The sequence below is a fragment of the Rhinatrema bivittatum genome, chromosome 6, assembly GCF_901001135.1.
Source record: "Rhinatrema bivittatum chromosome 6, aRhiBiv1.1, whole genome shotgun sequence".
NCBI lineage: Eukaryota > Metazoa > Chordata > Amphibia > Gymnophiona > Rhinatrematidae > Rhinatrema > Rhinatrema bivittatum.
In genome coordinates, this window is record NC_042620.1 from 205,069,103 (window position 1) to 205,287,268 (window position 218,166).

Below are 218,166 nucleotides of genomic sequence, written 5' to 3' on the forward strand. Positions count from 1 at the left end.
CTTGATCACTATTGCTAAACAGTCCCATCACCATTACCACTTGCACCAGGTTCTGTATTTCACTGAGGACTATATCTAAAATAGCTACCCCTTCTCATTGGTTCTAGGATCAGAATCTCCATGGAGCAGTCATTTATGGTATCCAGAAACTCATTGGAGAAAGAAAACCCAAAAAACCCCAAAAACAGAACAGAATAAAAAACAAGACTATGAGAAAAACAGAGACAGAGTAGAAAATCAAGTCAGATACACCAAAGTTTGTAAATTATTTTATTATCTGCTAAAAAATATTAATATTTCATCTGTGTAAAAGGCTGGGACCATGCTCAAAATCTCTAAACTGAAAGTGTCTGACAGAGAATGTACAAGTTGGATTTTATTAGCTAATTTGACTTTTTCAGGAACATATTTCATTCTTTTCTGCAGGACATAAAAGAAATAATTATGCACCTGAGGCTTTTGCATTAGGCCCCAAAATGTTTTAAGATAACAAAACTTAAAGAATGTGCTTTTAGGTAAATTTATTACAATTTTCCATGGGGCAATTCAACGGAACATCCTCCCTCCTACCAAAATAAATTGCTTGCTCACTGCCAACACTATAAGGAACAAATGTCCCACACACCAGCAATCTGGTTATCGTACCCTCTTTCCCTCTGCAAGAACAGCATCATTTTGCATTTGTGTGCCTCTTCTCTAGCTTCAATTTGATAGATTACAGTGCCCCACACATTGGGCTTACAGGACCTGCTGAACCTGCATACTGAGACAGACTGAAGCTGGTAGAGTAAGGCACACACAGGTAAAAAGTAATGTTTGTCTTCTGCTGGTAGGAGGGATGGAAGAGAGGACTGTGCAAAATTTTGTTTAAAGTGAGATGAAATAAAAAAGGCTGAGATGCACTGTTGTAAGGCATATCAAACTGCAAGCCTGGCTCACCTCCAGAATTTGCTTCCTACTTTCCCTATACCTACTTTGCAGTGTCTCTCTGGCTAAAATCTCGTTCTCAGGCTGACTTCCTACATTTCAAATTCATTCCCATCTCCTCCTAATTCACTATTGCATTCCATCCAACAAACAGCCTTGCCTGCCTCTACTATTTGTTCACTAATACTCAACTTGCTCCACCTCCCAACCCTTACATCCACTCTGCTCAATCTTCCATGACAGCATTAAATAATTAAATCTTGAGTTCTCTATCTGGCTTCCTTCACCTTCCCTAGTTCATTTTTTCCCTTTCCTTCTACCACCCATTCTTCATCATCTGACATCACAATGACATCACATCTGACATCCTTCAAACTCAAATATTTGCTCCTGTTTCTATTCCCACCCAGCTCCAGTTTCTTGTGCCCTGCACTTACCTCCTCTGTCACATCCGCAATCCATCACTTTCTACTGCAATCGTTCCTGCTGCCTTCAAACATGCTAGGATTATACCACACCTCAAAACACCTATTTTGAACCCTACCAGCTTTGCTATTGCTTCATTTCCCTCCTTCCTTTGGCATTAAGGTACTCTATATCCCTAGACTCTTTGAATGTCTGAGTGGTAGTCTTTAGAACCACTCTCTATTGAGCTCTTAAAATGGGAGTTCAAGAACCCCTCCAACTTAGACTACATGGACTGGGGAGGAGAGGAAGGTCTAGCCAGCCATGTAACAGGCAGCACCAAAGACACTAGTTTAATAGAAAATCTGCCAATGATTAAAGCAATGATAACCATCATTGCAAATACTTGTGCTGATCCAGCTGGCCCATCTCCTGATATGACTGGTACAGACATGTAGGCCCAAACTAGAGTGGACCCTGAAATATTATGTTGTCCCTGGTGAAGCAAGAACAAGTAGGGTGCCTGACACACCTATGAGATCAATGTACTCAATGTAAAATCTGATGTCTAATCAGTTGCTTGAACATTTCCATGATCAACTCCTACAACTCTGAACAGCTGAAATAATGGAATTGGCATAGGCCTTGTAATGAATTGCAAGTCAACAAAGACTATATAGAGGTATTGCTCAAAGACCATATCTTGGGAAACCAGTGCAAGCTGATCTCAGAACAGATTCAACAGGCAGTCCTCCAAAGGGTATCACACACTGAACTGGCCACACTTGGAATGGAAAACTCTGCACAGGCTCAATAGCTTTTACTTAAAAGATCTAGAAGCATATTTTATAAAGTCAAGAGATGGCAGCATGGGGATCCACTTGAGTGGCTCGTTGTTCCTGCTTGCTATCATCTAATTGTTTTCTTCTCTGTTCATTTAACATTATTACATTGGTAAGCAAGGATTGTGATTCTTCTGACATGCAGCGTTGAATATGCAGCTTGTACCTGATTCTTCCTTTTCTTCTTTGGACTAGAGGCAACTATCCAGCCACTTGCTTTGAGCCTACTTGAGGAGGCACGAGACTGTCTAGCTGCTGCCGGTTCCCGGTCTGAATCAGCCACTCATTAAACTTGTGTTCCACCAATGCCTGAAACTGTTTCCTCTGTTCCCTGGAAGAGAAACACAAGATTACTACAAGGCATAAATCCAGAATATAAATATAGGGTTGTCCATTCATAATGGTATTTCAAAATATTTTGTTTGGGCTGGAATCATATTTTGTTTTTCATACTAGGACAGTAAATGACAGGGAAAATAATTTATGCAAGATTCCAGGGTTTGTTCCTTTATTTCTCATAAAGTTGCCATACTAAATATAATATGGATATATGCAGGAGACCATTTAATATATCATAGTAAGATACCCTTGGAAGAAACCTCAATATATAATCTAGTTTATCCCCCTACTTCGAGGCAGAATACACTACCTAAAACAGTGCTTTTCACTTCCAGATCTCAAGGGCTGAAAATAGGTCAGTTTTTCTGGATATCCCTAATGAATACATTTGAGATAGATTAACATAGAAACACAGAAATGACGGCAGAAGAAGACCAAACGGCCCATCCAGTCTGCCCAGCAAGCTATGCACTCTTTTTTTTTTTTTCTTTCCCCCTCTTACTTGTTACGCTTGGCTCTTAGTACCTTTTAGTTCTATTCCCTTCCACCCCACCATTAATGTAGAGAGCAGTGTTGGAACTGCATCTAATTTAATATGTAGCTTAGTTAGGGGTAGTAACCGCTTCAATAAGCAAGCTACACCCATGCTTTTGTTTACTCGACTATGTAATTCAGTCCTTGTTGGTTGTTGTCTATATATAGATCCTCTTTTCTACATTGCCCCTGCCGTTGAAGCAGAGAGCTATGCTGGATATGCGTTGAAAGTGAAGTATCAGACTTTCTCCCCTGCCGTTGAAGCAGGGAGCTATGCTGGCTATGCTTTACCTCCATTACCTCCTTCTGTGAAGACCTCTCTCATGCATAATCATAAAGGATATTCTGAAAACCTAACTTGTTTGCGGCCCTCAAGGACTAAGTAAATACTACTCAAACACAGGTTTATTTAATTTCCTCTTGAAAACCAAAGAAAGAAATTTCATCACTCACCTTGTTCAAGTGCCTAACTATCCTTGCAGACAGAAAGTTCCCTGCTGTAAGTTAAACCCATTGGAGATGGAGAACAGTTGGTTACTATTCTCTTCATAAACCCATTTTCTGTAGTTAAATACTATCATCTTAGGTTTCTTCTTCTTAATCTGGCCAGTAAGATAGTGAGCTCTTTTTTTTTTTTTTTTTTAGAGCAGATAGCTACAAAATATCATTCAACCTGATGAAAAAGGATAAACTTCCTTTTAGTAACCCAAAAACTCAAAATATTAATCATAGAAATAATCTCCTGCTGAAATTATGGGATTCTACTATGGGTCTAAAATGTAATTTTCATCAAGGTACTTTCTGTCATATGTTCACTGGATGCTCAACGTTGCAATTCTTTTGAAAGCAACCATGGGGTTTTTTTTTGGAGATTTTAGAATGTATGGTGCCTTGGTTGGGCAAAATGCTGTATTTGCACCTTTTTGTTGGGTCTGTATGCCTTCTTAGAGGGGGTACTAAATGTGTCAGTTGCATTGCTGCTGGCAAAAAAAAAAAAGTTCTTAGTTTGTGGAATACAGATGAACTTCCTAGTTTTCACCACTGAAAAGAGCTTACACTGCAAACAGTGGGAATGGAACTTTTTAGGAAACACTCTCTTCATCATACTCCATGTCAACTGATTGCCTCCAGAGGATATTTCCAATTGTGGTCTGTGACGTGCAGATGCTTCAGATGGGTAAATTGTAACCGACTTGTGCAATTTTGGGGACTTTATTTGGAGTAATTGTGCTTGTCCTGCTAACGAATGTGGCAAGTGTGAATGAGGTGTGATTGGATGTGTTTATATGGTGGGATACAATTGGAGAACTGTTATAGTTGAAGACAGCTTTATATGAAATAAAGTACTTTGGGTCGCCATATCAAGAGTTGGTTTATTATATATTGCTTCATTTTGGTTCAATGTGATCATTAATGGAAGTCTGTATGTGACTCAAATAAACAAAGTTATTAAAAAGGAAATAACCTCCTGAAAATATTGTAAAACAAATTGTACTTAGTGAATCAGGAAGAGTTTTGTCCAGACTGATGCAGAGAACTAATATAAACAAAACTGACAATAGTAAGTAAAAATTCCCATTGTATTACATTGTCTCCACCATTATGGACAGTAGGACTATACCATAGCTGTACCTTTCAAAGGATGCACCTGCAGAATCCCACTTAATAATCTTAGTGCTCAGAAAGTGTGAAACAAATAATGTTCCTGACTTGCAGGTCAGTTCTCCTGATGCATCAGCTTTTTTCTCAAATTACATTTACTACTCTAGTCAGGTACAGTTTGACTACCACTGGCAGAATCCTTTTCATAGTCCTATAAACTTCAGAAATGCAATATCCGATTCATTGGAGATTAAAGTTGTAGATGCCACTAAATTTATTTTGTTAGATTTCTAAAATCACCTTTCAAATAAAATCTCTCCAGGTGATGAACAGCATAAATAAATCACAGCAACAAAAAAATCCCATTCCATTATTCAGCAGTTAAAAATGAAAACCATACTGGGGGAAGGAAGTGATATCATCAGTCTCTAATGGACGTCTAAGCTTTTCTCTCTGCTCCTCTTTCTGGGTTTTTTCAGCATTTTCCCTACTTACCTCCAGATTCTAAAGCGTGAAATACACGATAGAAGCCTTGAAACCATCTTGAATATGACCTGTAAGAAAAAGTAGCTGGATCTGAAACAATTTTCTTTTGATGCAAGTGGATTGAGATATGAGGCCTTGAACGACTTACCCACTGCAGCAGAAATGTGAGAAGCTAAGATGGAAGACACCATGTTTTCCAGCGAGAGCGGAATTGCAGATACTTTAACAAAAAGCACTTTGATAATTGTTTTTTTGATCTTAAGCAAGATATCCTCTCTTTAAAGGAAGAATTCTGTGCCACTATTGCTGACCTTCGAACAGACTTCCTAGACGTGGGCAAGCGGATGGAAGACGCAAAGGCCTTAGTCGAAGATCAAGGGACTAAATTATCCTCTATTACCACAGAAGTCGCTGAATTCAAGAAACAACATGAGGAAGTGGCATTAAAAATGGAAGACTTGGAGACAGGTCGTGTAGATCTAATATATGGATTCGGGGAATCCCGGAAACACCAAAATATGCTAACGCTATACAAGTGGTGCAACGGATATGTTCCACGCTTCTTTCCACAGCGGCGGAACCTGGAATGGAGAATAAACAGCCAGAGGAGGTAATAGACAGGGCTCATCTGACTCTGGGAAATGCCCCACGAAACGCCCCTAGAGATATTATTGCCTGCTTACGTAGATTCCTGATGAAAGAAGATATCATACGTTGTGCCAGGAAGTTGAGCTCGTTTTCCTGGGAAGGTCATGAACTGGTATTCTTCAATGATGTGTCTCCTGGCACATTAAAGTGAAGGAGAGAACTTCAGCCATTGATGGCTCTTCTCCCCTATCCTTGGGGACTTGCTTTTACGATCCAAGGGGTTACATCTAAAATCAAGACCCTGGATGAAGCACTTACAATTTTGGATGCAGTAGGCATCTCCACTCCTTCATCAGTGAGGCAAACAGATCAGGTGAGTATCCTGGATCCACCAAAAAGGCAGCGAACCAGAAAAGGAGATCGGTGTCGCATCTGAAACTCAGGAGGTTCAACAACTCAAAGATTCATGTCTTCTCAAATTCAGAGACTCCTTTCCACCTGATCCTGGCAGGGGATAGAAGGGGTTGAGAGGTAAAAGGACTCTGGTTCCAGAGGGACACGCAGGCTGGTTATTGGCCTGATGGAGTTTTGTTGGACCTATTACTTTGACTTTAAAAAAAAAAAATACTTATCTGAAAACAGGTTGTTTTTGAGGTGTTCTCAGGTATACAGTGGGATAAGGGCTTAAGAGGGGAGGATGGGAGGAGGTAGGGCTTGATTTGAGTATTACAGGGGAAGAGGAGGGGAAGAGGAGGGGAACAGGTGGCTCACTTCTCCCTTCAGTAGAGGACTACAGGTTTAGTAGACAGGGTTTTGAATAGGAGTTTAGTTTTATGGATTGGATGGGTATTTTAAGGTTGGGGAGATTTTGGGAGGGGCAATTTTGGGTCAAGATAGTGTGTATGTATGAGCATTGTGTGAGGGAGGCAGCATGTGAACATTATGTGAGAGAGGGAGCATGTGAGCATGTGTGTTAAGGGGCCCATGTGAATGTGTGTGTGAGAGGGAGCATACGTGCACAGGCATGTGTGTGAGAAAAGGAGCGTGTATGCCTGTGTGAGCATACGTGTGAGAGGGGGAGTGTTCACAGGCGTGTGTGTGTGTGAGAGCATCTGGCCTACTACATCTTCCAGGTTCACAGTGATTTGGTTCAGTTCATCTGAAACATCACCCTTGAAAACAGTCTGGAACTGGTATCTCCCCAACATCCTCATTAGTAAACACAGAAGCAAAGAATTAATTTAGTCTTTCTGCAATGGCCTTATCTTCCCTAAGAGCCCCTTTAACCCCTCGGTCATCTAACAGTCCAACTGACTCCCTCACAGGTTTCTTGCTTCGGATATATTTTAAAAAGTTGTTTTTTTTTAATGAGTTTTTGCCTCTACGGCCAACTTAACTTCAAATACTACCCCAACCAAATGTGTCTGATACTTCACTTTCGATGCATATCCAGCATGGCTCTGTGCTTCAACGGCATGGGAGAAGACTGATACATCACGCATTTCCAGCATAGCTCCCTGCTTCAACAGCAGGGGAGAAGAAAAACAACCAATAAGGACTGTATAACATAGTCTGGGTAAAACAAATAAGCATGGGTGTAGCTTGCTTATTGCGGCGGTTACTACCCCTACTACCCCTAACTAATCAAGCTAGATATTTCAATGGTGGGGGAGGAAGGTAAATAGAACCAAGAGCTAAGAGAAACAGATAAGTATGAGAGAAAAAATGTGTGAAGCTTGCTGGGCAGACTGGATGGGCCGTTTGGTCTTCTTCTGCCGTCATTTCTATGTTTCTATGTTTCTATAAATTCTCTCTTAATCTCCCTTATCAATGTTTTACACTTAACTTGACAATGCTTATGCTTTTTCCTTCTTCCAATTTTTGAAGGATTTCTTTTTGGCTAAAATAGCTTTTTTCACCTCACCTTTTAACCTTGCGGAAATAGTTTTGCCTTCCTTCCACTTTTCTCAATGTGTGGAATACATCTGGACTGTATTTTAAGCAATGTCCATGCCTGTTGTATACTTTTACCTTTGCAGCTGCACCTTTCAGTTTTTTTCTATTTTCCTCATTTTATCAAAGTTTCCCTTTTGAAAATTTAGTGTTAGAGCTGTAGATTTACATATTGTCCGCCTTCCACAAAGAGAACATTGCAGTATTCAAAGCAGGGAGATCATTGAGAAATTACTACTTACCTGATAATTTCCTTTTCTTTAGGACAGTCAGATGAATCCAGAACAAGTGGGTTTATGATCCCCTACCAGCAGATGGAGCAAACTGACATCAAAGTATATAACCCCTCTAGTGATATCAGCCTGCCAATATTCTCTTCAAAAGCAACTGTGGACCGACTAGCAAAAATCTTGATTAAAAACAGATAATCATTTCGATACTCAGCCAACAGACAACACTGAGCTCAGACTAGATTTAATAACGCTGATCTAGGGACTGGACTAACATTTACCAATAATTCCTGTAACCACACAAGAGGACTATAAAACAAATATTTGGCAGCCAAGGGAGGGAAGTTGGATTCATCTGACTGTCCTAAAGAATAGGAAATTGTCAGGTAACTAGTAATTTCTCATTTCTTAGCAACCAGTCAGATCAATCCAGAACAAGTGGGATGTACCCAAGCTACTCCCTTATAGGGCGGGAGGCTGTCCATGGTCCAATCAAAATTGCACGTGCAAAGGCTGCGTCTCCTGGGCCTGCACATCCAAATGATAATTCCTGGAAAAGGTGTGTAAGGAGGACCATATCGCAGCTCAGCAAATGTCGATGGGAGACAACAATCTAACTTCTGCCCATGACACTGCCTGAGCCCCAACCTGACTAGGTAACTGTTTTCCGGCATCCACATATGCAGCTGTGACTACCTCCTTAATCCAGCAAGCTATTGTAGTCCATTATGCTGGCTCTCTGTCTAGTACCACCTTGAAGGTCAAACAGACGATCCAACTTCCACAAGGGTTCACTAGCCTTGAGATATGACAATATGCCTCCTGACATCTAAGGGTCGTAACAAACAATACTCCTCTACATCTCGCTCTCCGTCTAAGGACAGCAGGGAGATGGACTGATTCAGCTGAGTCTCAGTGACCACCTTCGATAAAAAGGAGGCAACCGTACACAGCTGTACTGCCCCTGGAGTCACCTGAAGAAATGGCTCCCAGGCAAGATAGGGCCTGTAGTTCAGAAACCCTAAGTGCAGCAGAAATTGCCACCAGAAATACTGTCTTCCAAGATCAACAACCACAAGAAGAGAGTATGCAGCAGTCTAAACACAGGGCCTGCCAAGAAGTCCAATAGTAAATTAAAACTCCACAAGGGCACTGGAAACCACAAGGGAAGCCAAAGTTATTTCACGCATCTCAGAAAATGAGCCACATCAGGATGAGCCAACAAGGATCCACAGTTTACCTGACCCCTAAAATAGGAGAGCGCTGCTACCTGTACCTTCAAGGAATTGAGAACCAAGCCTTTATGCAAGCCAAACCACCATCTGCTAGAGCAGTGGTTCTCAACCAGTGTGTCGCCAAGCACCGGCTGGTGTGTCGCGTGCTCCCGGTCTCTCCCGCTGCTCTTTCTTCCCTGCTGCCGTTGCCGCCGGGCTTTCAGCACGTTCAAGCCCAGTAGGAACGGCAGCGGTGCTAGAAGCAGCTGTGGCACCCGTGGCTGGCCTTTTCTTCTTCCCGCGCCTGCCCCCCCCCCCCCCCGTGACCCGGAACAGGAAGTGATACACAGAGCGGTGCGCGGGAAGGAGAAAGAGCCGTGCCGCGTGATAAAGTAGCAGTGGTGACTGCAGCATCAGCCCCCGAGCAATTGAATCTGCTGGTGATCGAGAAAGGAGACAGCAGCATGAGCCTCCCGCGGCCGATGGGATTCTTCCTTCTTGGCCTGCGGGGGCTGGAGGAGGCTGCTGCTGCAGCTACCATTTGTGCTGGGGGGGGGGGGGGGGGAAGAAAGTGAGTGAGAGAGAGAAGCAGCCAGCCAGCCTGTGTGTAAGTGAGAGAATGTATTTGATCGAGAGCATGTGTGTGATTGAGAGAAACTGGTCAGAGAGTTGATGTGTGTGTATATGTGAGAGACAATGAAAGTGACTGCTCAAGGAGATGACTGATGTGTATGTGAGAGTGTGAGACAGTCAGGGATGTGACTGATGTGTGTGTGTGTGTGTGTGTGTGAGAGAGAGGAAAAGCATGGAAGTGAGAAATCTGGGTATGTGAGAAAGCAAGGGAGTAAGAAGCCTGGTGTTGTGGGGGTGTATGTGAAAGAAAGCATGGGAGTGAGAAGCCTGATTATGTGAAAGATAGCATGGGAGTGGGAAGCCTGTGTGTGTGTGCATGTATGAGAGAGAGACTGGTTGGTAAGGTGACGGTGTGACTGGTGTGTATGTGAATGTGAGAGAGAGAGAATGTGATTCAGGGAATGAGAAGCCTATGCACGTGGAGAGCGAGCATGGAAATGAGAGAGAGACTGGTGTGTGCGTGTGTAACAGAGAGAAAGTGATTATGGGAATGAGAAGCCTGTGCATGTGAAGAGAGTGAGCATGGGAGTGAGAACCTGGGTGTGTGTGAGACACAGCATGGGAGGGAGAAGCCTGTATATGTAAGACAGAACATGGAAGTGGGAAGCCTGTGCGTGTGTATGCATGAGAGAGATCAGGTGACTGGTGTGTGTGTGTGTGAGAGAGAGAAAGTGATTATGGGAATGAGAAGCCTGTGCATGTGAAGAGTGAGCATGGGAGTGAGAAACCTGGGTGTGTGCAAGACACAGCAAGGGAGTGAGAAGCCTGTATATCAGAAAGAGAAAATGAGAGTGGGAAGCCTGTGTGTGTGTGTGTATGCATGAGAGAGATCAGATGACTGGTGTGTGTTTGTGTGTATGTGAGAGAGAGAAGGAAAGTGATTATGGGAATGAGAAGCCTGTGCACGTGAAGAGTGAGCATGGGAGTGAGAAACCTGTGTGTGTGTGTGTGTGTGTGTGTGTGTGAGAGAGAGAGAGAGATACAGCATGGGAATGAGAAGCCTGTATATCAGAAAGAGAACATGAGAGTGGGAAGCCTGTGTGTGTGTGTATATGCATGAGAGATCAGGTGACTGGTGTGTGTTTGTGTGTGTGAGAGAAAGAGAAAAAGTGATTATGGGAATGAGAAGTCTGTGCATATGAAGAGTGAGCATGGGAGTGAGAAACCTGGGTGTGTGTGAGACAGCATGGGAGTGAGAAGCCTGTATATCTGAAAGAGAACATGGGAGTGGGAAGCCTGTGTGTGTGTATGCTTGAGAGAGATCAGGTGACTGGTGTGTGTGAGAGAAAGAAAGTGATTATGGGAATGAGAAGCCTGTACATGTGGAGAGAACAAGCATGGGAGTGAGAGACTGGTGAGTGTGTGTGAGAAAGAGAAAGTGATTATGAGAGTGAGAAGCCCGTATATGTAAGTGGTACACGGGAATGGGAAGCCTGTGTGTGTGTGTGTGTGTGTATGGCATGAGAGAAACTGTTCAGGAAGGTGACTGGTGTGTTTGTCAAAGACTGTTTGGGAGATGATTGCTGTATGAGAGACAGAAACTGGTCATGGGGGCATGACTGATATGGTGTGTGTGTGTGAGAGACATGGGCCCTAAGGAAGAGGACCATGAGTATAGAGCTTAGCCACTACTGCTGCTTCTGGTGTGTGCTACAGCCTGCATGGAAGAGGAGTAGGAGAGCTGCTGGAGGGGGTAAGTAAAGGTGGTTTTTTAAGTTTATTTTTCTTGATTGACTGCCATTTTAATTATTAATATTATGTGATGTGTCTGCTTTTTTTGAAATATTTTATTGGTGTTTGGAGAATTTTTAATAGCTTTTATGAGTTTTTAATTGTTGGATGTTATTCTGTTCATAGATGTTTTGAAACATTTATTCTGCTTATTAGTATAGTTTTACAATTATTTCTGTGTGGGGATCTATAGCTTCTTGCTAGTTCTGTTTTCCTAATAAGAGGTGTATTGGTTTTTAGGACCTGATTTAATATTTGTAGTGTTGCCTTTTCATAGATAGGGTTGCTCCTGTTTGAGTGTATTCCATAATACAGGTGTAACTGTGTGCGGATTAGTTTATGTGCATTACTACAGATCCTGGGAGTATGTTAGGTCGGTTCTGTGTCTGTTACCGAGATATTTTACTAGCATGTAAGCGTTTGTATCAGTCTTATTTGTTGTGTTTTCTCAAGAGGACATGCATTGGTGGTAAACTGCTGTCTTTTCATAAGTAGGGCTATTGAGCCTGGAAGTAGAAGGAGTTTGAGTTGCTGTTACTGAGATGACACCAGAGCCAGAATATCTTTTTTGTAGGGTGAGTTGTATGGGGAATGTCATAATTCTGCTTTACATCCATTATTGTGGGTCAGGGGGGTTCCCGTGGATGCAAACTGTACTTTTACATCTAGCCCTGTGACGATCATGGGTCAGTGTGCCACGCATGTGAGAACCATCTGTCAGGTGTGTCCTGACAGGAAAAAGGTTGAGAACCACTGTGCTAGAGACTGAAAATTCTGGCAGGCTGATGTCACTAGAGGGGGTGATATATTCTGTGACATCAGTTTGCTCCAACTCCATCTGCTGGTAGAGCAGCATAAACCCACTTGTCCTGGATTCATCTGACTGGACACTAAGAAACAATGATTTATACCCATTCTCATGTTAGGTGTTTTAAAATAAGGACATGGCTGCTAAGTATTGCCCTAATACTTTAAAAAAGGCAATGTTCCAAGCAAAAACTTACTGATTCCTTTCAGCCACCAGCAAGGTGATCCTCTCCTCTCAGTGCTCCCACTGGATTAGGATAGGCGGTGGGAGGAGTTGTTGGGAGTTTGATTGAGGGGGTTGGAGGTAGGATGGATGAGAGTTGAGAGGTGGGGTTGTGGAAGATTAGGGTTGGAGGAAAGAAGGATGAGGTTGGAAGAAGAAAGAGGGAGAAAGTTGGTGGGCTTTTAGTGGGTGAATTGTTAATTTTTTTATTTGTATTTATATATATGAACCTATTTTGTGCATTTGGCAGATGTGTAATTATAACATGCTTAAGGCAAGAAATCAAAGTTTAACCAAATAAATAGAGATTTTTATTTTAGCCAATAAAATTGAAAGTGTTCACTAGTCATCCAGAAATTGGAAATGTTTTTCTTTATTATTCTTAGGTTCAGTGCATAACAGAAGCAAACAATAACTTATTTCTGGGAGGACAAGCTGGATGCAAGAGAGGTGATGTCAGAGATAGCCTTGGTCAAAAGCTTGATTTCATAGCTTTCAGAAGCTCTTCTGAACATGTGTGGACTTGTCCCACATTGCAGTTCTTACACTGGGACTCTTTCAATACCATTTTTCCTGTAGAGCCAGGTGGTCACAGATTGCAAAGGTAAGATTTTTCCTCACTTCATGCTTCCCTCCAGTCGTGTCTTTTTTGCATTGGGCCTTCTAGTTCAACCTGCTTTTCTATCCCCATAACTTCCCTAGTTAAAGATTTTGCCCTTGTTTAAGTTTTCTTACTTTTTTCAACAACTACATCAACACTGATACTGATGTACTGAAGCAGATTTGATCAGGCCTTTCATTTTTTTTAATTGACTTGCTTGATTTTGCATCAGCTCTTTTCGCCTAATATCCACTAAACAGAAGATGATTAGTGGCTTCTCAGAGCACCCTGGTGTGGCCATATCATATCTGCTGCAGATGTGTTAAGTGCCTAGGGTATAACTATGTCTCAGGATATTCTACATAGAGGAAGAGGACATCGAGAGGCCATCAAACCCTAGCAGAGGTCATGGAAAATCTCTTTGGATTGCATATGTCAAAGCCACCTGCATCAGCATTGGAAACCTTAAAATCAAACAGCTGAGGAGTTGCATGGGTGGTGCATAGACATCAAGGAAGCACCGAGCTTCATCAAGCAATGAGCAACAACAGAGGGCGAGAGGACACAGCATCCTCTAGTTCCTGTCACCCAATGAAAGTGAAGGATTCTACCTCATTGGTGAGGGACACCAAAGTGGAGCATCAAGCAAGGCAACAAAGTACTGACATTGGTGCCAGTCTATGCACGGTAACAAAAGCAAGGAGATAATGGCATCAGCCATACATCTTCCCATTCATTCCTGCAGACCAGGTCTCTCACCTTTGAGAAAGTCTGGAGGATTGTGACAGCCTACAAGGGTCCAAAAGTCACAGCCTGTGATACACCTCAAGTAATTTTCAGGAAGATGAGACCTCTCCTCCTACCACCCACTCTCTGTTGGCATTAACCATTTTTGAGGAGGAACCAAACAGAAAGATCCAGGCAGCCTTGGAGCAGAAATTGGTTCAAATTAGTACACCAGCATCAACAGTGATGCAGATTGATGACCAGTTTATCCTGGAGGCTCTCAGTGCACTCGTGGTTATGGCACTGATACCAGTAACCGGCGAGACATTGGTATCAAAGTTATCTGCAGTGTTGTCCATTTCCAGTGTATCAGGAGGGAAAGCCTCCAACACAGAGCTGCATCTGCGCATAGCCGAATCCATGCACCAAAGGGGCACACTCCTTCTGCTGGATGGAGAAGAAAAGGAAGAAAAATGATTAACATCTTCTCCAGTGCCAGGGAATGTTCGGGGTCCTACAGACAATCACATCCAGAAAATTGGTGAATTGCCATTAGTGGACATGAGTTTTAAAACTTCCTCCTTGGGAGTTTCTCTAAGGCTAGGGGACATTCAGCCACCCCCACAGCCAACAGGCTAGCCCCTTACTAGGGGGAATACTACAATTTAATCCCGATCAGAAAGGAGCAATCTCCCCTAATCTTAGAGTTGATCTGGGTATGTCTTCATTTGTGGTTGGCTCTTTGGAAAAAGCTTCAGGGCCTGTTGGCACTCTTCAAATAAATCTCCTGGGGTACCACTATCAACAATTATATCCAACTTTAGTGGCACTGATAATTATATCCAGGAACCCAACAATGTCACATTAAAAGATCTTTGGAAGATTGTTGCCAAGCTCAACAAAACTTACCCATACTGTCCTCCCAGCATTGTAATTTTTCTTCTGAATCAAGATCTAAATTTGAGGAACGGGATACTTGCTTAAATGGCTTAGAAAGTTCAATATCTTCATTTATCTACTGCTAAAATCTTTACAGAATGTTGGGACATCCTCTATAAAAGATAGTTTGTTCACAACTGTTTGGAAGTGTTGGAAAATTACTTTAGATCAAGAAACTTGTGTTTTCTTAATTTTCCCAAATACAAGATTACTGTTACCTACAGAAATGTTTGGAAAATATCTCAGTGAGGTTTTATCTATATAAGAAGATAAAATACCTGTTGTTTTTAAGATCTATTTTCTTCCTAGACAAAGTGTAGTGAATATAGAAGATAGAACATCTGGTGCCTCTTTGCAGGTGAGTCCAGGTATGTCTACTTTCTTAGAAGTTTCAATGGATATAATATCTACAAGGACAAATTTAATGATTTCCTTTAGTTTTAAAAGGATAGCAATTTTGTTTTCCCAAAAGTATTTTGAAAATAAGATTTTTCCTTTTGTGGTCATAAAATACAAATATGTGATGTCTCTCATGTGGCTCAAGTTAGAAGAAAGCAATTTCTTTCACTGAAGCAAAAGGTGTTGGCTTTAGGAGCCACCATTTTCTATTTCTTTTCAGAATAATACATTTGTATTTTATGCTTCCATTTATCTCTAAGAAGAGCCGGGAACCATATTAAAAAAGGTTGTACCTATCAATATTGTGGAAGCTGATTTAGAATGAAATACTGCTCCTCTAGTTCTCAACTCTTTTTTTTTTTTCTTGTGATTTATTGAAATGTTCCCCTCTTTAAATGTGGACTAGATTAATATTTTCTGTTTAACAATTAAGACTTATTAGTTGTTTTTGATATGTGTGTGATTTTTAAAATGATCATTGAAAAAACTGCATTACTTTTGCTTTTAAATATTATATAATTGGATATGTAATAAGGAGTACATTTTAAAAAATGTGAGTAACAAATTTTTTAGTCTTGATGATCTTTTCTTCTCTGAATTTGTGAAGCAAATGTCTAAGGATATTCCATTTGATTTAAAGAAGGATGCTGAGCTCAGATAACCCTCCAATTTCTTAATCCCCCAAAAAAAGACTGTGGCAGTGCCCGTCCACAATATCTTTAGCAAAGCACAGATGAGCATGTAAGACCACCCTCTCTCTATACCTCCAATGAAATGGAAGACAGATGATATTTATCGTGACCAAAAGGCTCCTGGATTCGACAAACAGCAGCTACCATACAAGTCTGTAACAGTTGAATATAATCTCAAGTCCAAGACCAACTTCTACATAACCCCTAGGAGAAAAGTCTCATACTCTTGACACTCTTGGGAGAAAGTGTTACCAGAATACTATGCTGATATCCTGCATAGCATTCTACCAATTCTTTATGGGTCAACACTTGTTCAATATTCTGAAAAAAAAGTCAGGCCCTCTAAGATTATCTTCCTTCAAAGGCATCTGATCTGAAAGTACTAGTGGACAAGGGTCAAGAGTGTATAAAATACTTGGTCTACTCAACCTTTATATGTTTTCGAAATGGCATCAGGAGCTTCTGCCATAGGAATAAATTCTCATGGGCCCTAAGGGTATAAGCTACAGAACTTACATAGCAACATAGTTGATGACGGAGATAAAGACCAAAATGGTTGATCCAGTCTGCCCAGCAAGTATTTATTTTTTAATTTTTTTTTTTTTTAGTTTTAGGATAGTAGCAGCTGCTATTCTGTACAGGCCACCCCCAAGCATTCTGTTAAGGGTAATAGCAACAGTGACACCATGAAGGCCATACCCAAGCCTTCTGTTAAAGGTAGTAGCAACTGTCACTTTCTACAGGCTACCTCCAAACCTTCTGTGAAGGGTAGTAGCAACTAGGGATGTGCATTCATTTAAAACAAATGGCATATCTGAAATGAAAAGACCTCATTTGTTTCATTCATGGGCCCTTCCCACGAATGAAACATATCTCATTCGTTTAGCTTCCTCAGACTGACTTATTAAAAGTCTATGGAGCCTTTAAACTCAAAGCAGATGTGAGAGGTCATGTAGGAGTCTCCATAGCAACCAGCCCTTGCCTGTGACTCATGTGTAATCTCACAGAATTGCGAGGATATATCAGCAAGGAACCAGAATGCCAATGTATCAAAGTGAAGCATTTCTCCGATTCAGCCAATCGTTGCTCTATGGACCCATTGACACAGATCCTAAGTTCTGAGCATGTGCAAACTTAGGTGCAATTGCTCTTTAGAATCTTCTGAAGACATTGTGCTTTGTTGAGCTCTCTGATAGAAAATTACTGTTGGACATACTATTTTAAAACTAGAAACATTTCAAATTTTCACTCCCAGTGAGAAATTAAGACTTGTGTTTTCACAGCCTTCTTCCTCCCTTTGAGGGGGAAGCAGGTTGAAAGTGAAAGGGGACTAGTTGCAGTAAACTAGCTGTGCCACAATGCCCAAGACAGAGTGTTTTTCCTCTGTCTGGGTCTGTACTGCACCATAGTACAACTCTACAAAGCATGCAAGTGGCTACTTTGTGGATCCTGTGGCTGTCAGTACAGTACTTGTGCACACACAGCAGTATCTTTCATCTATGCTGTGTCCACTAGGGTGAATTGTTTCTGTGAATAGTTCACCCTTAGACACAGTCATTCACTTCATTCAAACTAATACAGATTAAAACATCCCCATCATTAAAATACCAGTAGGCATTGCATCTGATAAACAAAATACCATTGTGTAAAAGAAAGGCAGAGGCTGAGGGTAGCTTTTAGGTAGCAGAAGAGTCCCTAAAACAGTGAGTTTTCCGCCTAAAATAGAGAGGGATTTTTTTCAAATAAAAAATGGCAGAAGAGACAGGCAGTTCCATCAAGAAGAAACTGAAATATGGAGAGGATAGGCCACTACTACCTGTTTCTCTCTATATTGTTTTGGAGGAGAGGGAAAAGGCATGCAGTAGCAGAGTACTACCAGTGCCATTGGAGGTAGGAGAGCAAGTACTAAAAGTACTAGCATCACAATCTTTAGTTAGAACTGAAGAAGCAGTCAAAACAATATTGACAGAAGCCTCATCAGTATGTAAGCTAAACCTCATTTTAAAGGATTCCCAGAAGAGGAGATGGGACAGTTGTTAGCTGAAGTCACTAGTTTTGAAGGATTACTTAGCAGTGTCTTAGCCTCTACTTCAGTGATGGAGGAGAGAGATGGGCAGGAGTTAATGTTGGTGAGGAAGAACAGGAGACAGTGGAGGAACAGAGGGTGAGCGATGCCCCTGTCACTGTTTCTCATGGTCTACCCACTTCCCCCTCTACTTCAGTACCACCATCATCCATTCCCAAGGATGCAGACAGAGGCAAAAGATCATGAAAGAAATTTGTAATCTGGAGGCACTTCCAAGTGAGGAAGGAACTGCAATTGGCTCAGTGTAATTATTGTAACAGGACATCAGCTGAGGGAAGCAAGTGGGCCATTTAACGAATCACCTGCAGAAGCAGCATCCACTTCAATAGTTAGCAGGGGTTGGTAGTAGTAGTAGCAGTAGTCAAGGGACTGCTTTCTTCCATCCGGAAGACACTGTTTAAAAAGGTGATAAGTGTTCCTCAAACTGTTCCCATACCCTTGGCTCCTTCCAATAGTCAGGTGGCAGGCCAGAAGACCCCCCACTATACGTCATAAGCGACAGTCCACAATAGATGAAATGTTGTGGTGTTCAATAGCATTATCCCAGGGAAAGAGGCAAGCAGCATCTAAAGTGGTGACAAGGAGTATTGGTGAAATGATTGCACTAGATGATCAGCTTTGGCAGGAAGTGGAGAATGTGGGTTTCAAGCATTTTCTGCAGGTGTTAGCGCAAAACTACAAAATAAAATTAGGTCTTACCTTCGATAATTTTTGTTCCTGTAGTACCAAGGATCAGTCCAGACTCCTGGGTTATGCCTCCGCACCAGCAGGTGGAAACAGAGCAAAACTTGACAGGCTCTGCCATATATACTGGGATGCCACCCACAGCCTGTCAGTATTACACAATGTCAAAGCAGGACAATTCCCCCATATAAACTATGTACATGAAGTTCAACCGGGGAACTTATGGGTCACGGCCCCCAACAAAAACCTGACCCAGACAAACAAAGGGAACAGATTCAAAAATCTTGCCAAAGAACAATCAAACATGCCGAGAAAAACAAAAACAGCGGACTCTCCGAACTTACTGCAGCACAGGGTGGGACTCTGGACTGCTCCTTGGTACTACAGGAACGAAAATTATCAAAGGTAAGACTTAATTTTCTTTTCCCTGTACGTACCGGATCAGTCCAGACTCCTGGGATGTACCAGAGCTCACTTCTTGGGGTGGACAATGGAGAGGCCCGCTCTCAATATGCCTGTTCCGAAATTACCCTCCCTGGAACCCTGTACATCCAGACGATGACGACGCGTGAACGTGTGCAACGATTTCCAGGTTGCTGCCCTGCAGATCTCTAACTATCTATTCTGAATTTCCCAAACCTTCTCTTTCTTTCTTTCTTTTTTTTAAACCAGGCTGTGAGCTATGCACCCATACCACCTGCTGGAAACAGAGAAATACTGACAGGCTGTGGGTGGCACCCCAGTATATATATACCCCTATTCAACGCACAGTCTCTTACCAAAAAAATGGACATCCTCAGTGACTATCTCATAGAAGTTAACCCAGATATGTGCTATCACAGAGACATGGCTAAAACACACAGATACTGTACTCACAAATCAGCTTCCCATGCAATCCTACGACCTATTCTCTGTCCCCAGGCCCAAAAAAAGAGGTGGAGGACTCCTCCTTGCAGCAAAAAAAGGTCTAAGTATAACTTTACAACTTACGAACACCTCCACCAAAATAGAATTCTCCCTCTTTAAATCAGAACAAATCCAACTAGCATTAGTTTACGCCCCACCAGGAACCTTAGAATTGGATCCCTCACCGCTGATCGAACTTATAGCCAAACATATAAACACAGACAAACCTGCAATAATCCTCGGAGACTTTAATTTACATGTAGATGCTACTACACAATCCATCAACTGCCAAACAGTCCTCTCCTCACTCAACCATTTGGACTTTACGCAAATCATCAACAGTCCTACCCACAAGGCAGGCCATACTTTGGACCTTATTTTCATTAACGAACCCTTTACCATTCACACCAACCCCACTTGTTCTCCAGTTCCCTGGTCTGACCACAGAGTCATCCGCACAACCCTTAAGATCAACAACCCACCACCTCAAGTCGCTACCAAATCCACCATCCACTTCAGGAAACCATGCTCTCCAGACACACTCAGCGAAAAGATGTCCGAAGCACTAAACCAACTAGACCTTACAGACGCAATAACTGCAACCACCTCATGGATCACTATCAACAATAAAATCGCAGATCAAATCTGCCCAACTTCAACCAAAACCATACAACCCACATTAGACAATAGAAAACCCTGGTTTACCCCAGAACTTAAATCACTAAAGCAATCGCTAAGAAAAAATGAACAAAGCTGGAGAAAAAACCCAACCACTTCGACACATGCCATCTACAAATCCCTCCTCAACACTTACAGGAATACTATCCTTAGAACAAAGAGAGAATTCTATGCAAAAAAAATACACAACTTCATTTTCGACTCAAAGGCTCTTTTCTCATATGTCTCCTCTCTAACCAAACCATCTCCTCCCACCATCCCAGACCACCAAGCTCTCAACAAAGCAAACGAACTCGCCGACTACTTTAAGACAAAAATCACCAACCTTACACATTCAATCACAACCAACAGCTCCACCCAAACATACCACCTAACAGCCCTGCCGCAACAAAACACATGCCTGGACTCATTCGAGCTCACTTCTTCACTGGAGATAGAAAATACACTCAAGAAACTCAAACCATCCTCCCATCCATCAGACCCATTACCAACTAATCTCCTCATAGCCATACCAAACACCATCTCAAAACCAATTGCAGAAATTATTAACTCATCCCTTTCTCAAGGTCTAGTTCCCAACCAGTTAAAATTGGCAATCCTCAAACCACTACTAAAAAAACCAAACGCCTCTCCATCGGACCCAGCTAACTTTCGACCTATCGCTAACTTACCACTCATTGCCAAACTGATGGAGAAAATTGTCATCAAGCAACTGTCAGAATACCTGGAAGATCATAATATACTATCCCCGGCTCAATATGGTTTCCGAAAACGCCTAAACACCGAATCTCTATTACTATCTCTCACTGACACCATCCTCATTAACCTGGAGAAAAAACAATCGTACCTGCTTGTTCTTCTTGATCTTTCTGCTGCGTTTGACACGGTAAAACACACGATACTTATAGACCAACTTGCCAATATAGGGATCAAAGGCACAGCTCTAAGATGGTTCCAGTCCTTCTTAAGCAACAGATTCTACAAAGTTAGAATAAACAACAAAGAATCGCATCCAGTCCTCACAGATCTAGGAGTCCCACAAGGTTCCTCACTTTCACCCACCCTCTTCAATATCTACCTCCTCCCTCTCTGCCACCTACTCTCAAACCTCAAGCTTACACACTACCTCTATGCAGACGACATACAAATCCTTCTCCCGATCTCAGAATCCCTTGAAAAAACCATCACATACTGGAACGAATGCCTACAGCCGATTAAAAACATTCTCTCAAACCTCAACCTAATATTGAATGACAATAAAACCGAAATGCTCATTGTCTCCCAGGATCCCCTTACAATCTCATCAAACCTCTCTCATAACTCAAATAGCAAGTTCTCACCCGACGTCAGAGACCTTGGAGCCTGGCTAGACAACCATCTAAACCTAAAAAAGTTCGTAAACACTACCACTAAGGACTGCTTTTACAAACTGCAAGTCCTTAAAAAACTTAAACCCCTCCTCTACTTCTCGGACTTCAGGCTCGTACTGCAATCCATCATACTATCAAAGCTCGACTATTGCAACTCCCTTCTGCTAGGTCTACCCTTCAACACCATCAAACCATTACAGATGGTACAGAATTCCGCTGCTAGAATCCTCACAAGTTCTAACAAAAAAGACCATATCACCCCAATCCTTCGTAACTTACATTGGCTTCCCATCAAATATAGGATACTCTATAAGATACTCACAATAGTACACAAAGCAATATACAATCTGGCTCCTATCATGCTAAGCACTCAACTTCAACCGCATACATCTTCCAGACCAATTAGAAGCGCATACAAAGGAACACTGCATGTCCCACAAGTAAAATCAGCATTGAGCAAACGAGCATTATCTTCAGCTGGACCCCACCAGTGGAACGCTCTCCCCCCAGATCTAAGACTAGAACCCAGTCATCAAGAGTTCAAAAAAAGACTGAAGACCTGGCTTTTCCAACAAGCCTTCCCAGATTCTCAATGATACTTAGACAAGAGGACTTCCTAAATAATAGTATCCCTAAATTATCGACATCTCACCAATTCCTACTATCAGGACTCCACAACTGCTCAATCAATTTTTGAATCCATAAGTTCACTATATTACTCTTATTGTATCTATATGGTAGATTTGACAGGTCATCTCTACTACGTTAAATAGTTAAATTGTATGTACATATTATATTATATTATATTATATTTATTATTACTATGTTAAATTGACATCCGGTTTTATTGTTCCTTATGTTCTACAGTTCTATGTAAAGCCCCCATCCGCTGTTGGGCAGTTCATCGTTTTATGTAAACCGGAGTGATTTGTAATTCCCACAAGAACTTCGGTATATAAAAATTAAAAATAAATAAATAAATATGGCAGAGCCTGTCCAGTTTTGCTCTTTTCCACCTGCTGGTGCGGAGGCATAACCCAGGAGTCTGGACTGATCTGGTACGTACAGGGAAAGTGACCTCCAGGACCAAACGATTGCCAGCGAGGCTAAAAAGTGAGGTGAAAGAGGCTATTTTAGCCAAAAAATATTAATTCAAAAATTGGAAGAAGAGGGAAAAGGCACGCAGTAGCAGAAGAAAATAGGATAAAGCATAGGCAAGTTAAATGTAAGACATTGATAAGACAGGCTAAGAGAGAATTTGAAAAAAAGTTGGCTGTAGAGGCAAAAACTCACAATAAAAATTATCCAAAGCAGAAAGCCTACGAGGGAATCAGTTGGACCATTAGATGATCAAGGGGTTAAAGGGCACTTAGGGAAAATAAGGCCATCATGGAAAGATTAAACAATTTCTTTGCTTTGGTGTTTATTGAAGAGGATGTTGGGGAGATATCAGTTCCAGACTGTTTTCAAGGGTGATGTTTCAGATGAACTGAACCAAATCACGGTAAACCTGGAAGATGTGGTAGGCCAGACTGACAAACTGAAGAGTAGTAAATCACCTGGACCAGATGGGATACATCCCAGGGTTCTGAAAGAACTAAAAATGAAATTTCAGACGTATTTCAATTAATTTGTAACCTATCATTAAAATCATCCATTGCACCTGAAAGACGGCCAATGTAACCTCGATATTTAAAAAGGGTTCCAGGGGTTATCCAAGAAGCTATAGACCGGTGAGCTTGACTTCAGTGCTGGGAAAAATCATGGAAACTGTTATAAGGAATAAAATCACAAAACATTTAGATAGACATGGTTTAATAGGACACAGCCAGCATGGATTTACCCAAGGGAAGTCTTGCTTCACAAATCTCCTACATTATTTTGAAGGGGTGAATAAACATGTGGGCAAAGGTGAACCAGTAGATGTGATGTATTTGGATTTTCAGGCATTCGACAATGAGAAGCTTCTAAGAAAACTAAAAAGTCATGGGATAGAAGGTGATATCCTTTTGTGCATTGCAAGCTGGTTAAAAGACAGGAAACAGAGAGTAGGACTAAATGGTCAGTTTTCACAGTGGAAAAAGGTAAACAGTGGAGTGCCTCAGGGATCTATACTTGAACAGATGCTTTTTAATATATTTATAAATGATCTGGAAAGGGGTATGACAAGTGAGGTAATCAAATTTGCGGATGACAAAAAATTATGCAGAGTAGTTAAATCTCAAGCGGATTGTGATAAATTGCAGGAGGATCTTGCGAGACTGGAAGGTTGAGCTTCCAAATGGCAGATGAAATTTAACGTGGACAAGTGCAAATTGATGCATATAGGGAAAAAATGTTACACAATATTAGGTTCCATCTTAGGAGTTATCACCCAGGAAAGAGATCTAGGCGTCAGTGGATAATACATTGAAATCATCAGTTCAGTATGCTATGGTGATCAAAAAAAGCAAACAATGTTAGGAATTATTAGGAATAAAATAATGGATGTCATAATGCCTCTGTATCGCTCCATGGTGAGACCGTATCTCGAATACTGTGTGCAATTCTGGTCGCCGCACCTAAAAAAAAAAAAAAAAAGTTGCACTGGAGAAAGTTCAGAGAAAGGCAAACAAAATAATAAGGGGCATAATTCATATTGCGAATTCTAGATTTACATGTTGCAACTGCGGACGGACGCTCGAGAGTGTGAGCCCCTGTGTTGCGGAGTGCCCTGCACAACCCAGGAGCTGGCCGCGATTCAAGCCACTGGCAGGCGAACGCATCTGGGCACAGGCTGACTGAAACTGGGAATACTTATATCTTGGAACTAGGAACACACTTGGCTTGAAACAGGAACACTTGGATGTCCAGCACACAACAGGTAGGGAGGCCCAGCAATGCAATGCTGGTCTCTGGGGTAGCTCTCCAGCCATTCCCTATCAGTCTTGCTGCTTGGGAATGGCTTGAAAGGCAGGATAGATGGCGAGGACTGAAGATGACTCTGGAGATGTGGACATGAAGGAGGCCCTGAAGACTTGGAACATGATGAAGTTCTGAGAGAGCCCTGCCCGCCACACACCCTACACAGCCCGTTGGCTGGCCACAGACCACGCCGATAGCAGCGCAAACTCTGGACTTGGAATTTAACGAGGACTTGGCCTCAGGACTTAGAACAAGAAGGCTCTGAAGAATTGTGGCACTGCTGCGTGCTGTACACAACCCGTGGGCTGGTCGCGGACCACAATAGCGGTGCAGGCACTGGATTCAGGAACAAGGCAAAAGCTGGAACAAGAACGCCGAAGACCAGAACAGGACTCAGACTCAGGAACTCGGACTCAGGAACCAGCAAAGAAGACTCTGGGCAGGGCGAGGACTTGGAATCAGGAACACGTGTAATGCAGGAATGATGACGCTGAAGACAGGAACCAGGAACCAACGAGAGACCAGGAACATGGAACAGGCAGATCTTTACAAAAGCAATGAGGAATTGACTGAACAGACCTTTTATAGGGCTGCCAGGAGATGACATTGAGAGGTGCTGTGGCGTTTCCTGCCGCTGGCCCTTTAAATGCGAAGCTGTGGCGCGCACGCCTAGGGAGAAAGCTGGCAGGCGAGAGGCCGCACAGGAAGCAGTTAGCAGTGCTGGAGATAATACAGGCTGCAGGAAGATGCAGCAGTGCTGGCGGCATCTCAGCAGAGCAGAAGCGGCTCTCCGGCCGCGTAGAAAGGCAAGGAAATATCCAGCTGGCATCTGCAGCCAGCACAGGAGACAGGAGCAGTGGCACAAGGCTGTGCCTAGAGGTGAGTGAGCAGTTCGCAGGGCCCTCCCACAAACAGAATCACAACATTACAGCTTCCTTTCCATTGGAAAAATTTGATTTTTACGCATGAATTCCTTTCAGGTTTTTGAAGGTCTGTATCATATCTTCTCTCTCTCTTCAAGGGTATACATATTAAGGTCATATAGTCATCTCATATAGTAAGGCTTTTCATACAGACCCCAATAACGTTTTGATCACCTTTCTCAGGACCACTTCCATTCTGTCCTTATCCTTTTTGAGATGAGGTCTCCAGAACTGATAACAGTACTCCAGGTGAGGCTTCTTCAAATATCTGTACAGTGGTATTATCACCTCCTTTTTCCTGCTGGTTATGCCTCTCTCTCTCTATTCAGCCCAACATCCCTCTAGCCTTAGGCACTGCCTTGTCACATCGCTTCTCCACCTTCAGATCAGACACATTATCACCCCTGAGATGTCTCTCCCAGTCTGTGCATGTCTGTCTTTCGCCCCCTCCCCCAATACATATGGCTCCTTCAAATTGCCATGCCCCAAATGTATGACTCTGTCCTTGTTGGCAATGAATCCCACCTGACAAACCTTTGACCTCTTGAGCTTTCCGAGATCACTTCTCCTCTCTACTCCTTCAGGTGTCCATTCTGTTGCAGATCTTAGTGTCATCTGCAACAAAAAACATTTTTTTCCTTCTAATCCCTCTGCAATACCATTCACAAAGATATTAAATAGAACTAGTCCCAGAACAGATCACTGAGGAACTCCAAATATCACTTTTCTTTCTTCAGAATAGGTTCCATTTACAACTACTCACTGATATTTGTCAGACAGCCAATTTGTAATCCATTGGGACCCACTCATAGGTTTCTCATTTTATTTATGAGCCTTCTATTTCAGACTTATCAAAAGCCTTGCTGAAATCCAAGTAAACCACATGCATTGCCCTTCCTTGATCCAATTTTCTGGTTACCCAATCAAAAAAAATTAATCTGATTTGTTTGACAGAACTTTCCTCTGGTAAAACCATATTGTCTCAAAAACACGGACTTTGTTGAAATGGGAAAGTACCTGGAGGAAGAACTAGAAGGCTGGGAGAAAAACGAGAGATGTGGAACAACAGTGGGCCAAACTAAAAGGAGCAATTACCGAAGTGACTAATATATATGCTAAAAAAATAAAGAAAAGGATGAAACCTATCTGGTTCACAAAGGAGGTAGCTAATAAAAGATAAAAGAACAGCGTTTAAGAAATATAAAGAATCCCAAAGGGAGGATCACAAGGAAGAATATTTGGTGGAACTGAAGGAGACGAAGAAAGTAATCAAGAAAGCAAAAAGTCAAGCGGAAGAAAGGATTGCCAAAGAGGTAAAGCGAGGTGACAAAACATTTTTCAAATACATCAGTGAAAGGAGAAAAGTCCAAAGTGGTATACTGAAATTGAAAGGTGAAAATGATCAATGGGTGGAGACAGATGAAGAAATGGCAGAAATATTAAACGAATACTTCAGTTCTGTGTTCACTAAAGACCACCCCGGAGAAAGACCGTCACTAGTTAACAAGAATCTGGAGGGGAGTGGCATGGATGAAACTCAGTTTACGGAAGAAAATGTATGTGAAGAGCTAGGAAACTGAAGGTGGACAAAGCCATGGGGCCTGACGAGGTTCATCCCAGGATACTGAGTGAGCTCAGAGATGTGCTGTCGGCTCCACTGTGTGACCTGTTCAATAGATCCCTGGAAACGGGAGAGGTGCTGAGTGATTGGAGAACAGCGACTGTGGTCCCGCTTCACAAGAGTGGTAGCAGAGAGGAGGCTGGAAACTACAGGCCAGTTAGCCTCACCTCAGTGGTGGGAAAAGTATTGGAGTCACTGCTGAAGGAAAGAATAGTGAACTATCTACAAGCAGCAGAATTGATGGACCAGAGACAGCATGGTTTCACCAAGGGAAGGTCCTGTCACGACAAATCTGATCAACGTTTTTGATTGGTTGACTAAGGAATTGGATCGAGGAAGAGCGCTCAATGTCATCTATTTGGATTTTAGCAAAGCTTTTGTTACGCTCCCGCACAGGAGGCTTGTGAATAAAACGAGAAGCTCGGGTGTGAGTGCCAAAGGTGGTGGCCTGGATAGCAAACTGGTTGAAGGACAGAAGACAATGTGTGATGGTAAATGGAACTTACTCTAAAGAGAGAGCGGTGACAAGCGGAGTGCCGCAAGGGTCGGTGTTGGGACCGGTCCTGTTTGTGAGCGACAACGTGAACGGGATAGAAGGTAAGGTTTGTCTATTTGCGGATGACAGTAAGATCGGCAAGAGTGTACACGCCGGAAGGAGTGGAGAGAATGAGACGGGATTTAAGGAAGCTGGAAGACTGGTCAAAGTTATGGCAGCTGAGATTCAATGCCAAGACGTGCAGAGTCATGCATATGGGGTGTGGAAATCTGAAAGAAATGTATTCGATGGGGGGTGAAGGGCTGATGTGCACGGAGCAGGAGAGAGACCTTGGGGTGATAGTTACACTATCTGAAGTTGGCAAAACAATGTGACAAGGCGATAGCTAAAGCCAGAAGAATACTGGGCTGCATAGAGAGAAGAATATCGAGTAAGAAAAGGGAAGTGATTATCCCCTTGAACAGGTCCTTGGTGAGGCCTCACCTGGAGTGCTGTGCTCCGTTCCGAAGGGACAGAGACAGGATGGAGGTGGTCCAGAGAAGGGCGAAAAAAAGGTGGATGGTCTTCATCGAATGACTTAGGAGGAGAGATTGAAGAATCTAAATATGTATACCCTGGAGGAAAGGAGGAGCAGGGGTGATATGAATCAGACGTTCAGATACTTGAAAGGTTTTAATGATCCAAAGTCAACAACAAACCTTTTCAGTTGGAAAACAAAATCAGCAGAACCAGGGGTCACGATTTAAAACTCCAGGGATGAAGACTCAGAACCAATGTCAGGAAGTATTTCTTCACGGAGAGGGTGGTGGATGCCTGGAATGCCCTTCCGGAGGAAGTAGTGAAGACCAAAACTGTGAAGGATTTCAAAGGGGCATGGAATAAACACTGTGGATCTATAAAGCCTGGAGGATGGGAATGAAGAGAAGAGGTATGGGGGTGGCTTGTGGGAATGACGGCTACTACCTGGTGATTAATACCGTTATTCAATAAACGTTCACACAGTTTATGCGACTCCAACATTGCTCTATGCTTCAACAGCAAGAGGAAATGAGGAAGAGAGGATTTGCCTTCAGACAACAACGAACAAGGTAGCACAATCTGGGTAAACAAATAAGCATGGGAGTAGCTTGCTTATTGCGGCGGTTACTACCCCTAACAAATTAAGCCTGATACTTCACTTTGAATGCATATCCAGCGCAGCTCATTGCTTCAACGGCAGGGGGGAATGAAGAAATAGATATTGGCTGGATGTAAATCCTAACAAGGCATTGATCTGAGCATTTGAGTAAACAAACATCGGGGTAACTTGCTCGATATGATGGATACTCCCCTCAAATATTAAGTCTTATACTTCACTTTGATACAACTCCAACCCTGCTCTCTGCCTCAGTGGTGGGGGTGGAAGGAAATTAGAATAAAAAAGCTACCAATAAGGGCCCTGAACTCAGAAGAATTGACTGAGGGATCTCCCACATCTTGGACAGGACTCAGTCCAGCAGCATATGTGATGGAAGAGCTGATAGTTTGGCAGGTACATCTAGAATCTTTAGTAATCCGAACACTTCTTCTCAAGGGTCAGGAACCTTATGGACCTCCACTCCTAGTAGACTGCCCAGTGTTTACACAAATTTTGAGTAGGTGAGATTCTCTGGAGGAGAGGAATGGTTTGGAGGCTCCTTTGGGGGATCAGAGGGAATTCCCATTGAGTGGTTCGGGGAATGATCTCGTGGAGAGTAATCCCGTGGAGAACCATGGTCACTAACTAGTGGAGAGTGTTGGACCATGTGAGGATGATCCTCCGGAGCTGGAGATGGTTGCTCCCCAGGAGAAGAAAGATTGGATGATGGATTTGCATCTCCACTTGGACCAGGAAGATGCAGAGGAGAAATTTGTGGCTGCAATGTTGAGAATAGATTCTTAATGATAGAGGAGATCTGGTCTATGGCTTGTTGAGATCGAATGGCCTGGGGATCAGATTTCCTATGGTGTCGTTCTCCCTCAGGAGAATAGGAGCGTCTTCCCTGAGGGTGAAGTTCCACAGCTAAAATTTCAGTAGACCTTTGCAGCTTCCAAGATCCCTGTTCTCAGTCAGGAAGTCTAGCTTTTGGTAAAAGACCCTCCTGAAGAATAAAGCGTTGTAAGTGCGAACGGGATGACATGCCAGAACATGTAGATTGGGCCTCAGGTAATGACGCTGATCTAGAGCTAACTGGTATAGGAGGAGGCTGAGAGAGAATCTCCTGGAAGGGATCAGTCAAGAGGATCGGAGATTTGTGTGATTCGACTCTGTCAGTCGAGTGTTTGTTTTTTTTGTGTTGCATGCTTGGTAGAGTGCAATGGACCTAGAACAAACTAGTTAGTGTCAATGCACAGAACTTGGCTGGTCTTGGTGCAGGTGCTTTGTGTGAGAGCTGTTTCGATGTTGAAGGATGTGTCGATGCATCACGCACATACTGCTGCATCGGTGTGTCGCACATATTGGTGTGTTTCTTTTCCCAACGCTTTCTTCAATGATTCCAACTCATCGTGCTCTTAAGTTTGGCATCTATATTCAGATGGCGCTTTCGAAGCCTCTTTTTCAGGAGCTTTCGAAATCTAAACTGATTTAGATTTTTTAGGTGTTGAAGCAACCTCTACCCCTGGAGGAATTGGGTGTTTCTTACCCCTAGGCTATGCCAATGAGGCTCTCCTGGACACCTCATGCAACAATGACTTGGGTCCCGGTGAGGAGAGAACGGAATGTCTCGGATAGCAAGCATAACTGCCCAACGACAAAGCACCTTCCTGCTCCCGAATGCTAGCGATCTTCGCCACTGTCTCCTTGCCCTAGAAGATATGTGACCACAGTCCCTACATTTTGCCTGGTCATGGTCTGGACCTAGGCAAATGTAGCAATAATTATGGTTGTCAGTGACAGACAATATGTGTCCGCAATGACAGTACTTAAACCCCTGTTTTTTAGATTCAACATCGTAGCACTGAAAAGTGCTGTTCGGGGAATCGCTAATGCAATTGGGGGAAAAAAAAAGCGATAAGAATGTGAAGAGATGCGGAGAGATCGAGAGATGTCTGTGCCTGAACACGGAAGCAACTAACTGAAGACACTGGGCGTGGGCAAGCACCACACAGGCACGGCAGTTCAAAAATTTTAGCTTGGAGACATAGGTGTCCGTCAGAGTGCTGTCCTGATGACATCAGCCAAATAGCATGGCTAATTCAGCCTGCTTATTGACAGAAAAAAAAAAAAAGAGGGAGAGTTAGAGCAATTTTCAAAAGCCATATACCTAGGTAAACAATCTGAAAATCGTCCAAGTCTATCTGCATACAAGTATGCATATGGATCATTAATGTTCATAGTTCTGGAGGAGGAAGGGAGAGGAGATAGAACCAGCCGTACCGTTTGGGAGTGGTGCCGGGGGCTAGAGAAGGAGCCCAGCCTAGACGGAGCTCCAGCGCGACTGCCCGGAGTTTGATGTCATCTAGTAGGGACGGTAGAGAACAAAACCCGCCCCTCCTATGGCGCACAGCCAATGACGGCACGCAGCTTGGAAGAGCATCTTGCATTTCTCTCTATCGGAGGACTTTTAGAAGCATCAAATTTGATATGTTACTTTTAATATTTCCTTTCTCCCTCTCCCATAAATCCTCCATAAGGAGTTGTTAAATAAGTGACTGTATTGAGCAGAACTGTATGAAAGCCCTGGAGGAAGGTCCTCTGTGCTCTTATTATTACAAGCATTATTTCGTGTTACCGATGCCCCATACAAAGAGGAAGGGGAGATTGAGAGGTGAGATATCTAACTCACCAGCAATCGATCCTCATCAGCCGCAGATCTTAGATGTCACCCTTAGCCCCGGATCTCCGAAAAAGCCGTCCCACCCAGGAGACATCAGTATACTTTCGCCAAAGATGGCGAATGCAGCAGAGTCATTTATTTATTTATTTATTAAGGCTTTTATATACCGACTTTCTTGATACAAATCAAATCAATTCGGTTTACAATGAACTAAGCAGAGTATACAATTAACCAATCAACAAGAGATACGGAGCATACAGTTACATTATAACAAGGAAGCCTTAACTTGGAGTAGGAAAATAAAGAAGGGGTGAACGGAGCAATAAATATATAAATAAAATGAAATAAAATATAATGCCATCACAAATGGCTTTGGTCAAAGCCAGTAGTATTGTAAGAGAGCAAGAACTGAGAGGTACCAGCAATTTGCAACAGCTTGGAGAACTGACTGTCGATGATAGAGAGAGCATTGCAATGACCTCTACACCAGTAATCCAGAAAGCTGCTAATTTTGTGTCATCTTTAAGTATAGAAGGGGAAGGAGCAACTGCTGTGGTGGGGGGAAATGAGCAGCTTAGAGCTCTTACTGCTTGTGCAATTACTGAGAAATCTGACTGTATTGCCCTAGAAGGCATTTGGTCAATTTTAAAATCTATTGAAAGTTCTATAAAAATTCTCTCTCAAGTCACATTAGATACTAAACACCAAACATTGTCTATCAGTCAGTTGATTACTAGTTTTAATGCTAAAACAGAATTACTTGAAAATAAAATTACCTTTATTGAGAAAAAGCAAGTAAAACTGATTGAATCAGAGAGAAGTACCTTTAATAGACTTGAGGCAGTGGAAAATTCATTAAGGGCACATAACATGAGAATTATTAATTTTCCTGTTATAAAAACTATTCCTCCATTAAATTTATTTAGAATATATATGCAGCAAGTGTTAAAAATCCCTGAATTGGCATTACCAGTAGTGGTTAAAGCTCACTATTAACATCAGGCTAATCAGATAGAGGAGCAAAATGTTTCCTTAAATTTAACAGACATACTGGAGCAATCTCTTGAGTTAGAGGTAGCTCAAAGGAAACCATTACTTATCTCTTTTGCTGTTTTGTCTGAGAGAAATCATATACTTTGATTATTTTTTAGAAACAGACAGGTAAAATTCTATGGTTTTCCTATCTGGGTTTACCCAGATGTGGTAAAACATACACAGCAACGTTGAAAAGAATTTTTGTTGATGAGAGGAGATGTAATTAAGTTAGGAGCCCACTTTATATTAAAGTATCCGTGTAAGGCCTGTATACTTTATAAAAATAATAATTATATATTTCAGGAACCTGCACAATTAAAAGAGTTTTTGGTAGCACACCCGCCCCAAGTAACTGCAGCAGCATCAAGAGTAAAAAAAAAAAAAAGGTTCTTAGCGCTGCTCAGTTTAATCAGTCATGTTATAGATTCCTGTTTATTTTATTTCCTTATGTATACACTTAAAAATTTCATCTCCTTATTGTCTTATAATTAAGATGTCTAAAATACAATGTAAGAAATAAGCGTAAAGGTTTGTTTTCTTTAAGTTTGTATTCCTGTGTGTTATAGACATCAATTTTTCTGTATAAGAGTTTATATCTTAGTATAATTTTCAAAAAATTGGAAAAATTAAAAAAAAAAAAAAAAGAAACCAATGTTCATAGTTCCAGTACTACTAGATGGATAAGATGCAGTTGATCTGGAGGATGTGTTTAGATGCTGGGGAGGAAAATGCACATCGATTCCATTTTAAAATCTGTGTGTGTATTATTTTTGAAGGAAAAAGTATCCAGAAAAAATGCAGGTGCAAAGCTCTGCAAGTATTTTTTTTCTCCGAGGCAATTTTCAAATGGAAAGTAATTTGCTCTTTTAAAACTGGTGCAAAGCACACAAGTAAAATTACCTGCAGACTTTACATCTATACCGGCACTTCCGAAAATTGCACCCTCCAAAATGTGCAAGATATTAAAGGCAAACCATCGGCTAATAATACAAACCACAATGAAATCACTTTAGAAAATGGAGAAAGTTTTGGGCAGAGTGGTCATAGAACTTGATGCAGTGTACTCAGATAGCACTGCCACTGGAGATGTGTTGCTTGAATGCAGGAAACTGTCTACCCACCTGGTCAGACTTGCCTCTTTGACTGTCTTCTGCCAGAGCTGTATCCTCTGTTCTCTGTGACGCATGGCCTTCTGGTATGCAGAGGGCAGCCCCCCAGGAATCTCCATTGTATCTCCTTCCATCTCAAAAGGAATAACAAAGACATAAAACTCTCGGGGTGACTGGACTCGCCAGATGCTTTTAGTGGCACTAGTCTCTGCACACATAAGCAGAGGATTGTCCCAGTTATTTGGAATAGTGGCCAGACCTGCCTTTGCCATGTGATCTTCCAGCATTGGGTAGTATGTGTGGAAAGGGGCTAAGATTAGGTTCTGATTACCAGACAGAATGAGAGGGCGTGTAGGGGTAAGAATGTGAAGTGTGCAGCTAGTTGTGGAAGAGATAGACAAACGATAGGAAATGGCAATGACCTTTATGTTTTCACAGCTCTGGACATGGACAGCCATCTGCACAGGCCCCAGAATAAAAGTGCTGTTCCTGCACTTCTCAATGGTCACAGACCTAAAATGCAACAGGGAGAGGATTAAGTCAAGACTCCCAACCATAGACAAGAGAGCCACTTGCTGCTGTTAATTAGTTATCTTACTCCACAGATTGCGAGTGCCATCCAAAACAGTAGCAGTCAACTATGGCACATGACATATCAGAATCTATGTATTAGTTAATGCAATTTCATTAATCACCATAGCAGGAAATGCCCACAGCAGCTTACAAAAGAAAATTATTCTTTACCTGCTAATTTTCGTTCCTGTAGTACCAAGGATCAGTCCAGATGGTGGGTTTTGTCACCTGTCCAGCAGATGGAGTCAGACAAGAACTTCTGAGGGCGTTGCCATATAGGACAGCCTACCAAGTATCCCTCTTCAGTAAATAGACTATCAAAGCCATAACGAAAGAGGAAAGCATGAGGAATCAAGCGAAAAACACGTGTCAGTAACTCTGAACTAGAACCTGAACCAATGGCAACTTGCCAAGAGAACTAGAACGGAACGCTTTAGTAGAAAAAAGCATGTAGACACAGAGAAAACCTAGGACAGGACATCGAGCAGGGAATCCCCCAATGCAAATATCAACAAATCAGAGGGAGGGAGTCTGGACTGATCCTTGGTACTACAGGAACGAAAATTAGCAGGTAATGAATAATTTTCTTTTCCCTGTACGTACCAAGAGCAGTCCAGACGGTGGGATGTACCAAAGCTTCCCTACTGAGGGTGGGCCCTAGATAGCCCTGCTCGAATGGACCTTGGGACCAAAAGACTCGAAGGTCGGAGACTGGACATCCAGGCGATAGTGACGTGCGAAAGTATGCAAGGACTTCCAGGTGGCCGCTCTACATATCTCCTGAGTGGAGACGGAGTGACTCTCCGCCCAGGAGGTCGCTTGGGAACAAAGAGAATGAGCTTTGACGCCCTCCGGAGGTTGTTTTCCTGCGCCAATGTATGCTGCCACAATTGCTGCCTTCAACCAACAGGCAATCGTCGCCTTAGAAGCCTTGGCCCCCTTCTTGGGACCCGACCAAAGTACAAATAGGTGGTCCAAAAGATGAAAGTCATTGGTAACCTCCAGGTACCGCATCAGGCAACGTTTGGCATCTAGCTTGCATAGATCCTGAGGTTCGGCCGATGAGAAGGAAGGACGCTCTACTATCTGGTTCAGATGGAACGTGGAGACCACCTTGGGCAGAAACGAGGGTACCGTGTGCAAGGTAACCCCCGAGTCAGTGAATCATAGGTACGGTTCCCTGCAGGAAAGCGCCTGCAGCTCGGAGATGCGCCAGGCTGAACAAATGGCCACGAGAAAAACTGTCTTGAGAGTCAGATCCTTGAGAAGTGGTACGTAATGGTTCGAAGGGTGGTCCGCCCAGAATCCTGAGTACCAGGTTGAGTCTCCAGGGCGGGCAAGGAATTTGGAGTGGTGGTTTCAAATGCTTTACGCCCTTGAGGAATCAGATAACGTCCGGGTGGGTCGATAGCAGAATTTTCTCCTCTCGGCGAAGCAGGGCCCCTAGAGCCACTACCTGTAACCACAGAAAGTTGGAGGCTAGACCCTTCTCCAAGCCCGCTTGTAGAAAAGAGAGAATCTGAGATAAGGAAGCATGTCCAAGCAGTGCTAAATGCGTCGAGCACAATGACTCGAAGACCTTCCACACCCGAACATAAGCAACTGAGGTAGAGGTCTTTCACGCCTGGAGGAGGGTCGAGATCACCGCCTCCGGGTAACCACGGCGTCTCAGTTTGCGCCTCTCAAAAGGCGAGCCGCAAGACAGAAGCAATCTGCCTGGTTGAAAAATATTGGGCCTTGTCGGAGCAGGTGGGGAAGATGACCGAGGCATAGGGGTCCATCCACCGCTAGATTGAGTAGGCCCACGAACCAGGGCCGGCGGGGCCACTCTGGGGCCACCAGAATTATGGCGCCCTGGTGGTGCTCGATCCTCCGTAGAACCTTTCCCACCAGTGGCCACGGTGGGAATGCGTAGAGTAGGAGATGACGGGGCCAAGGCAGAACTAGGGCATCTACGCCCTCCGCTCCCCTTTCCCTTCTGTGGCTGAAGAATCAAGGAGCCTTTGTGTTGTGAGCTGTCGCCATGAGATCTAAGTGGGGGGTCCCCATCGTATTAGAAGACTCATTGCCTCTTCGGAGAGCTCCCACTCTCCCGGATCGAGATGTTGACGGCTTAGAAATCTGCTTGGATGTTGTCCACTCCTGCGATGTGCGATGCCGCCAACCGAGCCACATGGAGTTCCGACCACTGCATGAGTTTGTCCGTTTCCAGTGAAACGTGGCAACTTCTTGTACCCCCCTGGCGATTTATATACGCCAGCATGGTCGCTTTGTCTGAGAGGATCCTGACTGCCCGATGGCGGGCTAGAGGGAGGAGAGAGCCTTCAACGCTAGTCGGACCGCTCTGCTCTCCAAGCGGTTGATCAGCCATCGCGCTTGAGATTTCGTCCACTGCCCCTGCAGGGACCTCGTCTGGCAGACTGCACCCCATCCGGAGAGACTGGCATCTGTGGTGACTATTATCCATTCCAGGATGTCCAGAGGCATACCCTGGGCCAAGTGGAAAGGATCCAGCCACCAGAGAAAAACTGTCCCCTGCCAAGTGTGGTACTGGGAGGATGGCCTGGAAGTCTCGCAACACCGGTTTCCAGAGGGAGAGCAATGCTCTCTGTAGTGGGCACATGTGCGCAAAAGCCCAGGGTACCAGATCGATGGTGGACGCCATGGAACCCAGGACTTGAAGATAATCCCAGGCTGTAGGTAAAGGGAGGCCAGAGAAGCATTGGATCTGGGCCCGTAACACCTGGGCCCGGTCCGTCCGCAGGAAAACCTTGCCTTCTGCCATGTTGAATCATGCCCCCAAGAAGTCCAACGACTGGGATGGAGTAAGATTGCTCTTGGTATAGTTGACAATCCAGCCAAGGGACTGGAGTAGTTGTACCACTGTCGACCGCCTGATAGCCTTGACTCAAGGATTTCGCTCAAATGAGCCAGTCGTCCAGATAAGGGTGAACTAAAATTCCCTCTCGACGGAGGGCAGCTGCCACAACCACCATGACCTTTGTAAAGACGCGTGGAGCGGTCGCCAGGCCGAACAGGAGGGCGTGGAATTGAAAGTGCTTTCCTAATATCTTGAACCGCAGGAATTGTTGATGAGCCTTGAATATTGGTATGTGTAGATACGCCTCTGTGAGGTCCAGGGAAGCCAGGAACTCTCCTCTGTGGACTGCCGCGATGACAGAGAGCAGGGTCTCCATCCTGAAGTGCGGGACCTTGAGGGCCTTGTTCACAGATTTGAGGTGCAGGATTGGACAGAAGGTGCCCTCCTTCTTGGGGACCACGAAATAAATGGAATAGTGGCCCCGGCCCACTTCTGAAAGGGGCACCGGAACAATTGCCCGCAGCGCGAGGAGACGGACTAGAGTCTGGTGTATTATGATCTGCTTTTGGGGGGAGCAACAGGGGGAAAACAGGAACCTGTCTCTTGGGACCCGAGCAAAGTCCATTGCGTAGCCATGCTTTAGGATATCTAGGACCCACTGGTCTGATGTGATCTGGACCCATTCCTCATAGAAGAGGGAAATTCGGCCATCTATTCTGGGGATCGGAGAGTGGGTCGGCCTGGCAAGGGGAGGCCTGGAGGACATCCCGTGGGGCATCCCTTCCTTGGCAGGTCTGCACCCACGAAATGGCCGGGTCCAGGCACGCAAGCGGGACGAGGGTGTCCATGGAGTTTGTTGTCTCGTAGTCCGAAAACGGCATTGATTGCAGAAACGACTTCTGGAGGATATGTGGTTCGTGGTCGATCCTCCAGCAGCCTATGGACCGCATTTTCACAGAGTGACTTAATGATCTGATCCAGATCCTCACCGAAGAGAAATTGCCCTTGAAGGGAAGGGATCCCAGTCGAGTCTTGGAAGAGGAACATAAGACCAACATAAGACCAAGGTTCCATCAAGCCCAGCATCCTGTTTCCAACAGTGGCCAATCCAGGCCATAAGAACCTGGCAAGTACCCAAAAACTAAGTCTATTCCATGTTACCGTTGCTAGTAATAGCGGTGGTTATTATCTAAGTCAACTTAATTAATAGCAGGTAATGGACTTCTCGTCCAAGAACTTATCCAATCCTTTTTTAAATACAGCTATACTAACTGCACTAACCACATCCTCTGGCAACAAATTCCAGAGTTTAATTGTGCGTTGAGTAAAAAAGAACTTTCTCCGATTAGTTTTAAATGTGCCACATGCTAACTTCATGGAGTGCCCCCTAGTCTTTCTATTATCCGAAAGAGTAAAAAAACGATTCACATCTACCCGTTCTAGACCTCTCATGATTTTAAACACCTCTATCATATCCCCCCCTCAGCCATCTCTTCTCCAAGCTGAAAAGTCCTAACCTCTTTAGTCTTTCCTCATAGGGGAGCTGTTCCATTCCCTTTATCATTTTGGTAGCCCTTCTCTGTACCTTCTCCATCGCAATTATATCTTTGAGATGCGGCGACCAGAATTGTACACAATATTCAAGGTGCGGTCTCACCATGGAGCGATACAGAGGCATTATGACATTTTCCGTTTTATTCACCATTCCCTTTCTAATAATTCCCAACATTCTGTTTGCTTTTTTTTTGACTGCCACAGCACACTGAACTGATGATTTCAATGTGTTATCCACTATGACGCCTAGATCTCTCTCTTGGGTTATAGCACCTAATATGGAACCTAACATTGTGTAACTATAACATGGGTTATTTTTCCCTATATGCATCACCTTGCACTTGTCCACATTAAATTTCATCTGCCATTTAGATGCCCAATTTTCCAGCCTCACAAGGTCTTCCTGCTGCCCAGTTTTGGAACCAAAGCAGCCTTCTGGCCGACACCGCCACCACCATCAACCTGGCCAGGACCCTCAGGAGATCATACAGGGCATCCGCCCCGTAGGCAATTACGGCCTCCAATCGGTCTGCCTGTCGAGTCTCTTCAGGGGGCAGATCCTGAGAAGTAAGGAGCTGTGCACCCAGCGGAGGCCCGCTCGTTGTGCTAGAGAACTGCAGATGGTCGCCCGCACACCCAGTGCAGAGACTTCAAATACTCTCTTGAGGTACACCTCTAGCTTCCTGTCCTGAAGATCCCTCAGCGCCATGCCTCCTGTGACCGGTATGGTGGTGCATTTGGTGACCGCCGAGACTGCAGAATCGACAGTCGGAACCTTGAGTATCTCCAAGAAATCCTCAGGGATCGGGTATAGCTTCTCCATGGCTCTAGTAACCTTGAGGGTTGCCTCGGGCACGTCCCATTCCCTGGATAACAACTGGAGGAAAGTGGGATGGGTAGGAAAGGCCTTCGCTGGTGGACAAAGTTCAGTCAGTACAGGATCCCCCTTCTTCATCAGGGGTTCAGGCCCCAGAGGTTCCGGGGGAGGGTTGATGTCAAGTTCCTGCAAGATATGAGGAATCAGGGTTTCCAACTCCTCCCGTTGGAAAAGGCGGAGGACCCTGGGATCATCCCCTTCCATCTGAGACGCGAGGAGGGATCGTCCATGGCCGAGTCTGGAATCTGGTTCGTGCCCCCCCCGTCCCCGGGGGGGGGTGTGTGTGTCCCCACTAGGCAGGCCAGGAGGAACCTGAGCTGCGCCCCTAGCACCCCCCCCCCCCCGCAGGAATGGTTCCCGAGGGGCTCCCCGGGGAATAGGATCCGCTCGTGAAAGCTTGGGGGGGGGGAGGTGGCGGCGGCCCGGGGGTGAGATCCGGAGGGTGATACATCCTGGCCAAGTATGCGTTATGCATTAACAATACAAAATCCGGAGTAAACGCTGGTAGGCCTGGGGGGGCCTGGATGAGGAGTCCCCCGGTTGAGGCACCGAATCCAGAGACTGCACAGGGACGGAGGAAAAACTGAAAACGGGGCCTCCGCTTATTCCTCCGAGGAGCCGGGGTCCATGTCATGCTGCAACAAGATGGCCGCTGTTCCCACGCTCAGCAGGATCGGAGGCTGCCGCTGTCCCTCAACTCGGTCCTGACTGCGTGGCTCCTGAGCCGTCGTCACCTGCGAGCTGCCTTCCCCGCTGGGGAGGCAGACAGTGCAAATACCTTCCCGGGATAGCCGGGACCCGGGCCACCCACATGCGGTACATGCCGATGCTCTCGGCATGTCGCAGGGGGAGGGAGGGGGAGGAGGGAGGAAGAGCGCGGGAAAAACTGAGAACCTTGCTGCGCCGTGAATTTCTGCTCCGGGACCCGGAGAGGCTGCTCCTATCACCCCACCGACCCGATTTCACAGATGGCCCGCTGGGGAATGTGACCTCCCGGCTGGCGGTGGCCCCGGGGAATGAGCGTCGCGGGGCCGCGGGTCAGATAGTGTCCGAGAGGGGGAGGTTGGAAACCTCCAACTTACACCCCCCGCGGCCCGGCGCGATAGTAGAGAGCCCTGAAAATTAAAGATTACAAACTTACCCCGGCCAGCTACCTGAGGCAGGAAGAAAGGAAGACAACAGCCAGAGAAAAAACAGAGGGAGATCTGTTGGCAAGAGCTCTGTGAAGAGCCAGGGTTTCTTGACTCTCTCGAAATCTAATGCTAACTTTTTTTTTTTTTTTTTTTGCAAAGCTTGATTCCTCAACACAGTAAGAGTACCAAACAAAGAATGAAAAGAAGTACACTAAGAACAGTGTGCTGGGGAATCGCTGTTCCCCTGCTCCTATCTGCTGGAGTCAGAAAGAAACTGAAGAGGGATACTTGGTAGGCTGTCCTATATGGCACGCCCTCAAAAGTTCTTGTCTGACTCCATCTGCTGGACGGGGGACATAACCCACCGTCTGGACTGATCCTAGTACGTACAGGGAATAAAAATTTACAAATAAAATATAGTAAATTGAATTTTTCTTGTACAGGTTTCCCACTCACTGGATTATATACAGGCTGATACAGTACAGTGAGCTCTGGCGGAGCACACTGTTAGCCCGCGTTTGGCCACATGTTTGACGAGCTATTTTTACCCCTTATACAGTAAGGGGTAATAACGCGTCAAAAACGCGCAGCCAACCCCTCCTCCCCCCGAAACTAATAGCGCCCGAAACATGCAAATGCATGTTGATGGCCCTATTAGTTATTCCCACGAGATACAGAAAGTAAAATGTGCAGCCAAGCCGCACATTTTACTTTCAGAAATTAACGCCTGCCGGCACTGGGAAAGTGTACAAAAAAGCAGAAAAAACTGCTTTTCTGTACACCCCAAAATTTTAAAAAAATCCAAAATTTAAAAAAAAAAAAAAAAATAGATTTTAAATCAGCCAGCAGCCCGCGGGTTGAAAAACGGACACTCAATTATGCCGGCATCCGTTTTCCGAACCCGTGGCTGTCAGTGGGTTCAAGAACAGACGCCGCTAACATTGAGCTGTCAAACCCGCTGACAGCCGCCACTCCTGTCAAAAAGGAGGCGCTAGGGACGTGCTAGTGTCCCTAACGCCTCCTTTTACCGTGGGCCCTCATTTGCATACTGGATTGCGCGCCCAGGAGAATGGCCTGGGCGCGTGCTGGGAGAGCGGGCGCTCGCCTCGGAGCACCGGCTCTCCTGCAAATTTTACTGTATCGGCCCGTTAATTAGCTGATAGCATTTTATTCCACAATTTATGTAACCAAAAGCATTATTTTTTTGTCTATTAAAACACATTCTTAAATTTTTGTTCCTCCCATTATGCTGTTACTACTTCACAATGAAAGGATCATTGTTCACAAAACAGACATTCATCTTAATTATACAGTCTCAAAAATCACATCACAATATACAAAGTAAAAGCTTTCCAATAAAAGCATTCCCATCTCTGAAATCATGTATTACAATACCCAGGAGGCTGTTCCAGGAAACTAGAGCCCAGATTTTCTAATATGCAAAATTTGTGAGTATGAATGCTCATAGTTTATCATAATCAGAATCCAGACATGTTACTAAGTCTATCCACTACCCAAAATAATGCCTTAAATATATTCTCACAAATCTGTTTCTATTTTACAATAATATTCACAAAATATGCTCTCTTACCCTTATACTATTATACGAGTATTATATAAGTACTGCACCTAGCTGTAAATAAAATTTATATGAACATTGGTACACATCAGGGTGGTAATTAAAGTTGTTTGACACTTTATGGCACCCGATATGAAAAAAAAAGATTTCCCATCATTGCACTAGCATAGTGTTACCCAACCAGTGTGCCATCAGACCTGATCAAGTGTGCCATGAAAAAGTCATCAGTGCCCAATGCTGACATCCAGACTCTGCTCTCAGCATTTTCAACATAACACACCAGTGGTGGCTCCAAAAGGTGCAGGAGCTCCTTTCTGTTTAGCCATACATGCCTCTCTCCTTTCTAGATACAGCATGAGCTCTAGAGTGTGGGAATTAATGAGCCCAGCATGGATAGCAGGCCCTGCTTCATGCAGCAAACTGCACCTCCTCCCTTTTGCCCTCTGAGCGGCCTCTTTTAAAGTTCTTTCATCCTTTATTGTATGCCCAGAGATAATGGGTATAGCATGAACTGAACAACACATGCATCTCCCTCTAAGTATTAGAAGCAGCAGCAGTGGTACTCTGATTGCCCATACTGCATGAATTTCTGCCTTGCCTATACTTCTATATCAGTGGAGTTGGAATCTAGAAGTGAGGAGGTCTGCTCACAACAAGGAACTGATGAGACAGATTATCAGGAGAGAGAGTCCATTTTTGGTGAGAAGCTAAAGATAGGGAAGGAGCAGGAGTTCAAAGGCAGCAAGGAGCAGGAACATATGAAAAGTGAGGAACAGGTGCAGGAGGGTAATGGACCCAGGTTAGAGACAGTTGAAAATGAAGCGTGTCAGAGTCAAGAACCCTCTCCATAAGACTAAGGGGCAAGACTGTAGCTGAAGCTCAAGGAAGTGTTACTGAAAAACATGCTGAAGCTGTGGGTAACCTACCAATATAACCTGTGCCAGAGGAGCTATGGAGATAGAAGGGGAAAATTCCTCGGTAATGAGTAGAGAGCAAAACCAGCACAAGTTATTTGCATGCTGTGTGTATTCATGTCTGTCATTCTCTATATATATATGTATATTGCACCTGATTAAAGCTTGTAGTGAGCAGGAGCTCTTGAAACCTCCTATAGTGACACAGGCACGTCCGTTAATTTAAAAATCTACTGAAGCACTGCATCATTGTTATGTGTCTCAGGCCCCTCTCTCCCTTTGTTTTAAGATTTGGAAGAAATATTGGTGGGACTTTCACTGCTTCCCTAAGTTCTTCTTTTGGCCTCTTCACATTGTTTGCGCTGCCTACTCTGCAGAGTCTCATGTGCCTCACAAAAATTTTTATTATATAGGTGTTCCTTGGGCTTGAAATGATTGGGAGACACTGCACTAGTCTATGCAGTCCATGAGCTTCTCACATGAAACAGATCCTCCCCACGATAACATGCTTGCATTTACTATCCAACCAAACTACAGGTGTTCGTCTGATAAAGGAATCAAATGCACCTTCCAGACAGGGAAACAGAAGGGTATACAACGCACCTTAGTGGAGAAAGCAGATAAATGAAGGACTCGTTACACTGGTAAATCTTCACATGTGCACCCACCAGAGTCTCTGAGCTCTTGGCGACAGTCTGCCTGTATACCTGGCTCATCACAACCATGTGATGACCCTCGGGCACTGTGCAAGGGTTGCAGGCCACTTTTGCTCGTTTAGTTGTTCCTTCAACTGAAGAAAACAATTTAACAATATTAAGTGAAAACAGTACATAACGAAAACCTATAAAGTAGGTGAACAAATTCAGAGATTTCCTCAGGATAGGCAGCATGAGTTGAAGCAAGAACATAATCCAAACTATCCAGAAGGGTATTTGTTACAAGACAAGCATGCACTACATTTCTCAAATGTTTGTAAAGAACAAAAAGATGTGTTCCTGATAGTGACCTTGTATACAATGAGTTATGCTACCTGTAGCCTGACTGTTGATGAATACATTTTTGCCCATCTGCTTTCTGGAAATGTAACAGTCTAAGGAAAAATTAGTTCCTACCTGATAATTTCCTTTCCTTGAGTCCAGTCAGATCAGTCCAGATGAATGGGTTATGCTTGCTGACCAGCAGATAGAGACATAGATTAACAGTTTTGTTGTTATACCAACTCTAGTCCAGATTCCCTACCCAAAGTATCAGATCCAATTCTGCTGCCATGGAACTGAGAAGCGTTGATAACTCCACACAGTCAGAATCCTGACAGCAAAGAAAGGACCTACTGATGCAATCTAAGAAACCCTTAGCTCTTCCAGACAAATATGGCCTGTCTTTGTGTTTAACAGGGCTTCTAGATATATCAGAGGTCTGAGAGGATTGCAAACTGCTCTTGGAGAAGTAGACTATCCAACCCGATCTCTGCAAACTGAAATACCTGCATAAGATAGTGCTGGGTGGCCACTGTATTTTTATGTACTGACTTTGCCCTTATTAGCCCATTGCCCAGAGGATGACACACCAAAAGGCTTTTCCTTCTGTACCACTGCCACCATGACCAGCATCACTTTCGAAAAGTCCTTGGAGCAGCAGCTAACCCACAGGGCAGGGCTAGAATAAGTGACCCCAGCCCTGCACAACGAAGGTAATGACATGTTGTAGGCCTAAGGCTTCAAGAGGACAGATTCATTCAGATGCTGGCTTTTCACTTGCATAATCTTTATGCAGTACAATAAAAAAAAAACATATCATGCTTACCTCGGCAGTGCTCAGTATCAACACAATGATAGGTCAGATATGTTAGAAGCTGCCTTATCCTTAACTCATCGTACAATAGGTCAGTTATATTGAAGGTCCTGCCTGCTGCTCATTATCAGGGCCTCCTTACTCTCCTCTGAATGTAAGCTATATTTATTGCTCAGGGAGCCACTCTGCACCCAGAATGTCTTAAGGTGAACTAGTAAGTTTACAAACAATATACCCGTGTTTACAATTAAATATTTTCAATTTTTATTCTTTAACAATCTTTTAAAAATTACATAAAATCAACCATTCATACCACATGCATTCATTCAACACTGAAATGTTAAAATTTAACAATACAAACTTGTTACACTTTCAACATACAGAAATATTGCAACAATCCCTAATTACAATGTAAACATTCTCTTCATTTACTAAGTATCCCTGTTCCAACCTCATTTAACAAAAGATTCCCTTTCATTTCATGAACCTTAGATTTTATTAATGAACTCCCTTTAAACTGCCTTTTAAATTGATGTTCCTTATTAAATTGCTGTTTGTGAATTGATATTTCTTCTTATTAAATTTCAACAATGTCCCGACAGGAAGCTCCTGTTTCACCCGTTGGTTTCTTCAGGGGATTTTGTTCACACACCGATTTTCATATAACCTCTTCTTAAATTTAACACTCCCACTTCAAATTCACTTCCAATTCACAGCATAACGGGAAACCTTAAATCAGAACACATACCCTGTAAATGTTAACATCTATTTCACCAATGAAAGTTATCCTCTTAATAAATTTAAATAAATACTACAGAAATTTCACCCTAGTCATTGTTACCTTCATCACCACACTCACCTACGTTCCAATCCTCACTTTACATTCTCCATTTCCAACATCCCTTAAGTGATTGTCTATTTCATCAATAACAGCTCTTTTCCTCTACATAAATTCAAATACAAAACGGTATTTACAAACAGTACAATATCACCAGCCCCCCTTTTTTTAAATATTATACCATCAATTTTACTAACCTGAAAGCCATACTATTTTATCTATATGTCATACATATTTTCACTAAATTCTCAAAAGATATTCCGTCTAGCCTCTCTCTGAAAAACATGACACAAATAATGAAGCATCACCAGCCACTATTTTTTAACTCAGCATTAAATATTCCTTATCTAAAATATTCGAATCGGGTGTTACTTACTTTATTCAACTAAGACCGCCATGATTCAAACATCTTTCCTCGACAAAAACGCCGCGACTACGCACAACTCACTTCCTGCCATCACTCATTTTTAAACGTACCCGCGTCATTACATCCCTTCCTGATATCGCGATAAAACACCTTTACTAAATCATCTCCATATTGTTCAATAGCAACCATGACGCAAACCTATGACACCATGTCTCCAAATTATATATAAGAGTCAGTTCACAAAAAAATACTCCATTCTATTTCATGGTTTAATCCCCTGGTTCTACTGTTCCCCATCTATATATGAAACGCTGCTCCTTTTGGGTTAATATTCTTGAAACATTTCCTCCACGTTGTAATGTCAATTGATAAAGCACACAAAACCTCATATCTTCTACCTTGTGTCCCTTCCTGAGCCAATGAGTAACCAATGGAGCTTTATCTTTTTTAATCCTGATGTTACTGATATGCTCCAAAATTCTAACTTTGATAACTCTCTTTGTCTGTCCAATGTAAAATAACCCACAGGGACAAGTAATCATATATATTACCTGAGCCGATTTACAATTGAAATATCTAGGTAAATAATAAGTCTCACCTGTGGAAGGAACATAAATATGTTGTACCTGTTGTACATATGGACATACCAAACAACCTTCACACACAAACTGTCCCCTATTTTCTTGAACATCACTCTGGGTAGGCAGTGCCGAAGAGGTTAACATATCTCTTAAAGAACTATTTTTGCGAAATGCAAAGATTGGTAATTCTTGAAACACCCCTTCATCCCGTAATACCGACCAGCACTGGTTCACAATAGATTTGATGTTAAACCCCAAATGAGAAAAAGGAAGCGTACACACCACTCTAGTTAACGGCTCTTTTCTTTTTGTTATCAACAAATTGTTTCTGTTAGCGTATAATGCTCGTTTAAACGCCCTCTTGATAACTTTTTTTGTATACCCACGCTCTAGAAACCTTACTGACATCTCCTGAGATCTCAACTTATATTCATCCACCGTTGTACAAAGGCGTCTCAGTCGCAAAAATTGCCCTATGGGTATGTTTTCTTTTAATCGCTTAGGATGGAAACTTGAAAATTCTAAGGTTGTATTCCTATCTGTCTGTTTTCTGTAGATCGTGGTATATAATCTCTCACTTTCTTTGTAGACTTTCATGTCCAAAAAAGACACACTATTTCTATCCTCTTTAAATTCAAACTGTAAATTAATATCTCTTGAGTTAATCCAATCCTTTAACTCACTTAACCGTTGATACGTCCCTTTAAATATAAAGAAGACGTCATCAATAAATCGCTTCCAGATAACTATTTCATCCCAAAAACAAGATTGATATATATAAGCCTCCTCAAATGTTGCCACATATAAGCAGGCTACCGATGGGGCCATAGAAGACCCCATCGGTATACCTTTAATTTGGTGAAAAAAGTTCTTTTCAAATTGAAAGAAACTTTTTTTTAAGGATTATTGATGATAACTTTAATAGCAAGTCTTTTTTCATTATGGACATATCCATTACCTCTAGTCTATCACATATAATCTGTACAGCTGAGTCCTGGGGAATATTCGTATAAAGTGCAGATATATCTGCTGTGACCAACCACCAATCATTTTTTATTCCTTCTAACTGATGTACATTATTTATAAAGTCCACAGAATCTTTGATATATGATTTTATACTTCGTACAGCCGGTTGTAACAATGAATCCATATACTTAGATATGGGTTCAAACAATGAACCCATACCCGAAACTATCGGTCTTCCCGGCGGAGATAACAAATTTTTATGCACCTTAGGTACCGTATAAAAAACCGGACTAACTGGGCATTCCTCAAATAAATAATCTGCCAATTTCTTATCTATTACCTTATTCTTCACAGCTCCCTGTATAAGAGAGAAAAGTTCTATCTGGATTCCCTCAGTTGGATCTTCATCCAATGGGTGGTAGAAATTCATATCACAAAGTTGTCTATATGCTTCCATTGTATACATACTTTTATCCATAAGGACCGTTGCACCCCCCTTGTCCGCTGGTTTTATTATAATATTCTTATCCCTTTGCAAATGAGTTAATGCAACCCTCTGTTCCTTAGTCAAATTAGTGTAAAAGGGATAATGTTTTAATTCCAATTCTTGCAAATTTTTTAATACCAATTTTTCAAAGACTGTTATAAATGGGTCTTGGGGATCCGGAGGAATCCATCTAGATAGTTTCACAAATCTTATATCACTCTCTTGTCTCTCCACTTGTTCACAATCTGTAAAGTATCTTTTTAGTTTTAATCTACGAAAAAACTTAAAAAGATCTACTCTCGTCTCAAATGAGTCATATTCCGCGGTGGGCACAAACGATAATCCCTTATTCAACACTTCCATTTCAACACGGAATAACTCCCGGGATGATAAGTTGATCACTGATCCATTAGTTATTTGTTGTATCTTTGATACCGGCCCCTGTATCTGTATCCCATATTTATTTGTGGACCCCAATTCCTTCTCCCTCCTCTGTTTTGGGACCTTAAAAAATGCTGGTTATCATCACTTGTAGACTCACCATGTTCAATTACATTCTCTGCCACATTGTTTACCAATGGTTGGGCAAACACTACAGATCTTTTTTTAACCGGTTCTACTCTTTCTACTTCATCCTCGGATGAATCTGATGAGGATGAGAATGTTTTACCCCCTCCTTTCTTATTCTGCTTATTCATCCACGGGTATACATACCCTTTGGTGTAATCAGTTTGATCACGTAGGAACTTATTTACCTTAGCTTCTCTAGTTTCCCCTTTAAATTTCTCCAATTGTTCATGTGCTTGTTCCATCTGTTTTTCCAATAACTCTTTCTGAGTGCCCTCCTGTAACGCTTTCAATTGTAAATCAACTTCCTCTTGTATTGTGTCCAATGTCTGTTGAGTTCGTTCAATTATCAGCACCATTAAATCGTAGGAGCACTTATTTAGCACTGCATTCCATTTCTGTATAAAATCCTCTTGGTCTGCGTACAATAATGGCTCCTTTATTATACGCAGACCTCGTGGGATTCTTTTAATTTTGCAGTATTCAGACAAGTATGCCGCATGAGACTCCATTCTTATGTATTTTTTTCTTTTTGCTACATAATCATCCAAACTTCCAAATGTTAGTACTGAATTTTCTTTTTCAAATAAACTAAAATTTGAAATAATGGAGCAAGCAGCTTGTTCCGAAAAGCTAAAAAAATTATCACTGGTGACAGCTTGTTCCTCCATCCCGTACTAATTTTTTTTTTTTTTTTAAGAAATATTTAAATAATATTTAAACAATCAATTTACAACTCTCCATACAATGACTAGATATAACCCTTAATTTTTAAAGGTAACCACTATGGTCAAATATATATTGTTAAGCTATCCTGGGTTTACCACAGGTATTATCACTAGTAAGTTTACAAACAATATACCCGTGTTTACAATTAAATATTTTCAATTTTTATTCTTTAACAATCTTTTAAAAATTACAGTGTTGAATGAATGCATGTGGTATGAATGGTTGATGTAATAGGTGTGTTTTATGTACACCCATATGACTTCCGCACAGTACTACAAGCAACGATACTATCAAAGCTTGACTACTGCAATGCACTGCTACTAGGCCTACCAAAAACCACGCTACAACCATTGCAAATGTTACAAAATGCAGCGGCCCGCATTATCACTGATCCACGCCATTACGAACACATCACTCCTGCACTGCAGTCTCTACACTGGCTACCTGTCTCGTCTAGGATAATATATAAAGCCATTACGCTAATACATAAAGCCATCCACAACAGGAATATGCATTGGTTCTCTGAACCTACACTTCAAAAAATCAAACCGACCAACCAGACCACAGCATATAGCCAGACTACCGATCCCCTCCCCGAAAATGACCAAACTTCTATCTACAAAAGAACGATCGCTCATTATAGCTGGTTCTACAATATGGAACAGCATGCCCTCTGATCTACACCAGGAATCTTGTCACAAAAAATTCAAACAAAACCTAAAAACCTGGTTGTTCAAAAAAGCATACTATTAACTGTCTGGGACCTATATTACTCACTTACATCGCCTTCACAACCTCCCCTTGTCTCCCCCCCTCTCCCCCTCCCACCTTGAATCGCTCCCTATTTGTTATTTATTTCACTATGTAAATAATTGTTCTTGTTGTTAATCTATTATATAAGCTAATTGTGATTAGCTTATATTAGCCCTTAATTCCTGATATTCTCCCCAGACTCCTTATCACCCTTATAACTTCGTTGTTTATTCTCCTAGTTAATGGTTATACTGTTTGCTTATTCTATCAGATAATTTGTTGAATTGTAAAGCGCCTTGCTGAGTTATTGTTATCTGTAAACCGAGGTGATGTGCCACACATGCCGCGGTATATAAAAAAACCTATAAATAAATTTTCCTTTCCCTGTACGTATCCAGATCAGTCCAGTCTCCTGGGATGTTCAAAAGCTTCCCTAAATGGGGTGGAACTGCGAGAGTCCCGCTTGAAGTACACTTTCACCAAAGCCCATGGCCTTTGGGGCCTGGACATCCAAACGATAATGCCTGGTGAATGGGTGCAATGATTTACAAGTAGCTGCCCTCTTGCAGCGAAACTTGCTGACACTCGGCCCAGGTGGTCACCTGAGAACAGGTAGAACGAGCCCTTAACCCCTCCGGGACAGGGCGACCGTGACAGATATACATGAAGCCAATAGCCTCTTTCAACCACCATGCAATTGTGGCTTTTGACCCTTATGACCTTTTGCACCACTCCATAACACAAAAAGATGATCTGACAAGTTGAAGCTGTTAGTGACCTTAAGGTACTGCAACAATGCACGCTTTACATCCAATCGTCGTAACTCTTTGGCCTGAGATGCCGTTGGATCCAAACTTGGGAAGGGTGGGAGCTCCACTGACTGATTTAAGTGGAATGATGACACCACCTTCAACAGAAAAGATGGAACCGTCCTCAAGGAGAATTCTAAATCCGAAAATCTCAAAAAAGGCTTCCTACATGACAAGGCCTGAAGCTCCGAGATCCAGTGAGCCAAACAAATTGCCACCAAGAAAACCATCTTCAAGGTGAGATCTTTCATAGTAGCTCATTTCACAGGTTCAAACGGAGCCACACACATGCTCTTAAGGACGTTAAGGCTCCAGGAGGGACAAGGCTTCTGAACCAGAAGACGCAAATGCTTTGCTTCCTGGAGAAAGCGCATCACATGCGGATTAGCTGCTAAAGATGTCCCCTCGAACTTTACCTCGAAGGCAGCCCAAAGCCACCACTTGAATCCTGAGGGAATTAAAAGGATAAAACCTTTACCAAACCCTTTTGCAGAATATGTGCCACAGAGGCTCAAATAGGATCCACCCCTTGCTCCGTACACCAGGCCTCAAAAACATGTCATACTCTCACATATGCCAAGGAGGTGGAAGTCTTCCTAGACTGCAAAAGAGTAGCAATGACCCCTTCTGAATAACCCTTATTCCTTAATCGCTCCCTCTCAAAAGTCAAGCAGCTAAACAAAAGCGTGCTGCCTGATCTGAAAATATGCCTTGATGCAGGAGATTGAGCAGATGAGCTAGCCGCAATGAACCATCCACTGCTAAGTTGGCCAAGTCTGCAAACCACGGATGCCTCAGCCATTCTGGTGCAACAAGGATCACATTGCCTGGATGGACCTCTATGCATCACAAGACCTTGCCCACCAAGGCAGAAACACATACAGAAGTATGCCTGTTGGCCAAGGCAGAACTAAGGCATCTACCCTTTCTGCTCCTCGTTCCCTTCTTCAACTGAAGAATCATGGAGCCTTGGCATTGTGGAAAGTCGTCATTAGATCCATACATGGTGTGCCCCATCTGCGAGACGCATTGCCTCCTCTGAGGGCTCCCACACTCCAGAGTCCAGCTATTGTCAGCTCATAAAATCTGCTTGCACGTTGTCCATGCCCATTATGTAAGAAGCTGCTAACAGCGCTAGATATTGCTCTGCCCAGCTGATTAGATCCTGGGCTTCCTGAGCCACTGCCTGACTCTTGGTGCCACCATGTCATTTGATGTAAGCCACCGTCATCACATTGTCCAACAAAACTCTCACTGACTTCCCCCTCACCAGGGACAGAAATGCCTGTAGAGCTAAATGTATGGCTGGCTCTTCTAAGCGATCGATGGACCACAAGGCTTCCTCCATCGATCACTGCCCCTGTACGGACTGGTCTCAACACACCGTTCCCCATCCGGAGAAACTGACATCGGTGGTGATGACTGTCCAGACCAGGGATTTCTAGGACCACATCTAGTCTCAACTTGTCCAGAACGAGCCACCATGAGGGAGACTGGACCTGGCAAACTCCATAAGCAGAAGTAGCAGCTGAAACTGCTCCGACAATGGGTCCCCAGTGGGATAGTAAAGCCGACTGTAGAGAATGATGAGTGGGCCTGATCAGAAAACCAACATGGAGAAAGAAATCCCCAGAATCCTCTGATTTTCTTTAGCCTGCCTGGGCTGAATGAACTCTAAGTGACTTTCTGAGCATGACTTGCAGATATCTATAAAGGCAATCAAGCTGGCACCAGAAAGGTGAGGCCTATTCATAGGGTCACAAAGAAGAAAGCAACGGCGGGAACTTCAGGCGGGACCTTCAGGCCATACGAACACTACAGAGGTTTCTATAAACACAGCCACAGATGTGGTAATTACCTTGACCAAAAGATTATAACAGAACAAAAGACTACCTAGAGAGTGATTGGTAAATGAGCCCCACCTCCTGGGAAACTAATCAGGGCAGTTCAGAGATAGTCATCATGTGGTTGGCATGACAACCTATGTAAATGATTCTTTGGGCAGTCACGCAAGTTTAGAAGCTTCCACAATATTGTATGTTATCTATAAAAGAAGAATCACGTCCTGTATATGATGAGATGCTGGTGGACAGGTTGTCAGAGGCATGGCATGGCATAGCATCTCCCGAGAATATTTCTATTGTTCAATAAAAGATTATGTTTTACACTGAAAATCTAAGTGTTCTTGTCTCCCTGGCCATAAGCATCATAAAAAATGGTGTGGCGCTTAACAAGGCCTCATATGATCAAACGTTCATGGAACCAACTCCAAGGTGGAAGCCATAGACCCAAGAACTTGCAAGTAATTCCAGATCTTGGGTACCTGCTTCTTCAACAATCCACGAACTTGAGCTTGCAATTTGGAAATCCGCTCTTCGATGAGAAATATCTTCCCCACCTTGGTATCGAAATGCGCCCCCAGGAATTCCAAAACCTGGGAAGGGAAAAGATGACTCTTGAATAGATGGACTATACATCCCAACGATCTCAGGTGCCAGAGGACCAAGTCCACTGCCTGCCAGCAAAGGATTTCTGATTTTGCTTGAATCAGCCAGTCATCAAAATAGGAGTGAACCAACATCCCGACCCTCCGGAGAGCCGCAGCCACCACAACCATCACCTTGTTGAAGGTCCTGGACGCTGTTGCCAGACTGAAGGGCGGGCGCAAAACTGAAAATATTCTCCCAGAACCATCAAATATATCTGATTCATGATCGGGCCGGATTCCTATGTGCAAGTACGCTTCGGTCAAATCCAGACATGCCAGGTACTCCCCCTTGTGCACCAAGGCAATCACTGAACGCAGAATTTCCTTTCAAAACAGGAACTTTTACAGCCACAAGGATTGGGCAGAACGTGCCCTCTTTCTTGGGGACTTTGAAATAAATGGAATAGCGGTCTGTCCCCTGCTCCTCCAGCCTTGCACCTCCACCATCTGCTGGAGACATAAATACTGAGGGACTGCAGGTGGCACCTCGTGTTATGTGGCAATGTCAGTAAAACTCTGTCTCCATCTGCTGGGAGGCAAAACCCAGGAGTCTGGACTGATCTGGGTATGTACAGGGAACACCAGATATTATGCTGTGCAAGTTTTCTTGTATTCATTCTTGAAATTATATACAGAAAATTAAAAAATATAAAACAAAACTGAATATTTGAAATATAAAAGTAGTCTAAGGAAGGTAAAAGACAGGTATTAGTATCTTGTTGAATTTTTGTTTTGCTTTGTTCATTGTTTGAGCACCTTCCAGTAAAACATTTAAAACATGGTCTAAGAATATTTGTTAGGAGTTAGGATACTTTTAAATACTGTATCCAAAAGTAATGACAAGTGTTTGATACTAATTTACAAGTAATGTAAAAGTATTATGTTATTAGGATAAAACTGCCAAACATTGGATTGCAACATTTTGGCAATAATCAGTCATAATTATAGAAGTTTTGAAAATCTAAGTATCAAATTTAAAATAGCTAATCTCAGCTTTTACAAGGAAGGAATGGCAGAGGAGAGACAAAGGCTGTGTGATGTTTGAGGCCTTCTAAACAACAAAGATAGTAGTAAGTGAAACCAAAATGGCTGTACAGATTTCCTTGGCAGTACCTTGCTGTGCCCATGCAAGTTTCTTCCCGGACTTGATGCAAGCTGAAGTCCCAAATGGGTTCATAATAAGGGATTCCTTGAGCCAGGTCTGTAGCTTGTACAGGGAGAAGGTCTTGGAGATCTTTGAGAAGCCGCTCTTCACTTGTAGAGGTTGCCAGAGTGCCAGTTCCTGGAGCAGATGGACAGTCCTGTTCTTGTCCACTGTGCCCTCAATAAGGAAGCCCAGCACATGAATTGCCTTGAGGGAGAGCAAGCTGCTATGGGTGGAATGGCATGAGGCTGTGAGCTGATCTGGGTCCAACAGCAGCTCTAGAAGGTCTGCCAGGTGAGTCAGTATAAAGGATAGGTGACTGTAATCATCCCAATTCTACAAAACCAAAATAGCAATTAAGAACAGTCTCTTGCCCAAGTGTTATTATTCCTATCATAGTCCCTAGATACATGACACATTAGCATCCTAGTGATACAATCTACCTTGTGAAAATTAGACCCTTAGACTGTATATATGTCTGCTCTGTGACTTGATGATTATAATGTACAAATTTACAATTAAAAAATATAAAAACATAGGAATCAAACATAGCTCGGTGGCAGTGCTACTGTGGGCAAGATCTCAGCTTCCAAGTCCAGCTTCTGCTCCAAGGTTCAGTAAAAGCTAGGAATACTATAAAAGCAGAGTTTACAGTTCCTAGGGCCACAACAATCATACCCAATAGCCTAACTTAGGGTGTATATATATATATATATACTGGGTTCCAGAGAAAGCCACAGCCTGTGATCCCAGAATGAAGGCTATAACTGACTAGCCCTAGTGGGATGGGTGATCGATGCAAAAAAAAAAAAAAAAGGGAAATACCCTGGGCACTGCAAATGAAGGCTCATGGCGCTGTACTCAGAGACTGGTTCCAATATTGCTAGAAAACCAGAGAAAAGCTAGAACTGGCAGAGTAAAATACATAAGTAAATAACGAAAAAATTATTGGTGGGTGGGGAACTATTGGAGATGATGTATGCATAATCCATCTGGTTCTCTCCCTCCTAACAATAAATCCAGTAAACACATAAACAAGACAAAAAATTTATAGTGAAAGATTAACAAAAGAATTCTGCAAAAGAACACATGAATTTTGGATTGTGAGAGACCAGAAGCTCTAACAAAATGAAAAATATTAAGTTGCTGATCTGTTCCATCTAACAATATGAATGCAATGCAAAAGTCAGACGAAATTTTGTGCTTGGAAGACAGTTGTGGTTAAGAGGGAAAAAAAAGAAGAATACATCATATGGGATTACAGCAACAGAGACGTGGATATTCGAAAGGTTTGCCATTTGAGATTTGAATATTTCTCTTTCCTCTCGGGTAAATTTTGACAAGGAAACTTGTTGCCTGCATAAAATTTACCCAGGTAAAAAGCATCGCTGGGGGTGTTTCCAGACTCAATTTCACTTTGTCTGGGCAGAAAAGGAAAATTGGTTCTTACCTGATAAATTTTCGTTCCTGTAGTACCACAGATCAGTCCAGACTCCTGGGTTTTGCCTCCCCTCCAGCAGATGGAGACGGAGAAATTCTGATGGACTCTGCCATAAATACCAGGATGCCACCTACGGTCCCGTCAGTAATGCTCAGTCACAAAGCAGAATGGTACGAAACCAAACTAACTATATTCAGTAACCTAACAACCTAAACTGGTTCACTAAGCCCCAAGTGGGAACAGAAACCATGAGACACTGTAAACAAAGATCTGCCGATTAAAACCAAGAAAAGCTGAATGAGCAGACTCTCTCTATTACCTGCGAACGCCAAATGGGCGGGTCTCTGGACTGATCCATGGTACTACAGGAATGAAAATTATCAGGTAAGAACCAATTTTCCTTTCCCTGTATGTACCCGGATCAGTCCAGACTTCTAGGATGTACCAGAGCTCTCTTACCTGGGATCCAGAGAGGCCCACTTTCAGCACACCTGCTCCAATCCCCCTGCACCTGGGTCCTGGACGTCCAGGCGATAGTGCCTGGCAAACGTATGTAACGATTTCCAGGTAGCCGCTTTGCAAATCTCTTGTGGCGAAATATGCTGACATTCCGCCCACGATGTAGCCTGAGCATGAGTAGAATGTGCCCAAAGCCCTTGCGGCAAAGACTTGCCCCTTCAGCAAGTAAGCAGAATTGATAGCCTCCTTCAACCATCGGGCGATAGTGGTTTTTGATGCTAAATTACCTCATTTAGGGCCACTCCATAGGACAAAGATGATCCAATACCCAAAAACCATTGGTAACCTCAAGATAACGCAGCAGTGCCCTACGAACATACAATTTCATAGATCCCGAGAAAGAGGATCGGAACAGTTCAAGTCCGAAAAGGAAGGAAGCTCCACCGATTGATTCAAATGAAAAGAGGATACTACCTTCGGCAGGAAGGAAGGAACAGTCAAGGATATCCCTGAATCAGAAATCCGCAGGAATGGTTCTCTGCACGACAAAGCCTGAAGCTCAGAAACCTGCCGAGCAGAGGAGTTGCAACCAAAAACACCACTTTCAACGTGAGATCCTTCAACGTTGCTCTTTTCAAAGGCTCAAACGGAGCAGCACATAAGGCCGAAAGAACTAAATTTAAATTCCAGGATGGACAAGGGTGTGACACCGGTGGCCTTAAATGCTTCGCTCCGCGAAGGAAACAAGAAACATACGGGTGCATTGCTAATGGAACTCCCTGAACGGTACCTCGTAAACACCCAAGTGCCACGACCTGCACCCGCAAAGAACTACATGATAAACCCTTTGCTAAACCAGCTTGAAGAAAACAAAATCTCCGGCACGCACGCTTTAGTAGGCAGAATCCCCTTGTCTACGCACCAAGACTCAAAACAAATTCCATACGCGAACATAAGACAGGGACGTGGAAGTCTTACGCGATCTCAAGAGCGTAGATACTACCGCATCTGAATATCCTTTGCCCTTTAGGCGCTGCCTCTTAAAAGCCATGCCGCTAGACAAAAGCGATCGACCTGGTCAAAACATACAGGTCCTTGATGAAGTAGGTTTGGGAGATCCAGGAACTGCAGAGGACCCTGCATCACGAGACTGACTAGATCCGCAAACCATGAACGACGCGGCCACTCGGGAGGCACTAGGATTACTTCGGACGGATGAAGCTCTATTCTCCTGAGCACCTTTCCGATTAGAGGCCAAGGCGGGAAAACATACAGCAACACATTTATCGGCCAGGGAAGTGCTAGAGCGTCCACTCCTTCTGCCCCCATTTCCCTGCGGCGAGCAAAGAAGCATGGAGCTTTGGAATTCCGGAATGTTGCCATCAGATCCATGCAGGGCGTGCCCCACCTGTCGCAAATGAGTTGAAAAGCTCCCCCGGCCAGTTCCCACTCCCCATGATCGAGACGATGGCGACTTAGGAAATCCGCGTGAATGTTGTCGACCCCCGCGATGTGGGACACTGCTATACTGACCAGGTATTGCTCCACCCAGCTGATCAGCAGTCAAGCCTCCAACGCCACCAGCTGACCCTTGGTTCCGCCCTGGTGATTGTTATAGGCCACTGTGGTCGTATTGTCGGAGAGAATCTTGACCGATTTCCCCCTGATAAGTGGGAGAAAAGCCTGCAAAGCCAGGCATACAGCTCTGGTCTCCAGGCGACTGATGGACCATTGGGACTCCTCCTGGGACCACTGACCCTGCACTGACTTCCGCAGACAAACCGCTCCCCAGCCGGAGAGACTGGCATCTGTAGTCACGACTGTCCATTCCAGAATAACCAGGGGAACCCCACGGCTCAGGTTGTCAGAAAGAAGCCACCAGTCCAAATTGGCCCGTGCTGTGTCCGGTAAAGACAACGGCAGATGAAATTGTTCGGAGACCAGATTCCAGTGAGAAAGCAAGGCTGATTGTAACGGCCGCATGTGGGCGAAGGCCCAAGGAACAAGCTCCAGGGTCGAGGTCATAGACCCCAGAACTTGCAAGTAATCCCAGACCGTCGGCGGTTTGGACAATAAGGCTCTCACCTGACCTTGTAACTTGGCAATGCGGTTTGCCATGAGAAAAACTCTGCCCAGATGAGTGTCGAACAAAGCTCCCAAAAACTCCAAGGACTGGGAGGGAATCAGATGACTCTTGGACAGACTGACCACCCATCCAAGGGCACGCAGCAGCTGAAGTACCCTGGTTATCGCCTCCTGGCTAAGTACTTCCGACTTCGCCCGAATCAGCCAATCGTCCAAATATGGATGCACCAAAAATCCTTCCCTGCGCAGTTCGCCGCTACCACCACCATGATTTTGGTAAACGTTCTGGGAGCGGTGGCAAGACCAAAGGGCAGAGCCTGAAACTGGTAATGCTGTCCCAGAATGGAAAACCTCAGGAACTTCTGGTGATTTGCTCTAATCCAGACATGTAGATACGCCTCTGTCAGATCCAGGGATGCTAGAAATTCCCCCTGCCGTACTGAAGCAATCACTGACCGTAATGTCTCCATGCGGAAGCGGGATATCCGGAGACATCTGTTGACCTTCTTTAAATCGAGAATGGGCTGGAAGGTTCCCTCCTTTTTTGGAACTACGAAGTAAATGGAGTAGCGACCTTGCCGAAGTTCTGCCGGAGGAACGGGAGTAATTGCGCAGAGATCTAGAAGGTGGTGAAGAGTCTCCCTGACTGCCCGGTGCTTGATTGCAAACCCTCAGGGAGAGGCCAGAAACTGATGGCAGGGCCGCCGTGCAAAATCTAAAGCGTAACCGTGTCTTATCACAGATAGGACTCACTGGTCTGACTTGAGTTTGACCCACTCCTCGAAAAACAAAAAGACAGTCTGCCTCCTACCACCAGTATCGAGGAGTGGGCCGGCCGCCCATCATTGTGAAGGCTTTCCACCCAGAGCTGACTGGGTGTTACCAGGTGTACTGAACCACCGTCCCTGAAAGGACTGAAACCATGTCTGTTGCCTGTTAGAGTTTTGGCGAAATGAGGAAGCGGGTGGTCGGGATGTCCAAGATTTTCGACACCCACGAAACAGAAACCTGGATCCAAACAACCCTCTAGTCTTCGGCCTGTCCTCAGGCAAGCGGTGTACTTTATTCTCCCCGAGGGACTGTATCAGATCCTCCAACTCCTTGCCAAAGAGCAGTTTGCCCTTAAAAGGCAGAGAACCCAGCTGGGACTTGGAAGAGATATCTGCTGCCCAATTTCGCAGCCACAACAGACGGCAAGCTGAAACTGCGGAAACATGGTCCTGGCTGAAGTGCAGAGTAAATCATGAAAGGCATCGGCACTATAGGCAATGACTGCTTCAAGACACCCTGGCCTGGAGAGTTTTCTCCTCCGATAATGCCTCGTTGGCTAGCAATTGCTGGACCCAGCGAAGGCCCGCCCGCAAGGCAAAATTGCTACACACAGCCGCGCACGGACCCCCAGCGCTAAGACTTCGAAAATCTTTTTTAGCTGAATTTCCAGCTTTCGATCCTGCAAGTCCTTGAGGGCCGTTGCCCCGGTAACCGGAATAGTGGTCTTTTTCGTGACAGCCAAAACTGCTGAATCCACTTTGGGAAGACAAAGGAGCTCTAAGGCCTCCTCTGGCAGAGGATACAATTTATCCATAGCTTTGGCTACCTTCAGCCTTCCCATTCCCGAAAGAGTAAATCCATGGCTGAAAAGTGAAAGGGAAAGGGAAAGGAGGAAGGCGGCCCCCGCAAACCTAACACAACCGGGTTTTTAGCCCCCAGCCGGGACTCTTCCTGGGGGGGTCTCAATACCCAGTTCTCGTAAAATGACAGGGATGAGAGGGCCCAACTCATCCCGACGAAAGAGCCTGACGACTTTAGAGTCATCGCCATCCATCCCATGAGACCCACGTAGACCTCCCTGCATTGGGTCTGCCTCCACCAACCCCCCTCGGAGGCTGGGAAGGTAAATGCAGATCCTCTGGATCCTCAGATTCTGAAGAAGTAGCAGAGACATTCTGAGGTGCATCAAACCTCAAAGGTCTCTGCCCCTGTGGGCGACCCGTCTCCTCCACGGGCTTAACCTTTTTCTGTGGCCTGGCCGAAGGGTCCAACAGTCCAGAGGCATCTCTTCCCCCCTCTTCTTGCCTGCCTTTCTGGCTTTGAAGACTTTGTGCATCAAACTCACAAAGTCAGATGTAAACGATGAATCTGAGGAAGTATCCTCATCTCCTGAAGGGACATCCTCTGAATCATGTGGACCAGGCCCCCCTGAGTCACCCCCCTCAGGGGCTATCTTTTGCGGGGATAATCGCAGCGGGAGATTCCCTTCCCCCACCGCTGCATTCACTGCTGCGAGCGAATCCAAGATGGCACCCGTTCCTGCACTCAACGGGAACGGGCCGAAATTCAGGGCCGGCAGGTCCCCGAATGCGCCGGAGACCGTTTGGACCCGCATCACGACCCTCGGCAGAGTCACGGAGGCTCCCTCTCCTCCTGAGAGGCAAGAGGCACAAAGGCCTTCCTTGGACAGACAGGCACGCGCGGCACCACAAGCCTTGCATGCAGCTCTCCTCGGCATTGCCGAACACACCAACCCCCAAACTTCCCTTCAGCACCACCCAACAACGTGGCAAAATGGAGCGAGGAAAGCCCGAGGAGATCAGAGGAAAACAAGAGCCCACACAAAGACAAAAATTTGAAAATTTCTTTTTTTTTTTTTTTTTACTTGCCGCAGAGCCTCCGGGCCTGATCCTACTGGGGGGAGTGAGCCGGGCTCCCCGGTATCACCCCCAGTACAGTATGTAGCTGGAAATAGGGTTCTCAACCCTGTACATCAGCTGCCTCTAAAACCAGAGGGGATGGTCCCCTCAGGACCCAGCAACCCTCTGGGAGGCGAAAGACTGTCTCCTTCTTCTTTGTTTTTTTTACACTGGAAATTAAATACCTCAGAACCACTGACTATGCTAGCACTAATTCTAATCCAATACTAAGTAACTTCACAGACTGTAGGTTTTGCATCCACCATCTGCTGGAGACAGAGTAATACTGACTGACTGTAGGTGGCATCCTGGTATTTTTGGCAGAGTCCATCAAAATTTCTCTGTCTCCATCTGCTGGAGGGGAGGCAAAACCCAGGAGTCTGGACTGATCCGGGTACGTACAGGGAACGAAATTCAGCGCTCCCCTGACAAAGTGATCCAGGTAAGTTGCTCGGACAAATATAGGTGCTAAAGTTACTTGGATAATAATCTGGTTTATCTTCAGCAGAACATTTACCTGGGTGAGTTCTGTTGAATATCCAGTTAAAAGTTATCCAGACTGCTTCAACCGGAAAAAAAAACAAAAAACTTTCCTGCTTGCTAGTTTACTAAATATGGACCTCCCTGTATTTAAATTACACTTGTCTGGTCATCTTAAAGCTCAGTATCAAGGAGAGTTTTAATCCTACATACAAGAGAATTACATTCCAGAAAAAGACAAAAATTAGCCAACAAAATTCAACCACTCTCATTTGGGAGACATGTGCACATCAAGGACTTTGAACTGTGTCCCAGGATATTTCATACTGATGCATTATTAATATTTCCTATACAGCAGTAAGTTTCCAACCTTTAATGTCTCTGGCTTGATTTCTGGCTCAGGATGTCTTTTTTCTCATTTACTGATTTTCTCTCTAATCTTCTTTTTGCTTCTTCTCTCTAGTGTCTTTTTTCCTTCTCATTTTTTCTTTCACAGTGAATATTTAATACTTTCTCTTCCTTCAATCTTTCTGCTCTTTCCTTAATGCTCTCCTCTCCTCATTCCTTTCTCCTCCATTATCTCCCAGGATTACAACATCCACAAATCAAAGGTCTTCTCTCACCGCTCATCCCCAGCTCTCTCCTTTTCCAGTCCTCTTCCTATCACTGTTCCTTTCTCTCTCTCTACCTATCCAAAACCTGCTCTCTCCCTTCCCCTTCATCCTGGATCACCTTTCCCTCTTCCCATCCAGTGTTATTTCTCCTTACCTCTCCATCCTCAAATCTCTCCCCCTATTCTAGGTCCCCTTTCTCTCCCTCCCTTCCCACTATCTGGTCTTCTCTTTCATTCTCACAGGCGAAGTTATGTTTTATTGTAAACCGGTGTGATTTGTATTTTATACAGGAATGTCGGTATATAAAAGTTAAAAATAAATAAATGAATTCTCTATCCTGGGTCTTTTCCCTAACCATCACTCTGCCCCTTATCTAGGGTCCTAACACAGTAACAGCTGCAGAAAAGATCAAATGTTTGCCCAGCAAGCTTTTTATATGTTTGTAACTGTCACTCAGAACAGGTTACCCCCAAGTAGGATTAAATAGACAATTTTCTCAGTGGGAGTGGACAGTGGAGTGCCTCAGGGATCTGTATTGGGACCCTTACTTTTCAATATATTTATAAATAATCTAGAAAGAAATATGACGAGTGAGATAATCAAATTTGCAGATGACACAAAATTGTTCAGAGTAGTTAAATCACAAGCAGATTGTGATAAATTGCAGGAAGACCTTGTGAGACTGGAAAATTGAGCATCCAAATGGCAGATGAAATTTAATGTGGATAAGTGCAAGGTGATGCATATAGGGAAAAATAACCCATGCTATAATTACACAATGTTGGGTTCCATATTAGGTGCTACAACCCAAGAAAGAGATCTAGGCATCATAGTGGATAACACATTGAAATCGTCAGTTCAGTGTGCTGCGGCAGTCAAAAAAGCAAACAGAATGCTGGGAATTATTAGAAAGGGAATGGTGAATAAAACGGAAAATGTCATAATGCCTCTGTATCACTCTCCATGGTGAGACCGCACCTTGAATACTGTGTACAATTCTGGTCGCCGCATCTCAAAAAAAATATAATTGCAATGGAGAAGGTACAGAGAAGGGCTACCAAAATAAGGGGAATGGAACAGCTCCCCTATGAGGAAAGACTAAAGAGGTTAGGACTTTTCAGCTTGGAGAAGAGACGGCTGAGGGGGGATATGATAGAGATGTTTAAAATTATGAGAGGTCTAGAACGGGTAGATGTGAATCGGTTATTTACTCTTTCGGATAGTAGAAAGACTAGGGGGCACTCCATGAAGTTAGCATGGGGCACACTTAAAACTAATCGGAGAAAGTTCTTTTTTACTCAACGTACAATTAAACTCTGGAATTTGTTGCCAGAGGATGTGGTTAGTGCAGTTAGTATAGCGGTGTTTATAAAAGGATTGGATGAGTTCTTGGAGGAGAAGTCCATTACCTGCTATTAAGTTCACTTAGAGAATAGCCACTGCCATTAGCAATGGTAACATGGAATAGACTTAGTTTTTGGGTACTTGCCAGGTTCTTATGGCCTGAATTGGCCACTGTTGGAAACAGGATGCTGGGCTTGATGGACCCTTGGTCTGACCCAGTATGGCATTTTCTTATGTTCTTAAGTCTTATTTAAGTTTAGTAATATTTACAATCAAAACTATCTTTAGCTTGCCCTAAACTATGGAATTCCCTACCAATTGAGTTAAGACCACAGTCAAATTATTAAAAACTTTTTAAAAAGGTTTAAAAACTTGGCTATTTAGACAAGCATTTGGAGAGCAAGCATGGGTAGACAAGAACATCACTGACAAAGTAGACGCCGTTGGCGTGTATAGTATCGGTGGATGGGACGTATGCATACCTGGTTTCGGGATTTGAATATGGCGCTTTGAAAGACTGGTCATCCATATGCCATATCTTTCAAAGGTTGGGAGTAAGAGATGAGTATCATAGAGACTGGCATAATTTAGAGGGCCCTTCAGGCTGAGATGACCTAATGTGACAGGCAGCACAGAGAACAAGGTGCTTAGGTTTCTTAGCCACTGGCACCATTAATCCTTCAGTACGCTTAACCAGTGCCTGAAAATGTGCATCCAGCCAAATCCCCACAAACAAAATTTATGCGCACAAAATTTAAGCATCCCAAGTCTGTGCACCAAAAAGCTAAGAGCACTGTTACCGTTCCAAACCTTGGTGTACAACCGATAGGCGAGAAAGTGTGCACATAGGCCACACACACAAATCGGATGCATAGGATGCACTTGTGCACACAGACGAACCTATAAAGGGCAGCCAACTGCACAGAAAAAAAAGCATGCAAAAATGCTTCTGCGGCCTACCACACAAAAAAGAAGGCTAACAGCAAGGCCTAGCCCAGTGGGCTGCTCAACCCACCAGGCTGCCCAGTTCCCCTAACCCCCACAGGTGGGAACATGGAGACCAGAGGAAGTCCTAAACTCACTTCTCTACTCTGTCTCTTTCTTTTTTTTTTTGAACATTTGTGAGTTCAGGCCTTCCCAGATGAATATGGAGATATCTTCAGCTGCAGGGGGAGAGGGCATCTGCTGTCACCACCGCGCTCGGCCTCCTGCACCTGCTGCCTTTAAGCTGTACAATCAACTAAGTCCACGCCAACTGAAAACCCAGCTAACGAACCAAGGCATACAACTGAGGGACCATTTAAATCACCTCAGGATTCTCAACTGGGGGAGGAACCATGTGGTATCACTGTAGGAGAGTAGGGCAATTAATTTTCCTTTTCAAATTCTCCTTCTAAAAGCTGAGGCAATCCCCAGTAGGGAGATGTACTTCCAACTTCTGCTGGAGAAGGAGAATACTGTCAGGCTGATGTCATTGTAGAAGTATATGTACTGTGATGTCAGTTTGCTCCATCTCCATCTGCTGGTAGAGGTACATAACCCACTGGTTCTGGATTCATCTGTCTGGACGCTAAGGAAGATAGAATTACTACTGCAGTGGTGAATGATATTAAAGTGCAATGAAATGATCATACCATCAAAACCTAACAATCCTAATTAAAGGGAGGAAGAAAGCCCATGATCTCTTCTTTTTGGTGCTGCTGTGCTGTCCATGAACTAAAGAATCACTGTAATGTGAATCTCAGTTGCTCCAGCCTGCTACATTTGCTTTGGAGGTACAGCCAAACAGTTGCACAGGAGAGGGAGAAAGCCACCCATCAAAGAAGGCATTCTATCACTAACAGGGATGATGGATCTGATAGCTGGCACAAGTATAAGGGAGACTGCTCATCTGGTAAAAGCCATATCTGTGCTGCTCTTATTCATCTGGAGACCAGCAGAGAAGGTCTAAGGGGACAAAGAAACGAAGAGTCACCACTGTTGTTGAAGAGAGAAGGAGCAAAACCCTGCTGCCTGCCATTGCAGGCCTAGAGCTGGCAGAGGAGAAGAAACAGCAGGCATCCAGGAGCTACTGAGCTTGGGAGGACCAGAGCTTCATGTGGGAAAGACAGACAGCCCAGACTCCCAGGTGGTTTAACTCACCTGCCAGACCTCCCTGCTGGCAGTTCCAAAACAGAATCAGCAGCAATACAGAGATGCTGAATGAGAACCATACTGACATCTCATATTCTCTCCTAACAACTTCTCCCCACTTTGGCACACAGATTTTAAGAGGAAGTTCATGCCACAATGACTTTGCCTGCACCACTTTGCCTGACTGCCTGCACCACTAATCAACACATTGCTTTCTTAAGAGATGAGGGCGGTGGTTTGGTAATGTGACAAGCTGAAGGCGTTGAGAGGGGAAAGAGTCAAATACAGAGGCAGTGACAGTGGAGGAGAAACAGAAAAGAAAGAAGTGCAAATAAAAGGGGAAGCCAAGGTTCCCCTACTCCTATTTGCTGGAGTCAGAAAGATACTGAGGACTCACAGAGGGTGCACTGGTTTACAAGGCAGCACCCTCTGAAGCTTTGTCTGACTCCATCTGCTGGACGGGGGACATAACCCACTGTCTGGACTGATCCTGGTACGTCCAGGGAATGCCTTTTATCAAACCCAGAAAACTACTGCAGCAGCAAACATGAATAACTCTTAATTCCTGTTCAGGAAAATATTTGAACTGCAGTTAACAAGTAATTGATAAAATGCCCCAAATGTTCAGAAAAGATATGTCTTAAGTTGTTCTCAGTACCTTATATTGACAGTTGGCCTTTCCAGAAAACTCAGGAGATGGGGATTTGATTCTCGGACTTGGCCATTCATCCCCCATCACAGAGGACCGCAGGGAAACTTTGTTTAACTGCTGAATGTACAGGAACAGGAAAAACTGAAGTGTGTCTACAGACAACTAAAAAACAGAAATTATACTGTTAAAATGCATGTGCACAAAGTATCATTACCCATGTTTCTATAAAAAAAGAGAACCTGAAATTCATGCCTGCAATATCCATAGGACTTACACAGCCAAGTTAATGCTTAACCAGTCATGGAAAGCAGAGTTGCTTACCTGTAACAGGTGATCTCCAAGGACAGCAGGATGTTAGTCCTCACATATGGGTGACATCATCAGATGCAGCCCAGCACGGAAAACGTCAGTCAAAGTTTCTAGAAACTTTGACTGACGTTATGAGCATGCCCAGCATACCACTAACCATGTTCGCAAAAAATAAAATAAAAACCGGAAGAAACCCAACTCTGTAGGGCTGGTGGGAGGGTTTCGTGAGGGCTAACATCCTGCTGTCCTTGGAGAACACCTGGTACAGCTAAGCAACTCTTTTTCCAAGGACAAGCAGGATGGTAGTCCTCACATATGGGTGATTAAGTAGCTCCAGGCCGTTTCTAACATGTGCAGCATAGAACAGTTGCAAACGTGCACAACAACTAGAGGAGCAGGCCTGCACCCAAGGAAGGGCCCAAGGAGGGAAACCGGGGTTTCATGGCTGAAAGATATTACGGAGGACCGACTATCCAAAACACCTGTCCCACCAGCCATCCTTATCCAGGCAATAATGCGAGGCGAATGTGTGGAGAGAACTCCAGGTTGCAGCTCTGCAAATCTCGTGAATGGGGACTGCACGCAAGTGAGCCACTGAAACTGACATGGCCCACACGGAGTGAGCCTTGACATGGCCTTCAAGTCCGCAAGCCAATGGGATAAGATCTGCTTGGATAGCAAGACCCCAATCTGTTTTTGTCGAAGGAGACAAACAGCTGAGTGGATAAGTGGTGAGGCACTGTCCGTTCCAAATAAAGGGCCAAAACCCTTTTACAATCCAGAGTGTGCAGAGCCCGCTCACCCTGGTGAGCATGCGGCCTTGGAAAAGGAAAGCAACGCAATAGATTGATTGAGATGGAACTCCGTGACCACTTTAGGAAGGAATTTCAGGTGCGTACGCAGAACCACTTTATCATGACAAAATTTAGTATAAGAAGGAGCATGACACCAGAGCTTGCAGCTCGCCCTGTGCGCTGAAGTAACAGCAGCCAAGAAGATGACCTTCCAGGATAGGTACTTCAGGTCGCAGGACTGCAGTGGCTCAAATGGAGCCTTCATAAGCTAAGATAGGATGACATTGAGCTCCCAGGAGACTACTGGTGGCCAAGTGGGGGGGGGGGGGGGGGGTTTAAGTTGTAACAAGACCCTCATGAACCACCCCACAAGTGGATGGGTGGAAATGGAGGCCCCATCCCTACCCTGATGGTATGCCCCGATGGCACTAAGTGGAACCCTCACCGATGTGGTCTGCACACCAGACACAAAGAGGTGCAACAGGTAGTCCAAAAGCTTTGGTGGGGAACAAGAGAAAGGATCCAGACCATGCCCCACACACCAAGCCAAAAACCGCTTCCACTTGAAATTGTAGGATTTTCCCGTGGAGGGTTTTTTGGACTCCAACAGGACTCGCGATATGCCTTCCAAAAGGCCCAGAGGCTGTACAGTCACCCGGTCAGGATCCAAGTCGTGAGATAGGGGTTGGAAGTTGGGGTGACGGAGTCTGCCCTGGTCTTGAGGAATTAGGTCCCGAGCTGTCCCCAACCAAATCGGGGGGCCGCGAGGCCAGCTCCCGTAGAAGCAGGAACGAGACCTGGCGAGGCCAAAAGGGTCCAATCAGGATCATGGTACTCCTGTCGTGTTGGAGCTTTTGGAGTGTTTTTGAGATGAGTGGAAGGGGAGGGTAAGCTTATAGCAGCCTGGTGCCCCAGTGAATTGAAAAGGCATCTGCCACCGATCCTCTGCTCATCTGGCCTAGGGAGCAGAAGCGATCCACCTTTCTGGTCTCTGGGAAAGCAAAGAGGTCCATGTCCAGGGTCCCCCACAAGCGAAAGATGCGATTCGCTACCTCTTGATTGAGGGACCACTCGTGAGGCCGGAAGGCTCAGCTCAAGGAGTTTGTAAGGACAGTGTCCATTCCAAGGAGGTACACTGCTCTGATGAGAATGCTGTTCTCGATGGCCCACGACCAGATCTGGACTGCTTCCTGACAGAGGGCGTACGACCCTGTTCCTCGCTGCTTGTTCAAATACCATATAGCTGAACAAGGACCACTTTGTTAAGAAGTTGCTCTCTGAATGCCTGCAGGGCATACCGGATCACCCGCAATTCCAGGAAGTTGATCTGGGTCTGCGTCTCCTGCAAGGACCAAAGGCCCTGTGTGTGGAGGCCTGCAACAAGGACTCCCCAACCCATATGAGACGCATCTGTGGTGAAACAATCTGGGGCTGGGGGCTCCAGAAGGGCATCCCTCACTTCAGATGATGGGGGGGGGGGTCACCCACCACATGAAAGATTGCCGAACGAATATGGTGATTAGGACACAAGCCAGTAAGTCCTCTGGGTAGCTTGACACCACTGAGAATGTAACATCCACTGAGCCCTGCGCATATACAGTCAGGCAAATGGCGTGACATGCACAGTCTCTGCCATATGACCCAGTAACCGGAGAAACTGGTGTGCTGAGACATGGGAGCACCTGGAGACTGCTCGAGCAAGAGCCACTGTCTCGAGGTGGAACGGCCTTCGTCTGGACGGTAAATCCAGTTATAAGGACGGCTGGAGATGGGATTTCGGATAGTTGATCAGAAAACCCAGATTTTTCAAGACTCCGATTGTGACTCGTAGGGCACTCTGCACCCCCTGCCTGGAGTCGCTCTTGATAAGCCAATCGTTGAGGTAAGGGAAAATATGAACTCCTCACCTCCGAAGATAGGCTCAGACCACCTCTAGGAACTTGGTGAAAACGTGGGGCACAGACACAAGGCCAAACGGCAGCACCCAGTACTGATAGTGTTTCCTGTCTACTAGGAATTGTAGGTAACAGCGATCCACCCGAGAAATGGGGATATGGGAGTACGTGTCTGAGATCGATGAGGCAGAGCCAGTCTCCTGCCTTGAGGAGGGGAATCAAGGTGCCCAACGAGACCATTTTGAACTTTTTTTTCTCTGACCAGAAACTGGTTCAACGCCCATGGGTCCAGAAGGGGCCAAAGGCCACCAATTTTCTTGGGAATAAGGAAATACCTGGAATAGAATCTTTTGCCCTCCTGACTTGGCAGAACTGGTTCGACTGCCCAAGCCATTACGAGGGCGGAGAGCTCTACCTGAAGTATCTGCAAGTTCCCTACTGCTTTCCACTAAGGACATGGAGGCGAGTGGGGTGGAACTCATTGGAAATGCAACCTGTATCCCTGCTGTACGATGGACAGGACCCAAAAGGTCCGATGTAATCTAAGTCCATCGGTCTGCAAATAGGTACAGTCAACCCCCCACCATGGAGTCAACACCATGCAGAGGAGGCTGGTTCACACTCCCTGGCTGCCAGTCAAAACCCTGTGACAGGGTTCTGCGGCAGGGGTCAGACAGGGCATATGAGGTTGTCGTGACCTCGGCCTCGGAGGCCGTTGAGGTCTTGCTCTAGATATCGGCAGGTAGTACTTGCCGAGGGAGCTTTTTTTGGGAGGCTGGGTGTCAGAAGTACTGGCTGGCAACTACTTAAGGGTCTCATGAGAGTCCTTCAGTTGTCCTTAATCGCGTCTCCAAACAGATTTTCACCCGTATATGGCAAGGCTGCCAGGGGGCCCTCGACCTCAGGGCGCAGATAAGAGGCACGCAGCCAAGTCAAACGGTGAGCCCCAATGCTCACTGCGGCGGTTCTCATGACCGTCTTGAAGATGTCACATGCAGAGCGGACCTTGTGCTTATCACATTCGAGGCTATGCTGCAGTAGCCTCTGGAATTCCTCCTGAAATTGCTGCGGGAGGCGTTCTCCAAACTCCTGGACCTGTTTCCATAGGTTCCTGGAGTACTGTCCCATATATAGTTGGTAACAAGCAATCCTGGCAGTTAACATAGCACCTTGAAATACCTGGCGCTCGAGAGTATCCAGAGATCTATGTTCCCGGCCCGTGGCGGGCTGAGGAATGAATGCGAAGCCTCTTTACCTTCTTCAAAGCAGACTCTACCACCACGGTGAGGGAGCTGTCAGCGTTCAAAACCGGTGGTAGGCTGGACCAGATAAACTGTGTCCGTCTTGTGGTTCACCGGAGGAACAGAGTTGGGGTGCTCCCAGAGGTGGGCTACCAGCTCCTTGAAGATGTCATGGACTGGAACAGCCACCACCTCTTTCAGGGCATCCAGGAATTGCAAGATCTCCAGCATCTTGTGCCTAGAGTCCTGCTCTGTTAAGAGCTGGAAATGCACCGATTCTGCCATGGCCTTTACAAATTCAGCGAAGAGATCCTCTGGGGGGGGGAGGGGGGGTGGATTTTCACCGTTCTTCAGGTGGAGAAGGCTCAGAGGGCAAATGCTCCGATTCCTCTGAGGAGGACATGGATGGTTCACCTTCCCAGGGATCATAAGGGGCCTCCCCCTCACTGTGCATGTCTGGAAATGCGAGGGGCCAAGCACTCAACTGTGTCCTAAATGCAGGCCTTGCCGGAACCAAAGAGGAAATCGAGGGCACTGGAGGGGTTTGAAGCCGCAGAAGCACAGATGGATCTAACGGCTTTGAAGGCGCCAGGGGCACCAATCCTGATGGCCCTGCGAGAGCTGGAAGGTGGCGGGGTGCCATCACAAGCGGGACGCCACCGAACCAGACGGCCCTTCCTCATCTGAGGAATCACTCATTAGAATGGGAACCAGTGGAAGCAGCAGCGATGTTCCCTGGGGCATCAGCGTCAACTGCATTGGCAAGACACTGAGCAGCATATCCAGTCGCTCCAACAGAGGTGCAAGCACCAGTGGAGTCTGCTTCTGCAGCAGTGGCGGTTCTGGTGGAACCAGAGGCTCAATGCCCTGCAGGGCCTGGCTGACCGCCAACCGCACGCACCTCTCCAACTCTTCCTCAAAGGCTGCAGAGGACAAAACGGCTTGAGGAGGAAGTGGCGGCAGAATCTGAATGTCCCCCGGATCCCGAGGAGACACAGAGCCCTCCACCGGTGCAAGCCGCAGAAAGTCCGGAGAGAGTCGCTTCCTCCGCCTGAGACTGCTTTGGGGAGGCATCGATGTGGTCTATGCCTGTCCATGGTCCAATTTGGAGGAAGCAGGTAGCACATTTAAGACTAAATGGAGAAAATTCTTTTTTACTCAACGCACAATTAAGTTCTGGAATTTGTTGCCAGAGGATGTGGTTAGTGCAGTTAGGGTAGCTGGGTTTAAAAAAGGTTTGGATAAGTTCTTGGAGGAGATGTCCATTAACTGCTATTAATCAAGTTGTCTTAGGGAATGGCCCCTGCTATTAATGGCATCAGTAGCATGGGATCTTCTTGGTGTTTGGGTACTTGCCAGGTTCTTGTGGCCTGGTTTGGCCTCTGTTGGAAACAGGATGCTCGGCTTGATGGACCCTTGGTCTGACCCAGCATGGCAATTTCTTATGTTCTTATGATGACAGATGGCGATATTTCCTCTACTTTTCCCGATGCTCACCTCAGTCCTTACCAAAAATGGACGGTGACAGAGAAGAACCCGACCTGGAATGGGAAGACATTGAACGTGCTCGGTCCCCCGCTCCCACCTTTGGACCGAGGAGAGGCAGCGGAGGAAACCTTGAAGGGGGGTTGATGCTTGGACTTCCTTCCTGAACGAGGTAGAAGTCCCCGACGCAGACGATAGATCTGAATGTTTAGGGCCGAATAACTTCTCCATTTTGTCCAAGCGTGCCCAACGGCTCTTGGGGGGGGGTCATCTGGGCAGAGATCGCAACCACTGACATCATAGGATGGCCCCAGGCAGAGGACACAGACCTCAAGGGGGTCTGTGATGGACATAGTCCAGGGGGGCACTGGTGAAAGTCTGACGATGCCATCGTGAAAAGAACACAGCATGTGGTCGATAGTCGGCAGCCACTGGAGGGGGGGGGGGGGGGGCGACACTGTCGGCGATAAACTGCAATAACTTGAGGAACTTACCAAGATAGCAGGGAGAGATCCCGAAAAACGTGAGGACCCTACGCAACACAGTCAATGAAAACCTGCAGAAAAAGAAAGAAACAAGCACAAGCTCCATGACCGCGAGGCGAAAGCTTCGCAGAAAGGAAGAGCCTGAAGAGGGACCCCGCATGGACACGTGGTTAGTTTTCTGTGCCGGGCTCCATCTGATGATGTCACCCATATATGAGGACTACCATCCTGCTTGTCAACATGAGCCACAGTCTGGGATCTATGCTACAGAACAGAAGCTCATTAAGCAGGGATAAGGCTTCCAAAAGGAAGCAAAAAATCAATGATGTGAGAAACAATCTCCAATACAAATTAACAAGTCTCTGCGAATAGGTGAAGGCTTCATGGAAGTATGATCCTTAATCCTATACGATAAAGTACAATAATAATAGGCCAACTCATTCACGAGCACATTTGATTGAATTTTGTATTCAAAAAGGAGAACAAATCCAAGTAAGAAATAAATATTTTAAATATGAGCAAAAGAACAAACAAAATGATGTAACTACATTCCAACATAAAGCCTTCATCAGAGACAAGCCTGTAAACAAAGCGGTTATAATCTTATGTAGGTTTTATTTTCTATTGTGCTGGGTTGTCAGATTTGGAGAATTCAAAACATCTACCAATAGCCTCTGCATATTTTATGATATATCTAGTCACTCAGATTTGCTAATGGAAAGGTTTTCACTTTTTATCTATTTTTTAACTAACCTTTTGATGTTGTACATTTTTGGTGTTCACTTTTATCCTTTTTGCTTCTTCACTCCCAAGGGAGATAGCATCTTTTTTGCGAGACCAAGATTTTAAACTCATAGAAAATGTTTTAAAATCACAAGGCTGTTCTCATACGGAAACAGAGTCAATACAAGAAATGAAAAAAGGGAGTGTAAGCCAGGGTATGGGCAGCACATGCAGCCTTGAAGATTTCATTCTACAGAACTGCATGAAGCAACAGTGGGGCCATCAATCAGAAAAATGGCAGGGTATGGATTCGACATGAATGAAAAATGGGTAGGGTCATAGGGCTAAGGAATTCAACTCCAGTCCTTTAAAGTTGAAAACAGGTCTGTTCTTCAGAATATTTTAATGACCTCCATATATACTTGTACACATTTAGTCAAGTGATTATAAACTTTGATTACCTCGAAAACTAAACCTAGTTGCAGCCCTCAAAAACTAGGATTAAATATTTTTGGGTTAGAGGAAACTGGTCAAATTTAAGAATCTAACATATTTTGCAAAGCATCATCTAAATAAGAACTATAACTAGCATTTTAAGAAAACACAACCTGAAAAAAAAAAAATCCCAAAACAAGACCTACCTATAACTAAGAAAGAGAAATTACTACTTATCTGATAATTTACTTTTCTTTAGTGAGAACAGATTAGTCCACACCCAGTGGGTTATGTACCTCTACCAGCAGATTGAGACAGAGCAAAGCTAACCTCACTGTATATATACCCAAGCACTAACATCAGCCTGCCGGTATTCTCTGCAAAAGCCAACTGTGGACAACTAAAAAATACATGAACATAACTATCAACAGACAACTAATCAAGTACTCAGTTAACAAGAAAACACTGGGCTCAGACAAGGAGTATATCATCACTAACCTAGGAACTGGATCTGACACTTACCACTAAGCCCCGGAAAACGCAATCTCTCAGGAGGACAATATCAACACCATCTGGCAGCTAAGGGTGGGAAGGTAGATTAACCTGTCCTCACTAAATAAAAGGAAATTATCAGGTAAATAGTAATTTCTCCTTTCTTAGCATTCGGACAGGTTAATCCACACCAGTGGGATATACCAAAGCTACTCCCGAACAAGGTGGGAGAAAGCCTGCGGTCCAATCAACACCACATGTGCAAAGGCTGCGTCTTCCTGGGCCTGCACATCCAAGTGGTAATACTTGTAAAAGGTGTGTAAGGAGGACCACATCACAGCACGGCAAATCTTGGACGGGAGACAACAATCTAATCTCCGCCCATGACACTGCCTGAGCACTAATGGAATGAGCCCTAACCTGATTAGGCAATGGCTGCTCAGCATCCACATATGCGGCCATGACTACCTCCTTAATCCAGCGGGCTATCGTAGCCCGCGATGTCAGATCATCCTGTTTACTTCCACTGTGGAGTATAAACAGCCGGTCCGTCTTCCTAAGAGATTCAGAAACCTCCACATACCTCAAGATATGCCTCTTGAAATCCAAGGTCTGTAAAAGGTGAAATTCATCTGCATCCCTCTCCCTGTCCAGAGACGGCAGGGAAACGGATTTATTCAAGTGGAAATCTGAGACCATCTCTGGCAAAAAAGACAGTAGTATGCAGCTGTATCACCCCCGGAGTCATTTGAAGAAAAGGTGCCTGGCAAGAGAAGGCCTGCAGAACAAACTGCCACAAGAAACACTGTCTTCAAGGTAGGTAACCTCAAGGAAAGGCTATGCAGTCATCAAAAGGTGGGACCCGCCAAAAAAATCCAAAACCAGATTAAGACTTCACAAGAGCACAGACAACCACAAGAGAGGATGAAGATGCTACACCCCTTTTCTGAACCAGGCCACATCCAAATGGGCCGACAAGGGTCCACCATTCACCTGACCTCAGAAACAGGCAAGAGCCGCCACCTGTACTTTAATTTAATTAAGGGCTAACTCCTTAATCAATCCATCCTGCAAAAAAATCCAAAATGATCGGGATCTTAACTGAATGAGGATGAATCCTCACACCAAGCCTCAAAACACTCGCCAAACCTGAACATAGGCTAAGGAAGTGGAGAGCTTTCTCGCTCGCAGCAAAGAGGCAATTACAGCAGTGGAATACCCATGCTTCAGCAACCGAGCCCTCTCAAGTGCCATACCGTAAGAAATTTAATAAAGTCAGATCTTCATAAAGAACAGGCCCCTAAAGTAGCAGATCCCTGTGGGCCAGTAATCGGATAGGATAGTCCACCAGGAGCCTTTGCAGATCTGCATACCACGGCCTCCTGGGCCAATTTGGTGCCACCAGAAGCACCATCCCCTTGTCGCTCTCCATTCTCCAAATCATTCTGCCAAACATGGGCCACGGGGGAAAAAGCATACAAGCTTGCCTTCCAGAAACTCCTGTGAGAGGGTATCGATGCCCATAGACTTTAGATTTCTCTTGTGACTGAAGAAGCAAGGAACCTTCGCATTGTGAGATGTCACCATCAAGTCTAGAAATAGGAGACCCCAGAGGTCCACTATGAGCTCGAATGCCTTGTTTGACAATTCCCATTCTCCTGGATCCAGACTCTAGTCTGCTGAGAAATTCTGCTCTTACCTCTGTCTTTTCCTACAATCAGTGAAGCTGAAATCTCCTGAAGATATACTTCCGCCAATTCCATGAGTTGGGCTATTTCCTAGGACACTTGCTGGCTCTTGGTTCCTCCCTGGTGATTGATGTAAGCCACTTTTGTCGCATTGTCTGACATTATCCAGACCACTCGATCCTGCAAGCAATCGACGAATTGCAAGCATGCCAACCGAATGGTACAGGCTTCCAGTCGATTGATGCTCCAGAGAGACTCTTCTGTACTCCAGTGCCCCTGTGCTGTCAACTCCTGACTGTGAATCCCCCAACCCTGGAGGCTCACATCCATCTTGAGTACTAGCCAGTCTGGTGTTTGTAGGGAAACTCCCTTCCTTAGATTATCCGCTTGCAAACACACTGCAGATGGATGCTAATCTCCACCGGTAAGTGAAACCGAATCAAGTTGTCCTGAGACAGTGGACTCCAACGAGCAAGCAATGTGCACGGAGGAGGACACATATGCATCCTTGCCCACGGAACCACCTCTAGAGTCGCTTCCATCAACCCAAGCACCTATAGATAAGACCATACCATTGGGCATATTGTTTCTTTCAACAGTTGCACCTGCACTATCAGTTTCTGAATGCAGATTTCCTTGCTTCATGTCGAAACGAACTGAGATACTCCAGTGTCTGGGATGGCTGTAGACTGCTCTTGGCCAAGTTCACCACCTAACCTAGATCCTGTAACAAGGAGATCACTTTGAGTGAGACCAGAAGGCTCTCTTTCATATTCTTGGCCCAAATGAGCCAATCGTCTAAATACGGGTGGACCAAAATGCCGTCCCCTCTCTCAATACTGCTGCTACCACACCATGTCCTTAGAATAGGTTATGGGCAGAGTGGCCAAACCGAAGAGCAGTGCTCGAAACAGATAATGTCACCTCAAAACAGCGAAACACAGAAACCATTGATGTTCCAGCAGGATGGGAATATGTAGGTACACCTCTGACAAATCCAAAGACTTTAGAAACTTCCGACTGTGCTGTCATTATCACTGAGCATAAGGTTTCCATGCGGAAATGAGTCACCTGCAAATGATGGTTGACTCTTGAGATCTAGAATGGTGCACAATGACAAATGGAATATTGGCCTGTATTTTCTTGTGACATGGGCACTGGGACTACAGCCTGCAGGCTGAGGAGCCTTGACAAAAGCAAGTTTGCCTACTGTAAACAGTGTTTCTGTAGATAGCAGGATGAATTAGCCATGCTGTCTGAAACATCCTCTGGCACCCTTGAGGCGGAGCTTCTCCTAGTCGTTACAGAGCTTTGCTCTGTTTGGCTGTGCGCGTCTTCCTGCGCAATCTAGTGCCCTCATTCCCCTCAGTCTGTAACATAGTAGAGAAAAATTCATATGTAATGGACCCCTGCCAGGGCTGTCCAGGGAGGAGGGTGGGTCCGCACAGCTAATTCATTCTAACTACGGAAACATCATTTACGGTAAGAAAACTTGCTTTTTCCCCCATCGATAGCAGGGCTGAATTAGCCATGCTGTCTGGAAGTCCCCAGTTGCGCTTCGCCTACTGATAGGTATTGGTCCCTGGTACACCACCTCTACTATGTGAGCCCAATCCGTCTTACCACAGAGAGTCCTCAATGCGTGAAGTGGTCCAACACTGCTACACCCAGTGCCACGACTGAAGACATCTGCTGGTCCAGGAAGTATGGAACATGAAGGCATGCATTGACGACCATGTTACAGCTTTGCAAATGTCTAATAGTGGTACACTACGAAGGTCAGCAATCGAGGTAGCTACTGCTTGGACCAGATGTGCCTTCACCTTGCTGGGAAGCAACGCTAAATGCTTCAAATAGCAGAACTGGATGCACTGCGAGATCCAATTCAAAATGGTTCTTTTTGCCACTAGACGTCCACGTGTATTTGGATTAAAGGAGACAAACAGCTGTGACACTCTTTGTTCAGCATGCTAACAGCCTCTTGCAGTCTCTTCCATTCTTGTGTGGTTTAGGGAAGAATGTTGGTAGAGCAATAGGCTGGTTAAGGTGGAACGCTGCGACCACACTGGGCAAGAAGGAGGGGTGGTTTCGAAGGGTCACATTGTCATGGTGGAACTGCAGGTAAGGTGGGTAATGTACTAACGCTTGTAGTTCGCTAACTCTTCTAGTGGAAGTCAAAGCCACGAAAAACACCACCGTCCAGGTTAAATATTTCATGTGACAACTGTCCAGTGGTTTGAATTGTAGTAACATGAGCTGCTCCAGTACCAGATTTAGATTCCATGCACTGGAGGTTTGGTCACTGAAGGCCTGAGGTGTAGGAGGCCCTTCATGAAACGAGAGACCAACGGGTGATTTGATACTGGAAGGCCGTTGTGCAGCTGGTGATAGGCTATCGCACTGACATGGACTCGTACTGAGGCAGTTGCCAAACCTGATTGGTAAAGAGGGTGAAGGTAATCCAGCAGGGTTTCGGGTGAATAGGTCTACCTGATGAAGCCGGCACCAAGTGGAGTAGTGTTTCCACATGAGTTGATAATTCCTCCTTATGGAGCCCTTGCAAAAGAAGATCAGGATGTTTTAGACAGCGCTTGACACCCCTTGTTCAGTCAGTAATGTCCTTTCAATCTCTAGGCTGTAAGATGGAGAGAGGATTGCATGGGGTGCAGAAGAGAGCCCCCCCCCCCCCCTCCAGTGATAGATCTGTTTCCTGTCCTAGTGAAATGAAAGCAGCTACTGACAGATGGATACCATGGCTGGCGAGGCCATGCTGGGGCTATCAGGATTAGGTCGGCGACATTCTCTATGCACTTCTGGATGGTGTGTGACAGGAGCGGGATTGGAGGGTAAATGTAGAGAAGTCCCTTCCACCAAAGAATTAGGAAAGCGTCCTGTGCAGACTTCAGTGGACTCAAATACGGAGCAGAATCTGCGTACTTTCCTGTTGGGGTACCCCACTGGGAAAAAATGCCATCCACCACCTTTTGGTTCAGCAACCACTCGTGTGGATGAAAGATCCTGCTTAGAAGGTCCACTTTCACGTTCTTGCCCTGAACCTGATCTACAAAGTTAGAAGGGCATTTTGAACCACTCACAGCTCCAAGAGGTTTATATGTTGAGCTCGTTCAGTTGGCGACCATAGGCCTTGCGTTTGAAGGTGGCCAAAGTGGGCTCCCCATCCTTTGTGCAAGTGTCCGTGGTGAGGATTACACCCGTTGTAAGCATTCCTGGGCGCAGCCACCAAGTTATGTCCTTCTACATGGCCTGAGGCAAACTGTGTCTGACAGTATGGAGTCCGCTGCACCTTGAGACCCCACTGAAGGCGACAAATGTGTAGCCTGGTGTGTAGAACCACATAAATCACCGCCGCCATTTTGCCCTAGAATCATGAGGACTTGATGGGCAGAAAGCCCTGGGTTGGCCTGCAACTGTCTGGCCAATGTGCGTAGGAACGTTCTTTTTGATGATATGTCTATTCTCGCTCCAGTGAATTGCAGGATTTGCATTGGCTGGAGGCTGGACTTTTTGTAGTTTATCACCAGCCTCAGCGCTTGAAGGCAACTGGTCGATTCCCCTAGATGCTTCTGGACGGTCAGGATGTCTGAGGCTAACAGTAAGCAATCGTCCAGGTAAGGAAATAGTTGGACCCCCTTCCATTGGAAGTGGGCCACCACCATTGCTAGACATTTGGTAAACACCCTGGGAGCAGAGGACAGTCCAAAAGGGAGCACCTTGTACTGGTAGTGTTGCCCATTGGACTGGAAGCACAGGTATCGCCATGAGGAGCGGTGCAAGGGAATAGGTGTCCTTGAGGTCCAGGGAGCACATCCAATCGTTGGGCTGTAGGAAAGGAAGGATTGTTTTTAGGGATGTCATCTCGAACTTCTCTCTGAGAATGAATTTGTGCAGTTCTATGAGGTCCAAGATGGGACGAAGGACTCCCGACTTTTTGGGAATGAGGAAGTATGGGGAATAGAATCCCTTGTTTCGTTGATGCGGCAGAATCACCTGAATTGCCTGTTAAGCGAACAGTGTGAATAGCTGTGCTTGCAAGAACTGAGGTTTTGTCAGGACTCTTGTGGGGAAAAAACGGCAGGCCAGAGAAGCATGGGGACATGTTTGAAATTGAGTTGGTAACTTTTGAGAATGATGTCCAGCATTCAGCGGTCTGGTATTATCTCAGACCAGGAACTGAAAAACTGTGCTACTCTGCCCCCCACTGGAGTTGGCAGAGGTGGCCTCGCCGGCCTTAAAACTCTACGGGGGCTTTGGGGTGGGGGTGGATGGTTGACGTTGCTGGTGCTAGCCCCTGGTTCTGTCCCTCTGTTGCTACTGAGGTTGCTGGCAAGACAGCTGGAATTCCGGCCCCAGGTATGGTGGTTAGGGGCGGAACGGGCATCATTGGAAAGTGGGTTGTGATAGGATAGATAGTACCTCCTTGCGCTTGCAGACTGGTCTGCTGAGGAAGCTAAAGACAGAACCGCTACATTTTGTTCCTTGAGCAGCGAGACCATTTCTTGCAATTTGTCCCCGAAGAGGTTGTCCCCTCTTTAGGGGAGGTCTGCCAATTTTTCATGTACATCCTCACTGATCGCACTGGCCTTCAGTCAGGTTAGACGAGGTGCTATGGCGGATGCAGAGGCTCTGGACGAAGTCTCGAACGATTCATAAATGGTATGGAGAAAGTGTGGCAATCCCTCTTCCATGTCCTGCACCTGCTGAGGTAGCCCAGTTCCTGACAAACGAACCATTGCTGAACAGAGGTTTGATCAACTGGAGGCACTCAAAGATACTGGGTGATGTAGAACTGGTGTTGCTGTATATCTTGGCTCCCAGCATGGTGGACTGGAAGGATAGTTTCCCTGAAGTCATCTAGGTAACTGCTGTCCTTCCTTGGAAGAGTATTGGAGTGAAGCCTCATCTTTTTAGCCCGCTTCATAGCAGATTCCATGACAATGGAGGCATGCAGGAGTTGAGGAAACAGTATGGGGACTTCCTCATCCTAAACTTTAAATCTGTTTTCTTGGAAGTAGATAAGGTGGGGACAAGTGTTCTCCAAGACCACGTCCAAAGCTCCATGGGAAGGAAGGGCCGTAGGTTCGGCTGGTACCTCAAAGATTTTCAGTATCCCCAGGACTTCAGCCCTCGGGTCCGTGACCTTTCTGGTTTCAATATTAAGCTTTGTTCCCACCTTCTCAATGAACTTTGAATATGATAGATCCTCTGGTGGGGAGGAGGGTTTGGGCAGTTCTTCAGGTGGGACAGATGGCAACCCAGTGGATGATGCTGGGGAAGTGTGGGGGGGGGGGGGGGAGGGGAGTCCTGTGAGTGCGAACTTGGTTGGGGAGAGAATTGTGGTGGAGGCGATCTTACTTTCCTCTGAGACTTTCCCCAAGGAATCTGCAGTTCGTCCTCTGGAGGCCCTTTCAGACAACGGGCTAGCCGGAGGTGGTGCTTGTCACTCGGCTCCAGGGATGTGAAAAGCTCCGTGAGGACTGCTGAAATCTGTGAGATTTCTTGTTCAGCTAGGTCCTTTTTGTTGGAAGCTGAAGGAGCCCACCCCTCTTTAGAGGTGGGTGTCCACTCTACAGAGATACTGAGAATGGCGATGAGTAATATCAGAATCAGGCCCCCGGGACAGGTGGGTGCACAGGGCCATCACCTGCAGAAGCCTGGTTCATTTCGTAAGCAGCTCTTGCAACTAGGGAGACCTCCTTTTTTGTCTACTCGGAGTAAGGAGAAGGAAGAGCCCTCGGAATCCGGGTAATCCGATAACACAACATCTGAGAATCCCATCTCACGCATCCCCTCTCATGTGAAGACTCTCTGAGGGTCTTGAGGTCTCCCTCAAGATCCATGTCGATGTTTGTGCATCATCTGCGTAGATGGTTGCATCGAGGATATAGGCCTTGAGTGCGTCGGTTGCTCGCGATATGCATCGATGCAGGTTCTTGCTGAGAGTCCTTGAGAGTGCCCTGTCCCTGCGCCATGTCCCGAAGCACTGTGTCGTGCATCGATCCCCCGATGCACTGCGTCGCACGTAAATGCCCCAACACGTGTCAAATGATTTGGTTTTGATGCTTGAACTGGCATCTATTTTCTTGGGCAGTCAGCACTCTTGGACTCTCGTGTCAGCTTCAACATGTTTGGCGTCACATCAAGCACACTGTGCTCACGCTCTAGGACCCTTGACGCATTATCCGGGTTTGCGCTTCATGGCGTCCGCTGGAGCGGGCCAGGCACCATTGGTGTGGGCACTCCTGGCCTTTTTGTGCCCTTAACTTGGGCCCCAGTGAGGAGGCTATTTTCCTTTTTTGGGGCCGCTCCATGTTTGGTCCCGGGGAGGAGTGGGACTCTGATGGCGGGGCATAGGAGCCATTGTTGCCCTCTCTCAATTTCGCTATTTTCTGAGCTCATTGTCGCTGGGCCTGGGGGAACATAGGCCCGCAGCCACGAGATGCTGACTGGTCGTGGTCAGGGCCGAGGCAGATATAACAAGCATTGTGGCCGCCAGTGATTGACATCAACTTACCGAACTGGTATTATTTAAATCCAGGCAGCTTCAGCCCCATAGTAGCACTGAAAAGTGCTGTTTTCTTTTTTTTTTTTTGAGAAAGAAACCCCGAGGGGAGTCAGGAGCAATGAGCTCCACATGCATTCGGCAGCGTGGAAAGAACAGACTGAGGGGAATGAGGGTGCTAGATTGTGTGGGAAGACACGCACAGCCGCACAGAACAAAGCTCTGTAATGGCTAGGAGAAGTTCTGCCTCGAGGCTGCCAGAGGACATCCCAGACAGCATGGCGAAATCAACCCTGCTACTGACAGGAAATGTACACTCCACTGCCTGCTTCTTCTGTGGAGAGCTGCAGGGAAACACCATGAAAATGTCCTGAGGAACACTAAGAAACTCCAGAGCATAGCTATCTCTTATCACTTCCAGAACCCACTGATTTGATGTGATCTCGACCCACCTCCTCTAAAAAAGAGATAGGCGACCCCCTATCTCTTGTTCCCGGGGATGGGTCGGCACACCTTCATTGAGAGGCTCAGGGGGCACTGTCACTTGAGCCTGTGCCCAGTCTGGGCTGCCTGGGATGAAATAACCAAGACCTACAAAAAGGTCGAGCTCTCTGAAAAGCTGATCCTCAGTAGGGTCGAAAGGGTTTGAAACCCTTAGCAAGACTTCTCACACAGTACCTGCAGTAACTGAGGAAGCTGGAACTCATCCTACTTATTGGCCAGTTTTTTCAGCTCATTCCCAACCAAGAGTGATCCTTTAAAGGGCAATTTTGTAAGATTAGACTTTGAAATTGTATCATCTGACAATTCCTAAGCCATAGGAATTGGGGTGGGGGTGTATGGTTGAAATTGCTGGTGCTAGCCCCTGGTTCTGTCCCTCTGTTAATGGCCTGGCCACCATTATCGAAGCCACCCCTCTAGCAGAAGTACGGATGAGGTTGCAGCCCACATCTGCCAAAAGGCAGCTGCCAGTTCCATCACTGCCCTTGAATTCACAGCAGACTCATTGACTTCCTGAAAGAGAAGTAAATAAGAACGGGCCACCAGGGAGCAACAAGAAGCAATCTGCAAATTCACTGCCATCACCTGAATGGCCTGTTTAAGGATAGCCTATCTTGCGCATCCTTCAATGCTGCTCCCCCTTCTACAGGGATAGCTGTACGCTTGGTGGTGGCACACATAAGCACATTCACTTTCGGAAAGCGCAACTGCTATCTCACAGCTGGATTCAGGGGATACAGCCTTGCCATGTCTCATCCCCCTTTAAAATTAGCTTCGGGGAGCCCCATTCAAGATCGATTCTTGAATAGCTTCCATAATGGGGAAGAAACATGAAGCTTTATGCAAAGAAATTAAAATGGGAATTTTCTTTGGCTCAGACATGGAACCAGCATCCGGTATCCCCAGCATCTTCATCGTCTGGGAGATCAGAGCCAGCAACATCTCTATGAAAGAAATGCAGCATTGTTCTATATGGCTCCAATCCTAGAAGAATTTCCCCATCCTCCAGAGAGTAAGGATTGGCTTCATTAACTGTGTCATCTGGGTCTCTCAGCATGATCTGCAGCAGGTCCAGACATACTCAGATGCTTATCTGCAGCACCAGGCGTGTGGGAATCTACAGCCTGTGATCCTGAACTATTAGGTTTGGCTGGGGATGCTAAATGGGCCTGAAAAAAGGACTGCAGCCTTTGAAATAATTCCATCCAAGAAAAAGCAGAGGGATCCATACCAAAACCAGGGAGTGTCAGTCCTGCACCCACTGAGCTACCTTTCTCCACTGACAAACCACTTAAGGCAGCCCCAAAACCAGGCAAAACCTCTGGCAGTTCCCCCTCCTTTTCCATTCCCACATCATGCTGGGAAGGACCAGGTTTAGGAAAATCAGTCAGACAACTGTCCCTGAGCCTCCAAGCGCTAACACAAGTTAGAGGGGACGCCAGGCAGGGGTGCTCCAATATGGCAAGCAGCATAAAGAGAAAGGCGCTGGGGCTTCTTTCTACCAGTGCCATGGATAAACACTTGCTATCAGTACACTCCAAAAGCGTCCGATAACTGTGTGCCCAGCTGCACTTGTAATAACTTCTTACCACGGATGCCCAAAATGTAGACGCCCAATATGCAGTTCAGGTAGGCGTCCTCCTGCACGCTCCTAAACACACACCCAAGCGCCCACCTAAGCACACCCCCAAGCATGCAAGCGCAAACCAATGTCAAACACTGTTTCGTGGCAGCCTTGGGAGCAGAAAAGCGTACGAACGCAGCCATGGCCTACCATGTGGTGATTAAGCAAAGCCTGAGATCAGGACCTAGCCAAAAAGGCTGCCCAACCTGCCACAACTCCACACACTCCCTCAGAGATGGGAATGGACATTGGATTGGCACGTCGAGCTCAAAGACAAGCAGGGGGTTGGAATCCCTAAAATTAACTCCCCTTTTTTCTTTTTTATTAATTTTTACTTGAGCTTAATATGTCCCGGCTGAGTACAGAGTTAGTCTCTGGCTGCAGGGGAAAAGGGCAAAGACCTTCACTGCCGCATTCGGCTTCCTGCGCCAGCTAGCCTCTCAACTGTTGGTCTCTCCATAGCTATGTCTATGCCAGAAAAACCAGCTACTGAACCGAAGCACTCATTTGACGGAGGGATTCACAGATATCATCTCAGGAAAACTCGACTGAAGGAGGAACCACAAGGTATCATCATAGGAGAGCAGGGCAAATAAATTTCCTTTCTTTTCTCCTTCAAATTGTTTTTGGAGCAATCCCCAAGTAGGGAGATGCATATCCACCATCTGCTGGAGACTAAGAATACTGGCAAGCTGATGTTAGTGCAGGGGTATATATAATTCCGTGACATCAGCTTTACTCTGTCTCCATCTGCTGGTAGAGGTGCATAACCCACTGGTGTGGATTAACCTGTCCGAATGCTAAGAAATCATTTATTCTCCCAAGCACAACAACTTAAAGAGACATTATCCCCTTACAAACTCAAGCCATCATGGATTTCAAAACCTTTTAGCATGCATTTTAAGCATCCATTCTATTAATGCATCATCACAGATTGGGATGTTCTGTATGCTGCCCTCTGTTTTTGACCTTGTACCAATCCAGTCACTTAAGGTATGCAATTGAACACCACTCATTCCCTGATCCTCCTTCCAGTATGCCAGAATTATTATACATACCGTACTCTTCAGCTTCTCAAACTCCTCCTCAGATTTACAGGAGGACATAGCCTCTGCCCACTCCAGGCGTTGCTCTGTAGTCTGCTTCAAACTATCAAACACTTCGAAGTACAGCCATGCTATGTCCTCGGCCAGCTGCAGTTTTCCACATGCGATATGTCTCCACATGGTCCATGACAGGCGTGGGTAGCAACCATCATTCGCTCGAGTTCGGACATAAGAGGACATCTTCCGTAAATAGTGCATGCTGAACTTGGATGGTGGGGGCAGCTGCAGGGCCCCAACAAGAAAGGGCTCCATTTTCACCCACAACTGGACATTATACTGATCCATTTTCAGGAGCCCTGAAACACCTGTGGTGGTTACAAATACAATAATGTGATCATCTGAAATTTAATAATTTAAATTTCTACAGTAAGGCCAGCTCTGTGGCCAAGACCACAGTACTTTGTGCTGTGCTGTAAGGTTCTGGGCTCAGATTTTCCATCCAACAGGATGAGTAGGGCCCGGGCATACCACTCAGGGCCAAGAAGGGCAGGATGATGGTCACTACAGAGATGGCCCCTACCAGCCAACCAGTGACACCAAGAATGCACTCCTGAGCTGCCACGCCAACCTTCTGGTTGCTCAGATAAGACAGTCTCAGCCTCTCAGGAGAGCCTGACAGTTGAAAATACTAGTAGGCAAAGTAAAATACATTTAAAAATTGCCCTTTTAACTTTTTTTTTTTTTTTTTTTTATTAGCAAACAAATGCAAATGGACATATCCTACTGAAATCTACAGCTTTGCAGCAATACAGAAAAATACTGGCTAGAACCAATTTACAACCTTTTTTAAAAACTAATTTAGATATATTTGTTATTACCCATTTAACGACAGCCAGAAAAGCAAGTTTGCTTACCGTAAGCGGTGTTTCCGTAGAATGCAGGATGAATCAGCCATGCTGTCTTGGGCTGTCTGTCAGGCCTGGGAAGGCAGAGCTTTCCAAAGCTGTTACACAGAGTTCAACTCTGTGCGGCTGCGCGTGAGTTCCCGCGCAGGAAAAGCAGATCTCCTCAGTCTGTGATATAGCAGTAGCTTTAGTTAAGTCCTGTACCTGGCTGTGCAGGGAGGTGGGTGGGTCAGCATGGCTGATTCATCCTGCTATCTACGGAAACACCGTTTATGGTAAGCAAACTTGCTTTTTCCCCGTTGATAGCAGGGCTGAATCAGCCATGCTGTCTTGGGAGTCCCAAGCTAACTAGTCACACCTATCTGTAGCGTGACATATGACTGTGGACAGCCAGTGGTACGTTAGTGTCTATAGGGTATTGAGTACTGCCCTGCCGACCTTGGTGTCATCTATTGATTGTTGGTCCAGGCAGTAATGTGCTATAAAGGTATGCAGAGAGGACCATGTCGCCACTTTATATATGTCAATTGGCGGAACATGACTCAGATGGGCAGTGGAAGTGGATACTGCCCGCACCTGATGGGCATTCGGAGTGGAAGTGAGTTGTAATCCCTTCTTTTCATAACAGAATTTTATGCACTGAACAATCCAGCTGGAAATAGTTCTTTTGGCCACAGGTCGCCCTGGAGCATTTGGGTTAAATGTGAAGAACAGTTGAGAGGGTCTGCACTCACTGTTTGTTCAGTGAGTGCAGACCACTGAACAAACTTTTGTAGTAAGCTACAGCTCTCTTACAATCCAATGTATGTAGTAGTCGTTCCCTCTCATTTTTATGCGGTTTTGGAAAAAATGTTGGAAGCTCACTAGATTCGGTGTGTTCGAAGAACTACCTTATGGTGGTAGAACACCAAGTATGGACTGTAGTGAACTAATGCTTGAATTTCACTGACTCTTCGAGCAGAAGTAACTGCTATCAAAAAGACGACCTTCCACGTAAGGTATTTTATGTGGGAAGATTCCATGGGTTCAAATGGAGATAACATGAGCTGTTCAAGTACAATGTTTAAATCTCATGGAATTGCTGGTTTTGTCACTGGGGGTCGAAGATGGGCTAAGCCCGTCATGAATCAGGAAACTATCGGGTGCATGGAAATTGATTGACCATTATGGAGGACATGCAATGCCGCGATAGCACTCAAATGAACTCTTACTGACGCTGCAGCAAGCCCTGCTGTATATAATGTACGTAGATATTCTAACAGTTCTTCAGGTGGGCAGCATCTCGGGTCAAAGTGGTGCTGTGTACACCACACAGTATATCTTCTCAATTTGAACTGGTAGTTACGTCGTGTGGACAGCCTCCTAGCTGAAAGTATTATGTCCTGTACAGCGTGGGATATTCCCATGTCTGCTAGTAATGACTGCTCAATCTCCATGCAGTCAGGTATGATGACTTGTGCATGGGGTGTAGGAGAGAGAGTCCTGATCCTGTGATAGAGGTCGCTGCGATCCTAGAGTTAAATTGGGTCGTCTATGGACAAGTTGAGTAGGTAGGCGTACCAAGGTTGCCTGGGCCACACTGGTGTTATCACGATGAGCTCTGCACTATCCTGTATGCACTTCTGGAGAGTGCACGTGAGTAGAGGAATCGGCGGAAAGGCGTACATTAGTCCTCCTTTCCAGGGAATGAGAAAGGCATCTTGTGCGATTCTGTGAAAGCTGTGTTGGAGTGAGCAAAACTTGCGTACTTGTTCTGGTCCGTGGCGAAGAGGTCTATGAGTGGCACACCCCAGAGACTGAAAATCTTGTCTGCCGCTTGTTGGTGCAGAGACCATTCATGTGCGTGAAAGGTACAACTTAACCTGTCCGCCCGTATATTGACAATTCCCGGTAGGTAAGTCGCTTGACGATGAATTGAATGAAGAGCCGCCCACTCCAGTATGAGGATCGCTTCTTTGCACAGGATCCATGAACCTGACCCTCCTTGTTTGTTTGTTTATGTAGAACATGGCTACTTGATTGTCCGTGTAGATCATTACTCATCTGCCCTGTAATTGTGGAAGGAACGTCTTGAGTGCGTTTCCAATAGCGCTGAGTTCCAGAAAGTTTATCTGGTATTTGGTCTCTCAAAGGGACCATTGACCTTGTGTTTCGAGGTGATCGAGATGGGCTCCCCAACCTTTGTGTAAAGCATCCATTGTGAGGTAGCACACTGAACAGGGCTCCCTTGTTGAGTGCTCATCATTTTAACCACCAATCTATGTCCACTTGCATCTCATGTGTTAGCGAAATGACTTTGTGATAGTGGTTGACTGTGTTGTGACCATTGTCTCTTTAATCCCCATTGAAGCCTTCGTTTGTGAAGATGAATATTCTGGACTGTATATATGGCTGCTGCCATATGTCCAAGGACTGTAAGAATTTGAAGCGCTGTGGGTTGCGGTGTCCTCTTTAAGGTCTTTAGTAGTTTTCTGAGCTTGGTTTTCCCGTCTTGTGGAAGGAAAGCTCTGCTTTGATGCGTTACTAGCTGAGCTCCAATAAACTGAAGAGTTTGTGATGGGTTGAGACTGAATTTTTGGAACTTGACTACTAGTCCCAATTGTTTATAGACAGTGAATCGTTTGAGTGACATGAGATTGCAGAATCCTGGGGTTCGATGCACTAAAAGTCAGTCATCTAGGTATGGAAATATTTGAATTCCTTGTTTTCTGAGGTGAGCCACCACAACTACCATGCATTTTGTGAACACTCTGGGTGCAGCCGCTAGACCAAACGCTAGTACCTTGTATTGGTAATGCTTGCCATTGAACTGGAAACACAGGTAACGCCATGACGTCAGATGCATTGGGATGTGTGAATAGGCATCCTTCAGATCTAGTGAACACATCCAATTGTTGGGTTGCAGAAGAGGCAGGATGGACTTTAAGGAAACCATCTTGAATTTTTCCTTCAGCAGGTACTTGTTCAATTCGCGCAAATCCAAGATAGGGTGTAAATCCCCCATTTTCTTGGGAATTAGGAAATATGGGGAATAGAAACCTCTGTCCCATGATGCATAGGGAACGGGTTGTATTGCACGTTGTCTGAGTAGTTGAGTGATTTCCTGTGCTAGGTGTGATTGGTTCTTCTTGTTCTGCCTTGTATAAATTAGAGGGGGAAGGGGTGGTTGGGATGTGAAATGAAGGCGATAGCCCTGTTGCACTATGTCTAATACGCAGCGGTCCGTAGTGATTTTCTTCCAAGCATGGAAAAAAGATATAATTCTGCCAGCTACGATAGTTTGCGGTGGTGGCCCTGCTACCTTTAAAAAGAGGATGGAGTCTTAGCTGTAGAGGTTGATGCCTGAGCACGTTGGGCTCTAAGCATTCCACATTTGCTTTGCTATCGAGGAAGCTGAGAACGTTAAGGCTGCTGATAGGAAGGTGGGCGGTATGGTGGATACGGCCTGTACTGTCTCCTTTGATATAGTTGTCTCCTAAGTGGTGGATAAAAACGCCTGGGAAATGTGGGGTTAACCAGTGATTGTATCGCTACTGACTGCTCCTTTAATTGTGAGACTGTTTCTTGCAATCTGTTTCCAAAGAGACAGTCTCCCCGACATGGAAGGTTTGCCAACTTGTCGTGGACATCTTCACGTATTACACTTGATCTCACCCATGCAATTCTACGCGCTGCTATCGCCGACATGGAATTACGTGAAGATGTTTCAAACGATTCATAAATGGTTTGACCATAGCGGGACCACTTCCTCCGGAAGGGAATGGGTATATAAACCGGATGAATCCCCTTGAGGGACAAACTGTTTCACTTGAAATGGTGCAAGGAAGGGTTCAACCCAGGTTACCAAAGGATGAAGATCTTGCCCACCTGTCTAAATTATCTGTACCACTTTTAGTAAAACCTAATGTAGTAACCTTAGACATGATAATGGATGCAATTGTTAGTTTGCAAAATGCAATGGTTGCTCAAGTAAACCCAATAGTTGAGAAGGTGAATTTTATACAAGATAAAGTGGTTAATCTGGAGAGGAATGTTGAAAAAGAACAAAAGAATGTTGAAAAAGAACAAAAGAATGTTGAAAAAGAACAAAAAAGATTTAGAAAATTGGAAAACAGTTCAAGATTTAGCAGTAAAAGAAAATCAATTGTTGCAAGTAAAGATAGAAAATTTAGAAAATGCTAATAGGAAGAGAAATTTGCGATTCATAAATTTTCCAAAGCTACCTCTTGAATCCCCTAAGGAAATGTTTAAAAGATATATGTGCTGGAAATTTTTAAAATTCCAGAAACATCAATTCCACCTTTGGTTAAGGTTTATTATATTCCAGCTTTTAAAAAACAGGAAAAGGTAGAAGGACAGGAAGAGGCACAAATAGCTGAGGCAGATGTATTGGTGTCTAATTTAAACATCTCCAAGATATTAGAGACCTCAGACAGTGAATTAGTTCAGGGGGCCACTTTGTTAACCACATTTGCTTTTGAATCTGACAGAGATTAGGTATTTAGATTATTTTTCAAACATAGCAAGGAAAAATTTCTAACTATGAGTGTAAGAGTATACCCAGATTTTTCTAAATTAACTCAGAAAAGGAGACAGTTTTTATTGCTGAAAGCTAAGGTGCTCCAAATAGGAGTTACCTTCTTTCTAAAACACCCTTGTAAGTGTCTTATCAGTTACAAGGGTAATTCTTTTGGTTTTTTTTCCTCTCTTCAATTGATTGAATTCTTAAAGGATAAAGTAATAGTAAATTGAATTAAGGAATGAACTCTACTGAGACCTTAAAATAGTGAATATCCCAATTAAATTTAATAATAGTGCGTTTGGAATTGTGATAACATTCAGTCAATTTAAATATATAACTATTATAAGAAATGTTATGAGTATTGGATCCTTTATTGCGGACTATAATGTAAGAAAATTTAATATTGAATTTCGATTTCTTAATTATTGTATTTTTGTATGTAAACTTACTGTTGTCAATCAAGATGTAATTCTTGTGAAAATGTTTTAAAATGGTATAAATAAAAAAAATAAAATAAAAATAAATTGTTCCTAAGAGGTAGCGTAGCCTTTCCTCCATGTCTTGGATTGGTTGGAAACCGGAAGATGAATCTGAAGGTGGTAGAAGAGTTTTTACCTGTTGTAAGCAGTCATACAGGTATTGGACAATGTAAAATTGGTGGTTTCCAATACGTGCGGTTTACATCGATGACTGGAAGGATTTCTTGGCAAAGTCGTCCAAGTATTTATGATCTCGACCCGGCGGATTATTAGAGTGTGTTCGAGTCTTCTTAGCACGTTGTATAGCTGACTCAACGACTATGGATTGATGTGGCAATTGTGGGGTTGAGTAGAATGGTGAATGTTTCATCTTGTACTTGAGGTCTATCTTTCTAAACACGGAAGTGATATTGAAAGGGGTTTCCCAAGATTTTGAGCACTGAATCTAGTACACTGAGATGGTAAACTAGTTGGCTCAGTGGGAAGGTCAAAGATCTTCAGTAGACCCAGGGTTTCTGAACGAGGATCAGGTACCTTTTGTACTTCCAACTTGAGAGCTGAACCCACCTTATGTATAAACTTTGGGTAAGTAAGGTCTTCCGGGAGTAAGGTTCCTGAGGAGGATCGGACGGGTATCCCGTTGAGGAGGTAGGTGAAGATGGGATAGAAATTGGTTGTTGCGGTTGTAAAGGGGATGTTGGTTGCTCTGACAGGACCGGTGTTGGAAGGTTAGTAATTGGGGATCCTGGAGAAATACTTTTAGGTGGAGATTGTAACGGATCCAATGGGTGAGGCAGCAGAAGTTGATATGCTGATTGTAGTGAAGCAAAAAGCCCAGATAGAGCAGTGGAAATCTGCGTCAGAGCCTGTTGTGCTAGTTCTGGCATTTGAGGAGGTACTGGTGACGGTGGCTCTAATCGTGGTAGGGTTGGAAGTTTTTTGGATCTCCTGGAACTGGTGTTATCGGTTGTGGTGGGAACTCTTCCCTTATGCCTCTCCTTTTATGTATGGTTTCCTGTAACATTACATCCTCTTGTCGTGTGTGTGACCGTGATGAGGCCTCTGAGAAAATCTGCAAAGAGGATGACGAGGATGGAGATGAGTGAGAGACCTGTAACCATTCTTCTGAAGATGTGTGCGGCAGAGGAGATTGATGGCCAGTTGAGTTATGTGATAGAGGTGCCATCTCTTGCATTCATTGTCGTGATGAGTGATGCATAGGTGTAGAGGTACCCAAAGTGTGTGGTTGCTCTGTATATTTCCTCTTACGAGTATGTTTCGCTGGTCTGTGTTCAAGTGGTCGAGTTGTTGGTGAGTGACCTTCGTCCCATCATTTCTTGTTAGTTCCAGTGTTTTCACCCTTCCTAATGGATGCGTCTGTTTTGGTGTCGGCGCTGGTAAATGCGTCGACAAGCTTCCTGGTGCCAGAAATTGCATCAGAGGAAGAAGGTGCTTTGACGCAAAAGAATGTGCCCACTTCGATTTATGTGAGGTCTCCGAGGCACCAGATGATGAATCGTGCGACGCTCTCGACAGTTGTGTCGATCGCGGGTTGGATACCCCATGTGCCGAAAGGCCTGTTTGTATCTTTTCTCGGTGTTTGACTCCCTCACCCGAGTCGGAAGGGCCTAGAGGCTGCCCCTCTTCTGAATCGGCCTCACTTGTTTCTCCGGTCCAGGAGAATAGTGGGATTCTGAGAGGGGGGCTTTCGACCTTTTAGCCCATTTTAGATTTTCAATCTTTTCCACCCGTTGGCATCTCGCCTTGGGCGACATCTTCCCACAGTGTTTGCAGAGAGCCTGATCATGGTCTGTGAGCCCAGACACACGTAGCAGGCAGCGTGGCCATCCGTCAACGACATGATTTTCCCACAGGCACAGGGTTTGAACCCCAATGGCCTGAGCACTCTACCTTCCTTTCTGCCTTGAGAATCCGCTCTGTTTTTTGTGGTTTCCATCGTACAAAAATTTTGTCTGAGGAGATGACAGCTCCGCGTGTGCTCCTGTGCGCGGAAAAAACAGACTGAGGAGATCTGCTTTTCCTGCGCGGGAACTCACGCGCAGCCGCACAGAGTTGAACTCTGTGTAACAGCTTTGGAAAGCTCCGCCTCACCGGGCCTGACAGACCCCTGAGATTCAGCCCTGCTATCAACAGGAAAAACAGATTACAGCCATACAGTTATAATACTGTTTCAACACTAAAATTAAACTCACTCTGATAACAGTTCTCTCCTACTTTACAGCCCCTTCCCAACATGGCTGCCAGAAGTTCCTCCATTGAGCAACAGTTATAGGGAGATATCCTTTGTAAGCCCAAACTCCTCAATGCTATTGTTCTGACAGCTACCTTTGCACCCTTCCACTGCTTGACTGCATAAACTCTGTAACATACCTGAGCCCTGATGGACAGAAGACTCAAACCTGAAGAAGTTACAAGAATAAACCAGATATTTTTAGATTTGTAGATGCTTATTGGACAAAAGGAAAGGAAGACTGTATCTACCCCACCCCAGAACAGCTGAACAGGTTGATGCAGTATTGCTTCTTCCCCCATTGCATGCCTTGATTTGTAGTTCTGATTTTCTTACACAAATAAATGGAAAAATTAGAACTACAAATTTAGAATGCAAGAAGGCAAAAATCAGTACTGAATGAGTCTAGTTTACATGGGAATGAACATGATGGAAAAACATTTCTCTTTAGACTAAAAAATCATGTTTAAGAAAAATTACGGTAATACTGACAGAAAAGTAGGGGGAAAAAAAAAAAAACAAAAACGGCGCCGATAATGCCTTTTTACGGGTCATTGGCGAGACCTTACCTGTGTTCAGTTTTGGAGGCTGTATCTTAGAGGTGGTCCATAGAGAAGCAATCAAAATGACACAAGGTCTTCACCAAAAGCCCTGTGTATACACACTAGAAGGGAGGAGAGATGGGGAGGGGAGGGGGGGGGGGGAAGGGAGGGAGGGAAAATGACAGACATTTAAATACCACAAAAGATAATACACAAGCAGCAAACTATTTACAATCGAAAGAAAGTTGTAGAACAATAAACTCAGGATCATCCGGAAAGCAAGTTGTTTTTTGTTTGTTTTTTTTAACATGTAAACACCATCTTCCATAGACAGCAGGATGAATCAGCCATAATGCATTGGTGACATCATCCAATTGCAATAACATGGAACCAGTATTCAGAGGTCAGTAAAAAAAAAAAGTCTTATTGAGCATGCATGGGAATTCCCATATGTGTGTCAATAGCACCTCAGTATAACAGGAAAAAGATCCTGCAAGAGACTAAATGCACAGTGGAGTCCTTATGGGTGGAAATTCCATGTGTGATGGGGAAAGAGTTTACCAGTGGGCCAAAACGAACAGATGGACATCAAAATGCTAACAGAGATTAGGGAAGCTAATGAATTTGGCAGCACAGTAATAATAGGAGATTTCAATTACTCCAATATTGACTGGATAAACATAACATCAGGATATGCTAGGAAGGAAAACGTTTCTAGATGAAATAAATGACAGCTTCATGGAGCAGTTAAGAACATAAGAATATGCCATACTGGGTCAGACCAAGGGTCCGTCAAGCCCAGCACCCTGTTTCCAACAGTGGCCAATCCAGGCCATAAGAACCTGGCAAGTACCCAAAAACTAAGTCTATTCCATGTTACTGTTGCTAATAATAGTGGTGGTTATTATATGTCAACTTAATTAATAGCAGGTAATGGACTTCTCGTCCAAGAACTTATCCAATCCTTTTTTAAACACAGCTATACTAACTGCACTAACCACATCCTCTGGCAACAAATTCCAGAGTTTAATTGTGCGTTGAGTGAAAAAGAACTCTCTCAGATTAGTTTTAAATGTGCCACATGCTAACTTCATGGAGTGCCCCCTAGTCTTTCTATTATCCGAAAGAGTAAAAAACCGATTCACATCTACCCGTTCTAGACCTCTCATGATTTTAAACACCTCTATCATATCTCCCCTCAGCCGTCTCTTCTCCAAGCTGAAAAGTTAGTTTGGGAACTGACAAGAGGGCGATCCATTTTAGACCTAATTCTGAGTGAAATGCAGGATTTGGTGCAAGACGTCACGGTAGTGGGGCTACCCAGCAACAGCGATCATAGTGCAATCAAATTTGACTTAATGACTGAGAAAACACTAAATAAATCTACAACTCTAGCATTAAACTTTCAAAAGGGAAACTTTGATAAAATGAGGAAACTAGGAAAAAACTGAAGGGTGCAGTTCCAAATGTAAGAGTTTAAATCAGGCATGGTCATTATTTACTATCTTAGAAGCCCAGTCCAGATGTATTCCATGCATTAAAAACTGTTGAAGGCCAAACAACTGCAGGCATGATTAGAAGGTAAAAGAAGCTACATTGATAAGACAGGCTAAAAGAGCTGGCCTTAGAGGCAAAATCTCATAATAAAAACTTTTTAAAATATATGTGAAGCAGAAAATCTGTGAGTGAATCAGTTGCACTATTAGATGATCAAGGGTTTAAAGAGGCACTTAGGGAAGATAAGGCTATTGCGGATAGACTGCATGAATTCTTTGCTTCGGTGTTTACTGAAGAAGATGTTGGGGAGCTACCTGTACCGGAAACTATTTTTAAATGTGGCTGATTCAGAGGAATTGAATAAACCACTGTGAATTTGGAAAATGTAATAAGGCAGATTGACAAATTAAAGAGTGGCAAAATCACCTGGACCAGATGGTATATACCCCAAAGTTCTGAAACAACTTAAAAATTAAATTGCAGATCTGTTATTGGTAATTTGTAACCTATCCTTGGGATCATCCATTGTGTCTGAAGACTGGAGGGTGCCAATGTAACCCCAATCTTTAAAAATGTATCCATGTGTGAGCCGGGAAATTACTGACAGGTGAGAGACTTCAGTGCTGGGAAAAATCGTGGAAACTATTCTAAAGAACAAAATCATAGAACATATAGAAAGACATGGTTTAATGGGACTCAGTCAGCATGGATTTACAGAAGGGAAATCTTGCCACAAGTCTGCTACATTTTTTTGAAGGAGTTAATGAAGTGTGGATAATGGTGAGCCAGAGGATGTAGTGTATTTGGATTTTCAGAAGACATTGACAAAGTACTCCATTAGAGACTCCTGAGAAAATTAAAAAGTCAAGGGATAGGAGGTAGACAATACAAAAATATTCAGAGTTGTTAAATCACAAGCAGATTGTGAAAAATTGCAGGAGGATCGTGCAAGACTGAGCATTTAAATGCTAGATGAAATTTAATATGAACAAGTACAAAGTGATGCACATGGGGAAGAGTAACCCACCGTGTAATTACATGTTGAAAGGTTCCATATTAGGAATTACCATCCAGGAAAAGGCCTTGGGCATCATAATGGACAATGAAATCCTCAGTTCCGTGTGTGGCAGCGGTCAAAAAGCAAACAGGATGTTAGGAATTAGCTGGGATGTGCAGTTGTGGGTGAACAGCCAAAGGCTATACAGGACTGCAGAGAGAGAGGAATAACCAGTAAGAAAAGAGAGGTGATAATGCCCTTTTACAGGTCCTTGGTGAGGCCTCACCTGTGTCCAGTACTGGGTGCCTGCATCTCAAAAAGGATAAAGACAGGATAGAGGCGGTGCAAAGAAGAGCATCCAAATTGGCGAGGGGTCAGCATTGGAAGACTGAAAGGCTGGATATGAATACGTATACAATAGAAGAGAGGAAGTGCAGGGGAGATATGATACAGACCTTCAGATACCTGAAAGGTTTTAATGATGCAATCGTCAAACCTTTTCCATTGGAAAGAAATCAATAGAACTAAGAGGTCATGAAACGAAACTCCAGGGAAGACAACTCCGAACCAATGTCAGGAAATATTTCTTCACGGAGAGGGTGGTAAATGCATGGAATGCCCTTCCAGAGGAGGTAGTGAAGCTGAAAACAGTGAAGGAATTCAAAGGGGCACGGGATAAACACTGTGGATCCCTAAAGGCTAGAGGATGGAATTAAAGAAAAGAGTGCATGGGATAACTGGGGGTAACTTGCTGGTGTGGAAGTTGCTACCCTTAAACAACGGTATCAAGGCTTAATGCAACTCCATCATTGCTCTCTGCTTCAACGGCAGTGGGAAAAGGGGAATTGGATTCAGAAAGCAACCAATGAGGCCCACAACTTTTACGGTTTGGGGAACAAATAAACATGGGGGTAACTTGCTGAGGCGGCTTTTACTACCCTTAATCATTAAGCCTGATACTTTTGATGTGACTTCATCAGTGCTCTCTGCTTCCACGGCAGGGGTTAGGGAAAACTGGACTCGAACAGCACCAGAGGGCCCTGACTTTATGGTCTGGGAAACTGGTAAGCATGAGGGTAACCTGCATTGTGCAGCAGATACTGGCATAAGCTTGCTGGGCAGACTAGGTGGATCACTTGGTCGTTTTCTGCCGTCATTTCTATGTTGGATCCTCTGATCTGACAGACAGATGTAGCAGTTTCCTCTGTGATCCAATTGATAGGCCACTTTAGACTCCTAGGCAGTTGTTTGGCCTTTTGCCTGTGTGTTTTACATGTGAATTTTATATATTTTGAACCCACCTACAATGGTTGATAGGCAGGAAAAATATATTTTAAATTAGGAAAGGAATGGAGAATAAAACGGTGAATGTCATAATGTGCCTGTATCGCTCCACAGTGAGGCCGCGCCTAGAATGCTGTGAGCAGTTCTGGTCGCACATCTCAAGAAGGACATAGTTGCATTGGAAAAAGATACAGAGAAGGGATCAAAATGATAAAGGGGATGGAACAGCTTCCCTTATGAGAAAAGGTGGGGTCTGTTCAGCTTAGCTAAGAGATGTCCGATGGGAATATGATAGAGGTCTATAAAATCATGAGTGGAATTCAATGGGTAAACGTAAATTAATTATTGACTATTTCAAAAAAATACAAAGATTAGGGGGCACTCCATGAAGTAAAACATTCAAAACAAAAATTGGAGAAAATTCTCTCACTCAACTTATAATTAAGCTCTGGAATTCATTACTGGAGGATGTGGATAAGACCGTTAACGTAGCTGGGTTTAAAAAACGTTTGGACAAATTCCTGGAGATCAAGTAGACTTAAGAAATAGCAAATATTCATCACTGCACGATAGCAGCATGGAATCTATTTGCTGTTTGGGATCTTGCCAGGTACTCGTGAGTTGGATTGGCCACTGTTGGAAACTGGATACTTCGGTCTGACTTCGGTTCTTATTTTATGTTAGTTATTGGACAAGTAGTATATGTTTTTTTATGAATGTTTTTATTGTAAACCACTGTGATCTTTCTTATAGCAAGCAGTATAACCATTACAATAAATAAATTAAAGTATGGCTGATTCATCCTGCTTTCATGGAGAACTTTGTTTAAAGGTAACCAAACTTACCGTATTTTTTGCTCCATAAGACGCACTTCCCCCCCCCCAAAAGGGGGGGGGGATATCTGTGCTTCTTATGGAGCAAATATTTAAAAAAAAACACACAAAACTACAAACCCCCCCCCCCCCCCCCCAAGATTTGCCAAAAGTCCCTGGTGGTCCAGGAGCGATCCCCTGCACTCGGGCTGTCGGCTGCCGGTATCCAAAATGGCGCCGATAGCCTTTCTCCTTACATTGCTCCTACCATGTGACAGGGGCCAACCAATGGCACCGGTAGCCCCTGTGACACAGTAAGGGCAAAGGCTATCGGCGCCATTTTGAATACTGGCAGCCGACGGCCCGAGTGCAGGAGATCGCTCCCCGGACCCCAGCTGGACCACCAGGGACTTTTGGCAAGTCTGGGGGGGGGGGGAATGGGGACAAAAAAAAAAAAACACACCACACATTTTATACCCTCCCCTAATTTGCCAATAAAATGTCCAAGTACGACTTTATTAAAAGATGGAGACCATTAGTTTTTGTATGTATGGGCACATACAAAAACTAATGGTCTCCACCTTTTAATAAAGTCGTACTTGGACATTTTATTGGCGTCTAATCTTCATATTTGCCCCCACGGCTTTTTTAGATAGCCTACCCTCCTGCTTTTTTGGTTTCTCCCCTAATTTGCTCCATAAGACGCACAGATGCCCGACAACAGAGCCGGTATAGCACACCATTTTTTTTTTTTAATTTTCCTGCTCTGAATCCTAGGTGCGTCTTATGGAGTGAAAAATACGGTACTTTCTTCATTGGCAAGCAGGCATGGATCAGCTATAGTGCATAGAGTGTCTTAAGCTGAAGGTTGCATTGCAAAGCAACTTCTGAAAGACAACTCAAACCACACTAGAAGAAAGTAGACTACGAGGTGAACAGGCTACAAAGAACTACTTATCCAAAGTTACTATCTCTTCGAGAAATGTCATTTAGATAGTCATGCGGCGTAAAGTTGTGGAAACTTAGTAGCTGCTTTGCATACATCTTCAATGGAAGTGGCACTCAGATGAGCAACTCAAGGCCTCATAGCTCTCGTTTGATAAGTCTTGGAGGAGTGTTATTTGAAATCCAACCAGTGCATTACACTGTGTGATACAATCCTATAGCCAATTAAACAGAATTTGTTTGGCAATTGCTTTTCCCAAACTATTGAGCTCTAAGGACACAAACAGATGAAAAGCTTGATGGAGAGGATAAATCCCCTTTAGATAATGCGTCAGGGCTCTCTTGCAATCCAAAAGAGTCACGATACCTTTTTCTTTTATGTGCATGTGGTCTTGGGGAAAAAAGTAGATACCACGATAGAATGGTTGACGTGGAAAGCAGAAGGAATTTAGGCGGCATAAACAGAGCCACCATTTTATTAAAAAAGTAAAACAAAAAACTGTAGATATGGTGAATAGGAAGCACAGAAAAAAGAAACAAAGGACCAAAGTAGACCACAAGAGATAAATGTTTTACAAAATATATTATCTTTGGAAGTGAAAAGTAATAGTTAACTGAAATGAAAAATAATAAATATTAATTAAAACAAAAAATACAAGACTAGAAAAAAGTAAAGAATGATCATGTAACCTTAAGACCAATATTAAAAATAAAATCTTAACAAATAAAACCTAAATAAAATGAATAATTAATTTTATTACTGAGCTTATTTATATAAAATCAAACACTTAAAACCAAATTATACAATTTAGGTCAAGTTTCTTCTCTCCTTTTCATGGCTCAGTCTTTACATTGAAAGTATAAGGATAACTCTCAAACAACTGTGCATGATGACATATACCATGTATGTGGCTGCTTAAATATTTGCTCTAGTATTTTATAATATGTGCATGTTTAAAATGTGTGTAATTCTACCACACAACATCCATAGGCTTGTGTGTGAATACATGCAATGCATTGAAAGGAGAACACCCTGACTCTTTGCGATTACAGATAGAGCCCCTATCACAAGGCATTCATTACTTTACTGATAGAGGAGGTGGAAAGGGAGGAGGTACAAATTTTGCAGTAATAGAATTACCTTACCAGAGAAAGACCCCAGCACATTCACATGCCTTTACATTGCCGCCCCATCTGTCAGCACAGGAAGCAGAATTATGTGCTGTTACTTGGGCATGTACAAAGTACTTGGAACAACAAGCTACGAAAAATCCTGACCTACAGGTTACAATTTACACTGACTCACATTACATATATGCATCTTTACATACATACCGTCTAAAGTGGCAGAGAAGAGGGATGATTTCTAGTTTAGGCGTCAATCTGGCTTCTTTACCTTTATGGGACAAGCTGTTCACCACCCTACACACACTTTCTGATAAGGGACACAGAATAGCCATAGTATGGGTCAAGGCACACCAGGACCCTTTACTCTCCTGGGAAGCACATGGAAACAACTTAGCTGACCAAGCGGCTACTGCCGCCCTCCCAAAGTGTGCCTATGTGACCACAAGCTCGGAGCGAGACCTCTAACATAGAAAACCCAGAGCCCAGTCCTGTTTATGACTTGGACAAAATACAATACCCACAGCTTTCAGATGACGATGACTCAGATAAGGAACCTGCATTTCATGATGAATACTCTCTTACACAAGCTTTTGCATTACAACAACTTCACACCCAACAGGAATTGCATTCATGGATTGCAGCAGGAGCTAGTATACACACTTTAGAAGAATATGATAGAGTATTTTACATACATCCTTCAAGAAAATTGTGTCTCCCTGCCCTAGGCCTTAGAAAATTATTGCCTTACTTGCATCTCCCTGCTCATGTACTTGTCACACAGTTCGCCAGTTATCTTCATGAGCTTTGGTGGACACCAGGACTTACTCAAATGTGTCATGACTGTTTCGCATTGTGTGATATGTCAAACTGCTATCCCCAGACGAGGTCCACGTGTAGAGCCAGGTCACATTCCCAAACCATCAGGCCCAGGCCTGGAATGGCATTGTGACTATACTGATATGACTACCCGTGTGGGACCATATCATTATCTTTTAGTCTGTGTCGATGCCTACTCCCAATGGATAGAGGCATTCTCCTGTAGGAAAGAAACTGAATATGAAATGGCAAAAGCCCTCTGTGTGCATACTATCCCTCGGTTTGGTTTTCCAAATGTGATATTTACTGACAATGGATCTCATTTTCATAATCATTTGCTTAATACCCTTGTTTCAACTTTGAAGTGTCATCACAGATGAGTTTCTGTATATCGACTGAACAGCAATGGCCTGGTAGAACGGTGCAACGGACTCTTGAAGACCCGACTTCGAACTCTCAGCATAGAATTGAAAAGTGATTGGATCACTTGCCTGCCATGGGCTTTGTTATACCTGCGACAGGCCCCTACTTCAAAGCATAATTTGTCCCCTTTTCAGATCTGTACAGGACGCCCCATGCCATGGAAATCTCTAACTGAAATGGTACAGCTGGATGATTTCCCCAAATACTGGGCCAGTCTTCAACACACTTTACAAGTAATTTCTTGTTCTTTTTCAGATAAAGACCCCAAGAAGGGTCCTCCTGAACTTCCTATTGCCATTGGAGACTTGGTCTACTGACAGCACTTCACTCAAGACTTGGCAAAATCCAGTATACTTAGGACCCTACAAAGTTGTTGCCACTCTTACCGCTGTTTGCCTGGAAGGAGACACTGTTTGGACACATGTAAAGGACATTAGACATTAGGCATTAGTCAAGAGACATAATGTTGTCCTTGATACCAGTTGTATGTATTCTGATGTGCATGTGCCCCCTAACAATTGAGTTTCCCATTGAACGAGCTCCCTTCCAAGGACAGACTAATTTATGGGTTCGAGGTATTCATGAATTGGTTAAGACTCTACCGTCCCACATTTCTGAATGTATTATTTGCATCCCTCATCCTAAGCTATTTCCCATATCCCCACTATCACTTTACTAGTACCGCTACACCACATACTAGGATTTAATGACAGTGAAGGACATAGTATGTCACTTCCCAAAACCCAATTTCTTGCAACTACACCTATTACACATACAATAAAACATGGATTATTCATAAAGGAACCATTTTATCCAACATCCCCCCTCACTGACCTCCTACTGCAATGTAATTGCACGATCACTTCCCTTTCCATGCCTGTTGGTCCACTCTGTATAACATGTTTATTGACTTTATCAGAAACTGTAAACCTGGCTACAGAAAAACTCAGTATAACCATACTTTCAATTCCACATACATTGCTTGCACACCTGAGCTCACTCTCCCTTTATTCCTTGCATTCTACTAGGACGATTTAATTCTCCTTTTGTTTATGGTCCTTTATGTTGGACACTATTGGTTATGTGATGGAATAGTTAAGAACATAAGAACATGCCATACTGGGTCAGACCAAGGGTCCATCAAGCCCAGCATCCTGTTACCAACAGTGGCCAATCCAGGCCATAAGAACCTGGCAAGTACCCAAAAACTAAGTCTATTCCATGTTACCGTTGCTAGTAATAGTGGTGGTTATTATCTAAGTCAACTTAATTAATAGCAGGTAATGGACTTCTCCTTCAAGAACTTATCCAATCCTTTTTTAAACACAGCTATACTAACTGCACTAACCACATCCTCTGGCAACAAATTCCAGAGAATTGTGCGTTGAGTGAAAAAACTCTCAGATTAGTTTTAAATGTGCCACATGCTAACTTCATGGAGTGCCCCCTAGTCTTTCTATTATCCGAAAGAGTAAAAAACGATTCACATCTACCCGTTCTAGACCTCTCATGATTTTAAACATCTCTATCATATCCCCCCTCAGCCGTCTCTTCTCCAAGCTGAAAAGTCCTAACCTCTTTAGTCTTTCCTCATAGGGGGAGCTGTTCATGATTTTAAACACCTCTATCATATCCCCCCTTTTTCCTCAAACTCCCCATATCATATGATTTTTGTGTATTGGTTGCGTTTAATTACTTTACCAGAGTTATTCCACTATTGAAACCTACTCATAACCGCTCCCGTAGGAGTGTTCCCTCAGCTGTACCTGAAGAACAAGCAATTCAACTTTCGTTGGATTATATTAACTCTACTTATCTCTTAACCAAAACTAGATTAGATGCACTTAGTTACACTTCATGGTTACCCTTCGCTCAACCCGCTGAATGAGGAATGGCTATTAGGCGATTGCAATCAATATTACATGTAGTGACACACGAGCTAGGAATTGCATTAAGAGCTTTGCAGCAAACTGTTGATGAACTTACCATTGTTTCTACGTATAATCAACATGGTTTAGATTATATAAAATCGCAGCACAAGGTGGCTTATGCACCGTTTTATTTATTTGTTTATTTGAAGTATTTTCTATACCGTCGTTAAGCGGATGCCATCGCAACGGTTCACAATAGGGCACAAAAACTGTGTGTTAAATCCAGTATCTGGAATTCTAAACTCTTAAACAGGTGCCATTAATTTACTGTAACATAGTTTCATAAAAAATATAATTTGGTGAGTGTTATAAGTCATGTCCAGTTTCCTCTTACTCGGTTATGAGATATCGCACTACTTTATTTTGGTTCTTTGTTGTTTAAAAAGAAAGAATAGTTTAGGATAAAGTAATGAGAGGCACACACTTAAAGAAACAAGGTGTGCGAGTGTGAGCTAGGCTGACTGCAACCAAAATTTCCCTGTTTTCTGCTCTTAGTTCTCTTTGTGATATGCTTGCTTAAATAGCCATGTTTTTAAACTTTTTTTTGAAGGTTTTGATGTTACTTTGTAGTCTGATTTCTAATGGCATATTGTTCCCTATTGTGGGTCCTGCTAGAGATAGGGCCCTATCCCTTACCTGGGTTAGTCTGGCCATCTTTACTGAGGGAATAGTTAGCAGTGCTTTGTTTGCTGATCTCAGATTTCTGTGGGGGGTATGTACACGTAGGGCTGTGTTCAGCCACTTCGCTTTTTCGTTGTGTATTAATTTATGTATGGTGCATAAAGTCTTGAATTGTATTCTTTGTTCAATGGGTAACCAGTGTAGTTCTATTAAGGTTTCGGTGACATGGTCTCTTTTGCTTTTTCCAGTTAAAATTCTTGCCACTGTGTTTTAAAGTATCTGTAGTGGTCTTATTGTGGTGTATGGTAGGCCCAGTAGTAGGACGTTACAGTAGTCAGGTACTGGCAAAGATTAAGGCTTGTAATACTGAGCGGAAGTTGGTGGGTGTCAGTAGTGGTTTTAGTCTTCTCAGAATCATAAGTTTGGCATATCCTTCTCTTACTTTCAGAGATACATGTTGTTTCATACTTAATTCTGAATCGATTATCACTCCCAGGTTTCGTACTTTCTCTGCTAGTTGTATTTTAGTGTAATTGGGTCCTGAATTGTTATGTTTTTTCGTTCTAGATGTAAGAATTCGGTTTTCTCTATGTTGATCACTAGTTCCATTTGGTTTAGAAGTTGTTTTATTATATCTAGGTACATGTTGGCTAAGTTTAATGTTTTTTCAATTGTGTCGTCGATTGGGAGTATTAACTGAATGTCCTCTGCGTAGATATAGTGTGAGATTCCGAGGCCTGCCAGTAGGTGACAAAGGCAGCATATATGTTGAACAGTGTGGCAGATAGGGCAGATCCCTGTGGAACTACTTTTAGAAGGTTTATTTTCTCTGACATGTACTTGGAAGTATCTTTTATTTAGGTAAGATTTGAACCACTTGATTGTTATTTTTCTTAGTCCTATTTCTTCTAATCTATTTATCAATATATTATGGTTTACTGTGTCGAATGCTGCTGAAAGGTCAAGCATTACTAAGATGTATTGTTTACCATTGTCAAATCCTCTCATGATGTTGTCGGTTAGTGCAAGTAGTAGTGTTTCCGTGCTGAAATTTTTGCGGAAGCCATGTTGTGAGGGGTACAATATGTTATTGTTCTCTAAGTGTTCTGCTAGTTGTTTTTGTATGGTTTTTTCTATTAATTTTGCAATTAGGGGCAGGTTTGATACTGGTCTATAATTGCTCAGGATTAGGTGGTCACTGTTTTTTTTCTTTAGAATTGGTTTTATTATTGCTCCTTTTAGTGAGTCTGGCATGTTTCCTTCTTTTAGTGATAAGTTAATAATCTTTGTTAGAATAGGAGAGACTATGTTGGCTACTTTTTTTAAGTCTACAGTTGGAATTGTGTACTGTGCATGCGGGGCACAGGTAAATCATTTTGATATTGTACACAATCCTATGCAAAAGATACAAGATTTAGCCAGACTTCAAGTTAGTAATTTTGAAGGAGGGTTGTCAGTGCCTTGGTGGATCACTTTCTCTTCCTGGTTCTCTAGTTTGGGCAGTCACCTGCGAGGCCTGGTAGGCTTTGCCATTGGATTCCTTGCCCTATGCCTACTGTTATGTTTCTGTCTCCCATGCATTTGCTCATGCCTGCAACAACTTCGACCAAAGATGCCTTCCACTCCTAAGATTATGGTTTCTCAGAACAACAACATTGTGTCTATTCTATATGCTGAGCCACGTGCTCCTGAAACAGAATCCCTTATGTAAAACGATGGTAGAAACAGTATGCTTGGCAATGACGGGTAAGATTTGGATACCCTATCACTAGGATGGGTTATACTGGACGACCTAAGACAGCCAGATACGGGGAATAGCTTGGATTACATAATTAAATAAAAGAACAACTCAGCACAAGTGAAAAAAAGCATTTCTGTTAAAGTGAGTAATAACCTTAAGCAGGAAACTGAAACAGTTGGTACAGAAAAGTTGCCCACATCTCAAGGCCTGAACCACTGAACAGAGGAGAAGAGAGTGTACCAGATAAGGCACCTGGCAAACTTCAGCCCTAGCTTTAGAAAGCTTCAGTAGCTTTCCATTCCAAATAAGGAAAGTCCCGGAAAAGAGAAAAAATTAATAAAACTTTGCCAGCAATGCCTGTATATAACAAAGCAATATACCATGTAGAAACTGAGCAGACTCTGAAGCACGTTATAATTAGACTGTTTCAACTGCTCCCAAGAAACTGACTGTATTTTCTTGCATTCTTATCTGCCGCGGCGTCTTCTTGTCAGTTGAGATATTTCTTTGGTTACCGGCTATATAACCTGAGAGGTATGGTCCTCGGGATGTAAACACAGGAGATAAGATCCCTGGATGAATGTATACCTGAGAGTTAAGGTCCCCAGTTGAACACTACTTACCTGATAATTTCCTTTTCTTTAATGAAGACAGGTTAATCCACACCAGTGGGTTATGCACCTCTACCAGCAGATGGATATGGAGCAAAGCTGACATCTATTGCATCCATCGCTGCTCGACGCCCTCACTCTGCCCTCTTTACCTCTGTGGCGACTCCCTCCGGGAGTGATGGACGGTGAGCTGCTACGGGGTCTTCTTGCCGTCTCCCTCCGGCGTCCCCGGACCAGCACGACACTGCGGATCCGCCATGTTGCCTGATGACGTAGGGCGCGCGCTCCGATTGATGTACCAGCAAGGGCGCAAACCTCAGGGGCTTCCAATATAAAAGGTCTCAGTATTCGCTAACGAATTGAGTTAGCAAGGGGATTGCTTCAGCTTTTCTCCCAAGCTACTCTGCCTCCTCGGACTTACTAGGGGTACCCACTCCTCGGGGGCCTCGCTCTCTTTTCTTTATTTCAGATAGGAACCGGTACTCGCTCCTCGAGGGCCCATGTTCCTGAACACTCTGAAGATTCTCTACTGCTTGGAAGCTATCGCAGATACAGATATTTGTGAGTTACCATCCCTCTCTCAGAGCTTTCCCTGGAACCAGGTACTCTCTCCTCGAGGACCTAACCCTTTCCAGCTACTGAGCTTCCTTAAAACCTTATGTAAGTTTTGTCATCCAGTTCTGGCTATGAACACAGCATACCCTGTCTACTCACTATCTGTAGTTTCTCTACAGCTCAGCAACCCTGGGATCGCTGTTCCAGTACCTGAGGGACTTCAGCCCTGCCGGGCATATCAGCTCACTACTGCCACCTCTAGTGGTTCTACTAACCTGTATAATAAAAGAATTATCTGTGTCTCTCTATACCCAAGCCTAGCCGGTGGTCCCTCTCAGGATATCCTCCTGGGGGGCGCAGTCATCTGCCATCAGCCCAAGGATCCACCTATCTACATTCCTCTACAGCTGAGTGCCCCCTCCAAAACACTCTGCTGGTAACAGATTGCTACTCCTTCCCCATCAGGAGTCTTCAGCAACAGATTCATAACAGATTACTCCGCATTCTATACCTTTTCAGATTGTTAACTACTCCCTCTACAGGAGCTGAGCATAACAGATTGCAAACTCCTCCTTCCACAGGAGCAGTTCATAACAGATTGCTAACTCTTTCCTCTACAGGAGCCGATGCACAACAACATCAGGGTATATATATATATACCCAAGCACTGACATCAGCCCGCCAGTATTTTCTGCAAAAGCCAACTGTGGACAACTAAACAATACATGAACATAACTATTAACAGACGATCATTCAAGCACGCAGTTAACAGGAAAACACTGAGCTCAGACAAGAAGTGTAATATCACTAATCTAGGGACTAGATCTGACACTTAGCAGTAATACCCAGAAACGCAGCCACACAGGATGGCAATAGCAACACCATCCAGCAGCCAAGGAAGGGAAGGTAGATTAATCTGACTTCATTAAAGAAAAATAAATTATCAGGTAATTAGTAATTTCTCCTCTCTTAGCAACCAGTCAGGTTAATCCACAGCAGTGGGATGTAGCAAAGCTACTCCTGAACAGGGCGTGAGGAAGTCCACAGTACGATCAACACCACATGCGCGAAGGCTGCTTCCTCCCAGACGGTGATGCCTGGAAAAGGTGTGTAAGGATGACCACGTCACGCCACCACAATTCTCAAATGGGAGACAACAATGTAATCTCCGCCCATGACACTGCCTGAGCCCTAGTGTAATAAGCCCTAACCTAACTAGGCAATGGCTGCTCAGCATCCACATACGCGACCATGATAACCTCCTTAATCCAGCAGTTTATAGTATCCCTGGTTTATAGTATCCCTGGTTCACCCTGTTTACTCCCACTGTGGAGTATAAACAGAAAGACAGACCGGCTGACAGGTTTACAAACTCATGATATGTTGCTTGACATCCAATTCCATAACCGGTGATATTCATCCACATCTCTCTCCCTATCCAGTATCAGCAGGGAAATTGATTGATTCCAGTGAAAATCAGAGACCAAAGTTCCACAAAAAAGACAGAACAATTCGCAGCTAAACCGCCCCCAGAGTCACTTGCAGAAACTGTTCCTGGCAAGACAAGGCTTGTAGTTCAGAAACTCTACGCAAAGAACTAATTTCCACCAGAATCATCTTTAAGGTAAGTAACCTCAAGGTAAGGATATATAGTGGTCGAAAGGTGGGATCTGCCAGAAAATCTAGAACTAGATTAAGACTTCAGAAGGGTACCTGCAACCGCAAGGGAGAATGAAGATGCTTCACACCATTTAAGATCAGGCCGCTTCTGGATGGGCCAACAAGGATTCACCATTCACCTCATCTCGGAAACAGACAACAGCCACCACCTGTACCTTCAATGAATTATGGGCCAGACCCTTAATCAACCCATCCAGCAAAAAAAAAAAAAAAAAAAAAAAATTTTGAGCGGGATCTTAACTGAACGAGGATGAACCCCTCGTTCCTCACACCAAGCCTCAAATACTTGCCAAACCCAAACATAGGCTAAGGAAGTGGTGAACTTTCGCCTTCAAATGAGGTGGAAATCACCACAGAGGAGTAACCACACATCAGAAACAGAACCCACTCAAGGGCCATACTGTAAGACAAAACTGAGTCAGATATTCATGAAGAACAGGTTCCTGCTGTAGCAGATCATCATGGCAAAAGGATCGTGTAAACAATTGTAATCCAGCTATAAAACAGGCGATAAGAGTAGAGGATTTTACATTAGAGTTTATCCCATCTCCACCCCCCTCAGATAATCATGTAGGGAGTCGAAGGGATATGAGCAGAGGAAGAGGGGCTAGTAATGCTTGATGTAATGGCTGTTCTCATTACTGCGACCGCCTAGGTCACTGGAAATTTGAAAGCAGAAGACAGGCTGCTTTCTACTCTACATTTACCAGTCAAAATGCGTCTTAACTTCTTTTGAAGTATTTTACATTCCTTCTCATGTTTAACTGCAAGCATATTTCTTCCTTTAAAGGAACGTCATGGATATAACAAGTCTTTTTAATGATATAAGTCCTTATTCATAAAGAGTCAAAAATATCTTTCTTAATTAATTCGTTGACCTTAACAGTGTTTAATAAGTTAGAGAAATAAATGTATTTTACTGTCGCTTATCTTTGGAGATTAGCTTTTATTCACTAGTATGGATAAGCAACAAATTCCATTTCTTTCAGAAAACACTATCAGAATTAAATCTAAGAAGGATATATTTTATCCAATCATTAAAAGAAATGTTGGATTTGATTTGAAACCACTTTTAAAACAGATTAGAAGTGTTTCTGCATACCCTTTGAGTAGAAAAACAGTAACATTATTTTCATAAAGAATTCTTAAATACATAAAGAAGTTAAGTTGTTTACTTTTCTTTTTTTTTTATCAAATTTGAAGGTATCCAATATTTTGAAGATCTTGATATGTACCACATCAGGGTTACAGGAACATTTGTATACATAGTTTTGAGATCTAACTTCTTTCAAAATTGTTTTTATTATAAAGTCTGTGCTTCTTGATTAGGTAAATTTCTTTTAAAAGCAGTGTGAAGGAGATAAGTGAATATATAATTTATCATTCTGAATATATTCATGTGCCTGAAGCAATCTCCCTCAAGTATAGCTATCTTTAAATAGAAGTTAAATTGTTTACTTTTCCTTTTTTTTTTTTTTTATCAAATGCATGATTTCACAGTTTGCTCTAGTAAGATTTAGAAAAGTTAATGAAAAAGAGTTCAGCCCCATTTTAATAATAAAACAAGCAAGTTTGCTTACCATAAATGGTGTTTTCTGTAGATAGCAGTCCATCCATGCTGTCCTGGATAATGTCATCCGGTCATCACAGGATGGAGCGCTCTCTCTCTCTAAGCTCGCAAAGCTTTGAATAGTATGCCTGTGCAGCTCTTCCCACGCATTGCTCTGCAGTTTTTTCAGTTGATGATTAAGCTTCCTGTTGCGGAGCAGTAGATTGCTGTCCAGGGAGGAGGGCAGGTTTGCATGGCTATATAATCCTGCTGTCTTCGGAAAACACTGTTTACATTAAGCAAACATGCTTTTCTCCCATCATAAGCAGGCTTATTTAGCCATACTGTCCTGGTAGTGCCAAGCTGAGGGTTGCATATGACAAAAATTCCTAATTATTCATGAAAGGCAACCCAAGCTTCCTATGGACAGCCCTTAAGGTTTTTGTACGTGATGCAACATTGCTGATCCCAGCACACTGTCTTCCGCTGACTATTGGTCGAGACAGTAATAGGATGTGAATTTATGTATGGATGACCACATCGCTGCTTTACAGATGTCCTGAATTGGAACATTATATAGGTATGCTAACAAAGTTGCTGTTGCTCTGACTTGATGCTCTTTAACAGCATGAGTGAATGTGACGCATAACAGAACTGAATACACTGAGTTATCCAATTCGATAATGTTCTCATTTTTGCTTTTCCCGGATTGTTTGGGTTAAAGGAGACAAAAGGTTGAGACGTACTTTTAAGTGGTTGAGGTTTTTTTTTAATGTAACAGAACAATGCCCTCATAGTCTAATGCGTGCAGTGCTTTTTCCCTTTTATTCCCATGAGGCTTAGGGAAAGATGGGCAGAGATTTGGTCCAATTTAGATGGAAAGCAGATACCACCTTCTGCAAGGACGGATATGTACGCAATAAGTCCTTGTCATGGTGGAATTGCAAGTATGGAGAACAGTTCACTAGGACCTGTAGCTCACTCACTCTCCATGCTGATGTTACTGCAACCAAGAAGAGTATTTTCCATGTTAGATGTTTCAAGGATGTCAATTCCAGAGGTTTGAAGGGAGGGCCCATCAAACTGTCCAAGACAAAATTTATGTCCCATGGAACAGGAGGTTTTTGCAGTGGTGGGTGAATATGTATTAGTCCCTTCATAAAGCATGAGATTAGGGGATGAGACAATATGGAGGGGTTGTCCCCAGTTATATGATATGCTGCTTTTATACTTAGATGTACTCATATGGATGTTATTGCTAATCCAGAGATAGAAAGCAAGTGCAAGTAGTCTAGCAAGCTTTCAGGTGAGCAAGTGAAGGGGTCAATTCCTTGAGCTTTGCACCAGTTTGAATATCTTGTCCATTTGAAGGCATAATTTTCTCTCAGGGACGGCTTTCTATACACTATCAGAATCTCATTAATGTGAGATGGGAGGTGGAAACATTCTAGCACCACCCATTCAATCTCTATGCTGTGAGTTGGAAGGATGAATGAGCGCCCTGTATTCCTGTGTTAGGAGCTGCGCACTGTCCCTCAGCAACATTGGTGGATGACTCGAGATAGGCATACCATGGCTGTCTTGGCCACACCAGAACTATAAGTATCATGTTTGCTTTGTCTGAAATGCATTTCTGTACGGTCCGAGATATTAATGGAATCGGTGGATTTGCATAAAGGAGGCCAGTCGTCCAAGAAATCAGGAAAGCGTCCTAAAATATTCTCCATTTGCTGGGAAGGATTGAGCAAAATGTGCTTCGTTTTGAATTGCTTTCTGTTGTAAACAATATATACATGGAAGACCCCAGCGATTGAAGAGATTGTCTGCTATACTCTGGTTTAGAGACTTCCTACGAAGATGAAAGATCTTACTTAATCCACGTTTGCCAGTCCTGGTAAGTTGGATGCTTACAGGGTGATCCAGTTTCTTTTCGCCCATTCCCAAATCTATAATGCCTGTTCTGAATCAGGTACACCTCTGTGCTTTTTCACATTCAGGCAGCTAACTTTCTCTCCAATCAGTCCTCAAGACAAAGATTCTTTAAGTTTGAAATCATTTATTGTACAGGTAAATTGTACTTACAGTTGTTGAATCTCAAATGTAAGCTCCTAGGCAGAGATCTTTGTCAAATGGAGGGAAGGTAACAGAGGAATTTGAGGCTGATTTAGTCTTCTAATGAAGGCAGTAAAAGAGAAGGTAAAAACCCGATCATTTGACAGTGTTTCACAGAGTGCAGCTGGCTCAGAGGTAAACATAGGCAAGACTCTCGTTGAAAGCTGCTAAAGGAAATGCTCCACAAGGTGGGGGCAGGGGGCAAGGTCCAATGGCAGCGAGCCTAAGAAACAATTAACACAGGGAAAACATGAAGGGCAGTCCCTTGAGCCTATAGGGTACCTAGAAAGACTCAAGTTAGACTGAGAAGCATTCAAGCCTTTCCAATAGTGAGAAAAGAGGAGGCGGGGGGGCTCTTAAAGATAAAGGCTCAATCTTTTTATCCTAGGTTACACACAGTGCTAAGACTGCATTAAACACAGTTAAACTACAATATATATATATATATATATATATATATAGATACAACATGTACCCACTACTGGGGACAGAACAGTGCCTCTTTGCATAGAGTCCTGGAAGCTAACCCTCCTTTAATATAGAAGATTGTTACTTGATTGTCTGTGTGAATCATCACATACTTTCCCTGAAGCACTGATGAAAACGTATGCATCGCATTCTTTATCGCTCTTAGTTCCAACAGATTTATCTGACACTGGCCTTCTGTTGGGATCCATAGGCCCTGTGTTTTCAAATTAAGTAGATGAGCTTTGTTGAGGGTCAGCCACCAAGATATGTCCCTTTTCATATAGAGGCTGTAACACAAATCCTCTGACATGGGCTACCTGCGCTGATTCCAATATGACTTTAAGCACCACTGTAACCTTCTCATTCGAGGACGGGTATGAGGGACCACATGTATTGCCACTGCTGTATGTCCCAAAAGTACTAGAACCTGGCATACTGTTTTGTTTTGATTGTCATTAGGCATAGCCCATGTAGAGTCTGGGCACTGTCGTCGGGCAGGAAGGTTCTACATAGGGATTTATGAATCCATGCTCCTATGAACTGAAGAATCTAAGAAGGGGTGAGGTAGGACTTTCATAGTTTATGATAAATCCTAGGTTCTCTAGGCAACAAATTGTCTTCAGCAAGTGATCTTTTAGGGTTCGCGGATTTGGAGAAACAAAGAGCCAATTGTCGAGATATGGGAAAATCAGGATTCCCTGGTTTTCGTGAGCCCCTACCACTGCAAGACATTTTGTGAAGGCTCTCAGGGCCTACCATATCTTGTACGGTAGTGCTGACTGCCCACTTAAAAAGAGAGATAGTGCCAAAAGGAACTGTGGATGGTCCAGAGAACATATCCAATTGTTGAGGTGCAGAAACGGAAGGATAGATTTCAAGGAAGTCATTCTGAATTTCTATCTTTTGATATATTTGTTGAGAGAACGCAGGTCCAAAATTGGATGAAGACCCCCAGATTTCTTGAGAATGAGGACGTATTGGGAGTAGTATCCCTTATTGATCTGATTTCTCTGATGCTTTGGCCTGCATCGAGCAGTCAGACGGTTTTCCTTTCGTCATCTCCAACTTGGCCTGCATCTGTGTCAATTGATTCGATGTCTTAACTTGCTTCACCACTCCAACACCTTATCTTGCCTCGAATGCTCCGCCATTTTTTTGTGCATCAGTCATTCCTTTGGGTCCCTGGTACTTGTGTCTTGATGTTTTGGACAGTGGTAGCATGCTGGGAGCTTTCCCCACCTAGCTACTTTTGATTTCCATCAATTTCATGGATCTAGATTGCTTTACCAGTCTTGGCTTCTGTTGGGATTTCGGCCCTGGGGACAAGGGGGCAGATCGGCCTTCAGCTGATGGAGATGGAGTGTAGCAGCTCAAAAATTCTTGCCGGAGCCTCAAAATTTTGGCAGCCCTTTGGTGCTGAGCACGCGGGGGGGGGGGGGGGGGGGATGCGCCCACAGTTCCTGCAAGCTGGCTGATTATGTTTGGGACTGAGGCACAGATAACAATAGTTATGCCCGGTCATTATGATTTTGTCGAACTGGCAGAACCTGAAAACAGGCGCTTTGGACATTGTAGCACTTAAGTGCTTTTTGTTCAAGAATTTTCTGAAAAGAAGTTTTCTGAAGAAACAAATGGAGAGAGATAATAGATCGCACTGCCATGAGGAGAGCAGAAAAATGAAACTGAAGAAACCGCAGAGCAACGAGCAAAAAAGAGCTACGCAGGTGTACTATTCAAAACTCTGCAGACACAGCTCCGTCCCATGACGACCAGATGATGTTACCCAGGACAGCATGGCTAAATAAGCCTGCTTATCCACAGAAAAATATTTGAACATAAAACACATTAGTTAAAATAGTGTTGCTCAGCAATGAAAGAATCTGAGGAATCTCCTTTACTTACTTTAAGATGGCACCATATTTTCTTACTATTGGACTTTCATGTACATTAACTCTCATGTCTTTGCTTAAAAGATAAGGGACAATAGGCTTTGAATCTGGAATAAATGTGAATTCCATACACTAATCTCTAAGTTTCTTTAAAGCAGAGATCAAAAGAAAAAAATGATCTGAATACACTGAATTTTTAAACTAGAAAGGTTCTGAAATTAAGTTACAGCTGGTTAAAAAAAAAGTATCTAGCCCTGCTCTGATCTGTGCCTGAACACAGGAAGGAAAATTAAAATATATATTTATTTATTTATCTAGCTAGCTATGGGGGTCATTTTCCAAGGAGTTACCGCAGGAGATAATTCCGCAAATCGCGCTAACAGCCGTTAACGCGATTTGCGAATGCAAATTTTTAATTTGGTATTCAGGGGGCAGAGCATATGTAAAGTTATCGTGTGCAGCGAAACAGCCGCAGTGTTAGCGTGGCCAATAGGTACAACCCTTTCATTCGCGATACATTGTGCGCTAGAGGCCGGTAAAGGTTTATCGCGGTTCACGTCAGCCTATTTCAGTATCCTGCTGGGGGAGGGAGGTGGGGATTAGGTATGAGTGTAGGGGGTTGGGGGCCACTTTCACATTCAACATGAGACGTACGAACAGAACAGTGGGCTCTTGTGAAGATTTGATGGCCTTCGGAGTGAGGAAACTCACTCCCAGATGAGATTTGGGCAATGTTCTCTCAAACTAGCTTGATGGACACTCTACCTGGGCAACAACAAGCTAGTTTGAGAGAACATTGCCCAAATCTCATCTGGGAGTGAGTTTCCTCACTCCGAAGGCCATCAAATCTTCACAAGAGACCACGGTTCTGTTCGTACGTCTCATGTTGAATGTGAAAGTGGCCCCCAACCCCCTACACTCATACCTAATCCCCACTTCGAGTTACTAGGTGAGCCTCTCATAGGGATACAAATAGCTGTCTAGGGAAGAGACATTATAGCAAGTCTCTCTCTCTCCCCGAAATAGGCTGTCTGGACACTTTCGTGTACTGCGATGATGCTTTGGGTGTTTTATCACACAGGGGGGAAACTTCGTGTGCTGTGATGTTTTCGTGATTTGCGGAAAATGTATTCGCGAATCGCGAAAACATCGCGTCATGCGAAGTTTCCCCACTGCACGAAAAAAGCCTCATTTGCATGGGAAACGCCCCTTAATGCGTTACCAATGCGATATTGGTAAATGAGGCCCTATATGCCCTAAAAAACTAGTGATTAAGCCCCAGTATAGTTTATCACATAGTCTTTTATTTAAACATTTCTTGAATATAATTCCAAAACAGATCTGAAATTAAATAAGAATAAAACAAAGCATTCACTCTTCATTCATATAACTTTTCAATCATATCCATATTAATCAAGTTGTCTTAGAGAATAGCCACTACTATTATTGGCATCAGTAGCATGGGATCTACTTAGTGTTTGGGTACTAGCCAGGAACTTGTAGTCTGGATTTGCAACTGTTGGAAACAGGATACTGGGCTTGATGGACGCTTGGTCTGATCCAGTATGGCAATTTCTTATGTTCTTCATACCATAAAACTACATCCATTTATATGAACAATGCAAATAATGGACATTATCATTATTGATACATTAGATAAAATGATTTTTGTTTACACTGTTTAACATCTTATTTTTCAAAAGGAGTACAAAACCCAATAATATAATGCAGTGTCTTTTCCAAGTGGCTCTGCCCATATCCACAGAGCCTTATTTCATGAAAGGAGAGTCAAAAGACCAATAGTAGAGTACAATGTCATTTTCCAAAAAACTCTGTGAAATATCACTTCTCTTAGCTCCACCAATAATAAAGAATATTAACCACCACATTTACTCAGCTTTATAAAAAACTGAATCTCTTCAAAGCACCCCAACAAAAGGCTCTTGTTTCACCTGCTGCTAGGGCTTCTTCAGGGTAAATGGTAAATAATGTGTTTTAATGTACTTGCGGTATCAAACATTCTCTTCTCAAACAATGACACTGTGTTGATTATCTTATGATCTATCTATTGCTTCTAAACAATCATATTGCCATTCTCAATTTGTCATCATTAAACCTTGTTTAAACTGGCTTGTAATGTGCTTATTTCAAGCATTATCTATAAATCTTGCTCTGCTCTTTCAAAGTTTCAGTGGACAATGCCAAAATGATAACAGCTGTCTTGTAGTGTACTCATGTCAAGCATGCAACAAATTTTTCCTCTACAAGATAAATTAAAATGTTTTACATCAGCCTTACCAAAATTAATATAAATGTATGCTTAAGAAAAATCTTTTCACAAATACTTTTACCCCTATTCTGCCCTAGAGAACATACCAGTTCTTTCAAACTGTCAGTAAGCAATGCTGCTCTGAATGCTTGTCTGCAGTTACCATAAACCTCAAATGTCATTTTATCTCTCGCTGACGCTGCTCCTTTCAACCACACCAACTTTATTAAAAAAAAAAAAAAAAGCCTCCCATTTAATAGCTCTATTTAGACCACTGGCATGAACTGTCTACCACCTAAAAGAGGAAAAACTTTTCAAAAATACCTATTTGCATAAGCATAATACAGTATAACACGGGCCCGTGACAGCTGCCCGGAGCCCATAGCTAGTCCAGCATTCGTTCATCCAGCTCCCTCCATATGCTGTGGAAGCTAGCCATTGGATCCCCCGGGTCTCCTCTTCCCAGTCACCGCGTCAAGAAGGTCGTGATGACACAGCTGGCATATGGTAGGGGAAGGAGAGGACCGGTGGTTTCTGAAGACATCAGCTGGCTTTTCAAATCATCATGCCCTCGCAGCTTTCCTTTTCTGGCCTGAGCACCATTCAGAGTGTCATTGGTGGTCTGAGAGGTCAGGAGCTGCACAGAAGTAGCTTTTAAGCAGCTTGTCCTCTCTCATAGTGTGGTTTGCTTTTGGCTGCTCAGAGACTTTTTCCTCTCTCCTTAAAATACAGAGAGAACAAATTTGCTGCTGTTAGTTCCACAAGCACGTCTGAAGCAATTTGAAGCAAACAAGACTGTCTAACTGGATGTGAGGCACATTTAGTTGAAATCTGGGGCCTCATGGCAGCAAAGAAAGTGTCAAGAAGTGTGGCAAGAGGCAGCTGAACAGGAGATACTTCCTAAGTTCAAGAGGCTACATGGAGCAAAAGATGTCTTGCTGGAATAAAATTTTGGTCCTGGTCAAGTACAAGTATGGCTTCCAACTCCCAGCCACACACAACAGAATCGCTAGTGATCAAGATAGAGCTGCACAGTCAACGGCACAGGGCAAACCAAAACGTGGATGTAAGGGGAAACAACCTTCACAGCCGACCACAAAAACTTCAAATCTGTATACAGCAAGTGAAGCAGGAAGACATGCCTCACAGCAGCACCCAAGAGGTGGTAGAGGCACGTCACACCGGCGAGTGAACCACCTACAGCACAGATGTATGATGGCACAGCATACATCTGTGCCATCATACATGGACAGCATAATGCTATGGATGGAACTGTGGCAGCGGCAGCCACCTATTACACATCAACATCCAATGGCTTATAGGGACACTGTGTGATCCCACCAGTCCATCCAACATGCACCTTTTACTACTGCACGGACTGCAATGGCTGACAACCATGCACCCTCCTTACTTTAGAGCCTACCACTATGTGCCCCACACATGCAGGCCATAGAATGGACTCGTCCAATGGCTCCAGGGAAACAACATATGGCGCAGAGCAGTTGCCCCAGATGATCGTGAACCCTGCGCCAGGCAGCAGTGGATCACCTATGGTCAATCAGCTAACAGAAGGCAGGACGACTCACCCCTGGGCAGCAGAGAGTGGTAGCCAGGAACCCAGAGCGGAGCTGCTGCCTCAAGCAGAGAGTGCACCTGTTTTACAGGATAGATCAAGCACCAGCAAATCAGGATGCCAGAACCACGCATGGCAAGTGTGGAGGGAACATGGGAGGGAGGGGCCAAGCCTCAAGGGACACTTCAGGCATGTAAACAGAGAATAAGAAAAAGGAAGATAAGGAACAATCAGGGTCTATCTAGCTCACATAGTTCCTCCGATAATTCAGATTCGGATGGCATCAGTGACGTGGCAAGAGGATCCCTTAGCTTAAGCGCCCTATTGCAACTTTGGGAAAGTGTCCCAAAATCATGTGAAAAAAAGATTAAAAAGTGCACATACATAGACCTAGAATACTGGAAGGAAGAAGCAAGGACAAGGGCGATCGGCTACCGGAAGTCGACAAAACTGTCCCTAGGAACATCATCAATTGGACAAGAACCTTTATGAGGATGATGAGCTCCATAGGCCAAGACGACACACCCCCCCCCCAATAATACAGCTCCATGTTGAGTTATGCCAACACCATTTTAGAAGCTAATAAAAAGAGCATGATGGTTGGGCTTGGCTTAACTACAATGAGCGCTTTCGGGATAAAATGGAAGAAAATCAATTCATGTCCTGGGGCATGTCATCTACCTCAAACAGATGACAAACAAGACCAGCGTTGCCAGAACGTAGGGCCAAACTTCACAAAAGTACAATGCTACACAGATATCCACTGCTTCAGCCATGGCTCAACACAATACCTGTTGCAATACAAGTCTTTGTGTAGTTTTCAGGAATGCAAGTTTCGGGAAGTCTGTTATATCTGTTTTGGTTTGCATCTGGTGTACAAGTATGAAAGGAAGGCCAAATCAGGGTGTACTACAAAAACAAAATGGGGCAGATTTTACAAAAGTCGCCGGATTTTAAAAGATAAGCGCGTAGCCGCACGTATCTTTTAAAATCCGGGGTCGGCACGCGCAAGGCTGCACAAAATTGGCAGCCTGCGCGTGCCGAGCTGCGCAGCCTGCCTCGGAGGGAACTTTTTTTTTTGTCCCCCTCCACCTTTCCCTCCCTTATCTAACCCACCCCCCAGCCCTAACTAAATTCTCCTCCCCTACCTTATTTCGTTGAGTTACACCTGCCATTTGCGAGTGTCGCAGGCTCCCTGCCCCAGCACAGGCTGCTGTGCCGGAGCACTCGGCCCCACCCCCAGACCGCCATCACGCCTCCGGCCCCACCCCCGGACCACCGCCACGCCCCCCCAAGCAAAGCCCCGGGACTTATGCACGTCCCGGCGGCCTATGCAAAATAGGCGCACCAGCGCGCAAGTGCCCTGCGCGCGTAAATCCAGCAGGATTTACGCACGCAGGGCTTTTAAAATCTACCCCAATGAGTCTACCCTTTTCAGCAAGACCTTGTTCACCATTAACTTGAGCGTGATGTTGGAATACTTGAAAAATTACCCCAGGCACACTAAAGCAGCAAAAGATCATCAATGGTTTCCTGATGGGATTTATTATAAACACTCCTGGGAGATATCAATAGCCTCAGCATGCGCAATGCACCTTTGGCAGTGTAATTCAAGACATAGTACAACAGAAAATTGATAAGGAGCTGGAGTTGGGCAGGATGGTAGGTCTATACCCACAACTGCCTTTTGAGAAAATGTTATCACCACTTGCTGTTATTCCAAAGAAGAAGCCAGGAAAATTCAGGCTCATCCAGAATCTGTCTTACCCGAAGGGTACTTCCATGAATGACAATTTACCCGCTGAAGAATGCACAGTTCAATATGCTTTGTTCGATAGTGCCATAGCCCTGCTGAGAGAATGTGGTCAGAGTGCCTTGATGGCTAAGACAGATATTGAATCCGCATTCCAGCAGCAGCCCATCCATCCAGAAAGCTTCCCATTGCTGGACTCCAAGTTTAAGGGACAATACTACTTCGATAAATGTATGCAGATGGACTGTTCCATATGTTCCTGCTTCAAGATATTCAGCTCTTTCCTCTACTGGGTTGCCACACATGAACGGATACCAACAACATTATTTATTATCTTGATGATTTCGTATTTGTGGGGTACCATATTGTTACAAGCATTTCACGATCTAGTGGAGGAGTTCAGCATATAGTTAGCACAAGAGAAAAGGGAGGGACCTGCCACTGTGATTGGCTTCTTGGGGATTGAGCTTGACTCCAACAAGATGGTGTCAAGACTGCCTGAGGACAAGTTGATTAAACTGAGGTCAATGCTCCAGCTGGTGATAAAGACCAGGAAGTCCATGTTGACTAACATGCAGTCCTTGATAGGTACCCTGAACTTTGCATACAAGGCGGTATCTATGGGAAGAGTGTTTCTACGGAGGCTGGCAGAAGCAACTATAGGTTTGACTAGACCCTATCACTTCATCAGGGTAATGAGGTCCATCAAGGACAATTTGGCCATTTGGGAATCATTCAATGAAGAGTTTAATGACATTTTGATATCCAGCAGGGATGTGGATATACTGTACACTCTGATGCCTCAGAGGGATGGGGGATTTGGCCTGTATTGTCACGGCTTTTAGTCCACTGCGCCATGGCCAGCAATATGGGTCAAAGTGGGCTTATGACGCATTCCTGGAGCTACAGTTGTGATCATAAGTTTACATACCCCTGGCAGAATTTGTAAGATGTGTAGCAATTTAAGAAAACATGAGTGATCAGACAAAACATTTTTAATGTTTCAAATTAAAACTATTATGCATCACAGAACAGCACAATCTTTAAACAAACCATCGGGATAAAGGAAATAATAAAATGGTCCTGTTCAAAAGTTTGCATACCCTTGAATGTTTGGACTACAATATACACTCAGGTTGACATACACAAATTGAGATGGCAATAAAGGGTAGGTAGTCACACATGTGCCTTTTTTATTTATTTATTTATTTGTTTTTGTATACCAGTGTTCATGAGAACGTCACATTGGTTTACACTTACTAGCAAATACTCATTTAAAAACATTTGCATTTGAAAAGTTAAAGGAAAAGATATAAATACATAATTTCATAATAAAATAAATAAAAATAAAATATTAAAATTGTTAAAATATTTAAAATTTAAAAAAGTTTCAAGATTTAAAAGGTTAAATAAGATTATTATTATTAAATATTAAATGGGTATAAAATCAAAAAATTATTGGAAGGCCTGTTGGAATAGCCAAGTTTTTACACCTTGTAATTAGAGTCTATGTATAAATAGTTAATGAGTTTCTTAGCTTTTGAGAAACCCTTGTGCATTTCATCCAGGGCTCCACTGACTTTGGTGGTTACTGAAGCAAGGGGAAAGCAAAAGAACTGCCAAAAGATCTGTGAGCAAAAGTCATACAACTTTATAAATCAGGAAAAGGATATAAAAAGATGTATAACGATTTAAAAATGCCAATCAGTACTGTTCAAACGCTTATCAAGAAGTGGAAGAGTATGGATTCTGTTAATACAAGTCACATTCAGACACAACTGCCAGGAAAATCTGTCAGGATGCAAAGAAACCCACAAGCAAGTTCTACTGAAACAAAGAGGTGTGGTTGTTTCAGCATGCTTGAACAAAAATGGGCTGCATGGTAGAGTTGCCAGACAAAGGCCATTGCTGCACATCACAAAACAGTTGGCTTACAATACACTAAACAGCACCTAGAGAGGCTTCAAAACTTCTTGAACAAAATAATTTGGAGTGATGAGTCCAAAATTGAACTTTATGGTCACAACCATAAACACTATGCTTGGAGAGGAGTCAAGAAGGCCTATGAAGACAAGCACATCATCCCTACTATGAAGCATAGAAATGGATCTCTGCTGTTTAGTGGGGGGGGGGGGGGGGGAGCTACAGCTCCACAGGGAATTTAATCAAAATTGAAAGCAGGATAAATGCAGCATCTTATCTGAAAATACAGGAAGAGAATTTGCATTCAGCCATCAAGCTGCACATGGGGTGCACTTGGACTTTCCAAAATGACAATGATCCAAAACAAGGCCAAGTTGACCCTTCAGTGGCTGCAGCAGAAGAAAGTGAAGGTTCTGAAGTGATCATTATAGTCTGCTGACCTCAACATTATTGAGCCACTTTGAGGAGAACCCAAACATGCAGTTCATGCTAGACAACCAAAGAATTTACAGGATTTTCTCCAAGAGGAATGGGCAGCTTTACCACACGAGAAAATAAAGGGCCGCATTCTCAACTATCACAAAAGACTGCAACTTTAAGAACTAAGGGTATGCAAACTTTTGAACAGGACCATTTTATTATTTCCTTTATTGATATGGTTTGTATAATGATTGGGTCATTCTTTGATGCATAATAGTTTAATTTGAAACATTAAAAACAACAGATGCGTTTTGTCTGATCACTCATGTTTTCTTAAAATGCTACACATCTTAAAAACTGTGCCAGGGATGTAAATTTATGAGCACAACTAATACATTGGGAGTTTAAATATGCTAACCAGAAAATGTGCATAAACTGCTTAACATGCACAAACACATTTATGCACAGAAAACATAACAAGCACACAAAAACATGTTTTCTGTGCATAAATCCAGAGTATTTTCAATTTTGTGCACACAGTTTTTTAGAAAAACTTTTATATGCAAAAGAAAACATACAATGCAAGCAAATCATATTTTATGTACAAAAAAATAATTGTGTGCACAAACCATGTTTTCTGTGCATAAATTCCAAGTACAGGACCACATACCACCAACTCGAGGTTCAATTCCATTGAGTAAAACTGGCCCCAGAAACTTTACTCCACCTCTCAATAAGCATTAAATTTTGAACATTAACACCACAAGTTAAGTCCATATCTCTCTGCATTAGGCGAGTAATAGCTAATGCCTCAACTATATCAAATTTCCATGCAAAGGAGCTTACCAATACACATAGTTTTACACACTTTTTTGGTGAGGAAAAACTCCTTGTGCTTTAGAAATAAAGTATGTGCAATAATGAATGAAATAGTAGGCTCTCCCGAGTGCGCATTTACACCAGGCCCATAGTTCACTGCGCTTGATTTCGGTTCTGAGAAATAACATGCAAACATTTGCAATAAAAAACCAATTTTGCATGAGTTTCCAGTAGCGCACAATAATATGTTTATTACTTACAAACGTTATAGTCGTTCACTAAATAAGCTCATCAGTACGCAGGGTCAGAGCAAGAGTAGGTACATTTCTTCAGTCTGTTTCCAAGAAAACTATACAAGGAAACAGAAAAATCACCATCTCAAAAAATATATATATTAAAGGGGGCAAACAATTCCACTACAGAAAGTTTAAGGGTTATACAAAAATTCCCTGCGATCTCCACGGAAATTACAAAGGGGGTAAAAAAAAAAAAAATCTTCCTGCCGTTTCTAATCTTTTCCCGGTAATCAGCGCAAAAAGTGACAAAGAACCTTTTTGTCTACAACATAAATACCAAAGAAGTGCCCGGAATATACCCGCCACCAATCCGAATAACGATACTGCCCCATCCTTTTTTTCAGTAAAGACATCAATCTCGTGCTACTTAGGGACCCTGGGCCCCAGCATTTTTTTTTCTGATTTACCCACATTATCGACGGTCAAAAGAAACAAGGACGCGCGCCACATCTCTGCCTTACGTCAAATATTATCTGACACCAATTTTCAATCCTACTCCCGTTTTTGCCGCCGCTTTCTAAAGGTTGCATATCGCAGCGCATGCGCAACATTTTTTTAAGTTTAGAGCTCTATGACATAAACACACCGAAAGCATGGAAACGGAAAACGACTCTAATACTGGCCACGTGATCCAAGAGCGGCTCCAGAACGAGGCTTAAAAAAATCAATCTGCCCATTTGCGAGCAGAGACTCACGGTTTCCGACAAATTTGCCATGTTTATGTCGGCGATTGGTCAATCTTCACCGGGTTGATGGTGATGTTTAAACGTATGATTGGCTTGTCTGCCTGCGCAGGCTATGATGTTTAAGATAGTGATTGGATACTGTTCTTAACTTAGAGGATGTCTCAGGCTGTGATTGGCTGGTAAGGGCCAAAGCTGCGATATTATTAGTATTTCGGAGGGTCTTGTACGGAGGTTGTGTTAGCTGACAGACAACGCCGGACGTGGTTGTGAAAAGAGACGGAGCCCAAGAGCGTGGGAGAGCTAGAGCTGAGGATGGACATTCATTCGTTTAGTAGTCTCTGCCTGCTTCTTCTGTATCTAATTGGCGCAGCGCTGACAGGGTGAGATGGGCGGGAAGACATCGGAAGGAAGGGAAGACTGTCCCATTGACAGGGAAGGGGAAAGGCAAAAACCCGTCGGAGAAAAAGAGGAAGGGGGCGGCGGGGAGAGATCTACCTCAAGAAGAGGTGATAGTAAGATGGGAGGAGCGAGGGAGCTTGCCCCCCCCACCCACTAGTCACGTGTAATGCGGGGGGGAGAGAGAAATCCCTGCAACCCAGGTATGTTTAATGTAGGAAAGCGAAGGACTTCTTGCTCCAATACCCCCGCCTCTTCCAGGAAAGTGAGTGGTGGAGGGAGGGACATCTTGCCCCCCGCAACCCCTTCCGGGAATGTGAGGGACATTTGCCCGCCCCTGGCCCTCTCAAGGGAAGGGGGGGGGGGGAGGTACATTGTCTCCCCCGTCTCCTCCGGGGAAGTGGGTGGTGGGGGGACATTTTGCTCCAAGCCAAGGAATCTGACAGTTGGAGAAACTGCACCCTCTTCCTCCTTTCTCTAGTTCCCTCCTCCCACCCCCAGTCAGGGAAGATGGAGGAAGAGAGCCATAACCCCTTCTTTTCCGGGGGGGGGGGGGTGCATGTAGGAGCAGTGATTGACATGTCCACCACACACCCTTACAGGGAAGCATGATGTTGAGGTGGCTGTCTTGGAGGACAGGAGGAAGACAGGCAAGGAGAGAGGTTCTCCCTGGGGAGGGAGAAGTGGAGGTGGGAATGGGAGTCAGATTTTCTCCAAGAAAGGTGATGTGAAATGGGGGGGGGGAGGGGAACTGTGTGGAGAGGTTCCCGCTGGGAACATTTATGTGGAGTGAAGAAGAAAAGGAAAGGGAGAGAGGCTCCCCCACAAGAATGATAGAGAGGCTTCCCCCTCCCATTTGACCCAGAAGGGTGATGGGAAAGGGGGCATGGAACCATATGGGGGAGAAGGTTCCTATCTCTCTGCCCCTACTCTGGAGGGCACTATGTGGGGTGAGAAAGGTCTTGGGATCCTCCCCATCCCCCCCCAGAAATGTGAGGAGGGGAGAATTTCTGCCCCATTCCAGGAAGGGAGGGGGAGAGGGCATCTCCCAGTGAAAAGTGATGAGGGAGGGGGTTCCCTAGCTATTAAAGCATCCCTTGTAAAACTGATCACTGGGTAGGTGCATTTTGGCTTCTCTGTTTCATGCTTAGCCCTTGTCCTGGTATTCTCCTCTGGTCCTGAGAGGAGAGACATGATGAGCACAGGTGTAGAGCTCCTATTCTAGCTCCCAGGTAGAATTAGTAAGAATGGGCCAGAGCAGGGAAGTAGATATTGAGTGTGGGTAACATTTTGCTAACTAGCACTAGTGCAGGTTTTCATGGGTTTCCACATGCTGTGTTCCCATGAGGTAAGCCTGTGTCTATGGCTTGGCAAACTTAAGTACTGCTTCTGTCTATGAATCATTGATTTGATATTTGTTTATTTTATTTAAGGGTTTCTTATATACCGAGGCACGTTTGCAAAACATCACCTCGGTTCACAATGTAACATAACTTAGCAACAAGCTTTACAATAATAATAATAACTTAGAACAAGCTTTACAATAATAACATTAACAGGTAGCGGTTAATAGGGCAGGGGATGATAATACGAGATATATATACAAATGTACATGTTAGTTTATGCTAGTTTATTGTTACATGTTACATTGTTACATGTAAATGAATATCAGCCAAGGACCCAGATTCTAAACTCAATAATAGTGTAAGTACACAAAGTAGTCCTATATATAGCAGACCTCATACATAGTATACATATTTCATGCTAATTAGCATAAGTATACCGCAGTATAATCATTGGTCATATAGTGTCCAAAGTTTTTTTTATGAATTTTCTTCTGCATACGTGAACATTAAAGCCTATTGGCATATTGTGACTTTGCAAATTTTGCATAACATTTCAATCAAGCACTTAGCTTAGTAGTTCCGAGGAGTAAGCAGAGACATGGAGGTGAGGACGAGCACGGTGGCAGGCCTGACACGGACCGTGTTTCGGCTTAAAAGCCTTCTTCAAGGGCAAATAGTGTATGTAAATAAGTTAGCTGCATCTTAAGCAATGAAATTTTTCTCCTCATTGTTACATGTTACATGTTACATTGTTACATGTTAGTTTATGCTCGCTTCTAGACTGTGCTTCATTTTGAGACCCATATATTTAACAGTGTTTGGCATAGTAATAACTCTCCCAGCATCATGCAAAGTGAAAGCCAAATATCAAATAAATTGGGCCTCTACCACAGTTTTAAGTAGGATCTTGTGTTGCAAGATTTGCAAAATCATGATTTTAAGCATTGCCTTGTGGATCAAATGTTTCTGCTGGTAGGTCAGTAATGAGCTGTTTTCCACAATTTTATTTTTCTTGTCTTGAACTGCAACTATTTGATGTTCTTCTTGTAATTTAGGTAGGGCACTTCAATTAAGGCCTGTGGAAATACAGCAGACCAGGTGAACAAAGTGGTCCTTTCCTCTGAAAAACTTGTTTGTTTCTATGTAACTCTAGATTTCCTTCTTATCCCCTATTAGCTATTCTGTATGTGTTGTTATCTTCTTGTATTGGGCATAGAGCCACATAGTGCTGGAGGACAGGGGTCATTGTTTCAGTTTAATTGTTGGTACTAGCTGTCACTCAGTGAAATGTTCCCTGACTGCCAGGCCTTCCTCCAACCCACATAGGCTGTGCCTCCTTGTAGCATGTGCACCTGACAAACTCACATAGGCATGCACATCAGTAGGCATGTGTACACACAGTAGGCATCAACAGATAGCACTCATGATTATGAGATACTGTATATATAGATAGTGTCTATCTATCTTGTTTTATTTCAGGAGGGATTTCTATCAGATCCTGGGTGTATCCCGGAGTGCCTCAGTGAAGGAGATTAAAAAGGCCTATCGTAAACTGGCATTGCAGCTTCATCCAGATCGTAATCCAGATGACCCTGAAGCACAGGCCAAATTCCAGGATCTGGGTGCAGCTTATGAGGTCAGTCTGTGCTTAAACTGGCACTATTTCTGTGAGAGGAGTCTTTCATCCATTCCTCTCCCTTTTTGTATGTTGGTGGTGATTGTGGTCCCTTCATGTTCTCTCCTTCCCTCTGGTGTGTCTGTACAATTCACATCTCAGTGGTTGTGTTTGTCGGATGATTTTTTTTTTAGTTCAGTTTCACTGGAAAGATTTGAATTTATGCCTGTGACTAATGGTGGCAAACATTCAATTAAACTGTATAATGCTTTTGTCCTATCTTTGCCCAGGAATTTCATGTTTCTGGAGTGGCAAATGCATTTTAGTTTGGTATAATTACAAATATATTGTGTGCAAATCCCCTTTTTCCCTGTACGTACCCAGATCAGCCCAGACTGCTGGGCTATGCCTCCCTTCCAGCAGATGGAGACAGAGAAAAACTTGAGGTCATCCTGGTATTTATCTTCTTTCCCTGGTGGTGTATTTGAATGTAGGTATGTCTTTTTAGCTTTTTTCATGGTTGATTCGAACATAATTGATGCGTGAGGTAGCTGTACTGACCCATAGTGTAAGGATCTACGCATCCTATACTTCAGATCAGACTTCCGAGAAGTGGAGGGACCCGAGAATGGAGATCTCCACGATTTGTCCATTAATGTATCAAGGACCGCATAAGATAGGGGTGCAATTGATTCCAATGGGACATGGAAGATTTTAAGAATGCTATGATCCTCCAATCTTGGATCTAGTAATGTCTTGGTCTCTATTTTTAAAAGGGAGCCCACCTTTTCAATGAATTTCAAATATGATAGTTCCTCCGGAGGCGAGTCATCTCTCTCTCCCTACTGAGATTAAGGATATTCTAATATCTGCCAGGAAACCATCTACAAGAAAGAGGCAAGTGGCACAGGTACCTTCACGGTGACACCCAAGGTAAAGAGGAGGGAGAGAGAAGATGATGATGCCAGGGGGGTGGGGGAGAGGGGTAGAAGGAAAGGGAAGGTGGTGATGATGATAGAGATAAGGAGGTGGAGAGAGAAGGTGATGTTGATGCCAGAGAATAAGGGAGAGGTAACATGATGATGATGATGATACCAGAGGGGTGGGGGATAGGGAAGGGAAGAAGATGTTGATGCCCGGGGACAGGCATGATTATGATCCTGAGAGAAGAGGGAAGGGAAAATATGATGGTGCCAAGGGGTAGGAGGAGAGGGAATTGAAGGGGAAGTGGGTGGTGTGCCACAATACAGTGACTCCTGTGCCACGAAACAAAAGTTGGGAACCACTGATCCGTGTGATCGTGTTTTCTATTTGTATCTGACTGCGAACAACAAGGTTTTAGGTAGGCAAGTTATTGATCAGTAATTTTGGGGGTTTTTGCTTATGTCTCCTTTCAGAGTGAGAAGTATTATTCCTGTTAGCCAGAGTGATGATAATTCTGGTGGTCCCATTAATTTTTGCAATTTACCAGTTCCTGGTGGAGAGTTTATTAATTATTTGAGCCAAAAGTTGGACACTCCGTCAGGGCCAGGGCTCTTTCAATTTGGGGTTCTTTTTCACCTGGTTTCCAGCCCTTCTATTGATATTTGAGGCCATTCTGCTTCTGTGTTGTGATCATTGAGATCCTCATATACATTTCTCCAGAATCTTTCTGTTTTGGCTTTGTTTGGTAATGGTTTTAACTGAATCACCAACTCTCTGAGATAATGGTGGAGGTGGGTCTTCATCAAGTCCTAAACTCTGTCTCTGTTGTCCACTTCAGAAATCTGCTGAGGCAAAGCATCAATGGGCTATATATCTCTTCTGTGACCAGTATTTTTTTTTTCTGCTTGCACAGGTCTTATCAGACGAGGAGAAGAGGAAACAGTATGATGCCTATGGGGAAGAAGGCTTGAAGGATGGACACCACAGCTCCCATGGAGACATCTTCTCACAGTGAGTAACTGAGAACTTGGCACACAGAGATGGAAGACGTTTTCTCAGTAGTTAATATAGGGGGCTAAATAATCCTATCATGGAAAGTAACTCAAAGGATTCCTTCATCTTTTTTCCTTTGGCCACTAGTTTAGAGAATGATGCAGGATCTGAGTAACGGTAAATGTTGAAAATTCCTCTTTTGCTTGCATTTGAAGGTAAGAAATGTACATAACCTAGATGTGAAAGGTGGCTCGGGTGTTACCCTTTGTGTTGCACGTAGTTGATGTAGCCTCATAGGGGAACCTTTGAGGCCTATGCCGGCAGCTGGCGAATGCGCCCTGTAATAGGACAGACTGGAGCTTCACCTACACCAGCCGCCTCCCATGCAGGTTGAGCCCTTGGGTTCAGGCAGCCAAACAAGTCTTAGGCAGGTCCCTAGGGTGGTAGCTAGAGCAAGAGTCTAATGGCACGCCAGGGTAAGGGCACGCAGCAGACTGTGTTGGAGATAGGCCAAAATTGGGGCAGATGGCAGACAAGTGTGGTCTTGTCCAGGCAATTGTGGTCAGGTCCAGGCGGCAGGCAGTCATGGTCAAACCTAAGCAAGAGGTTAGATCTGGAAGCCAGGCGAAGGGTGGACAAGGGCACACGGAAAATTTATTTATTTATTTAAAAATTTTCTGTACCGTCGTTAAGTTAAATACCATCACAACGGTTTACAGAAGGGCACGATAAAGAGAAATATGGACAAGGCTGGCAATACAAGGCAAGAGCTGGATGAGGTATGGCTGGATGAAGAATCGGGAACACAGGAATTAAGAGCTTAAAGGCAACACACACTACTAGGGCAGGAGACCCGTTGCTGAGGTGAGGTAGTACAGTGAAGCCCTAGCTTTAGGCCGGTCAGCATGATATCGGAGAGCGCCACTCAGCGTTTCCCCCCACCCACCCCCTCCCGTGGGGCCTATATAATGCACACATACATGCCTAAGGGATGACGGCAGCTGGCAGCATATCGGGCCATGCTTGATGGAATTTGGAGCCAGAAAGCATTGTCCTTTTTGGGAACCACGAAGTAGACGGAATAGTGGCCTGCGCCTTGCTCTTCCGGTGGTACTGGGAGGATGGCTCCAAGGTCGAGGAGTCTGTTGAGCATCTGACGTACGATTAGCTGCTTCCGCAGTGGTCCGCAGGGGGAGAAAAGGAACCTATCTCTTAGGGGCTGAGCAAACTCTAAAGCGTAACCGTGCTTTAGAATATCCAGGACCCAACGATCCGACGTGATTTTGACCCACTCCTTGTAGAACAGGGAGAGCCGTCCCCCTACTCTGGGCGGCGAGGAGTGGGCCGACGACCCTTCATTGAGCTGACTTGGAAGTGGCTCCTTGTGGCAAGCCCCCACGAGGGGATCTGTGGCCACGGAGGGAATGTGACCAGGATTGAGACCAGACAGATGGAGGTCATTGGGTAACAGGCCTTGACTGTGAAAAACGCCGCTGTCCTCTGAAACAGGCTCTAAATGAGTTGGATGTCCAGAAGTTCCTCGGATGGTCTTCTGGAAGCTTGCATACTTTGTTCTCGCCAAGGGATTTGATGATCTGCTCCAAATCTTCTCCAAACAACAATTTACCCTTAAAAGGGAGAGAACCCAGCTGCGACTTGGAAGAAGAGTCTGCTGACCAGTTACGGAGCCAGAGGAGACATCTAGCCAAACCTGCCAACACCATCGACCTGGCTAGGACCCTCAAGAGATCATATAGCGCATCAGCCGAATAAGTAATCACCACCTCCAGACGTTCTGCTTGCTGCGCTTCAGCAGGTGACAGCTGCTGGGCACCGAGCAACTGCTGTACCCATCTCAGCCCTGCTCTTTGCATTAGAGAGCTGCAGACCACTGTTCTGACCCCAAGGCTGACACCTCAAAAATTCTCGAGGTAGACTTCCAGTTTTCGGTCCTGTAGGTTGCGCAAAGCTGTCCCTCCTGTCACAAGGATGGTGGTCCTCTTAGTGACTGCCGACACAGACGCGTCTACCTTTCGAACTTTGAGAAGTTCTAAGAATTCCTCCGGAAGAGGATAGAGCTTATCCATAGCTCCCCCCACTCGTAGGCTCAAGTCAGGAGAATCCCATTCTCTGGATAGGAGCTGCAGTAACATGGGGTGAAAAGGAAATGTTTTTGCAAGGGGACGTAGCCCCGCTAGAACAGGATCCCCTTTCAACGCTCCCGTATTCGTGCTTGAGGCGCATCTATATCCAACTCAGATAGCACATGGGGAATAAACGGTTCCAGCTCATCCCTTTTAAAAAGATGCAAGACCCTGGGATCATCCCCCTCCACGTGCATTCCGGATCGACAGGAGACGGGTCCGGCAAGCTTGGACTGGGGACTACTCGAATACAGGTAGAGCCTGAGGGGGTCCCCGGAACGTCCTGGGAATCATCAAATCTGCTTACCGTATTTTTCGCTCCACAAGACGCACCTGATCATAAGACGCACCTAGGATTCAGAGCGGGAAAATAAAAAAAAAAAGGGTGTGCTAAACCGGCTGTTCCCGGGCGTCTGTGCGTCTTGTGGAGCAAATTAGGGGAGGGCATTAAATGGGTTTTTTTTGTCCCCATTTCCCATCCCAACCCTTTAAATTTAATTAAACTGTGCTCCTACCATGTGACAGGGGCCGACTAATGGCACCAGTAGCCCCTGTGACAAAATAAGGGCAAAGGCTATTGGCGCCAGTTTGAATACTGGCAGCCGACAGCCCGAGTGCTGGAGATCGCTCCATGACCCCCACTGGACCACCAGGGACTTTTGGCAAGACTTGGGGGGGGGGGGGGGTGTTGTAGTTTTTTTTTTTTAATATTCGCTCCATAAGACGCACAGACATTTTCCCACCACTTTTGGGGAAAAAAAGTGCATCTTATGGAGCGAAAAATATGGTACCTTAGGGAGAGGGGGCCCAGAAGGCACGCTATCCTGCTGATACATACGGGCCAGGTAAGCATTATACATTAGCAATATAAAATCTGCTGAAAAGGCAGGTGGGGTATGGGCCCCATATGAAGGTGCAAAGGAGCTGTGTCCTAAATCTGCCCCCGCGGCTAAGGAGTCCCCGGGAGTCAAAATGGGCGGGGGCCAAGAGAAATCGGCATCAGGGCTGTCCTGTGGATGCACTGTAGCAGCCACATCCGAATTCAAGATGGCCGCAGTTCCCACACTTGGTGAGTGAAGGGCTTCCAAGAGGGCATGCATGATTGTCATGCAGATGTGCATTGCGCAGATCAATTTATTTGGTAATAGTTATTCAGAGGCAGTGGTTCTGTTGAAAAGCAACAATACACCATGCAGTCATTAACAACTGTGGCAAGAGGTCAACTGGCATCCACCCCACCCTATGCCAATATTTTCCCTACAAGCATCTAGTCTTCCAAAGATACCCCTTCTGCTCTTTTTGATATCTTCAGGCTCCTCCCATACTTCAGAAGCAGCAACTACCCATCTGAGGTAAACGGAGGGAAAGGTGTCAGTTAAAGCTTCAGCAGAATCAGCTGAAGTCTGGGACCAATTTTTTAAGACTTTTTTTATTTTAACAAAGGCATACAGAAAGTAAAGAAAAGTACATTTGGGGAGGCCAAGATGGCCACGCTTTGAGAAGCTGGGCAAGAGCTCTCTCCGTTCCCTTGGCTTGCATTTCATTTTTCTTGCAATGTCTCAAACTAAAAGGAAAGCCAAATTGAGGGAGATTGCCCAGGCTTCAGCCTCGGATTGAGGGCTTCTTTGCCCTCATACCAATAATTATGCCGAATATGCGGGCGGCTGCGGATGTCGAAGTGGAGCGAATGCCACTGCCGCTGACCAAGGAAACATCTTTGTGTCCCAATGCATTTACAATGCCGTCTCCTCCCTTTAGCACAATGCCTGTAGAAGTGAAGCAGAGACCGGTAAACCCTGTAGTTTATCGAGTGATTCCGGCCCCTGGGGGAATCGCTACAGCGACAGTCATAGGCCATAGTTCTGTGGCCTCTTCGGAAGAGCCAGGTGGAGGAGTTTTTTTCTACCCCTGTGGAGGGAATTCCATCATATGCCCCCTTGCTGCAGACTGTGTCATTGACATTGGAAAGAGATTTGGCTGAAAACAACACCATTCTGAGTGAAAGTGGTTCGGATACCAGAATACGCCTAGCTCCAAAGGTAACCTTAATCAAGCCTGCAGTTATTGCATTGGAAGCCGTTTGGAACGCTTTAGTTTCATTAGAAGCCTCTATTTCTCCTTAACTAAAGTTTCTCTGGATCCAAATCAATATGTAATGGTTATTGATTAATTGGTTTCTTCTTATGGAGCAAAGATTGAAGCTTTAGATTCCCGAGTGGCTACAATTGAGAGGATTCAACATGGTTTGGTTTAGTCTGATTTGATCCACTCAAGAAATTAGAGAATATTGAGAATGTTTTGAGAAGCTTAAATTTGAGAGTTGTTAATTTCCCAGTCTCTGCTATTAAAACTTCAACACATCATAGAAAGCATAGGTTGTCTGAAATTTTGCAAGTCTTTGTGGAGTTCTATAGGAATTTGTATTTGTCCAGATTCTGCTCTTATGTTTTTTCGAAACTCAAAACTTCCTCAGTTGTCTGCTGAACAGATAGCTAGACTAAATGGGCCAATTTCAGAACTTGAGATCATTTCACATGTCAAGGCCCTAATGCTTTCTAAAATGGCAGAGTCAGTTGGCCTAGGGAGTGAGTTTTTGTTGTATTTTAGAACAGTTATTAGTGCCAACTTTGAGATCCATGTTTGGGAATTATTAGAAAGGGGATGGTGAATAAAACGGAAAACATCATAATGCCTCTGTATCGCTCCATGGTGAGACCGCACATTGAATACTGTGTACAATTCTGGTCGCCGCCTCTCAAAAAAGATATAATTGCGATGGAGAAGGTACAGAGAAGGGTGACCAAAATGTTAAAAGGAATGGAACAGCTCCCCTATGAGGAAAGACTAAAGAGGTTAGGACTTTTCAGCTTGGAGAAGAGACGACTGAGGGGGGAGTATGATAGAGATGTTTAAAATCATGAGAGGTCTAGAACGGGTAGATGTGAATAGATTTTTTACTCTTTCGGATAATAGAAAAACTAGGGGGCACTCCATGAAGTTAGCATATGGCACATTTAAAACTAATCGGAGAAAGTTCTTTTTCACTCAACGCACAATTAAACTCTGGAATTTGTTGCCAGAAGATGTGGTTAGTGCAGTTAGTATAGCTGTGTTTAAAAAAGGATTGGATAAGTTCTTGGAGGAGAAGTCCATTACCTGCTATTAATTAAGTAGACTTAGATAATAACCACCGCTATTACTAGCAACGGTAACATGGAATAGACTTAGTTTTTGGGTACTTGCTAGGTTTTTATGGCCTGGATTGGCCACTGTTGGAAACAGGATGCTGGGCTTGATGGACCCTTGGTCTGACTCAGTATGGCATGTTCTTATGATATTTTCTTATGAGACTGTTGTGAACATGCACTTTTCTGTCCATATGAACCAAGCGTTAATCACCATCTTGCATGAAAAAGGAAAAGATCTCTTATTACCTGAATGTGTTTGCCAAATATCCCTCCTCAGTACTGATATGAAAATATTTGCGCCTATTCTGGCCTCTTGACTGGGGAGTGCGATCTCCTTTTTAATTGGCCCTGACTATTGTGGCTTTGTGTGCAATAGGTTTTCTTTAACTAGTGTAGCCAAGGTTTTGCTTATATTGGAGGCAGACAACTCTGAAGCCCTATTTTTAAGTTTAGATGCCACAAAGGCGTTTGACAAAGTAAATTGGTCTTACCTTTTTTGGCTGCTTACTAAATATGGGTCTACTGATGATTTTTCCTACAGGGTTTTAATAGTTTTTATACTTTTATGAATGCACAAATTTTCATTAACGGTCACCCTTCTTTTCCACGGTGCAGAGGTACTCAACAAGGATGCCCCCTTTCACCGTTATTATATTTGGAACTGTTGGCTACTACATTGTGTGAAGCTTTAGAGTTTGTTTTTTTTATACAAGGTGCATGAGTTCAAGATCAGCCTTTTTCCAGATGATATGCTGCTCTATATTGGGACCCCGAAAGAGGCTATCCCTATTGTAGTTGACACTATCTCGCATTTTGGGCTATTTTAAGGGCTCCGTATTAATTAGTCAAAGTCGTTAGCTTTCCCACTAGATAGTACTTTGCCTGGTAGATAGGTGGGTTCCTTCCCCTTTTCCTGGGCCATAAAGGAATTTACTTTTGTGTGTGGATTACAAGAACATAAGCACAAATTTGACTTGAATATACGAGCAGCGTTGACCAAATGAAGTCTCTATTAGCAAGATGGCAAGAGGAAAGGAAAATTGGTATTTACCTGTTAATTTTCGTTCCTGGAATACCACGGATCAGTCCAGAGTTTCCTTGCTTGAGAAGGAGAGTCCACTCATACTTTTGTATATGTGCTGCAGAATTGCTCAGGATTTCAAGATTGTTCTCCTGGTTTGTGGTTGGAAAGAGGATTTTTACATTGTGGGGTTTGGCTTTTGGCTTTTTCTCCTGCTCATTGTGGAAGGTTTCTATTTCATTAGGTTTTTTATGGTATGAATCTTGGCTTGGGTACAGATCAATACTGAGGGATTGCAGGTGGCACATCAGGTTATATGGCAGTGTCAGTGAAACTTTCTCTGTCTTTATCTGCTAGAAGGGATGAGTCCCATTTGAAGCTGTGTTGGATATGATCAGTCTTTCAAGTTTACTGCTAATGCTCTTATATGATGCCAAAGAACTGCCTTCTGGATGTATTATGTATAGGCAACATATCAAGGTGGTATTCCAGGAACAAAAATTAGCAGGTAAGAACCAATTTTCCTTTATATTCCTTGAATAAAGAAAATTGCAAAACAAAAAAAAATCCCCTAGAAGTAGAGTATAAGAGTGTCCCTTCCACCCTTTTTCCGTATTCCCCTGGCCAGACCACTTTCACACTGCCCTCTTAGGCCCCAACTCCTCCATTCCCTACTATCTCTTCCTTCCTCCTCCAGGTTTAACTCCTTCTACTCTAGCTCCACTCCCCAGCTTTCTACTCCCATAGTTTGACCCACGGTCAGCGTAATGCCTTTTTTGGTTGGGGGCCAACCAAGCTCTGCCCCAAGCTCCACCCATTCATAATAGTAAAATCATATAAATGAAAAGATTACTGTTGGGGACGAGATGGCAGTGTGCTGTCTGTAAGAGAACGCGGCTCCGTGAATTTCTGAAGTTCTCTGAAAATGCCTGCAAAAAGAAAGGGGAAAATTCAGGTTTACCCCTCCGACCCACCCTGGTTACAGGGCAACGGTTAATAACCTCATACTCACCAGCATTGGCAGCGAAAATGGAGGAGAAAACCCCCTGCTTTGGCGTTGGAGGGAGCCTCCGCGTTGCAGGGGAAAGTGACACTCTGCCCTTCAGATCCCCGGCGCCCGATGATGACTTCTCCCACCAGCTTCCCTGTGCTTGCTGAGAAACAGCTCGGCAAAGGAACGGCTGTATTGTCGGCAGGAGTGGAACACAGAGGAGATTTCCACAGCTTGCCTAACTCTCCTGAGGGAGCCATTGCGAAGGGAGAGGGAGAAATAGAGGAGGCAGTTTGAACATCGACCCCCGAGCAGGGCGGAAGAGAGAGAACATCGACCCCCGAGCAGGGCGGAAGAGAGAGAAAAAACGCTGGATGAAAAAGTAGGTGAGTCAAGCCACTTTCTTTTGCCAACTAAGCCAGCCATTGTGACTCTTGATGCATTATGGGACTTAGTGGCCGGTTTGGGCAAGTCTCTGAATCCAAGGCAAAAGCTGAAACTCTCAATGCAAAAGTGGAAAAGGTGGAAGAGAAGTTGGGAAAAGTCGAATCCAGGATTGAAGCGGTGGAAGCTACTTTAAAAACAAATTATGAATGTAATGCGAAGTTGATCAAAGATGTTACAAATGCTTCGCGCAGAATTGAAAATCTAGAAAATGACTCCAGACATCTCAACCTTAGATTCTTGAATTTCCCTAAAATTGTGGGACAAACAATTGATATGACTGTGAAGACATTTTTTCTTTAAAACCTGAAGCTTGACGAGAGCAGGCTACCCTGTATTGTTAAGCAATTTTTCCTTCCAGTCCCACAAAAAGACAGACAACGTGTTGAAAATCAGACTGAGATCATGGAGAATCTAACTCAATATCTGGAAGACTCCACAGTAGAACTTTGTGATAGAGCCTACTCTCTTAGTAAGATTTGCATCAGAATATGAAATGGGAATTGTGATGAAAAGTTTCTTTAAAAATATGACGAGTCCATTTTATGGAGCTCTGGTGAGAATTTTCCCTGACTTTGTGCGTGTTACACAGCAAAGGAGAAGGGAATTCCTAGTTTATAGATCACAAGTTAAAACTTTGGGTTATTCTTTTGTTTTGAGATACCCATGCAGATGCATTGTGAAATATAAGGATGAATGTTTTATCTTTTACTATCCTGAGCAGCTTAAATCGTTTTTGAATGCTAGGGTGATTCCTCTAATATCTCCTAGTTTGCACTAAGTAGGGATCGTAAAAAATGTGTGCTGTCAATCACGTCAAGCTATTTCTTTATCGTAAGATATGAAAATGTTGTAATTGCCTAATTTCTCCTGAATATCCGTCCCCCTTTTCTTTTGTATATTACTTTTTGGAGGAAAACATATCAAGTTTTGTGTTCTTTATTATATTTTGTATAAATAGTTCTGTATTGATATGGATATTCTTATTTTCTCTTTAGTAAGATTTGTCTTACTTGTAATATTTGAAAATCACAATAAAGAATAAATTTAAAAGGAGTACATATTTCAGATCCACCAGTGAATGCAACATCCCATAATTAAAAACTCACCTCTTAATATTTGTTACAATATTTCCACAAAAAACAATAAAATATTTCAAAACAGCAGACGCATAAAATAACACCCCAAAATTAAAACTAGTAAAGATTAAAAAACCTCGCCATACCTGGGATTTTTTAGGGCATTCTGAGAATATTGTAGAATGGGGGAGGGTGACCACAGAAACTGTATTCATTCTCTCTTTCTCTCTCTCTCTCTCTCTCTCTCTCTCTCTCTCTCTCTTTCATGTTCATGCTCTAGTCTAAGACATTTCTCACTTGCACTTACACACACCCACAGGCAGGCGAGAAGGCACTCATACATACACAGGTACTCTCTCATACACACACGCAGCAGGAAGGCACTCTCTCTAATACACACATGCAGGCAGGAAGACACTCTTAGGGCTTCATTTTCAGCTGCAGCAGCAACCTGGACTACTACTTCTGCTGCCATAGGATGGGATTCTGTAACAGCCTGGGCTGCTTCTTCGGCTGCCGTGGGACAGGCTCCATGGTGGCTCAGCCAGACTTGTTTCTGGAGGATTGCGGCCGTGCCATGTGGGTTGTTTCCTTCTCTTCAGCTGTTGGTGCCTGATCACATCATTCAGACTCTGGTAGCCGCGAAGGAGGAAGCAGCCTGAGGCACTGCAAAAGGCTGTGATCCTCCAGGAGCAGGGAGGGTAACTGAGGGGATTGCAGCAGTGCCAGTGGGGGTGGGGGCAGTGTCAGTGGAAGGGACATAATGTGCTGTTTCACTGCCACTGAGGCTTCCAGCAGAAATTATGGGGGGGGACCATGTCCCCCCGCAGTCCCCCTGTTCAGACACTTATTGCTTGATCCCTCTCTTATGTATCCCCTCACAAGGGTTCCCTGTGTTCCACTCACATATGCATCCTCCCTCACACAGGTGCTCTCTTGTACACACCCTCACACAGGCTCCTTCTCTCTCTCTTGCATACTTTCACACAGGCTTTCTCTCTCTCACATGCATGCACTCCTTTGCACAGGCTCTCTTGTGTACACACGCACACACAATATTTCTCTCTCTCACTCACATAGGTGCCCAGTCTCTTACTCGCATACACACTCCTTTACACAGGCTGTCTTTCTGCTGCAAGCACTACTGGTTCGGCATGCAGCTATCCTGAGCCTTTCCTCTCTCCCTCTGAGCCTAATCTTTGACTGCAAGCAGTAGTCCTCTTGCAGCCTACTGGGTCTATCCAATCTTAGGTCAGAGTAGAATTTGCTCTGCTCGCTGGGCTTCTTCAGTCCTCTGCCATGCGTGGGATGGGATCTACTTTCAGCCCACCATGCCTCTCTCCAAATTCTGTGCAAAATATTAAAAGTTCTGTGCCATGCAGAATTCCTTCAGGAATATACTGTTCCCCGTACGTACCTGGATCAGTCCAGACCCTGGGTTATGTCACCAATCCAGCAGAGGGAGGCAGAGAAAACATTCTAATGACTCTGACATATACCCTGGAGCACCACCTGCAGTCAATCAGTATTTCTCTGTCTCCCAGCAGAGGTGGACATCCCTAACCCCTGCAGTCTGTAGTAGTTTGTTATTTTTTAGTCAGGTAGTTTAGGAGTTAATTTTTTTTTGCAGGCTTTCTTTTTCTTTTGAAGAGAGCCTGTTCTTTTCATTTAAGTTATTTAAAAAAAAAAAAAAGGTTTTATTTTTTCTTCACAGCCGTTTCACTGCCTCCCGGGAGGTTGCCAAGTCCTGGGAGGATTATCCCTCCTGGTTTTTGAGGCTGCCGGAGTTGGGGAGGTTTTGTACCCAGCAACCACTCCTGGCAGGGGTGATACCGGGGGGCCCGGCTCACTCACCCTACTTGGAGCAGCTCCTGAGGGCTGCGGCGTTTCGGTCAGGTAAAAAAAAATAAAAATAATTCTTCACAGCTGAATTGTTATTTACTTACCTTTTGGTGTTCGGTGGGCTCGTGCCTTTGTTTTTCGCTGGGGTTTCTTTTAGTTTTTTAGTTTTTCATACTTTATATTTCACGCCGTTTTTTTCTTTATAATGCCGTGAGGCGTGGCCTGCAGCGCTTGTGGGGATGCGCACGCGTCTCTCCAGGGAGAGTCTCTGTTCATCCTGTCTCCCCGGGGGGGAGGCTCATCAAGTTTGCCGATTTTTAAAAAAAAAAAAAAAAAAAGGGACTCTGCCACTTCGCGCAGCCCTAAAACCTCGGCCCAGCTGCTCTCCTGCCCCGGACTCTTTTCGCTGCAGTGCGGGAACTGAGGCACTCCTGTCTACTCTGAGGGTGGCAACACAACAAGCTATTCAGGGTGCTTCTGACCTGCCTCCGCTGTCGCCGCAGCCGGCAGTCCCTGGGGGGGACAAGCCACGCGAAACAGGGCCATTTTTATCGGCTGAAAGCCTGGAGGAGATTTCAGATTCTTCTTCCTCTTCTGCCTTTTCAGGGGATTTTCTTTGTTTTCTTCGCAAAGCTTACAAATCTAAGAAATTTCATAAGAGACATAGGAGTCTCTCATCTGAACAGAGGTTAAGGCCACGTTCCTCAAAAAGGGCTAGTCCCACGGATTTGGGAGTGGGGTCAGTTCCAAAGCGTCCCTTTCGTCAGACAATTTTTTTTTTATTCCAGATGATTCTGAGCATGGCTCTTTACCTATCCCGGACAAGTCCTTGCCAGAGTGGGATTTAAATGAAGACCCTGCTTTGAGTATTAGTTCAGACCCTCATGTTGCGGATGGGGATGACCCCAAAGTAGTCCGCCTGTTTAGAAGAGAGGAACTTAGTCCCTTAATTCCGTCTATTTTACTGGAATTGGGTTTCGAGGTTCCAGTAAAGGATTCTCGGATGGGTGACGTTGACCCAGTGTTGCTTGGCCTTAGAGGTCCCACGACATCATTTCCTTTTCATCTTTCTCTCACTGACCTTATGTACCGGGAGTAGGATACTCCTGAGTTGGGGCTTAAGGTAGCACGAGCCATGGAAAAATTGTATCCATTACCTGAGGAAGCTTTGGAAATTTGAAAATTTCCTAAGGTGGATGCCGCTGTTTCAGCCATCACTAAGAAAACAACTATTCCAGTAACTGGGGCTACAGCTCTTAAAGATCTCCAAGATCGTAAGCTGGAGGTTCAGCTTAAGCGAATTTTTGAGGTTTCTGCTCTTGGTGTGCGGGCAGCCATGTGTAGTAGCTTGGCTTTGCGAGCTGGACTAAGATAGGTCCAGGCTTTACAAAACAATTCTTACCTCTCTGAAGAAGAAGTTGCTCAGGCTGGTAGACTGGAAGCTACAGTTGCTTTATATGATCTCATTAGGACCTCTGCTCGCTCTATCGTTGCTTCTGTATCGGCTCGCAGACGTCTCTGGTTGAGGAATTGGTTTGCAGACGCATCCTCCAAAGCTCAATTAGGGGCTTTACCCTTTAAGGGAAAATTATTATTTGGTAAGGAATTGGAAAATTTAATTTTGTCCCTAGGGGAAAATAAGATTCACAAATTGCCAGAGGACCGTCCTAGGCCTAGAAGCTCTTTTTCATCTCACTCTCGTTTTCGGTCTAACAGAAGATTTCATTCTTCTCGTCTGTCGGCTCCTCCAGCTAAACAGTCTTCAGGTAGACAACAGAATTGGTCTCGGTCCTTTCGTGGCCGCCGCTTTGGTAGACCTGGAACTTCCCAAGTCTCAGGAGGCACAAAGTCTGTCCAATGAGATAAGGCCGGTCCTTTCTCCGGTTCCCATCATAGGGGGCAGGCTGTCTCTGTTTTACGAAGAATGGGCCAGATGTACGTCGGATCAATGGGTTCTATCAGTGATAAATCAAGGTTATGCTTTAGATTTTGTTCGGCGACTTCACCACCTGTTCTTAATTTCACTGTGTTCTTCCCTACAAAAGCGTCTCATAATCCAAGACTCGCTACAGCGTTTAAGCGACCTAGGAGCTATAGTTCCAGTTCCAACATCGGAAAGGTCCTTATTCAATTTTCTTCATCGTTCCCAAAAAGGAAGGAACCTTTCGTCCCATTCTCGATCTCAAAAGGGTCAACCGTTGTCTAAGGATTCCAAAGTTCCGGATGGAGACTCATCGGTCTGTCATAGCTTCGGTTCACAGAGGAGAATTTCTAGCATCTCTCAACCACACCGAAGCTTATCTTCATATCGGCATTCGATCTGATCATCAGAAGTTTCTCAGGTTTTGCATTCTAGGGCAATATTATCAATTCAGGGCTGTCCCGTTCAGATTAGCCACAGCTCCCAGAACCTTAACCAAAATAATGGTTGTGGTAGCCGCTGAACTCAGGAAGGAGGGCCTGTTGATACATCCGTACCTGGACGACTGGTTGATTCGAGCGAAGTTGGAATCTCTTTGTTATTATACAATCAACAGGGTAATCAGCCTTTTGCAGTCTCTAAGCTGGGTGATCAACGAAGACAAAGAGTCACCTATTACCTTCCCAATCTCTGGAGTTTTTGGGTGCACGGTTCCACACTCATCAAGGGATAGTGTTCCTTCCGGAGCATCGCCTTCTCAAGATTCAATCACAAATTCGAGACTTACAGTCTATTCCGATTACTTGATAGTTTTAGGTTCAATGACCTCTACTCTGGAGTTGGTTCCCTGGGCCTTTGCGCACATGAGACCACTTCAGTCTGCATTGCTTTCACGCTGGAATCCGGTTTCAAAACTATACCACCTTCCCCTTCCTCTTACAGAGACGGCTCATTCCAGCCTAAATTGGTGGTTACAGACAGCGAATCTGCAACGAGGTGTACCACTAGAGATTCCAGAATGGACTGTGGTCACTACAGACACCAGTCTTTCAGGCTGGGGAGCGGTATGTCAGAATACATCTGTTCAGGGTCAGTGGTCCGAAGAGGAAGCGCAGTGGTCGATCAATCTTTTAGAGACCAGAACGGTTCGTTTAGCCTTAATCGCTCTTCAACTTGTCCTTTGCGGGAAGTCGGTTCGGGTTCTTTCCGACAATTCGACCACGGTAGCGTACATCAACCGTCAGGGAGGAACCCGAAGCTTCCTGGTAGCTCAGGAAGCACAACAGCTGATCGCCTGGGCAGAGCAACATCTGCTCAGCATCGCAGCCTCACACATTGCCGGGGTGGACAACATTCAAGCCAACTTTCTCAGTCTGCATCATCTCGACCCAGGCGAGTGGGAACTGTGCAAGGAAGCCTATCAAATGTATGCAACAGATGGTCCACTCCGGCAATGGATCTCATGGCCACATTTCAGAATGCCAAAGCCCCTCGGTTCTTCAGCCTCAGGAGGGAAAGAGGAGCGGAAGGAGTAGATGCTCTGGTACTTCCTTGGCCAAGGGATGTTCTTCTCTACGTGTTCCCTTCCTGGCCTCTAATCGGCAAGGTTCTGCGTCGGATAGAAGTTCAACAAGTCGACGTTGTCTTAGTGGCTCCAGAGTGGCCACGCCATCTGTGGTTCGCGGACCTGGTCAGACTAGCACTGGACGGTCCCCTTCAATTTCGAGATCTTCCCTGCCTTCTGTCTCAGGGTCCGGTTTGTTTGGAAGAGGTCGAACGCTTCTCTCTAGCGGCATGGCTTTTTTAGAGGCGTCGGTTAAAGAATAAAGGTTATTCAGATGCTGTAGTGACTACTTTATTGCGTTCTAGAAAACCTTTACATCTTTGGCTTATGCAAGGGTGTGGAAGGTTTTTGAATCTTGGTGTAATGAGCATCAAGTAGATGCAGTTCACTCTTCAGTATCCAATATTTTATCTTTTTTTACAAGACTGTTTAGCCAAAGGTTTGTCCTGTAGTTCCTTACGGGTACAAGTAGCAGCGCTTGGATGTTTTCGTGGTAAGGTTCAGGGATTATCCTTGGCTGCGCATCCAGATGTGGCGCGTTTTCTCAAAGTTGCGCAACATCTACGTCCTCCATTTCGGAATCCTTGTCCTGCTTGGAGTTTGAATTTGGTTCTTAGGGCTCTGTGTTCGGCTCACTTTGAAGGATCTCACATTGAAGGTGGTGTTTCTTATGGCCATTTCTTCAGCTCGTAGAATTTCAGAGTTGCAGGCCTTGTCTTGCAGAGAGCCTTTTCTTAGAATTTCTGATACAGGAATTTCATTACGGACTGTACCATCTTTTTTACCTAAGGTAGTATCTTCTTTCCATTTAAATCAGTCCATAGTGCTTCCGGCTTTTCCGTCTTTAGATCTTTTGGATCCTTCCTCTAGGGATCTTAAAAAATTGGATGTACGACGAGCTCTGTTGCGTTATCTTGAAGTTACAATTTTCGATTGATCATTTGTTTGTTTTGTGGAGAGGCCCTCGCAAAGGTCATAAAGTTTTGAAGGCTACGTTTGCTCGTTGGTTAAAAGAGACAATTCGTTCAGCTTATCTTCTAGCTCATCATGACCTTCCTGAAGGGTTGAGAGCTCATTCTACTAGGTCACAGGCTACCTCTTGGGCAGAATGTCAGTTAGTTTCTCCTTAGGAGATCTGTAAAGCAGCGACTTGGAAGTCGTTGCATGCTTTTGCTCGTCATTACCGCTTGGATATTCACGCTCCAAGTTTGGCAGCCTTCGGAGAGAGTATTTTCCGAGCGGGACTCTCTGGATCCCACCCTAATTGAATCAGCTCTGGTACATCCCAGGGTCTGGACTGATCCAAGTACATACAGGGAAAGGAAAATTGGTTCTTACCTGCTAATTTTCGTTCCTTTAGTACCATGGATCAGTCCAGACGCCCATCCTTTGTCTGTTTATTATATTTGTCTTTTCGGAGAGTCTGCTCGTTCACTGTTTGGGTGATTAAACCGCCTTTCATGCTGTCTATTTTTCTTAATATTTTCTTGTTTGTTCCCAAGATTTTGGGGGGGGGGGATTCTGCTTCCATTTAGGATTTGTGAGTTGGAAATTCGTTCTCCTATTTAGATAGCTAGTTAATATGTTAGTAGTTAAATTTCTGCTTTAATACTGCTCAATACTGATTGACTGCAGGTGGTGCTCCAGGGTATATGTCTGAGTCATTAGAATGTTTTCTCTGCCTCCCTCTGCTGGATTGGTGACATAACCCAGGGTCTGGACTGATCCATGATACTACAGGAACGAAAATTAGCAGGTAAGAACCAATTTTCCTTTGCTACCACCTCTGTTGCTGTGTGCTGCCAGTGAACCTTCAGTAGTTTAATTGTGAGATGATAATTGCAGGAACTGTGGGGAGAAGTATTGCCATCCATCTCACTCATTTCTGAGATGCCCTGGTCTTTCTGCATCAGCCATTGCCCTGCCTTATTCCGTTTGCTCTGAATCCACCCTCCCTGCTGCTATCATCATGGGCAAATCTATAAAGGCAGAATGCCTTTTGGTTGACTCATAAAATGATTTGAGGATGATTTGGACTGTTTTTGTTGTCCATTTTAGGAAAATGAGGTTTTTTGTAGGCTAGGGGATTCACTTTTTTTTTTTTCATTTTTGGCCTGTCATTATTAGTTACTTACTTTTATGTTAGAAAAGGGTATCCCGTGTTGACTGGAATAACCTTCACAGAGCAACATTTATCCTAATAGAAAATATAAATAGATAAATATACAGAAAATAAAAATCAAATACATTAAATAAAAAGAAAAGATTGCTGGGCAGACGGTCTAGACCACTTGGGTCTTTTTCTGGTGACATTTACTATGTAACTGTTTATTAACTGTGATCCAGTCCCTTGTGAGAAAAGGAATTCAGTTGGATGCTTAGATTTTAGTTTTTGTTATTGTAATTATGCTTTACACTCCTTGTTATTTGTAAACCGGGTTGATGTGATGCCTATCATGAAACTCGGTATAACAAAAACAATAAATAAATAAATAATTATGTATTGAATTATGAATTGATGTTTTGCATTATTTTTGGTTTTAATTGTGTGTGTGTGTATATATATGTGTGTGTATGTATATGTGTATATGTGTGTGTATGTATGTATATATGTATATATATATGTATATATATATATATATATATACTATATTGATCCTGTATTTATGAATTGTACATTAATATGTTGTAAGCCAGTTTGGGTAGACCTATTGGATTAAAAAGGCAGGTTCCCTGTACGTACCCGGATCAGTCCAGACAGTGAGTTGAGCCTCCTGTCCAGCAGATGGAGACAGACAAAAACTGAAAGGGTATCCTATATCAGGACAGAGCCTACCCTGCATCCCTTCAGTATTTGTCTGTCTCCAGCAGATGCAGGCAACTGAACCTGCAGCTCCTTCCTTCCCTCAGTTTGTGTCTCCTTGTGAGATTTTTCCTCCTTCTGTTTTCCACATCAAGCAAGTATTATTCTAAATTATATTTAAAAAAGGAAATTCAAAACTCCTGTTTCTTTTTTTTCAGGGAGACAGCCCTGTCTCCCTGCTCTTCTGGGATCTTAGGGGGGGGGCTTGCCCCTTGTTTCTACAGCCTAGGAATTCTTTCCTGGTGACCTGCTTGTCTGCTTGGGGTGATAATGGTGGTCCAGTCACTCCCCCTTCTTGCCTGTGCTGCCCTCGAATACTTGGCAGGGAAGCCTGATTCCCCTGCTCCTCCACATACATTCCCGTTACATCCTATGCACAAGCTGCTGCTCCTTCGGGAATGGGAGTCCCCCGAGGCGGGGCTCAGAGTAGGTAGAGCAATGGACAAGCTCTATCCCCTCCCTGATGAATGCCTGGACATGCTTAAAGTTCCCAAGGTGGATTCCTCAGTCTCCGCTGTCGCCAAGCACACCACCATCCCGGTGGTGGGAGCCACGGCTTTGAAGGATGTTCAGGACTGCAAACTCAAGCTTTATCTCAAGCGTATCTTTGAAATCTTGGCCTTAGGTGTCCGGGCGACAATCTGCAGCAGTCTCATGCAGCGGGCAAGCCTCAGGTGGGTTCAACAATTGCTCAGCATCCAGGACCTCCCGTCTGCAGAGGCAGAGCAGGCAGAAAGGCTAGAGGCGGCAGTGGCGTATGGAGCTGAGTGCAGACCAAGGCTATGGTTTCTGCGGTGTCAATTGGGCTGCGGATTCCTCTTCCAAGTCGCAGTTGGGCACCCTTCCCTTCAAGGGTAAGTTGCTTTTTGGTGAGGACCTTGGGAGAAAACAAGGTTCATAAGCTGTCGGCGTACTGCCTGAAACAATCCAAATCTTTCTTTCCTTCGCGCTCTCACTTTAGAGGTCAACGTCGATATAATAGCAGAACACGGGGATCTTTCCCAAGAGGTACCTCCTCCAGATCCCAGTCCTGGTCTCATTCTTTTCGTGGCCGCCGTCCCTTCCGGGATGGCAACCAACAGCACTCCACCACAAAGTCCTTGCCTCACTGAGATACGGCCGGCCCATTCCTCCATTCAAAACTTAGGTGGACAGCTGTCCCTGTTTCTCGAGGAATGGGTCAAGATTATAACGGATCAGTGAGTCCTAGAGGTGATAGAAAAAGGTTATGCATTTGCTTGGGACCTACCAGAACTTCACATAATTTCTCTTTGCGGAAGCGGCCAGCAATCGACCAGACCCTTGGCAAGCTACAAGTGCTCGGTGCCATAGTTCCAGTCCCGTTGGAGGAACAAGGGTTCAGCCAGTATTCCATCTACTTCGTTGTTCCCAAAAAGGACGGGTCCTTCCGTCCGATCTTGGATCTCAAGAGTCAACCAGGCTCTCAAGGTTCCCCATTTTCGAATGGAGACCCTGAGGGATGTGATAGCGGTTCGCACAGGTGAATTTAGAACATAAGAACATAAGAAATTGCCATGCTGGGTCAGACCAAGAGTCCATCAAGCCCAGCATCCTGTTTCCAACAGATGCCAAACCAGGCCACAAGAATCTGGCAATTACCCAAACACTAAGTAGATCCCATGCTACTGATGCAATTAATATCAGTGGCTATTCCCTAACTAAATTTGATTAATAGCCATTAATGGACTTCTTCTCCGAGAACTTATCCAAACCTTTTTGAACCCAGCTACACTAACTGCACTAACCACATCCTCTGGCAACAAATTCCAGAGCTTTATTGTGCTTTGAGTGAAAAAGAATTTTCTCCGATTAGACTTAAATGTGCTACTTGCTAACTTCATGGAATGCCCCCTAGTCCTTCTATTATTCGAAAGTGTAAATAACCGAGTCACATCTACTCGTTCAAGATCTCACATGATCTTAAAGACCTCTATTATATCCCCCCTCAGCCGTATCTTCTCCAAGCTGAACAGCCCTAACCTCTTCAATCTTTCCTCATAGAAGAGCTGTTCCATCCCCTTTATCATTTTGGTTGCCCTTCTCTGTACCTTCTCCATCGCAACTATATCTTTTTTGAGATGCGGCGACTAGATTTGTACACAGTATTCCAGGCGCGGTCTCACCATGGAGCGATATAGAGGCATTATGACATTTTCCGTTTTATTAACCATTCCCTTCCTAATAATTCCTAACATTCTGTTTGCTTTTTTGACTGCTGCAGCACATTGACCCAACGATTTTAAAGTATTATCCACTATGATGCCTAGATCTTTTACCTGGGTGGTAGCTCCTAATATGGAACCTAACATCGTGTAACTACAGCAAGGGTTATTTTTTCCTATATGCAACACCTTGCACTTGTCCACTTTAAATTTCATCTGCCATTTCGATGCCCAATCTTCCAGTCTTACAAGGTCCTCCTGTATTGTATCACAATCCGCTTGTGATTTAACTACTCTGAATAATTTTGTATCATCCGCAAATTTGATAATTTCACTCGTCTTATTCCTTTCCAGATCATTTATATATATATATATATATATATATATATATATATATATATATATATATATATATATATTGATATATTGAAAAGCACTGGTCCAAGAACAGATCCCTGAGGCACTCCACTTTTTACCCTTTTCCACTGAAAAAATTGACCATTTATTCCTACTCTGTTTCCTGTTTTTTAACCAGTTTGTAATCCACGAAAGGACATCACCTCCTATCCCATGACTTTTTAGTTTTCTTAGAAGCCTCTCATGAGGGACTTTGTCAAATGCCTTCTGAAAATCCAAATACACTACATCTACCGGTTCACCTTTATCCACATGTTTATTAACCCCTTCAAAAAAATGAAGCAGATTTGTTAGGCAAGACTTCCCTTGGGTAAATCCATGTTGACTGTGTTCCATTAAACCATGTCTTTCTATATGCTTTACGATTTTGATCTTGAGAATAGTTTCCACTATTTTTCCCGGCACTGAAGTCAGGCTCACTGGTCTATAGTTACCCGGATTGCCCCTGGAGCCTTTTTTAAATATTGGGGTTACATTGGCCACCCTCCAGTCTTCAGGTACAATGGATGATTTTAATGATAGGTTACAAATTTTAACTAATAGATCAGAAATTTCGTTTTTTAGTTCCTTCAGTACCCTAGGATGCATACCATCTGGTCCAGGTGATTTGCTACTCTTTAGTTTGTCAATCTGGCTTACTATATCGTCCAGGTTCACGCTGATTTTGTTCAGTTCGTCTGACTCATCACCCCTGAAAACCATCTCCGGAACTGGTATCTCCCCAACATCCTCATTAGTAAACACGGAAGCAAAGAATTCAATTTAGTCTTTCTGCAATGGCCTTATCTTCCCTAAGAGCCCCTTTAACCCCTCTGTCATCTAATGGTCCAACTGACTCCCTCACAGGTTTCTTGCTTCAAATATATTTTTAAAAGTTTTTATTATGAGTTTTTGCCTCTATGGCCAACTTCAGTTCAAACTCTCTCTTCGCCTGTCTTATCAATGTTTTACACTTAACTTGACAATTCTTATGTTTTATCCTATTTTCTTCAGATGGATCCTTCTTCCAATTTTTGAAGGATTTTTTTTGGCTAAAATAGCCTCTTTCACCTCACCTTTTAACCATGACGGTAATCGTTTTGCCTTCCTTCCACCTTTCTTAATGTGTGGAATACATATGGACTGCGCCTCTAGGATTGTATTTTTAAACAATGTCCATGCCTGTTGAACACTTTTAACCTTTGCAGCTGCACCTTTCAGTTTTTTTTCTAACTATTTTCCTCATTTTATCAAAGTTTCCCTTTTGAAAGTTTAGTGTTAGAGCTGCAGATTAACTTATTGTCCCCTTTCCAGTTATTAGTTTAAATTTGATCATGTTATGATCACTGTTGCCAAGTGGCCCCACCATCGTTACCTCTCTCACCAAATCCTGCATTCCACTAAGAATTAAATCTAAAATAGCTCACTCTCTTGTTAGTTCCTGAACCAATTGCTCCATGAAGCAGTCATTTATTACATCCAGGAACTTTGTCTCTAGCAAGTCCTGATGTTACATTTACCCAGTCAATATTGGGGTAAATTCACGTAAATCCGCAAGCAGGATAGGCTGGTTCCGGTTACTGCTAGGGTGCACTACAGGAACGGGAACCAATGAATGGAGTCCTTTGACTCACGTGGTTCTCTCTCCTGTAGGTTTTGGCGCCTTTTGTCTCCTTTAAATACCTGTCAACTATGAAGGGCATTGCGCTCCCTGTCACTTTTCAAATGCTGCTGTCAGGTATGTTATACATTCTATGCACTTTATTATTGTCGGCTATAAGTCCCTTCATTATCCTGATATTTGTCAATATCTTTATATTTCAGCTTGTTTGTGAATCCCTGCGGTGGCGATCCCCCCTGATGCAGCCCGCGGCGAAACACGGGACCATGTCGGGGGACGCCATTAAGTCGGTGTGTGTATAAACTTGTGGAGTTGCCTTACTGAAATAATAAAACATTTTATGTTTTATATGACTTTCAAAGTATCTTGTCAGGATTGAATATTCACCTGCACTGTGTGTACTTTGCGATTTTGCTTGAGGTGCAGTACTTGCTCATTGTTGCTTCTTGGTCTCGGTAATTGAAATCTCCCATTATTATTGCACTGCCAAAATTGTTAGCTTCCCTGATTTCTCTAAGCATTTCATCATCTGTTTGACCATTTTGTCCAGGTGGACGGTAGTATACTCCTATCATTATACTCTTACCCAACACACATGGGATTTCTACCCATATAGATTCTACTGAGCATTTAGTCTCTTGTATAATCTTTATCCTGTTGGACTCTATACCCTCCCGGACATAAAGTGCCACACCCCCACCAAGTTGATCCTCCCTATCATTGCAATATAATTTGTACCCTAATATAGCACTGTCCCATTGGTTATCCTCCTTCCACTAAGTCTCTGTGACACCAATTATGTCAATTTCATCATTTGCTGCTATACACTCTAACTCTCCCATCTTACTTCTTAGACTTCTGGCACTGGCATACAGACATTTCAACGTGTGTTTTTTGTTTGTATTAACAACCTGCTTTTCAGTTATTAGGGATAATTCGGAAATCATTAGCTTCGTTGATTTTTTTACATATAGGCACATGGATTATGTTTGCTTTTAATGGAACCTCTCTGTTGGGATGCCCTAACTCTCCTGTTTCATTAGTATCCTACAAGGATACATTTCTCCGAACCATGCACTGCTGAGTGACTGTCTGCTTTCCCCCTTGTTCTAGTTTAAAAGCTGCTCTATCTCCTTTGTGAAAGTTAGTGCCAGCAACTTGGTTTCACTCTGGTTAAGGTGGAGCCCATCCTTTCAGAAAAGTCTCCCCTTTCTCCAAAAGTTTCCCCAGTTCCTTACAAAGCTGAATCCCTCTTCCCTGCACCATCGTCTCATCCACGCATTGAAATTCTGAAGCTCTGCCTGCCTCTGGGGACCTGCACGTGGAACAGGAAGCATTTCAGAGAATGCCACCCTAGAGGTTCTGGATTTCAGCTTCCGACCTAAAATCCTAAATTTGGCTTCCAGAACCTCTCTCCCACATTTTCCTATGTCGTTGGAGCTCACATGTACCACGATAGCCGGCTCCTCCTCAGCACTGTCTATAATCCTATCTAGGTGACCCATGAGGTCTGCCAACTTCGCACCAGGCAGGCAAGTTACGAGGCTGTCCTCATGTCCACCAGCCTCCTTGCTATCTCGATTTCTAATAATCGAATCACCAACTATGATGGCTGGCCTAACCCTTCCCTCCTGGGCAGTAGCCCTGGGAGACTTGTCCTCAGTGCGAGAGGACAATACATCACCTGGAGAGCAGGTCCTTGCTACAGGATCACTTCCTGCTACACCAGGGTGATGTTTTCCTACTGGGAGACCTTTCTGATCCAAGGCAGCACTGGGGCTGCCAGACTGGATTTGGGACTTGGCTACTATGTCCCTGAAGGTTTCATCAATGTACCTCTCTGTCTCCCTCAGCTCCTCCAAGTCTGCTACTCTAGCCTCCAGAGATCGGACTCGTTCCCTGAGATCCAGGAGCTCTTTACACCGAGTGCACACATACAATCTCTCACCGGCTGGTAAAAAATCATACATGTGACACTCAATACAAAAGACTGGAAAGCCCCCCTCTTGCTGCTGGACTGCTGCCTTCATCTTAGTTTTATTGAGTTCCTAGTTAAGGTTAGGATACTAAGGGAGTTGGAATGAGAGTACTTTAAATTTACAGGTGAATTTACTAATTAATCAGCTAGTGTCCTACAAGGGGATGATTAAACTTTCAATAAGGGCTGGTACATTAGTATGATTTAGATAAGACCCTGATTGATTTTTAATGAGAAAGTGTCTCGTGCCTAAAAATCAAGGGGTAGATTTTCAAACCGCGCGATTTGGCGTACTTTTGCTGGCGCATCAGGCGCAAGCAAAAGTACGCGGGATTTTAGTAGATACGCGCGTAGCCGCTAAAATCCTGGATCGGCGCGCGCAAGGCTATCAATTCCGTATAGCCGGCGCGCGCCGAGCCGTGCAGCCTACCCCCGTTCCCTCCGAGGCCGCTCCGAAATCGGAGCGGCCTCGGAGGGAACTTTCTTTTGCCCTCCCCTCACCTTCCCCTCCCTTCCCCTACCTAACCCACCCGCCCGGCCCTGTCTAAACCCCCCCTTACCTTTGTCGGGGGATTTACGCCTCCCGGAGGGAGACGTAAATCCCCGCGCGCCAGCGGGCCGCTAGCGCGCCGGGACGCGACCTGAGGGCGGGTCCAGAGGGCGCGGCCACGCCCCGGGCTGTAGCCACGCCCCCCCGGCCCCGCCCCCGGAACGCTCCCGACACGCCCCGAAAACACCGCGCAGTTCGGGCCCGCCCCGACACGCCCCCCATAGAAAACCCCGGGACTTTCGTGAGTCCCAGGGCTCTGCGCGCGCCGGTAGGCCTATGTAAAATAGGCTCACCGGCGCGCAGGGCCCTGCTCGCCTGAATCCGCCCGGATTTGGGCGGATTTAGGCGAGCAGGCCTCTTAAAATCCGCCCTCAAGGGTTGAGTGGGTGGGAAAGACAGACACTAGAATTAACTATCTCTGGCTTGCTTATTACCTCAGACACACACAAACTCTAAAGAATATATCCCTTAATTTCACCTTTCACCAAACTTTTATAAGCCCCAAAATTTCTGAAAACTATACTTACCAATCCTCTTTAACCACCTATAAATTGATCTTCACTCAGTTAATGGAAGGGTCGTTTCCAGTCCTCCTCTACTCAAAGGATGCAGGGCCTCTGGAAGCTGGGGCTGTGGACGTCAATCCCTGGATTGCTTGCGGTGACTTCTGGACTCCTCTCCTGGGGGATGCTGGCCTCACGCGACTTAACGGAGGCTTACCTGCACATACCGATACTTATGATGGTCGTGGCATATCTCAGGTTCAATATTCTGGGACAACACTTCCAGTTCCAGGCGCTCCCGTTCGGCCTCGCCACCACGCCATGCACTTTTACCAAGATCATGGTGGTAGAGGCGGCCGCTCTCCATCGGGAAGGAGTTTTGGTCCACCCTTACCTGGACGATTGGCTCATCCAGGCCAAGTTGGAGACTCTCTGCAGGGTGGCGGTCAACAGTCTTGGACTTCCTGACTTCCCTCTGGTAGATAATCAACTTCTCCAAGAGCAATCTACAGCCATCCCAGATGCTGGAATTTCTGGGAGCACGATTCGACACCCGAGTCGGCAAGGTGTTCCTGCCAGACGCTTGGGTGCTCAAACTCATGGAGCAAGTGTGCAATTTTCTCTCTCTTTCACTACCCACAGCCTGGGATTACCTTCAGGTCCTGGGGTCCATGGCTTCCACGATTGATCTGGCTCCTTGGGCTTTTGCACATATGTGTCTGTTACAGAAAGCTTTGCTGTCCTGCTGGAAGCCGGTGTTGGAGCAGTTTCAGACTCTACTAACGCAGACATGCAAGGATGGCTCTTGCTCACTCACCTTCTGAAAGGGATGCCCTTACAGACTCCTCAATGGGTCATTGTGACGACGGACACCAGCCTATCTGGCTGGGGGGCAGTTTGTTAAACTCAGGCTCCGCAGGGATGCTGGTCCCCAGCTCAATCCGCTGGCACATCAATCGCCTGGAGGCCCGAGCGGTTCGCCTGGCACTCAAGGTCTTTCTCCCTCTGATCCGTCGCATGGCGGTGCGGGTGCTCTCAGACAGTGCCACCATGGTAGCCTATATCAATCGGCAGGGGGGCACAAGAAGTCGCCTGGTGGCTCTGGAAGCCAGCAAGCTCTTGGCCTGGGCGGAACGTCACCTGGATTGTCTGGCAGCTTCTCACATTGCGGGGAAGGAGCATGTTCAAGTCGACTTAATCGTCAGTGTCTAGATCCCGGAGAGTGGGAATTGTCCAATGGAGCGATGGATCTCATCGTCCGCAGGTGGGGTCCTCCTCCATGTTGACCTGATGGCTACTCTGGACACTGCAAAAGCTCCCAGATTCTTCAGCCGCAGACGGGAGCACTGTTCAGAAGGAGTGGATGCCCTGGTTCTTCCCTGGCCTCACAGCGTTCTCCTGTACGTTTTTCCCTCTTGGCCTCTGGTGGGAAAAGTACTCAGAAGAATAGAACTTCATTGGGGACCCGTCATTCTCGTGGCACCCGAGTGGTCCCGCAGACCCTGACACACTGATCTGGTGAACCTCGTGACAGACTGTCCTCTTCGCCTCTGCCACCTTCCACGTCTTCTTCGGCGGGTCCCGTATTTTTCAACCAGGCGGATCGCTTCTGTCTAGCGGCCTGGCTCTTGAACAGAGGCGACTAAGAAAGAAGGGATATAAAGAAGAAGTTATATCCACCCTGTTTCAGGCCCGTAAGCCTTCCACCTCTCTCACGTTCGGGTTTGGAGAGTTTTTGAAAATGTGTATGCCAAGTCCAGAGTGCCGGCACGCAAGGCTTCATGTCTCCAGATGGCCTTTCCAAGGGTTTATCTTTCAACTCCTTAAGGGTGCAGGTTTCAGCTCTCGGGTCCCTCTTGGGTAACATCGATGGTTGGTTGCGCTTTGGTGGCTCATCCGGATGTCATTTTTTTCCTCAAGGGTGCCAAGCATTTGAATCTGCCCGTCCAGGCTACCTGTCCCTCATGGAGTATTAACCTGGTGCTTAAGGTCCTTTGTGAGGCTCCCTTTGAACTCCTCAGGCGGGCCACACTTAAGGATCTAACTCTTAAGGCAGTTTTTCTCATCTCTATTTGCTCCGCCAGGAGGGTTTCGAGCTCCAAGTGTTGTCCTGTAGGGAACCTTTTCTCTGTTTTTCAGATTCCGGGGTCTCCCTCAAGACGGTTCTGTCATTCTTGCCGAAGGTTGTGTCTTCCTTTCACTTCAATCAGTCGGTGGAGCTCCCGGCTTTTTCTTCCGAAGACTTTGCGGACAAGTCTGGTGGTGACCTCAGGCACCTGGATGTCAAACGAGTTTTACTGAGATATCTCCAGGTTACAAATAAATTTCAATTCTCGAATCATCTATTTGTCTTATGGAGTGGCCCAAATAGGGGAAACAAGGCTTCTAAGGCTACGATTGCTTGCTGGTTAAAGGAAGCGATTGCCTCGGCATATATCTGTCTGGGTCAGACAGTTCTGGAGGGCTTAAAGGCCCACTTGTTGTGTTCTCAAGCTACTTCTTGGGCAGAGAGTCAATCGGTCTCTCTGCAGAAAATATGCAGAGCAGCTACTTGGAAGTCTCTGCATACTTTTGCTCGCCATTATCGCCTCGATGTGCAGGCGCCAGTTTTTGGCTCCTTCGGACGGTAGGTGCTTCGAGCGGGACTGTCTCGGTCCCACCCTGTTTAGGGAAGCTTTGGTGCATCCCACTGTCTGGACTGATCCAGGTATGTGCAGGGAAAGGAAAATTGGTTCTTACCTGCTAATTTTTGTTCCTGTAGTACCACAGATCAGTCCAGACACCCTCCTGTGCACCATCTGCGACGTCCACTCGAACTTCTTTTCCTTGCAGTTTATTGGATACCTCGACTTCCTATCATAACTTTAAGGCACCGGAAGCATCTACTAGATGAATGTGGATATATATGCAAGAGCAATTATATACAGAGTTTTGAATTGTTCAATTTATCAGGTCCTTATTGCTTGCTTGATCTTATACTAGTTATCTTTATTCTTTATCTGCTTTGACAATGTTTATACTGAAGGGATACAGGGTAGGCTCTGTCCTGATATAGGATACCCTTTCAGTTTTTGTCTGTCCCCATCTGCTGGACAGGAGGCTCAACCCACTGTCTGGACTGATCCGTGGTACTACAGGAACGAAAATTAGCAGGTAAGAACCAATTTTCCTATAAACATTTAAGATTAGATTAATACTATGCAATATAATAGCTTCAAAATTTTCTCTCATCTTCATATCTCTTGTCAGTTTCTTTGGTGACTTTGGATTTATGTTTGGTGGAAACCCACGACAGCAAGACCGCAACATTCCAAGAGGAAGTGACATCATCATGGACCTGGAAGTGACTCTGGAGGAGGTGTATTCTGGGAATTTTGTAGAAGTAGGTGTGCTGCTCTAGAAGGCATATGAAAATTGTCTGCAGTGTGAGATTGTCCCCTTGATCAGGGTATAATGATGGGAGCAGGGGGTAATGTCTCTAAATGGGTTAGTTTGGTGCATACCCTAACAGGAATGAGTCTCATTTGAAGCTGTGTTGGATATGATCAGTCTCAAATTTACTGCTAATGCTCTTATAAGATGCCAAAGAACTGCCTTCTGGATGTAATATGTATAGGCAACATATCAAAGTACACTTGAAAGTTCTTATTTAATAATGCAGCAAGTTGGGTGTAGTATCTCCAAATGAGTTTGCTTTGTTCACACCATGAGAGGAATGAACTTCCCTCATAAACTAGGTTATGCTGGATACAATCTGTCTCAAATTTTCTATTAGTACTTGCCTCAGTACTTCAGGGTAATGTCTCTAAATTGGTTAGTTTTTGTGCATAACTTGAACAGGGATAAAAATCACTCATAAAGCAGGATATGTTGGATATTATCTCTGTTTTATCTAATTTACCTCTAATGCCCTTCTTAATTCTTGCATTGAATCAAAGAGAGCCTCCTAGTGTTCATAAAATATAAAATACATGCACACATATATAGAGACATACATACACAGACAAAGATATGTATTATGAAATGTGCTCAACAGACAGACCCAAATACATTCCAAAGGGGTGGGGAAAAAAGCACTAATGTAATAATAATAAAAAAAAATCCAACTTTATTGACATTTGCTCAGAATAAATAAAATAGAACACCTTAACCTTCCTGAATATATTATATTCAACAAACACACAAATCCTTATGTACATGTATAAGTTTGACAATAAAATGTTTAGATCCTCCCTATTAAAATACTGAAATAGACAGGACAACTGATCACATAACAAATTTGTATGTATATGAATGTCACAAAAGTTAAACTGTCAGCAAATTTTTACAGTAGTATGTATTGGTCAGAAAGATATGGCACATGGAATGATGGTATATAAAACATTTAAATAAATAAAATTAATGGCATTACTGTGAACATTATTTTGAGCTGTCCATGTTGTAGCAACCTTATGTCGTACAAATTTGTTAGGTGATAGGTTAAGTCAGAATGAAAAATGAACCAATTTAGTTCCATTAGTAACTGAGCTGCATGTGCCTCACTTTGAGTTCTCATGAATATGCAAGACATGTGAGGAAGATGCCATGATTGGTAAGAGGTTCTCTCCGTGTTTTTTAACCTGGCGCTTTTAACATGTGCTCCTTTATTGCTATTTAATAAATGTTTAGTACAGCAGCGCACCAGTGGCACTCAAGTAGCACACATGGCCATCTTACGGTTGGGCTAATCATTTCCTCCATTTCTTTTGTTTTTCTTTTTTATATATTTTCTGCCTATAACATAGTATGCACGCCAATATGCACATAACATTATAAACAACTTATTATTTTAAGATCTGTTTGAAGGTTTTCCCGATTCGGGATCTGTGATACGTGGCTGCCAGATTGATAGGCGTTGCCACACTTAATTCACTCAAGTGTTTCTGTTTTATGCGGACACTTTCTGGACTGATTAAGTTTTCCAGGTATAGTGTTTATATATAGCTTCTACATCTTTATTTTTACCTCGCGTACATATATAGTTCTTGCACTGGTGCTCTCACCTGTTTCTGTCTCATTCAGATTCTAATAAAACATTTTTTACAATTCTCGTCTGAACCCAACTTCTGCCTTTTGGAATATATATTTACATTTTGTACTTCCTGAGCTTCCTTTGGCCTAAAAGGATATTAAATTGGTCAGACCGTTTCTCATATTGTTTACTTTGTATCCTTTGCTGGTTTTTGTTTCTACTAGGGGCTTAGTGACGGTGCATGTGTTTATAGTGGGATTCCTGTGGGTAATCAGTCTCAGGAGCAGACCATAAATTGCATTTTTTATGATGCTTGCTTTTGGTTTCGCCACACATTAGAAGTCTGTAGGGTTTCTTTGTTTGATCTTGTTGCTGAAATTCATGGGGCATCCTTGAGTAGGAGCAGCTGTTTGTGATCAGAGCCAGGAGGGACACCTCATGTGTCATCCATCTAGTTTTGTTTTACAAGGATTTTTTACATTGAGTAATTTATTATGCTAATTAAATGTTCACTTTATTTCATTTTTTAGCTTTTCAGCATTAACTGATGTAATAAGCCTATTGGCATTTTAAATTCAGTTCCCTGTACGTACCTGGATCAGTCCAGTCTTCTGGGTTTATGCATCCCTGCCAGCAGATGGAGACAGAGAAAGTTTCACTGACCCTACTTAGTAAATCCTAGTGCCATCTGCAATTCCTCAGTATTTCTCTGTCTCCAGCAGATGGTAGACGGTGCTCACCCTGCAGTTCTGTAGTCTGGGCAGTATTTTTTTTTTCTTTTGAGCCTTCCTCCCGGGGTACTTTTTTGTTTTTCTTGGCACCCTGAAGGGTCCTACCTCTGTCCAGTTGAGGCGGGCGAGCCGAGGGTCGGTGACTTTTTTTTTTTTTGTGTGTGCTAGTCTTGTGCACCCATGGGGTGTAAATCTGGTGGTCCTGATCCCTCCCCTTCACTTCTTGTTGTGGTGTTTCTAAATTAAATTAAAGTTATATAATTGGAAAAAAAAAAAAGCAGAGCTGGGAACTCAGGTTGCTCTGCAGGCGGCTTTCTCCTCCTCCTTTCAGGCACTAGTTTGGGGAGGGGGGGTCCTGTAGTCAAGACAGGTACATTTTTTTATTTTTTTCTAGCCCTTTTTCCGTTTCCAGACTCTTTCCCTGCATCCGACATGCCCTGCAGGTCGGCTTGCCTGGCCTGTGCCTCGACCCGTGCGCGGTTGAGCCGGCAAGGCCTATGTGCGGCATGCTCCAATCTCCCTAAGATTGACACTGCGGTCACTAAGAGAACTACTATCCCAGTGGTAGGTTCAGCTGCATTGAAGGATGTTCAGGATCGCAAGTTGGGGATCCATCTTAAGCGGAGTTTTGAGGTTTCGGCTTTGGGCTTGCACATGGCTATTTGTACCAGTTTCATGCAGCGGGCGTGCCTCCGTTGGATATAACAGTTGCAGGAAAGTCTCCTGCAGGCGGGAGAGGATGCAGACAGGGCAGAACATGTTGAGGCTGCAGTGGCTTATGGGGCAGACGCTCTGTATGATTTGGTTCACATCTCTTCAAAGGTTATGGCTTCTGCTGTGGTGGCCAGAAGATTACTCTGGTTGCATAACTGGGCTGCGGATGTCTCCTCCAAAAGACAGGCTTGCTTCCCTTGAAAGGTCGCCTCTTATTTGCGGAGGATCTCGAGCAGCTGATGCAGTCTCTTGGAGACGATAAAGCCCTTCATTTACCAGAGGATAAGCCTAAGGCCAAGAGGTTTTTTCAGGTGCGGTTTTGGTTTTGCTCCAATAAATCTAGATCCTAGAGGGCCGAGCTCAGTTCTCTTCTAGCGGTCAGTCCTGGGGGCAGTCCTTTTGGTATGCCCGAAGATAGTTCAGAGGGGCCGCAGGAGGTTTTGCAGCCAGAGGTAAGTCCTCGCAATGAGGCGAGGCTGGACCATACCATCGTTCCTATTGTAGAAGGTCGCCTGACTCAGTTCTGTGACGAGTGGACCAGGGTTACACAGGACCAGTGGGCTCTCAGTGTGGTCAGAGATGGCTACGCTTTAGAATTTGTTTGTCCCGTTTGCGAACTGTTTCCCATTTCTCCCTGCAGTCCCAGGAACAAGCGGTCAGCGATGCGGGGGACACTGGACCGTCTCCCAAGCCTGGGGACGGTCATTCCATTTCCCTCGGTGGAGGTTCGCAAGGGAAGGTATTCCATTTATTTGTGGACCCGAAGGAGGGCACGTTTCATCCAATTCTCAGTTTGAAGAAGGTGAATGCAGCACTGAAGGTGCCGTGCTTCTGGATAGAAACCTTGCGGTCAGTGATAGCGGCGGTGCACAAGGGAGAATTCCTCGCTTTGGATCTCACTGAAACCTACCTGTACATTCCCATCCATCCAGACTCACAGTGTTTTCTCCGATTCATGATTCTGGGACAGCATTTTCAGTTTCAAGCCCTTCCCTTTGGTCTAGCCACAGCCCCGCGCACTTTCACCAAGGTAATGGTGGTAGGAGCAGCGGTGCTGCAGAGAGAAAGTGTTCTGGTGCATCCATAATCTGGACAACTGGCTTATTGGAGCGAAGTTGGAGGCTCTTTGTCACCAATTGGTTCACAAGTTCTCATTCTTCTCCAGTCCCTCGGTTGGGTAGTTAACATGGTGAAGAGTCATTTGATCCTGACACAGTCTTTGGAGTATCTGGGTGCTCTGTTCTACAAAATGTATTTTTCGGAGGAGAAAGTCTTAAAACTGCAGAGTCAAGTTTGCCGGTTGTTGCGGTTACGTGTTCCCAAGGTCTGGGACTATTTTCAAGCCTAGGCTCAATGGCTTTGACCCTGGAGTTGGTGCCGTGGGCATTTTCCCATCTGAGACAGTTACAGAGGGCGCTTTTGGTTTGTTGGTAGCCGATCTCTGAAGAATTTCAGATGCCGTTGCCCCTCAAGGGTGAGGCGAGAGAGAGCCTTTCCTGGTGGCTTCAGCCTTCAGTCTTGCTCGGGGGGGGGGGGGGTGGACCTCAAGGTTCTGGATTGGGTGATAGTTACTACTGAAGCGAGTCTCTGTGGGTGGGGAACAGTCTGACAGTGGCACTCCAGTCCGGGCTACATGTTCCGCGAGAATCTGCCTAGTCTACCAACTGGTTGGAGATCAGGGTGGTCCGTTTGACCTTAAGGGAGTTTCTGCCATTAGTACAAGGTCAATCTGTGAGGATTCTCTCAAACAATGCGACAACATTGGCTTATATCAATCGGCAGGGTGGAACCAAGAGCCAAGCAGTAGCTTGGGAGTCTCAGCAGTTGATTCTTTGGGTAGAGAGTCACCTAGAATGTATAGCTGCATCCCACATAGCCAGAGTCAAATGTTCAGGCAGATTTCTTCATTCTGACTAGGTTAGATCCAAGTGAGTGGGAATTATCGGAATCTGCAATGCAACTCATTCGAGATCGGTGGGGTTCTCCTCATGTGGATCTAATGGCAACTTGTCAAAATGCCAAAGCGTTTCGTTTCTTCAGTCGGCAACATCAGCACAGGGCCTAAGGCATTGACGCTGTAGTTCTGCCTTGGCCACAGAGGGTCCTTCTGTATGTGTTCCCCCCCCCCCCCTCCCCCGGCCGTTAGGCAAAGTGTTGCGTCGCATAGAAAAACATTGTGGAGTGGTAGTCTTGGTTGCCCAGGAGTGGCTGCGGCGTCCGTGGTTTGCGGATCTGATCAATTTGGCAGTGGAAGGGCCAATTTTTGCTTTGGTCATCTGGATGGTCTCCTTCATCAGGGCCCCATATTTTACGACCAGGCTGCTCAATTTTGTCTAGCGGCATGGCTTTTGAGAGGCGAAGGTTAATGTGTTGAGTTTATCCAGAAACTGTCATAACCACCTTGTTGCAAGCCAGACTAAATTCCACTAATATGGCTTACGTTAGAGTATGGAAAGTGTTTGAGTCCTGGTGCGCTGCTCATGGGGTCTGAGCTCTCAAGTCCTCTGGCCCTGATATTTTATCTTTCCTTCAAGACTGTTTCGAGAAGGGCTTGTCTCCTAGCTCTCTTAAAAGTGCAAGTGGCGGCCTTGGATTGTCTTCGTGGTAAGATCGAGGTCAATTCTTGAGGGGAACAAAGAATGTATGGCCTCCAGTCAGGAATGTTTGTCCTTCCTGGAACCTTAATCTGGTCCTCCGAGGTTTGTGTGCGGCACAGTTTGAGCCTCTGCGGAGAACGACTTTGAAGGACTTGACTCTTGAGGTAGTTTTTCTCATTGCTGTATGCTCCGCCAGAAGGATTTCTGAGTTGCAAGCTTTGTCCTGTTGAGTCCCCTTCTTTCAAATTTCGTCTTCAGGGGTTTCGTTGAGGACAGTGTCTTCTTTCTTGCAGAAAGTGGTTTCCGCATTTCATGTGAACCAGACAGTGGAGCTCCCCTCCTTTCCAATGGTAGAGTTGGAGTTCAAGCAGTTAGCGCAATAGAGCTTGCCTAACATCTATCTGGAGGTGACAAATGATTTCAGGAGGTCTGACCAGCTTTTTGTATTGTGGAGCAGTGCGAGGCAAGGTTTCACAGCTGCTAAGGCTACTATTGCACGTTGGTTGAAGGAGGCGATTGCGTCCACTTATATTACAGGAGGTCATGAAATTCTGGAGGGCTTGTGGGCTCATTATATGCGTTCTCAGGCGGCTTTCTGAGTGTCTCCTCAGGAGACTTGCAGAGCAGCGACTTGGAAGTCGCTACATACCTTTGCGAGACACTTTCATTTGGATGTGGGAGATTCAGGTTCTCCATCCTTTGGTGAGAGTGTTCTGAGAGTGGGACTCTCCAGGTCCTACCCTAAGTAGAGGGCTTTGGTACATCCCAGGAGTCTGGACTGATCAGAGTACGTACAGGGAAAGAAAAATTGGTTCTTACCTGCTAATTTTCATTCCTGTAGTACAATAGATCAGTCCAGAACCCGCCCGATTTCAGGAGGTAGAGAGTTACCTGCTCAGCTGTTCTTTTTCTTATGGAAAACCATTTTTGTACTATAGTTCAAGAAAGTTTTGGGGGTTTTTGTTAGTGTTTTCAGTGGTTTTATTCTATTGCTTGGGTACAATTCAGTACTGAGGAACTGCAGGTGGCACTTGGGGTTATTAAGCAGTGTCAGTGAAACTTTCTCCATCTGCTGGCAGGGATGCATAAACCCAGGAATCTGGACTGATCCGTGGTACTACAGGAATGAAAATTAGCAGGTAAGAACCAATTTTCCTTTGTATCTTACGCTCTCCCTGATTCTGCATGAGTGGAGCCTTTTGAGGTAATATTTCTTTTGGCTTTTTTTCTTTTTGTTTTATGTTTCTCTTCTCTTTCAAGGTGCAAGTTCTTTCAATGTTTTTAGTTCCATTACAGTAACCAACATGCAGGTCCCTTTTATGATTACTCTATTGGCCTTTTTGTTAAAGCCTATATTGGTCTTTTCAGTGGGCCTTTATAACAATAATTCATCTCATTTTTTTGTATCCCTTTGACAGATTTTTTTGGTGTCTGACTTATTAGGGTTTCCCCCTGAGGAAGCCACATTTGGCAAAACAAGGGCATTGTCGGGGCATTTGACATCATACCCAGGAGGACCATCATGTTCACATGATATTTTTTTAACTGATCACTGAATAAATGCACCACTGCTTACATCTATTATTGCATCAGGTTTCTTGGTTGTATGTAGTGTTTGTTTATTAACTTGTAATAACATTATGATGTGTTTATTCACACTGTAATGCCATTGTGATATCTTTCTGATTAATACATACTGTAACTATTTGCTGACAGTTGAACTTTTGTGACATTCATATACTTTATTTTGAGCTGGCCACACTGTAACAGCATTGTTATGTCATACAAATTTATGTGAACAGTTGTCCTGTCTTTCAGTATCTTAATAGGATCCAAACATTTTATTGTCAAATTTATAGATAGGGATTTATATGTTTGACTATAATATATTCAGGAAGGTTAAGGTGTTCTATTTATTTTGAGCAAATGTTAGTATAGTTGTACTTTTTAAAATTATTACTATTTTAATTCACATTAGTGCTTTTTTCCCCACTCCTTCCAAAAAGGAAAAGATGCACTAATGTGAAAATGTTTAAAAAAAAACAAAAACCCATACAAAAAATATCCATGTTAAAATAAATGAGCAATGCCAGCTGTATCAAGCTGTACATCAACACAGTCTACTTGTACTACATTACTAGATTCTAACATAACATTAAACCATTATCTCGTGTAGATTACACAAATAAGTAGTAAAGTGTATTATATAATACACATAGACAGTTACAGTATAGCAGATTAACAGTCAAATGTACATAATAATTTGTGGTTACATGTCACTGCTTCAAAGTGTTATATTCTCGAATTACTACTTATTTGTGTAATCTATATGAGAAAGCGGTTTAATGTTATGCTAGAATCTACCTTATAAATGGGCTCTGACCGACGGCCCGCAAATGGGCAGTAGAGAGCAGCTCTACTGCGCATGCGCGGGCAGGAGAGCATGTCGGTCAGAGCGGAACTAAGATGGCGCTGGGAGGAGCAGCAGCGGCGGATCGGCAGCGACGATATCGGGCGGAGCAGCAGCGGTATGCGAGTGTCAGGCGGGCCGAGCTACAATAGGTGGGAGGAGCGGCGGCAGCGATATCAGGAGGAAATGTGGCGGCGGTGGCATGGAGCAGCTGAGGTGCACGCTGGGGAGGGATCCCCGGAGACCTCCTGTCTCCATGAGCAGGCCACGCTGAAGAGCATAAGAGGGAGAGGGAAGGGGGTGGGGATTGAGAGTGAGGGAGGGGATTGAGAGTGGGTGTGGAATGACCGAGGGGGAAGAGGATGAGCAACTGAGGTGAATGAGCGAGGAGAAAGGGGAGTAACCCCCCTTCCCTCCCCCCTCATTCTCCCCCCCTCTCCTTCAGTCATAAGAATATAAGAACATGCCATAATGGGTCAGACCAAGGGTCCATCAAGCCCAGCATCCTGTTTCCAACAGTGGCCAATCCAGGCCATAAGAACCTGGCAAGTACCCAAAAACTAAGTCTATTCCATGTTACCGTTGCTAATAATAGCGGTGGTTATTATCTAATTCAACTTAATTAATAGCAGGTAATGGACTCAGTGACCGAGGGGGAGGAGGATGAGTGACTGAGGTGAATGAGCGAGGGGAAGGGGGAGTGAGGGAAAAGAAGTGTAGACGGGTGCAGTGTCCGAAAACGGACCGACATTTTTTTTTTAATGTAGCCCGTTTTAACGGGCTTAACGGCTTGTCTAGTAATGTAGTACAAGTAGACTGTTTTATGTAGAGCTTGATACAGCAGGCATTGCTTATTTATTTTAACGTTGATTTTTTTTAAACATTTTTCGCATTAGTTCATCTTTTCCTTTTTGGAAATTATTTCATATATCACACAGAGTACTTTATTGATTACATACTTTGCCCAATTTCTATCATTTTCTGTAGGCAGTTTATCAAGATGTACCTGGAAGTTTTAATAGGACCGGTGGAACGATTTCTGTAGCTTTCTGCCACATTTTCTTGATCTTTGCATCTTTTGGTACGGGGAGAAAGCTCTCAGATCGGTTAATTATCCCCATTATCAAAAGATGCATTAGTACTCCATTGAGAGGCAGCTGGAGTTTCTTGTGCGTGGGACCTGGTGGTTAATGCGGTGTGTTGGTACATGTTATGCTGTCCTTTTGCAGGTGGTGAGAAACAAGCCTGTGGCACGTCAGGTACCGGGCAAACGCAAATGTAACTGCCGCCAAGAGATGAGGACCACCCAGCTGGGGCCCGGGCGCTTCCAAATGACACAAGAAGTGGTGTGTGACGAGTGTCCCAATGTGAAGTGAGTGCAGAGATTCAGAGTGTGAGTGTATAGCGCCATGTGGCAACCAAAGTCAACGGCTTGCTTTCATTGGCCTATTACATGGGGAGTAGAGCAGCCTAGAGAATAGAACAGTAGGCTGGAAGGTTGCTTGTGACTTTGGGCAGTCACTTCACCCTCTTGTGCATCAAGTACAAACTTGGAGGGGGGGGGGGTTATTTACTAAGCTGCAACAGTTTCCACAGGGGGGAAATAATGCAGGATCTACCAAGCTACAGTACAGAATACTACAGTTTGGTAAACCTTGTGGTGGCAAAATACTGCAAGCTGACTCCAACAAATTCCACAAGATGGTGGCCTCGGTTTGCTGCCACCATCTTAATAAAGGGTCTGAGCAGCCTCCCCCCCCCCCCCCAAAAAAAAAAAAGGTGTAAGAATGCTCTGATCCACTCCCCACTACCTCAAAAGGTGGCTCCAGTGGACGTAATTTAGAGAGAAGTTTTTAAAGTGCAGATCTTTCCCCTCCCCTCCCTTCCCAACTCCACTCCTTTTTCAATATTTATCCTCTTTGCTACATCTCTGCCCCCCCTTGGCCATCCTTTTCAATCCTTGGTGGCCAAGTGGGGCCCAAAGCATTCCTTAGGCTCCAGGCCATGTGTTATCTCTCTGAAAAACGTAGCAGCAGCTCGTGCTAATTTTTCCAGAAACTGCATGAGACTGGAGCATAGGGTGCATTTCGGGCCCCTCTAGACCACCAGGCATTGAAAGATATGTTGTAGTTGGGAGGTGTCCAGAGGCTGGGGCAGGATTTTGAGGGAGGGGAAGAGGCCTGTGCCACATAGCTTTAAACTCCATTTTTTTTTCTAATTTCTTCCTCTGGGGCTGCCTTGTGGGAAGGAGGATCTCAAGATCCCCAAAATGTTTTTTGGTTTGTTTTTTTTTTTAACCACTTTGTGGAGAGACTTCTTTGGGCCACTTGGGCCCTTTAATTCACTGCACCTGGAGCATTGGGATGCAGGTTAGCATCTTGATGCTACCTTGGAAAGTTAGCTACAACTCCTCACTCGTAGCTAAATTTTATGAAACTGACGCGACTTGTGATTTTTAGGTAAACTATGTTTTTTTTTTAATTTATATGGTATTGCCACCTAACGATCTGCTTTGCATACAAAGCAGCTCATTACTATACATCAGTTATTGGAGGATCATGTTTGTGTGGCTAAAGCATTTACTGCACAGTAAAAGCCTAACAGAGCTAGGTAAATAATACCCCTTAGATTGTTTTTTTCAAATAATCTTTATTCTGCATCCACACAATACAGTAATACATGAAGTGTATCAGTATACCAACATTGTACATTTCATAAGCTCTTTGGGGACTCTCTCTCTCCATTCTGTGCTCTCTCAATCCTCCCACCTGTTTCAAGTCTCCCTCAGCATCCACAGCATAGCATCTTCCTCTCAACTTGCAGCAGCAGTCAAAAAAAAACAAATTAAAGCTGAGAATATCATTATACTGCACCTTGAGTATTGGGCATTATCCCAGGACAAGCAGGATGCTAGTCCTCACATATGGGTGACGTCACTCACGGAGCCCTAATGCGGGAAAACTTCTGGTAAAGTTTCTAGAAGCTTTTGATTGGCAGCCTGGGGCTACTGAGCATGCCCGGCATGCCATGATATTCCCTGCCACAGGGGTCTCACTTCAGTCTTCGTTTTTCCGCGCTGCCATTGACATCGCAGTCACAGGAGCCCTGTGAGGTTTTCCTCACAAGTTGACAAAAAAGTCAATATTTTCTTTAAAATGTTTGCCCCATTTTGGGTCTCATAGTCATTGTCACCGGACGGTGACAAAGAAATTAGCTTCCGCTAAAAAATTTAGCATTTTTTCATCGGACGTCGAGTCACGATGGCATCAGGCTTCAAAAAGTGCCCAGCCTGTAACCGAACTATGTCCATCACGGACCCGCATATAGAATGCGTTCGGTGCCTCGGAGGACAGCATGACATCGCTTCCTGTCCAGAATGCCAAGAGATGACTGCAAAAGGCAGAAAACTCCGCCAAGAAAAGATGGCACAGATTTTTCAAATCCAATCGGGGCCTTCACCGACAACTTCCACAAAATCATCACCGGTAGGCCTTACTAAAAAGATTCTTCTCAAAAAACGACTTCCAGAGGGTTCGGACAATGCCTCTTCACCAACACCCTCTACCCCGTCGACAAGGTCGGTATCCGAACCGAGATCGAAGCATAAGCACCGACGGCATCGATCTATCCCGCTGTTTCCGCTGCCGGACGAACCGAGCGCTAAGAAACAAAAGTCGTCTTCACCTACGGTGACTTCCGTTCCCTCGGTTCTGGCATCGATACCGTCGACCTTGCCACAGTCATCGACTTTGATTCCTGACTTGACTTTGTTAATAAAGCAAATTGTCACCGATGCCTTAAAGCAACAAATTCCGGCGCCATCGCCGATGCCAACACCCATGTCGATGCCGGCGGGATCGCCGGTCAGAAGCTTCTTCGATACCAGCTTCACAGCCGATGCCGGCGACTTCGCCAATGATGCAAGTTTCATCGATACCGGCTTTACAGCCGATGCCAACGGTTCAGTCGATGCCGGCGTATACGCCGATGCCAGCAGTATCTTCGATGCCTTTGATTCCGCTGATGTCTACCTCGATGCAAATAACAACATCGATGACGGAGCCTGTTCAGGCATTCATCCCATCGATACCATCGATACCTTTCTCGATGCCTTCGATGCCAACCCGGCCTATAACGTCGATGATTCTTATCTCGATGTTTTCCTTTACGACATCATTGATGCCATCTGGTACACAGCCAATATCTCTCTATACAATGGCACCATCCAAACCTCCTTTGCAAAGGAAAACCACTTCCATGCAAAAGTCATCGGGGAAATTCAAGCATTCTTTGCTGAAACCTCCTACTACAGCTCCAGACACTTCCAGTTCTGAAGCAGCATTACACAGTCTACTCACTAAGAGATATCAGGACCTTCTGGCTTCATTGCCTATTATGCCAGGGCAAGAAGAGGAGGAACAAGAAACTTCACCTGACCCACAAGATCCATTACAAGGTCCTTCTGGGATACCTCCACCTCAAAGGCCTATACCTGCTCCATATCAAACACCAACTTCTGATACCTGGTCAGATACCGCATCTGAGCCCTCATCAGAAGACTTTGTCTGATCCCTCTCCACCTCAGTCCAAAAAACAGTCACCTCCAGAGGACCTTTCATTTTCCTCTTTTATCCAGGAGATGTCTGAGTCCATACCTTTTCAACTACAAGCGGAAAAAGATGAGAGGCAACAGACACTGGAAATTCTACAGTTTGTGGATCCTCCAAAGCACAATCTGGCCACACCTATCCATGAAGTGCTACTACAACTCCAGCAGAGGATTTGGGAACACACCTGTACAACTCCTGCTGTTAATAAAAGGGTAGATTCTACCTATCTCGTTCAATCTGCACCAGGATATGAGAAAGCTCAACTTCCACACAACTCACTTGTAATTGAATCTTCTCAAAAGAAATCTCGTAGGACCAGAACTCATGCCTCAATCCCTCCAGGAAAGGACAACAGATTCTTGGATCAGATGGGAAGGAAAATCTATCAAGGGGGACCATGCTTAACTCAAAGATTTCAGCATACCAGCTTTACATGACTCAACACCAGAGAAATCTCTGGAAACAGATAGAAGAATTTGTACCTTCTCTGCCTCAACAACAACAAGAGGCAGCACAAAACATAATTCAAAAAGGCTTGGATGCAGGAAAGCATGAGGTCAGAGCCGCCTATGATGCTTTTGAAACATCTTCCAGAACAGCAGCATCAGGCATTAGTGCCAGAAGGTGGGCCTGGCTAAAGGCTTCTGATTTACGACCAGAAGTCCAGGACAAACTGGTGGACCTTCCCTGTCAGGGAGATAATTTATTTGGCACCAAAGTCCAGGACGCTGTGGCTCAGCTTTGAGAGCACTCGGAGACTCTAAAACAACTCTCCATGCTACCTCATGACCCTGCAACCCACACAAGTCGCAGACCACCGCGTAGAGAGACAAAATGTCCTTTCTATAGGCCAAAAAGGTACTATCCTCCCGCTTCTAGGCCAAGACCTCCAAGGTCTCAACAAAGACCTCAACAGAGACAACAGCGGTCTGCGAGGCCCCAACCAGCTCCTCAAACAGGACCTGCCTCGGGTTTTTGAAACGAAATTCAGAGAACAAGGCCAATATTCCAACCCCCACACCACCTTGCCAGTTGGAGGAAGAATATCCCATTTCTAAAAGGAGTGGACATCAATAACATCCGATCATTGGGTCCTTTCGATAATTCATCAAGGCTACCGCCTAGACTTCACATCACTCCCTCAGGAGTTTCCACCATACAATTCCCATCTCAATCACAATCACATACTTCAATTACAAACAGAATTATCCGCTCTTCTGCAATCAAGAGCTGTGGAACAAGTACCACAAAGTCAGAAGGGCAGAGGATTCTATTCCCGGTATTTCCTCATTCCAAAGAAAACCGGAGGCCTACGTCCCATTCTAGATCTCAGAAATCTCAACAAATTTAAAAAAAAAGAAAAGTTCAGGATGGTTTCCCTAGGCACCATGCTTCCACTTCTACTCAAAGGAGATTGGCTTTGTTCTCTGGATCTTCAAGATGCTTATACACACATTCATATATTCCCGCCTCATCGCAAGTATCTGCGATTCACAGTAGGCCATCAGCATTTCCAATACAGAGTGTTACCATTCGGCCTGGCTACAGCTCCAAGAGTATTCACCAAATGCCTGGCAGTGATAGCAGCACACTTACACCAACAAGGTGTTCATGTCTTTCCTTACCTCGACGATTGGCTCATCAAAAGTCACTCTCAACAAGGAGCAGTAACTTCACTAAATCGCACAATAGCTATACTTCACCGACTGGGATTCCTCATCAGTTATCAGAAATCCCACATGACTCCTTCTCATCTACTCCAATTCATAGGAGCAGACTTAAACACAGACATTGCACATGCTTTTCTACCAGAAGATCGTGCAGACACACTGTCCGTGTTGGCACACTCAATTTCCTTACAACAACAGGCAACAGCCCATCAATTTCTCACCTTACTAGGCCACATGGCCTCAACAGTTCAAGTCACTCCTATGGCACGCCTCGCCATGAGAGTAACCCAATGGACTCTACGATCACAATGGATCCAAGCCATTCAACCATTGCACTATCCAATCCAAATAACCCACCAACTACGCTCATCACTACGATGGTGGACAACCAAGGACAATTTACGCAAGGGCCTACCCTTCCAGAAACCAGTCCCTCAGATAACATTAACTACAGATGCGTCCACCTTGGGGTGGGGTGCTCACATAAACTCTCTCCAAACTCAAGGCACTTGGACAAAACTCGAAGCCACATATCAAATCAATTTTCTGGAACTTCGAGCTATACGTTATGCGCTTCATGCGTTCAAGGACTGCCTTTCCCACAAGACTGTTCTGATCCAAACAGACAACACAGTAGCTATGTGGTACATCAACAAACAGGGAGGTACGGGCTCGTATCTCCTTTGTCAAGAAGCTGCACAAATTTGGGGTTGGGTCCTGAACCACTCAATGTTCCTATAGGCCACTTATCTAGCAGGAATTCAAAATGTGGTAGCAGATCGACTCAGTCGTCAGTTCCAACCACACGAATGGTCCCTGAATTCCTCAGTAGCGACCAAGATATTCCAACGTTGGGGGACAACCAACAACAGACCTCTTTGCGTCGCATCTGAATCACAAAGTGCACAACTTCTGTTCCCTACACGCACAGAAGAATCAGCCAGCCAAGGACGCTTTTGCTCGCCCTTGGAACTCAGGCCTACTATATGCGTATCCTCCAATACCGCTCATAACGAAAACTCTAGTGAAACTACAGCAAGACAAGGGGACCATGATACTCATAGCCCCATACTGGCCTCGACAAGTATGGTTTCCCACACTGCTAGACCTCTGTCAGGGATCCAATACGCCTGGGAGTAGCTCCCAATCTCATAACTCAGGATCAGGGTCGGTTGCGCCATCCCAACCTCCAATCCCTAGCTTTGACAGCATGGATGTTGAAAGCTTAATTTTACAACCACTCAATCTGTCAACAAATGTTTCTCAAGTACTTATAGCTTCACGCAAACCATCCACAAGAAAGAATTATTCTTTCAAATGGAAAAGGTTCACTCTGTGGTGCACACAGAACCATATTGATCCTTTCACTTGCCCCACTACTTCTCTTTTAGACTATTTATACCATCTTTCAGACTCTGGTCTTCAGACTTCATCAATCAGAGTACATTTAAGTGCAATTTCAGCTTATTATAATAAGTTGGGAGATGCACCTATATCCACACAACCTCTTGTCAGTAGGTTTATGAGAGGTCTTACACACCTTAAACCACCAATTCGACCTCCAGTCACAGAATGGGATCTGAATCTGGTTTTAACAGCATTAATGCGTTCTCCTTTCAAACCCATACATTCTAGTGATCTCAAATTTCTCACATGGAAGACTATCTTCCTCATAGCCATTACATCAGCAAGAAGAGTTAGTGAGTTACAAGCACTTGTCACATATGAACCTTATACAAAGTTTCTACATGACAGAGTGGTTCTCCGTACACACCCAAAATTCCTTCCCAAGGTAGTTACAGAATTCCACTTAAATCAAACCATAGTTCTACCCACATTCTTTCCAAGGCCTCACTCTCACCAAGGAGAAAGAGCTTTACATACTTTGGACTGTAAACGTGCATTGTCTTTTTATTTAAATCGCACTACATCCCTCAGAAAATCCAATCAACTTTTTGTTTCTTATGATCCAAATAAGCCAGGTAAAGCAGTGGGCAAGCATACTCTATCCAACTGGTTAGCAGATTGCATACAATTTTGCTATGAAAAAGCAGGCCTTCCTCTTCAAGGGCGAGTAAAAGCACATTCAGTACGAGCAATGTCAACTTCAGTAGCACATTTTCGTTCAGTGCCAATACTTGACATATGTAAAGCAGCAACATGGAGTTCTCTTCACACCTTTGCAGCTCATTACTGTCTGGATAAACAAGGACGACAAGATTCAGCCTATGGACAATCTGTCTTAAAGAACTTGTTTCCAGTTTAATCCCAACTCCTTCTACAACCCTTCTGCTGTGATCTTCGGCTGACTCATTTCCTCAATAACACATCACTGCTAACTTCATGGACAATGACTCAGCCTCTAGCTTGCTAATCACCCATATGTGAGGACTAGCATCCTGCTTGTCCTGGGATAAAGCAAAATTGCTTACCTTATAATAGGTGTTATCCCAGGACAGCAGGATGTAGTCCTCACAGAACCCACCCGCCACCCTGCGGAGTTGGGCCTCAGACTTTATTATTTTATTTTGATAACGCTTATTGCTACATACGAGACTGAAGTGAGACCCCTGTGGCAGGGAATATAATGGCATGCCGGACATGCTCAGTAGCCCCAGGCTGCCAATCAAAAGCTTCTAGAAACTTTACCAGAAATTTTCCCGCATTAGGGCTCCGTGAGTGACGTCACCCATATGTGAGGACTACATCCTGCTGTCCTGGGATAACACCTATTACAAGGTAAGCAATTTTGCTTTTTCGTGTTATTTACCTTAATTTCATATTTTACAATTCTTTTCTCCATTCTTTTTTCTTTCGTTTTCAAGTCTAATTAAAAAAAAAAAAAATCCATAATTTTTCATCATGTTAGGAAGACAGCCATTGAAATTGTCTCCACAAAGTGGCTAGTGTAGATTTTTATTACCTCTTTGTTCGCTGTTTGGGCCCTTTATGTGATATGAGTAACTGTAGAACATGTGGAAGTATGCCTCCAAGAGCATGAAAGTTTAAAGTGAAAGACAAGGTTTCTCCTCCAAAAAGAAAGAAGGCCAAATCTTCAGACACATCATTATATCATAAAAAATATATATATATATATATATATATATATATATATATATATATATATATGGTAGACACGATTTTTGATTGTGTCACAACCTTCAAAGCAGGGTTAAGGAGAGATCCCCCTCAGCACATAACTTGGAGCATTGCACATGTAAATCAGCACAGAAAAGATCACCTCAAAAAAAAAAAAAAAAAACCTCAAATCTGTGCCATCTTTTTCTGACTCTTCAATACAGAAGTCTGCACCTTCCACTTCAGCTGCCTTTGCATCAGTATTCTTAGTGCTATTGCCATCATCGGCATGGAAGATAACTAAGCCGAAGAAGCAAACTGTATACTCTTCTCCAATATTGTTATCAGAATCGGATTCATCGTCATTAGCATTTCAACATCACCATGAAAATCATGCATATTATGCAGAAACTATAGTTTGTACACAAATATTTGAAAATATTAAATTGAGAATGAAGTTGAATAGTAAGCCTATTGGAATTGGTTGTAATGGAGTAGTTGATCTTCAATGCCTCCTTATCTAGGAGTTTTGCATGATCAACTAAACCCTGTATCCCCAGTGCTATCAAAGAGAAAGTCTCTGTCACTGGAAACGCATGTCTTGGCTTGTGATTCAGAATCTAGCTACCAATTTTATGACTCTTTCTGGTTAATCATTTGTTGATTTATCAGGGCTACCATCAGATTCTTACCCAGAGATATCTAGAAACAACCAACCACTTGAAGACTTGTTTACCTGGCTTTCATTCAACAAAGGCAGAATACATACCATTTCAATTACAAGACTCATCATAACCAGTATAAGATTTTCCAGGAGTTCTGAAATATATAACAGCACTTAAACTTCAAAGCAAAATATTGCTTGCACATCAGTATCCAAATAAATTTAAAATACAAGCTTAAAAATTGTCCAGGGCATAAAGTACATTATATCATGATTCTGTGATGATGGAATCTGCTCTAAAAAGAACTAAAAAGTCAGATTTACTCAAACACTCCTCAAGGAAAGGAGCAAAGAATCCTGGACAGTACGGAGAAGAAAATCTTCCATTCTTCAGAGCAGATTCTCGGCACACCAGTTTCAGATGACTCAATATTTGTAGAAACATTTTTTCAGAAGATTAGATACCTCAGCCCCCTCTTCTTCCAGTGGACCTCCAAGATAAATTTACACTTTTCTTGAAGCAGATGAATGCTCAAAGCATTTAATAAGGTCTATTTATGACCGTTTTGATATATCTTCTACTACTGCTATAGGAACAAGATTAGCTTGGTTGAAAGCATCAGGCTTACAGGCAAATATTTAAGACAAATTAGCAGAGCCTCCATGTTCGGGTGGACAATTTATTCATAGAAAAACTCAGAGAAACAGTCAGTGGCATAAGGGGCCATTGCTCAACTTTATGACCTTTAACTTTAGCAACCTCAGATCTGCTATTCAGAGACGGTAAGAAACTCTGTTCTACCAAAAAAATTCTATTACAGTCAGAGGAGGTACCAGCTTTATAAATATCAAAAGCAACACTTTCAGCAGCTGCAACCTCAGCAACGGCAATCGTAGAACAGGGCTTACCCTAGAAAAAGAACCCAACAAAAAGTCTAACAACCACAGAAGTCAACACCAGATTTTTGACTATACCAATCCTATTTCACCTGAAGATCTTTCAGTGAGGTGAAGAGTTAAATATTTTCATCAATGGTCACTCATCACCACAGACTCTGTTTTGAATTTAGGCAATAACCCAATGATATCACTTAAATTTCAAAGCTATTCTATCCCTTGGAGGAATAGCCTTGGAGGAATAGCCTTGGAGGAATAGCCTAGTGGTTAGAGTAGTGGACTATGAACCAGGAGACCAGGGTTCAAGTCCCACTGTCACTCCTTGTGACCTTGGGCAAGTCACTTTACCCTACATTGCCTCAGGTACAAAAACTTAGATTGTAAGCCCTCTGGGGATAGAGAAATACATACAGTACCTGAATGTAAACTGGTGTGATATCTCAATTGAGATGAATGTCAGTATATAAAAATAATAAATAAATAAATAAATAAATTGCCTACATCGGATTTCACAGCAGCAAATGCTAAAGGAAAAATTAACCTCACTACTCTTGTCATGTGTGATAGAAATGGTTCCAGTGACACAGGCAAGAGATTTTATTCATTTTCTGATTCTGACAAAAATTCCTCAAAAGAGAGAAATTCAAAATGAACTCATGACCATCTTGCCTCATTTGGAAATCGACAATTTAACCACCTTATACCTCAAAGATGCTTACACGCACTTACCCATGCAGCCCAACCACAGGCAGTATCTTCGGTTCACAAAAGCAGAAGATCATCATCAGTACAAATATCTCCCATTTGGTCTGTCTGCAGGTTCAAGAGTGTTCATAAAATGCCTCACAGTAGTTGCTGCTTATATCAGGGAAAACAATGTCTGTTTTCCCATGCTTAGACAATTGGCTAATATTGAGCAGAATCTTAAAGGATGTGAAAGAAAGCACAGACTTTACCATCCACATGCTCATCTCGCTGTCATTTTACTAAATTGAGAAATTCCACCTTCTACCAAGACTATTGGAATTCGTAGAAGCATATTTGAATACCAAGAACTGGAAAGCCTTCCTTCGTCTTCCAAAAATGAACAAATTAATTCATGTTCTTTTTTTTTCTCTCCAAATGTAAGGCAGTGTCAGCCTGAATATACATTGAAATATTGGGGCATATGGCAGCTGCAGTTCATGTTACATTCTTTGCATAGCTGTGTCACATAAAATTCTATTGGAATCAGCATGTCCAACCACCATTTCACATGCATGCTCTCTTCACTTCCTTGAGGTACTGGATTCAACTAACTGACCTAGCTGGTCAATTTCAGGTACCTTTACCACAGATGCCTCCAGTTGAGCATGGGGAGCACACCTAGACACAATCTGTTTCCAAATAGGAACAGAAACCTCACATAAACGTATTGGAGTTGAAGACCATATTCAAAACCCTCCTAGTTTTCAAACCCTTTATAAAGGGAAAAGTGCTTCAAATCCAAATGAACAACATAGTAGCAATATATTACATAAATAAACAGAGGTAGAGGATTCCTATGACAATGTCAAGAAGCAAGTAAAATATGGAATTGGGCAAGCCCAAGGAAAATGCATTTCCATGCCATCCCTTTCCCAGGTAAGAACAGAATCTTAGTGAATTCATTGAGTTGTCACTTTCAACCTCATGAATGGTCTTTACATCCCTGAGATCGTGCAGTTCCTCTTTCTCCTCATCTAGATTTCTTTGTAGTTCCCTTCAATCTCATATGTTGCTCCAAATACCATACCATCTGATGTTTTTTAAATTCTTTGGTCAAAAAATGAATGTATGCTTTTTCTCTAGTACTTGTTATTGCCAAAACCTATTTACAAATTAAGGGTCTTACTAAGCATTTTTCACACAGTCACAGAATGGGGAAAAAGCCTTAGTAAATGAAGGCCAAAGGAAAATGATTCCAAAGCTCTCTTCTGGCCATGCCAAATATGGTTTCCATGGCTTCAAAGATTAGCTGTCATTTAACCAGTTCAACTCCAGATCTTTTCCAATCTTCAAATTCAGTTCAATGGTACTCTTCTTCACACCAACCTTAAATCTGTAGCACTCAAAGCATGGTATTGAATGCAGAGTAGTACAAACCATGTATTTGCTCTCATACATGAAAGATATAATACTAGCAGCAAGAAGGCCATCTACAAGATGTTCCTATACCTTAAAATGAAAAGGGTTATCTATTTATTTATTTATTGGTATTTTGATATTCCACTTTTTACTATGAATGGACCCAAAGTGGATTACAATACATTTAAAATAGATTACAATAGTAATATATCAACAGACAACATTGGTTGAGCATCTATATATTTAAAGACATATTCATAGTTAGGTTACTTTGTTGCTATAGAAATAAGAATTCTTCTGTGGTATTTGGTGTATAACTCAAAACCAAAATCCCTTTAAATGTTTAACTTCGACCATACTTCAGTACCTACTCAAACTTTTCAAGTCAGGATTGAAAACAAACTCTGTGAGAGTACATTTGAGTGTTATTGCTCCATATCATCATTTTCAGAAGGTCTTCCAGTATCTCACCTCCCTTCAAAGGCAGTTTCATAGCCTCTTTCATCTTCATCCTCCCACACAACGGGATCTTAATCTAGTATTCTCCAAACTCATGATTCCTTCTTTTGAACCTATGGCAACAGCTGATATAAAATTCTTAAAAGTACTATTTTTAAAGCAGTGATCTTGGCCCACAGAGTATGCCAACTCTCAGGCTTTACGGGTACATTCAACATACACACAAATTTAAAAACAGAGTGGTTCTAAGAACTCATCTTAAGTTTCTTCCAAAAGTAGCTTCTTAATTCAATTTAAATCAGTCCATAGTACTGCCTGCATTCTTCCCACAACCTCATTCTAACAAAGCAGAGCAAACCCTTCATACCTTAGACCTTAGAAGAGCTCTTTTGATTTACATGGAAAGATGTAAACCATACAGAATCTTCTCAACTGTTTATTTCTTATGATTCAAATAAACAAGGATTATCAGTTAAACAAACATCCTACCTGGACTTCAGCCTATATAGCATACTGTTGTGTTGCTGCAGGTATTAATCTCCCAAATAATGTCAAGGCTCATCAATTTCGAGCATCTGCAGCTTCTATGGTTTTTCTATGCTCTGCTTCTATTCAAGAAATAAGCAAGGCAGCTATCTGGTCCTCTATTCATATCTTTGTCAAACATTGTTTAGAAGAAGATTCTTGCAGAGACAGTAGCTTTGATCAAACTGTACTGAAAAACCTATTTAACTAATAACTTCAACTCACCCTCCACTCGCTCCTCAACAGGGCTGCATATACTTCTAATGTACCAAAATAAAATATTTTTTCTTGCAACCATCAGCTTGGAAATACCTATTTGTGAGGTTTAATTTGTTCCTTCGTATCCATGGAGAAAACAAAATTGATTACTGGTAATAGGTATTCTGCATAGACAGCAGGGCAAATCAGCCACACAATCTCGCCATCCTACTCATAGAGTTGAAGCTTAGCTTGTGAAAAGACTGAGGAGACGGGTGGAGCAACTAAGCAGGAACTCCCATGCATGCTCAGACTTGTTTTCTGAGCTCTGAGAGATCATACCTGTGTTGGTGCCATCAGTTGATGTCACCTGCTGTGTGGCTGAGTTTTGTCCTGCCATCTATGGAGAACTCCTGTGGGAGGTAAGCAGCTTCGCTTTTCCCAAGGACAGCAGGATGTCAGTCCTCACAACCCCCACCCCCACCTCCCCTTTGAATTGGTTCTCCAAGTCTTTAGCTTTGTATAGACTGAAGGGACTTTGTGTGAGAGACAGTGATGTGGCTTGGGTTGCACATGCCCAATTGGGCATGTCTTCTAGAAGCTTTGAAATACAACTTGCATGCCGGGTTCCATCTGATGATATTAATCAAAAGTGAGGACTGATATCCTGCTGCTCTCATCAGGGCATCTGTTACAGTTAAGCACTACATTATTACCCTGAATCCCAGCCTGATGCATAAAGATCTGAACTCTTTTTTTCTTATTTTTTTTTTTATTTTCTCAGGCTGGTAAATGAAGAGCGTACTCTGGAGGTGGAGATTGAACCAGGTGTCAGAGATGGGATGGAGTATCCCTTCATTGGGGAAGGTCTGTAGCAGGCTATGCTGTTTTAGATTGGATTGGCCTTTGTGTAGATGGGGATATGATAGAGGTGACACTTTCTCTTCCCATATCTTTGCAGGTGAGCCCCATGTAGATGGTGAACCAGGTGATCTGCGCTTTCGCATCAAGGTCCAGAAGTAAGTATAGAATGCAGCTGTTTTTCAGAAACAATAGGATGCTGGAGAAAATAACTATCCATCTGAGACTAGCAGTGTGTCATATGTACATCTGCCTTTATCTCAGACTGATTTGCCCTGTGAGTTGCATTATTGTATTTCTCTGCCCTTGGGAGGGGTAGAAAGAGTGGCTGTGCTCCCATCATACTTTTCTGTATAAAATAAGTGATTCCCAATATCTTCTGCTTTCCTTCTTGACAGGCACCCAGTGTTTGAAAGACGAGGAGATGATCTATATACTAATGTGACTATCTCGCTGGTAGAGGCACTCATAGGCTTTCAGATGGATATCGCACACCTAGATGGTCACAAGGTGAGGCATGTGCTGGCCTCATGTCTTCTGCTATCCTTTCATCCTTTCCCAAATAAGTATTTGCTTTTGCATCTTTCCTTGCGTATATACAATGTTATAATTTTTAGCAAAGATGTAATGCTAGTTATTTTGATCCACAGGTCTATTCTTTAATGCTGAGAAGTAAAGCACTTATTGTTGTCTGCTAACATGCTTAAATGTAAATTGTTGAGATTGCTCTCCAGTTCCTATACTGTAACTTCTCCAGGGGCGATCCGGGAAACTACAGACCGGTTAGCCTGACTTCAGTGCCAGGAAAAATAGTGGAAAGTGTTCTAAACATCAAAATCACAGAACATATAGAAAGACATGGTTTAATGGAACAAAGTCAGCATGGCTTTACCCAGGGCAAGTCTTGCCTCACAAATCTGCTTCACTTTTATGAAGGAGTTAATAAACATGTGGATAAAGGTGAACCGGTAGATATAGTATACTTGGATTTTCAGAAGGCGTTTGACAAAGTTCCTCATGAGAGGCTTCTAGGAAAAGTAAAAAGTCATGGGATAGGTGGCGATGTCCTTTCGTGGATTGCAAACTGGCTAAAAGACAGGAAACAGAGAGTAGGATTAAATGGGCAATTTTTTCAGTGGAAGGGAGTGGACAGTGGAGTGCCTCAGGGATCTGTATTGGGACCCTTACTGTTCAATATATTTATAAATGATCTGGAAAGAAATACGACGAGTGAGATAATCAAATTTGCAGATGACACAAAATTGTTCAGAGTAGTTAAATCACAAGCAGATTGTGATAAATTGCAGGAAGACCTTGTGAGACTGGAAAATTGGGCATCCAAATGGCAGATGAAATTTAATGTGGATAAGTGCAAGGTGATGCATATAGGGAAAAATAACCCATGCTATAATTACACGATGTTGGGTTCCATTTTAGGTGCTACAACCCAAGAAAGAGATCTAGGTGTCATAGTGGATAACACATTGAAATCGTCGGTTCAGTGTGCTGCGGCAGTCAAAAAAGCAAACAGAATGTTGGGAATTATTAGAAAAGGAATGATGAATAAAACGGAAAATGTCATAATGCCTCTGTATCGCTCCATGGTGAGACCGCACCTTGAATACTGTGTACAATTCTGGTCGCCGCATCTCAAAAAAGATATAATTGCGATGGCGAAGGTACAGAGAAGGGCTACCAAAATGATAAGGGGAATTGAACAACTCCCCTATGAGGAAAGACTAAAGAGGTTAGGACTTTTCAGCTTGGAGAAGAGACGACTGAGGGGGGATATGATAGAGGTGTTTAAAATCATGAGAGGTCTAGAACGGGTAGATGTGAATCGGTTATTTACTCTTTCGGATAGTAGAAAGACTAGGGGACACTCCATGAAGTTAGCATGGGGCACATTTAAAACTAATCGGAGAAAGTTCTTTTTTACTCAACGCACAATTAAACTCTGGAATTTGTTGCCAGAGAATGTGGTTCGTGCAGTTAGTGTAGCTGTATTTAAAAAAGGATTGGATAAGTTCTTGGAGGAGAAGTCCATTACCTGCTATTAAGTTCATTTAGAGAATAGCCACTGCCATTAGCAATGGTTACATGGAATAGACTTAGTTTTTGGGTACTTGCCAGGTTCTTATGGCCTGGATTGGCCACTGTTGGAAACAGGATGCTGGGCTTGATGGACCCTTGGTCTGACCCAGTATGGCATTTTCTTATGTTCTTATGTTCTTATGTACTTTACTATTGAAACCTCCAATGTTGGTCAGTTACTGGCAATTGTGGCTTGCCTTGGAACTAAATATGTTTGCATCTCCTGGGACACTGAATGCTACCTCCACATCACCCTCAGGAGATTCACTGTGAGGAAAGAGTTAGAGGAAGTCCCATGGTTTTTCCATTGTGGATCCCCTATCATACATGGTCATATCTCTCTGGGCTTTCCTGTTCCTGCTCCCACTCCACAAAGTTAAGTGAGGAGAAGGTTTTAAAGCAGCGGTCTCTTCCATTTTTAGGTATGTTTCTTTCCACATGTCAGATTAGTTGGTGAAGGAGGCTGCCTGTGGAGATCTTGTCATAAAAGGAGTCAGGAGGCCTCCTCAGGATTTGTCACCTTCTCAAGGGAGTTGAGTGCTTGGTCTTGTTGGAATGGAAATGCCTTAGAGAGGCAAATCCTTGCATAAGTTGTATCCTCTGTAGGCAGAGATCTAAAAAAAAAATGTTTGATTCCTGTTTTCATTCTTAACTTCTGCAGGACAGAGAGGTAGAATCCCTCTGTATGCATTCTTCTCTGTAGCCTTGTCCATTTATTTCTTTTAGGGAGGACGTGTATGTCACACCTTTTTTGAACTGGGTGCAGCAACTCCTGGAGAGTCCAGAGGAGGCTCGTTTTGAAGCTGGGACCACGCTTTTTGGCTTAGGCAATGTTTAACCTTATCTGGATTTGTCCTTGGCCCGTGTCCTCTACTGTTGGCACAGAGGCAATTGAGGATGCATGAATGCTGTCAGGTACAGCATCTGAAGCCTATCTCAGCAAGTTTCCCTTACGGGAGGAAGGTGTTCTTTCAAGAGGTTCTACAGAATGTAGTTAAGGATCTAAATCCCATTCCCTGTACGTACCCGGATCAGTCCAGACTGTGGGTTGAGCCTCCTTTCCAGCAGGTGGAGACAGACTAAAACTGAAAGGATATCCTATATGAGGACAGAGCCTATCCTGTAACCCTTTAGTATTTGTCTGTCTCCAGCAGGTGCAGCACGTCTCCCTTCGGTCTCCTGATCTAGGCTAGTCAGCCTTCTTTCTCTTCCTTCCTTCTGGGATCAAGCAAGTACTTATTCCTTAGGGATTTTGTAGTTGTTTTCTTCCTGTTAAAATAAAGTTAAAAAGTTTAGTCAGGAAGTTGTGGATTTTTTCTTCAGGAGACTGTTCCGTCTCCTGGCTCTTGCTGGACTCAGGGGGGCTTTGCCTCTTGTGCAGTGCATAGCCTGTGTCCGTTACCGCTTCCAGGTGTGGGGACTGAGTCTGTCCAGGCTCCCCCCCCCCCCCCCCCCCCGGCTGCCGAAGGGTCTTAATGTTACGCTGCTGTGCTCAGTTTCTTTACAAAAAAAAAAAGTGACACAGAAACAGGCTTAAGTTTAAAAGTGCTCCCAGTGCTTTTAATACTTACCTACAGCAGCAGACCAATATTCTGTGTCTTTCTCCCCCGCCTGGGTTGAACCGGCAGCCAGACAGGCAGGAGTCAGCAGGTTTCCCCCCTGCTTCACTCCGGGCCTCCAGGCTTTCAATCAAACTTTTTCTCTGCAGCCTTTTTTTCTTCAAAGCGGCTATCTTTGCCGCGGCAGGCAGCCTGCCTCTTCTCTGCCAGCCCCTTCGTGTTTTTTTGCGAGGGGACTTCTTCTCTGCCTCCCTGCCGGGTGGGGTAGGTCCCTCCTCGGCAGGGCTGGCAAATTTAGCCCAGGGATCAACTCCCCAGAGCTTGGCCAGGCCGGGAAAGCCCGGGAATGGTGGCCATTTTGGATTTTTTGTTGGCTCTGTTTTCGGAGCTCCCTGGGGCTGGGGGGCCGATTTTTTTTTTTTTTTTTTTTTTTTTTTTGCAGCTACCCCCCGATTTCAGCCCCCTGGCCCCCCAGGATGGGTTTTCTGTCACCCTCTTGCCTCTCCCTTCCCTCCCCCACCCGGGACTTCCAGGGCTCTGATTTTGCCCTCTTCCTGCGAAGATTTTATTTAGCTAGCCTGCAGGAGGAGAAGAAAGTTCCCCCCCCCCCCCACCGGCAAAAAAAAAAAATGTCTTCGCTCCGTGCCATTGACGGTTAGACCGGCTGCAGAGCCCTGGGGTCTCTTGGGGCTCGGGTGGTCCCGGGAGTGCCCCTCCCTCAACCTCCCGGTAGATCTGGTACCCCCGGATCCTGCCGCTAATCCGGATGCGGAGGATACCCTTCCACCCCTTACGGCCTCTTTGCCCAAGGATATGGACCCGGTCCTGGTGGGAATCAGGGATCCGGCAATCGCCTTCCCCTCTCATCCCACGCACAAGTTGTAGCACCTGCAGGAATGGAACGCTCCCGAGTCGGGACTCTAGGCGGGCTGTGCACTAGATAAGCTCCCCCTCCCGGAGGTATGCTTAGATTAAAAAAAAAAAACAAGACAATAATCCCTCCGGGGACTACTTATGCGATCACAATACCGGAGGGTTTCCCAGGTTTTAAAGCCGCACAGGTCCGCATGCTCAAGGCTCATGTGATGCGCATTTTTTATGTCCTGGCGCTGGGGGTGCGTGCGCCTATTTGCAGCAGTCTCTTGCTGCAGGCAGGTCTCAGGTGGGTTCAAAGTTTCTCCGCACCCGGGACCCCCCGTGGGCAGAGGCTGCGCTTTCGACCTTCTCAAAGTCCAGGCAAAAGCGATGGCTACGGCGAGGTCTGCCAAACAGCTCCTCTGGCTGCGCCATTGGTTAGCCGATCCGTCCTCCCGTTGCTGTTCAAAGGTAAGTTGCTCCTTGGCAAGGGCCTTGAGAAACTATGGATTCCTTGGGGGAAAGTAAGGTCCATAGGCTTCCGAAGGACCGTCCGAAACCATCCCGTTCCTTTACACCCTCTTGCCCACGTTATCTGGGCCAGAGACGGTATACCCCACGCGGGCAGGGTGACTCCTCAGGGATTTTTTTCCATCTTGGTCGCAGCCTTCACGTGGGCGCCATCCCTTTCATGAGGGCCAGCCCACGCGCTCCATCCTTACGTCTGCCACACAATGAAGTTCACTTGACTCTTTCCTCGGTCCCCTTCCCAGGCGGTCGACTCTCCCTGTTTTTCGTGGCATGGGTCAAATTCATGTCGGACCAGTGGGTCCTCGATGTCCTCAGAGACGGGTACACCTTCACTTTGTTCGAGATTCTTGAGATCCTTTTTCTATTTCCCTGTGCAGTCGGTCCCAGCGGCAAGCGGTGGAGCAAACCCCCGCCTGGCCCCCTGTGTCTGGGCGTGGTGGTCCTGGTTCCAGACAGCAAACTTGCCACAGGCCAGTATTCTATTTACTTTGTCGTTCCCTAACACGACGGGTCTTTCTCTGATCTTAGACCTCACAAGAGTCAACCGGGCCCTCAAGATCCCGCTTTCCACATGAAAACTCTACGAGTGGTCCTCGTGCCATTTCGCCCCGGAGAGTTCCTCGCCTCACTTGCTTTGACAGAGGCGTATTTCCATATTCCGATTCATCGTGGCTAGCGTAGTCTCTTCACGTTCACATCCTCCACCAGGACTTCCAGTTCAGGGCGCTTCCCTTTGGTCTCGCGACGGCACCTCGCGCCTTCACCAAAGTCATGGTGGTGGTGGCAGCTGCTCTCCGCTAGAAAGGGATTCTTGTTCACCCCTACCGGGACGTCTGGCTCATCAGGGCGAAGGCGGAGGCTCTTGCCGGCAGGCGGTGGATCACGTGTTAGCTCTCCTCGCGTCTCTCGGGTGCATACTGAATTTCTCGAAGAGCTACCTTCAGCCCTCCCAGGAGTTGGGGTTCCGGGGAGCCCACCTCGACAACCGGGTGGGCAAGGTCTTCTTGCCTTGCGCACGGGTTCTCGAGTTGATCAGCCGGTTTCAGAGTCGGGTCTTGCTGCCTTCTCCGGCGGCCTGTGTCTGCCTGCAGGTCTCGGGCCCCTTGCCTTCTGCCATTGACCTTGTCCCTTGGGCTTTTGCTCATATGCTATTGTTCCAGAAAGCTTTGCTGTCCCGTTGGCAGACAATGTTGGAACAGTTTCACACAGTCCTCCCGTTTTTTGGGTCTTACTGTCTCCGACTTGCAGTGGTGGCTTTCCCTTCCTCATTTGCTACAGGGAAAGCCTCTCCAAGTCCCTCAGTGGACGATAGTAACCACGGACGCCAGTCTCTTGGGCTGGGGTGCGGTCTGCCTCTCCCAGTACGCCCAGGGGATCTGACTGGCAGCTCAGTCTCGCTGGCACATCATTCGGTTGGAGGCTCAGGCGATGTTTCTAGCTCTTCTGGAGTTTCTCCCCCTCATCCGCGGCAAGGTGATACGGGTCATGTCGGACAGCTCCTCCACTGTGGCTTGTCAATCGCCAAGGAGGCACCCGCACTCCGCTGATGGCCCTGGAAACAAGCAGTCACTTCGCCTGGGCAGAGCAACATCTACAGTGCACGGCGGCCTCCCACATTGTGGGCAAGGGGAATGTTCAGGCTGATTTTCTCAGTCGCTCGTTCCTGGGGAGTGGGAACTCTCTGAACCAGCCATGAATCTCATCGTCGACAGGTGAGCCATGCAGGGAGGCTGGCATTGGGTCGGTGCATTGGGTCCTCTGAGGCCGAGCAGGGAGGCTGGCAGCGTTATTGTCCTTCAGCTCCCGGGACTCCGGGCTGACTTCAGAGGGCAGGGGTGAGTTATAATTTCTGCATTTTTTTTTTTTTAATCGTTGCCGCGGCGGCACTACTGAGTCTGGGCCAGGATTGCGCTGTATTTGTGTTGCCTGCCAGCGACAGCGTGACGTTTTTTGTTCAGGGCATATTTATTTCTTGCCGGCCGGCCTGGAAGTTTTCCCGTGTCGCGGCTGCGCGCGTTGCCTGGTATAGGGCCTGCCCTCCCCCTTCTTGCCGCGTGGTGGCATGTTTTCCCACATGAGGCCCCGATCCAAGTCGCCATCCTGCCACGCATGCAGCTTACATGGCCACGTGCTGAATACGGATTTTTTATGCACAGATTGTGCACCTGGAATGGAGGGCTCGTCTGGCCTAGAGGCCTTCTCCCTCGTGGTAGAATCGGGCACCTAGGGCCTAGACTCGTGAGAGGAGGAACTCCCTCCGGTTTTGGCTCCGATGGGAGAATCCCAGGCAGGGAGATAGAGATGGGGCCCCGACCGCATCCCCCCAGAGAGAGGGGGATCCGGAGAGGTTTTCCCCGGAATTTGTTCTTCTGATGCACGAGGCCTTCCTGCAACGGAAGCGCTCGGGGTGCAAAAGATCCGGGGCCACAGAAGATGAGGCGGAGCCTCCTGAGAAGCGGGTTCGAAGTACGGATTCTAGTCAGCCCCCTAGGGATCAGCCTCCTCCGAGGGAGGATGGGCCTCGGGGATCATGAGACCAGGCATCAAGGTCTGGATCGGCGCCACCTTCGGGGGCGGATGCAGGGGCGGCCCAGGGGCAGGCGGATACGGATTCCAATGATACGGATGACCCCGACGTCTCACCCAGATGTCTCACCCACTGAGAGGAGCGATCCCAGCGTGGTGCATCTATTTAAAAGAGGCCTCAAGGTTTCACAGGAGGAATTGGACAATGAGGGTGTTAATCCTGTCTTCGATGGCATTAGAGGTCCTTCTACTTCCCTCTGCTGAAGAAAGTCCAGAAGCTGGTGACATGGGAGTGGGAAGCTCCTGATGCAGGGCTGAAGGTGGGCAAAGCGATGGCAAAGCTCTGTCCCCTATCCACAGAGGTTTTGGACCTACTGAAGATTCCTAAGGTGCATGCTGTGGTCTCGGCGGTCACTAAGAATACCACTATCCCTGTCGCGGGGGCGGCCGCCCTCAAGTATATGCGGGACCGGAAGCTGGAGATTCAATTAAAGTGGGCCTTTGAAGTCTCTGCTCTGAGTCTTCGGGCGGCGATCTGTGCCAGCCTCATGCAGAGAGCATATCTGTGTTGGGTCCAGGAGACAGCTGCCAGCTCCGGAACAGTTTCAGTGGGGCGTTGCACTCATCCCGTTTAGAGGCAGCGGTCGCCTATGTGGCGGATGCGCTGTATGATCTGGTGCAGACTTCGGCGAGAAGTATGGTGTCCCTGGTGTCTGCGCGGCAACTCCTCTGGCTGAGGAATTGGGTGGCGGATTTGTCCTCTAAGTCTCAGCTTTGCAATCTGCCCTTTAAGGGCAAGCTCCTTTTCGGGGAGGACCTGGATCAGATGGTGAAGCTGCTTGTGGAGTCCAAGGGCAAAAGGTTGCCTGATAGGAGATCCTCTAAGAAGATGTTCCCTCCTCGGAACCATTTTTGGGACACCCGACGCTACAGAGCTAACAGATATACCATTTCACCTGTTTTCAAACCAGCTGCAGGGCATCAGCAGTCCTTTCGCGGAGGTCGCCGTCCCAGTAGAGATTTGGGACATCTCGCTGTGGGCAGCAGCAAAGCCTCCCAATGAAGCCATGAGCACCCATTCCGGTGTCGAAGCTGTTGGAGGCAGATTATCCAACTTTTACGCGGAATGGGCAAGAATTACCTCAGACCGGTAGGTCTTAGAGGTCGTCAGAAACGGCTACACTCTGGAGTTCTCGCGTCCGGTCCAAATGGTATTTGTGGAGTCCTGAATGGTCTCACGCAGCAAGTGCGAAGCGGTCCAGGTGACTCTGCAACAACTTCTCGACCTCAGGGCGATTGTCACGGTTCTGGAAAATCAGCAGGGCCGGGGCAGGTACTCTATTTTCTTCATGGCCCCAAAAAAGGAGGGCACGTTTTGGCCCATCCTCGATCTGCAGAAGCTCAACCGTTGCCTTCGAGTTCCTTGTTTTTAGATGGAGAAGTTGAGGACGGTGATGGCTGCGGTTCGAAAAGGGGAATTCCTCACATCACTAGATCTCACGGAGGCATATCTACATATTCCTATTCGGTTGAGTCACCAGAGGTTTCTGCGTTCCAAGGTCAACACTTCCAATTTCGAGGTGTCCCATTTGGTCTTGCAACAGCTCCTTGAACATTCACCATGGTCATGGTGGTGGAAGCGGCCAGAAGGAGGGGATCTTGGTCCACCCGTACCTGGCAACTGGTTGATTCGCGCAAAGTCTCGGGAAGACTGCGAGCGGTCGGTTCGCTTGGTGATGTCCCGCCTTGCCGGTTGATGTATGCCACTGTCGTCGCATTGTCGGAGAATACTCGAACCATTCTGCCTCGAGACGCACCGCCCTTGTCTCGAGACGATTGATGGACCACGAGCCTTCTGTCGCCGACCAGAGCCCTTGAGCGGACCTCTCTGCACACACTGCTCCCCAACTCGAGAGGCTGGCATCGGTAGAAATTATCAGCCAATTCGGTGTGTCCAAAGTCACCCCTCGTTCCAGATTGGGTTCTAAGAGCCTCATTAGTATGGAAATTTAGGATTACCTCCACCTTCTCCTGGATTGGCTCTTTATTTCCTTTGGGGAAACAATTCAGTTGAGGTATCAGCAGGGTCACAGCATTTGTGATGTCATTGAACATTTTTAAAGCTGCCTTTCCATTGGTTGGTACCTGTGGTCCCCAGCTGATTCCATTTCTTGCCTTCTTTCATATAGAGAGAAAATACTTTGATATTTAGAGAGCAACTTTTAAAAATCATTTACCTGGGTAAATTATTTTTTACCCAGGTAAATACTGTCTGTAAAAATATACACTGGGATCAATAATGTTTGCAGTTTTATCCATGGGAAAAAGGCAGGCAGGCTTAGGCAGAGTTAGGTTGGGGAAGACAATAATAAGCATATTGTACTTTATCAGAAATATGCATGTTATTTTTCAGGAATAATTATCTACAGAAAACACAGGTGCAAATCCCTAAATGTACTGTTTCCTGGGCAATTTTCAGAGGGTAACTTTCTCTTTAAGAACTGGTGCAAAGTTTGTGGGGGGAAAAGCACCCATAGACTTTTCACCTGCTCACAGAGTTTTGAAAATTACTCCTTAATGATATACTTATTGCATAAATTCACATAATCCATTCACATTGTCAAAACAAGAATACTAGGCGGCATGAAGTGTTCATCTCATTGTTTTGTTTCAGTGTTTAAAAACCAGTTCTAGCAAAGCATGTTGTATTGTCTTGTTGACAATATAAGAATTCAGCTTTGGTGTTGGCAGACATGGAAATCTTTGTTGGTGGCAGCATAGCATTATTTAATGCCACATCTTCAAAACATTGCTATCGATATCTATTCTGTGGTTAGCATATTCAGACAACATATCTTCTTCTTCCTCGAGTCAGAGCACGACAGACCAATAGATTATGCACACCAATCAGCAGATGGAGACAGATCAACAGGTTCGCAGATGTCACTCTTATACACCTCGGTGCTGACACCAGCCTGCCAGTATTCTCTGTCTCCAGTAGATTTTGGACAAGCATTCCATGCTGTGGAATACAGCCTTAGTGAGGCTGGGTTAAAAGAATGTATGGTTTGTGGGCTGCTCCTGAGATGATCAGCTGGTTATTCCTCCATAGAAAATAGGCCTACATTAGTTTGGATTCTTTTTACAGATCCTGAGGTGACAGCCTGGGTTCCCTTCCTCAGCTGAGCAAAGCTTTGGAACAGTTAGGCTTCTGGGGTGACAGCCTCTCTTATTAATTACCAAAATAGGGTCCCAGATTCATACAGTCCATTACTACCAATAGTAGTTTCCTTATTTCTTTTTAACAGGCACACAGATTCACCCATTGAATATACAGAGACATCTTATGGGATATCTCAAGGTTGTTAGCACTTTTAGGAGATATGATTATCTCTTGTCCTGTGGAACCAGCTTTCCCCCTAGCTAGGTGCTATGCCAAAACTCAAATATCAGACAATAACCTCACCTAGTAACTCCGAAAATATTTCTCTTTGCAAGATTATATGCTAATCTATTTTAGAAATTACAGAACCTTATATCATTTTAGATTATTCATTAGGAATCACAGCTACTAAATTAGTATTCAGCTGATAATTGTGCGTTGGACAAGTCACTTTACCCTCCTTTGCCTCAGGTACAAACTTAGACTGTGAGCCAGATACTTACCTGAATGTAATCCTCCTTTGAAGTGCCTGAAAGGCGAAATATAAATCAAATAACTGGATCATTGAACTTCTGGGTTGATTTACTGTACTAACATAATGTATTCCCATATAAGGTAAAACTCAAATTTAGTCTAATAGTATTTATTTATTTATGTATTTATTTATTTAAAATCTTTTATATACCGCCTATACAATTTGTGTAGGTCTAAATGGTTTACAAAATAGACCATATATAATTAAAGCATAAATCAGGCAAATCAAATACAAAAATTAAGATGATACAAATCATAAAAAATAAAAAGACATTAACGGCCAGATTTTAAAAGGCTTGCGTGTGTAAAACCAGGGGTTTACGCGCTGCGCGCATTTTAAAACAGGCCTAGCCACGCGCGTAAACACCGGTACGCGCACAAGTGCCGGACCTCTCCGAAGGAGTGGGCCGGGACAGCGCCATTGTATGTTGTCCTGATGACTCACACACAGGCAGCGAGCCGATGCATAAAACTTACTTCAGCTCCAGCAGTGAAGTAAGTTGCAAAACAAAACAAAAAAATAGGATAGATTAGGAAGGTTTTAGGGGTTGGAGAGGAGAGGGGAAGAAGGAGGGAGTTTAGGTAGGGGGGGTAGGGAAGTTCCCTCCCAGTCTGCTCGTTAATTGGAGCAGACTGGGAGAGAATGGGGGAATGCCAGATTTCGGCGCCACGCATAATCTGCAAAAATTCACCCCCCTTGTGCGTGCCGCCCACACAGGCACGTGGATTGTAAAATCCAGTGCACATGTGCGCCTGGCCACCCAATTTTATAACACGCGCATCATCGCACGCATGTTATAAAATTGGCGCTTATGTTTTAAAATCTACCCCTAAACTAACAACTAAAAGAAGGCCTCAAGAAAGAGGGAAGTAAAGATAAACTGCTTGATGCCTGCCAAACACAACATAGATATGTTTTCAGTTTTTTCCTGAACTCCTTTCGATTGTTATAAACCTGAGTGAGTCTGGGATTGAATGCCAGAGGATTGGACCTGCTACTGAAAAAGCACACTTTCTGGTTAAATCAAGCCTCACTGTTTTAATCATGGGAACTTGTAAAATATTTTTGTCTATGGAGCGGAGTTGACATGATGGTTAGTATATACGCAATATGGAACACAACCATACAGCAGAAGGTTTATATATAAAATTACGAATAGTTGTCAAAATTTTGTATTGGATTTGTTGCTATAGGGGAAGCCAGTGCAAAGTATTAAGAGTTGGGGTGGTATCTCTGATTTTTGTATTAGCAAGATGAGTAGAGGCATTTTGTCAGCTGTGAGGAACACTCTGCCCAGCTGAGTATTGCATCAGGCTCCCAAGTACTCCAGGGACTGAGAAGGCACCAGGTTGATGACACAGCCCAGCAACTCCAGTAGAGATCTCACTCTGTGCACTGAGCGTGAGCACTCCTCCTGCGATTTCACCTGGATGAGCCAGTCCAGATAGGAGTGCACCAACACCCCGTCCTTTCTCAGGGCTGCTGCGACCGCCACCATCACTTTCGTGAAGGTTTGAGGAGCCGTGGCTAGACTGAAGGGAAGGACCTGAAACTGAAAATGCTGATCCAGCACCTTGAACCGGAGAAACTTCTGATGGCCCTGCCGAATGGGGATGTGAAGTTAGTCCTTGGTGAGATCCAGAGATGCCAAAAACTCTCCATTTCAGACCACCGAAATCACGGTACACAAGGTCTCCATCCAGAAGCACGGCACCTTCAAACTCCGATTCACCTTTTTCAGATCCAAAATGGGGCAAAAGGTGCCCTCCTTTGGAACCACAGAATAAATGGAGTACCTTCCCTGTCCTTGCTCGGACAGCAGAACCGGGATGATAGCCTCTAGGCTTATCAATCTTTGCAGCATCTCCCCTTTGGCTGCATGCTTGCTTTGGAAAAAACAGTGTGACTCCAGAAAGACCGTTCTGAGCGAATGAGAAAACTCTAAGGTGTAACCGTCTCTGACAACCTCCAAAACCCACTGATCGGAGGTGATCTTGCTCCACCCCTCGTAAAAGTAAGATATATCCTGCCTCCGATTGCTGCCTGCGAGGACTTCATTGGGAAGATTTGTTTCTGCTTGCTTCCTAAGTGGAGCCGCCTGAAAGGTTTTCCCGAGCCCCAAAAGGATTGCTGTCTACCTGAGGACTGCCTCGGCACTGAGGTCCCGGGGCCCCTCCTGGAGCGAAACCTCCTCGTCTCGCGAAACTGGGACCGGGAAGAAAAGGGCTTCTTAGACGTTTTCTTGTCCTCTGGTAGCCTGTTGCCTTTTGGTTTCTCCCAAGGATTTCATAAGCTGATCGAGGTCCTCCCCGAACAGAAGCTGCCTTTAAAAGGAAGGTTACATAATTGAGACTTGAACGAGAGGTCTGCCAACCAATTACGCAACCACAACAGCCATCTTTCCGCCACCACTGAAACCATACTTTGCACCATGGTACACATGAGATGATACAAGGCATCCGCCACATACACGACCCCCGCGTCAAGATGAGTGGTTTGGGCAGGTGACAGTGTTCGAGTTAGCCTGCTCCTGTAGCTTCAGGATCTAGCATAAACAGGCCCTCTGCATGAGGCTGGCACAGACCGCAGCGCAGAGACCTAGCGCAGTCACCTCAAAAGTCCGCTTAAGCTGAATCTCCAATTTGCGGTCTTGAATATCCTTCAGGGCGGCTGCATCAGCTACCAGGTTGGTGGTCTTCTTTGTGACTACCGACACACCTGCGTCCACCTTTGGTGTCTTAAGTTGGTCCAAATATTCCTGCAGCATAGGATAAAGCTTTGCCATCGCTCTCCCCACCTTCAAGCCTGAATTCGGGGAGTCCCACTCCCAGCTAATCAGCTTCTGGATCTTCAAGGGGGGTACTTCCCTGACGCAAGCCAAGCAGACAGGAGGGGACTTTCAGCCCCACTGAGGGAATCAGAGCCCTGGCTATCGGTGGCCTCGGGCTGAAACCGCCAGGGGTATCCAACCCCCCATTCACCCAGCTCAACCCGAGGGATAGCCCTCGACAGGAACCTGGCACCTTAAGGAGTGCTAATCTTCAAGTCACTCAGGACTGCAGGTTTACATCTGCTGGAGGCAGGGAAATACTGAGGGGACTGCAGGTGGCACTCTCGGATTAGTGGCAGTGCCCAAAGTTTTGTCCTCTGCTTCCTTCTACTGGTAGGGATGAATAAACTCACTTGTCTGGACTGATCTGTGGTATTACAGGAACAAAAATTAACAGATAAGAACCAATTTTCCTTTAACTGAAGTTATCTATTTCTAGCAGTTTCTGTACCTTCATGAATAATATCTATTATGGCCGAGTTTCACTCTCTTACATGGAGCTGCCTCAGGGGCAATTGATTGTAACAGGACTTAGGTTTGTTCGCAAAGATGATATCGCAGTGACATTCATGCAAAGCGTACGAAGAGTATTCAAGCTAGAGTATTAGCTTAAATACTCTTCGGGATGAATAAACTCACTTGTCTGGACTGATCTGTGGTATTACATTCATGCAAAGCGTACGAAGAGTATTTAAGCTAATACTCTAGCTTGAATACTCTTCGTACGCTTTGCATGAATGTCACTGCGATATCATCTTTGCGAACAAACCTAAGTCCTGTTACAATCAATTGCCCCTGAGGCAGCTCCATGTAAGAGAGTGAAACTCGGCCAGAGTCGGGCATTTTTAATAAAGGGCTTGTTTTTATCATCCGATTCCTATTGTCTTCACTGTTACACAGCCAACTGGATTGGCTTCCGCTTTGTTCTTTGGTAATATCTATTATGTACAGTCTTTGCTTTTCTAAATGTTTTATGCCGACTGTAAGGAACTCTTATATGATCTGCGTAATAAGATTTAGCTTGGCCTTGGAAAAAACACAAAAAGGCCTGTGGCCAACTTTTTAAAATTCTATATCTTCCTCCTTTTTTAATTCAGTCCTGTTTAGTTAACTGAAGAAATGATTTGTAGGGCTACACTGTCATGCTGGATTAAAGACGTTTTATAGCAGAAGTTCATGTGGACTCTAGAAATCTTTTCCCGAAGCATGGGATCATTCCATGAGAGGATAGGCCAGTTCATGGGCAGAGTTGGTGTTTGGTCTGTCCTTTGGAGATCTGTACAGCAGCAGTGTGGCTTCTTTGCACACTTTCACTAGGCATGGTTGCACATAGTCAAGGCTAGGGAAGTAGCTGCCTTCACACTGGTGGTTTTGTGAGGGGCTTGGGTAACATCCTGCCCTAGAAGGGACCAGCTTGGATACATCCCATTGGTCTGGCCAAGTCTGTCTGAATGAAGAGGAAAGTGAAATTATTACTAATGATTTCCTTTCCTTTAATATAGTCAAACCAGGCCAGACCCTCCTTATACTGCTGGCATCCTTGAGGTGTTTGATACCTTCCATGATTTGCTTTACTCTCTGCATTAAAGACGTTGTTGCTAGTGTGCAAGTAAGTAGAATTCTTCTTCTATTTAGAAACCATTCTGCTTCCAGCTTCCTGACTCTCCTGAAGTCCATTGGTGTTTAACCATTTCACTTTAACTTTTTTTTTTTTTAAATCTGGTTTTTGTATTGAAATTGTCCATAATTAGCTTGTTACAGAAATGCTGTCAGACTGATGTCAGCATGGAGGTATATAAGGACTGACATTGGTGAGGCTGTTGATCTCTATTTTCATCTGCTGGTTGACGTGCATAACCCACTAGCCTGGTCTGACTGTATTAAAGTAAAGAAAATTATCAAGTAAGTAGTAATTTCACCATTCACTATGGTACTTTTCAATCTTCAGGTTCACATTGTCCGTGATAAGATCACTAAACCAGGTGCCAAGATCTGGAAGAAGGGAGAAGGCCTACCCAATTTTGACAACAACAACATCCGAGGCTCCTTAATTATTACATTTGATGTAGAGTTTCCAAAAGAGCAACTGACAGTTGAGCAGAGGCAAGGTATGCCCTTGTAGAACCTCATGGTTCAGTCCATGTCATACTTTTGCTCTCATATGTTCTTGCTATTGAACACACTTTCTTTACTTCCTGCTTCCCCCTCCACACTGAAAACTACCAAACAAATATGCTTGCTGTCTAAGGAGGATTTCTCTTGGTCCAGACAGGGCCTTGCAATGAGGTATAAGGTAACATTGGTGATAGCATGAGGATAATCTTCTGTGTTTGTTTATTTGCTAAATTTATATACTGTTTGTCAACATTTCCAAGCAGTGTATAGTAAAATATTCATAATAAACATAAAACATCAAATAAAACAAATACAATAAAAATATAAAATGATATTTTTGTCAAATAATAACATAAAAGTAAAAAATATAAAATCCACATAAAACTAAAGATCAAAACAGATTGCTGTCTGCTATAAGAACATGAGATAAATAAAAACTGCTTGCCTTCACTGTATAGCTCCAAGTAATACCGTCGTGAGTGGCTTCATTGTTTTATGTAAAATCTTTCTGAAATAGGTTTTAACCATCTTTTGAACTTTTAACAAAACTTGCTCATCCTTAATTTCTTTAGGCCGTGCATTCCATAGGATGGGTCCTTGAACATAAAATAATCTTTCCTGGGACTCATCCAGCCTTATTTGATTGAAATAAGGGACATTTTTAATAAATTCTGAGAGACTGACCTTAAACTGCATGATGGCTGGTAAAGTTTTTTAGAGTAGCATTGAAAGTAGGAGAAGACAATCCATTTAAACCCTTGAAAACAAGTACTAAAGTCTTAAACCAAATTTGCCACTTATTGGGGAGCCAGTGAAGATCAAGCAGTGCATGGATTTGCTTGGGTAGGTTCATAGCATTCTTGCGTGATCTTCATATTAGAGGTTTAACATCTGTAGGTATTCTAGATCATGGGAACATTAGATAATTATTTTAGTCAATGTAGTGCTTGGAAATGGTGCTGGATTAACAGCACTGTACACCAAAGTCCTTCATTTATCAACAGAATAGTTATGGCATTAGCAGTGCAGACTTTCTCTACATTGCCCTGCCAATCTGTATGAGAGGCCTCCTATGGCTCAAAGAAGAAGCTGAATGCACCAATAAAATGGGAGCTAACTGCCTTGTGTCTGTCTCTTCTAGATGTGAAGCAGCTACTAAAACAAAACTCTGTATTGAAGATCTACAATGGACTGCAGGGATACTGAAAGGACCAAATTTCATGTTTGAAAAGGAAAGCACTGGAGATAAACTACAATATGATTTTTCTTTTCAAGAGACAAAAACTTGACAGTTTTGTAAGACTTTGAACTTGGGGCAGAGCACCTTCTTTATAGGTGGTAATGTATTTGAAGCGGTGAGAAGTCTCCAATAGCAAAATAACTTAAGACTTGCTTTCCCCTTCTTGGTTGTCTGGGTATAGATTTTTTTTTTTAAATACAGACTGGAAAGATCTTTTTTTTTTAAATTCATTTGAATCGTCCATTTCCCTTTAATTTTTTTTTATTTATGAATGAAATTTATACAAAAACATTAGCCTTTTATTTTTCTTCAGATGTCTTTCTCCCATCTCCTCCAACTCTGCAGCTTTTCTCCAGAACATAAACTTATGTTACCCAAAAGTTTGCCAGTTTATTTCTGTACTCCTCCAAGACATTAAAAGTGTCGCCTAGAAACAGGTCCAAATTGTTGTTCTTTGTGCCTAGAAGTGGTTTGCTCTATTTTTCCTCTGAATAGTTATTTTTCATTCCTGCTAGAATTGGGGTGGGTGGTGGGTTGGCTTTAGCTATAGTGCTTCCTTCGCTGCTTTTGATCAGCAAATCTATTGTTCTCCAAGGACAATCAGAATGATAGTCTTCACAGATGGGTGACATCAACAGATGGAGCCCAGCACGGAAAACGTATGTCAAAGTTTCTAGAACTTTGACTGGCACACTGAGCATGCCACTATCCACGCATCCACATGGGAGTCCCCCTTCAGTCTCTTTTTTTCTGCAGTGTTAGTTGCCTCGTGGTTTGGGAGCTCTGCTCTACAAAGTTTATTCTTATTCAGAATTTGTTTCTTCAGTGTAGGGTCCCCTTTCTACAATCTGTGCTCCTCGTGGGGTGCTAGGTTTCCTTTTCTTGCCTCCTTGCAGTTGATTCCTGACATGTTGCTTCCTGGTGGCCACCGGCCATCAACCGCTCATCGGTTTCTTTTCATGGCGTCCAGTTTTTGGCAGTGCCCCCAGTGCCTGTGGACCATGTCAATTACCGATTCACATGAGGTCTGCATCCTCTGCCTGGGGCCATCGCACAACATCTGAGGGTGTCAACTATGCGATCAGATGACCCCGTCATTGCTCGGCTAGATAAAATGGAGAAGCTATTTGGTCTTAAAACGTCTACTCCATCCACTTCTGCATCGGGGACATTGACACCCGGGGGCTGAGGGGAGCCTTTAGATATCTTGTCCCCCTCTACACTCCCGGCAAGATCGCACCGAGAAAGAGGAGCCGATAATAGGCCCTCTCCATTGCCAGCGCTCTCAAAGGCATTGGGATATTCAGAGTCTTCGACGCCGGGGAAAGACCGGGCCAAGCATCAAGGGGAAATCCCAAAAGGACTGTCACCAGTCGTCGTCGGTGCACGGCTCCAGATCCAGCGCGGCATTGGTGGCTGCCGTGCCACCACCGAAACAGCCCCGCAATACGGAGGCCCCGTTCTCCAATAAACCCGGGAGTCCCAGGCATTCCTTACCAATATCTGTGCCAGGCACCGAGCTTCCTCTGAGATCTAAGGAGACTGCAGTGATGCCTCATCCCCCTCCATCAGTTCTGGCTTCCCTGGACTTCTAGGAGAAGTTGGACCACAGGGTACAGAGTACAGTACTCGGAGCCCTACAGGGCATTGAACCACCCCCGGTTCCAGCCCCCATACCAATGCCTGAGCCTGTGCCTTATCTGTTGGTGCCCCTGCTACAGCATCTGGATGTCCTACTCTGTGTCCTGACACAACAGGTGCCCAGGGGACCCTCTGTTCCCCAACAGCCACAGATGACCTCTTCTGGAGCGATTCCCATTATTGGGACCTCTGAGGAGGAAGATATCCTGCAGCCGCCAGCACCCTCGGGTCCTTTGGTGCCCGTGCCTGGGTTGTCAGGAACCTCTCTACCATCAATGTCTTTGTTGCCCTCGTGGCCCTTGGTGCTGCTGGTGCCCTCTGTGCCCAAGCCAAGCAGCTTTGACAGGGCCACCCAAGCAGACCCCCTAGGGACCTCAGCAAAGGAGAAGTGTCATCTCCCCAAGGGTCATAGGGGCCCATCGGACTCCGGTGACCTCCTCTCAGAGCCCTCGCCACCGAATGAGAGATGCAGGTCTCCGCCAGAGGACCTCTCCTTTGTGGGATTTGTCCGGGCCATGGCCAAACAAGATGCTGAAAGTTCTCACAGGACAAACAGGATGGTAGTCCTCACATATGGGTGACATAATCAGGATGGAGCCCAATCACAGAACACTTTTGTTAAAGTTTCTAGAACTTTGACTGGCACCTACTGGGCATGCCCATCAGAGCACCAACCCTGCATCCAGCAGGGGTCCCCCTTCAGTCTTCTTTTTTCCGCGCAGCAGTAGGCACGCAGGTTAAGGAGCTCTCTAGAGATTCTTGACAGGAATTTTCCTCATGGAACTTCTTTCAAAATTTTCAAAAACCTTTACCCCATAGGGGTTCCCCTATCGATATCCATACTCCGCGGTCGAAAGGTAAGGTTTTACCCTATTTGCAGTCTATTCCCATCGAGTTTTCTCCTCAGGGCCTACTGGCCAACGACTGCACCGCGACTAAAGTTTTGTCGGAGTCATGGCTTCTGGTTTTCGTCGGTGCCCCGACTGTACTCGAACAATGTCCATCACTGACCCGCATGGGTTCTGTGTCTGGGGTCTGACCACGATGTCCTTACTTGCAACAAATGTGCCCAAATGACACCAAAGAGTCTAAAGGCTCGTTTAGGGGAAATGGAGTTTCTCTTTCAGGTAAAAACCCCGACTCCATCGATAGCTTCAACGTCGTCCGAGCCGGTGCCAGCACCGGGACTCTGCTGCTGCCCGACCGGCGTTGACGATTCCAAAGGTGTCTATTCCCTCTTTGCCTCCTCAAGAAAAGGACCGAGGAGATCATTGTGAAAAGCATTGACACCGCCATTGGAAGGCTCAGTCCACCGATCCAGGCAAGTCCTCGGCATCGGCGTCAACAGAGCCACCAATAAAGAAGGCCCGAACAGAAAAGGCCCCATCCTCTTCTGTGACCGGGTCACCGAGGCGTTCCCTACCTTCAGTGGTGCAGGGATCCGCGATTCCACCTTCACCAGTGGACCCTCTGGCTATGCCAGTGCTGCCTCCTATGCTGGAGCCTGGGTTCCATGCCCCAGGCTTCTGCGAGGAATTGGATCGGATGATCCAAGAGGCCATCGGTAAAGCACTTCAGGGCTTCCAGCCTCCATCAACGCCGGTACCGGTCCCCGAGCCGGTCCCCAATCCGATTCCCGTAGCCCTCGCACTGCTACTGGGAAGACTAGATGCGTTGATCGGTGCCCTGCCATCAATGGAACCGAGAGCACCAGTACCTCCGGTGCCTTCTACTCCGATTCCATTATCATCAGATGAGGAATCACCGATACCCATTCCACCGTCTGGCATTTTACCACTGACTCGCCCATCAATGACACCGGTCCCTTTGGTTCCTCCATCGATGCCCTCTGTGCTACCTCCGATGCCATCGTTGCTGCGGCCTGGTCCCTCAGGATTAGCACATTTTCTCCCTGCTGGAGACCCTCTAAGTGCTGAAGATCAACACTATGATCCTTGGACAGACGATACCTCCCAGGATACAGATGATCTACCATCAGGGCCCGCTCCCCCGAATGAAAAACTATTTTCTTCACCAGAGCATCTGTCTTTCATTAATTTCATCAAGGAAATGTCTTTGCCCTACACGCCAAGTTACACGCCAAGTTGAGAACTGGAGAGATGTGAGCTTTACGTCCCAGAGTTCTGAATATTTTACCGGTAGCAAAGAGAGTTGATACATCCATTTCCCTTGAAAAAGACTCTTTTGAGTCGAAACATGGCCCATGTCGGGTTGGATATTGAATGACCTTCTATTGGCTAAGTATTTTCTGTTACTAAAATTTGGGTATTAAGCCGGTTTAGAGATTTTTTCAGTAGATGCTTTATATTTGAATTGGTTTGAATTTGAGAAACCCATAATTTATAATATTCAAAAAATTATAAAAAATACAGTTTTTGGAAGACGTGAGACAAATGATTAAACAACTTTTGCTCATAGGCTGACTACTGCCTGCGGCCCATTGAGGGCGAGAGACAGCAGATTAAATCTTGTCTTGAACATGTGCCGATGATATTGTCTCTAGTCTGTTCTAAATATTTTTGTGGTAATAGTTAAAATACTATTTCCCTCTCTAAAGTTTGTCACTTTTGTGCTGAGTGAAACCATTCCTTTCCATCTTCAGACAGATGACTCTAGGCTCAAGATGTTGGAGGTACTCCAGTTTCTTGATGTTCCCAAGGAAATCATGTCTATTCCTATTCATGAAATACTGCTTGATCTCCTGAAGAGAAACTGGGAACACCCATGTTCCGTTCCCCCTGTCAACCGGAGGACAGATGCCACCTATCTTGTGCAGTCAGCTCCTGGGTTCCAGAAGCCACAGTTGTATCATCACTTAATCAACTCTTCGTTCTCTAAGTGTCTCTCTGGTTAACAGCTGCTTATTCTACCCCCAGTTTTATCCACTGTTTTCCCAGTTCTATGTAATCCCAGTTCTCTGTAATGCTTGTTGCAATATTGTGTTACATTGTTAACTGATATGATTTGTATCTTGCCACATGAATGTCGGTATAGAAAGTTCAAAATAAATCACTCTGTGGTTGTTGAATCAGCCCAGAAGAAGGCACGACGTTCAAAACCTCATTCCTCCATACCTCCAGGGAAGGAACAAAAATCCCTGGATGCTTTTGGCAGGCGTGTCTTCCATGGCTCAATGCTCATATCTCACACTGCCTCTTACCAGTTATACATGACCCAGTATAACAGAGACCTTTTTAAGAGAATCCAGGATTTCTCTGATTCTTTACCAGAGCAACTCCAGACTCAACTTCATTCTCTCGCTCAAAAAGGTCTGGATGCTGGAAAGCACGAAGTCTGAGCTGCGTATGATATCTTTGACACGGCCTCCAGAGTATCTGCAGCTGGAATCAGTGCAAGAAGATGGGCCTGGCTAAAATCCTCAGACTTAAAACCATAAGTCCAAGTCAGGCTAGCAGATTTACCCTGTGTGGGGAGATAATCTCTTTGGGGAAAAGATCCGAGAGACCGTGGCGCAGTTGAAGGTTCACCGTGAGACACTGCGCCAGCTTTCTTCTGTGCCATCTGAGTTCCCTTCCGCCCCTAAGAGAACTTTCAGACATGACTCTAAGCGGCCCTACCGACAAGCCAAAAATATTTTACCCTCCGGCTTCTAGAGGTCGCCCTTCCAGACCTTACCAAAAAGGTCAATCCAGGCAGTCTCTGCCTCAAAAGTCTCAGCCAGCTTCTCAGCCTGGACCAGTGTCAGGATTTTGATTCCTTCCTAGAGAGTGTAAGCCATCCTCCTCTTCCATTCAGTCGACTCTGCCACTTCAACAGCGCTTGGCAGTCAGTCACCACAGACCAGTGGGTAAGCACAGTAGTCACTCAAGGTTACCACCTAAATTTCCTGACTGTTCCAGCGGACTCTCCACCTCGGCTGACGTGGAAGATGTCCGACCACTCTCCCTTGCTCGAACAGGAGGTCTCATACCTCCTCAAATCACGAGCAATAGAGCCAGTGCCCCTCTCTCAGCAGGGGCGGGGTTTTATTCCCTGTATTTTCTAATACCAAAAACGTCAGGTGGTGTAAGCCCGATACTGGACCTCTGCGCCCTAAACAAATTCTTACAGAGAGAAAAATTCAAAATGGTAACCTTGGGCTCTCTACTTCCTCTGCTACAAAGAGGAGATTGGCTGTTCTCTCTAGATCAGATATGCCCTCAAGGCCTTTCAGGATTGCCTATCAAACAAAGCCATCCTGATTCAAACAGACAATCAGGTTGCGATATGGTACATCAGCAAACAAGGGGGATCTGGCTCTTACCTCCTGTATCAGGAAGCTGCACAGATATGGGCATGGGCTCTTTCCCGCTCGATGTGCCTCAAAGCAACCTACTTGCCGGGACTGGACAATATTTTGGCAGACAAGCTGAGTCGTACTTTCCATCCGCACGAGTGGTCTCTCAACTCCACGATAGCGGACATGATATTCCAACGCTGGGGTTACCCTTGCATAGACCTCTTTGCGTTGGTACACAACCACAAAGTAGACAACTTCTGCTCCCTCATGCACTGTCACCACTTGCGACCAAGAGATACCTTCGCACTCTCCTGGGCTAGCGGTCTCCTTTATGCATACCCTCCACTTCCTCTCATTTCAAAGACTCTCATGAAGCTCCGGCAAGACAAGGGATTAATGATCCTGTTAGCTCCCCACTGGCCACGCCAGGTATGGTTTCCAATCCTCCAGGACCTTTCAGTACACCGGCACATGCCTCTGGGGAAGGATCCCCTTCTAATAACTCAGAATGAAAGGTACCTGTGTCACCCCAACCTCCAGGCTCTGTCCCTGACTGCCTGGATGTTGAAAGGTTAATACTTCAACCTTATAACCTTTCAGAGTCGGTATCCCGAGTCCTGGTGGCTTCACGAAAGTCTTCAACGAGAAGGTCTTATCGCTCTAAATGGAAGAGGTTTATGGTCTGGTGCTCTTCCATGTGCATAGACCCCTTCACTTGTTCCACTGCGAGGTTCCTAGACTATCTCTGGCAACTGTCAGAGTTAGGCCTAAAAACCTCTATCAGGGTGCGTGTTAGTGCAGTGTCTGCGTACCATAAGGGTATAGGAGATGTCTCCATCTCGACACAACCCTTAGTGTCATATTTCATGAGAGGCTTGCTCCATTTAAAACCTCCACTGCGCCCTCCTGCCCCTGCTTGGAACCTTAATGTGGTTTTGGGATGGCTCATGAAACCTCCGTTTTGAGCCTCTCCACTCCTGTGATCTACGCTATCTTACCGGGAAGGTAGGTTTTCTTCTTGTGATCACGTCCGCTCGAAGAGTTAGTGAGTTGCAGGCGCTAGTTACCTACCCGCCTTACACTAAAATTCTGCATGACAGGGTAGTGCTCCGCACTCACCCTAAATTCTTACTGAAGGTAGTGTCTGAATTCCATATTAACCAATCTATTATCCTACCTACCTTTTTTCCCAGGCCCCATACAAACCCAGGAGAACAGGCTTTGCATTCCTTAGATTGTAAGCGTGCCCTAGCTTTTTATCTAGAGCGCACGTCAGCCCACAGGAAGTCCACTCAGTTGTTGTGTCTTTTGATGCCACCAAACTTGGAAATCCTGTGGGAAAACAAACCCTCTCCTCCTGGTTGGCGGACTGCATTTCTTTTTGCTACGATCAAGTAGGCATTCCATTACAAGACCATGTGAAAGCACACTCTATCAGGGCCATGGCGACGTCAGTAGCTCACCTCCGTTCAGTGCTGCTTGCTGACATTTGTAAGACTGTGACCTGGAGTTCCCTCCATACATTCACAGCCCATTATTGCTTAGATAAGGCTGGCAGACAGGATTCCATCTTTGGCCAGTCTGTTCTATGCAACTTGTTTTCAGTTTAATTACCCAACAGCTTTCCACTGACCCATTCAGGGTTCAGGATGCCCTCCTAACCAGAATGCCACCCCTGTTGTACCTGTTGCACATTGCTCAGGCATCCTCAGCTCGGTACTCACCCATATGTGAGGACTACCATCCTGTTTGTCCTGTGAGAAAATAGAGTTGCTTACCTGTAACAGGTGTTCTCACAGGACAGCAGGATGTTAGTCCTCACGAAACCCACCCGCCACCCTGCGGTGTTGGGTTCGTGTCCGTTTTCTTATTTTATTTTTCGCACGTACTGTTTGCTATAATACGAGACTGAAGGAGGACCCCTACTGGATGCAGGGTTGGTGTTATGCTGGGCATGACCAGTAGGTGCCAGTCAAAGTTCTAGAAACTTTGACAAAAGTGTTCCGTGATTGGGCTCCATCCTGATGATGTCACCCATATGTGAGGACTAACATCCTGCTGTCCTGTGAGAACACCAGTTACAGGTAAGCAACTCTGCTTTCTCCAGTTTCTCGACGCGCCAAAGGAGGTGGTGGGTGTCCCAGTCCATGACATATTAAGGAACTTCTCCTGGGGATTAGGGAATATCCTTGTCAGTTCCTCCTGTCAATAGAAAGGTGGACGCCATCTATTTGGTTCAGCAGGTGTTGAGAGGCACCACCTCCCTCGCCAATCAGTGGTGGTGGAGTCCGTGCTCAAAAACGCCAAGTGCTTTGGCACCGTGCCTCTGCTCCTATGGGCCAAGATCACAGGGAGCTGGATGCCCTCGATAGAAAGGTGTTTCAAGGTGCTATGCTTATCGCCCGCATCGCCTTCTACCAATTGTAAATGACCCAATACAATTGGAATCTGTGGAAACAGGTCCAGGAACTGGCGGAGCACCTGCCACAGCAGCAGCAGCAGCAGGAGGCGTTCTCTACTGTGCTACAACAGGGTCTGGAGGCGGGAAAACCCGAGGTGAGATCTACCTATGATGATTTTAAAACAGCAGCTAGGTTTGCTGCAGTGGGCATTGGCATCCATAGGATGGTCTGGCTCTGAGTTTCGGACATTCGTCCAGAGGTCCAAGAGAAGCTAGCTGATCTACTCTGTACAGGAGAAAATCTCTTTGGGGACAAGATCAGGGATGCGGTAGCCCAATTGAAGGATCATCATGAGACCCTTCAACAGCTATCGGCTAATGCTTCCAATCTGCCATCCTCCGACAGGAAGGCCTCTCGACAAAGCTCGAGAAAATCCTTCTATCAGCAAAGGAAGTACTATCCTCCCACCTCCCGGACTGGGGCCTCCTGAGCTGGTTTCAGGGGTCGCTTGCTCCAGCCACGTGCCCCCAGACACCAGGCAGCCCTTCAGCAGACCCCCGCCACAGGGTTTTGACTGGAGGAGAGGGAGCTTGAATCAGTCCACCATATCCCTAGCAGCATGTCCCCCTATAGCAGTGATGGCTAACCTATGACACGCCGAGACATTTTGCTGACACGCGCAGCGTTTCATGGACTATCGGGAATTTTTTTTTTTTTCAGCTGCGCCGACCCTTTAAAATTTAGGTTTTTAGTATCCCCCCACTCTCCGGACCCCTCCACCCCCCCTCCCCAATGCCCCCGGGCGCAGGGAGGCTCATTCGGCGCAGCAAAAGGCAGGGCCGTGGTGAGGCTCACGTCACCTCGGCCCGAAGAAACAGATCGCATTTAAACGCGCTGATGCTCCTCCTCCTTCCTGCCTGTGCGGCCCCGGAAGTAAACGTTGCCGGAGCTGCGTGAGCAGGAAGGAGGTGAAGCATCAGTGCGTGCAGAAGAGGAGCAGCACTTGTGCTTGCGGGCCGCCGCAAATTCCAAGTCGCAGCAGCCCGAGAAGAGGAAGAGGCCCAGTAGCAGGGCCACCGCGGCCCGAGAAGATCAGGGCCGCTGCAGGGCCCATCCTGCGGCAACCCGCGAAGAGGAGGCCCAGAGGTGAGAGAGAGGCTGAGGGTCTGTAGAGTGTGTGTGTGTGCGTGTATGAGATGAGTTGAGAGATTGTGTTTGAGAGTGAGGACCTGAATGTTTGCAGAGACAGCATGTGCTTGAGCAAGACAGCATGTGGTAGAGAGAGAGAGAGCCTGTGTGTAAGAGTCAGTGAGAGACTGTGTGTATCAATGATTGTATGAGAGAGAGCATGTGAGAGTGAGAGCCTGTGCTTGAGCATGTGTGAGTGAGAGAGAGCCTGGGTGTGTAAGTCAGACAGCATGTGCCAGTGAGAGACTGTGTGTATGAATGATTGTATGAGAGAGCATGTGACAGTGAGAGCCTGTGTGTGTGTGTGTGTGTGTGTGTGTGTGTGAGAGAGAGAGAGAAATGCATGTGAGAATGAGAACCTGACTGTGTTTGAGGGAAGAAGATGGAGAGAAAAGAAACAGAAAAAAAGACAATATAAAAGGAATTGGAAAAAAAAATAAGAAAGGAAAGGAGGGGGAAAAAAAGCCTGTGACCAACCAATTAGAAAACTAAGATCAGACAGCAAAGGCAAAAAAAAAATACATAGATTACTTTTTAGTGATTGGCACATGTAATCTTTGGGAATGTGCAAGAATAGCACTTTCTCTACGGATCTCACAATGTACGAGATCAGCATGGAGAAAGTGGAAGCCCACGGGGCCTGCACAGAGGAGGCAGCAGAATGGACTTCAGTGTCAGTAGCAGCAATCGGCACCTCCCCAAGAGCCATGTGGCAGCAGAGGAATGAGAGAGGTTCCGAGGTTGCTGGCAAAAGAGAGGGGGGTCTGCATTTAGTGTGTGGCATGTGTATGAATGGGACTCTGCCTGGGGGGTGTATGTGTGTGAATGCATGGGTGCCTGCCTGGGGGTCTGTGTGTGTGAGAATGAATGTGTGCATGCCTGGGGGATGGGGAGGGAGTGGTGTGAAAATGAATGGAAGCCAATAAAAGAAACAGACTGACAGATTAGTTTGTAACTCTTGCTTGGGCTTGAAGTGTACGAAATACCAACCTTCAATTGAAGATTTAGCCAATGAAATTCAGCAACAAAAAAGTCACTAAGCAGGTAAGGTAAAGAATTTTTTGTTTTTGCTTTATTAATAAATACAATACATATATTAAAATTATAACTTTGTTATTAATTAGAGCTACAAATATCACAAAATTATGGATTTTTCTAGAAGTGACACACCACCCGAGTTATGCTTGGGTTTTTTAATGAATTTTGACACACTGAGCTCAAAAGGTTGGCCATCACTGCCCTATAGGAAGCAGGCTGCTTCACTTTGCCCACCACTGGTCGCACATCACGTCAGACTGGTGGGTTCTTGCAATCATTCGCCAGGGGTTTCGGCTGAATTTCAGGGACATCCCTGCAGACTTTCCCCCATGTTTATCGGGTTCATCCGCTCTGTCAGAAATGCTTCGGACAGAGCTCTCTGCCCTTTTAATGGCAGGAGCGGTAGAACCCGTTCCCCTCCACCAACAGGGCTGAGGGTTCTATGGGGGATTGTGCCTCATTCTCAATCTCAGGGCCTTGAACGAATTCCTTCAGAGGGAAAAATTCTAAATGGTCTCTTTGGGAACCCTGATCTCGCTCCTCAGAAGAGGGAGACTAGCTCTTCTCCGTCAGTCTTAAGGATGCCTATGCCCACATTGCGATCTTCCCAAGCCACAGGAAGTATCTTCGCTTTGTGGTGGGGCAGGCTCATTGCCAATATCGAGTACTACCATTTGGTTTGGCCTCAGCCAATGTCTCGGGTCTTCACCAAGTGCCTGGCAGTGGTGACGGCACACCTCAGGTGTCAGGGGTTATGTGTTCCCCTACTTGGACGACTAGCTGGTCAAAAGCGCCTTCCAGCAGGGAGCGCTGCATGCCCTGAATCTCACCATGTGAGTACTGTGATCTCTGGGGTTTGTCATCAACTACCCAAAGTCGCACCTCTGCCCATCTCCCCATCTGGACTTTATGGGGGCCAGACTGGACATGAGTCAGGCCAAAGCGTTCTTGCCCCATGATCCAGCTCTTGCCCTGTCCTCACTGGCAAGCACAGTGCGCAGTAGTCAGCAGATTCCTGCTCGCCTGCTGCTTAATCTGTTGGGCCATGTGGCTGCCACTGTCCGTGTCAGTCCGTTGGCCCACCTTTGCATGCGCAGGGAGCAGGTGTCCAGGACCTCGAGGTGCGAATCTCTATCACACCACCTCTGCGGGGCTCCCTATCCTGGTGGGAGAGCCTCTCCAATCTGGAACAGGGATCATGTTTCAGGCTGCCCTGCCTCAGGTAGTTCTTACCACCAATTCCTCCATCCACGGGTGGGGGCCCATGTGGACAGCCTCCACACGTAGGGATGGTAGATGGCTCAGGAATCTCCTGGAGCTAATGGTGATTTGTTACGCTGTTTCGGCGTTTCAAGACCGCTTGTCCCACAAAGCAGTCCTTATTCGGAAAGACAATCAGGTAGTGATGTGGTACATCAACAAGCAGGGAGGAATGAGGTTGCTCCTCATCTGTCAAGAGGCGGTGCAGATTTGGGCTTGGGCTCTGGTGCAAGGACTGGCCCTGCGAGCGATGTGTCTAACCGGATCACTGAGCCGTGCATTCCAACCGCACGAGTGGTCCCTGGATCCGGCGGTGGCAGCCCGGAATTTCCACCAGTGGGGGACTCTGAATGAGGATCTCTTTGCCTCCCCATGCAACTGCAAGGTGAGCAATTTCTGTTCCCTTTTCAGGATAGGCTGACTTCCAGGAATGGATGCCTTTGCCAGTCATTGGGTCACAGGGCTCCTGTATGCGTATTCTCATCTTCCGCTAATCATGAGTACTCTCTTGAAGCTCCAGCAGGATCAAGGAACCATGATCCTCATGGCCCCTTACTGGCCCAGGCAAGTCTGGTTCCCTCTCCTCTGAGACCTGTCTATCAGAGATCGTGTGGACTGCACCTGATCTGATAACACAGGATCGGGGCAGGCTGCATTATCCGAACCTCCAGGCATTAGCCTTAACAGCCTAGAGATTGAGTGCCTAGTCATTCAGACCCTGGACTTGTCTGACTACGTGTCTCAGGTGCTGATTGCTTCCAGGAAACCTTCCACAAGGAAATCTTACCGATTGAAGTGGAGAATGTTTTCTATCTGATACGAGGGATATGGATTAGATCCATTCACCTGCCCATCCTGAGGTTCTTGGACTATTTATGGCACCTCTCCGAGGCTGGACTTAAAACCACCTCTGTCAGAGTTCATCTGAACGTTGTCAGTGCTTATCATCAAAAAGTCGCTAGCATGCCCATCTCTGGTCAGCCCATGGTAGGTCGCTTTATGTGGGGCCTGCTTCAGTTGATGCCCCCCTTCGGCCTCCTGTTGTGTCCTGGGTCCTCAGTGTTGTTGGTGTGGCTCATGCACCCTCCCTTTGAGCCTATGTGCTCATGCGATCTTAAATTTCTCACTTGGAAAGTTCTATTCCTGGTGGCGATCACCTCAGCTTGCAGGGTTAGTGAGCTTCAGGCCTGGATTACATACCTGCCCTACACAAAATTCTTTCCTGACTGGATGGTCCTCTGTATGCAACCCAAGTTCCTTCATAAGGTGGTGTTCAATTTCCATCTCAATCAGTCCATTGTTCATAAGAACATAAGAACATGCCATACTGGGTCAGACCAAGGGCCCATCAAGCCCAGCATCTGGTTTCCAACAGTGGCCAATCCAGGCCATAAGAACCTGGCAAGTACCCAAAAACTAAGTCTATTCCATGTTATCCCAGGACAAGCAGGATGCTAGTCCTCACATATGGGTGACATCAGTAATGGAGCCCTATGTACGGAAAACTTCTGTAAAAGTTTCTATGAAACTTTTGACTGGCACCAGTGTGCCTACTGAGCATGCCCAGCATGCTATGATATTCCCTGCCACAGGGGTCTCCCTTTAGTCTTCTTTTTTCCGCGAAGCAGTTAGCCTCGCGGTTATTGGGAGTCCTGTGGGATTCTCCACAATTTTCCTCACGGAAAACTTTCAAAAAAAAACTTCAACCGCAAAGGGTCTCCCTTAGTTTAGTCATCGCGGTGAGTTTTTACCGTTCTCGCGGTTCCGTTCCGTTTTTTGGTTAAAAACATTTTTACCTGAGTCTTAGGCCGTCGACGGCTGTCCGGCCACAAAATGGCTACAGGTTTTAAAAAATGCCCAAAATGCGCGAGAAATATGTCTATCACAGACCCACACCAGGACTGTGTACTTTGCCTTGGTGAGGGTCATGAGGTGAAAAATTGTCCCTTATGCGCTACGATGACCTCGAAAGGTCGACGTCTACGGCTGGACAAAATGGAGCAGCTATTCAAGATTCAACTAGTTACTGCTCCATCTACTTCCAAACAATCGTCTCCGGCTGGATCGATTAGAAAAGTAGTATTGAAAAAACGTCACTCAGGTGAGTCGGGAGACGCTCCATTTTCCTCCCCCTCACCATCGTCCAAGGCCTCAACATCGGGCAGTGAGAAAGCCCGCGAAAAAGACAAACATCACCATCGGCATCGTAGGCCGCATACGGCATCACCTACCCCGATAGCCGGTGAGCCATCGACAGATGACGGGGCACCGTCCAAGAAACCCCGGCTCAAAGGTAAGGCTTCCGAGCCATCGACAAGGCGATCCTCGCCGATTCCGGCGGAAGGAACCGTACCTCCTCAGGGCTCTGAGGTTGTACTGATGTCGCCACCACCGCCTCCCCCCATGGGTGCTCTGTTCACACCATCCATGCGGGCGGAACTTGACGTTTATATACGCCAAGCGGTTCAGGATGCCTTTGTGGAAGCGATGCCACGACCGACTACTCCTCTCCTGCCATCGACACCGGCCTTCATACCATCGCCGATTCCATCGCCAGTACACGCGATGCCGATGCCGAGGAAATCACAATCAACGATGCCGTCGGTTCCAGGACTGGTACCATCCAGGGCGCAACCAGCGGTACCTTTGATGTCGATGCCCCAGATTCCATCGATGCCAATGCGGCCATCGACCTCGATGGCACAGCCGGTACCATCTCATGATACGTCCATTTTTCAACCTCTGATGGAAAAATTGGACTCACTTATATACGCTCTTTCCTCTGCACCTCAACATCCAGGTTCTGATCTCCATCAGGAACCGTTACCAGGCCCCTCAGGTGTCATACCACCCATCAGGCCACAAACACCACTCTCTGACACTCCTTTTAAGCCTTCTAGGCCTATAGAACATCCTCTGGACTCTAGTGACTCAGAATATTCATCAGGGGAAGATATCCTCTCTGAGCCCTCACCACCAGAGGATAGAAGAAAATCACCACCGGAGGATCTTTCCTTCTCGAATTTTATAAAGGAAATGTCTGAAACAATTCCCTTCTCCCTCCTTTCAGAGATAGACAGCAGACAAAAAACTTTGGAAGTTCTCCAATTCGTAGATCCTCCTAAGGAAATTCTTGCCATTCCAGTCCATGAGGTCCTACAAGAATTGATGTACAGAATGTGGGAGCACCCTGGGTCTGTGGCAGCGGTCAATAAGCGTGCTGATGCCACTTATCTGGTACAGCCCATCCCAGGGTTTCAAAAAACACAATTACCGCATCAATCAGTGGTGGTCGAGTCGGCCCAAAAGAAGGCCAAGAGGTTAAAACAGCATGCCTCTACACCTCCTGGTAAGGATAACCGGTTCCTGGACAATCTAGGAAGAAAAATATTCCAAGCTGCCATGCTGGTATCTAGAATAAATTCTTACCAGCTCTTTATGAATCAGTACCAGCGAGACCTGTGGAAACAGGTAGAAACACTGTCACACCAGTTACCTGACCAGTTTCAGGACGGATTACTAAAACTCGTGCACAAAGGCCTGGAGGCGGGTAAACACGAGGTTCGAGCAACATATGATTCCTTTGAAACAGCCTCCCGACTGTCAGCGTCAGGAATCACAGCCAGAAGATGGGCCTGGTTGAAATCATCGGAGCTGAGACCAGAGGTACAAGAGCGCTTGGCAGACTTGCCTTGCCTTGGAGAAAACCTCTTTGGGGATAAAGTTAAAGAGGCGGTGGCGACAATTAAGGATCACACTGAGACCCTTAAACAACTATCTCAGCTGCCGCAAGAAGTACACCAACCTTCTAGGAGGCTTCCAAGAAGAGAACCAAGGAAACCATATTACCGCCCTCGGCGGTATTATCCCCCAGCAGCCAGACCCAGACAGCAAAGGCCTACTCAAAGGTCACAACCTCGCCAGAGACCTGCCAGACCTCAACAGCCTCCACCTGCAGCGTCCACGTCTGGATTTTGAAATCCAACCAGAGAGCATGAGTCATTCCAAAAATCCTTGCCCACAATTACCTGTCGGAGGCCGAATTTCTCATTTCCATCAAAATTGGAACTCCATCACGACAGATCAATGGGTACTCTCAATTGTATCTCAAGGGTACCACTTGGATTTCCTCACTGTACCAAACGACAATCCTCCTATCCCATCTTGGACAGTGTCTTATCATTACACAATTCTACAAGTAGAATTATCCACCCTACTGACTGCCAAGGCCATAGAAAAAGTTCCCAGGCCTCAGTGGGGCAGAGGATTCTACTCCCGATATTTCCTCATTCCAAAGAAAACCGGGGGCCTACGCCCAATCCTAGATCTCAGAAATCTCAACAAATTTCTAAAGAAAGAAAAATTCAGGATGGTGTCATTAGGCACCATGCTACCTCTTCTTCAAAAAGGAGATTGGCTCTGCTCTCTGGATCTTCAAGACGCTTATGCTCACATTCCCATTTTTCCTCCTCATCGACAGTACCTGCGATTTCTGGTGGAAGGTCAGCACTTCCAATATCGAGTACTGCCTTTCGGCCTAGCCTCAGCACCTCGAGTGTTCACAAAGTGTCTTGCAGTAGCGGTGGCACATCTTCACAAGCAAAGAGTACATGTGTTTCCCTACTTGGACGATTGGCTAATCAGAAGTCAAACACAAAACGGTGCTCTCACTTCTCTCCATCTCACAATGCAGTTACTTCACTCCTTGGGGTTTCTCATCAACTACGAGAAATCCCATCTCACACCATCTCACCAGTTACAGTTCATAGGTGCAGATCTCAATACTATCACAGCAAAAGCTTTTCTTCCAAGAGACCGTGCTCAGGCACTCGTCCTCTTAGCACAATCAGTTCGCAATCAATCTCGAGTTACAGCTCATCAGTGCCTCACCCTACTCGGACACATGGCCTCAACAGTTCATGTAACTCCCATGGCCAGACTGACCATGCGCCTACCGCAATGGACACTCAAATCTCAATGGATTCAAGCCATTCAACCATTGTCCACTCCCATTCGTATCACACCAGATCTAAGATCATCTCTTCTCTGGTGGACATCCGTAATCAACTTGCTCAAAGGCCTGCCTTTTCAGCAACCAGTTCCACAAGTGACTTTAACAACAGATGCATCCACCTTAGGGTGGGGTGCGCACATTGCTCACTTAAAGACGCAAGGCACGTGGACAAAACAAGAAGCCTCTTTTCAAATAAACTTCCTGGAGCTTCGAGCTATACGCTATGCTCTACATGCGTTCAAGGACTGCCTTTCACACAAGACTGTTCTGATCCAAACGGACAACACAGTAGCCATGTGGTACATCAACAAGCAGGGTGGTACGGGCTCGTACCTCCTTTGCCAGGAAGCAGCTCAAATATGGGACTGGGCCCTAGCACACTCAATTCTACTACGGGCCACCTACCTAGCAGGCATCCACAACACAGTAGCGGATCGCCTCAGCCGCCACTTTCAACCACACGAGTGGTCCCTCGACCCAGCGATAGCAACCAAGATATTTCAACGCTGGGGTCAACCAACAATAGATCTCTTTGCGTCACCTCTGAACTACAAAGTGAACAATTACTGCTCTTTCCTCTTCCGGCAGAACAACTTACCAAAGGACGCGTTTGCTCGCCATTGGAACTCAGGCCTGTTATACGCGTACCCACCAATACCGCTCATAACCAAAACATTAGTAAAGCTACAACAGGACAAGGGGTCCATGATACTCATAGCCCCATATTGGCCTCGACAAGTATGGTTCCCCACACTGCTAGATCTCTCAGTCAGGGATCCCATTCGCCTGGGAGTAGCTCCCAATCTCATAACTCAGGAACAGGGTCAGTTGCACCATCCCAACCTTCAATCCCTGTCCCTGACAGCATGGATGTTGAAAGCTTGATCTTACAACCATTCAACCTTTCAACTAATATATCTCAGGTACTAATAGCTGCACGTAAACCTTCCACTAGAAAGAATTATTCCTACAAATGGAAAAGGTTTACTTTATGGTGCACTCAGAAAGATTTAGATCCTTTCACTTGCCCCACTACCACGCTACTAGATTACCTTTACCATCTCTCAGACTCTGGTCTTAAGACGTCATCTGTAAGGGTACACTTAAGTGCAATCTCAGCTTATCATAACAAGCTAGGTGATGCGCCTCTCTCCACACAGCCTCTCGTCAGTAAATTCATGAGAGGCCTAACTCACATTACACCTCCAATTCATTCCCCAAGCATTCAATGGGACCTAAACGTAGTATTAACTAGGCTCATGCGTTCCCCATTTGAACCCATAAATACCTGTGACCTTAAGTACCTAACTTGGAAAACGGTCTTTCTTATAGCCATTACATCAGCTAGAAGGGTCAGTGAATTACAAGCACTAGTCACATACGAACCTTTTACAAAGTTCCTACATGACAGGGTAGTCCTCCGGACACATCCAAAGTTCCTTCCTAAGGTTGTCACGGAATTTCATTTGAACCAATCCATAGTTTTACCAACATTCTTTCCTAGGCCTCATTCCCATCAAGGTGAACGAGCCTTACACACTTTGGACTGTAAGCGTGCGTTATCCTTCTATTTAAACCGCACTACAGCCCAAAGAAAATCCAGTCAGCTGTTTGTATCCTATGATCCAAACAAACCAGGTAAAGCAGTGGGTAAGCATACTCTGTCAAACTGGCTTGCAGATTGCATTCAATTTTGCTATGGAAAAGCAGGCCTTACTCTTCAAGGGCGAGTAAAAGCACATTCAGTCAGAGCAATGTCAACCTCAGTAGCACACCTTCGCTCTGTACCTATTCTGGACATTTGTAAAGCAGCAACCTGGAGTTCTCTTCACACTTTTGCAGCTCACTACTGTCTAGACAAAGAAGGAAGACAAGATTCAGCCTATGGACAATCTGTCTTAAAGAACTTGTTTCCAGTATAATCCCAACTCCTTCTACGTCCAACCTGCTGTGATCTTCGGCTGATTCATTCCATCAACAATACTTCACTGTTGCTACATGACAAATTGACTCAGCCTCTAGCTTGCTAATCACCCATATGTGAGGACTAGCATCCTGCTTGTCCTGGGATAAAGCAAAATTGCTTACCTTGTAATAGGTGTTATCCCAGGACAGCAGGATGTAGTCCTCACGAAACCCACCCGCCACCCCGCGGAGTTGGGTCCGATACGTTTTATTATTTTATTTTTGGCTAACGCTATTGCTACAAACCAAGACTAAAGGGAGACCCCTGTGGCAGGGAATATCATAGCATGCTGGGCATGCTCAGTAGGCACACTGGTGCCAGTCAAAAGTTTCATAGAAACTTTTACAGAAGTTTTCCGTACATAGGGCTCCATTACTGATGTCACCCATATGTGAGGACTACATCCTGCTGTCCTGGGATAACACCTATTACAAGGTAAGCAATTTTGCTTTACCATTGCTAGTAATAGCAGTGGCTATTTTCTAAGTCAACTTAATAGCAGGTAATGGACATTTCCTCCAAGAACTTATCCAATCCTTTTTTAAACACAGCTATACTAACTGAACTAACCACGTCCTCTGGCAACAAATTCCAGAGTTGTGCGTTGAGTGAAGAAGAACTTTCTCCGATTTAGTTTTAAATGCTCCACATGCTAACTTCATGGAGTGCCCCCTAGTCTTTCTGTTATCTGAAAGATTAAATAACCGATTCACATCTACCCGTTCTAGACCTCTCATGATTTTAAACACTTCTATCATATCCCCCCTCAGC

At 44.7% G+C, this 218,166-nt stretch overlaps 2 protein-coding genes across 11 annotated transcripts; one reads left to right on the forward strand and one right to left on the reverse strand.

The window, feature by feature from the left end:
- Positions 1–256: 256 nt before the first annotated feature.
- TBCCD1 (TBCC domain containing 1) lies at positions 257–125,089 on the reverse strand. Of its 9 annotated transcripts, none has more exons than XM_029606466.1 (9): positions 124,860–124,970; positions 124,363–124,451; positions 94,314–94,408; positions 85,600–85,952; positions 66,356–66,511; positions 54,421–54,787; positions 43,535–43,721; positions 33,493–33,993; positions 257–2,505 (listed from the first exon to the last, which is right to left on the reverse strand). In XM_029606466.1, exons 4-9 carry the CDS (start codon positions 85,930–85,932, stop codon positions 2,376–2,378), a joined length of 1,674 nt encoding a protein of 557 aa, XP_029462326.1. In that variant the 5' UTR covers positions 85,933–85,952; positions 94,314–94,408; positions 124,363–124,451; positions 124,860–124,970; the 3' UTR covers positions 257–2,375. The 9 variants fall into 9 exon arrangements, with proteins under 9 accessions (XP_029462326.1, XP_029462320.1, XP_029462318.1 ...); XM_029606460.1 differs by lacking the exon at positions 124,860–124,970 and adding an exon at positions 124,985–125,029 and having other exon boundaries at positions 2,376–2,505; XM_029606458.1 differs by having other exon boundaries at positions 2,376–2,505; positions 124,810–124,944.
- Positions 125,090–125,225: 136 nt separating this feature from the next.
- On the forward strand, positions 125,226–199,063 carry DNAJB11 (DnaJ heat shock protein family (Hsp40) member B11). Of its 2 annotated transcripts, none has more exons than XM_029606469.1 (10): positions 125,226–125,263; positions 128,306–128,462; positions 130,279–130,376; positions 157,896–158,028; positions 167,339–167,481; positions 181,101–181,183; positions 181,278–181,335; positions 181,576–181,687; positions 197,219–197,378; positions 198,527–199,063. In XM_029606469.1, exons 1-10 carry the CDS (start codon positions 125,241–125,243, stop codon positions 198,589–198,591), a joined length of 1,032 nt encoding a protein of 343 aa, XP_029462329.1. In that variant the 5' UTR covers positions 125,226–125,240; the 3' UTR covers positions 198,592–199,063. The 2 variants fall into 2 exon arrangements, with proteins under 2 accessions (XP_029462329.1, XP_029462328.1); XM_029606468.1 differs by lacking the exon at positions 125,226–125,263 and adding an exon at positions 125,270–125,464.
- The last annotated feature ends 19,103 nt before the right edge of the window (positions 199,064–218,166 follow it).

What these genes read in the sequence shown, in the direction of transcription:
- TBCCD1 (XM_029606466.1), bottom strand. Translation starts at nt 85,932, where the DNA reads ATGGATCAGTATAATGTCCAGTTGTGGGTGAAAATGGAGCCCTTTCTT. An exon ending in TTGAGAAGCTGAAGAGTACG is followed by an intron (nt 66,512 to 85,599) that starts GTATGTATAATA and finishes TCTGTTTTTTAG; the next exon opens with TTGTCTGTAGACACACTTCA. An exon ending in AAAGAGGCAAGTCTGACCAG is followed by an intron (nt 2,506 to 33,492) that starts GTGGGTAGACAG and finishes TTTCTCTTCCAG; the next exon opens with GGAACAGAGGAAACAGTTTC.
- DNAJB11 (XM_029606468.1), top strand. Translation starts at nt 125,397, where the DNA reads ATGGACATTCATTCGTTTAGTAGTCTCTGCCTGCTTCTTCTGTATCTA. An exon ending in GTATCCCTTCATTGGGGAAG is followed by an intron (nt 181,184 to 181,277) that starts GTCTGTAGCAGG and finishes ATATCTTTGCAG; the next exon opens with GTGAGCCCCATGTAGATGGT. An exon ending in TTTCGCATCAAGGTCCAGAA is followed by an intron (nt 181,336 to 181,575) that starts GTAAGTATAGAA and finishes CCTTCTTGACAG; the next exon opens with GCACCCAGTGTTTGAAAGAC.